General features: G+C 37.6%; 2 protein-coding genes and 1 long non-coding RNA gene across 6 annotated transcripts; 1 reads left to right on the top strand and 2 right to left on the bottom strand.

Moving 5' to 3' along the window:
- Positions 1–55,453: 55,453 nt before the first annotated feature.
- On the bottom strand, positions 55,454–65,027 carry LOC115351759. Its single transcript, XR_003926900.1, has 3 exons — positions 64,929–65,027; positions 55,674–55,766; positions 55,454–55,578 (listed from the first exon to the last, which is right to left on the bottom strand). It is a non-coding gene; the product is annotated as an uncharacterized LOC115351759 (long non-coding RNA).
- Positions 65,028–73,570: 8,543 nt separating this feature from the next.
- Positions 73,571–117,769, bottom strand: KIF18A (kinesin family member 18A). 2 transcript variants are annotated; one of them, XM_041129214.1, is made up of 17 exons: positions 117,699–117,769; positions 116,421–116,815; positions 115,598–115,755; positions 114,367–114,471; positions 113,243–113,353; positions 107,586–107,783; positions 106,062–106,238; positions 105,082–105,156; positions 104,698–104,807; positions 99,747–99,909; positions 95,558–95,722; positions 94,304–94,425; positions 92,657–92,895; positions 79,014–79,497; positions 78,382–78,486; positions 75,672–75,775; positions 73,571–73,917 (listed from the first exon to the last, which is right to left on the bottom strand). In XM_041129214.1, the coding sequence occupies exons 2-17, from the start codon at positions 116,746–116,748 to the stop codon at positions 73,769–73,771; spliced, it is 2,793 nt and encodes a 930-aa protein (XP_040985148.1). In that variant the 5' UTR covers positions 116,749–116,815; positions 117,699–117,769; the 3' UTR covers positions 73,571–73,768. The 2 variants fall into 2 exon arrangements, with proteins under 2 accessions (XP_040985148.1, XP_029894780.1); XM_030038920.2 differs by lacking the exon at positions 117,699–117,769 and adding an exon at positions 116,907–117,145.
- Positions 117,770–117,847: 78 nt separating this feature from the next.
- Positions 117,848–218,322, top strand: METTL15 (methyltransferase like 15). 3 transcript variants are annotated; one of them, XM_041129215.1, is made up of 7 exons: positions 118,210–118,841; positions 119,855–120,134; positions 158,378–158,514; positions 161,575–161,664; positions 207,500–207,691; positions 209,781–209,959; positions 217,764–218,322. In XM_041129215.1, the coding sequence occupies exons 2-7, from the start codon at positions 119,871–119,873 to the stop codon at positions 218,207–218,209; spliced, it is 1,308 nt and encodes a 435-aa protein (XP_040985149.1). In that variant the 5' UTR covers positions 118,210–118,841; positions 119,855–119,870; the 3' UTR covers positions 218,210–218,322. The 3 variants fall into 3 exon arrangements, with proteins under 3 accessions (XP_029894784.1, XP_040985149.1, XP_029894782.1); XM_030038924.2 differs by lacking the exons at positions 118,210–118,841; positions 161,575–161,664 and adding an exon at positions 117,848–117,963; XM_030038922.2 differs by lacking the exon at positions 161,575–161,664.
- Positions 218,323–288,358: the final 70,036 nt, after the last annotated feature.

The raw sequence follows: 288,358 nt of genomic DNA, 5'->3' as shown, positions 1-288,358 counted from the left end.
ACCTCAGAGTTAGCTTTTTCTTCCACACACCCATAAAATGCACATAAGGAGAAAATAAGGGCCACGGCTAACATAAAAGTGAGCTGAACTGCAGCAGCTTTAGACCCAGCAGTTTCCGATTGTTCCGTTTTTGCAGGAGATCAGTGGCCAAGCGAGAGGCAGAACCCTCCGACGGCGCTGCAGCCCGGCCGGGGGCTCAGGACCATCAGAGGGAACTCAAAACACATCCCCGTTTTTTTGTTTGTTTTGAAATTAAACCCAACAGAGCAGAAAATACTCAGCTTGATCCACCTCAGATCAAATACTTCTTCATCGGTCTGCATATATACCATGTACAGGACTGATCCTACCACAGCACTTCATCTTCAGAAGAGCTTGTCTAATGATTACAGCAAGGAACAAGGAGCTGAGATGCCTAGGTTATGGTCCTGGCTCTGTTTGAAATTCCTCCCCCCCAAAAAAAAAGAAAAAAGAAAAAAAGAAACCCAAAAGTTTGGAGACCTTGCTGGCAGGGCACTCCACCAACTCCCGGAGCGTGGTGTGATTTACACCAGCTAGCACTCTGGCCGAGGCTCCGCTGCTGTTTCACAAGCCCTGTTTTACTCACTTTCTTAGTAAAAAGAATCTCTGTTTGTGCTTCTTAGCTTAAACTTGGTGGTTTGAGCAAAACTACCAGCTGGGTACTCTCCTGGGGGAACGAGACCACAAACGTCTGTGGGTGAGAGGGGCCAGCCTGTGTTTCTAGCTCACGCCTGCGATGTTTACCAGGATGGAGAACTGGATGCGACATCCTGCAGGGAGCTTCCTTTTATCATGGAGCTCGAGCACGGGGACAGAATTCTTTTGAGTGAGACTTCTACACAGGTACTCAAAGCTCACTCTTAATAATGAACTGAACTGAATTGATAAACATGGACTGTTTTACTGCTACTAGCTTCACACGCCCAACACTTTACAAAAGCTGGAATTCAAAGAAATGCTCTTGACCTGACTTGTGATGGCTTCAGATCGGTCCCAACAGCCATTATAATATTTGAATGCTCTGCAATTTCATTAGTCTGGCTTTTTTTCATAGATGTTTTATTTGAAGTATTTTTGCTGTGCTCTGATGATATTAGAGTAAATCGTGCAGCATTGCGCTGGCTTTTTGGTGATGACCATCCAGCAGGCTGGTAAAAAAAAAAGAAAGAAAAATCGCAAGGTAACAGGCTGTGGTCGCTGCTTTTTAAAGTTTTTCTATACCCAGGATTTCAGCCACAAAACTTCTACCCATTTTAATGGCCTTACGTAACAAAAACCCTTTTCACATGTTTGGGCTAGTACTTAAAGCACTGTAATGTATTTGTGGCCCTGTTCGTCCACGCAACAAATATTCCCTAAAATATGCTTAGGGGTCTGAATGACAAGAGGGAATGATTTATCTTGTGATGCTTTTTGTGGCTGCTGCCTCCAGTTGTCCTTCAAGCATCTGTCTGCAGAGATGCCTCAGCTATTCACAACATAGCTGCTGAGTCGCCGGTTTGCAATCCAGTGTACGAAAGAAACCTACACTTGGTACAGGTTTACCTCAACGTAAACTCCAGACTCTGAGTAGCTGCCACATGGAGAGATGAGACACCACCCTAGCACGGGTGGGAAGAAGGACGGCATGGACTTCTGCCTGAGAAATCACTACTCATCGCAGATTAAGTCATCCCCGCTGATCAGTCACAGCCCTTTGGGTCTTAGCTGTCACTTAAACTAACAGCCTTTTACACAGCCCCAGCCATAGCCAGAGGTCTTCAGGTAGCTCTAAATAGAAATTACGGCTATTGTAAAGTCCCTTTACTTTGCAAAAGAGGTGAAATGAGGTTTACTGTGAATAAACATTCAGGTGAAAGCTTTCCAAAAGGCACAGTCTTTGGGATTTTTGACAATAGATACCATTTAAAAGTAGTTTTGTTTGGGGCTTGTTGTTCGGGTTTTTTTTAAATCACATTGTTTTCTTCTCTGTGTAAGTGGCATGCAAAACATGAGTAGGTCAGTGAATAATGGTAGATTTGGTGGTATTTGCTTCTTTGGATCGGTGCCTAAGTAGTCTAAATCACATATACACATGCTGGCATCACTGGACGTGAGATTACAGAAACGGAGAATTACATATGCCTTTTTAGTAATTAAAATTTCTATTGTATTTGGTGTCTTTATTAGGAGTCCCTGAGCCCTCTTAATTCCCAGTGTTAGAATCCCTGTTGCCTATTTTTAATATTCTTGCGATGTAAATACATTTTTCACATCGCTTTAAGGACCTCATGTGAATAACACCCAAATAAACACAAAACAGTGAATCATATAATTTCTGGATACTTCACACGCAAGTAGTATGAATTCAGGTCATGGAGCGCGGTGAATTTATGAGGATGCTATACTGGCTGGTAAGACCAATTAAACACAAAAGCAAAGTAGATTGCTCTAGCTGTTTTGCAAAAAAACTTTGAATATTTCATTTGCATTTTGTTTACCAGGAGCTCCCAGCAAGTTTCAGGCAGACGCGTGTTCTCACGAGCTAGTCCCTCCCATTTGCATTTTAGCACTGCCATATTGCTGCGGCTGTGACAAGCAGAAGGAAGAGGCCATTCGTTTAAAAAGGGCAAAATTCAGTATTGCCGAAGAGATGGCAACGGGCTGACCCTGTCACCTGCCCCGCTGCGAAGCAGCACCTGCGAGCAGCGACTATCGCAACCGCTGAAAGCTGGATAAAGTCATAAGTGAAATGACTAATTGAAGAGGTGAATAATGTAAATACCAGCGTATTTGGTGTATGGCTCTTACACCCTCTTGCCTTGCTAAACGGTCTATGCACCAGACTGTCCGTGCAATCCGAGAGCAAGGCTGCGGTGCGGATTTGCTCCTAATTCTCCCGTGACCGAATGGTGCCCTAGGTAAGAGCCCCGATGCTCGTGGCTTGGCGGTAACTACACTGGATGCTATATTTAATATAATTGCCAGATTTCAAACCGCCATAACAACAAAACCTCGTAATGTTACCGAAAGTAGGATATTTGAACAGGCAAGAAAGAGGGAGGAACCAAAACCTTTGTATATACTGCTATTATACATCCAGCTATACTTAACACTGCGTCCAAATTAGATATCATCGTTAATTAGCACAAGTGGAAGAGTTTTACTGATTTCTAGTGTTTAACTTCCATTCCCCTCACATTTTGCTTGGCAGGCGTCTGAAAGATCTATCAAACTAACTTCTGTCTTTTGCCCTGGACCCCTCATACTTTACTGTGTTTTAACCAAAAAAAGACCAGTAGTTGCCATAATAAATCAACCTGGCACTACCTCTGGAAAAGGTCAGTCCCAGTCATTAATCATTGACCTGTTTATATTTTACTGTCCAAAACTGAGGTGTGTCACGTGAGGTGAGGTGGGGCCTGAAACCTTTTGTCTTGTGGTTTTAGGAGTAGATGCTCTGCTAGGTCTTCATCTGCAATTTCCCATAAGATGGGGCAGGCTCAACACTTTTTCTCAGCTTCAACATATTATAAACATTTTGTCACAACGAGTAGGACATATCTGCAAACAAAGATGTAACAACTTCATGCTTTGTTCTTTCAGAAAGGCCCCATTCTCTATGTTCAGCAACAACTCCTGAAGTCTGACAGATTCCTGTGAAAGAAAAGAGTCTTCCCTGGTTTATAGATTCCCCAAAATATGCTGGATATCTGCCTCAACAATGAGTACAAAACTTCAGTTACCTGCAGAACAGGTCAGAAAACCAGATGAAAACAAAGACGTCGAGATTTCCTGAAGAAAAGATCCTGTGATATTGTTTTGATCAACCCCAAAGTATTTGGATGAAAGGTATTTTAAATAGCATGGTGATTTTAGTTAGTAACTGTTTTTTTTCCCCCAACATGCAAAACTTTTTTCTCCCCCTGAACAGTTGCATTTCTTTTGGCATTGGCTTACTTTCCCAAAGAGCTAGAAGTGATACCAAACAGCGTGAGTGCATGTTGAACACATTTTTCTGGGTGCCTACAGGCACAGCATCATCTTGCAAAGAGTTTTGCTGGGGAGGTTTCAACACTGTATGTTTCTGCAACATTTTCAATGACAGCATCTGGATACGGACTGCATGGCCACCTACCACACCCTCCTGAGAAAGGCTGGGTGACATTTCTGGTTAAAACTTCTATCAGTGAAAACTGCAGAGCTGTGTTCCCAAAATGCTCACAGATGACTCTTACTTTTGCCAGGTTTTTCATCCAAGTTCAAAAGAAACCATTCCAGGGTCAGAGAATTTTATTTGTAGAGGCTTTAAAAGCTCAAAAACAAATTGAAACATTTCTGGTTGAGAGAAATATTTTGTCCAATGTGAAACATATTAACTTTGCAGTCCTTTGATTTTTAATCCATGGTTTTTTGTTGGTTTTTTTTTTTTTTTTTTTTTAGGGAGCCAGCAACTCCAGAATCAACCTCCTCAAGGTAAAACCTGTCTTTTCCAAAAGGACTTGTGAGACAGAGAAGATGTAAAGCAAGTGTTCCCAGATTGTCTAAGTGACCTAAAAGCAATACTATTTTTCTTTACCTCAGGCAAAAATACACACCAAAACACCTGCATATGTGCCTTTGCATACCACGCAAATGCTTTGGGGTCAGGTGAGGGCTCTGAAGATGGACACCAAAATGTTTTCCCTAAATGCATCTTCTCTTTGGTACAATTGGGCTTTCTGCCTCACCCGTACCTTTCTGCTCCCTTGCCTGTATTCAGCGTAAATGACTGGCGAGAGGTGCTTGGTGAACCTGGAGTCCTCTTGGGCAATCTATTCTCCGATTAAATTCACGAGATACTTTGTCATGTCCCTCTGATGTTCAAGTATCAGGGGAGAAATTAGCTGCTTCTTCTGGAGATTTTCATATAATAGAAGACTGCCAGGCCTTAGTCACTCCTCGCTCATTAACGTTACAGTCCAGCATGGGAAGAGCAGCGCAGGGGAGAAGCCCTCAGCCCGCGTGCCGTCCGTCCCCACCTCCCAAGGTTAAGCTACCCGCAGGTGGAGTCCCTGCTCATCACGCAACGCCAGCGCTAGCACCAGAAAAGGCAGAGCCAGGAATAACTTTCATTACATAGAGCTATCATTAAAGAAAAGAAAAGAAGCCACGCTGTCCCAGGTCATTAGATGACTAGGCCATTAAGATGAATGGAAATAAGAGTAGTTCTTACACAAATTGCTTCGCCGCCTGCTTACCGAGGTTCAGTAGTGGCTTCCCACGTTGTAACCAGATGGGAAGTGTCAGAGCTCAAAGGAGCATCTCTCAAACCGTGGTGAAGGAGAAAGACATCCTCCTCTCCGCTGCAGTTTCAAAGCAACAGCACATTTGCCTCCCTCCACCTCCTTTTCTCTCTTCACCTTCTGTATTTTTTTCCTTGCAAACGTTGTGGAAATGAGGTTGTGCATTAAGCAAATACACTTCTTCTTGGATGCTGTGTACACTGGACTTCCGCTTCTTCAGATTTTACACTGAAGTAGTACCATTACTTTCAGATTTTTATCCCTTACCTATTGCCATGACATCTGATGAGATAATCTAGTGGGCAAACCTGATCAAAGCACAGGTTTCTCCCTTCCCCCAACACGGGGGTACAAGCACATATAACTGCGTTCCAGCTAATTTAGCAACATAGAAGTGAAACATTTTACATGTAGGATCCGGAACCATAATTTTCTAATGTCAAAGGTCACATGAAATACCTCTTATGTTGTCTCAGCCTATTTCCTGGCATAGAGTTGTAATCTCCGAGAACACATAAATGTTTCAGTATTAGTACTAAGAAGCCACATGAGGGAGCATTTGGAGAATTGAAATGCTTTCCTTGTATCATTGTAAATAAGGGAGGGAATCAAACTTGATCCCTCTGGGTTATATAGAATTCAGACAAATCTAGATGTTATTATCCATTTCTCCAGTCATATAGGGATGCAGAATTTGTGATTCCCACTGAAGACAGAGTTTCTAAAAAAAACCCCATTAGTGGTCTGAACCAGACAATTTCTTACTCTTGCCAAGGTACGCTGTGACTGGTATACCTGAAAGGGAGCGCAGATAAGTGGGTTTACGTTTCAGCTAAATGAAAATATAAGACACTCTGTACAGGTTATCCTGGGCTGAGCGTGGCAGCGGTGCCAGCTTTCCCAGACTATCAGCAGCCTCGGATGACAGTGGCAGGGAGTGGTAAGGTCCCAGTTCCCGCAATCTTTGGTCTAGGCAAATAGCTCAGCCTACACGCTTCTAAATAACTTTTTCATCTTATGCTTTTATATCTTAGGGTTTACTGAAGAAAATAAACCCCACAGGTACATAAAGTGAAACCAATCTCAATATTTTTATAAGCTGACTCACCATTTTTTGAATGTTTGAGTTTGACAATATTGAAGCTAACCAAAATGGGAAATAAAAAAAATGTCAGCACGAACCATAATGGGAAATCGGTATACACTGCTGCTCCGTACTGTTATCTCAGCAAAAAAATCAGCTGCAGCTTGGGCTATCCTCATTGACAGAGTCATTTCAGTCAAAGAACAACATCAAATGACCGTACTGAAAACATTTTTACTAGTAGTGCTAAACAGGTGTGGAATGAATGAAAAATTTAGCACTCTACCTCCAAAAGTCAACATCCATAGTAACTGTTGTCAACCAGAGAAACTCGTATTAAAGGTCATTCTGAAATCACTAGAAAAGCACTTCACCAAGATCCCATTTTTTCCTCATTATTTACACCTAAAATTGACTAAGTAATTAACGAACCGCATGAAAATCACGTTGCAGCTACGATGTTATGAGCACTCATTGCTGCGAATGTTCGACTGAGAAATTTGCAACCGATTTTAATGGGCAGGAGTTCCAGCAGCCCCTTCTCTCCTTCTACCTAAACCACGTCACCAACTCCAGCCGCGGCAGAAAGGTGGAAGGGAAAGAGGAAAAAGAAAGATAAACCCAAGCTTTTAAAGCCAGTACTTTTGCTCGGACGCGATGGAGGAGGTTCCGGGATGCTCCTCGCTGCAGTATTCGTGGCAGGAGCGGTGGTTGCCTGCCGAGCCACTCCGGGTCCGGGATGGCCGGTGGCCACCTCCGAGCTGCGGGGTGGCCCTGCAAATCACAGCGTGCAACTCATCTGCATTTGAAATAATCCCTGTTTTCCTACGGATTAAACTTAACCCAGATCACTCCGGTGAGCCGGTTTACGGCTCAGTCCCCCGCACGGTCGTGTCGCCGCAGCCGAGGGGGGAGCAAACTCTGGCACGGGAGCGCGTGTCCGAGGGCAGGACCTCCGCAAGCCTCCTCTGCTGCCGAAACCGGCAACCTGGACACGCGTGGCCTGGTGGCGGACGAGAGGCTGGCATTCGTCCCCTCTAATTTTTACCTTTTTCACTGCTTACTGGTTTTCTTTGCATGAAATCATCTGACTGTTTTTCTTAAACCAAAGAAGGTCTGAAAGTCTGGTGTTTGCTGTTATCCTCATCTCCAGAGAACAATTCTTTGCAGCTCCAGTAAATAGGACTTAAAAGGTAAATGGTATTATAGTGTTAATTTCAAAGTGAATTATTCAAAAAGTGCTCCATATGTCAGCAAGCATCATTTTGTGGAACTATATTAATGTCTTCCTTAAATACAGTTCTCCCTTTCTAAAAGCTGTTTTATAGATCCAGGAAATATGTCTGGTATGAAGAAGTGCTTATTGTAAAGGATGTTTTAGCAGTTGTGTTCAATTAATGAGGAAGGCAGGATGTAGGCCTATATAAGAAATAGCAAAACAGCAATAATTCCTTGGGGCTTGGGAATCTTCACACTTTCAGGTCCTGCGCAGTTATCCATTCATTCAAGATACCAGGTCAGTTTTGCTTCATATTCTGTATTTTACATCAAAAAAAGGTAATACCTCCTTGTGACAGGACTCTCTGTAATGAATTGAGAAGCTAAAACCAAAAAGAAACTGTTGCTTTTCAGCAGAGACGCGTGAAAGTAAATCACTCGGAAAGGACCCCAAAGCTTCCAGGATCAGCTGAAACAAATAGAAAACTCCCAATGCTGACAGCAATGGCCACTTGACAAGGAAAGGACCAGACTGCAAAACTCTGTTTTTTTCCCACTGACTCAACCGTCAGCTCCCTTTCTGCCATTTCTCAAATTCAAAGGACGGCAAGAAGATATATAAGCAGCAGAAGACCACCCTAGATTTCTCCATATTGATGTGTTATTGGACACTGCTCAGCAAGCAAACAGTAGCCTTGATTTAAGAGAGAACGTATGTGCTTTGAAATTGTACGGCAGTAGGGAAGCGCTTAGGAATCTGAGCGGTAAACCTGGTTTTCTGGATTTCTCCCGTCCAGTTGAAGGGACCAAAACTCCCTGTCTTTTATGTTCCACATCCATTTCGTGAACTCTGTGGCACTGAGGATTAAAAACAAATAAATGCAAATATTAAGAGGATTTAAAATGTCTGCGAGGTGGCTGTGCCCCTGTCGTCTTTAGTAAATAACGGCTGCATCTATGTTTATTTGTGTTACCAAATTGCTTAGAAGCTCAGCCAGGCTTGGGATCCTACAGCGCGGGCCGGTACAGATAGAGACACGGAGGTGACAGCAGGCAAGGATTGTTCTCATCCCTATTGTACAAGGGATAATTGCAGCGTGGGGAGATTACACCCAACCGAGCACCAGTCGCCGTTGGTACCGGTGGAAATACTGGTGCAAGGGACACGACAGAAAGCTGGAACTGTCACTTCTGCGGCTAAGTGGCATCAGAGCTAGAACTGTAAAAATCAATGGCTCTCCCTCAAAAAAACAACCGCCCGGGTTTAACTCACGATTACACTCCCCGAGCCTCTTCAGCGTGTTTTGTGCGTCCCCAAAAGAGAAGGATTATTTACTGGTAACTGGGATGTCTGTGCTTCAACTCAGGCTTACTTGGGAGGCTGGATCTAAGGTCCCAAGCTTGGTCTTGGCTCTCCATCTCTTACTATGCAGGCAAAAAAACTAGCCAGACTTTATTTATATTTTATATGTGATCATATTTATATCAAATACTCTGTGGATTATTGCATCGTATTACAGAACGAGTGCTATTATTCCAGTCTGTTTCTGGTACTCCCTTTCAAATTTTCCTCTCCTGAGGTGGTGCGCTGATCTACACTGTTCATACATAAAATATAGAGCAGAGAACATTTGTGGTGACACTTTTCAAATCAATTAGAAGCCCTGTAATATTTGGCTGTCTTGCAAACTGCACAGGCCTGCAAGTAACTGGTAAACTCCCATAACTGCCAACTCCTGCAAATCGCACTAGCTGTTAGTGATGGAAAACAAAAGAAGATGATCTCTTCTGTTCAGTGATTTTCAGACTTTTTTATAGTGAGTGTGACCTCTTACGCACTTGAACTGATTGCAGCGTTGACTTTTCACGTTGGCAGTTAATATAAATAAGGTATTAGTGCAATATTTAGTTATTGGTGATGACTTTTGACTTTCATTCCTCAGGTCTATTAAAAAAATTAATCCCAGTCAAAAATTATAGTAAAGGTAATAAATGTTAAACTGCTCTTCTCTGTGAAAAGCATCCATTGGCATACTCAACTACCTTACAAAAATCACCTGCATAGCAAGCAGCCAGGAAGAAACAAAAATTTAGGATATTTTCTTACGGACAATTAGAGGATGAGACCTCAAAATCCCCAACTCATCTCATTCTACCTGTAGCAAGTCAAACTGGCTCAGGCAAAGATTTGTACCACGCATTCGCCACCAGCTTACGATAACATTATGGTCTCCAGACCATATTTTAACTGCCATACTGTCAAAGCCTAGCTCAAAAGTATTATTATTATTATTATTATTATTATTATTATTATTATTATTATTTATTGCATAGCAACCCACAACCTTTCATCAGGTTCAGACACCGCGGTGGGAAGTGCAGTACAGGAAGCATAAAAGGTGACCACAGCTCTCTCGTTCTGAACCTACAACGGGAGAAGCACCAGGAGCAGAACTTGGCAGGGCTGTGCTGCCCAGCAGCCAGAAGGGACAACTGGAGCAGAGCCCACCCCAACCCCTGCTGCCCGGTGCTGACAGGCACTGCGGAGAACTTCGCCACCGCTCACACACGCTGCTGAGCGCAAGCGAACAGATTTTTTTTTTTTTTTTTTTTTTTTTTTTTTTTTCCCCTGGGATTTACAAGTTGGCCAAGTTTCAGCAGATTTTCATGAGGATGGCTAAAAGCACATCGCCAACATCAGGCTGACAGACCTGCTTGCTTCACCCAAATAACGCTTAGCCAATTTTTGAGTTCCTGTTCTCAAGCATGAAGACAGTATAAATGAAACAAGTTTTCCTAGAACAAAAATAAAAAGTACTAAAATAATCTATTTCCAGCTAGCTTTACTCCATAGGTTACCCCGTGTTTCTCACACACGCATACACAAATCAGCTTAACGCAGTCTTCAGCGGGGAAAATGTCATTCCCAGTAACGAAACTCTGCCAAAGTTAAAAACCAGATAAAGATGGTCTTTACTGGGCCATGCCAGGCAGCTTTCATGGTGGTGCTCCAAGCTGAGCCAAAAATATTTGTACGTTTTAAACAGTGTGAGAGAGACAACTAGCAGGAGAAATGTATCTGAGACAAGTCTGGAGGTGAGATTTGAACAAGAAAGGATTGCAAAGAGCTTTGGCTCTGAAAAGTAAGGCGTGGGGTGAATGATGTTAAGTATAATCATACCTTTCGTTTGTTTTTTTTTAATCCACATATGCTTCTTCTTATGAGTTAACTTCTCTGGAATGAACACAGTTTAAAGCGTCACTCTCGGAGTCTTTTGTAATACAGGTATTTGTAAGCGGCTACCATGCCTGTGCTGCCCACCTCATTGAACTGAAAATAGGTGACTGCTTCATAGACAAACTATTTATGTAGCTAACCAAAATACGTTGAAGTGCCGTACACAGTAATTTCAGCTAATTTGTACAAAGACAGTCACAAAGTTAAGGTCTGGTGGGTTATTACATAAGGAAAATACCGTTTCAGAAGTCCGGGTCCACGTGCTGTGAATGCTTTGTTCAGGAGCAGCAGAAACCTATGGGCTTTGATGACAGATTCAACATCAGTACACGCACCACAGCAAAGCGCAATGGCAAGGAACTTGCTCGTAAAACCAAATTGCACCGAAAACCCGAACTATGTGACATTTTCCTGCGGCTGAACCACAAAGGCACATCTTTCCCGCAGCTGCGCGGACGGAACGCGGGAGGAGGTTTGCCCCCATCGCAAGCTCACTCTTGAAGCCAGTAGCGATGCGCTTCCCGCTCGGTCACCACAGCGGCACCTACGTTCAGCGGTAAAAGAGGCTTTTGGGGGATGCTAAGAGAAAACGGCAGGGTGTAATTTGCACCCGTAGACTACGGCGCTAACTCATACCCCAGAAGAGAGGGCCTGACCATCGTGCCAGTCAGAGGTGGTCTCTGGCTCTTGCTGTCCTTCCAGCCATGCCCTGGCACGTCTGGCGAGGGCACCAGAAGGGATGCTAGAAGGTGGGTTTACGAGTGCTAGAGCTCATCCCTGTGCCCATCTCCGTCTGGTTTGCTGGCGTAGCAGTGGCCCACAGCCCACGATGACCTGCAGAAGGCTGCGTGTAGCGCAGCATGCAGGAGAACCGGCTGATGTGGGGAGGGACTCAGCCACAGGCTTTCACAAGGGCATCTGTTGCACTCGGGAGCACGCCATTAGTCACTCTCTGTGCAACCCAATTGCATAGGCTGGCTTTGAAATTCAATAGAGTGACTATTTGATTTCCTTCTTTCTTTCTGCCTCCTTTCATGGGAGGATTAGAAGGTCTATGAAGAGAGATTTACCCAATCCTTTTCCTCAGCTTCCTTGGCCCCTCCTGCAATCAGAGATGTTGGGAGTCTGCTTTATATCTGCTGAGCACCGTCCCTGAGGGTGTTTGCTCCCACACGCGCTTTTATTCTCCCAGCTCTCCACCTATACCCCGCGGCTAGGAGTGACTGGTGCAGCAGTCAGCCTGGGATTTTTGGCAGCTCCTCCCCGAGCAGCTCTTGGCTGGTGAGTTATAGCCGCAGCCTGGCCCCGCTGCACTGCCCATCAAGGGTCCGCCCCAAGAACCTCACTCCCCATTAAATACATCAATTCCCATGAAACTTTTTCTATAAGGGAAATAGTTTTTTTTGCAGTTACTTGCAGCCTCTCCACCAAAATGGTAATACATGAGCTTAGCATCAGCCCCTCCACCATCACTGAATGAAAGCTGTACTGGCCTTGTTAATTTGTGTCAGAGGCTTTATCAATTACTCCCACGACAAACTCTTTTGAATTACAGGAGAAAATGGGTAAAAGAAATGCAGAGAGAAGGAAAACATGTGCTGCAGTCTTTAGTTTCCATGATCTCTCTCTCCCTCCCTAGCAAAATAAATGAATTGCTGTGTGGTCTGTTCAGCAGATGGGTCAGCAGAGGCACTTTCTGCCGTGGATGTTCTGCGTAGAACGGGGCATGAGTTTACATTTACTGCATGTGAATCGACGTTTTTAAGTGTATTCACAAACTAGTGCACTTACAGTACTAAAACTAGCAGCAGTAAGTAAATTTCTGTCACAGCAGACTGAATACCAGTGTCAAAGCCATAACTGCGGTTCTATTTTCAGTTGCCAATAGCCAGTAGACTGAGAGTTTCGTAGCTCCTGCAAGTCTCATCCATGTACAGAGCCAAGACCAGGTCTCTAGTGATTTTGAAAGTATCACAGATAGCTTGCTCAAAGGACGGTGTGTTTAACTGGAATTTGTCTAGTAGCTACTTAAAGGATGTAACAAAGCGACCGAAGAGCACAATGGCAGCCGATCGAAAAAGTGCCAGCTGATGACATCGTTCTCCACTTTATTACAAATATATAAACCTGGATGGGCTGACTAGGATTAAAATCTAAAAATGCATACACCACTTTTTCACACATAGTGCAGATGGAGCCTATTTTGTTTGTCTGTGCTGCATTTATCTGCCAACATGTATGCTCTGGAAGGGCACATTTCCCTCACTTCATTTTTTCCTCTAGTTTTTCAGCTTCTAACTCACGAAAGTTGGTAAGAATTTTGTTACACCTTTTTTTTGTTAGCTACCTCTTCTTCTCTTCCAACTTAAGAATTGCATACCACCAAGACAGCCCAGAGCTGCACCAACTGCCTTTCTAAATGCATTATAAAGTACCCAAAGCTGTTGCTATGTCAGTTATAGATGGATTTGTTTCTGTGTGAAAGTCCATAATTTTCCTCCTCCATCCCTAAATCACTTCTACCTCGGCTGCCTCCTTTCACGTTTGGTGACAAGGAATAAAAATGGCACTTTCAAAAAAAGGGAATGACTAATTTCTGAAATAGAATCATATATTTATACTTTCCCCCCCACACGATTTATATCCTTTGTTTCTTTATCCCTTTTGGTTGCTATTCAATACCGAACAGAATTTCACTGAACTGAGACTACGTTGATACGTGAATTGATACTACCCTGACACACGAGTCTTCCGTTGGAATAGTGGCGACCCATTAATTAAGAAGCCACCTCCTGTGCACAGCGATGTGCATTTACCAGCACCTTCCTGATGCGGTTTTCTACCCATTCTTTTGTCTTGCGGAGGTCCTGCGCTTCTGCTCCACCTTCTCTAGCCTGCTCGGGAGCCGTGGGTCAGACAGGAACGCAGAGTTCCTATAGATCCTTACGAGCAACCTGTTTACCTCTGTTTTTCCAGAAACCTATAAGGAAATACTCCATGAAGAACAAGGCGATGGTGGCCACCTGGGAAAGGGCACCTGAGTTAACACCGAGGAAACTTAAGCACCAAACACCAGCTCCCGGCAACTACAGGCCTGGGTGGGAGATCAGTGCAGTAAATTTGATTGCAGCTGAGCAAAAGAGGAGGTTTAGGAGTATTGCTAACACCAGAAACCAAAGCTTATTGGGCATTTACACTGGAATGTGTTGTTTCTGCGCTAAGTCTGGCTTGGCCACATGAGCCAAAGTCCCTTGCGTGATATGGAAATAAAGACTTTCCATGGAAATAAAGTCCTCCTTGTAGGTGTAGCCAGCTGGAAGGGTTAACGGGGAATGTAGTCCGGGAATTGAAGACACCATGGAGCTTGCCCTCCCAGGGAAGCTGTGCCTGTGCTGGCTCCCTGGCTTGCTCAGAAAGGCTGGACACTGCCAGGAGCCCCCCAAATCTCCCCGTCAATCACTTCAAGGGTCATTCCACTGCTGACACCTTGCCAGGTTTAGATTCAGAGCAGCTTCTATTTTCTGGCTGCTAACCTCTTTTAACGGAATAGCACTTTACCTCTCATTTCACGCTTTCTCTATTTCCTTAACAGTCATTTGTGAATACAAAAAATGAAGAGATTAAAGAGGTACATCTTTCCTTCAGAGAGGCTGGTTTTTCTCTTTCAGTTCATGTCCACTGCCAAGTGTTTTGAACATCCACTTATAATGATTGTTTTTACAGGTTTTCCTAGACGTAATGAACACTAACTTGTTCTTCATTGGGGTCATCATTCCTTTTAGAGGATACTGAAAAACACCACTTTAATTTCCATTATAAATGTATCTACTATAGGCACTGTACCTAGTACATATTGGCTACTTACACGGGAATGTTTTAAAGCTTTATACCTAAGTTCCTCTGGAGTCAAAACCCAAGCCCTCAGCTATTTTGTCATCTAGCTTCGGTGTCCTTTTATCCCTCAACTGATCTATTTCTTGCAAAATGTATTAAAGCAGCACCTAAGTCTCAGACTGTGTCACCTTTGCTGGCCGAGGAAAGTTGGTGCCTCCCAGCAGCCTCCCCAGAGAAGACTGACAGAAGTACATCTGTGAGCTCCTCAGCAGTATTCTTTAATTACCTTTTGCCTTTATTTTCTGGTAACCCACTTGTCACACTATAACCTTTATTTTTCTCCTCCAAGATGTTTAAAGAGTTTCTTGTTTGTTTTCACACTTTGGCCTCTTACTTTCCACGTTTGCCCTTATTAGAGTTTGGACTCTTTTTTTTTTTTGGCTCCACAGTCTGGCTGAAGTTCCTTTGTGATTTAACCACCAGGAAGCTTTTCTTCCTTTCTTTTTTATGTGCCCAAATACATTTGAGGATCGATTAGTGGGTAAACCTTTGTGTTGGCCACTCTGTTTACTCTCCCAACTTTTCTGATGATTTTTCATCTTTCCCATTCTTTGTGACTCTATTTCTGACATCTGCAACTTCTTCCTAGACTGGAATTCCTGGTTCACACCCAAACCCAGAAAATTGGACCTGTTTTTGCCTGCCCCAATACTCTTCTTTTTCACACTGATTCTTCCCTTCTTGTTTTCCAAAGATACTCAACATCCAACATATACCAGATAGATCAAACCCTTCCACATCTGCTGTCTTAGAGATTCAAGTTTCACATCCACAGATAAAAATCTTTAAAGGGAGATTAACCCCAAATAACAAACTCTGAGGAACTGGCCAGTCCCAGTCATGACTGACCCTGCTCCCCTCCGGAGTAATGAAATCTTTAAAGTGATGCTAATCTTACACATTATGAGTTAAAAATGAGATAATGTTGTGTATGGCTTGGTTGAGTGGATTTCTGAACAACGAGTAGACATATGGGGTATATTATACAAAAATCAAAATCACTGAGGTTTTCCCATTCATCTTCAAAACACACAAGCAAATCCTGAGCTCATCCAGGGTTCCCTCAAGGTGAAGTAAAACTTTATCTGCTTCTGAACATAAAGAGCTAGTCAAGATTGATATGATTTCCAAAGAATTAGGGAGTTCTCAAAATATGTTCTGGGCATAATGGATATCCAATTCTATTCAAGGTACATCATAAACAAAAGAAATTAATGTCTCGCGTTACATAGAGACAGAAATACCATTGGTTTCCTAAATGTTTTTACCACACAGGATTTACAGAAAGTGTTCATATTAGACCCAGTAAGAGAGGCCCCAGAATTTAAGACGTATTACTAGGGTGGAAGACAGTCCAAAATCTGAAAGTTTGTTTTGTCATCAGGCCAACCAAAAACGAGTGGAATCATTTTAATGCTTTGGTGGTTTCCCCTGACATAATGTGATCCATAGGAACTTTCGCAGAGTAAATTGCATGGGAACATGGGAAGAAGAGTAAATGATTGTGTTAATTGAGAGAGACAGGGACATGAATTACGTTGGCTGTTGTGTATATCACTGTGCCATGTACAACACCTAAAGCACCTACAGCTGCCAATAGGTGGCAGAATATTAAAAAATAATAAAAAAAATTTGAACTCACCTTTTAGCAGAGATTCAAATGTAAGCATCTTTGCCACGTCTCTCCCACATCTGCATGGAATTAGATGCAAAGAGAAAAATATTTGTGAAGGTGATGGATTACTTGCTAGGATTTCCCATACTTTTTAATAATTTCAGCAATTTCCCTAGAGCGTGTGAAAGTCCACAGTGCAAATTATTTGATCCTTGTCACTGTTTATATAATAAGCCATAAATGCCTCTGACCTATTGGAGGATTTAGCTCACTCCGGGCTCTGAGGACCTTGTTCTTCTGCCACGTGGTCCCAAAAAACACCCTTTCATACTTCCAGAGGTGAACAAAACCTGTAAAGTGTGACCTGTTAACTAAAGAGAATTACTCCAGAATAGGGTGATCAGATGACCAGCTGAGTCCTCAAAGAAATAGATTCCTAATGTTTCTGAAGAAAGAAAACTTACAGAATTTTAAAATTAGCAAGCTTTTAGCTTCATACCTAAAACAATTCATTGGAAGCACTGACAAAATAAAGAAGTTTCAGTCATAGTAGCCTGCTATGTTGATTTTACCATCGATTAGTACAACTTACCAGGGGATACCTGTTTTAGACAGCATATCAGTACAGTGCCTCTACAGATTTCTAGTTTCTTAGGTCAACCAAGAGATCAAGAAAATTTTTAAAGGAGAAAGAGTCTGTAGTTAATCAAATTTAGATCCATCAGTATTTATGATTTATTTGTTTCAAAAAAAGTAATTACAATCACCATATTCTTCATTTCATTAGCGGTATGTCAAAGAAACCTGTTGAAGCTCATGTGTAGCTATTACATTTGCTCAAAAGAAACAGAGCCAGATGTGCTGGTGAGATACGTCTGGGATATCTGGTTGCAGGTAAAATTGCTAATGCAACATTTTTAGCAGTAAAATGCATTTATAAAAGTTCTTTGCCCATCTCCTATCTGTTCCTATCACAGTCAAATGGACAAACTTTTAAAACCAAAGAGATTGGGCTAATAGGGTTTAACTTTCAAATCTTCAGTGAGATTAGCATCAGCTAGAAAAGTAAATGAAAATATTTACACCAAAAATGTAGGCTACGTTGGGTTTTTGTTTTTGTTTTTTTTTTTTTTTTCCCAAAGAAAACAAGACTGTTCTGAAATTTCCAGTACCTTCTATTTCTGGGCAGAAATCGACTATGTATCTGCATCAGCCAACGGAAATCAGAGTACAGATCCATAAACTAACCCTGGAATGAGAATTGGTCTGGACAAAGTACTTAATACCCTATGCACTTAGTGTCCAGGATATGAACGAGACTTTATATGCACTTGGAGCTAATTTGGGGAACTTCTACACTAAGCCATTCTGGGCCAAATAGATGTTCCCCAGGAGAGCCCAGACTCAAGTATTTCAGGCATTTGTAATGTGCATATCCAGTTATGTCCGTGGAAAACTTACAATTGAAACAGCTCAAACCCCACTGTCTTCATTATATGCCCCCTCTAACATAGCAGGTCAAGGAATAGCTTTATGTTGCATCATTGTAAATTCTTATAAGCCTTATGGATTAGCTGCAAATGGAAAAATGTGATGCACCCAGCCAGCTGAGAGGAAGTAAAAGAAAAATGGTAATGTTACAGAATGTCAAATAGTATTTCTTTTCATTCTCAAGATGGTAGAAGACCCTTGTAGTTTTGCTAGCTGCTTCCATTCCTGAGGAAGGGCTATTTCTACTTCCTACCTAATTGCTTAGCAGCTGACCTAAGAGACATGACAACTGGTAAATGAACAACATTTTCAACCCAGCTCCTAAAGTTGTCAGGGCTCTTTGGTGGTGTTTTTTGGTTTGGTTTGGTTTGGTTTTGTTGGTTTTTTTTTTTTTTTTTGGGGGGGGGGGACCACACACACCTGTGCTTGGTTTTTGTTTTGTTTTGTTTTGTTTTGGGTTTTTTAATTTTAAAATTATTTAACATAAAGAGAGTTTTCTTGCCAGGACTGTTTTTCTAAACTCTTGCTGCTCTATTACTCACATGAAAAAGAAAATAAATAGGATAATCTATAACATCACCACGTCTATGATGAAATCATGCCAGAAGACTTTTCCCTGCCTGGCTTCGTGTTCATTCAAAGACCCAAAGCCAAGTAAATGTCAAGCAGTTAGGACTAAATAACCCCTTAGGAGCACAGGGGATGAAAGATATGCAAACACCATCCAAAAGCCTCCAGTAAGCATGGAAAGAGGGAAGTTAAGAAGGACAGCCCTTTTCAGCTCCAAATATCTTCTTGTAAGCCCGAGCATGGAGAGGCTTAATGATTTTGAAGCAGAACGTAGTCACCCCCCACCCAACACACTTGCATGTACACCCAGCCAGTGCCCCCCCTTCTCCTTCCCTTTCCCAACAAAGGGGTGACCTGAGCCCACGGCAGCTTGGTGGGGCTCACACTTATATTTATGAGGCTGGAGTACAAAGCTGAGCCAGAAACTGGTGGTGACTCTCTGTTGGTGCCCTGTACCCCAGTCCTTTTTTTTCCTCTGAGCTGGTTTTGCTATCAACACGGAGCAAGCTTTTACAAACAGCGAGGGGTGGGGATAAACATCTTGGGAACAGTCGGAGGTGACCGACATCCCGACGTCAACACAGGCAACACTCACTAAAATGCAGGGGTAGATGATGCTCTGTTAGTCAGATTCTGACATCCTTATTTCTTAAAATTTCTCTTAAGGTCAGCAGGTTAAGGCTGTACTCCTTTCTGAATGAATATATCAAAATTTTACCCTAGGACCTATAGTTTTCCTCCCTCTACAGTTTTCCAAGCCATTCAGAGTTATTGGCCTACATTTAATTTCTTCCGATATGCTCAATTGTTTAATCTAATTTACCAAATTGGGGCATTAGGCATTTATTCTTCATTATTGTCTGGTTAGAGCGGTCTGGAGGATGCTTTCAACTGGGGGAAACAGCAGCTGCAATCTGCTGCTCTAGTAATAGTAATATTCCCAGGCAGACACCGAGGGAAAGTGCAGATGGAAAACACAATTCTGACAGGAATGAGAGATGAAAGGTGCCACAAGTCAGCCACTAATGGCTCTCCACACGCTTACAATATTAAATTTCAAGAACCAAATACTATGTTTTTGAGATGTTGTTTTAACTGACAAATCTTTAAACATAACTAAATTGGATAGAAACAATGCAGCGCAGGTTTTTAGCCGCATTAATAGGCAGTTTGATTTTAGTGCATTATCATTTTAGAGAATAAGGTTAAAGCTGCCACAGGTGACAATGAGAGGCTGGAAACAGCTAATAGGTGTGCTTGATAAAACAGCAGCGTACCTTGAGGAAGGACATTAATATACTGCTAGTAACTTTTTTTTCAAGTGTCTAAAGTTCTCCCCCCAGCTCCTGATGTTCTCATCTAATCTCCAAGTCATGCTCCTGAGGCCTTAACATCCTTTTGCAAATGCCAGTGTTAGATCTTCTGTCTGCAGAGGAGAAAGGCACTGGAACTCCTTTTACCTACACACTTATAGTTTCCTATTTCTACTTGGGAATTTGAAGGTAAGGCAATGCATTTGGGTGGTACCACTGAAGTATGGACTTTACCTATTGTAGAAAACATTAATTGATGGGACCCGTAGCACCAAATATCCAAGTATACATGCAGCTTATAGGACCAAAGAGAGGGTTTGCGTTTTCTCAGTAGTTTATACAAATTCCAAGGCAAAACAAGGTATGAAGGCAAGAGCTCTCAAAACAGGATTTTTTTGTCGTATTCATTACAAACACCATTATTATGTGGGTTTGGCATATGCAGCCTCTTGTCTGTACAAAAAGGTTCCAAGATTCTTATCCCCTAACAAATTACTGTGCCAAGAGAAGTTTCTGTCTATCTCACATGTAGCTGCTACGTAGGATAAGACTCTCGTGGCACGTAGCTAGTTCCTGCAGAAAAGCAACAACAATGTGTATCTTCCTCTCTATCTAATCACAACATCAAGCATCCCAGTCTGCTCAGAGAATACTTTTCCCTGTATTAGTCAACAGCAATGAACAGTAACAAGCATTTTATTTCTTTACAAGGCACAGGGAGCTCTCAGAGTCAGCCTCTGTATCTATTTCTGCAAGCTTACACAACAGTGTCCCAGCTACATAATAAACATTTTAGGGATAAATTTCTGCAGGTAAATTACTTGCTTTGGTTTGTAGACAAATTATACCCAAATGTTATCTCACCTTATAACTGACCAACAAGAGGATGCTCTCTGCAATGCCTCCTTCCATTTTGGCTACTCAAATTCCAAATGATGATTTTACTATGTTGCAATGTGGGGCTCTTTTCCTATCATCCATTTCCATCTGACTTACATCTAAGTATTTAAATCTTATGGGGGGAAAAAATGTGAAATTATCTAGAATTGAACACACTGGACTTTTGCCCTTGAATATAGCCTGTCTGGATTGGACAAAGAAATCGCTACAGGTTTTTTGGTTTGGTTTGTTCCTTTGATTGGATTTTGTTTTTTATACTCACACATTGTTTTTCTTATTTCTACAATTTGGTTTCAAGTTTGGCAGTTTGATTCAAAGAGCAAAGCTGAGGAGAGGGAGCTCTTCCTTGCTGGGCTGTGCTGGTATGATGGTCACTCAAAGAATCATAGAATCATAGAATTGCTTGGAAAAGACCTTTAAGATCATCAAGTCCAACTGTAAACCTAACGCTACCAAGTTCACCACTAAACCATGTCCCAAAGTGCCACATCTACACGTCTTTTAAATACTTCCAGGGTATTTGACTGTTTCCTTTGGTGATCACACACCAACTGTGTTTGGGTTTCTTTTCCACTGACAGGTCAGAAGGTTGGGAGGTAAGACTAAAACATTTCACCCCCACCTTTGGCCAGGTCATTATGTTTTCTAAAGATGGTTTATTTTACCTGCCACTTCTAGGAAAGATGAATAGTAACACACCTACAGGAGCAAGAAGCAAACCCAAACCAAGACCATAGCAGCATTTTCAGGAAAAAACCAATTTGGAATGTTTAAGTCCGTTTTTTTTTTTGATCAGTTAAATTGATAACATCTAAACCAAAAACATTTATGCTTAGCTCTTGTAAGTTCCTTGAGCAATCAAGAAAATTATTCATGTTGTAAGTTGAGCTGTCAATTTAATCTCCAAGCAGGCTAAAAAAAATGAACAGGAAAGTCATTAAACAATATTTTTTCATACTGTATAAATCTCATTTCCACACGATCGCAAGCCCCTATACAAAGTCATTTAGCAGGTATCATTTATTAAGTATGTTACCAGCTCATTGGCTCACTTCAACCCAGCCCAACCTTTACTGTGTAGGGCACTGCACAAATATATATAAATGACATTTCCTGGAGCTACATGTGGCAGAGACCATCAGTCACACTGTACACATGGATGGGGAATTACAGCCCCGCTGAAAGCACAGGGGCTTTGCCATTGATTTCAATAGAGGTGGAATCTCACTCACATAAATTAAGCCGCAAAAAATTAGTTGACTTGTTTCCTTGAGGTCAGATAGGAAGAGTCTTTCAAAGTGCAGTGTGGAGCATTTAATTTTCATTGCTTAAGTGGAATTCAATGAACCATGGATCAGACTAAGCATTGAGTTTTATATATTCCCATTTCTTGTTCAAAGCCTGAGATTATCCACGTAGGATAACTTTCCATTCAGAAATACAGGGCTGTCTTATATCACCTAGGAAATCAAAAACATTTTGTGCGTTCACCTTCATTCCACAAGTATATACAAATATATACAAAATGTAGTTTATAAATGGAACAAATAATTTTTGATGATTAATATATTTATTATGTATTTGATGGTTGCTAATGAATATATTCATGTTGCCCCTTTGGGATAGCTTTGAAATTCCAACCATTTGTTAATTGCATGAAATATAAGTGTGTCACACATTATACACTGCATAGCAGTCCAATAAACCACATAGTCTAGTACTACATGAGAGTAATAAATAATTTTTTAACATTCAGAATATCATTTGTCTCTTTTTGCTAATGTGTCTGTTTTCCAGCCCTGTAGCTTTTTTTCAGTATCTCTCAATTGGAGAAAATTAGATTAAGGCAGGTCTTAGAGCATCGTAGGCTTACCTTCTGCTCTGCTGGGCTGCAGCACCTAGAAGACATGCTGCGTGCGACTCCACAAATTGAGTATATGAAGCTAATAGAATGATTAATGCACGTGACAAAAATACAGAAAAAAACCCCAAACCGTAACTGAAAAAGTTATTCAAGCTTTTTGTTGTGGCATAATGGTATGAAAAGGTGAGATCCATTTTTGATTGTTTTGGTTTGTGCTGGCATTGGTTCAAAAGGAAAGTTGGTTTTCTCCCTTAGTTGTCTTTACAAAGCAAAGCCGAAACAAACAAATGAAAAGTAAACAGAAAGCCCCTTAGACCTTTGCAAGGAGATTGTCTTTTAAACTAGGCCTCACCGGGTGACTGTAAAAATACAGCAAGAGCAGTGCTCAGCACGTAGCTCTCCGCACCGCTCAGTGATGCTCGGGGAAGCTCAGCCCGTGTTCTCGGCGGTACAAAGGCACGCACGGGCTGAAGAGCCGAGGTTCGGATCTCTTCCAGGGGATGTTCCTAGACAATTAGGCCTGTGGCACGTCGCTCCAAGTCGCGAAATACAGAACGCGTACACGCAGGAGCTCGTAGCCACGCAGCTGGTTGAGTACGTTTTGCATCCGGCGCTGAGAGGAATAAGCCTGACAGAAGGGATGTTGCCAAGGTCCCGTTTCTAAAGATCACAAAAGTTCAGTCTGGGATTCACCTGTGATTGTCATAAGGGGAAAAAGTGTTACGCTATGAATATTTCATTAAGAAAGTGAGAAAAAGCTTTCCCCTCGAGCAGATTTTGTTAGTTAGCACTTTTCATCTCTAGCCTTTGCAGCAAAATCCCAGGCTGAATTTCATGCTCCCTGAAATATGTTGAAGGAATTCCCCTCTGCTCACCACAAAGGCACTTTCTGTGGTATAGCATGGAAGGAAGGACGGCAAAAGAAAAATCAAAGATAATTAGAAGGAGAAAAATGAATAAAATATCACTACAAAAATTCCTGCTGTGGTGCATCAGGGAAATCAAGGAGAAAATCAGTACCTCAAAGACCTCTCTTTCAGCCTAGATTTTTCCTTATGCAGCAAATACATATCCAGTAATCCGTGGATTAGAAGCAAATTACTTTTAGTATAAAATGTAAATATAAAAATAATATTTAGTTATCCCAAGATTCATACCTGAAGACTTCAAAACACCTTCTTACTTCTTCTTTCTCTCTTCCACTTTCACGAATGCAATATGTAATATTAAAAATGTTCATGCACCATTGCCAGCAGATTGACTGAAGGGAATATTTGGCCAGTTGTACACTTGCCTGCCTATTTTAACACACAATTATCTGCTCTGTATGAGCGTTATTAGTGCATATATGTCCCAGAAAGTTTTACACAGTGCAGCATGCAGAATTTTAAAGGGAATTTCTTGAATGGACCAGACTTAAAATTTCCAAGTAGTGTACTCTTTGAGACAGTCTTGGATACAGTAGATTTGCTCTAACCACTAAAGGGTACAACAATTTGCTCATTTTAGATATCTAAACCGTGAACTGTTCATATCAAACTTCTTTTCCACTAGAGAGAGGCTTTTTCAATAATCATAAGCCAATAATTTTTTGAAGTTTCCTTTGGCTTCTTATATGTAGATCTCAGAAAATCTTTGTATAAGTTTGAAACAAATTTACTCTATCGGATGTGGAGGGCACAATCCTGAAAGGATCTTCTAATTAAAAGAAAGTAAAGGATCTTTTATCTAGAAGAAATATGCGCTTTAAGATAAATCTTAATATGTAATCATCCATTGTTTTGTAATTCATATTTCAGTGCCCGCCACTTGGATTTTTTTTTTAATTTAAATTTTTTAAATTTAAATTCCTTTTTAAGTCTTAACATTAAACATTAACAATCAATAAGGTCAAACTGAGCAGATAAGGTGCCTTTGAAAAAATAAAAATGAAAACAGCTATTACCATGAAAGAAATTTCAGGGAAAAAACATCCAGAAAGGTGTGACCTCCTCTGGAAACATCCCTATTTAGCTTTCTGTATGCATCATGCATGGGAGAAATGGGAACTCAGAGCTCTTCCTCTTCTAATTTGCAGGTGATTATAAGGCTACGGGGAGCTGTCAATTGTTGGAACATCCCTAGTATAATTACATTAACCTCATCTGGTGAAATCTGACTGTAAATTACTTCTTCACTTAATAAGAAGATTTAATTGAAGTTGTTCTCAGTCACTGCGTGACAAATTTCTTAGGGAAGGTTTGATATTATATATATTTTTAATGGTGCTTGGGTTTAAAAAAAAAAATCTATTGAAAAGGAATTTTACATCTCAGTGATTTTTAAGAATGGACTTCAAAGAAAGCAGGAAAAATAAGTATTCTTGTCCTCACTGCCGGCTCTAAACGGCTGGGATCTTTAGCCATGGTAAATGAGAACAGGCGCACAGATTTATGAATTAAGGTATCAGCCAACCAATTAGCTGTAGAAATAACATCCTTACCCTCAGGATGGAGTCATCTCTTCCCAGTTATAGCAGCTCAAATGTCAAATATGTAGTAAATGTTGTGAATGAGAAAGAATCAACACCTCTTTGCCTTATTTTAAACAAAAACAGTTAGTATTTTGTTTAGAGTAATTATGTTATTTGATCACCCAGTGCAATTTCCTGCCTCCTCCAACATTGACAGAGGTGGCGACAGGGGAGGGGGCCAAAGGACTTTTCAAAATGGTTAGCGAACACTGTAATGATTGGCTACTAATTTTGTTTCCCCGTCATTGAATTTTTATGTGCCTTTATATAATACTTTATTGCTGAATACATTTAGCGGTATTTATTTCCTTTAATAAACCCCGAGGTGATGAAAGACAAGAGAGACAACTATAAAAGAAGTTTCTCGAGCTCAACACTTTTAGCCTGACAGAAAATATATCACCTTTTTGATTTACTTATTTTTGAGCTGAACAACCCTGCTCATAACTTTTGTGCAGATTATTTTTCTCAAAAAACTTTCTTTTTTCTACAAGATACTTAGATTTTCTTTATATAACATTTTCTGTCCTTGTTTTGTGAAATACTGCAAAAAAGGAAAACTTGTAAGAAGTAGTAATATCTCTTATTAAACTGACTGATAACAGGTATGTTGCTGGTCACAAAAACCTCTCGGCATCTCAGAGAATGCTTATTTATCCAATTTTTTATGCCCCCCCCCCCCCCCATTCTGTATCAGTTGGTCTAATAAAACATATGACCATACCCTGCACACTTTCTCTCCCTTATACCTTTAGAATATCAAAGCTAAAGCATTACCATTATTTAAAAAAATACAATAATTTAAAAGTGCTTTAACAAATCCAAAATGCTTCCTTCCTGTAAAAAGAAACATGCTGAATGGGAAAAAAAAATGTTCTGATGAAAAGATTGGTGACGTTATCATGAAAATCTTACTGAAAAAAATGAAAGCTTGTTTAATTTCAAGCCCTCTAAAGTAAAAACAGCTTTTTTGAAAAAAACAACACAAAGATAATAAGCTATAACTGGAATCTGATGCTAGACACTTTTCAGCTGGAAATAAGACGCAAATGTTTAACAGTAAGAGTAATTAACCATTGGAGTAAGTGACATTAAGATGAAGACAGGATGTTTCCTTTCCTAAGAGGTATCTTTTAGTTTAGCCGTATTTATGGAACTGGAAGCAGGAATTAATTCAGGGAAGTGCATCCATTAGATGCCATGGATGAGTCAGCAACATCTCAGAGACGGCGGCATCAATCTTCCCATGAAACTATCATGTAGCACTTTGTCTATTACAAGCAGATCATTGACCACAGGCATTAATATCTACCTTGTTCTGTATTGTAAAATGTCCTGAAACTAAGCTGACAATGACCTAATATTCAGCCCAGGTCTGAATCACGACAGCTTCGCCCCATCATTTTTCCTAGCTAGGAACACTTACAAAACCCAGGTTCCCGTCAGGTTTGTTAGCTTCAGATGATGGCTGTATTAACAAATCTCTCTTATTTAAGGGTAGTTGGCTGCTTCTCCTTCCCGAATGAGGCGTGAGCAATACCGTAGCAAAAAACAAACAAGCAAAAACAAACAAAAAAGGGCAAACGGAGAAAAAACAATCCTCCCCACTCGATGTTATGCTGTTACAAGCATAGGCCAAAAGTTTGTGCCTGTACTGTTTAATATGAAATTTTGGGGGACCATTAATGTTGGTTTTATTTACCCTTTGTGTACCAGAGCGGAGGCAGATTGACGTCTTGAGTGCAGCAACAAGGAAAGGAGTTTTCCAGGCGGTCGGTTGTGGGATGTGCCGTTATTCCCCTCCTGAGCTCTGCCTACGGAGTCAGCCTGTCAGGTCTTTGTGGCCAACCTGAAATACTGTGAATCTTTATTGACCCACAGTGGCAGCTAACAGGGTTTGAAAAGCGACGAATACATACGGTATCGCAGACGTAACTGATAGAAGTTGAACTCAGCGAGCTGCCACCTTCGATAACAGGCACCCATCTCTATTATTCATCCTTGCTGTCACTCCTGGAGGTTTCCTATGACACACTGCATCATCACGTTTACTGTAAGGAAATCACAAACTTCTTCAAACTAGGGACACTCAGCAAATGACATCATAAATTAGTCTGCTAGTCTCAATCTACCCAGATTCCTTTAAAATAATACTTTAGTTCAGAGTAAGACCTTCCTGTCTCAATCACAGAAACCTGGATCCGTGGATGAGCTTGAAGAAATCATTATTTTGTAAATCAGGACTAAGATGTTTTGTTAAAATGTAGCTTGTCTAAGTTACTAGTTAACAAAATCTTGCAAAGCAAACCATGTCATTAATGGCTTTAAACTTTTTTTTCCCAACATAAACTTCTACGTATCTGTGCAGAAACACAAGATGAAATGAATGCCAGTCAAAACAAACAATATAAAACAGATTGTGTCCCCTTTTCCACACACCTTTGTTCAAGACCAGCAGCTTCCCTCTAAGATTAGAGGTTAACGTGCTGACAAAAACATGATGCAGGTTGGTATTATCAAGCGTGAATCTGAGAGTTCAGCTGAGTCAGGAACTGCCCATTCACTTACCGCGAGTGGAAATCATCCTGCAGTAGATGCCACTGCTTTTACTGGCCATTGGCATGGAAGTCTGCAAAGCAAGGCTCCATTTTTTGGAGCCAAATGAGAACCGGTGAAACCATCAGTCTAAGAAAAATATATTATTTAAAAAAAAATAAATTATTTTTTTTAACAATAGAAAAGGCATTCAGATGCAAAAAGTCTGAGGCAGTACCTTCAAATTCCTTCTCTTCACTGCAGAGGAATTATTTTGATAAAGGAAGTGTACACTCAATATATGCAGATACTTCAGCAACGTTGTTAATTTGGGAATAAAATGACTTTCAGACTTCAGTAGCAATATTGATGCTTCCTTTTCTTTCTTGTAATCAGACAACTGAGTTCAGATTGCAGCAATATGTGCAACTAAATAAGATTATGTGTGTCATTTCTGATATTATTGATGAGTGTCTGGGTTCCCTTTAGTATGATACTTATAACTTTTATTCACATTATTTCATTACCTGTAATGGAGGATAATCAGAAACAGGAACAAATAGTAGATTTTTTTTTTTTTTTTCCCAAAGACTTTATCATGACAGTTGCTTTATTTTAACATCATCTTTTGACATGAGATCATTGTGCTGAACATTACTGAGAAGTGCCTTGTGAAGGAGCAATTACCCAGACTAAATGGATTTCTAAGCAGATTCAAAGAGAAAGATAACAACAAGCAGCGAAACGTACATTAGCGAAATAAAGCTAAATCAAATAAGGATTAGAAGAAGCTGAATGATCCTCGAATAATGCAGTATTCTAACTGCTTAATTAAAAAATGGTTCTCATGCCCAAGAGATTGCGTTGCATTACAGCTCAGCCATAGGAAGCGCAAGGTTGGCTAATGGGGCCCCTCTACGCCCGATTCCTCTAGGTGCTACTGCAACACAAAGAATCGAAGGAGAGTGCTGTCGTAACGGCAAGAGAAATTGAGTTATGCCCCATGTGCTGTCACCCTGAGGATGCATCTGGAGAGAAGCAGGGACCCTGGTCCCGCAGCAGCCCTCGGAGGGCTTCGCGCTGCCCCGACGGCCGCGAGCGCGGGCGGTTGCAGCAGCGGCGGCGCGGAGCGCCGGGGACCGAACCTCGGCGCGCTCCGGCAAGGAAGGTCTGTGCTGGGATATAAGACCTACTGAGCTGGATGCACAGGTTTTTCTCCCGATGAAATGAAGTGCCCGACATTATCAACTTCAACGTATTGCAGGAGTTTCAAAGCCTTGAAAGTTGATTGTATGAATTGTAGTATTTAACAAGTATTTGTTAATGTCATACAGCTGAAGAAAGGGCTGGAAAGTTCCTGTCAGGTGGCCTAGGACCAGCTTTTTCACTGCACAAGCCATTTCACTCATTTCCCTAGAAATTTGTCTTATTACTGATGGAGAAAACCTTACTTTTGACACTATCCCATTTATCAGTATATGTATTAACATTTCTTTAAAGAGGTAAAGGAAAAGAAGTGCTTGGTATATAATAGGACCTTCTAAATCCTTTTTATGAATTTTCATCAGACTAGCCCAAGGTGCATAATCCATTTATAATGATCATAAATTCAATGCCAAGTCCCGCTTCCCTGCATCCTCTGAGAAGCCCCGCTGTCTGAAGCGAGACGAACTTGGGCACTACGCATGCCAGCTTAGCTTGATGATGGAATGACGCTTTTGCAGGTTAGTGGCTGAAATGCAGAGAGGATAAAATACTGATATTAAAGCTCATTAAAGGAGTCCTGTCCCTCTCTGCTTCCCTCATGCCTGCCCCCCCCCCAAGACAGAAAGGGAGAGACGTAGCCTCCCTTTGCTCTTTTGCGAAGGGGAGGGTTGGGTGGCTGGCCAGCCTGAGAAAGATTTGCATAGAAAAACGGGTCTTATAGCATAATAATACCTTACAGAGCAAAGGAAGCAGAGTCTGGGACAACAGCCTGCTCTTACTCAGTTTTACAATTTCTTTGATCGTGAGACTTTTGGCTGACTAGCACATAAGGGGTTTAGTCGTGTTAGCCTTGTACCCAGAGCAGCTAAGCCTCCCGAAACAAAACGTCTGGGTGACAAGTATGCAGTTGTGAATTTAAGCTCCAAGACCAGGTAATGAATAATGCTATAACTTCTCTCATCTTGTTTTGACTCACCAATAAAAGAGGAAGGCTACCAGCTCCCCAGCCAACTCTGTCACAAGTTTTTTTTTTTAGATTTTTCTTGAAAGACTGCTGGCTTTCACTGATGTTACAAGCAATTGGCAGACCACGTAACGTCTGTGTGACCTCGGCCCAGGTTTAGCAAAGGAGAAAATGTCACGAGGCCCTGCATAGCCACTGACCTCACTGCAAGTTTGAAACCCCATTTGTTATTGCGATAGATGGGAATGAAAGTCATGTGGTATCCTGAAGGAGAGGCGAGAAATTCCCAAAACAAAGAAACTCAAGAGATTTAATGCAGCTGACCTAAACCGGGGCTAGGCTTTTACACTTGCTGTTAATTCACACAAAACAGCTGTTCTATAGTCATAATCAGGAAGTGTTAGGAGGCGTTTGTAAAATTAGGCTTCAGAATACACTGCAAAACCTCAGATGCAAACACTCAAAACACTAATTATTCAATCACTATGAAATCATGTTCACTTCCAACCGAGAACATTTTGTTTGACATGCCAGCTCAAGGCTTCTGTGTACTTGGCTACGTCGATCCTTGCGAAATTACATACATTGGAGGTTTGAATAACATACAACAGATTAGCTAGGAATTGGAAAGCATTGTTTGAAAATGAATTTCTGACTATAAAAGGCTGAGCTGCGTTGGCAGGCATCCTTGAATTTGACAACTGATGCACAGAGGGCAGAAGCAAAACACTATGGTTTTTTTTTCCTGGGGAAATTCTCTAAGGGAGATCTCTAAGAAAGTGTTACAAGAAGTACAATAGTGACAAAGAAGTAACTACATCTCATTATCGGTGTGAAAGCCGGAAGAAAATTAATTAGAGTCTGCTTTCATTGTTGTTTATGTTACAGTGGCTTATAGACTCCCTTAGCAATGCACACCTGCAACGTGCGTGGCACTGTACAGACACAATATTTTGCGTGGCTGCGGGGAGGAAAGGAGGAAGAGAGTTTGCTCAGGACCTCCTCAGCAGCACCCAGCATCTTGCAAGATTGGCTCAAGTTATTTACCTGAAAGTGCCATACTTAAAGTAGTGTGATACTCTTTGCGTATCTAAGCACTAATACCCAAATCAGGTTCTAAAATAATCTCATTTGTGTAATCAAAATTAATTTTGCATATTGAAGTCACATTTCTACAGCTGTCACGTGTGCTAAGAGGGAACGGGTGAGAGAGAAGGAGGAAAGGATGACGGGGAAGAAGGATCAATTTTTGTTTACTATTTTCCAGGGTTATTACAAACTTCTTCCCCTGCAAACCTTATTCCTTTGCCTAACCCTCCCATGTTATCAGTCTAAGCAACTGTTCCCATGAGACAGGAGGATGACTCATTTCCTTCTGTAACATATTTTAAGGGTTATCTTTGAAACCTACAGAACCTTTTAATGTCCAAAATTCCATGAAAGAGCACTGATCTCCTGAAAGATATTTTCCTCCCTTATTGATCTTCTCAGGTTTTAGTGGAATCATAGCATGAATATGTGTTTAAACTCTATTTTAAATTTAGCAAACTGTTGAGTCTACAAAGACAGTGTTCTAAATTTTTAGCTACTTAAACTCCATACCTAAAACTTTTTTTCCATCCAGTTCCAGGGGACCTTCCTAAATTAACCCCTATCTATTGCTTGATATCTCTCCATTCAATTTCTCTGGTGAATTGTCACCTCCTAATCAAATGGCACTCACATGCATGGGCAGTAAATCATCTTCACACCTCATTCCACTACAAAATTTATTCAACCACTATATAAGAATTCTTAAACAGGTTAATTCAATACACTGCTTCTAATAAGCCATATGAAAAGGTTTCAATAAATTCAAGCAGAAACCTTATCTGGAGACCAGAGGATGAAAGAAGTTAATATTTTAACATTAATAATAAGGCATTGCTAGATATTTGCTACTTTGAAATATTTTACATATGTATATACATTAGAAGAACTGGTAACCTACACTTTTTAGTGAGCTTTGGTACCCAAGGAAAACAGTTGCCTAGGACAATTCATTGCCCTACGCCTAACCCATACACAAAGAATAAGTTCAGTAATAATGCCAAGGGGTGATAATTAGAAAAGATCTTGACTTGGACATCTTAGTCCTACTTAAGCATTGTTGCAGTTGCTAAACCTAAGATGACAATTCTCAAAAGTCTCATTTTATCCTGTCAGTCCTTGCCCATTAAGCTTTTGTCCTTTCAACTCGTTTGTGAGCCACAGCTCCGCTTCTGCCTTTCCCCGGACCCTCTTGGGTCTGGAGCTGAGCAGCACCAGCTGAGGCGGAGGTCAGTGGGGGACCTGCCACCCTTTCCTACAAATCCCGATGCCCAGAGCAATCGTTGGATGGGGTGGGATGTGTGTAGGAGATTTCAACCTCCGAATTCCGCCCTCCAGGCACCACGCATTAGTCTACAGCCTCCTCTGGAAAGAGGCATCCACCCTCCAGCCCTTTCACTGAAGCTTTCTCTGAAATAATGAAGGCTACCTGGGAAATGAGGGGTGCAGGAACAGCATGGGGCAAAAACCCACGTGGTGTCATAACTCCAGCCACGTCAGAGGGAGGAGGTCATGGCTTGCTTTCCAACCGTGGCTTTTGTCAGTCAAGGGTTGTAGACTATGAAACAGAGGAGGGCTGCTGGGACCCTTACGTAGAGCCTGGGCTCCCTGTGCCCGGGCATACACCCACACTGCTGAACTCTACATGTCATTTTCTCAAAGCTCAGATTCTCAAGGACACCAAAATAGATCTGATGGCATTTTTCATAATGCAAATCGTCAACCACAGTATTTCTTTTCAAGTATCCAGTCGCTGTCATTCCTTTTGGAAGTGGTGACTAATAGGCAGTAGCCATCAACATGAATTAACTTGATATTAAAGCAGCTCTCAAGTGGGACTCCAGAAGCGTTCGTTACAGATACAGCAGCATTGAGACATTGAGGCAAGTCATCCATTGCTTTAAAACAATGTGACATCCTATTCGGACTGCTTATTACATCACCTTGTGTTGTTTCAACATATAACTCTAAATGAAACTTAAAAAAAGAAAAAGGAAGAAATGTTATTTTTAACGCTAATTTCTCTGTGCTTCAGAATTTATCTTGGAGACCTTTCCCATGTAATGAGATATTGATTCACTGCATCAAGATCACTTATGCAGTCAGACAGAAAACTTGGGACAAGATCCTTTTCTGTGAACAGACACCATTCCAGCAATTTGGACTGTAGGTATTACATCTCCGAGGTTCTCTGCATGTTCTCGTGTTACAATGGTACATTTTACAATGATACTGGGATGGGTTTTATTACCTTTTTGGGTGAAGTATCATTTGTTTAAGTCTTTCTAAAATGTAAATAGAACTGCTTCAGAGAAATTTACATTCACATGGTATATCGCAACCAAAGAATAAGGTTTTATGATACTATGATATTTTATATCATATAACAAACACAGTTACATTGTCAAGAGCACAGCATCTACAGTTGGGATTAAATTCTCAAAATAACTCAGTTCTCCCTTTGGGAGCATAGATTACTCTTTCTTTTTTACCCTCCCTCCTTTTTCAGACAGGTTTTAAAATCCTAGCCCTTGGTACTGGGTTTTTGATACATATTTGGGATACCGAATACTCTAGAGCATAATGCCCAGTAACAAGTACTTTTTGACCTAAGTACTGTGAAAAAGATAAAGCTGGGGCAACAGCAGAGTTGAATAAAGCTGTGTTAAGCTAATTATTTACAAGTAGGAAAGACGCATTTCAAGACTGAGGTTGAAGATGTAAAAATGGGGCAAGAGACAAATTGAAGTCCGAGACCTACAAGCACAGGGATTTTTATGAAAGAGGAAATACAAAATTATAGCTGTTTGGAGAGTGGAGGAACATAAGAGATAAGACAGAATGAGTTAAGACATGCAAAGATCAAATTTTTTTTTCTAGAGAAAATGACATTTCAACCAGTTATGTGTCTAAATGGCATCATTTATTTCACATCAAGTGACCGAAGGATCTAAATGAGAGTAGTCAGGAAAACTGCTCTGTAATTACCTTGGAAAGATACAGCCTGCTTATTTGCATTAAAAGGCCTAAAACTTTTTGCATATCTGATAAATTAGCCTCACGGTCAAATGCAGCTTTGAGGGGGTTCCTTTTTTCCCTTTATATTTTATATTACAATGAGTTACATTTGGATGTTCAATGGATCTCTTTTCAACTACTTTTTGTCTTGGCAAATGGCCATTTGAGATCAGAGGAGCTGGAAAGAGATTGGCATCCCTTCACAGGCAGGTCCAATCTTCTATAAATATAAAAGTTTAGAATTCAGAATAAAATATGAAATGTCAGTGTTTCCCATAGGATTAGTTTCAAAGATCTTTTTAAGATAATTTAGAAATATTTCATATAGATGTCCAAACTAAAAGATTAAAGATACACATTTTTTAATATCACATATCTGTGTATTAAACATCAATTTTTAAAATCATGCTTGTCATAATGGAATTAATAAACAGGATTACCTTAAAGTTTGTGCCAATTTTGTGAACTTTTTTTTTTACACTAATTCTGTGACATAATTATGAAAAATAAGTGTGTTTTTTTCTCAATGAAAAGGAAGCACTGTGAGTCAGAAGATCTGGCTCCAGCCCCAGGTACGTCCTGTGATTAATTGTCCTGGATGCATTCTCTGTGTATCAAGGTTCTTTTTCTCTAAAACGGGAATATTTACCTAACTCTGAAGAGTTTAGGTTTTGGACAACAGTTCAGATTCTTACTGTGTGGTAGCTGAGACAATATCTGTACACGTTCACTGAGCACTGTTTGGTGTGCACGGTGATAAATCTAAATTAATGCATTCTTTAAATAGTGTGAGGTGATTGTTGTTAAAATAGTTGTCTCATTCAGATTTACTCTTTAGGCATTTTAGTATATATTAGGAGAGGGGGGGAAAAAAAAAAAAAAAAGAGTTTCAGTTCCCTGCAAACAGAGATGTTAATTTAATTTCCTGAACATTCCTTGCAAACACGTCTATTTTACATTCTGGTCACAGTTCAGAGCACACCTTTCTGAAAGCTTTTCTTTAATAGCTTTTCCTCTGGCTCAAGCCATCGCTGCCTAACAGCCACCCCTGGACCTCCACCCTCGCACACGCACCCCAGGGTGAGCCGCCCCCTCCCCGTGGCGGGTACAAGCACGGGGGTGGCTGCAAACGAAGCCCCAGCCAGAAGCGGATTTGGCTGAAAAGAGCTATTTTGCTGGGTTCCCTTTCACGCAGCTCCCCGATCCGACGGGAAGCCGTTCCACCTCTCGTGCCAATACGTTTTGGAACGTAGCGCGGAGCAGGAATGAGCACCTTCGTGCGCTGAAATACAACAATACTGCCACGAAAGGTGTAGCCACAGCAAATGTCAGTCTTGAAACGTATTCAACCGCTAGAACTTATAAAGCGAAGCGAACGTCAATGCCAAAGTAAAACCTCACCCAGGGGGGCTATGCAGCCTGGGGCGGGTGGCATAAAGGAGAAAGCCCCCGTGGAAGAGCAAAAGGGCAATCGCGACTCCTTCTGAGATTTTCCTGGAGCAAAAAAGCAGGTGCTGCATCTGCCCAGCGTCCTGTCGGCTTTCTGGGAGTACTGCACGCAGCGGGCACTTTTCACACCTCCACGCTAATATTGCAGCTGTGGGATTAGTATCACAGGGCACGGGAACATACACATTTTATCACATCTTAAATGCTGTGGCATAAACTGATGACTGCTGGAGTAGTGTATTTCTGCTCATGTCCAATGTTGGCTGACTGGCAGAAAAGAATATAAGATCTGATATTAACTATTATTTGAAGACAAGATTTTTTTTTGGTGGGTGTTGAATTAAGTTTCAACTGGAAATTAGAGCTTTTTGTAACTATGAGAGAGTTTGATTTAAAGTACGGGATGTATATAAAGGTCATAAGAGAAAAATGAGGCAACTGCAGACTATGTATTATTTATGGATATGGAGAGGAATAAATATTCATAATTCAAGGAAAACAGATAACATGAGGCTAAGTTATTGAGTGTTGTCTACTAAAAAAAAGAAAAAGTCCTTTTAAATGAAGAGAGATTATTCCTTCCCCTATGTGTAAAGACAAGTTAGAAAAGTGTGATTTGTTTGACTGTGACTCATCCCTTCAACATTTGACGGATATGAATCAGATGACCTTCCCCTGGGAGCATATGCTGAAAACAAACTGAAGTTTCTGATTGTTTAGAAGTCTTCAAAGATAGTTCTTGCAGTCAACAGGATCATCTTCATTTAGTGCTCATTTTCTGTGGCTTTTTCCTTTCCCTATCAACCACAGCCAAAAAGTATTATTCCCAGATAATGACTTAACTCTCCGGTCTGGAGAGAGCAAGGTACTTAACAAATAACGTACCGGACCAGAGGATGGGAAACCAAGGAAGGAGGAGGACTCCAGCTGAGCGTGTTGATGGTTGACTTGACACCACTGTGCCAGAAGAAGATGATCCTGGGGCACCAAGTCTGTGTGCGAACACTTGAGCAAACCAGTAAATTGCCCTGTGAAAAGGTCTGATCTTCAATTCACGGACAAGTCACTTACTGAGAAGGTCTCTCTGGAAACCTTTTTTTCATTTTTATGAAATGTTCTCCATCCACCTAGTCGATGACGACAAAGTTGATTTGTAATCACTCCAGTTCCTCTGAGGCATTTAACTGACCTGGGGACGAGGTCAAAAAGTCAGAGCAAGGAAGTTGCCAGTGATGGAAAAAAATGTTCTTTTTATTCCCACAGTTGCTGTTTTGTCTTTTACACTTTCTGAAAGTCAGTCTACCCTAGTCGATAAATCTGATCGCAAGTCAGCTACAGCAAATTTGGGCCTCGGCTTGGAATCTCCCACAGGAGTGAAGAATGCAGCTGTGGGCCTGAAGAAGTCCACGAGAAGAACAACTTCCATTTAGTAGGTAGCCACTCCCAAACATTTCCATATGGTTGCTCGTGGCCGTGTGGCTCTAGATATATGTCTTGCACAGGAGGAACTAAGTCCCAACTGTCCTAAAAACTGCAAAAGGCTTTCTGGCTCCAACTGTGACGTTTTATATCCTATTGGTCATAAAAGACAAAGTGTTCTTCCACCTTAGTTATCTCAATTTAAAAATGAAAATCTTCTCCAGAAACTGAAGGACAACCTAGGTAGATTTTGTAACTATGAATGGGTCCAAAACAGTAAAGTGCTGACAGTCTTAGTGTGATGAGGGAAAACTGGGAAACAGTAACATGGAAACAAACCTAAGAGAAACATGGAGAGCTAATGAAATGGGAGTTTACGACAATAAGTGGCTAGGGGAATGGAGAAACCGTACTTGTACTCACCACTGCCAAGGCATACTGCAGGGGACCATGGGCTCCACGCAGCATTTGGGCACACGACAGTTCCCGCGAAGGTTTGCTCAGCCTGGGCTCGCTGATGAGAATGCTGCACAATCTGATCTTGGCCGCAGTTTGGCAAAATTACAGGTGCCAAATAACAGTCTCTAAGTGTCTGAAAGGAGAAATACAGTGCAGGGAGAAGTATTAAGATATATACAGCCCTAGCAGTAATAGGATGCAAAGAAGAGAGGGCTATTTTGGCTAATTTCACAGGGAAAAAATACCTGACAGTGAGATGTCCTGGACTGTATCCTCATCTCCGAAGGATACAGAAGCATCTCTCTTACTTGAGATATTTTAAATTGAATGGAACAAAATACCAGCAAAGATGCTCTGGGAAATAGCCTTCTTCGAGCAGGAAGATGTATAAATGCTAGAGTTCTTCACTAAGATTGATGAAAACAAGAGAGATACAGAAGATTTAACAATGAAGGGTAAAAATGCTGGTTAATGAATTATTCTAACAAAATTACCAGGGATTTTCCACAGCTTTTCAGAAATGAGAAAACACGCCATTAGTTATTCATCTTTGACAATTCATGCTAGTACAAATCCCAGAGCATCACTTTGTTAGCCCCATCTCCCCTCCTTTTTGATGGATTACAGCAGTGCCTCAGCATGTTGCTAGAAGCTGATGAGGTCTCGCAGGAAGCCCAGAAACAGAGTACCGTGAAAGATGGGGAAACATATAAATAATTTACAGCCAAGATAATATGAAGAGACTCCTTAAATTAAGATTCAGGAAATTCAGAAGCAACAATTTGAAACATAAAGATAATATATTAAATAACTGGTCTCCTTTGCCTTTCAGATCCTTGTGTCCACTTTCTATGTTGTTTGCATTTTGCTCCTTCCTACTGCGTGGCTGAACTACAGAGCAAGACTAAAATTTTTCATAATAACAAAACAGCTTTTAAAAACCTCCTAGGAGGAGCTCTTGATTTTATAGATAGCAGGATCTTCCTTGTTAAAGAGAGAATGGATGTTTACATTGGAAGATTACATTCCAAAACTAACCCAAACGTTAAACATTTTTCTGCAGATGCACTGTATTTGGTTAACGTAACTGCGTCTGTAACTCCATCTTCCAAATAACATACCAACATTCTGCAACTCTGCACCAGAGATTTTCTGACAGCTGTGTGTTACATGGGGTAGGGCAACAGTATGAACAATTAGGTTTCTGAACCTGAAGAAGCTATACAAGATATATTGAGCTTCTTCCATCTCTGTTAGCCATTTCTAACACAGTAATTATTTTGGATGCAGTAGCACTTACAGAAAAGATGCCTCCCCTCCCTGACTGGGCGTGGAATATTATCAAGGACTCCTGCTACCCCATTTGCACTGACAGAGGCTTGCCAGAAAAAGGTTTACCTAGAGGGATCGTTAAAAAAAATAATCCAGTAGTAATGGACTTCAGCATAAAATTGACATACCGCAACACATTACCACTAGGAGAAATTACCTAATCCTTCAGTAATCAAGAGGGGACTTGTCACTTCAGATGAACTTTGGAGTGTGCACTATTGATATTAGTATTATTTTGACTATATACTAGAAACCACAAGATAGTCCTGGGTTTGATATAGTCAAATTGTTACCAAACGATAACAGTTGGCAGTGTTTTGACCCAAAAGAAGGTGGCACTCTTCCAGACAATGCCCAGGCAGGGGTCAGTATAGAAGAGGAAATTCTACTGGTAGCTGTTAGTGCAACTGCAGCTTGGGAGCCCATTCTCCCCATTTTACCAAACAGGTTACTGCTCAGTGACACTCAGCACAAAGGGATAAAGCAGACATCTACATCTATGCCTACAGCGTGCTTTTACTGCCTACATGCTCAAAAGAAAACTGTAGGCTTTTATGGCAACAGGCTCAAACTCTCTCTCGTGGAGAAAAGTGTAACTGTTATTGACCCATGAGGATAAGACAAGAGAACAGGCTCCATGTTTGGTCATTTTGCTCCTGCAATTCCTCCTCTCTTGCTCATCTACACTTAGCCCAGCTCCTTCAGGTAAGCACCCAGTAAGGCTTGTATTTGTATAAGAGCTCCTGGATCTAACCAACAAATTGGGTTACAAACCCACACGCTCACCCCCAGCACCAACACAGAGGAACGGTCTTCATAAGAAACCCCTCCCAGACACATCAGTGCAGATTGCTGGACTTCACCCTCTTGCAAAGTCCCATATAGGTGGCTTGGGAGTATGGAGAAATACCAGTTTCGCATTTATTGGCAAGCACTGGTAGCCCAGTCAGACCATTCAGAAGACCTGTGCTGAAGCATCTTCCAGAAAAAGTGTAGTGAGAATTACTGGTCCAGCTTCTCCTTGGTGACAGACATATTATTTCTTGCCCAGGCAGAATATGCCCCACTCCAAGTGTTAGTAGGGCACTCTAAGTTTACTTCTAGTCCTTAAGCATCAGAGTTTAGCCCATTAAATACCCGTGTGACACCTCTTAAGTAGCTCGTTCTCTGTCAGCCACCTGAAGCAGGATGAGGGGATCAAGTTTATTTCTGCTCTATGAATAAGAAACTGATTAACCTCTCATTTTAATGGTTGTAAAACTTGGCATCTCTACTGCTGAGCAGTGCTGGACAAGCCCAACAGCTTTATCGCTTACGTGCTGAATGAGGCTCAGCACACAGGCATTCTCTGTTGGTGTTAGGGTGAAATGCTAAATTAGTTTCCATTAGTTCAAGAGATAAATCACAATTGTTTACACGTGAGAACTGTCTGAACAACTAAACCAGTCTCTCTTCCATAGGCTTGAGCTTATACACAGTCAACTTTCTTATTTGATTTTGAATTATAGGAGCACAAATAATTAAATAAGAGCATGGCTGGTGAAAGCTGAAGCAAGTCCAATGAAAAAGAGAGAGAAACCTACATTGTTCCTATTCAGTCCTGTCGGAAAGTGAGAAAATTCCTGTACCTCTGCTACCCTTTTGTTTGCTAACCAAGTCAAGTAAAGTGGTCTCTACAGGTCTTTCTCAAGGCAAAAGGTAGGTTTGCCGTAGAGTGGAAGGTTGCGTTCTGTAAGAGTCGGTCAGAAAATCAGCATTGTCTCAACATTGTCATCAGGAACATGAACAGTACGTTACCTGACAACGGCCTGTTTGGAGCGCAGCGGCCAATCCCAAGAACAGAATGTGCGGTACAAGGCTCCTGGAAGGTACCTGGCTAGAACCGCTAGAGATAACCGCATAGCTACTGTCAAAAAGGATGGATTGCACCTGTTGCCATAACATCGATGAAGAAATCATGAACTCTAGACGAACTTTGCTTCATTATAATACCAAAACACACCTCCTGGTCGAAGGCTACCCGCCTCCAAGACTTACCACGCCTCGGACACTGACCCTGCGCCTGCGTGATAGCCTCGCTCGAGAAGGGCGGAGATATGATAATTGTATTCTGAGAAGGGCGGAGACTCCTGAGGCAGAGGTGGAGCAAGGTGTGTTACTAAGCATAAAAGATGACTTCTGAACAATGGGAATTTGAAGCTTCCCCACCAAGGACCACGACGATCGACGACGCAGCATTAGCTGGACCCGGGACCGTTAGGACGTCTTGAGATCAGCGGTGGTAGCTATAACCTCTTTTTTCTCCTCTCTCTAAACTTAACTTTACTTTTCTCCTTTCTCTCACCCATCTCTAACTATCGCGTGCCTCTTCACAGGCAATACAATAAAGTTTTACTGTGTGATTACTGCTATCCCCTTTGGTGTTGGTCACCTTAATTTTGCACTTTTGAGATCGTAGCAAACGAACCATCACGAGTCCACCGAGTGGACCGTGACACGTTCACACAGCTTTTGACAGATAGCACAGTTAAGACGGTGCAGCAGGAGGACCTGTGCGATTACGGGCACTCTGGAATGTCAAACACCATGAGCACAACAGTGGTGTCGTTCAACAATTCAATTTATAAGTGATAGCAGTAGGCTGCAATCTGGGCCCACGCCATGAGAGGTTAGGGAGCTCATGCTGAAGCCCGAGTCAGATGGAGACACAGTATTGAAGACGGAAGTGATACCGGATTAAAAGTGTATTAAATTTATTTAGAAGGAGGTTAGAGCAAGAGATGTGAAGTGTATAAAAGTGGTTAATATTTAATAAAGTAAACCTGTAACCTCTGAAAGCATGAAACAAGCAGCTTCCAGAGGTCAAGAAGTTAGTTTACAGAGCTCAAGCCATGTCTATGCTGTCCAACAACGGTGAACTCTTAACTGGAGTTAGTTGAGTAAATATCCTGGCAAAGACGAGGCAGTCCATAGTTTCTTTGTGAATCAGCGGGCTAAAGTGAAGTTTCCTATGCTGTGAGGTTTTGACTTGACCTGGTAAATCACACAAAAATTACATCATGCTTCATTGTCAGTACATTGTCTACCTGAAGTTAAAAACCACAGCTTTTCTCAAAGCGAAGGCAATGCTCCACGTGGGAGACAAGGAAGTAGCTTCTGCAGGGATCTGTATCAGTAGTAATCATTCTCATTTTTAAATTCCGGAGATTGAACCAGAAATTCTTAACCAGATGCAAGTGCCCACACAAGTACATGAGTTTTGCATAAGACTAGCTCTGGAAAAACCCAGGCTTTATTTTCGGTTTTGTTGTCAGTTCGGTGTGAGATGGTCACGTCATTTACAGCTTGATTTTTCATTAGAGATTAAGGTGCCCTAACTTCTAGTAAAGCCATTTCTTCTGACGTAAAGTAGCAAAAATGCTACCTAATGGGAAACAGCCTGCATTTAGTAAGTATAGAGACAGAAGATGTTCCTACTACTGTCTGTAGCCATCTAGCACAGCCATGAAGATGCCAAACATTCTTTTGGGAATTTGTATCTACAACAAGTAGTATAAAGTAATGGTGAAATGCTTGGCTAGAAAGCACTGGCACTGGTATGCTGAGGTGTGTAAAACTAAAAACTGTGGCATCCCAACAAGGTATATTATCAACAGAAATGCAACTAACAGGGCTATATAAACAAATAAGTGCAATGTGATACAATGCTAGTCTCAAGTATTCAGAAATTGCTGATCAGACAGTAAAGGAAATGACAGAAGTCACTTAAAAATACAAGAGCTTTATCAAGTAAAAAATGCCCAGTTCCACCTGATTCACTTCTAATTTGTTGCGTGTTTTAGAAATGTTTTTCAACTCTTACCGAAACCCTGAGTGCCAGAGCTTTAAAAAAAAAAAAAAAATAAAAAAAATTGTAACTGATATTCTTATGGAGTTCCTGGATTCTGGCACCTCATTTGAAACTTTAGACAGAAGTATTCTGAGATTTGCCATAAAACTGACTCTTGTCAACCCAACTGGCATATGTTAACACTGTGGAGTCACACTGAGGCTGGAAAACTAAAAAACCTAACTCAGAGAGAAAAAAAGAAAAAAAAAAGTTAATGGTTCCCCCCTGACAAGGGAAAGGCAGCCTCATTCTAACTTCTGATGTCCAGATTATGTCCTAATCTCTGTCATTAATTTTTGTATAAGACCCCTGAAACTGGAGCTTTATTCACACAGCCAGAGCTTTTATCCAAACTCTTACCGTCTTAAATATTGCAACATCCTACCCTGACAAATGCAGCCTTGCCCCACTGATCTCTACCCTGAATGCTCTACCAAGATAATTCTTCTGACCTGTCTGTCCACGTTGCTTCACCTTTGCATTGGTTGTGCTGGCTACTCCTCTTACCTCCAGCCATTGCATCAAACCCAACCTACTCGCTTCCAATTCTAAGGACCCTCTATTTGCCTATCAGCTTTCATTCACTGAAGATACATCTGCTGCCATTTACCACCAGGTATATTCTTTTTCGTGATGCCTACAAAAACAGAAGGTGGGCTACTGATGCGCTTAACCCCTGCCGGCTACGCTGGCCAGTACTGTCTTGTTTCTTGGTGTATGTATCACGCTGTGTCACCTTGCAAGCATTTTGGGGCAGGGACTTTCTCTCCCTTGTATATGTATACTGGTTTGGGGTCCCATTCCATGTTTAAAGCTCGTAGGCACTACGATCATAGAAAATATATGTAATAACAATAAATTATTTAGGGGAGTCTACTGTTAAGTAACTGGAGACTTCCAGAATACAAACCGATGCAGTAATGTGATAATAGGTAATGCTCTATCGTTTACTGGAGACTAGCGCAGAATGCAACTCTGATACCATCCCTCTAACCCAGAGCAAGTATAAGCAGCTTTATGCAGTAATGCTTGTAAATCTTTTAAAATCCTTGTAGAGAGCTCTGTAAGAGCACAAAATGCTTGGTGCTTATTAAGAACAGGTAGCAGTTGGAAATTATTAGTTTTATGCCTTTTGTTTTAAGTCTAGAAATACCCACTCATTCAGAATGTCAGACCAGGATATATTGGGCTGCCTTCTCCCTGAGAAATGCATGCACCTGAAACACGGCCAAACTCTGCACAGCTGTAGCTTCTGCCCAGCACACACTAATTTGCCAAAATGAATAAACACAGTACTTTAAAAATCATAATGGTGGCTGCAAATCCATAATGAGGTTTTGACATTAAATTATTTTCTAAATGCATATTTAGTGCTTATCCTCTAATGCCTCAAGTATGCCTGTTGTCTGATACTTTTTCCTCACAGGATTTTTCATAAACATTATCAGGAAAAAAACAAACCCCTTCCACATTGGTAGAGAAGTGCATGTTTTTGTGACTAGAACAAAGCTAACAGACACCAAAGCTTTAAATGTTTTAATTGCAGCAAAATCCTTTGGTCTTAAATTTACTTATCCTTCTAGGGGATGAAAATAATCTTATATTGCTTTCACACTTTACCCTTTTTTGATACTCTGATGCTTATAAAATTGACTCCATTACTTCAAGTGTTCATTTGGAAAAAAAAAAAAAAAAAGAAAAAAAAAGAAAAAACACACCACAAAGTTACAAAAAGCAGAGGCTGAAGTTACAAAGTTCTTAAGACTGAACACTCAAGCTCAATCTTGGCTTCTTAGCTTATATTTAGGTTTCAAACGTTCACTGTATTTCTGAGATATTTGAACTCTTCGATTACAGTGTGAATTAAGATTCTGCAGGATCTAAGGCTGAGGATGATTTCCCTTTGAAACACATTTACCTCAGAGTGTAATTTCTCCTAGGATGGGACTTTTTGTTGAGCTGCTTTCTTCAGCCTTGCCAAATTGGAACTCGAGCAATGCTGTGATGATGATATTGAGATGATGCTTTACTTAAATCCAGTTAGGGTAAATTAAACGTGAAAGGAGAGAGCTGTAGGACGCCGAGCCAAGTAATTTGCTCGAGGCGCTGAGCAGCTAAATGAAGCACCTGTTAAAAACGGGTGTGTACTAATCTTTGACTGGTCTTCGTGGATGTGCCATCACATCCTCCACGCGCTCAGGTAAAGCAGCATGCTGTGTTGGGAGTAAGGTAAGAATAACCTTTACTCATTTCACGGAGCAGAATTGTCACTGCACGTACTTGTCTGTATTAAACCACGTCCTCCTACTCACTAGTGCCCACGTCAGAGCAGATTTTGGGAATCTCTGTGCGGATATAGGAGTACTTGGAGCCTGTACCTGCTGTGCAAGGTGGCAGAAACCTGAAGTACGTGGGTTTGTGGCGATCTTGGCCGCTTCAGATGGAGAAGATGCAGACACCACAAGCGCGCTGAGTGGGGACACCCTGCAAACGGGTTCCGGAGTGTGCCAGCGCCTGCCTGTTGTGCAACCCTGACCAGCAGCTTCGAGCTCCATCAGGCACGTGTTAGGCAGAAAGCCAGAGTAAGACCACAGCTCCTGATAAACAAGAGTCAATCACGTTTCAGACAAAGGCAGCCAACGTGTAGCCACCCTCCCCTACAGCTGAGGAACAAAAATTAATCCCGTGCCAGGAAATAAGCTACAGGCGTTTCTCACTAAGAGAACATCTAACTCATAAATCATAGAATAAAAGACACATAGCAGTGCATATCTACAGCTCCTGTGTCTACAGTTGTCATTAACTGGAAGTGTTTCTTAGAATGAATACTCTATGTAAAACAGTATTATTTCCATTTCTGATAAGTTACTTAAAGACCAGCAATCATTTTAGTTCCTCACGTCTTTTATTTACGTTCCTCTTTCCCTATGTGCAGACATATGTGCACATATGCAGATACTCAGCCCCTACATCGATATGCAATTATGTTCCCACTCCCATCTAGTCTATAGCATCACACCTCTAAATGGCAAGAGTAAGCTATTTTAATCAAACCATGTCTTTTATCTCAATTTCCAGAGAGATTTTATTGGCACTGTTGAAGGCATTCAACCACAACTGTTTCTTTTCTCCTTTGTCATATACTCTTTCCTCCTGATAGCCTTAGTTCTGCTTGCACAGAGACCTTTTCCTCCACAGACAAGATTTGCAGAGACACTCCATACTTTCCTAGAATAAGTGTTAGTGCAGTCATATTCCCTCATTTCCCATAGCATGGGTTTAGGGATTCATCAGAGGATGAAATAATTTGCAAACAAGTTATTCAATGCCTCAGGGCACTGGGCACACGTCAGATCATGGCCCAGACCATCCAAACAGCCTGTTATGGCACTTTCAACAGAACAAACCTACTTTGGAACAAATTTGCATATGCACAATTTGCCCTAGACGATCACCTAATAATTGAGCAGTACAAGGAATCTTTTGTCACGTATTGCTTCTTTCATGTTATATTACCCAACTTATTCAATTATTAGTTTACCAGATTGGGTTTCTCTCACTTTCATTATTTACAAAGGTTCAACCTACAGGGAAAAAACCCCATAAAATCTGTTTGAGGAGTCCAAGGCTGAACCTGAAAGAGGACATCAGTAGCACCTAACCTGAGGCCCACCTCATCTTAGTGTCCCTTCAGACTCAGCCACAAAGTAAGTACTCTAGGAGACAGCCAGAGGGATGCTAGCAGAAAATAGATACTATTTCATTATTCCTTTGATGTTCTGTAATGAAGTAAACCACAGCAAATGGTCCAACAGCAGAACTGCAGCCCATTACGCTCTGGGCAGGACTTTTCTCGGTAGCACAGGACAGGGTAACATATAGCTACGTTAATACAGTGGTATGCTGTCACAGTATCAGTTCAGCAAGGATAGCAGCAGGTGCAGTATAAACACATACCTCCTGACAGATTTATTGTCTCAGGATATGGTGCAAAGAAAAAGGATCACGGGAGCATTTGGAGCACTCCGATCACCGAGCCGCACCGTGCCCGAGAGCAGCAAAAAAGCATTTGCTGTTTTGAAACAGTACACCAAGCAATAGGCATGCCTGCCATTGTACAGATAACCAGAGCATCTTCCCAATAACGGGGATCTTGGCTCGCTTTCCCCATGCCGGACGAGGGTGAATTCCGAAAGCTGGTAAGCAAAGCTGTCGCACAACCAGACACGCAGCTTCCACCCACTGCCAAGGTCAACACAGCCTGGAAACACTTGTGTCCTGGTGACTCCAGGCTCCGATTACAGACACATCTGAGCTCAGAAACAGGAGGTGGCGGGGAGGAAGGGGTTTTTCAGTGTGTGAAGCAGACGGACAGGTTATAGGTCACCTGAAAGTATTTCATGAACTGAACGGCTCATATAAACAAGATTCTAATGTTGAGAAATATTCCTATCCTCTGCTTTTGTCAAGAATTGCTCTACCATCAGACTCCTACGCAGTGACGCTCTGCTATTATGGATCAGTGCTGAAAGCAAAATCCTTGCCATAAAGTCAGGTACGCCACCAGGAAAACAAGACAATAGAGACATTCCCTTAGGCCACCAGGAAGACCATTTTCCTGAGGCCAACCACGCATGCGGTAGGTACCACCAGACACCGGTCCAACCCCAGCAGAGCCAGTCTGTCGGCACTGCAAAACCGGCCTTCACAGGCTAGGGCGACTACACTGGGGAAGGATAATCACCTAGTGTTTATCTGAGAGATTTAGTGCACAAAACCTTCACGTTAACATTATTTAAGTATTATTTTTCCCATCACCTTCTAAAGATTAAATCCTGGCTCTAGTATCTTATTAAACGTTGCTAGTTAACACGCCTTCACCTTGTCTGCTTTAAAATAGAAAGTAAATTTGCTGTTGAATAATAATCCTAAAAGAAATGAGATAGTCCCTCTCACCTTGAGAGTATCAGATGCTAAGGGGTTGTAACTAGCAACCAATACCTGTCATTTGATGAGAGTGAAACTAAATCCACTAACCTGAATCTGATCAATTATTTTTCAATATGAATTAACAAAAAGCAAACTTCAAATGGTCTGAACAGCAACTAGACATCAACAATTGCTCTCAGAATAACGGTTTTGTAAAATAGATATATTTGCAAAGTAAGGCAAAAGCTTGGATGATTTCTGGGAGATATAAACTCCCGTAGATACATATACACACTCTTCATTAGTTCCAGCAAGCCTGTACAAACAGCCCTCATCTTCGAGGAGCATGCTTTCATTATCCGTGGCAGAGCACTAGAAAGGAGTGAGAAGATGACGTAGTGTTAGAAACAAGGTTTTGTGTTTTCAATGTGAAATATTTTAGTTGTATTTTGGATGTTGCCAGATCTACTTTGAGATTTTAGCCAAGGCACCTGATACTTCAGCTTCTCATTGTGCATCAGTTATCCCATCTTTAAAAGAGAAATAATATATCCCTACCTTATAGAGTGTTCTTGCTCATTCTTTGGGGGAAAGCTTTGAGGTCCAAAGCAGGTTCAGAGACACAAAAATATTTTCAAATGAAAGTGAAAAAACCTCAGAAACTACAGAGGCACATTTCTTCCCCTCAGAAAAACCAAATACCACAAAAAACAAAGCGAGAGGGAGGTTTTCTGTGCAGAATAAACCCCACCAAATCTTACTCTATCTCAGGTGTCCTAAAGCCGTCCCCAGAAGCCTAGCTATTAGGTCCTTGGTGGAAATCATTTGCGTCTCTCCCACGTTCATGGCTTTCTGAAAAGAATGGCCCTACAAGCAAGAATTCCTGTTCACAGATGAAGTGTTAGCAAATTCATTCGCAATCACCATAACAAAGCAGGTGGGTTTCAGTTCAGGTGTAAGTTCAGACTCATAGCTATGCAGATGTCTGCCAACTCAGCAATCGCAAGGTTGTTCTTTGCTCTCTTCCTTCTTCTCTGGATAACGGCAGAATCTGTCGGCAATAACTATCCTGGCAGGGGAGGAAGGGGCAAGTCTGGTGGCCACTGAGTCACTGAAGGATGTTAGATAAAGACCAGAAAGTCTTTTTGCATATGCCATATCACTGCCGTCATTTAGTCATAATACTACGTCGTCTAACAATACGAAGTAGTAGCTTGTGGAAGGATTAGATTTCTACCTTAGATTGTAATTATACTGAAAAGCCACTGAAATTGTTAATGCTTACTCAAATAATTATGGCCAGATATTCAGGTGTAAATAGTGACCTGATACATTTTTCTTGTAACATTAAAAATCTGAACTTCTGACAAAGTTCAAATAATAAAACGTGTCAGACATCACCCAGAGAAGCAATAACCACCTGCACCCCTCCTGAAGCAATGAGAAATGCATGTCCTCAGGCCTTATGAAACATCAAATTCTAGAAAAGCAGCAGCAGTTATTTCTGCAATAGCACATGGCCAGTCTAAGAATTTCAACTGCAAATTATTAATATTATTCATATTATTATTCTTGTTAATAGATAATCAGTAGTGGCTGTTTATTACAGAATAACATCATCTTACACAAAGCAAGAAAGTAAATGGCTTAACAAAAGATGCCACTTATCGATAGGAACACTAACTAGGACGGTTTGCATTGATTAAATTTTTGTAGGAATGTATGCAGTAATTGAAAGCTACAAAGGATTTATTTACTAATCATTATGCATTTGTTTTTCTCTGTTTAATAGACTATGTTACTTACTTGTGCATGGTTTCAATTGGCACATGTGAGTTAGTTTTTTTTAATTTCTGTTGGCCATTCTGCTGGTAAGCAAAGAACTTCAAATGCTGCAACTATCCTTCCTTTGACCATTTAATGAAAACAGAGGAAATAATGCCCCAGCATTTGGGAAACAGTCTCCAAATGAAGGAGCTGAGACATCTTCCTTCAAGTGAAGAATGAGTCTTTATTTGGCTATTGAATCTAAGTTAACAGTAAACATGTAATATACTGGATTAGCACTTCAGCAAGTTATTTAATTATTAATTGGGATACTGGAAATGAAGGTTCGCCTGCATTAGGCTTCTACACATACTGCTTGAGACAAAGACCTGGGTTTTACACATCTCAAAGATGCATGATAAATTCGAGGGTAAGCAAGCTTGTCTTACCTGTCTTACACAGGTTAGAAAGACTGGGTTTCTCTCTCATGTCCAAACCCAAACCTAAGTATACTTTTCCCAGCTCTGAAAATAAGGAAAAAAGAGCAAGTTTTCTTCAGCTCAGATGTTTCTCATTTTGTCTCCTGTCAACTTAGTTGCAAAGATGCACTAATTTTTACCTTTATCCTGAACAGCAATGTGTACAATTAATACTTATGTAGAATATTGGCCTAAATAAGAAAAAAAAAAAAAAAAAAAAAGCCTGCAACAACTAAGCAGAGTAAATTGAATTCTGATGAGCACCAAATTGCAAAGATGGCCAGTACAGTTTATTTAAAGCTAGTTCAGGTGTCTGTCTGCTACAGCTGGCGCTATTTACGGATAAGAGATTGTCTAACACACCAAATTTATACATTTGCTATTCTGGAACGTATCCTAAAGCTGAGTACAAATAAAGAGATTACAGTGGTAAAAGGCACAATAAATGCATTGCCTAGAAAACCTTTTCCTCCTACTAGGATTCATCATGTCTTTTGAAGTATGAGGAACCCTTGCTGCACATTTCAGTTTGCGTCTATCAAGTTATCCGTTTTCCCCTAATGTATCCCATATTCTTACCCTGGCCTTATAAAAGGTATTAGAAACCCCTACGTATGTTTGGCCATTTGCAAACCCCTCCTTCCTACAGAGCTTTTCCTGCTGCTGGGACGCAGGTGACTGGTAGGCACTCGTGCTGGCGTCTTGCATGGGCTGTAACGCAACTGCAGGGGAATGTCAGTAAGGGAATAACAGCACCTTGCAGCCACGCAACTTCTGTCAAATGAGCAAGAGATCTCCAAATATAAATAAAAGCATCAGAGAATAGTTTCACTTTTTAAAATCCTAAATTAATTACAAAAATGCATTGTTGATACATTAAAGGTCCAGTCTTCTATTGACCTTCATTAGCTTAGCCAGGCCATGTTTCGCCTCCAGAAATAACATGTATGTATACATAATTTTACTTACCTTAATAAGGACTCCACATGAGGGGGGAAAACCGTTCTTATTATTTCATTTTAGTAAGAAGTTTATGGAACATAATATACTTTGGGGCTTGCTTAGCACATACCAGCCTGAGAAACAGGCAGACAATGCTGCTCTCCCTTTCAAAAACAACCAACCAAAAAAACCCCAACCCATAGGCAGAGGGTCACCGAGGAAAGTACAGCAAAACCAGGTGATGTTATTTGTCCCCAGATCACACAGCCAATAGAAGAGCCAGAAAGAGAAATCCCACCAGGTGAGTTCACAGCTGCTCCCCCATCCACTGACCAAAGAGACTGAAACTTTCAATCATTTAAAAGTTTGAAACTTAAAATCTTGATTCTTAGTAAGATGCAAAATAGAAACATGAGTGGCATTTGCATGACCACTCTAGTTCAACGTTATAGCTGCCTGTGATACGCTAATTTCCGCAAAGTGAAATTACTGCAGAAGTGGTGCCCAGGCTGTATCCCTCAGGCAGGAAGAAAGGGTATTATCCTACATGCAACTGCATCAACCGCCTGTCTCCCAGCTGTAAAGAGCAGCTATTGCAAAATCCCTTTTTATTCTTAAATTGAGTCTTTACATCCCCCTCCAAGTTAAAAATAACTAGGGCTGACCCAATACACTGTGTTATGTAATATAGTGTTTATCTATAAGAATATTTATTAGGGTACAGGTACAGGAAGGTGTCAGTTTTATTGACACACTATCAAGTATTTATTGATGATTATCAAATATTCTGATTAAAGTAGGCAAGGAACGTTATTAGACCAGATGGAAGCAGCATGCTTACACAATATCAGCCATTTATAGCATAACAACGCACTGCAGGGTTCCCAGACTAGCAGCCAAAAAGTCAAGAAGTTAACCCTTTTCTCCTCTCCTAGGAGGAAACAAAAAATTCAGCATATTAAGATGTTAAAATTCCTGATAAACTGTGTTTGTATATGGACTGAAGATTAGAAAACTGGGGCACCTCTGAAATACCTCCCAGTACCAGACAAGAAGCTGAAGCAGAGGCTAAACAGTCTTCATTGAAAAGATTTAACTTCACCATAAATGAATAAAAATCTGGCTGTTTTTAAGAGGTTTTTTTTTCATTATGGTCAAATAAAGAGATTGCAGTACTAATGAAAAAATTAGATTTTGACATTTAAGAAGAAGATTTTGAAAGAGATACCTATTTTTATTCTGTTTTACAATGGCTTTGCTTAATGACAATAAGAAATACTTTCATTAATGTATTGGCTTTGTGTGGCAAGGTTTTGGTAGCAGGGGGGGTCACAGGGGTGGCTTCTGTGAGAAGCTGCTGGAAGCTTCCCCCATGTCCGACAGAGCCAACGCCAGCCGGCTCCAAGACGGACCCGCCGCTGGCCAAGGCCGAGCCCATCAGCGACGGTGGTAGTGCCTCTGGGAGAACGGATTTAAGAAGGAAAAAAAGTTGTGGGACAGACAGAAACGGCAGCTGGAAAGAGAGAGAACATGTAAGAGAAAGAACCCTGCAGACCCCCAGGTCAGTGCAGAAGGAGGGGAGGAGGTGCTCCAGGCGCCAGAGCAGAGATTCCCCTGCAGCCCCTGGGGAAGACCATGGTGGGGCAGGCTGTCCCCCTGCAGCCCAGGGAGGTCCATGGGGGAGCAGATCTCCACCTGCAGCCCGGGGAGGACCCCACGCCGGAGCAGGGGGATGCCCAAAGGAGGCTGTGACCCCGTGGGAAGCCCACGCTGGAGCAGGATCCTGGCAGGACCTGCGGCCCCGTGGAGAGAGGAGCCCAGGCTGGAGCAGGTTTGCTGGCAGGACTTGTGACCCCGCAGGGGACCCACGCTGGAGCAGGCTGTGCCTGAAGGACTGCAGCCCTTGGAAGGGACCCACATTGGAGAAGTTCGTGGAGGACTGTCTCCCATGGGAGGGACCCCAGGCTGGAGCAGGGGAAGAGTGTGAGGAGTCCTGCCCCTGAGGAGGATGAAGCGGCAGAGACAACGTGTGATGAACTGACCCCATTCCCCATTCCCCGTTCCCCTGCGCTGCTGTGGGGGGTAGGTAGAGAATCGGGAGTGAAGTTGTGCCCAGGAAGAAGGGAGTGGTGGAGGGAAGGTGTTCTGAGATTTGGTTTTATTTCTCATTACCCTACTCTGGTTGATTTGTAATAAATTGAGTTAATTTTCCCCAAGCTGAGTCTGTTTTGCCCGTGGCGGTAATTGGTGAGTGATCTCTCCTGTCCTTATCTCGACCTATGAGCCTTTCATTATATTTTCTCTCCCCTGTCCAGCTGAGGAGGGGGAGTGATAGAACAGCTTTGGTGGGCACCGAGCGTCCAGCCAGGGTCAACCCACCACAATTAAATAAATCCCGGAGGCAAACAAAACCAAGAGGGGACCACTCACATGTCGCACTTCTGAAGGTTTTTCCATGTTCCCCTTTAACGCTGCTCACTGCAGCTATTCCACCCAACTAAAATCACTGCCCCAGTTGAGTCTGGATATCATTTTCTGTAGTTAAAATAATGAGGCAAATAAGGCCATAGAAGTTTCTGTGGAATAGGATGAACCACTGAGTCACAATTAAATTAATGCTATTAAATGCAGTTAATTTACAAGAAGATAAGCCTGCACACCCCATTGCAGGTGTACAAATATTGTTAAAACAGACACAACCACTTTTACCGTTATAGCCCCGGGGAACATCAGTCCAGCTAGAGCTGAGCTTACGTCAGTTCAGGTTTCCACCTGTACCACTCCGCAGCAGTTCGCACGTGGTTTTCTTCCTTAGGTTACGCTTCCTGCTTAGCTTATCCTTGTCCTTCTGTTACGCATCGCAAAGCATGATTCTGAATTCAAAGAGAATCAGAAGTTTTAACTTGCAGACTTCCTTTGAGGTGCTGTTATTCTGCACAAAATGAACAAAATGCATTCCTGCTTTTAGTAAGTGTTAACAAATTAACGTTCTGCCAAGAACGTTAGTAAATAATTTTACAGGTGTGTGATACCTTCAAGCTAATTACACATTGCTAAAGCCTAAATACATATAATTCAGTTTATTATACGAGTATACCGGAACAACATGTGTACAATTTCAGAAAAAAGCAGACCATAAAAGCCCATAACAGTTGTTCTATATGCATACCAAAGGGCAGGACAATTCAGATTACAGCATTAAACCGCTGTTAATACAAATACTTAAGTTTCACTGCTACATTCTCTCCTAAAGCTGAATGCATGCTATTCATGCCTATCTGTCCAAGATGAAATATTTTCTTGCCTCTAAGAGTAGCCCAAAACGTAAATATTATTTCATATGTTTTTTAGTGATATATCTTATCAGAAAATTCATGTCACTGTATGCCCTATTAATCATAAGGAATATTTCAGTCAGTGTAAACAGTTCTGTTGACTGAAGTGCTATTAGTAAAGCTGAAGATTTCAAAAAGGTTCCTGTCTTTATGCACACGCTTATGGTAAATGCTGAGGGCAATGCGCAATGCATATTCTTTTATATGCGTACATTATGTTCTGATCAAAAAACCCCAAAAGTAATTTCTGAAAAACGATTTAAATTCAAAGCATCTGAAATTTTTGCTTTCTATTCTGTTGTTGCCCTCATTTAACATTTTTTTAAAAGCTATACCTACATCTGTGAATATTTAAAATATTTTTATAAACTTTGACATATTGAAAATGTACTTTTGGGCAAATTTAAAATATGATTTTCATTTGAAAAAGAATTTTAGAAATGAATATTTGAAATATTGACAAAGTAGAATTTTACCTTCATAAAAAGAAGGAAAAGGGGGCCATTAATCTGTACCACCTCCTTTTGTTGTACTTTTTTGAATAGGTCCATATATTATTTAATGGCTTTTGTAGAGATACATTTACATGAGTTATAGATCACATTACAACTGATGAATGCCCAACACACAGGTATGTTATGAAAGGTCATCAGTTACAAGGCAAAATGCATAATGTATGCTTGCTGAATACATTTGCAAGTTTTCTACGCTCATACAGAGTATCTACTTGGGCAACACTGAGCAGTGAAACTTTGAACATGAGCGACCTACGAACATTATTTAACTTTGCGGAGTTACTTGGAGGTCTGTTGACTTGGTGGTCACATTCAGCACAGGCAGGGTTAGGCACAGCACACGTCCGCGCTCTGCTCAAGAAGACCCAGTGAAAATAAACCCCAGGTATCCAATGCTAAAGACCACTGGGGAAATGCCCAAAGTTTTCCATATTTTTTTTTAAGTTTCCCAACTCCTAAAGCTTTCAGGTTTTCTCAGAATACAAAGAACAAAATAACCATTTTACATACAAATGAGAGTGAGGATGAAAGCCCATGACTTCTGCTGTCTCGCTGCAATTCTGTTCTGCAGCAATTTGGTCATAGTCTGACTACGAGAAGCTCAAAGACGGCGGACACCTTGTAGCTTGTTTCTGACATTAACGATGTACTTTCTTTAGCTGTCCAACTTCGTTAAGAACAAAAAGCAATTGCCTGTGCCCATGCTCTCCCCCCTGCTTCTTGCCACTGCTAGCACTCACACGAGTATCTTCCAACCTAATTTACTATTTCAAGAAACTCTTGAAACATAAGAGGATTGCCTTTGGGAGCTACAGTTACTCTTATTTTAGTTGGGAAGGATTTCTGCTTGCCAAGAAGCATAAAAATATGCAAGTAAAAACACGTTCCATCATTCATTAGAAGATCACGGCTGTGCACAATGTTTAAAGACTGAAATTTGATTCTGAAAAACCCCTGTATTTTGGACGAGACTAAGTATTGGATAATCTTCTCTTGATTGTCTCAATCAACATGCTTGGGCAGCCCTCCACAAAGCTGAGTCTTGAGAGTACAAGTCAGGTCAAGGGGGGCTGAGCGTGTGGGGAGAAGGTGAGGTTATAAGGCAAACCCAGCCTGACTGCCCACGCTCATCTTACCTGTGAAATTCAGCAGCCCTGGAGGGTGCCGTGCAAGTTGCTCTTTTTCCAGCCTCTGTAGGCTTCAATGCCATTAGGACTGCGAAAGTCTACTTCATTATCCAGACATCTATTTCATTATGAATATCTGTCTAGACGTAAGAGAGATCAGAATACAGCATTGCTCATGGTCCAACACACACTGCGACGGCAGCGAGCAAAAAGCCACACAGTGGCCTTAACTAACCTTTGGTAGCTCGCGTCTACGGAGAAAACCAAGCGAGCAGCGGAGCGGCTGAGGACTCCTATTTGCTTGCATGAAGAAGCTTCCTCCTAGAGACTGAAATGAAGATTTGACAGTATGCCTTTGATTTATTAAGCAGGAACAGGAATTTAAGATGTTTTCTCCCAGTAATAACTAGTATGTTTTTGAACAAAAAAAATTAAAGTCTAATTAAAGAAGAAAGCAGATTCTGCTGCCATAATATGTCAGATTCCTGTGAATTTTTAAACGATAAAAGAGAAGCAGCATGGGTTAATAGCTTAGCATATGCCTGAAGGCATTAACAACTTCTCAGAGTAGTATCTGTCAACAGCAGTAACATTGTTAGTGTCAGTGTACACTGCGGCTGTAGGAACAGTTGTGCAGTTTATCACCTCCATTCTTCCCAGAAGCCCCATCCAACTGTTTGCGTGATTTCTTTGTTTTACCACCCATGCTTTTTAAAAATTATGTGTTGAAAAAAAGATTTCAGTGATAGTCTGGCAGTCTTTTTTTAATCTCTTGCTTCATTACCTTGTGGATATAATTGAATCAAGTAATGATATATTTACTTTTTTCCCCTATGAATTTCAGAAGCAGATTGTCATTGTTCCAAGTCTCCTCTTGAAGCTATACCTACACATTTTCAGTAGTGCCTAGATATGGATAACCACTAATTTACTGCACATAGTTTTAAACAATACAATTTCATTCTCTGATTGTTATCTTTTACTACCAATTTCATTAACTTTTTTAGTGAATTTATTGGGTGTTATATTTTGGTGCTTATTTGTTACTTAATGTGACTTTACGTGAGTTAAATAAAGGCTATCTTAAAAATAGTCTCTGGCTAACTAAGAAATTGTCCAACATGGAAAAAACAAACACTAAAACACTTCTAGAAATAACGATGATGAGAGCAAAAAGACTACTTGTGCTTGAGTCTGTACGGGCAAAGTCTTACATGACCTAATTCTCTTCGTAAAAGTAAGCAGCACCTAGAAATCATGTTCCCTTTTATGCTCCAAGTTCCCCTTAGTCACTAAAAAAGTTAAGAGTTTTTTTTGGTTAGGCTTTTTGTAAGATAGTTAAGTAAAAGTTGACTTAAATTCCTCATTAGGGGCTTACATTTTTAAATTAACAGCACCCTTTGACTCTCAATTTTACTCATTCAACCCTTTACTTGGTGATTTTTGGCAGGGATGCATTATACAGATATTATCCTTGTTGAGTGTGGAATTTAAAAGAACACATACTCTGTCTTCACAATAAAAAACTTGAATCTATGAAAAAAAAAACAACAACAACAAAAAACTTGCAAGTTTCTCCTTTTTCTTTCTTTTTTTTTTTTTTTTTTTTTTTTTTTTTTTTTTTTTTTTTTTTTTTTTTTTTTTTTTTTTCTTTTTGATATCTCCATTGCTGGAAATTGCCAGATGCAAATATCATTCTTCACAATCCTTAGCACCTGCGTTAGAGATGAAAAATCCATTTGTTCTGCCCACAACATAGCACTGTCCACCCAAGATCATCTATTCTTTCTTCTGATGGCTCCCAGTGTTCACAAACACACAGCAATACCTTTGAACATCTCAGAACGTGCCTAGTAAGTCCATATTTCCTAAATTCTCAAGTCAGTTTTGAGCATCTAATTGACTAGACCACCTAAAGGTAATAGTTCAAGAAACTAACCTAAAATTTCTGTATGAATGACTGTTTTGATATCTTCATTTCACTGCCAAATGAGTTGGTGTTTTTTGGGGGGGGGGTGGTTGTTTGTTTTGGTTTTGGTTGGGTTTTTTTTGAGATTGATTATCAATACCTGTACCATCTTATTCTGTCTTGACCTGTCTATGCTCCAGAAGGTCCCCTGAAGTGCCAGTTATTGCGACATACATTTCGTCATCTGACTTTCCACTAGCAAACCTACTTAACAACTCAGCTTGCTGCATGGTTCTCAGTATTGGCTTGAACGTGCCGTGATTCCTACAGAGGGTTGCGTTCACCCACTTGCTCATCCTGCCTCCCCTTTGTGCCAGACCGAGCTCCCATAGCAGCAGCTTCTGCAGCTCCGCTCCTTCAACCAGGGAATGTAATGTACTGGCCACACGGATCAATAACACCTACTATTTTTCCATTTATTTTCATGTCGTCTTCCATTCTTCACTACTTAAATTTACACCTTCGGAGGAGATGTTGAATAAGGTTACAGAAACTGCGTAGCTTTGTTTCATTCACCTCTAGATTTCTATTAGCCTTCTAATTTCATCTTCCGTTATAACAACTTTCTGATTTCAGTACAGCTGTTAGCTGGAGTTCCTGCTTAAACATCTACAGCTCTTAAAGCTTTGAGTAGTTTGAGCAATTCATGGAGTAAAAAAAAAAAGTTTCTCAGAAACAAAGTTGTTAGTGATTTGGAAAAAACCAAAAATCCCCAGAGTAGCTGATTTAGTAGGATCCTCAGGTTCATGATAGCAATTATAATGCATTTGCCATGTTGTTTTCTGACTTCCCTTTTCCTCACAATTGCTGTGCATTGTGTAAAGCTCTCTACCAGATACTTGAAATACAATGTGTTAGGTTCAAAAAGCATAGGGCTGCTCTTAAGACCGTGTCTACAGGATTCTCTCAGTGGGTCATTAAACAGATACACATCTAGTTCAATTGCTTGACAACATGCATTAACAACATTAATTAAATTTTATACTAAGAGATTGTTTGAAGGTCAACTTAAAATTCCATTTTTAAGGTTGCCTGTGCAACGTGAATTTGGCTCCGAGTGCCCACTCCCTATAGTGCAGATGCCTTTCCCCCACAGCTTTGACACTATTCTCTGCACAACTCCTGGCACACTGAGTGCCTTGGGTGGACAGCATTCATTGAAAGGAAGACTACTGAAAAATCTTTCGATACCCTTCTCATGCAGTATATAATCTTATGTCTTACTGACTTACCATCACCCAAAGCCTACAATGAGCACAGAATTAATAATTTCCTTATGGGATTTTCTATGGTGCTTTCACTACAGCATCTAAATTCTTTGAAAACATTAATGAACTGATCCTCTCAACACCCTTTTGAAGTAAGAGGATATTTTATCACTATTTTACACAGGGGGAATGCAATAATTTAAGATAAAAGCCAAAATGTTCAGAAGTGTCAGCTAATTTTGTTTGCCAATTTTGAAAGTCTAAGGACCCGAGTTTTCCAAAAGCTAAGGTTTTTTTAAAGCCTTTTTATATGTTCAGAGCAAAGAGCCTGATTACATCAGTTGCTGCTGTGAATGCAAAATGTTGCACATGTTCACCATTTTTCGAGATCAAGCCTCAGTTGTCTCAAACTGAGCACTCAGAAAATGAAGAGACTTATAAAAGTTTGTTTTGAATGACCTGCCCATTGCCTTAAAGGAACCTTGAGGCTAATAGTTACTTCACTCGGGCCCAAAACCAAAAAAGTATTCTTTCTTTTCCTTTGTGTCATTCAAGATCACTTCCACCTTACAAAAGAAATGAATTTCCTGCAGAGCTCTCTCCTCTTCACTGAATGACTCCAGGCCATGACTAAACAACTCCAGCCTGTGCAGTAGATATTGAAGGGGCAGTAGATATTGAAGAAAAAAATATACATAGTATTTGTTTAAACTAAAGATGATGTAAGATGCCTGTGTGCAAAGGGTAAGAGTTACAGTGACACAAATGATCATGTGTGAGTGTTCTGATCATCACTTAAAAGTCTTAGACCAGGGACTGAGGACAAGATACAGACAGGTCAGTGTCAGAGAGATGCTGTGAGACAGAATTAGATTTAATTGAAAACAACTGATTTTTTTACTGGTTACAGATTTCCACACCCCCCCATCCCCGAATTCTTTCATTATAACCAAATTCAGAAAACTATTCCACTGCAAAGGACTTCCCTGACGCCTAAATTTCAAGCTTAGCAGTTCCATTCTCCGCTGGCAAGGTCTCATGCACAGGAAATCTTACAAAGGAGCTATGGCCACTCAGACATGCAAATGCTGTTACCTGCATGAATACGCCTACATAGATGCATTAAAATAAACATGGACATTTTTGTGTTTGTCTTTTTACATATAGTATGAGAACTATATGACAAAATCACATACATCCGCAGATGCAGAGGGAAGGAATTAAGGGGAACCTCTGAAAATCAGGCTACATTTTCAGACAACCTATTGCAATTCAGTTGCTAAACAATACGTATTTAAAAATATTTAAAGTGAAGTTCATTTATCTTTCTACAAGGTAATTTTTTAGTTAACTTGTAGACAAACATTTCAGTGTTTTGTCACCAGTGCCTTTAAGAGACCTCACTGGAGGAAACCAGGCTACGATGTTAAGAGGGAAGAGAAAAGGAAGTAAAAAATGATACCACGCTCATGGGGCTCAGGCCACATTCATAGACAACATCCAAACGGAGCAAAACACCTCTGCCAGGCACAAGTGAAAACACCTTTTTGGCATAGCACCCTATGGCTGGTCATAGCAATCAGCAACAGGTAATAGACACATTCATTAAGTCATGAAAATAAAATGACTTTGTCAAAGGAAAAAGCAGTCATCTAAAAGCAGGGAGTGGAAAACTTTAGTCCCTGAGAAATAAATGACAGTTCTTCCATTGGCATCAGTGGGACCGAGATTTCAGCTTAAATCAGTATTACATGTACAGTACCAATGAAAGAAATGATGTTAAAAAAAAGCTGACTCTGCTGTGATTACACCAGTGCAATTTTTTTTTGGCGGTGTCCTGAATGGTTGGTTTCTAGACTGAAATAACCTCTTCGACATCCATCCTGTTGGTACCTACAACAAGAAAGGAACAGTTCCTCATAGAATTTGTTTTTTGTTATCTAATGCAGAGAAGTCTTTTTATATCTCTTACTGCAAAGCTCTTCCCCTGTCCTAGGATGATGGTTTTTTGTTCTTTCAATATCATTTCCATTTGTTAATAGTTACATTCTCGGGTATTACAAACCTACACAGCATTCTAGTTTTGGGCTCACCAAGGCCATGAAGAGGTGCAAAATTCCTACTTTTCATCTAGCATTCATCAATAAAGCTGCAATAAACTTATTAACAACAGCATTGCATGGTGCCTGAGCTTTTCCAGAGCTGTTGCTTATCTTCCACTGTAGGAAGGTCTGCTTCCTTCTCTCTACGTGTAAAATTTCGTTACATTTTTAGTGAGCAGGTCCAGGTTACCAAGTAGTCCAGCTCTGTTCTGAACCAGTGCAAAGTTCCTCTCCTTAATTTACCATTTTGCCAGCCTCTGCAGCTTTCACAAAGTTTGTCAGAAGATTTGTATTTCTCCCCAGACAACAGACAGAAATTGAACCTTACTGGAAAAGTCCTTATGCCATGATCACTTTCCTGTCATGACCATTTGGGATAGAGCTGATAGGTCAGATTTTAAAACTTTAAGTTCTTGTAACAGACTAGCTTAAAATCTGGTGGGTTTTTTATTTTATCAGAAACAAGTCACATGCCTTATCCACATCAAGGATAAGTCTTCTATTTTTACTAGAGAGAAGTAGCATATAGCCCTCTTGTTAATCTCTCCCTTACTAATTACATCTTCCTTTCTCATACTAGTAACTCCACATTCACTGCTTGTCTGATAAAATGGTTTAAGAACATACATTTCTGTTCTCTTATTTCCTACTGCAAGAAATGCACAACAAATTTCTTCTCAGCCTTTGGACACAAGGTTCTAGCTAGCTAATTAGTCAAACAGTGAAGTAGGCTTAGAATTAGTGAATGCCTATCTCCTGCTCTTGATCTAAAGATTATTCCCCACTCCACCCCTTGTTCTTCACTGGCTTTTCTTTTTATGGAACCAGTTGCATGGAATCCACTTGCTTGAGATGTTGCATTCCCTCAGATTTCATGCAGCATTGAAGCTCATGCATTTGCTGATTTTCTTCTTCAGAGCAGCTTCCAGCTTGTCCTCCGTGCCACAAGTCTCTTCTGTCGGCTGGCAAAGCTGGAAACAGTCTGTCCAACCGCCCTTTCATTTTCCGTGTCAGCTTCCTAAAGGGAAGCTGCCTGAATTTCCCCTGGCTGAAAGTTCTCCCTGAAATTCTATTTTCAACTCTGCTCAGCTACTACACCTTCCCTTATAAACATTTTGCCCAAAGAGAGCCTGCTGGATTAAGGTACCAAGACAAAGATCTATGGCTGGGAAATTGTTAGATATTTTTAAGTATCTGCCTGATAATCTTGATATAAAGAACCTAGAACTGATATGTTTTCAGACTGAAGTAACTAACTTTTTTTTTTTTTTTTTAAATGCAGTACAGCAAGTACTTAGCAAAACAGAGCTAACAATTTCCCTCTGAATACCAGACAATGGAACATCAGATTCACTGGTCTGAGCAGCGGGATTCCTCAAGAAACATTACAGGAGTTTTCTCTATTCCAAACATGAAGTCAGACATACACCATTGAGAGATGCCTAGCAGGCAAAACACAAAGAGGAAAGCCCAGAGAGTTTAGTTCTAATCTTTGGCCTGTCACCAAAATACTGAGTTGCTTTGCACATGTTACCTCACTTGTCTCAACATGATTTTTCCTGTCTGTAAAAAGAAAGATACTGTTATTAATCCCTCCAAAGTATAGACAGTTTTACATCAATCCAGGATACGAGTTGAAAAATATGTAGGATTCAAGAGGAATTACTTTTTTTTTTATTCATGGGCTACGGCAAAAAGTTAGAGCACTTACTTTTCTCAACTTAAGACAAATGGTCTGTGTTTCTCCCCTTCTTTCCCTCCCACTCCCCAAAATGTGAAACTAGACAATTTGCTTTATCAAAGATCTTTTTTACACACAAGAAGAAAGACTTCACGCTCAAAGAGCCTCTCCCTGCTTCACCATCAAAAGTGTGAGTTGTATGTTTTGTTCAGATTTGTAATTGTTACTCTCTGTACTCTAGCTATAACTACCTCCATTAAATCCAAGCCTGTGATTAGTTGTCTCAAACAGTCCCAAAGTCTGTTTTCCAGTAAACTAAATACTGCAAAAATTACAGAGTTGTATCTTCATCGCATTAACGAACCACATCATCAAAAGGACTCGTCCTGACAGCCATGACCCAAGCCTACACCACTGGGAAAGGGAAAGGGAAGAGCTGAACTTGGTGAGGGAAGGAAAGCAAATCTGATTAGACAGCAAAGCAGAGCGCTGATTTGCATTCTGCATAGGTGCATCACGACTGAGCACAAGGGGCCCGCAAGAACCATCTCTAAGCGACACAACATGCATGCAAAGCATTAAGATGATACACATGGAGGAGTTGTGCTGTGTAAACCAACAGCAATCAGATTAGATACTTCAGTTCTTGGATGGTTTCTATTTTTACACAATTCTTTACAAACAAATCCAAGAAGATGTTAAACCAGCTCAGTTCCTACCACCAGAACAGAAGAGAGTAGCTGGGGAATCTGAGGTCCAGTGCTGTTCAACCAAAGATTTGGAGGGATAACTTTCACAATGACCATTTCTTTTGCCCACCAGTTTATTTACCCAACCAAGTTTATTTTCTGCTTTGTATAGAGTCCTATGATCACTATATCCAGAGTGCAAAGTCACAATGCTAATCTACATTTTTAGAAGATACAGATATGGCTTTGTTTTTTAAAAAACCTGACCTTTTGATTTTTCAAAGTTATCTTAATATGAAAAATTAGAAAACCCTTTTTAACCACTTCTGCAGAACAATCCTGGAAAGCATGGAGTCAGCATGTGCCCAGGGGAAAGGTATCACATACATGTTGCAAGACAGGTTAACACACAACAGGGAAGTTGGAAGAACAAAATGGGGCTATTGTGTATTTTAGGTTAAATGAATGTACAGCATACAGTGAAGCAGGAGGCCATTAAAAAGCTTTTAACAAGTCACAATAACATGTTATTCTAACAAACTCAGCTTGTCAAACTGCTATTGATTGTGACAAAGCATTTTGCTCATTGCAAAATTTAGTAGCAATACTGTATTGATTTGAAATTATAAACTCGTGCTTCCTGTGCTGATTTCTCAAGCTTCTGCAATTCCTGATGAAGAATTGAACAGGCATGGTGGTGTGGGGCTGTTATTAGGAGGATGGTAGGGTCAAAAGAAAAATTAAAGGCCGAACTAGCAGAAAAAAAATAATAGTTCATGTACTTCAACAGAGCCAAGGTTACTGAAATGTCTTTAAATGGATTTGCAGGCAAATATAAGACCTGGTAGAAATGATCCTTTTTGAGAAGGGAGAAAAAGTATAAAGCATATGAAGCTGTGGGAGAGTATTCAGATAAAATATTCCTTAACATATTTCAGACTAATTTCAAAGACAAAACTTTCTCCACCTATAAGCCAGTTTTCCTGCACATGGCCGCTGGTTTATTAAGAAAATGTTTTATCATTTCAATATATTTTATCATATTTGGTATATATTTCAGTGAATTTCCATAGCACCTCTGATTTACGGATCTAAGAACCGTGTGAAGGTAATACAGCTCTTACAGCTTTCCAGTGGAATCTTCAGTGCTTAAAAATATTTACTGTATAATTCATTCTTAATTTCCTAATCTTTAATGTCTCAATGAGTCTCACATTAAATATCCTAAAGCAATCACAAAATTAATCTCCCTGTATCTTTCAGAATGTCCAACATACACATTTACTTCTCATTTTCTCCAATACGTGAACAAGAGCAGAAGAGTGTCACAGAATGTTAGGAAGGCTAAGAAATGCATGATTTAAAGGTCAACGGGAGGTAAGAACAACTCTGAACCAGATGAAAAGCAAAGCCAGACTATGCAATAAGATTATATGAAAATCACTATTTCCAAGTTTTATAGCAATATTGGAATATTTGTGGATTCTGTTTTTTGTTTTGGGTTTGAGCTTTTGAGTTTTTTTTGTTTTCCTTCTCTCTCTCCAAAATAGGAAATCCTAATTTACATGAAGTCATTACAGTGTTGAGATCAGAAGCTAGCTCACTTGGTGCCCACTGTGGTTCCTGGACCACTGCACCTCAACTAGGGTAGACTCTCACCTAGGACTTCAAAACTCAGAGAGATGTCAAAAACTGGGGTTAAAGATCAGAAGCTTTAACCTGTTCTTCATTAGTGTGCAGTCTTGTAAATTTATACAGTATCTGCAGAGTAAATATAAACTTCACTTGGGAGGAGATATCCAGAGCGCCAAACTTGAAGGTCCTCAAGGAACAAGACTTACCTGCCAGGAGAGTGTATTGCCAAAGGAATTCAAGCTAGGTTGCCATGCTGAACCGCTTTCTGGAAGAGAGTCTCTTCCACCATCTCTATAACTCTGTTGACTACACAGGGTGTCAGGAAGATTAGCCTCTTAGCATTAAGCACCTAAGACACTAAGGAAAAACCCAGAGTAACCATACTAGAGTTAAAACCCCCTGAGCCCAGTCTCCTCTTTCTATCAGCACCCCATAGCAGCTATCAGAACCAAACATACTAATGACACTGAACTTACTTAGCCTCCTGCCTCCCTGTCTGCTCATTGCTCTGAACACCTGCGGAACCAGTCTCTGTGTTCAATAGCTCCCCATAACCATTTCTTCCACAGGTTTGCCTAATCACTTTTGAACTCAAAGCTTTGGGCACCCATCGCATTTTAAATCACAGAGCTTGCTGTTGTAAAATATGCTACGCAGGGAAGAACTTTCATGTGTTTTGAACCTGCCCTTTAGTTCTCATACAGTAAGTAACAGTGAATAATTGTTGCCTAGTCTCTTTTTCCGTGACTCATTATTTCATACGCCTTTATCGTAACTCCTCAGTCACCTACTTCCCAGGCTGAAGTGTCCCAATCTATTTAATCATTCCTTGTATTCAGGCTGTTCAGTACTTTAATCACTCCTCTCATCCTTCTTTATACCTTTTGTAGTTCTACTATATTTATTTGAAATGTGTAGGACAACGCTGTAAGATGCAGGCACGCCAAGGATTTACACAATGATTTGTTCTCTATTCATTTTCTTGCTATTTTGACCACAGAGCTGATGTTTTCATGGTATTTGTACAATAACTCCAAGGTCTCTTTCCTTAGTCATAATATCTATTTGAGAACCCGTCGTCACGTATGTACAGTTTGGGTTGTTTTCCTTCTTGTGCATTATTTTGCATTCATTGACATTCAGTTTCATCTGTTATTTTATTGCCCAGTCACTCAGTAGCTGAGATGCTCCTACAACTCTTCATAGTTAGCTTTTGCTTCAACTACCTGAATAATTCAGTACCAATAATTTTGCCAGTTTACTTTAGAACCCCTTCTTGAAATAATCTGTAAATATATTAAACCTTATGGATCTAGCACACTTACCTGGACTGCACCAGTATCTTTCCTCTATTCTGCAAACTGACCATTTATTCCCACTCTTTATTTTTGACCTTTAAAGCATTTATTAACTCTTGCACAGATTTTTCCCCCCATCCCTTGACCCAAAGGCAGCTTTGTTTCTTTAACAGGTACCATGAGGTACCTTCCTACAGCCTTTTGGAAATTTAAGTGGACTACACTAAGCAGCCTATCTTAATTATAATCTCAGCGTCTGTAAAGTAATCTAATAGATTTGTGAGACATGACTTCCCTCTACAGAAAGATTATATCTGTCCATAGGCTTATTTATCCTACATCTTGACTGTATTTCCTAACAGACTGCTTACTACATTCTTTAAATTTTTGTGTAAAACCCTACAGCTTCTAAAAAAAAAAAAAAAAAAAGAAAAAAAAAAAAAAAAGCCCAACAAAAAAAAACAATCAACAAATTTTACCTTTTTACAAGTCATTGATACTAAGGACAACTGAAGCAATAGATGTCATGTCACAGTTATTCAGCTGCTCTACATTTGACCTTTAGTGTTTTTGGCTAGTGAGAGACATCTATTAGTGCTCCTTTAAATATTAGTTTATAAAATACCTCTATTGGCTTTTCAGTTTGAGACAATCCATCCCATTCCTTCGAATCGTAGGATCATTCAGGTTGGAAGAGAGCTTGGAAAGTCATCTAGTCCAGCCTCCTGCTCAAAGCAGGGTCAACACTGATTTCACACCAAGTCACACAGGGCTTTATCCAGTTTGTTCTTGCAACCCCCAAGGACAGAGATTCCACAGCCACGCTGGCAACTTGTTCCAGCGCTCAGTTTTCCTCACCATTAGAAACACCTCCAGTTCAATTTAGGACCACCGCTTCTTGTTCTTCCATCACGCACCTCAGCAGACAGCCTTGCCCAGTCTTCTCAACCTCCCCTGATGTACGCAAGGCTGCTGTTAGGCCTTCTCTTTGCCAAGCTAAAAGCAAACCCTACTCTCTCGGCCTCTATCTTGTACTCTAACCCCATACCACATCGGTTGCAAAGGCTCCTGTTGGTTATTTCCTTTAGCTCCGAACGGCAGCCCTGCCCTCGAGCATGGCAGCTGCACCCCCCCCCAGCTTGGTGGCCCCTGCAAACTTGATAAGGGTGGTTTTGATCTCTTCAGCCTCAAATGACAATTTATTTCTTTCGTGCCAAGAAAAGCTCCGACAAGCAAGTCTCATTTAACGTATCTCAGGATTTCCTTTAAGATTTCTACCTCCTTTAAGATCTCTACCATGGCCTTTCCTCTGACTATTTTTACTGAATCACTATGAGCCACTCCTTACACAGGTGGAAAAGCATTTTGCTATTAACTTTGACTTTTAGCAAATGATTTTAAAACTATTGTATTTAAAATTATCTTTGTTTTTCCTCATAAAAACATAACTTCCACATTTTTACTTTCAATACTGAAAGGTACACATTCTGAATTTTAATGGTCTCCTTTATTTGGCTTTTTAAGTATTTGTTTTTAACTCCCCTTCCCCACAAAGGCTGATTTGATAGACACGTCAAGGTGAACAGCTTCAGCATTTATCTGCCCCTTCCAGTATATTTTTAAACATTTACTTCAGTTTTAGTTTTCCCTTCCCAGTTAAATACTCTAGTGACTATTCTGGGCTCTTTTTCTCTTACAAAGGCTGTTGAATGTGAACATATTAGAGAGTGATGTATAAACTTTGAGGCATCACCTATGTGCTGCTCAGGTCTAGGTAGGTCAAGCATTATTTTTGGTATCTAGAAGTGTAATCTGCATCATAGACCCTCCTGACGCTATTTTACCTACACACAGTTAGGTCTCTAATTACTATGGTGTTTTCTGCTTTTTAAAGACTCTTTTCCCTGATGTCATTGTCCTGATGCAAGTTGGGATGAACAACAGGAATTCGGCTATTGAATTTCAATTCAAATATGTTTCACGTTAATTATATGGTTAACTTGTTCAGTGGTTTTACAGTCTCCTTCAGACTACAGAACCGCTATAATATCCAAAGGTAGTTTATCTTAATATCTTTTCTTTTTGAAGACATCTTTAAGTAAATGAACCAACTGCTTCAATGAAATGCAAAGTACAGTAGCCTCTAAGTGTATTTGCTAGCTAGCTGTGAAAACAGTGTTTTCATCATCTTACTGTAATACTTAGTGAAATATAACTACAGGTATTCAGTTAAAAACAATGCCAGCAATGAAGTAGGCTAAAATTCAAACCACGAAATGAAAATTGTTTTAGTTAAACACTTTTTAAGCTTGATTTATTCTACTGTAGCTTCTAATAAACGTTAGATTCAATCACTCCCTTGTAGAACTTAGATGTACAATAGTCATGCTACATAAAACCTTAAGACCTAATATGTACAGCACAATTAAACTTAAAGCAACAGGGAAATCAGGAATAATTTTCCCAAGAGCACTACATAGCAGAGAAATAAAATGGGCCATTTACCATTATACATCTACTCTCTATTAAGGCAGCTCTTGGAATTTCCTGCAGGGAAGACTACATATTTTACACTTCTAGTGGATGAATTTGCTAAGAACGTTTACTTTCTCTAGTTGTTAAAACTAATTTCCTCATGCCTATTTACAGACACACATTTTTAAAAAGCCAATCAATCAAAGTGAAATAAAACTACTGAGGAGTCCAAATGATTTTCAAGGTGGACCGCTTTGTTAATTTAAATCTTTATTTTTGCATTATGTTGTCAGGCTTCCAGATAGTACCTATCTTCTGCAGCCAAAGTACTGAAACTTGCAGGTGCCAGAGACTCAAGCTGCCTCAATGGAGGATATCCCAAAATATTTGTCCCAATGAGCAGATGCCTCATCACCTTCAGGCTGTTATAGAAACTTCTCCCACCACCACAAATGACTTTTTCTAGTAACCCAATCAAGTTCTTCTGCTTTGCCAGTTTCACAGGACAGCAGACAAGACTTTTTGGGCATGTAATCTTAGTATTTCGTATAACCTGTAGACATCTACGGGTGCCTTTGGATATAAGTTTGCACAAGTCTTTGTTTGCTATCAGGGTAACAAAGCTTGTTAAAATTCTACAAAAATCAGTGGACATCATTGGCTTCCAACATGCCTAGGCACCTGGCACAAATATGCTGAAGCGTAGCCATGCAGGCCCATATGCATGGTTAAAGGTAGTTACTCAAAAGGAATGACTGAAGTACTTGCTACTTGTGTGGAATTAGTCATGAAAACCATGTTTTGCAAAATGGGTATGAAGATGTAATGAGTCCGTTATAAATGGCTCAGTCTCTATAGCCTCACTGACAATATTGTTCTCATTCTTCTGTATATTTCTTTCCTCTGTATCCAACTCCATCCCCAGTAAGAAATATTCATAGGGTCCCAAGCCTATACTTCAGATAGCTCCTATAAATTCCCTTTCCTGCAATGACAAGACACAAGCAAACAAGTCACAGTACAAAACTATACCCAGCCTTTGTATGTTTTCCTAAGAATTTCCCAGTTGGACAAGATCTTGAACATCCTTTTCACACTTGCAACAAATTGCTTTTCAGAAAAATCTCTGCCCATTTGCTCATGGGAAACGTCGACCTCTTGGTAAAACAGTCTGCAATGAGCTTTTTTTGAAAAGCTGATAATAGCAAGCTGTCCTGAAAGCCTGGCCGGGGACCAGGAAGAGGTTACTAGGGCTCCCAGCTTGTACTAACAGGGGTTCAACCAAATAAACACAGCAGCTAGACATAAAACATAGGGGTCCCTGTTGATTGCAATCACTTTCAGAAGAAAAAGTAAGACATATTGGAGTACAACATATTCCAAAAGGAAACTTTTTTGGCTAAAGAAAGCCTGGTCAACATACCTTTACGTGTACACCAATATTTTTAGGCATTGAGGGTTTCATGACTGCTTTAGTTTGATGGAAAGAGCAATGATAATTTCAATACTGAATATTTTACAGGCCCCTTTGAGCTATGCGAGGGCATTTATAACACCAATACGAAGACTACCATACTAAAGCCAACACTATTCACATACAATTACACACACAGAGGGTATTATGGCAATGACATATATACCTCCTCTTATTTCAAAAAAGAGGCTTGAGATATGTATTGCAAAATATACTCAGAAATATTCTAGAGAGAAAGTAACATTTACAAAGAATTGATGTTACAAAATATTTTTCTTTTCACCCTTTTCCAAAATATACTACATACCACATCATTGCAATTTATCTATCTACAGATTTTTCTGAGAGTTTTATACTCCAATAACTGAGCATATGAACTTTCTGAAACATTAAGACATTTGTGTATGAGGGACTGCTTTCCACAATGCTGATATGCAGCACTGAACTCATGAATGTTCTATTAATTAGACAGAGCCATGACTATTAGGCCTGAACTTTTGACCCAGGCTAATATTTATTTTAAATAAACTAGGTATGTCTATTAAATAAGAAAGCAAGATGAGCCAAGATTAGTACTCCTATTGCCATGTATATGTCCAAACATATAAAAGTTGTCATGTGTCTCACAGAGCAAGTATGATTTGCTTGGTACCTATGAAGTATTAGGTATCCAAGATGTCAGACTCTACAATAGTTAAGGAGCACAATATTTTCTTCAAGTAAATTTATTTTAAAGCTACTGTTATTTTTTTTTTTCACACTAAACAAGATTAAATTGACCCAAATCATTTGAATTCTTGATTCAGCCTGAGTCATGTTATGTTGTACAATATTCCGTTACATCCCATCTGGTGTGATTTAACACTGCACAGTACAACAGAGTGAAATCAATTAAATGTATACTTCAGATAAATGCTATTACTTAAATTAGTTTGTAAAGGCGGGCCAACAGGTAACAGGCAATGTAGATTGGCAAGAAAATTAGATGAGTTATATCTCCTCTGCTTCCCAAATAACTCTTTGCTTGCTACCTAAAAAGAAACTGGCAATCTGACAAAAAACTTATTAGGCACTGAAAAGTTCTGTACCAGGATTGTGTGTGGAATGTGCTCTGAAGCACCTTCTGCTTATGAAGTCTAGATGTGTTCACAGTATGTAACAAAAAAATGTATAATTAATAGAGCAGAATATTAATCAACAGCAATCTGAAATATGAAAAACCTGCTTCAATCTATTATAATTTCTGGAAACATTTCATTTATGCTAGTTATAAATGGTAAATAGATACCTAGCTAACAAACTCTCAATCAACATCTGGTTAGCAGATAGGAATGGGAGTCACTTCTCATCTCAGTGTGCTAATTTTCTCAACATACTTTTATTTTTTTTAAGTCCCTGGAAGTGTTGCAAGTCAATTAAATCAATTCCACTCAGGGGTATGCAAAACACATTAAGAAAAGACGAGATCTCATCAGTTCTATGTTTTGACTGAGTATCAAAATGTTGCATGCACAAGCTCGTCTAAAAACCTTTCAAAATTGCTAGGAACATTTATGTGCAAGTCTTGCATGCCACAAGAGCAATGCATATTACAACTATGTTTATAAGCAAAGCCTAATATGCCTCTTGCAGATGTGAAACAGTATGAACAAAAGAAGCTCCCTGTGCACATTTTGTATTAAATATCAAGAATTTGAAAGAAATCCCATAAACCAAAAATGTATTGGTCACTACGGTTTTAGCTGTACCAGGTGCCAAAATCATACTAAGTTAAAATTAATTCCAAAGTCTTGTTGTTCATCATGATAGAGAAATATTAAAATGATTCCCCCCCTTCATTCTACTGAAATTACTTACATCATCTTGCTGAGATGTGGTCGAGTCCCAGATTCTAGTTTTTAGGCTTTTCTGATGTTTAAAACTTTGTTCATAAAAGCCTTTTCCACAGCCAATACTTTCTCAGTCCTTTTTATGCTGTCAGCATGACCCCATGCTCATCACAACTGTATCACCTATACTCCCTTCAGAATGCAAATAGGAGGATTCAACTTTTCTCAACTCATTATTTTTAACTAGCAATACCTATTTCTCAAGGAATCATTCCTTCCTCTTTGAACTTTCCAGATGAAGTCAGCCTCTGCGATGTTGTCTGCTCCTCCCACAAGTGGTCCCGAAAGCTTATACAGGCAGTTACCATTTCCTTCTTCAGAAGCCTTCTGAAAAATGCCCCTCCAATGTGTCAAGAATAAACATGTCAACATTCGGTAGCTAAGGGGAGATATAACTGGGAAGGTGGTTCACATTAGTTTGTCTAAATATCTCTGTAGTTACTCAAAAGGAATGACTGAAATACTTGCTACTTGTGTGGAATTAGTCATGAAAACCGTGTTTTGCAAAATGGGTATGAAGATGTAATAAGTCCATTATAAATGGCTCAGTCTCTATAGCATCACTGACAATATTGTTGTCAGAGAACAAAAATAAATGTATAAGACTATAAACATTTGGAATACTGAAACAATTTCAGGAATAAATTTGATAAAAGCTATTAGATCATGGAGTCCAGTTCTCTGCTATCACCGGAAAACTTGTGATAGAAAAATAATAACAACCTGTGAAGTTCTTTTGAGTCCATTACTATTGCTGAAAGCCAGAACATTCTTCTGTAGCATACTTTGTGTTGCTTAACTGATTGGATTGCACTGGACTTCTTCCGCTAGTTCTCCTTAGTTTGGGGAAATTAACTTATATACTTACATTAGCACAGACCAAACGCATGAGAACAATGTTCCTAAGAGTGGACAGGCTGTCAAGGCTACAATGCAACTATATATAACTACTTTGTCTCTGAATGTTAATAATTTATCAGAAGATACAACACTAAGTGTACTTATGACAATACTTATCAAAATTAACTGACATTTTTCATAACTGGAGAGGCAAAAAAAGTACATTTTTTCTAGAAGTTCAATTCATAATATATTGCTCTTATTAAAACTAAAAATTTATTAAAAGTAATTAACATAATTATCCTATTTACAACTGAATTAAAAAACTGAAAAACAAACCAGGAACATTTACAACCAAGTAACAGACTAAAAATAGAAAGGTTAGAGGAATTCAGATATACTTCATTCAAAACACTTGGCAAACATTTTTCCATCTCCTGGTACTACATTGGTAGTATCTATCCATGATAGCATATCTAAGAATAAACTGGCATCCTAATACTAAGCATGAACCCATTTTAATATTAACATCTGTTTGACTTGCTTCCAAATGAAAAACAATTTTAACATTAGGAAGTTTCAGTGAAAATAATTTAGTAGGTCAAAACAATTTTCCTAACTTTTGTATCACACAATTCTCATTAGAAAATTAAGACTGACTGTAGGTAAGCAATTTAAAGTAGCATCTAAAAATTACAGCACTGCTAATCCCCTTAAAGACTTGCACTGTCTGAAGTGTTAATCTGTTAGTCAAACACAGGGAAATGCTCACAAAGATTACGGCAAAAGGTATACTGTGCACCTCTCCATTCCCAAGTCCAAACAAAATTTCTTATTCATTTGTTGATATACAAGACATTTGTAAGCTTTAACAGGAGACAAAAAAAAAGAACTTATTTTATTTTAGAATTTAACAAAATCCTCTTATTTCCAAAAAGTGGTTCTTTTGCAAAAAATCATTACTGAGACAGACATCTTTCACACAGAACAATTCATAAGAGGAAAACGAAAGTCACCCTGTTCTCATCTGCTATCCATCAATCCTCCTTGAAATATGGATGAACTCAGAACTAAATCCTGTTTTTTTTCTTACAAACATGAAGTAAAAGATTTTTTGATGTCCTTGATTTAACACCCAATGCTACATTTCCTTCAGAAAGGCTTCTAACTAGGTTTCTTGGCACATCCTGTTCTTGCTTCCAGCTCCTCGTTTTAATTCCTAGTGAAGAAAGAAATGTTATTACACATAGCAGACACTCATTCAGTAAACATGATCAGAATTTGGCCTATCTGGATCTCCTTTTCAGAGCATGCCTAAGAATTTTTACACATATTTCTTGTCCTTATTGAAAGGCTAATTTTAATATACAAAAATTTAATTACTCTCAGCTCGGTAATCCAGTGTGCTAGTTGCCTAGAAAGTCCAGTGATTAGTCCCTCAATTGACATGAGATGCTACTAAAAAGGCATAGTGGTCTATATAAAAATGTAAAAATACGTGAAAATTTTATGAATCCTTATTATTATAGACCAGTATTGAAAAATGACCACTATGTCATTAGATAAAGTTTTGTCTATCTAATTCAAACACAGCTCTTCCTCTTAGTGATTTGGTCATATTTCATTCTTCTCCTGTCGTGCATGCTTTTGAAAATAAAATGTATTTTACATTCAGTTAAACTTTGAAGAATCAAAAGTCTATTCTCTATCTCAGAATGTGGTGCTTCATTACATAGTTTCTTAGTAATACCAGAGTAGTAATTGACTTGGTAACTTTGTAACCCAGTCTTTAGTAGTAGAAATTCATATCAAAGTAACTGTGTATGCACTTTGCCAAATAAGTAACTATTGGTTAGACAATGTTTAGCCTCAGATTTCCACTTTTCAGAAAGTTTATTGTGATAAAACTTCAACATTTCTCATGAATGGAAAATAATACATATCAATATGTACTTGCTCCCTCACATCAGTTCTTACATAAAAACACATATGTGCTGTAAAACTGGCAAATTGCCTATGCCACTGGGAAAAGCTACACGATTAGTCTATTTCATAAAGAACAGCAGACTAAAACTTTAAGCAATCTTTGATCTCCTCTGAACTGCTCAAGAAGTTGCACTAAGATAGATCATTAAGTGTATTTTTGAAGATAGAGAGGAAAAGGAGACAAGTGGGTAGAGATAAAAGGAAAATTGTGAGGATTTAGTGCATTAAAAGCTACTGCAGGTGCCAAGCAACTTACTGCCACGCACTAGGAGAGGCAGAGGTTTTTGGAAAGTTGTGAACAAAAGACCTTTGTGCACATTTACTGAAAAAATTGTTTGTAACTGATTTTGTTACAGTAAAGAGTTACACACCTCAGAGAGAAGCCATGTTATTGTAACAGACTTTCACAGAATACCACCTAATAGTATTATTATCAGCAATTTGTTAGATGCAAAATAACTCCTAAATATTGCTTTCAAATAATTTTTTCTCAGCTATTGTTTTGGCCCCAAATAGCCCCAAGTTTAATAAATCTCTGAAAAAACCCACATCTGTAAAAACAAATCAGTGTGGTGTTATAAAACAAAGGAAGCAGTTAAAAAACAGGTATGGAAATAATTAGAGGATTTTATTTCTTGATAAACCATGCTTGGCAAGGATAAAATTGGTAATAAAGTTCACCAAATTTCTCAACAAGTACACAAACGATTTTTGGTGGAAGACTTAACTTAACCCTTGGGAAAAGGTTTTCCCAACAAGCTTGTAGTAATGCTGAGTTTTGATTAAATACCATCTAGATAACTGGTTAGACATTCAGGTAATTTTTTTTAATGAGTGGATATACTATTCAGATCAATGGCTTAGTGTACTGATCACACCAATACATGTGTGAAATTGACAACACCTTGAGTATCAACCTTAATTTTGGACCTCCTGTACAAACACAGTTACCAATGCAGCGTCATACGTTCAAGTTTTGACACTTACCTGCCATTTTGGGTACTCGCAAAGCTCTATGGCTTAACAAGACCTCTTGTCGATTGCGTTTTGCAGAAACAGGGTTTTGGCCTAATCCAGTGTTTGACGCAGAACTGGAAAAATAGCCAGAAAAGAGTTTGTTTTCAGCAAAGTGATTAAGCTATATTACAGTAGTTTAGGCCTTGCAATGTAGAAATACATTAAACGATATTATCCAGTATTGGTAGTTTGTAACTGAATGCAAAGAATAAACTAATTTATTTATGATGTATATATATGGATATTATTCCCCTTTTTCTTTATTACAAACTTACAAGAATGTTTCAATTGTGAAAATAAGAACTAATGTTGCCACTTATGTCAAAATGGAGACTGATAAGCCACAGTTTTTTTGGAAACCACAGAAGCCAGTTTGATGGTCATTGCACACAAAAGAAACAATCTTAACGCATGTACGAAATCCTTGAAATGACCAAGCTGTGTTTATTGAACAAATTGCATTTTTTATTGCTACAATAATTTTTCTACAACCTCCAACACAGTTGGAGGGGGCGGCTTCATAGCAGACAATACTTTTCAGCTAAGCTGCAAGAAAGCTGTTACAGCTTCAAATTCATTAAAACAAAACCTCTATTTTATAGCCTTTTATGTGATGGACTTAAGCTCTACAGTGAAAATTATGAACCTATCTGATCTCGCCCTTTTACACTTGCCTTGCTAACTTCCCTGGTTCCACTCTCTAAGACAACCTCATAAACAAGGTAATTCTATTTATGTCCCAAGTTTCTATGCTTTTCCTATTCCTCTAATGATATTGTATTATTCCCACTTTATAGTCCCCTATCTTACATTAGTTTTCTTAAAAATAGTTTTCTGCCTAAATGAAAATATATAGCAAGCAGTAAAGACTAAGACGTGCCTTGTGCCAGTGGTAAGATCTATTCATGCATGCTTCTTGGTAGAGAAGTTATGCCAATAAGAATATAAAGCTATTTAGTAAAAGCAGCCTCTGTATTATGACTGACTTGTCTCTCATCTTGTGTCCTAGCAATACGACTGTTTCAAATTATATTTCTAAGGTAGAGAATATATCTGAAATTTATATTTTTATTCTAAAGTTACTAGGAAATGAATGACTGGAGTGAACTACTTCAAACAGGGAAAGCATGGAAGAGAAAAGGGAGAAAAAGTAGAGAAAGGAAGAGCATATTCTTTTCTTCCTTCACAACTAAGAGGCTTTAATTCCTTCTCTTCATCACCAACTGCTAGACAAAGCCATAAAGAATTTTGGTTTACAGACAGTTTACAGTCTGAGGCAGAAGAAATAATCCCCAAAAAAGAAATAAAAAAAAGTTGTGGGATTTTCCTGTAGTGTTATTCTAACTTGGAAACTCAGAAATACCTGTTTGAGACATAGAAGGAATGAGATAAAAGAGCAGAAAGTGCTAGTCTTTTGGGAAGAGATAAGCATATATAAGTTTGGAAATCATTACACAGTTATTACAAAAAAAGTACGCCTAAAGTCTGTCTTAGAACATTTACCTTAAGATAAATCAGGCTTCAAAAGTTCCCATACCTCTCCCTAAAGAGAATCTAGAAAACCAGCTCAGTTTCAGAGAGCAGGTGATTTATTTTGCTAAATTCATAATCAACTATTTGAAAAATTGAAAACGTGAGATGTGCCTCTTTTCTCATCTTAAAGCAATACAGTTTATTCCTTATCCTAGAGCAATCCTGGGAAAACAGTGTAGAATGATAATTAATAACAATTAGAACAGGAACATGAAATTGAATCAGGTAAATCTGTGATCTTCTAGGAAGATTTTCTATCTCAAAGATGCTAATAAACCAAAAAAGTGCTTAAGTTTCTTTCATGTCCTGTGATCTATCTATAGAACTTGTTCCAACAGTCTTGAAACATTCTTTAGAAGACTTATGATGTGGCAGCTCCACTCACTGTCTAGCAACAGGTGACTCATAATATGATTTAAAAAAAGCTTATATCAATTTTTTGAGGGGGAAAAAAAAAAAAAAAAAAAAAAAAAAAAAAAAAAAAGCTGTTTCATCAGTACTGACCTGATAGCTAATCCTTAAATACATTAACAAAAAGAAACAAAAAAGTACAATTCCACTTAGTATCTATTCAGTTTCAGCTTTTCTGCTGCTCCTACTAACAAGCCTCTTTCAGGGTCATAAAACAAAAGTGACAAAATGGGAGTTCTTCCCAGAGCAGACGACAAGAATGAAGTCATAGCTGAGACTGGAAACAAATTATCAGAAAAACAAAGGGACTGTTCATATAAGTATTGTTAAGCATTTTCTCCACTTTCCATTTTGGTAGTTTCTAATGTGTTCCAGCAAAGGCATAACATTTTCAAAGAAATTAGATTTTTTTAATTGATGATGGAATTTGTCTTTTCAGAATTATGTGCCATCTTTCTATTTTGAATAGATAGCAGATATGGAAGACACGATATTAATTTGTACTTGTTAAAATAACAGAAGTTCCTAAATTAAGAGTAAAATAAGATTCAACTCAACTTGCCAGGAGAAAAAAAAAAAATTAAATTGTCAAACATATTTGAGACAGAACATCTCATATGTAGGTCCAGATGACTTGTGTAAGAGGTTTTCAGATTTGAAATATAACACTGAAACTGAAGTGAGAACCTAAGAAATGAATACAAACTCATTTGTATAAGAGTTAGTTGAATCTTACCTTAATGCCTTTCTTTTTCTCTCAGCAGCAGAAGTCATTGCCATATATGAGGGCTTCTCAAGTACTGAAGTAGGATTTTTGTCTTTCAAGGAAGAGAGACCAAGTCTGAAACAAAAGAATTATATTTTTGTAAAACCTATTCTGCGTAGAAGTCAAGTGAAATTGTTCTTAACTGTAAATAAGTATATGTTAAGTAGAAAAACAATACCAGCAATTTGTTTCAATAATATTACTTGAAGCAGCTTCACAGGACTGCACAGACATGCTGTAGCTTTAACAATGGCATCTCTCAATGTCAAAGAGGTTAAGGTATCCATTTTACAGACAGGAAAAGTAAGGCTTAGAGAAAGTAACTTGCCTGAGGCATCACAAACAATTTCAAAAGTGCTGTATTTTCTTTTCAGTACATATCTTGTAAAATGGTAAGCTTTCAACTTCATCTGTTGCCACTAACATACCGTTCATTTCAAATAATGGCAGAATTGAATCTGATACTGATTAAAATTGAGGGTTTGATTTTCAAATTGATAGGTCTACAAATAAATTTGACATAAATGTAAAAACCCAGTTGTAAAGATAAACAGGATTAAATTGTTTGGGTAATATTCCTCACCCATATAAATAGATAATACCTTTGCAGAATGCTACCATTGCATGGCTGTGACTCCTTTATGGATGAGTCAGTAGATGGTTCCGTTGTTTCACCTGTCCCTTCATAGAGAATTACTGTTGAGTCCACGTCAGCTTCATCACACTCTGGGATTATGTCACATGTAGAGTCCATAATACTCGCCTTTTTCACTGGCATATCTATATTACATGCATTGACTTCCTGAAGGCCTGCAAGGTGTAAAGCTTTCTTTACCACGGTCTGTGTACAGCAGCTTTGTACTGGCTTTCTGCAAAATTCTGGTGTATACACAATAGGGCGGACCTCCTTGGTAAGAGAATCCTCCAGATGATGGAGACTGGACTGCTTGGATGCAGCAGGACTTTGAGTTGTGACTGGAGAGTCCATTAGCTTCCGCCTAATTCTTTTCTGTGGTGGTACTGCATATTCTACTATTTGTTGTGCATTTTTATTCATTTCTTGTGATGGTGTACCAAAAGTAGTACCTGTGCAACACAGACAACAATGGTTAGCATATTTACCTGTATTTACTACTTAAACCTTGCTTTTTCCCTCCTCTTCCCTGCTGAAATATGTTTATTAGCAGAAATTATTACAAATACTATTTATTTAATTTACATATTAATTTGGTCATATAACTGAAATTATTTCTATTGCAGCATTGTCCAGATGGTAGCATTTGTTCTGTGGCACTCAAAGTATTATAAATATGCATAGGCTGATATAGTTAATCCCAGAGATATTACAAGTAATCACAAGTTATGACACATGACAACAGGGAATGGAAAGAGTAAGAGTATTGAAAATGATCGCATTATCATGACACAACTTTAAATTTAATTTAAGATGGTACTATCACAGTAATCTACAGCTGCCTCCTGATCACGGCAACTTTTTCCTTAGCAAGTACCATGTAGTAGAATGAGAGAGACTGTTGTTAAAGGAAGGATATAGAATCACTTGGAGGGACAAAATTCTTTGACATTGCCAATGAGAAAGTAGTATTTTGGAAAAGGGGAAAGAAAGAAGTTACTTGGATCCTGTCATCTCAATATATCAACTCTGGAAAAAAGCTCTTTACTAAAACCCCCACCCTTAAAAATAACAAAGCAAGCATTGCAGCAGTAATTGGCCATTCCCATTCATCCCGATTTATACTATTTTTCTTGAAGTGTCATAATATTTTTATTTTCAAGCAGGTGGTAATAAAGGCAATTTCCAAAGTAAGAGAGAAAAGGCCTTTCTTTTATTCAAGTTTTCAGTAAAGGAGAATCATTTTAAGACACAGACCACTGTTCAAATGGCTAGGCTAGTGGTGACTTAAGTAGTTAATAACAAACTTAAGTTTTTTTGTTTTTTTGTTTTTTTTTTTAAAACAAATCAAGAGTAGGAGAGGGCTGTCGAAACCCCAAGTGCTTCTATATTTAACTTCCAGTGCAAATTTAAGAAATAAAGACTACTGTCCTTAAAATGTCTATGGATTGGCCCCACTTCAGCTGGTAGCCACAACATCATACTTCCCTTTTCTGCATTGCTTACTCCACTCCTGTGAGTAACTAAACTGTAAAAAGAGCTCCTGCTTTTTAAATTGCTGCATGTTACTCAAGAATTAACTATGGTATTCATATAAGAGTGTTGATAAATATTTATTTGTTCTAAAATTCCATTCCATTTTTGCCTCAGAGTAAGAAAGTTAGTTTGAACTCCTCAGTCTGAATGTTTCTTTAGTTCTCTCTCATGTGTTAACATTTACGGCATTTTAGCTGTTCCATAAATATTCTCTGAAGAGGAGAAAAATTGATTAAAAACACATATTGCATTATTCCCCCTCCCCAGTTTGATTTCGTACAAAAAAATAAAGCTTAAATGATTGTAGTCTTTCCTCTAACTGTTTGCCACTTCTCACCCCCCCCCGCTCTTAATTTGAACCTCATTGCTCAGTTGCAACCCAGTTTGCCATAGGCAAGAAGCTTTAAGAATGCCAGTTCCCCAAGTACACTCGGAAATCAGATGTCTTGGGGAAAAGGCCCAAATAAGAGCCTCATTGAAGGAAAGCCGTCAAAGGATAAAGGATGATCTCAGCACCAGTTTTTTTGTACACACTTTGGAAATAGAGATACCATATGATGGATTCCTCATGCCCAGCTTACATGAGATGATGCCCAATTAGAAGGTACAAATTAGAGCTGTGAGAAGATAGGAAAGGATTTACAGATTACCATGGGACCTAGACCTGTTCTGGGAGAACGGAATGGGTAGTATCAAAGCGTGTACAAGTAGCAAGTAAATTAGATGCTAATATATAGGCCACAAATCTATTCTATGTTGCCAGACCTTAATTCAATAATGAAACCATTGAAAAAACACAGCAAACATTTATTCCTCACTCATAGGCCTCAGTTTCAGAAAGAACAATGTTTAAACTATTATGGTTCAACAAATATGCAACATCTTATCCAACAATGCATAAACAATAAGAGCAGGTTAATTTAAGCTAAACTGCTTATGGGAAGACATGCCTGGACAATTACACGAACAATTACAATTCTATTATGCTGTTTTCAGCTTTGAAAAAATACAAATATGGAAAACTCAGGCCCAAGAGGTCTACTTGATGTGAAATAACTGAATTGTGAATTTGTGTGTGTATGTGCGCGCCTGTGTACAGTTCACTTCACTATATATATATATATGTGTGTGTAAAGGTGGTTGGGTTTTTTTGTGTGGTGGTTTTTTTTTTTTTAATTAAAATGCAAAATACCTTATTTTCTCATACCTAATCTTAGTCTAATTCATGGTCAGCATTCACCAGGTAAAGTGCAGCAGGTTGTTGAGACACAGTAGCTTGCTTGTAATCTAAACACTAAACTAATTCAGAATATTCTCCATGAGCAGCGAAACAGAAAGGGTAGTAAAACAGGGCCCGTGTGTTCCCCCAAAATTTTCACCTCCACCAGAAATAATATAGGCCTACTTTGATGAAGGCATTTTTCTCTCAGACTTAGTAGGATTTTGTTCATAACAAGCAAGAAACTTATTTATGAACCATTTTCAATATGTACTCTATGACACTATCAACAATGCTATGCTTCATTAGTGTGCTTGCTCTTTAATTTTGGTTTCATGAGTACAATATTATTCTTCTCTGTCCTTTTTTCTTTCAAAAAAAAAAAAAAATTTCTAGTCATCACAACCAAAAATTGAGGCCAAAACTTTCTTTTAAAGATTTTTTGACAGCTTATATTCTTAAATAAAAGAATAAGCTTTATCTAAGGATTCCAATCTAGTGTTTGAAATAACTATCCGTTAAACATTTCAGGACACATTTAAAAAAATAGTAATTTATTAGATTTTTCTCCTGCATACATGCATCTGAGAATGTGTGTTTCGGGGAAAATAATGGCTAGAATTCTATTTGTCTTTTGTTACGTTAGGACAGGAAGTTTCCAGTTTCAGAAAGTTTGCTTACTGTAAGACACTGAGGTTTTGCTAATGTCCTAAAGTTACTAGAAAGGAAGTCTGATGGAGAAACATTTTGGTGAGCGTGCCAAGTTTTAGAAGCTTCTCCAGGACTAAATACTGGAAGCCTTTTTAAACTAACTGTAAATGCAGGCATTTAAACCATGAACTAAATAGGTAAAGAACACAAAAGTATTGCCAACATTAATAATTTGTTGAATTTCATCATAATGAACAGTATTTCATACTGTAATACAAGTACATTACTAAAAAGACAGCTGCAGCAATTCTATATAGGGCAAATATAAGCTGTTAGTAAAAACCCAGACCTATTTTTAAAACCTATTTATTTCTGGAATGAAACTCACTGTAAAACAAAGTTAAAACAAAACTAGCTTTTCTTGCCAGTTAAGTATTGGAAAGCATATAAAATATTCAAGAAGCATCCCTTCTCATAGCTTTTTGTGAAAGCAATAAGTTGCTCCTAACACAGTAAACAAGAAAGTAAACAAAACCATCACCAGCAACGTTGTATTTAATTTGGCTTCACTAAGTAACATAAGCCAAATATGATGTGACAAAAAACCCAACCCCAACACCCCAATTCCATGTTAGCTTGCTGTTATACTCTATATAGCACCAGTTATGATCTAAAGTAAACATAAATACAGCAAGAAAAACATTTAAACCCACAAAATAAAGGAATGATAGTGGTTTTATTCCTGTCTTAATAAGGAAGCAAGATACTGAAGCCAGTTGCTAATTTTTTGCAGGTGCTTTTAATAGCTGCCATTGAGAAGTTTAAATAAAATGGGGTCCGACAACAATAGCTGCTACAAAAACACTACTCCTATAGATTTCAGCTGACTTCAAATGGTCATGATATCAAAAGCGTTTCTCCTTAACCCCCCCCCATATTTCTTTGGTTTTTTTGCGAGAACTGATTTTCAAATACTTCAAAGGCTACTCCATATTATTATTTAAAACATCGATATTCAGAGGCATACTTTAAGATATATATATATATATATAAAAATTCTTATTGAAAGAGAAAATTTAGTTCCACAAGCTGACACAGAAGTACTACGCCTCAAACTGAAACACCATACCTTTTCTTTCCTAATTACTAAATTCATGCAATTTTAGCATAATTTTGTCTAAAAAAGCACTGAATATTTCAGCAAACAATTTTAGAAAATGTGGTCATGTGTTACTATGCGGCTTCTATGGCAACAGGACAGCTAAAACTAGGGAGAACTAGTTCCCCTAAATCCTATTCAAGAAGGGAAAAAGAAAAAGCTCCAGAACAAGGGACTTAAAACATTTAAGTGGCAAATACAAACTTCCAGTATTAAAGCAACACAGAAGAGACATTCATTTCATAGCGGGTCACACCTACTGAAACCAAAGTATTTGTATGACAATTTTAGGCAATGCTTTCTCCCAGGATACTCAATTTTAACATGATATTGTTGAGTGCTTGTAGGTGGGATGCATGTATACGCTACGTGTTTTCGGACATGCTTTATTTTATTGCCTAAATATTCCAAAGAGTAAACACAGAAAATTGAGACAACAGTACATTCCTAGCTAGGAACAACTGAGGTAATACATAATACATTAATAAAATATCACAGATGATGTTAATGAGACATTATTTTATTTCCTGTAGCAACAAACAGTAGAGACCCCATTTGTATCCCATACTAATTTTAACACTAAGAGCACTATTTACCTCCAACAGAACAGTTATACTGTTGAACTCACTGCAGTATACTGTGGCAAATCCCATAAGTATAAATGGGTTACAAAATACAGATTTGACAAACTTAGAAGATATCTACTGGCAATTATTCCAATGTGATTGGTTCAATGGGATTTCCCATTGCATTGGAACTGAAAACTGCAAGTCACCTGACTCCAGATTTGTCCTGTTACCGCTGTCTGTCTTTGGAGTGCGTTACTGGCAACTACTAAATACAGGGTACTGAAGGTGACACAGTGGTGGACCAAGTATGGCTCTTCAAATTTTCTTAACAAACAAATCCAAACAGTTCCTGAATGGATGTCTAATGCTAATCATTAAGTGTTGTCATTACTTTTCTACTGAAAGACAAAGAAACACGTTCCAGCTCTTAAGAAAGTCTCCAGAACTGTTCCACAGCAAGGCAGGGGAATTATAATGTTTACGGTTTGTATTTGCTTCACATTTTATGGCCAGTTCAATCTTTTGCATCAGAATGATCATCATGATTCACTGATATTAAGTTTACTTTTTATTTCATAAACAAAAATGAATCACTATATGCTTTACAGAAACATCTGCAGTTAACCTGATGGGGTAGATTAAAAGAAAAATTTTGAAGTTGTATTTCTTTAGCTAGCGCTTTCAGCTACAAACACTTGTCTTGAAAAAATAAGCATTATTGCAAATATATTTTAGAGAATAGTTCACATATTTGCTGATCCTTAATTTCAGGCTGATAGTTATAAAATATAATTGTCAGAATTCTTTCAGATATTACTTTTCTTAAGAGATTCACTCAGAAATTAAAAATAAAAGTTATCTTCCACTCACCAACCACCCCATATCAAATGGTATGAGGTGGTTTTGGTCATTAGTTTGTTGCATTATCTGTCCCAAAAGACTACTCAGAAGAACTGATTTATCAGTAGAGAAACATAACAATATTAGATATTTACAGCCCTGTGAGTTAGTAGGAAAAGCAGAACGCAGTATTTGTGAAACATGAGTCACAGCAAAAGCGAGTAGAGTTCATGACAAATACTCTTTTGAATTGGGTTAGTTCTAAATTGACATTTGGGACAAAATAATGGCCAAGACTTCTCTTCTTCTGGAACTCATGTTAATATATGCATAAGGGGATTATTTCTGGAAACTGTGCTAAATTAAAGTCTACCAGGTTGTTCTGCTAAAGTGAAATCAAATATTAATGTATTCATTTCAATAAACATTTCTGGGCTACCAGTGATTGATCCAATTACAATACTAATCATACATTTTCATTCTTTTAACAACTGACTCATGGAATTCCAAATTACAAATGAGGTCTGGTGAATGCATTTCAATTATTTAATATTCATGTGACCCAAAGGCATCACTGTGATGGCCAGTTTCACAACAGTTTTGCAAACAACAGCTGTGAACTGAAAAAGGCTAAAATCCAGGCTGCATCCTTGTGAGTCCCAGTGGTCAGGTGTACTATTTTACACAGCATGAGAAAAATACTTAGTCATATAGACAGTGTGAAAAAGCTGCTCAATACAAGACAAATCTTTCCTATATACAAGACACATGCTTCTCCTACTCTTAATCAAGTCTTTTACTACATATAACTACACCCCAATTTTTCCTGCCATGCAAAATAATAAATTGACTTTACTTTCGGATGTTTGTGACAAGGGGAGGTAATGGACGCCTTTTCTTTTTTTTCCTGTAAATCAATTCCATTCTCTCAATGGTAATGTACAGTAAGGCTTCCGGAAATGGCATGCCTGAAACAATGCCAAGAACTTTCTCATTCACAGAAATACTTGCAAATACCAGTCAGAGCTCTCCACCCATCAGTCCATACTCTATGAATACTGTATGGCTCTCTATTAACCAACACGCAAGAATGGGGACCCAAATACATTTTTAAATGAACTTAGTTGTTTTCATAGCTTGTGCTTTCCTTGATACAGATAGTTGAGTTGTTCATGAGGTTGCACATTTTTGGTTTCATGAAGCATACAGAAGCTTAATCTAAATTTTGAACATATTTGTAAACAAAAATGATAGTGGAAAACCAGTATTTCCTCTACAAAACAACAATTCTGATTTATAATTAAGGCCAGAATAAATAGTATGTATGGGTGGATGCTTAAAAATACGAGTATATGTTGATGAAACAATTGTTTAAAAAAATATCTTCCCTATTAATATAGAGTAGAAAGTATGGTTAAGACATGTTATGGAAACCCCATGTTAGGGCTTCATAATGGAAGTGAGCAAGAGTAGAGGTTCTGAAAATGTGTTTTCAGTCATATTTTAAGAAACAAAGATTAAATTAGCAAGGAAAAACAATATTTAAAAGTAGAATGTAAATACACTCAGTGGGATAAACTCATGTTGTATAAGTATTTTAAAATTATTTTTACTTGAAATTAAAAGATAATTCAAGTGTTTCATTTTAGGTTAAATTTGAGGGTAATGAATTTTATTTTAAAAATTCTGAAGTGGTGGTAGAAGAAAAACCACATCAAATAAGCGCAATCAGAAATTTAAGATTCAGATACTCTGTTAAGTTCTTTGCAAAATACTCATTGAATCATTACATGTAGAGTGTGTTAGCACGCACTGCAAAACGATTGTTTGTTAGATGAAATTACTTGTCATGCATAGCTGTGTTAATATGGCACTGTTTAAACAAACCAGAAGAGCAAGGAACATTAGCTTAGGACAAATTGTGAATTTTCTGAGAGCTATTTCTGGTACCCATAGTAGTACTACTGTAGATACAGATGACTAAGCTATATTACTTGGCTGGACAAGGTTGCTGATTAACAGTCAGCTAGTAACATACATACATCTCTGACACTCAGAACTAGACATTTTACAGAAGTTGTTTAAAGGTTTCAAAGGTTAAAGGAAAAACAAGATAGAAAGAGGTCTATTCCTGTAGTGAAGCGCTACATGTGCTTTGGCAAAGCTTATGAGCTTAAATTAGCTTTCTCTCACAATCAGTGTTTTTAAGCACAAGAATTGACTATCTTGATAACCTGACCATAGAAACAGATGTTGAATGAATGGCCAGAAAGTATCTTGATCTTTTTCTCTCCCACTATGACTTCATATTATTTAATATATAGGAGACCCTTTACAAAGAAGAAATCTTCATTAGAAACAAAGATTTATGCATTACTGGAATTCAGCTGAAATTCTTTGGTATTTTGAAACTCCCGATAGAAAGAAGGAACTTATAACAAGGTAATACCAAAACCACTTAATACAATAAAGTAAGCACTTTGGAAAAATATTTTTCAAAACTTCTTTTTGTAAGACACTTTCAACAAAACCTGGAATAAAAATCCCTACCCTTTCACCTTTGCTATCCCCTCCCTTTACTCTTTTTAGATTCCTTTTCCACATCAATTACTAGTTTGACTTCCTTCTTCAGGATCAGCTAGTGGAATGTAGTTAATTCCAAAGAAACCCACGAGAAGTTAAGGCCCTGCTTTCACAGCTTTTCCCATTCTACAGAAATGATTTAGCTGCTTCAGCCTTTTGGGGACAGTGCTTATAATCAGGAAAGTTATTTATGTGATTATTTATGTGACTTAAAGCATTTTAAATTTTAAGTGAAAACACTCAGTAACAATTCATTTGCATTTGAACAAAGTCATGGTTCTCTCTTAAAGGACTGCCAGCAAAAGGTTACAGTGTCATTAAAAAAGTTTCTGCAATGATTAGTGCCTCATTCTATGACATGCAGGATTCAGCAGTTTCTTTAAGCACAGGTGTTTTTCTGCATCACCGCCATTTTAAACACATAGTGACTAAACAGTAACTTGTAGTTCGTTAATGAATTTGAAATTTCCAAATATGGATAATGCATAGATACTGCATACATCCTTAGATACTTTTCAGTTCAACAAAAGATATGTAATTATTTGCTTCATAACTTTCACTGAATAATTTATATTTTCCTCATAAATCTTACTGTTTTCTACATGAGTAGCATCTCACTTTTGCAGAGGGATTTTCTCAAAAAAAATTTTTTTCAAATATGTGTTAACATAGGTTCAAAAGCAATACATCATGTTTGTTACCAGCAGACCTAGCACACTCTCTTCCTCTAAGATGCTCTAGACTTACATTTCACATGGAAGAAACATTACATTGCCTCCAATTAACTTTTCTACCCTCTCCCCCAGATTATTTAGAAAAGAAACTTCTGAGACACTAACACAAGGTGACATATTTATATTAAATGGGAGATTTAAAAAAATTTCTGCTCTACTTTTAACATGAAAAATAAGAATCAAATCACAAGAAATTAACTGCATGGCTCTTTTCTGCTAACAAGTTGAAGTCCATGCAATTATGTTATACGTGAAATATGGATTTTTATATAAGGAATAATGACCACTGTGTAGCACGTGGCTAACTTTTTTTCATCTTGGTGCAAAACACTATTTTCTTCCCAACATCTTGAACAAATTATAAATAATAAAATATCAATGCACCAAAGGTGTGAGGGGATCTGTATAAATCTTCCTTTTTATTTGTTCATTAAGTTCTTAGGTCAGCTCTTGCTAACATTTGCCAAGCATACTTCTGAGATGACTTTAGGGAGAAGGAATTGGATTCTTGAATAATTTATTAAATCTTTAAAGGAAAAGAGAAATGACTACATCCTTCCTATTTCCGATTGAGATGTTGCCCTTGTACTACTTCACATTTTCCCATGCTAATGTATTTTTTCTGATTTATGTTTTTTTTCTTAATCGTTTGTTATATACGTTCTGCGCAAGAGAAATGGATTTCCATAACATAATATCAGCTAATAGTTCAACATTTTAAATGTGAATTCAAATAATTGAAAAGGAGCTATTTCATTGCATTTATTTTGTGCTCAACAGAAGAATTTTTCAAGCACTGATAAAGTGGATTACTTTTTTCCACCCCACCTCCCAAGATGTATGAAAATGATTGTGTCAACACTGGTAGCATTTTAGATAAGGACATAGTAAGATTAAAATGATACTGTAAAAACATTGTTTGAAAAGAATTTATTTTTTCTAAGCAGAGCTGAACCTGTTCATGTTTACTTGTCACCTTAAGGTTTTAAAATTAAATAATTGAATGTCCAATTAATCATTTTTAGAATTTTATTTTAACTTCTTCCAGCAAGCAAATCCAATTCTCAATTCAATTCCAACTCAATTTCAAATTCAAATGTCTAATGTCAAGCTCTCAGTACTTTAGTACCTAGTAGCAATATGTCTTATTCTGTACAATGACTTATATTTAGAATTTTTTGTACAACAATGGCTACCTACTGAACAGCAAGTCTTATACTAACAAGCAGTATTGAGGAAAAAAAACCAACCTGTTGGAGAAAACTTACTTTATGTTAGCTCACTGACTTCAGCTGTCAATGAGAAAGAGGTACAATCTTTATGAAGATTAAAAATCTTCAGTAATTTGGAAAAAAAATCCTGGCAACATCCACTAAAATTATCAACACATTCATACAACTAGTCAAAAGCAAATGGAAAGAGCACACAATCAGATGAAGAGGAAAAAAAAAAATCCCAAGAAGTGTGGCGTTAGAAATTGTCTTGTTAGAAGTTATCATAACCTTTACAGGAAGGTTTAGAAAATTTGGAGGACAGTTGTTTCTATCATATTTTCTCCTGCATCTACTAAGAGGGGGAAAGGAGTGAAAGTAATGTCTCCTATTTCCTTCTCCAAAGAACAAGTAAACAAAAATAAAAATACCACAAAAGATTTCTATGGACATCTTCAGGCAAAGACACCATTTACAGCTGAAAAAAGTCCATCCTAACTGAAAAAAATATGGTGTCCATTTACTTAGGTGAACACACAGTTCAACAACATTTAGAACAAGAGAATAATTGGAAAACCTCCAGATAAGACTTTCAAGACAACCCCTCAAACTATGTCTATTGATTTTAATGGAGTGAAATGTTTATGCGTTAAAAGTTTGCTATCTAAATAATAGTTATTTTAGTGTTAATTTCAGTAAGAACAGATCTGGCCTCTTACAACACAGGACTTGAAGGAAGGTAGAACAGAAATAGATTAATTAAGAACTCTAACGAAGCTTACTAGTGTCATGAATTAAAATTCACAACAATAACCCACATATGACAAGACAGAATCTCTACAATCAATGTTTAGTTAAAGTGTATCATACAATTTACTGGATCTGCATTTGGGTACATCTCCCAACCTATTCTGCCAGGAAAAAAAAACAACAAACCTCTAAAAGGAAAAAAGTATACCAAAAATATGCCTATGATATAAAATAAATACCAGCTAAGAGCACAGCTTCATCTTTGTCTTGCACATATACAATACCAATCTCCAAATGAAAACCCCATTGGATGCGAGTCTTGAATTCTTATTTTACAAGCGATTTAGAGAAGTCTATATTTCTTTCCTACTTCAGTCACAGATGTATACTTCCACAAATCCAATCTTAACATGTCATAAATGCCATTTTTTTAGGTGTTTTTGCTTTTTTTTATATAATAAAATATTACAAACTTCAGGCAGATAATCACAGTCTAAATTATAAGTGAAAATATAGACATATATATACATATATACACACACACAAAACATGATTCAAAATAAGGATGGGCTGATTTTTGTAATCAGAACAGCTAGCACTTAAGATTCCAGTGTTCTAGCACCGAAAAGAAAATGTCACTGTATTTGAATTCTCAGATGAGTTATGACAGGAAACAACCCCACCTCCAAACCCTTCATTAATCTGCTTTGCCATGACAGAATAAACAGACTAGAGAACCAGTTTTAAAAACTATATTCTTCTTTTTGTTTAAAAATAAAGATAAAACAAGAAAGAAAATCACTACCTTTTATTTTAATGCCTTTAATAAAGCTTTGCAGATTATATTTCCATTATGATATGACAGTAGCGTTCTGGTTCCTAATGAACACAATGCCACAGAATGCAGGTACTTATCATGCCATGATTTTCCAAAAGGTTGCAGCAATCCACATCCAATTTCTTTCTATATGGGAAATGAGAATGGAGCAGAGTGGAAGACTGCTGCAACCCACTGAGGTCCACTGCCCTCACTCCAAACGGGAAGGAGAAATGGGCAAGCCAACAACTGCTTTCAGCCTTGCTGAATCCCTGACTACCATGGGCAAAATAGGAAGTATAAGCATGCAAGTCTGCAAACTTTCTTTTCCTTCTCTCTGAAAACACAAAACCAAACCCACACCAAAAAAACCAAACCCAAACTAAAACCAACGCAACACCACTCTCCCCGCCAAAAAACCCCCAGCCCACCCTCAACACAATCTGACCTTTACATTGCAGACAGTGAAATACTGGGCATCAACTATCTGGTATGATCAACAGCAATACAAGTGCATGCTAAAAATCACATACACGCTTACTGAGAACAGAGGTTATAAATGGTTTTGGCAGAATAATTCTTAACCCCAGAATGAGCTGTGTAGACGAAGAAAGCTAAAGGAAGCAGTGGACTAATTTCACAGTATTGCAGGGGTCAATGCTCTTCTATGACTACCAGCTTTTGAGAAGCTAAAGCATTATTTATCTGCTTTTCCCTTGTTACCTATGGATGTCTTTCAATGTTACAGATTATTAGCTGTAATCAGAAAGCCCCAGTGTGTTAGTGCTGCCTATCCAGAGCACAAGATACAGCATTGGCCCACAGCAGCTGCACTCTCAGGCTGAGATTTGGCCTGTCATCCCTCAGAACAGTGCCTTCTGTAAGGATTCTTCATCCCTTTTTCCCAGGCTACACTCTAGGCCAACTCGCTTTACAACTAAAGAAGAAAAGCCAGCTACATAGAATTACAGGGAAAAAAATGGGGCTGTCAGGATACAGCAAAGCAGTCAATTCCATGATAGAAATAGTGAATCCTTTGATTCTTGGAAAAATAAACTTATAAAATATTGTACTAAATTAATTCCAGGCCAACCTGTAATTAATGGAAAATCTCATCCCCCTCAAGTCTATTACTTGAAACTGTGCAAAACCATAGCAGCTGCTTAACATTTCAAATCACTTTAACAGAATTATAATACTTATTGACACTATGATTCCATCAATGTCATGTGAAAGATCAAGTGGAATTATTAATAACACTCATAGGATCGAGGAACATTGATATATGGGGTATGTTACAACACAAGGAGGAGGAAGTTATCGGTTGGCAGAGTGTGTTTAGCCATTGAGAAAGTAAACTTATTTCCTATATCCAATTAGGAATGTTATGTAATTTATAGAAAGCGGGTCTGAGGCTCAGTTTTACATTTGGCTTCAATATTTGCAGAAGTGTGCATCCACTGTGTTTATGGATGACATATAACTTTTGCAGGAGACATTTAAAAGTATTTCCAACAGAGAACAAATTAATTATGTACTTACGGCATGGGGTGTTTGCCCTGTTCACAAGTTGTGGGAATGCAAAGATAGCTGAGAAGTCTAGTTCATTGTTTTGATTTTGTTCCTTTGCTTCAGTCTGGTCAGCCCAAACTACTGATTTTTGTCTTTGAATCAGCTGCTCAACCTCCCCAAATTCAGTCTCAATTAAATTATTTGTCAACCCAGCTTCTTTCAAAGTCAGGTATTGCTTGCGAAGAACTGGAAGCAAGGTATTTAGTACTCTGTAAAACAACAACAGGCAAGACAAATATGACTAAACCATAACTAATCAGATCCTTACTAGCACTGCCACTATTAAGAATACAAGGGAAGAATACAAAGGGGGTTTTGTCCTTCTTGCCTTGCCCCACCTCCCCCCGTCCCCTCCCCCACCCCAGTTCTGCTGTGTAATTTATTTTAATTTATTTTGGGTGAATACCATGACACTGAGAGGAAATATTCATGACTAAGAGTAATTTTTCTCTTTTGCAAAATCTTGTATTTCACTCTAAGTATTTACTACGTATAGTTTTCCCTCAGTGTCCAAGATATTCAGTCCCTCAAGCACCACAGAAATATAGTCACTATATCTTGATTGAGCTCTGACTTTCAAAAATTAATTATCCAATAAATGAAGAAGAGTATAAACCAAATAATGTGGTTTAAACCAAGCACATCTTAATTAGATGTGCATAGAACCTTATTAGAAGCCTAGTCCAGATAAATTTAGATACTAGCATCTTTAATTAAAGAATGGACTACATTAAGATCCACACACAACTGCAAATCAAATTAAAATGACAAAAGTTTAGGAATTCTACCTGAACACAGGAATTCATTAACTGTGGAGTCAGTTGCAAGACTAAACAGGAAGTTCAAGCAATAGGGAAAGGGATATGTATATAAAAACCCAAAGATGCAACTTTGTAATTACTAACAATGTAGCTTCAAAAATTTTTCTTTCATTTTTGCAGATTTATGTATTAGTTTTTGTAATGGTTTACGGTAACAGCCTTTTCTCCAAAGGAGGAAGAAAAGCTGGTTATTTCATTTTGGAATGATTTAATTATAACTTTAATATACTTATTTGCTGAACAGATTTGAGATTACTTCCCATTCCTTATGTCACATTCCAAAAGCTAGTCTCCAACATTTTCAAGAGACTGATAATAGAGAAAGAGCTCATGCTTACCTGCAAATTCAGCTTTCTTCAGTCTGACTAGCTATATGAGAGTTTAATAGTAACAGTTTTTGTTACAGGTAAATTAATGTCTACAGTGCAAGAAATTAAAAGAGAACACAAACACTTATAAAAAAATCAGTACTGCTGTTCAACATGGAAGAAAATAAGACACCTTGATCTATTGAACAATTTGTAAAAACTATGCAAAGAAGAAAATTAAATAGAAATAAGAAGCCCTAGAGTATACCTGCAGTTTCTGTTAATGGTGGATACAGACCAAGATTTATGTAGTGATTATTACTTTACATATCTTTTTGCTAAGAAAACACAATTCTAACCTAGAAAAAAAAAGTTTGATAAAAATCTTGCTTCTGCTTCAACTAAAACTAAACTCCATAGGTATGTCTTCTGAAGTTACAAATTTCAGAATAGAAGTCTTATCACACCTGCTATGAAACCATACTTACTTTTCTGTCTGCTTATAGTGCTGATCTTGAAGGGACACCAGAGATAACATGTGCTCAATCTGGGCTTTCAGGTCCTTAACTTCTAGGTTTAAATGGCAACACTGCAGATCTTTACAGAGTTCCTTGGGAAATTAGCAAGAAAAAACCACAAACAACTGCACATCAAACTGATAGTGTGAAACTAAAAATAGTATTAATTCATCTTATATTGAAAAGTAAAGATGGAGTGGATCTATATTATTATAAGAAAGTTTTATGGTAGAAAAGTATGAATAGTTCGATTTTCATTTACATGCATAAATATTGCTTTGTAGATTCCTTTGATCTTTGTGGGTGTGCTGCAATTAGCATTAAGAATCCAACAGGCACACATGTATGCTTATCTATGCATGCCCAAAAATACGTTTGCCCCTTTTACTGTGTACTTGCTCCATATCTGAATTTCAGTGACATTGTCTGGGACAAGTCTTCACTGTATTCAGTCATCTTCCTGAGATGCCAGTATCCTGTTTGAAATACCTTAAATTTCTTTTAAGGTATCAACACATTTTAGTCATCCCAATAAAAATACAGGTATTGAAATACATTCCACTATGTGAGTCACATAAGTGCTCATTACACTATCATTTAAGCCACGCCAATTGCTGGCTGAAACTAAAAGGCAGGGAGGAACAAACCCCCACCTCTCTTTTCCTCTTCTCCTTGTTCTGCACAGACTTTAATTCCTTCCCTTCTGCCAGCTCCGGTCTTGTCTGAGGCTGCACTGAGCTGACACTACTTGCTAAAACTTGGCAGAGAACTTAACGCAACTTCCTACTTCTTTCCCCCTTTCCACTCCTCCCCTAGCACCCTCCAAAAAAGATTTTTTTGGCCAGGCTAAGAATTAGGTTGTCATATGGTTCAACGAGCTACTGTAAAGGCAAGACTAGAAGTGTATGGCCAGGAGCAGGATCAACACTCTGGCAGCCATCTGAACTGCTCAGCCATACCATACTTACTCCCCTTTAGCGTGCATTTTTATATGTAATTGTATATTTTCATGAACAAGGAATACTTGCACAAACAATTAAGTACTTTGAGAGCAGAAGAGCAGAAACAGCTAACACTTGAATTTGAAACCACCCTGAAAGAATGGCAGAAGACGTGAGTAGAAGCACCACAAAGAGGGGAAAAAAAATTATAATCTATTCTTAACTATAGTCAGACGTTGCCTACAATGCCTGAAATCTGCCCTTGAAGCGAAAGGCACTTTACCTTTGGAATACACCCATCTTGACCCAGGAGGCGCATTTCATTCTCAACACGATGCAGCCAATTTGTATTTTCCTCAAAATGTTCAACCTCCTCTTCTTTCTTCTTCTCCATGTGTATGCGGTGGGTTCTAAGCATTGCAAGCCTTTGATCCCGCTTGCAAGTGGCCTAAAAATCAGCATTTAAGGGGAAAACTTTTAAATTATGTTTGCAAACATCTCTCCATAAAAAAAAGATTTTTTCCATGCTTTTATACTCAACTGGGCATTACAAACATCTTGCATTTTTGATCAGTTTGATAGAAGTGAAGTAGCCCATTCTCCTTACAGGTATTAGTGAATTATATTTAAACATTTTCAGATTTTTTTCCCTGGAAGCCCTTATAACAGACCACAGTCATTTGATGATTCCTTTAAAGAATAATACATTGGATTTGCTAAATTTCTGTTCTAGTCCATAATTATCTTAAGTTGCAAAGACTGGAAAAACTACACATGCACATACAAACATACTTCTAGATATAACAACCTAATAATTTCTAGTAACTCAAGCATGAATATGAAGAAGGAATTTTATCTGCTTTTTTTTTTTTTTCCTAATGCAGTATGTCCTAGAGAAAGACCACCAAAGAATAAAGAATTTGGCAAAAGGAAACCCCTCTAAAATTCTTCTGATGCTTCTTTGAGATCTGATAACAAAAAAGGCACAAAACCAGCAACAGCAAGCTGGATATGAATGAGGTAGTGTCCTAACAAGGCAAAGGAGTCTCTTTCTATTCAGGACAACTATAGTTTGCTGTATACTTTAAAAATTAGGTCATTAACTCAACTGGTCATAGAGAACATTAACATTAGAGTTCACAAAGATGAGCTTTGCCTAAACTTTTGTTAGTTAAAAAAACAACAAACCAAAATAAAAACCCACAAACATTTGAAGTATATTGCTACACTCAACAAAAACATACAGAATCAAGTTTTTTTTTTTTAATTATATAACCTAAATCTCTACGTCCCTACATTCCAAAATTAACACTCTAAATGAAAACTTCATCAATTAGAATCAATCTACATATTTAGAATAGCAGGCCAAATTAGTTTTATTATAAAATGTCATAAGAAACTCTGAATGTACCTCCCTAATGTTGCACAAAGCAGAAATTACTCTAACTGGTGCCCTTCTGAACATGCTGTAGAAAACAGGAACAATACGTGGAGAGATGCAGATTGAATTTCTTAAGCTGACTTTTAAAAATGCTTACTTCAACACGTGGCATGCAGAGCACAGAACCAGCAAGGTAAAGACACCTGAAGTACATGTGTGATCCAGGCAACTTATCAGGTCAAAGACTAGATTCTGGCCAGAATTTCACTTTGCTTTCTCTTTAGACTGTCTTATCTGCTAAGATGACAGAGGATCCAGAGAAGACAAAGTCACTTTGTAAAGGACCAGGTCCTTAGGGGAAGTACCATGAGGAAGAGTTAACTGCCAGACTAATGCTCGCAATGACCACTGGTTCCCTCTGACCAGTGAGACTAGGGTAGAGCTTTCAGGACTGCTGAAGCAGAGAAATTCAGACGCATTGTTTTGTGTACATCAGCTTTTACACAGTGCAGAAGAGGTGTTAGGATTGAAGGTGGTATTGACAACATCCCACCATTTGATGAACCCATCCTGTAGGTTCCCAGGAAGAAAGGGCATGTTACATCGATGTGCTACAACAGAAAAAATACGGTTACGCATGCCACCTGTACACAACCTCTGGAACACATGTAGCCCTAGACAAGATACTTGGTTGCTATTCTGTTTTGTAATAGAAAAAAAAAAAAAATCACAAGAGATGTAAAAGAAATCATCCCTACTGGGCTGAAGAACTGGCATACATTCAACAAGTGTTTTTGAATCTAGCATGGGAAGTTGGAGTAAGCAGAAGAACTGAAACCAAGATAGACTGACTGCTTTCCAGGAATATGCTCCTTTTCTAGATAGTAAAAATAATGCTAAAGAGGCAATCAGAAACATAGAAAAAGTATATTAGATTTAAAATCACTTCTAAAGCCTATCAAAGTACCAGCAGGTTTTTGCCATGTCTTTAAAAATAAAAAAAATTGTAAAACAGATTCCATGACTGATGCAGAAATGTTCAAGATAAAAATAGGTCAAAAGTAAGTAGACTTTTTCAAACTCAGCAAGATCGTTAAAAGTAACTTTAACACAGGGGCACATACTAACTTTTTATGTTTCCATACAAAGAGGAATGCTCTATACATATTATCCTATTGGCACAAAGTTTTTCTGGCTAACACTGCTGTAGCTGACACCTAGCACACAACAGGAAAACAACACAGTTGCAGAAATACAGGTAACAAGTAGAGAAACAGACATGAGGCCATTTAATTGGGCAGCATCCAAGTTCTAAAAAAGCTGGAAACAGGGGCAGTTATGTGGAAAATGGAAATTATTTATTAGTGGTCCAGGATGGACTGAATTTCACAAGATAAATTGTGACATAAATTTTTGCAATAAGAAAGCATTTGTACGAACAGAGATTAAGTGACCTAAACTCATACGTAAGTTTTTTTCCCTTGTTTATGAAATTATTGTTTTGAATTAAGGTGTTCAAACTGGGGTTGTTCAAGTATAGATAAGATATCATTTGCTTCGTGTTAACTTACCTAAAAACCATTATTATATCTAGTTACCGAGCACAGACAATTAAGTGTAAAAAGAAAAGATACTTTATAAGTAAAAATTTTCCGGTAAAAATTAATATTTCAGAAATACCCCTGTGGCCTAACAGTGTATTTTACAGAGAGAAAACCAAGAGGCATTTAGGAAAATAGCAAATGTGTAAAAAGACAAGTAAGAACAGAAGCATTATAGTGCACAAGGGCAATGTGAGCAGTAACTTTGGTAATCAAATGACTGGACTCCAAATTAAAATCCAATTTGTTCCAAAGTAATCACAAAAGGACATTTAATTTTACCATTACAGTGACTTTTGTTAATAAATAAGGCATCGTACTTATAGGACAGTGACTCTTGGCCCTTAGTAAATCACATCTAAGTTAACTAATGGCAATACCAACATTTGAGTACAACACTGCCAACATTCAAAATACAAGTTAAAGCAGCTCATAAAAAAACATTTGTATGAAATAGAGTATATGAAGGTGTAGCTCCTCATTATGAGTAGAGATACAGATATGCTCCTTTCTAAGCAGCATTTAAAAGTATGGCACAGATAGAAAATATTACTTCCGAGTTTCTATGGCATAAAAGAGAATTCTAGAACACATTAGTCACTTGAAATATCTTCACTAATGACAAGCAAAAGTGTGTGATATATTTTCACTTTGACATTTATCTAAGGACCAAATTTCATGTGAATCACTGGGGAAAAAATAGTCATATGGTAAACTGTCATTTTCGGCCAAATACAGATTGTTTCTGTGACTAAGCAAAATCAGCCCCACCCTCAACTTCATATCTACATAAAACATATAGTCCTTTAAGCAAAATTTTATCAGAAAAATTAAGATACTATCTAACCATGCTTACTTATTTATACTTTGATTCTTCTAGAAAGATGTGAGCATTTAATGCTGCACAAAAGCAATTGTTCCTGCTTAGCCCCCAAATTCTTCTCTTAAAGTCCAAGCCAACTAAATGTAATTATTTCAGTACATGACTGTCCTTAAGCAGCTATCCAAACATCTTCCTTGTGACAACTGAAACCACCAATGATAAGAATCAGTCTTGTTTAGCACAAAGACCATGCTTTTCCTTATGAAATACAGACTACTCTGCTTGATAACAGCTTCAATGGCTGTACCATACATATATTAACATGCTTTGGTTTTGGACAAATTACCATGAGTCTCCTAAGTCTAGTCAGGTCTTTAACTATGACAATCAAGCCTACATAAGGACAAGTTGAAAAGTTTTCACAGTTAGCAGCAATAAGCACATCAACAGTTTTCTGTACAGTGTGGGAAAAAATAGCACACCTGGCATTCCTACTACATTTTCTCTATTAATGTCAGAAAATGTTATCTGAGTGATAATTCATGTGTCCCATTTTAATTAAATATTTAAGCATTAACTAATGATATAATTACTTAAGCAAAATTCATACATTAGTATAACAAAATGAAGAGACATGATACCTAGTATTACATTATAGAAAACTCACCTTTTCTACTCTTTCTTCGGAGCACATCAGTTGAATTTGTTCATGACATTGTTTCTGGTAATATGTCTTCAGTGCATTTTCTTTCAGGCACATTTCCAGCTTGAGGTATTCTTTTCTGATTTCCTCACGGTTTGCAAACACATTTTTAAGGATTTCTTTGTATCTATTAGAACCAAAGGATAAGAATAAATAACAGATTACTTACTGAAGATTTTTTTGACGACCATCTCCTTTACAGGGCGAATTTTCAGTTGCAAGTTAATGAAATAAATATAAAAAAATTAAGAGGAAAAAAGTAAAGCCTGTTATAGATGAACACTAAATAAAGTGTCAGTACATCAGTAAAGATTTTATATACTCCAACTGGAAATCGGATGTGAAATTTTGAAGGGGTCACTAAAAATAAACCTTGTATTCGTGAAGCTGACACTGGGATTCAAGAGACAGACATCTGGAACTTCTTCATATAAATCTTACCTCTACCTTCAAAAAGATACTAAATACTTACGTTCTCTACTTATACCAATTTATTAAACAGATTGGACAACTGTTGCCATAGACACACAAGGTCTCCTTCAAAAAAAACAGTAGCTATCTCTCAAAAAAGGAAAACCACAGAAGAGTCTTCAGTCACTCACTTTCTCTGAAGTTCTGTTGTACAATTTTAATCACTAATGGATGACAAAAATCAGAACACGCATCATTTTTTAACACATACTAGCCTAGTAGGGGAAAAAACAAACTAGTGATAGAAAGTACTTAAGAGTTATTCCAAGAAGACCAATATTTAAATGGCCTCAAAATCTGCTTATCCTTAGGCCGCAGTGCAAATCAGAAAAACAAGTATAAGCGGAAAGCCTGGAAGCGTTACTATGTTGCAATATAGAAACTTTTTTACTTCACTCCGGAATACTGAAAATGCAGTACAGAATAGCCTCAAAGATACTGGATATCTCAATAATGACCAACCTTGTATACAAGCCATTTCACAACATCCTGTTAACTTGTTAGAACTTTACGTAAAGAATAAAGGCACAATTTAATATGCAAATGTTCTAAATACATGCAACATTTGAGGTCGTTATGCAGTGTTTAGTATGAAAGATTATAAAATTAAATACCATAATAATACTATAAAATAACACACAGGTTCAACCAGAGAGCAAGTCGAAGAGACATTCTTAAGAGTGTGTTTCAGAAGCAGCAATTAATTTCATAGCCTAAAGTCTGAATAACTCCAAGTCTTTTATTCTAGTGTTGCATTACTCTCGTGTTAAAAACAAACAGAATTAACAAAAGAATTCTTCATTACAGTTTTAGAAATTCAACAGTTTTGTCTGAAAGCATACAGAGAATGCTATCGTATCTAGGTAAAAACATGTAGTAAAACACACACAGAATTTAGAAATAATATTTCTTTAAGGAATAAAATAGCTGCGGAGTACCTGAGTTCTTACCCTACACTCTTACTATCTATACAATCTGCACTACTACACTATCGCACAACTGGTTGGAGAATTTTTTCCTCCATAGTATCCATAGAAACATGGCTCCTCCCAGCTGCCTGGGAAACAAAGCAATAAGAAATGAAGGTGAATCCTCTCTCTCAATTTCCCTCACAGTAAAACCCTGGGCATAATTTAAGAGAGGCTGCAGATTCTGATTCTATGTACAGTCACCGTGAGGAACTATTCCTGGTAAATTAACCCTTTGTGTACTTATAATCATCACTGTCCCAAATATAGCATCAAGTATAGAAGCCTTTGCAAAGCTGCTGCCTTGAGCTTGGATTCACTTTCACTAAGCACACTTCTATTCTTACAGAGTTATCTTTACCCTCTCTACTTAAAAAGGACAAAGTGATCCTGTAGGCATATCCAGGGTATGAACTCTCTGGACTACCTAGTCTCAAGGAGCTCATGGACCTGTTGGTGGTAGTTCCAAAGCCAGTGTCCACTGTCTACCTCAACAGGCTCAAGACTTGAAGGGTTGACAGACAATACATCTCCAAGCTTTAGACAACACAGGGAGCAGGAATGACCTTTGGGTTTGAAGAAGCAAGTGGTGTAATCAGGGAGTTTCTTCCTGGTAACAGTGAAGCAAAAGCCATAGGTAGTTGGACTGAAACACAAGATTGTGGATAAGGCTCTCTACCCTGTCCCAAATAGAAAGGAGAAGATGGCAGAATACCTTCAAAACCTGTAAATGAACATGGGGGAAATCAACATACCACCCACACCATCAGTAGGATGAACCTGACAGGATCCTCATGAGGAAGAAGAAAATGAAACGTCCACTTTATTGGTGATATCTAGAGGGAAAAGGATAGGCTTACATGTGTCTCTATGGATATTCCAGAACATTAAACCCCAAATATCCTCTGACCAACAAATCTTGGCATAGAATATGTCCAGCATTTTGAGAAGACATTTTAGAGACCTTGCCCTTGACTGATTCTTCCCACACACACAATGAAATAAAAGGGTAAATCACAGGAAATTAAATTAACCTTAAAGACTTGCAGTGCAAAAATATGCAGGAAAACTGTCAGAACTATGAACATGACTTCAAAACCTACACTTCTTCTGAAAATTAAATTTAAATAACCTGATTGAGAGGTTTATTGAAACTTCTGGAATGCCAGTAAAATGAAGCTCAGTTATGAGAGCATTTTGCTTTGAATGGGTTTTTACTTTCACCTCAGAAGGTTTTCCAGGTTAAAAAATACCACATTCAAAGGGCCAATAAAAATAAAGAAGTTAACTGAATAAACCTAGGTGAAGAGTTCTCAGAAATATGTGATGACATACGCAGACTGATTCAGAAAGACTTTCACACCAAAACCTAACCTTCTTATGGAACAGATTGACTTCTGCAACAAATTCTTACGTCACACATCTTAATTTGTTACTTCTTGTGTGCTCTCACAAGAGACTGTCACATCAGAAAAGATAGACAGGAACATCATCAAGAAGAAAGAGACACCAAGAAATATAAAAGCAATAGAAAGTAAGGAACCTGCAAACATAAATTAAATGCTTTGTGGAAAGAAGAACTTAAAAGTTCTTGCCTCTCTCAAACCTTGCCAGAAAGATACTACTGAAGTAGTATCTGCCAGCAGTAGCAGCAGCTGCTGTCATTTATGCAAACTACATTCTGTCTACCCACAAAAATGACCTGTTAAGTAGCTTTGCTGAAAGCTAGCATTCATATGCTGCATACGTGTGTCATTTCCCACCTCGCCCCCAGATTACTAAAACAACTAAACTGGACTGTGAGGACAAACACCAACATTAGAACATAGAGAATAGTTTTAGAATTTTTCTATAATGCAAGAGGCAGTCAAGTTCTATTTGGTAACACATTCCTAGAGTTATTAAAAATATTCTACTGTAAATATTCTACTGTTCCTCTCCCCAAAACCTATCATCTCCATTTTAGAAGTCTAGATCTTGACCAGTTTATTGATAGCATAACTGTAAAACTACAGTGACTTTCTCTTACTTGTAAGACATTTCACATTTATGAAGATAAGCCTCCTACCAGAAAAAGGATTTTTTTTCTGTTAAAGGACTCTGCCTAGTTTTAAAAGTCCTGTGAAATGGACTTCTATCATCCTCCAAGTAAGACTGTTGCGTAGACAGATCTATCAGGAAGCTTTTGTTGCTATTATGTTCAACTTTTTTCCCCTTTCTTAAACGTATTGTATTTCTTTATTACATAACACTCAAATATAACACTACCCTATTTTGTTACATTTATCATCTATCATTAGGTTATTGTTCAGCTCACACACAGAGCAGTTGTTTGGCTATTTAGTTGTTTTGTTTGTTTGCCTGTTCTTTTTACTGTATTTTTATTCGATGAATTTTAGTTGATTGTCTGGCTGGCAGTTATTTTTTATCACTGGACTTTCACCAATTTTTCAGTGTTCTTCCTGATAACACATCAGTGAATGACCCTATCTCAGCTCTGTACCTCCCACAAATACAGATTTTCACTGAATAGTTTTGCTACCAAACCTTTCACAACCACCATTTCATTTTTATCTGCCACTGCATATGTGTGTGTACATATGTATGTATACATACATGTGCACTCAGGTTTTGAAAGCTAGTGCTTTCACATGGGGATCCTTCTAATAACACAAGAATAACAATAGAAATCAGATCTGAATAATCAAGGTGACTTAAAATCAATCCGTAACAATTTTGCTAGATATTAGCTCAAAATAGGATAAGAAATTTATAAAATTTACATTTGATTGTAGTTTTTCTGAAAACCGACATTACAATATGGTACTTTAAACAACGAAGATTAAAGATGGTTGTTATTTTTCTCTGAAATATTTAGCTTTTGGTAGTAGAAAAGAACTTCTTAGCCCTACAGAGCTCTGAAGCCTCCTAGGAGAACACTTGTCTTAAAATCTTTTGTGTTACTAATGGCAGAAGTTAATCTGCACGTCAATACAGAATAACATTGGTAGCCTTGAGACAAAAATACCCGACTTTCCCATGAAATATCTTCATTACAATAATGAAGCTATTGATAATCTTTAAAAAACCCAGCACACAAGCATTTTAAAAACCTTCACAAGAAAGTAACTATAGATGCAAGACCTCCACCACCGATCTAAACTGTGATGTCAGAGTGAGTTACGTCAGCTTCCTGAGGATCAGAGTACATGGTTATCTTGCAGTGTTTTACTGAATAATTGCCTAGAAGGTTAATATCAGGATACTTCAAGTACACGGTATTTGTTTTATTTTAAATCCACCATCAACTTCTTCTGAAAAGAAGTAGTAAGTTATCCAAAGCCACACCTAGTCTGAGTAAAGCAATGTTAAAAATGAGGAAACTAATATTGAAAACAGTAAGTTTGTTTTACAAATGCTTTCACAAGTTATGCAAACTCCAGTTTTGAAGCAGGATTGTAATGTGATTAATTTACCTTTGTATTTCCACTTGCTGGTTGTTTGAAAGTATTGTAGCATTATGATTTTCAGGAATGCTTGCTTGTTTTTCTTGGTATTCTCTCAGTTTCTCTTTCAACATTAGGATCTAAGACAAAAAAGGTATCTTTTAGTTGGAATATAGGTTTTTTGGTTTTTTTTTTTTTTTAAACCTACCATTCTGTGCTTATGTCTTGAAAAGCTTTACAAATGGTAGTAGGTGATAATCCTCTTAGAAGACAAAACATCTTTCTTACTTCAAAAGTCTATATGGGAGAATTACGACAATAATGCCTTATAGGTTCAACCCCATAAATGATTTTTTGCGTTTAAAGTTAAAACAATTAATCTTTCAAACCTTTAACAACGGATTTTTTCCATACCTCTTTCTTTTGTTCATTGCAAATTTTAACATACTGGCTTATGTGACTGTCCAAACTAACAACATTGCTCTTCAACTGTTAAAGAAAAGAAACAAGTTAGAATTTAAGAATGCTCCTTCATGTTTTTTTGAGTAATAAATACACTGTGTGTAAGTACTACATAATTACACTTGCACTATATTATGAGGAAAGGGATGAATAAAATTCTGACTTGCACAACCAAAATATGACTCATGACTTATGCAGTCATCTGTTGCATACCCATGGACATGTCATTTCCCTCAAAAGAACAATAAAAAATATTTACATTTACACATGCAAGAACATTTTGCATTTATTCAGACTAATTTTAGTATTTAATGTGTATCCTGTGGATTTCATTATAAAAACTATCTTTATGCAACAAATGGAAACTACAGTCAACCCCATATTAGACAAAAGAAATTAGGAGCTGCAATACAAAGGATTATGAAAAAAAAAAAATCAGAACAATAGACAGCAGAGGACAGGACACTCCAGTAGCTTTTCATTTACCAATATAATCCCCTTGACCTTCTTGGCTCCAGCTGAATTCTACCTGTAGCAAACCTGGACTGGCTCTTGTACAACTGCTCAGACATTTCTTTAACATGCTTTACAGTTCTCTGAGAAAGTAACAGTAAGATAATGAAACTGGCTGTCAATTCTATCAGCTGAAGATTATTTCTAAATTTGATGCTCACAAAACAAACTCTTAAACTGGCAGCATAATGCCACTAGTAAAGCTATATTGCTTTTAGGACAGAACTAGTATCTGCTCTGTATCTACTACATCTATCACTCAGATGAAGAAGTGTTGACTGTAAGAAAGAAGAGGTAACTGAACAAAATGTTGAGACAAAACTGAAGGGAATTATAATCTTCTAAAAGAAGTAACTCCCCTTCTCTTAGTGCTATATTACTATACTTGACAAAAGATCAATAAATACCAACATACTCACAGAAGACTTGATATCCTTTGCTCTGTTTGCATACTTAAGAGTATTATATGTATCATCATAGAACATAGAAGATGGACTAACAGCAGCTATCATTATTGTTCGGCAATTTCCTCCAAGAGAATCTTTCAATAAACGAGTAAGCTTGCTGTTTCGATAAGGAATGTGCTGTTTCTTGCTCTAGAAAGAGAGTTATATGCATTTTTATGGATTAGTCAACTCTACAGTCTACTCACCTGCCTAAAAGTCTGCTTAGAATTTCAACAATGCCACAAACCATGACAAGCAGCCTTGGAACCTTTCTTTGACCGAAGTAATTTTTCTTAAAATTACATATACATCTCAAACAGTTTTAAATCTCTTGGAACTGTCTAATACCTTTATAACACACATATTAACCAGGTTACTTTCTGATGTCCGGATACCTAACAACTCTTTTTGTGATGTGGGCAACTAACAGAAAAGGTAGATTACATTAAACTACCTTCAGTTCACAGAATAATTGAGGTTGGGAAGGACCTCTCAAGATCCATCTAGTCCAATCCCTCTGCTCAAAGCAGGGTCAGCTAGAGTGAGCTGCCAAGGACTATGCCCAGTTGGGTTTTGAGTATCTCCAAGAATGGAGATTCCACCACCTTTCAGGGAACCCAAAGTCTTTGTGAGGCTTTTCTTCCAATCATATCTACAGAATCTTCATCTCACGGTACAAAGGTAGGTCACTAGGACCCCAATCCCACACCAAATAAGACAACATGAAGAATCTTACTTAAGTCCATGGTACAGATTTTAAATTCTGCCTCCTACTCCAAGAAGATGGTGATGAGAATGTGCAGCACCAGGAAGGGAAATAAAAATCTCTGATCATTTTCCCCTGGCATATTTGAAAGGGGAAATTGCTAGCTGACCAGAAAGACAAAAAGAGTGTAGCTGTAGCCAATGGACTTGACTTTGCCAAAAGTTCAGGAGGTTTTGTCATTCTCCCATGTAACTGTCCCCACTCCTTCCTTTGAGCTGGTGAGCCAGATTGGGAGACTAATTTACTACTATGAGCTGGGGGGTACACAGACACACAGTGGGGGATGCCTGTGTGGGTGTGTGGATGTATGGAAGAGCACAAAAGAACAGCTTTGGATAGGCGTTGTTTTCTCCTATAAAAGCCTCCTCCCCTAAGACTAAAGGGCATAAACCTCCAGAAGAATCTTTCTTCTCCTAAAGGTATTTATTTACTCATGCAAGGTTCTCTACTTAGGCTTGATTTTGGAAAAGGTAGGTAAGAAAAGGAGGTACATCCATCTTTGACACTATCCTTAGGTAGGTGCATACTGTTTTTGAGAACTCTCCTCTGCTGGGACTGTCCTTCAGCTATCACAGAGATGATGGTGGAAACCCATAAGAAAACCTTAAAGGAAAATGATGATGTGAGAAGCATCAATAAGGTAATCCCCATTACTCAATGAGAGCTTTCCATTTTTAAAAAGGTTTTCAGAACACTAGGAGGTGAAGACTGCATGAGAAAACAGCACATACCTTTGGATCTGCCAAGGCATTAATGACATTTCCAAGAGCTAGCAGGGAGCGGTTAATATTTGCTCCTTCTCTGAAACGAGCCCCCTTGGCATTTGTCACGCTGGCACGTTCAGATCCTGCCAGGTCAATGAGAGACATTTTGGCGATGCGAACATTTTGATTAATACTAGCCGTTTTATCTTGCTGCCTTAGATAAATCTACAATTAAAAAAAAAAAAGAAAATAATTAAAAAGTAACCACTAACCAGTCTGTTGTTACTCTAAGCAGTGAGTTAATTTTACAGTGTATCAACTGTTTTCAGAAATTCTTATTGGAGTCCTTCTCAGAATTCAAGTTAAACCTTTCAGTACATATCTAACACCAACAGGCAGCTTGGCCTAATGGAAAATAGTGAATCCATTTCTGACACTTACTTCTTAAACTCACCTGCTTCAGGTATTAGCAGGGAAAAAGGCGTAGAGTGTGGTTGCACTGGGTTTGGCTGAGATGGAGTTAATTTTCTGCATAGCAGCCCACATGGTGCTTTCAGATTGTGACCCAAACAGTGCTGATAACACACCAGTATTTAGCTTTTGCTGAACAGTAGTTGTACTGTGTCAAGGCAGTAGGCAAGAAGTTGCAAGGGGACAGCTGACCCCAACTGACCGATAGTTTCTCCAAAGTAGCCATCGCTTGAGGACTGGCTGGGCATGAGCCTGCCAGTGGCAAATGATTGCTTCCCCCCCACCTTTCACTTAGAGCGAACCACGAGGTATTTCCCCCTCCCTCTTACTTTTGCTCTTTTGATTCTCCCGCATCCTGCTGCAGAGGATTAAGTGAGCAACTGGGCTAGGGCTTACTGCAGTGGCAAAGATTGGTGAGTTTCAGATGAATTTCATAGCTAAAATAGCTCTTGATTCTTCTGCACTCAAGATGTATACCCCACTATTACGCTTCAAAGTGAAGAAGGTGTTCATTTTTTAAAGGCATCTTTAAGAGCACACCATAAAGATGAATATAGGGATAAACCAGGAAAAAGGCTAGACTTTCAGTGATTTAGACTTAATTGTAACTACCATTAATAGGGGAACGATACCCATTTACTACTGTGAAGACACATACTACTCCAGGGTCTTTAGGAAAGCTGTGACCTCTGAGGCCACTTGGTCCCCGCATCCCTTCTTTCCTGAAATTTTCATGGTATAGGAGATATACAAGGAACTAAATACTTTTGCTTCCTTCTGCTAGTGAAGGTATTCTTTCCTCAGGTTTATGAGGAAGTAGGCAGAGCACTATTATACAGTCAATAAGAAGAATTACAGTTATCCTTAGATGGCTTTTACTTTCTCAGGATTCTCTATAAGTTTCCCCTTCTTTTGTGTTGAGTGCCTTGCCATTTGTAAGGCTAATGGTTACTTATGCTTTAATGAATGCGCTGCTAGACAGTGAATTGGTAAAGAGATGCCATACATTTAAGGTGATTGACTAATAAAGACAATTTCTCACCAGTTCTGTAGCTTTAAGCTTTGCGCATAAGAAATGAAGTCTTCACAGCAATTTGTAATATAAAAAAAATTGACAAGTATTGAGTGTAAATAAAATTCTTAGGACTTGCCACAAAAGGTATGTCTATACCAAATAGACATGTTTCTATATCAAACAATACAAGTAAGTTCTGCTGTACTATTTCTAATACAAAAAAAAAAAAAAAAAAAAAAAAAAAAGAGAGAGAGAGAGAGAAGGAAAAAAGCCACTTGCCTGTATTTACTTTGGTAAAGTAACTATCTCAGGCTGGTAGCACTCTTCCAGAACCCAGTAACTATGATTAGTGCAGTAAGGAAAGGTGGAGTGACAGCCAAACTATGTTGTATGACTCAAGCTTTTATAAAAATTCAAGAGATACAGGAAATGCCCCAAAGCAGAATCTTTTCTATTTCTTTGTCCGTCAGCAGAACACTTTCAATGGAACAGTGTGGCAACTGGGATTTTACTTTCAGATGCAGTAATTGCCTGACCTAGATAGAGATTTCAAAACTAAGACAGATGGTACAGTAAGGCAAAACTTGCATCTCTCAAATCAGCTCAGAATGTCCTGGGCCAAGACTTTTACTACTTTCTGAGTCAGTTCCAGAAAACATCCTGCTCCAATAAAGTTAACAACAAAACCCAAAGCCAGCATAAAAGATAATTGATCTCTACAAACAAGAGCAACTCTTAAAATAACAGAAAACTGAAAAATGAAGAGGAATCAAGACAGCAATAGGGATTTCTCATCATTTATATCTGTGGAACCAATGAGGCAATAAAGGATAAGCAGGTAAGAAATGTTTTGCAGAATGTCACAGACTGTGGAAAAAGATGAAAAACTGATTAAGCTGAATAAGCGATTACTTGTAGTACTAATTGACTAGTTTGTAATTATTTCTTACAGATGCTAACACTGCTAATAAGTGCATCAGGTAGATAGAGTATCTAAGAGTCCACTTAAAAAAAGAAGTAGGGTTGTGAATTTGCTTAGCTGAAACCAGTATACGTTAATTAAAATCTGGTAAACTTCCAGTTGCATTCATTGGACCAATTTAATTAGCAACAGTAATATTTCTTTAAAGTACTACATGCAGATGCAGCATTTCTATTAAGCATTTATTTACACACACATTCTTCTGAATAAATGATGTAGTCCTCTCCTGCTCTCAAGCATAAAGTCACTTCTGTGAAAAAGCCTTAAAACCCATTCACTCTTAAATGCGATATTATTCAAAGGCTGCACTAGTTTATCTTTGAGAACACATGATATTAGTAGATATTAATGTAAATCACACATTCAAGACACAATTGTCTAACAAAACAAATCATGACTTTTACCAATACTTTGTGCACTTAACAGAAAATGACACTTAAGCAAAAGCAATTAAATATCTTGATTGACAGCTAGACCATCTCAAAAGACAAACACAACAAACATTCAGGATTATCTCATTACAAGAGTTAACCTGATTAGGAATATTGCAAAGAGCACTGAGAAAGTTTTTGCTTACAGTACCCTTGAACAGAATCAGTCTGACAGTTTTTGTGAATGAACCGTGCACTGGGACTGAATGCTGACTACGTAATAGAACATGCTTTAAGTCATGACTTGGCAATGCCTCATCTTTACATTGAAAGGTCTTTTCCTTCATGAAAAAGTTCTAACACCCAGGCATTTGTCCATGAATATCAAGTTCAATCAAGCATGCCATTTAACTGACTGCAGCTGCACATGGGGACTGGCTAAGAGACAGCCAGTGCATTTTAACAATCAAGGCTACTTTGCTGGCCACTACTGCCATGGGGACACATGAAAACAAAGAAAGAACACAGAGAGATTAGTCCAGAAATCACTTTGTCAGTTATCTCAAGCTCAAAGAGAAAAATGTTCACACTAGTTTGAGCAGTCTTAAGAATTCTATTATCAACAATAAAGTTCTCAGAGAAAAATCATTCAGGGCTTAATATATGTGAGCTGCAAAAGTACGTACTTTTTGCTTTTTAAGGTCAGATGCTTACTGTAACAGTATTTGGTAAACATTCAAAGATTTGTTATTTGTACTTTCTCAAGCAACACACCAGTTTACAGTGTGTATATAATGCACACACAAAAAATAAAACCTCAAGTTTGTTCATTTTAGAACATAATAGGAAAAGCATTTACAAAACCACTGAGCATGACAGTTTTTGTTCAGTGCATCGCAAGCAAGCTGCATCCTAAATTTCTATATTTTTAATGTACACACAGAGAAATGATACATTTTATGTTCCTACAATATTTAGATATGAGAGGATCTTCATTTTCATTGTGTTTTTACTTATATTGCCAGAAAGTAAGCAATCCTCTCACCTGCAAGCAGTCATATTTCATTCACTTTTACTGTCTATAAGCTAGAAATAGTTTGAAATGATCAGTTTAGAAAAAAGTGTAAGTCCGGTTAAGTACACCAACCCATTTTTTTTTCCTCATACATTCAAACAAAGTTCTGGTAAGATATAGGTATACTGATTTTGTTAGTATAGTTTATTTGGTGAATGCACAACTTTTGCTAACAAATATAGCTACAGTGAGATCAGTTTGCCAAAATAAATACAGAACGTAGGCTGAAGACGACAAACTCTCCAGCATCCCTGTTCACAGAATTGTTTGTCTTAATGAAACAAGTCTGCAACACCTACCTAATTTATTTAATTGCTTGCCACTTTTAGAAATGAACTGAGAAGAATGCAAAGCCTGCCAGATAATACAATCCAGAGCTTTCTCCCCGAGTAAAGGTGAGGGAGGTAAGACACTCAAGCCCAGCAAGTAAAGAAACAGAAATCAGCAGTTTGCTCTCTGATCTCAGTCTGTGGCACTGTACTTTGTGCCTTATTAAAGGTAGCACACATACATAACAATGCAGCTCTCAAACTGAACAACTTCCCAAGAAGTTTTTGCCTTAGATGTATGACCATGGGCAAGGCCTCAGGGGAAATTAAAACCAGGAAGGGCAATTTCAAAGAGAAATCTAGGGAATACAAGAAAACATAGAAGCTTTTAGAGTGGGAATAACTTTTGCTCCATTACGTATTTTAGAAGTATTTAACGCATTTACTGTCAGTTATTAACCTCTTTTCTCATTAGTATTGACAGTAGAGCTCTGGAGCACTAACTTTACAGCTACTTGCATTGCCATTGTCTATGTCAAAATACAAACTTTTGGCTATATATAATTACTAAGCATTGCCTAATCTGCAAATACAGGTGAGAACTGCCTAACAGTTAAATAGTTTAGCTGTAATGCAAGGACCAGAATTCAAATTTATTTTAATATTTTGCAACCCAGAATGGCAACATATAAATAATTTAAGATAACATGCTTTGCAATACACACTAGCAAACAGAGAAAAGAAGTTTTAGGTAACAAGGCTAATTTTTAAATATTATTTTTAAAAATATCATAGGTTGTATTTAAGAGGAATCAGAAGAACAAGGTGGTGGTTAGCAAAGAGCAATAATCTTTGGATAAGTTTTAAGTTCTAGCAGATTTGTACAGCACCATGCAAAACTCATCTATGGAAATTAAAAATTAGTATTTTGTTTTGATGATGCAAGTATATCTATGGAGATATTTTCAGAGAATATATACTGCTTTAGTTGTTCTAAAACTTGGTACGTACCAGAATATTAAGAAATCACTTTAGCGTTAAAATCAACATTAACCAAAATAAGCTGGATGAGAAGGTACTACTTGAGATTTGCAGTTTATAGCCAGATACATAAGTGCATTCTGTAAAATATTTTTCCTAGAAAAATGCTGAGCAACATAATGAAACCAGAAAGCATTAAAAAAACCCAACAACCTTCAGTTTATAAGATTACAATATGGAAGTATATTCAAAGCTCAAAATTAGTTTCACAGAAAAGATATTTCTTCTAAAGAATATTAGTTCGAACCATTGGAACTAGAGAGCTTTTCATTGAATTTGTTTTTTCAAATATAATCACTATGAACCTTTACACACTTACAAGGAATGAAAAGTCAACTAGAAGAGTAACCTGGAAGACTTTAAACTCCTCTCACCTAAACCAAGGTTCAACACAGTTAAAAAAAAAGATTCCATTGTATTCAACTTTAAACACCACTGTACATATGCTATATCATCTTACCTGAAAGACAGCATGGGACCGGGAAGAGGAGGCATTTACATCTGTGGGATGCTGTGTTCTATTTTTATTTCCATAATCCAACATTTGAAGGATTTCCTCTGCCGATTTAGGCTTTAAGGATAGAGCACAAGATAAATGCACTTTTTTTTCTTTTTCATCAACTATAGGAGATTCTATACTGATTCTAAAACACATTAACATTCACCTCCGAAGAAATAAAGGAACTTAAAATTTTAGTTACCTAGAAATAAGAGAAATTTCCTGTTTTGGAATTGAGGCACTTCAAACAAACATTCTCACTTAAAAAATCAGTAAAGTACAAAAAGCAAGCACTTAACTACAGAAATTTAAATCAGAGGTTTTCAGTAAAGAATTTAAACAAATCTGCAAAGGTTCTCCATAGTTAGAAGAAGTCTTATTTAAGAATGGTTGACTTAATTTTTCTTGTACTTACACATTAGTGTGATATACTAATTTTTTCCTCACAAGACCCAAGCTTTGGGAAGGATGGTGCTCACAGAGCGAGCCAAATTATTAACACCGTTTCCTGTTGAATCTTTATTCCATGTACACAAAAGCTGGAAGCTAGACAGCATGTAACATACACTAAAAGGCTGCAAGAACATAGCTCCACAAGAGTTGATTTTCAGATTGGAAAACTAAGTTCTGTCACTGACTTTGGCAAAGAACTGCTATGCTGGCCTGGAAAAGTAATTTAACATGAAACTTTTCAAACTTGGTTCTTTAAAAACAAAACCAACCTTGAGACATTGTAGAGGTGTAGAACACTCCCAAGATGGCACTGAAGGCAGTGCATCTCTTTAACAAATGCTGAGATGTTTTAGCCAAAAAAACAAATCTTCCAAACCAATGGTATCCTTTTGATAATAAGGACTGAATGCTTTTATTCATTTGTATTCAAGAATATTAGCAGTTTTTTCCACAACATGCTTTGGAATAATTAGTTAGGCTTGCAAGTTAGTAAAGTACTGGTGATTATGGCCAGAAAAAAAGCCCACCAGGAAATTACATAGTTGCATACAGCTTTCACAGATCAATGGGAACGTCACCATTTTCTCAAACGCATTGTGAGGCTTCCTGAATTTCAATATCTATTTACATACCTGATGTAATGTTAGCCCTTGAACCACCACCCCTTTCTGGGTATCTTCACGAACAGCCAGAGGTCCTGAGTTTACCAGCAGATCACGGATCTGTTCATTGTAGACCTTCAAAAGGGAATTTAAAATCTTTTAATAAAACTATGCTACCATACTTGACAGGATTAAACTTAACTAACCTGAAATCATGACAGTCTTTTTTAATACTTCAAGACAAAGTAACAAATTCATTCTGTAGAATTTTTTCCAAACAGCTTTCCTATACTGAGCTTGAAATATTCAATTAAATCAATTTGCATGATTTTTTTTGGCCACTGAAGCAGGAGTCACTCTTTCCTAGTAAATAATCTTTATTCTTTATTAAAAAAATGAAAGTTCACTTTTTTTTACAAAAAAACTTTTGCAGCAAGCATGAATCCAAAGCATTTCTTGTCCTCTGTTACACTTCATAATCCATACTTCAGTGAGATTTCTTAATCCAAAGGTACTTCTGTTAAAGTTCTTACATACCTTATTTCTTGGTCTGTGGAAGCACTTGAAATAGCACACGGCAAAGCAAACTTTTCCCTCCTACTTCTTCCCCCCCCACTCCCCAAATACTAACTATTCTTCCATTAAGACTTTGAGAGGGCTGGAAGGTAACAATTTTACTACTACTGCTTGACAGCAGTGCCAAGACAGCTACTTGTAAAAACAGAACTGCGATGCAAAAAAGTTGGAGAGGAGAAGGTGACAAAGAATAAAAGGAACATTTGTAAAGAGCTAACCATTGGCATAGCAGCTCAAATTCAAGTAGTTGTACTGTATCTCAGATAAATAAACTGAAAACTTTAAAAAACATCATCAAAAAGGGATTACATATAATTTGGTTGTGTGATTTCACAGTACTTAGAGAATTTTATTCTGAAGTCCTGAAATATAACCCTGCAAAATATTTTCTTGTACACATCAACAGATGTCCAGAGGGATGTAACTGATCAGCAAGACAGAAATCATTAGAATGTTTAGTGAATATATTAGAAGAGATAGTCCTTTTTGGGCAGCCTTCTGTAAAATACTAAGGGGTGCCTATGAATAACACCAAATTTATGGAGCACAGTTCAGTTCCATTCCTATCAGGGACACATTTTTGTAAAGTCCCAGAAAGGGCTGGGAGAAGGCAAAACCAGCTTATCTTTATTTATTAAAATATGCCTTGTTAAAAGCAATATACTAAATGCAGGAGCTCACTTACCTCTAAATAAGAGACAGCAACATTACATGTTTTATCTTCTTTTATTTGATCCATGCAGTTATAAAGTGCCATCATGGTTAAATACATCACTCCAGGATCTTCAGGGGAACCTAACATCGTATGAGTCTTTCCAGCTCCCGTTGCACCATATGCTAGCACTGAATTTTCACAAAAAAAACCCAACAAAGCAAAAAGGTGTACTTTACACCAGTAAGCTAATCAGGAACCCAAAAGTCAAATGGACATTCACACACCTCTGTCATTCTGCACAGCTGTTTTCATAAACTGATCAAGTTTCTTACTTAGGCTTTACTTTTCACAGCTATAATCAGAAAACTATATGTGTTGGAATTTTCAGTTCAAAATCCATTCACTGGCAATTTACATGAAACTATTATTTGCTTGCTTTCATAACCCTAAGCCATCAACTTATTGCAGGTAGGTATTTCATTTCCTCACCACATTCCATTTGTCAATTAAAAACCCAAGCTCTTAAAGAGAGTTTGTAAAGCAGGCTACCACACACTCAGTGACACAACTTCTGGTTGAATAACTCTTTCTAGAGGACTCCCCTCATAAGCATGCATATTTCAGATAAAATTCTGGAGTCTATTATAATCCTAACATGAACTCATTTTCAAAATAGAGTAGAGCTATCCTAACTTCCATAGGCTAAAAAGTCAGTCTCTCATATCTATAAATTAAAACAAAATGCCTTATTTATAGCTCAGCCCTTTTTAAGGCCTCTGCTGCAGTCAGATACAAGGGTAGAAACTTCAAGGATTTTAGCAAAGTTTTTGAATTGAGGAAATAGCAAAGTTACCTGTGCAGTTATACCCATTTAAGAAGCCATCGATTACACTTTTGGTAGTATGCTCAAAAACTTCCAACTGGGATGAACTTTCAGCAAAAACAGCATCAAACACAAATTTAAGATCTTTCTTCTTTCTCTTATTAATATCCCTATGGGTCAGTCTCTTTCCGTGAAAAAAACTAACTTCTTCCTCCTTTGGATCAAAGACCAATATATGCTGGTCAACAACATGAACAACCTTGCTAAAGTTGCCATCTTTTTCCTTTTGAGACTCTGGACGGACACGGACCACCACTTTCACATGATTACAGACATCTTCTTCCTTAGCCGTAGACATAACAATGTCCCTTTTGTTCCCCTTCTTCGCTTCCAAGACTCTTTCAGATCAAGCGGCTGAATCTTTCCTGCAACGGACAAAAAAGAGTTAAAGGTCTTCTCTTTCAAATATAACCTTTCAACTAGTTCACACCTTTAATCGGGACTAACACCTTGTACCTGTGCTGGGACTGCCCATCCCGTGTTAGTTAGCCCTCTGGACTGCTACAGCAATAGCTCAACTATGGAAAGCACTGTAACTGGCCTGAAAAGGTGACCTGATGCAGCACAGCTTTAAGAAAACTAAGTAGCATTTCCCTAAGAAATTCCCAAGCTCATTTCAACAATTTAAACTACTAATTCATTTGCTGGCTTTCCTTTATTTCGGGGCGAGTTTGCCGATGCGCTACCAGGATCCCACAGACCAAAGGGAGTGGTTTTCTTGTCCTTCAGCAACACGCAGAGTAGCCGCTTGTCTGCTTTCTCTGGGTTATTGGTTTAGTCACATTGCACGTAGGTTTAAAGAGGCAGTTAAAGCGGGAGTCACGTTAACATAATTTGCATGGGATACATAAACATACTCCATAGATGTCAAACCAGAACTTCCTTTTAACGGGCCATCCTTGCGGATAACTGAGGGTCGTGCACTCCGAACAGCAGGCAGCGACCTTCACGGTAAAGGCTCTCAGCGACAGCCATTTTCAGCTTCGGAACAAGCTTGCCCTCTCTCAGCCGAGCCGACCCGCGGCCGCTGCCCTGACCGACGCGGCCACAGAGTAAGGCCGTAACGCGGAAGAAACACCCAAAGACAGGCGAGCGCGGGGGGCCGCGGCCCAGCCCCACCCGGCTCTCTCGGCTCGCTTCTCACCTTGCCGCTAACACCTCTCCCCCAGGGCCCACCGCCGGGCTCAGCCCCACAGCACGGCCGAGGCTCCAGGGCAAGGGCCCGCCGCCCGCCCGCCCGCCACTCACCTCAGCGCCACGGCCGAGCAAACCGCCGCCGACTCCGGCCGCCGAATTCAAACACAAGCGGCCCGCCCCCCTCCGCCTCCTCATTGGCCGCCGCCCCCGTGACGCCGCCAGCGCGACGGCGCCGACGGTGAGTGTGTGAGGACGGCCGGGCGGCCCGGTTCTCCGCTGCGGCCTGGCCGCCACTGGGGCGGCCGCTCTTTGCGGGGCCCAACAGGCCGGTGTCGTCCCTGGGGCTCGGTCCTGGGGAGGTCGCCAGGCGCCTGGGGCTGGGGTAGGGGGGGGGAGCCCCGGGGTGGCGGCGCGGCGGTGCTTCCCGCCTTTCTGAGCCTCTCAGGGGGGAGAGCGGGAGGCCCGTGTGGAGGAGGGGCGCGGTGAGGGGAGTGTGTGTGTGTGGGAATGATCCTGTCGGTGAGCGGGGGCTGAGGGGCAGGGGCAGAGCCCACGGTGAGGCGGGGGGGGGGGGCGGGGTCTTCCCAGCGGGGCGGGCAGCGGCCTCGGGCTCCCCGCGGCCTCTCGCGTCCCGGCGGCCTGGTCGGGGCGGGGAGCAGGGAAGAACCTTCGGCCTCCTCCTCCCGCGCACCGCCGCGGGGCCTGGCCTGGCCTGCGGTGTGGGCTGCGCGCCGCTCCTCCGGTCGCCTCTGGGAAAAGGTGTTACGGAGTCGAGTTTTTGTTCCCCGGCTGCCTTTACTGTCCGCTTCGGTGCAAGTCCTGCTCTGTCGGCGGCTGCCTTGGACTGTGCCCGAATGCAACTTAAGATGCGTGTTGTAAGAAAGTACGCTTTCTGCTCACTTCTGAGGAAAAAAGCCCCAGTTGTGCAGAATGATCTTGGTTGTGAGCAAAGCGTGTCCCTAGGGCTAACAACACATGGGGTCGTGCCATCGTAGGGCAGTGTGAGTTGGATGATGATTGTTGGTGTTCAACGCTGTTCATAGAATGTTTTCTGTAGAGGCTTTGTGGTTTGTTGCAAAACCTGAGGGCTGTGGTATGTCTGTGCAAGGTTGTAGAGTGATACGTGATGCCAAATTTAAGCTAAGGGGAAATACTGCCCAGCTGGGGCTTAAATTACCAGGAGAATGATTTTTCCAGAGGTGCTGACTCAACGTCTTCCTATCTGCAGGGAAAATACGTGAAGCCTCTGGCTAGGTAAATCCAAGCAAAGCATGTAATAAAAATCTGATAGTTAAAATAAGGTTGCCCTTCTTTTAATGGGATAAATGTAGGATGGCACTTTCTTGAACAGTTTTACGTCAAAGTTTGCAACTTTCCTGCTTGGCAGGAGAGACTACGCAATATGGTATTACAGAAGGTTTCGGCTCCATAAAGAAATGCACATATGAATAAAGTGTTATTATCACCAATATTAAACTTTCAGTTTGTTTCTTTTTTTTACGGAAGGTAAAAATTTTCTTAAGTCATGCAGCCTTCTATTAGTAAGTTACTGACTTGGTTTTGGAGTGTTTTGGACAGAGGGGAAAAAGCATCAGTTCTCCATGTAGTTAAAAGACAAACTGTGTGGCTAACCACTCTGATGTTTCCATGGTTTCAAGTGTTATTTCAGTTAGTTATACTCTAGACCATTCTTACTGCTGGCTGTGCTCAAAATATTTGGTATTACAAGATGTAATGCATGATGAAAACGATATATTTGCTACGCATGTAACATTAAATTATTGCGCTGTTTTAAATATGGTTCCAGTATTTGATTTGTCTATTCCTGTTTTAACGAGAAATATGGAAAATTTGGCAACCAGAGTGCTACTATTCAGAGCAGTTGTCTTGTTATGTTTGGCAAAACAGTGGGGAACAATTTGAAAGTAAAGTCACTGTTCTGATTGTGCTCAGATTTGGTTAGTCATTTAATGTTAGCATCTCGGGACATTGTAACACTCTTAGAGTCCTGGCAATGAAAAGGAAAAGGTGTTCCTTGTGAAAAGAATACCATTGTTGCTTGAATATGATTGATTGGTAGATAACATTGAAAATTCTGAGAACAAGTTGAAGTAAGAGATTCTCACTTTTTGCTGACGTGACATATTTATAAAATTGCCCATCTTGGGCTGTGTAATGCCTCACATGGCATTTCCACTTTGTTTTTCAAACAAACCTACTGTTTTAAATATGTGTTTCGAAGTAATTCCTGACATCTGTTTTTCTAGGTGGATCAACTCCAAAATGTTATCTCAGTGTCTGTGCGAAGTTTACAAATGTTTGTTTCTGCGCAACTTAAAACTGAATTCCATAAATGTGGCTACTTTGGCCAGAAGGATCCATTTTTCCGCAAAAAAGCTTTCTGACTGTGAGCTAAAGGAGCAAACTGTCCAGAAATGTGAAACTGAAGAGTTGCCTCAAAGTACGGAAAACAGTAATTTTGGAAGATTGCACATACCAGTGATGCTGGAGGAGGTTGTTAATTGTATATCCCCCCAGCCAGGTCAGGTGAGTTAAATGATTAATTAACGTTTGTGATTCAGTAGCAGTCCAGCAGAAAAATTTGTGCAGTGTAGGGATAACTTTTGTTGAGGAATAAAAGGATGCTGTTTAAGAATCAGTTGTACCTTTTAAAGGTTCTAAATTGTTTTGCAATTCAAATTAAGGCTCTGTATTAAAAATAATAAAAATCTGGTATCTGCATGCCTGAATCCCCCCAAAAGCAGTATTTGTTAAAACTGTAGTAAGCGTTGGAAGAATCTCTTGCTTTTGTGCTTGTCTTTCTGTATTGCTCTTGTGTTTTTCTAGGGTTGTGTTAATTACTAATAGTATCAGGGAGTTCTTATGTATGTATGGTTATGTCATCAATTTGCGAAGAGCCCTCTTAATTTTGTGTAAGAGGGAGTAAGTATGTAGGTTTTAAAAAATCATCATCCTCATCATACTTTGTTCTGAGATAGCTACTTCCATGGTTTCACTTGGTTTGAGGCACTATGTTTCCTTAGGATATGCTTACACTGCATAATGTGGTGCACTGTAGAGGTACTATAGTTATAAAATGACTGCGTATGGTACCAGAAATGGTTTAGCATCCATAATGTGGAAGTATTACAGGTCGTCTTGGCTGTGGTACTCTGAGTAGATTCCTTTTGGTATCTGGGTTAGCTCAAGTATCTCTACACTGCAATGTTGATATATCTACATTGTACTGGTGTATGCAGTGTAAGTATACTGTTACACACTTCCTTTACAAAAATGATATGCAGTGAAATAGTTTTCATCTGAGGGATCTTAAATACAATATTAAGTCGAAAGGATTTCTTATACAACTTAAATGTTTAAACAATTTTCACATTTCAGATGCTTTCATCTGTGATTTTAGTGCTTTTTATATTAGCTTCATGGAATTATACTAATTTAGGCTTACCAATGTGTAGTTTTACTAAAAAGACTGAAATGATACATAAAGGAGTAGAAAGTTCCAAGTGTGTGTATGTGTATGCTTGTTTATTTTTACTCACAACCAGCGTTGTCCAACAGTGGCAAAGGGATGTAGCAAGTTTGAGGTGGATTCAGGGATCAAAAAATTGTGGTCAAGTCTTGTTTCATTGCCTTGTGAGAACTTCTTTAGTTTGAAAGATAATGTATCATTGTAAATGTTTTGAAAACCAGAGAGAATCTGAACAGTGTAATTATTGTAACATAGACACTGCTCTTGCATGTGTCCTACTGTTGAAGATGCCTAAAGTAGTGAAATACATAAGGAACTTTGAGTTCAGATTTCATTCAGATGTCAGAACTATGATGAAATTTTCACACATTAAATGAACATATAAATTGTGACACTGCACGTGAAGTATTTTTGCAGCTGTGTAAGTTTCTATTTAAGAAGAGGCTGATGAAGTGACTTTATTAAACTCTGTTTATTGATATAAAAAAACCTATTTGGCAACAGAACTTGCAAAAGAAACTCTATTCCTGGTTATAAACTGGAGAGTAACTGTTGTTGTCCCTGAAGGCTTTTTGATAATTTAAATATTTATGAATGTGAAATAACTTATTGGGGTGGGATTTTTTCAGGTCTGTGTATACATGGTTTTGTAGATTCCTAAGCTAGCGGTAAACCAGTAATGACAGATCTAAGACAGCACGAACGTGTTACCTTGAACAGAAGCATTTGTAATATGGCTAACCTGTTTAGCATAACAGCACTTCCATTTTTTTTTTTTTTTAAAGACAGAGTAAATCATATATTTGCAGCACTTTCTGAAGCCTGAAGTTTTGAAAATAAGTAGTGTGCAAAAGGTTGCAATGTGTCAACTGAGTTTTGCTAGAGTAAGCATCAGTGAAATTTTGAACAAAGATTGAGACAGTTTCTTGCTGACATGAGTGGTGGTACACTGTTAACTTGGATATAGAACTGGGACTGTTGTATCAATTTATGTTTTTAAGGTTACAGTCATGACTAGGAAGTCGATGAACACTTTCTTTATTTTGTGGGCAGGGAATGTGATGTTCTGATCTTGGATTTTTTTTTTTCTGCTTTCTTCCTATGCATGTGAAGATTTCCTTTACTCTGTTTTAACACAGTTACATTCTTTGTTATAAAAAAGCTGATTTGGGCCTCTGTTTCTTGTGTTCTAAGACAAGGAGTTGCCAATATAAAGAAAATCCAATTAGAAGGACAACATTCTCCCTATGGTTTTGGTCAGTGAATGGGGTTTTCATTTTACTTATATGGGTTCCTAAGAAAATAAATGTTACTTGAGTGAGTCACAACTGAGATAAAGATGTTAGTACCCTCCTACTGAATATTCTTGTTGACTGTCTCCTTCGTGGAATCTGTTTGTCAGGGGTTTAAGCAATAGTATTTTCACTTAGCTTTGAATCCTCTTTTATTGCCTTAGAGCCTGTTTCTACAAAATCCCTGTAGTAGTCCTGTCTTTGAAGCACATTGTACAAATTGGTTTTTACTTATCTACCTCACTTCTCCTCATTGCGAAGTCTGTTGCAGTAAATCCACACACAAGTAATTTCCTCTTTAAGTTTACTGTATTGACTAAACTACATTTTAGTCTTCTCAGTCCACTAGTGTTCTTTACATGTACTCGACCAGTGTTTCTGGAGTTGTCTGGGCAGCTTGAGTTTTCTCTGTTCTCGTAAACTTTAAAGGTAGTGAAGAACCAATGATATTTTTGGAATGAATGTCTTTGGAAATCTAGAAGCATGTTTTCCCAATTTTCACCCTACTTTTTCCTATTTTTTCCTTTGCAATAGTCATTTGCCTTTTAATTAGAGATGTGGATCGCTTCCACATCATATGGCTATAGTGATATGACAAAGAATTTCGTTAGCAGTAAGTTCTAGTATGAATGCCAGAGGATGGAACTTTGAGATTTTAATTATTCTTATGGGGGTCTTATAACAAAGGTTCTTACAGGTTGCAGAGCTCTAGGAAACTATTTTGATAGTGCTCCAGCACAAACGGCACACTTCTATGTATAATATTTAAACTCCAACTAGAACAAAAAGAAATATTATATCCTACTCAGATTTTATGGGGAAGCCTGTAATCTGATGACATCTATGGTTTTGCATTAAATATGAGCTAGAATAGACTAAAATGGAGATATAATAAGCACTAGGAGTATTATCTGGTTTATGATAGTTCTGGAAGCTTTTTTAAATATCTGTAAATTAAATGGTAGGTGGTCGAATTTGAAGTGAGAGTGAATGAGACCATTCCCTTTTCTCCAGTTTTTAAGTGATTCATCAGAAACAGAGTTAATATCGGATCTTTGTATCTCCTTATGTTAATTTGTATCTAAAAAAATAAGGCAGTTAATTTTTCCCCAAACAGATCTTGTCTGACATCATCTTGAGTTAGCTGGGATTTCTTGCAGAGGTATCCTCTTTGATTCTTCATAAAACTATTCAGATTATTTTTACTACCCAGCTTTCTTTGAAGGGAGTATCCTCTTTGTCTTGGAAATAATGTGTGATACCTAGCTCGTAGAAAGAGAGGCGCTTCTTAAAAACATCCGGCTTTGCCATGAGCTTTCCTTTCAGTCTTTCAGGTATATATTGCATTGTTCTCAGGATAGCTACTATTTTCATGCATCCAAATGTCAAATGATTCTTTTTCAGCTGAGAGAGAGTATGAGCATGGCCTTCCAAAATAACAAGAGGAAGCATAAGACATTGCTGACAGTCAAACATTGGTCTTCTGTCACTGAAGTGCTGCTTGAGCTCTGCAATTAGTTTGAAGACAGTAGCCTTTCACCTCCTGAAGTTCTGTTGCCACTGCTGGGTGTTGTTGCTCTGGAGCATCATTGTTTCCTTCCTATTCCACAGAGCTAGTTAGTCAAGTAATAGGTGACGCTTGAAGGTGAAGTAGACTGCTGGTGTGCAGAAGCAGAGTCTATTGTTCTGAAACTGTTGTCTTTGTTTCTTTATATCCATGTCCATATGTCAGTATTCCTTTTCTTTTTCTGCCTTATACTGAGCGTAAGCTCTTAAGGACAAAAATAACCTTTCTCTGTACAGCCCCCTGCAGAGTGGACTTCTGTTTTGTGAGAAGGGTTTCCAAGTATCATGGTGTATAAATAGTTATGTGGCTATGCTGGTGACCGGTGTACTTGCTGTAGTGCTTCCAAAGCCATCTGCAAATAATTTATAACTGGAACAACCCGTTTACAGTAAAGGCTCTCAAAACTAAAGTTTTCCACAGGGTGTCCAAGATAAACAGGAATTGAAAAGGGACCTGGAAGAATTAATTCTGCGTTCTCAAGTTGTATGAGGTTTTTTGTAGGATGCAACCAAAATACCAAGTTTGGCACAGAATACTAATTACATCATGAGATAAATGCTGAAATACTTGTTTTGGAAAAGCACAACACTCCATGGACATAGTAACTGTTTTTATTATTTTAGCCTATTTTCCACTGGACTTGTAAAATGAAAGTAGATTACATAAAGCAAGTGATTTATGTAGTGTTCTTTACTATAGAGACAACTATATGTGGGGGGGTTTTTTTGTGGAAAGCATGCTGAAAATATCTTTCCATATGCAAATTGTATGGTTAATTTTTCTGTGGCAGCAGCACAGTGATTTTATGTGGTGATTGATAAAGATAAGCTTTTATTGTAAAACAGGAAGAAAGATACTGGAACTTGCAAGAGGCAATAAATTAATATAAAGAAATTCTGAAAATATTCTGGGAATTACAGAACACACTTTTTTCTGTGATACTTCAGTGTTACTGGGGGGTATTGAGAGTTATTTCAGCTCATTGTGTAGTTCCTGTGTACTCTTTCAGTAACTCTTGTCTTGCCCGATTTCCTGGTTGTGTATGTTGTGAATTTATGAAAGAGACTAGCCAGGTTTCAGATCACAGCTGTGTAGGGAAATGTGTACTGAAAATGTGTGTAGAGTGCATATGTATGCAAAGTGTATTCATTTGCTGCGGTGTGTAATAGTAAACTTTTAAAATGGAATCTCATCAGATAGAGAGCAATGTTTAAAATATTTGGCTAAAATCATACTTTAAAGGGGATTTTTGGGGGTGAAGTTAGCACTTGAAGGTAGTGCATGAAAATGGAAAACATTTTCAAAATATTTTCAAAAAAGTTTTGATTAAGATATGCACAAGATAGTCTCTCAAATATCTATTATTATTTAAAGTAACAATATTATCTGTTTTTATGATGGTAGTGTCTAAATGGGGATTTGGAAAACTAGACCTTATATGCTTAAGTTCCTTAACTTGTAACTGATTGCTCTCTGCTGTGACAAGCAGTCTAAATAAAGTAACAAGGTAGAAGGGGTATTATTTAACAATGTGATGGCAGCAAATGTCATTCAAGTTCTACAGTATCTGCACCTGGGTGACTTCCATCATAAGATGAGAGAGGAAAGAAGGGGACAGGGAAGTAAACAAGACAGGAGATGGTGTTCATGAACAGCTTGTCAGTTGAGAGGGCGGAGAAAGTCCAGTCATGCTCTTCAATTATGTGAAGTTTCTTGCTTTGCTGTCTTCTGTAGTGGCTCCCCCAAAAATACAGGGATCATAAATTTCCTGATGACAGAAAAGTTAAAACATATACGATTTGAGAGCACTGCACAACTGTTCTCTGTTTTGAAGCTGGTACTGCTGTGTGGTTAGACTGTGGTACCAGGAAATGAAAAATAGTCATGTATTGGATCTGAATGATGGCAAGGTACGAATAAGGCATGGTGAAGAAGTCCCTTCAGATTTTACTTTTTTTATACTTTAAGATTTTGCTCTTCAGAGAGAAAGTAACTAAAGAACTTGGTTGGGGGGGAAGAATAAGTTGATGGTTACAGCTACACAGAAAAGAATCTTTTGATTGTAATTCTTGGGCATCTGTCCAACCACCTCTTCTTCCCACCTGCAGCATGGCTCTCAGCAGGCATATCTAAATGTTATCATCAGCAACAACAAGACAGCTCTCACCAACTTTGTTCTGCATCTTTCTCTATTGCAGTAGAGGAAGGGAAGCTTGCAGCTGCTATCTCCAAAGAGACCAGCAAGGGAACTTGGTCTGCCTACTGTGAACAACTCTGCAGATGCGCCAGATTTCATTTTATTGTAATACTGGGTTAGCTCGCTGTTATCGCTCTATCGCATAACAAATGGTAGTGCTTCAGGAGACTATTTAAGATGCTGTGTTATAATAAAGCAAGATTCAATGCTTTTGGGTGACTCAGCTTGTAATGACGCTGTATATGCTCTTCTTTTCTGTTGTGACAGCATTAGTCTTTGCACCTCTTGGGGAAAACTAATAAAATTCTCCAGAAAGTAATCTAAGCCCTTTAAATTTTAACTTGAGTGAGCCTGTGATTGCAGAAAGGGTGATAATTAATATATGTAGCTACTCATTTCCTCCCCATCTAGTACTGTGTGTCTTTAGTCAGCCTTTTGGCTAAGGTTTCATATTAAATATTTGAATTTGAGTTTGCAAACAGGAATACAGACTTTTTCTACCACACAAAATATTACTGGGAATTTAAGATCACGATTGGAGTATGGGAAGTATCTGCAGGGTTGGTTTTTTTTTTTTCTTACTTTCTTGTCTTTCTGTTTAAGATAATCCTGTTGTGAGTAGCTTTGCACAGGCTAGTTCTGCATAAAGAGATAATTAAAAGGTTATAAACTACCAAATTTGATGTTTAAAATTAACAGGTATCTGAAGTCATCCAAATGTATGGTCTGATTGTTTTTTTTAAAATATTTTTTCTTCCCAGAGTTTCTGAGCACATCATCTTCACTCCAGTGGTGTTTAGTGGTGCTCAGCAGCTTGGGAAAATACTTTTCTAATAATTGAGTTTTAAACACTGAAATCAACTAATATTGTCTCAGGCTCCCTCTTTATAAAAAGTTGTATTATCTAATGTCAAATTGCTGTGGGCACCTGGTGGCCAAGACTTACCTAAACCATGTATGTGTCTTTTTTGGGTTGGCTAACCATAAATATTGAAGAATGGATTAGATTTTCAGTTGAGTGTTTGTGAAATTTTCATTGCATCTTAAATATCTCCTCAGTTATAATTGAGGAAAGAAGTTTCTTCTGAGGTAGCTGAGGAAATCAGCTCTGTCTTGCTAAGTCTAGTGAAGTCATTCAGACACTGAAATTTTAATTTCCTATCGAAATGTTAATAATGGTGTGCTTGAGTCATATTGTCATTTAATCTAATTCCAGACAACATTACTCTTAGGAAAATGAGTAAAGTAAATAACGCATACGGAAGCGAGGCCTGCCAGAGCTGTCTAAAAGCAGGTGTCAAAGGCAGGTGATGGTGGTTTTTGTTTGCTTGTCTTGCTGTTGATCTGAGAGGGAGGGGGAAAGGGCTCATCTGTGTTCTGTTGCATTGAAAAAATTTGCTCCCGGTAATCTTTCTGGGTGTTTCACTCAGTTACATGAAATGCAGTGTTTGGCTGGCAGGCTTCACACTATGCAAGGAATGCCACTTGGCACACACTAGAGGGTCTGGGATGCGGCTCCCTTTGCTTCTGGATGCGTGAGGATTAGACTGGTTTACCAGCGAATGGACTTCTGCCACGCTTCTGTGAAGGACCTACAACTGATGACTGAGAAAGCCCTCATGTATTTTAAGATAAATTGTAGATGTTTACAGGTGGAGTATTCCAGTATTTTCTGTAGAATCAAGATCACAGATTAAAGTATGCAGTTTTAGAAAATAAGTGAAGAAGGCAAAGCAATAACAAAGAAGAGGTAAAATGCCTTTTTTTATGTTTTAATACAAAAAAACGTTCATAAGTAAAGAAGGGAGTATCTTGCCTATAAAATTGCTGTTTCATATTTAGCTGTAATCAGAAAATTGAACCCTTGTGAAGAAAATACATTTGAAATTAATTTTGAGGCTGTTGAATGATTATGATTGATGGGTGCTTCAAAATATCATAACAACCTTTTTTCCCCTTCTGTGTGGAATGATGTGGAGATGGTTGATAGAGAATACAAGTTACAGAAATGCTTGAATATGCAGACCTAGTCAGTGATCTCACAGATAGTTCAGCTGTATACTAGTATAATTTAGTAGCATCCTCTGTTAGCGTACCGATGAGATGAATGTGAAAAATGGGTAATAATGGTTGCATTATGTTGAATTGTTGAACAGACCAGTATTGGAAAATCATTTTATGTTGTACTTAATACATTATGCGAGAGGGTTGTTTTCCTACAAAATGCCAACTATTTATTTAGATTTCTTTTTGTAATGTAGATTGTTAGACTTGGAGTGTAAACAACTTTTTTATCATTTTGTATTCTCTCAAAGGTGCTTTTGGAAAAAAATTACAGTCCAGTTATGTTCTATCTATCAGTCCTTATTTTTTAAAATTACATGTGATGTCTTTCACCTATGTAAAAAGTTATGTACTGTATAGAACTGATAGGTATTTTTTGCTTGCAACTAAAATTCTTTTTTGCTGTGTACTTTGCTTCTTTTCTCTCTACTAGATACCCGAAAAAATGGTTTCTATGGTGTAGTATATTACTATTAGCAAAAGTATAGAACTATAAGATTTTTGTTTTGGTCATCTTTATTTTCTGGCAGGTGATGTCATAAGGCATAAGACCTTTTTAATCCCTGTATAATATTTTCATTGACAAGTTCATCTCTTGTATACCTGAACAAGGTTTGGATGGGAACTGTGCCTCTATAGATCTGTGGCTTAATCTGTACACTGTAGCTGTTTATACATTTCATAGCAGTGTCATCAACATCACCTTTTTGGTGGTAGGTGCAGAGTTTTGGAAAGCTTGTTTACCTTGCATATGTTTCCAACGTTTTGAAGTTTGCTGCAGGGCAACTGGGAATGACTGCTTTAACTCTACAGGGTAACCTTGACTGCTTTTTGCCACAGATGTTTTTATTTTCCGTAAATTCCTTTTTTATTCCTTTTTCATTGTTAAATAATTTTATGTTATAACATGGCAGTATTTTGTTATTGATTGAAGTCGAGATGACATTTGAACATAAATAGTAAGTCATCTTTTATTTTTAGAGCTCCTTATAGAAGTAATAGAATGCAAATTGCAACTTTCAGAATGGAAGGTAGGGACTTCAGAGTATGTATATGTCTGTGTGCAGTATGTGGTTCTCTAGATTTGTAATTATATTTTCCCTTCTGTGAGGCAATAGTTTTGAAACTTTATTAAAGCCCAAAATAGATACTCTCTAGTTTAAAAACAGATATGTCTGATTTACCTTATGAAACTGAACATCTCTGCAAAATATTTTAAATTCTCATAAGAGGGAGGAAAGGTTATTAGTATGCTAAAGACTAAATAATGCTTCTTACTAAATTGCAATGGTATAAAAATATCCTGATAAAAATGCAAGAATATCTTGGACTATCTTTGACCTCTCATTTTCTTAGTTCTAGGATAATTTTTCCTATTTGCATGTGAATAACAGCAAAGTGTTTGCTTTAATAATTTTTTTCAGCTGTGACTTTGTGTACAGTTTCTTAATTTATTTAGAGAAATATTAAAACCCTTCCAGCATTTCTCTGAAAGTAGATTTCTCTACTAACAAATCTTTGTTGCGATCCCATGAGTAACTAGCTTTTATAGCATGTCTCACTGTGCCAACATTTTTTAACAATCCATTTTATTTAAAATAATTTTAAAAGCCCTGCCTTTTGGCAGGCATATGAAACAAGTATGCCTTTTTATTTTTTGTATATTTAACGGGAATCAGAGACAAATTCGTAGGCAGTTGTGCAAAAATAAAAAGATAATCCTTTCTCTACATGGTTGATCTATGCATGCATTAGGTAGGACATAGTGATAGGTGCAATGAACAGATTTGGGATAAATGGGGAGGATGCAGAAGCCTTATCCATGGTAAGCTGCATCTTGAGTCCACTGAAGAAGCAGCGCTTAAAACTGAGAAATGTAATAATTAAAATTTATAGATACATGCTTTGGAATTAATCAGGGGTAGGTAGGTAAACTTGCTTTTCAAGATTAGTCCAAAGTCCTTGTTAAATGGCTTTTGAGAAGCTGCACATCTTTCAGCTTACATGAGGTATGTTCTTTCAACAGATGTCACTTCTAGCAGAGCAGTAAGTGCACCCCCAACAGAGCAGAAGAGGAGAAAGATTCATAGAAACATTCTGTTTTCTCATGGATAATTGTTACCTGCTAGTATCATGGAGAAAAAAATGACCTCAAATTTATAAATCTTTTTGTCAGTATTTTTGCTCTAGCAAAAATAGTTCTAGATTTCTAATAGTTCTAGAAATACGATCTGATTAAACGTTTTGGAAGTTTTTCCAGATGTCATTCTCTAAGACCGGTGATATTGCTGTTGCGAAGTCTGAAATGAGTGTACATAGTGTATATTTTGTTTGAGTAGAGAGGGTTTATCTTTTTTTTTTTAAATGAATTTTGTAGCTGGGTAATTGTTCAGCAGGACTGAATGCGGACCTCTTTGCTGCCTTTGCATTTATAAGCAAACAGTTATCTAGGGAAGGTATAAAAATGACAAAGTGACCTCGGGAAATGGTATCCTATTGAAAAGCGCTTCTTAGTAGAATGTAAACCACTTATTTCTGAAGTAGTAAACTCTTACTTGGTCTCAACTAGCACTTAATTAGTTGTATGGGTTTTTTCCTCAATATTATAGTACTTTTCTGTTATTTAGAGAGCTTTCTAGTATACACATATTTTTGTAACATCAATAGGGTTCCTTTGTATTGCATAGATCATTTGGGATAATGTCCAAGATGTGATTCATTGTAATGTTGAAAGGAGTTATAAAATATTCCCAGACTCATCTGGATTATTTAATCATGGTGAGATGATCTGCTTGGATTTCCTTTTTAGAAGAATTTTGCAGACACTGTCAGGTAATTTAAGATCTGCTGTACTTCTTTAATTACTTCTTGGTGAGACATTAAAAAGTTTACCTTAATTTTTGGAAATAATTTGGTTTATGAATTTCTTCAGATGTTTCGAGCATGGCTTAGAATAGGTTAAATGATTATTCACTACAGACAGTTTTGATCTGGTGTAATAACATGAAGAAACAGTACACTAGATTTCTATAGCAAAAATATTTAACAGCTTTTTGGCCTATAGAAAGAAAAGTAGGACTTCAGATGACTTTCTGCAGTATTTTTGGATTTCTGTAGTTGGTATACTGGAAGCATTAATAAGAATGATCTTTTTTTACAGCAAATGTGTAAAAAATACTTTTGAACTCAGGACTGTATTTGTACAACTACCGGTCTAACCATTGGTTTATGGTTGAACAGGTATTGTTTGTACAGATACAGGCATAAAAAAGTTGCATTACACATGGTCTGTATTTTATATCCAATCTTAACTCTACTGAGAGAAATGAAGTTGACTGGAGCATCATACAAGTATTACAAAAGACTAAGCTAAATATATGAAAAATGCATCTTGGCATGACAGGTATCATTTATGTCCTCTGTTTCCCAATTTGTAGGGTTTTAATAATGCAGTAGAGGATAACTGAATTGTTTTAATTGTCACTTAAAATTGTGGCATTAAAAGGTTTCCCAGATTGCATTAATGGTTTCTGTATCTTGTGAGCTTTCTTTGGAAAATGCTTTTAGATACGTTTTAAAACATAATTGCATTTAAAAATTATATTTTAAAAAATTACATTAAAAAAACCCAACCAGTTTGTTTTTAGTAAAATGTAAGGTTCATCTGCATTAGCATTTCAGTTCCTGAGTAAAGAATCTGCTCTTGAGAGAATGTATTGATTGTCCCTGCCTGAGGCAGATGGTTCACATTGCAGTGCACAAACTGGATTTCTTCAGACCGAGCCAGGAGATGGATTCTGAGGGTGCACCTTGTGCTCCAACTGTTAATAAGTATTCAGCCTGAAGAACCAAAGTAGAAATGGTCTGAATTAAATCCCACTGGCACGTGTGTAGGGTCTCAGACAAAAATGGTTGTTCTGCCCTTTTGAGAATCTTCTTGCACTGGCCTGCTAAGGTAGGCACAGCCAGAGAGTGCTGGGTGACGAAGTTGTTTTTGTTCTTGTACATGGAGACGTCTTATGTGCTGTTCACTATTCAAAGTCTGCTTTGAATTCAGATTTTTTTCTCTTGAATTATATCCCTACAACATTTGAGTTCTTCACAGATTATCATCATAAAGTCATTCATGCAAATTCATTATGCAGAATTTATCTTTACAGCTGTCCTATAAGGTAGCACAGTAATATTACTTCTACTTTGCAGAACTTAGAGGCATCAGTACCAAAATTATGCTTTGGGTACCCAAGTGGAAATGCCCCTTGTCCTGCTTTTTCGAAGAGGTTAATATTTTGAGTTAAACATTTGGTTTGGAGCTTAGAAACACATTGGAGTGACATCCACTTGCAGTTGTTGAGGTCACAGCATGTCTGGGAAGCAGATCTAGAGTTCCTGAGTTTTACAGCCAGAAAAATGAGAACTAGTAATGTGACCTACCTGCTTGGTGTAGCGATCTCCTGAGAATCGTACGAGAGCTGTGTGGCAGAGGTTCCAGTGTTCATCTGTCAGCTGAGTGCATTTCTTAATTACTGTGTTGGATACTGCAATTTCCAATGTTGCTTCGCTTTTGAAAAGAAAATGAAGTGGCTAATTCATTCCTACAGGGTTTGCTGGAAGAGCCAGGCTGAACAGGTAAGTTAGTGAAATGTCTTGCTGCCACTGAAGGGGGCAAGTCCAGCTTCCCTGCTTCCCACACATCTCCATCTCCGTATGCTCCTGACTGTTCTGCAAATCAGTTAAACACACTAATATGGCAGAAAACAATATAGCTTTTTCTTCTGTATTAGTTCTCTATCCCGTGCTGGTAAGTTAAATTGGCTTATGGAATTACCTAGTAAGCACCAGTGCTGGGAGAAATGAACTAGGAGAAGGAAGACTTGCACAGGAGAAGATAGTGCAGAATTGCTCCTTGTTTTTCCTCCATCCGCCCCTCCCCACTTAACATCTTCTGAAACCATACCCTTAGTACTGATCTTTGGTAGGTTGTCATTCTCTGACTTAGCTGTGAGAAGGATATGACGTATGCCTGTTCCCAGTCAAGTTACAGCTTTTTCAATTGGTAAAAATTAATGTTAAATACTGAGATTTGTAAATCCTAGTGTAGGTTCTGGGGAAAACGTGCTTTAATTAAAGATTCTTTCAATTCTAACATTCATGCTCGTTTTAACCTTCAGGAGCTTTACCTGGTCCACCCTTTGCTCCAGGCCTAAAATACAACTCTTGAGTTCTTTTTCAAGTTTGTCTGGTCCTGCTTATCATATGGCTTAACAGATCTCAAGCTGCATTGCATGTGCTGCTATCTGGATACACATTCTTGCTTCCTCTCTTGCTCCGCTGATCGTGCAGCCATGGAGTGAGCTCACACCAAAACTGTCAATTTACTTGCAATTGGTTTTCAGGTGAATAAACAAGCTGATCCAACCTGTGACTACAGGGCCAGTGTGCAGCTAGAGCTGAAGATGATAGTGAGCAGCTGGTTGTTTTGAGAAACAATAAGATGTTTACAGCTGTTTGTACTGTAGGCCTTCTCAACAGGCTGCCTGTCTTGGGTCTGGACACCTCTCATCCATTCTTCTCTTTGCTCCCTCTGTATCGGCACTATCAGAGCAGAATCTGAAAGAGCAAGAGAGACAGCTTTCCTTTTCTGAGATCCCGTGCTTGGCAGCTTAGGTATCATAGCCTGAGCATTCACCAAAGAACAACTGGGAAAGAAGTCTTGCTTTTAAATCTAACAAGTTTTTGGAGGTCCGTGAGAATATCAATAGAAGAGTCTTTCACGCAGGATTGTCCTTCTGTTATTTTTATTTTGGAACTTGAAAATGCCATTACTGCTTAGTGCAATGGTAGAATTGTTCTAATTTTAAAATCTAAGCAAATGTTTTTTTTCTCTGAACAGGGAAATGGCTGAAGACTTTTTGTCACATTCCCATATCCCCCCCATCAGCTGAAGACCTTACTTCTGACATAGAAAAATTTCAGCCTCCAATTGTTAATATCAGTCAGGACTTTAAGTGGCAGAAAACAGGATCTTTCAATGAAGAAGATAGATATTTTGTTAATAATAAATAATGCTACTGGAGCAGCTTATAAAAAAGAAGATTTAAAATCTGCTGCTTCAGCTTCAAACTGTACAAAGCATTACTTGTATTTTGATTTTTTTTTTTTTTTTGAGATGTTTATCTGAAATGGAGTTAAAACAATGCTCCTGAAATTCTCTCCTTCATAAACCTATTTGGGCAGTTGTGTCAGCATATACTTTTGGTCATCTAAATTTAAAACGACTTTTGCGAAGAAGGTCAGTGAAGCTACTTTCCTTTTGATCTTGCTTCCTTGCGGGTGCCTGGATAGTTCTTCAGCAAGAAAAGTTTTACTGGATGAGTCAGTGCACTGAGTCATAGGCAGCATGAAGCCTGTAGTGCTCTAGACTAACTAATTGGTAACAGTCTCAAATTTAATTAAAGCACAGTTGTCAGCTCTGTGTTACTGATTGACATCCCACTGAAGTATTTTGTTTTTAGCAACTTACATTAATTGTTCTTTGCTGTTAAAATTTGTGTGTTTTAAGATCTTGCTTCTGTGGAATAGGCCTGCCATTGCCATTATCTTTTACGATCCTCTTTATGATTTTTATAGTACTCTGAATTTTTTTTTTTTCCCCTGTTAGGTCACATATTTGGTAATTATGCTCATTACCATGCTTGTGGATTTACAGATGTTTAGAGTCTTTTGAGGATTTTTTTTTTTTAAAGTTGTCTTCATTAAGAACGGTCCTATAAGCACTGATGAATATTTTTTCACTTTTCCTAAACTTTTGTAAGCATTATGCAAAATTTCTTAAAAATTAAATTATTTTTTGTGTTGACTTGCAGATTACATTTTCAATTTTGCTAGTTTTCATTTCTGATGTTCATCTTGTGTTGTACCCTGTTTTATAATAATGAATGGCTTTCCTTTGTCCCAGTGCCTGCCCATCATCCCCAGATGATGGCAGTGGTTTCCAGTATCATTGGAGCCTTTTTCGCCTCCTGTTTTTCAGTTCCTTTGTGTGTGTGTGTTTATTTCCATGATGCAGCTTGAGGAGGCAAAGACCTATATTGGGGGTAGGGGGAAACAGGATGTCTTGAATCTGTCTGTCTTTCATTTAAGGGAAAAACAACTTCAGGGTCTTGGGAGAAAAGCAAGGTTGGGTTTTTTTTGTTTGTTTTGGTTTGTTTTTTTATCATTTGCATTATTAAGTAAAACCTTGCTGGCTTTGTGTAGGACTCCTGCTTACTCCAGCTGAGGATTGAGGAGTGAAAACTTGAATGGATGGTGGCTATCTTTGCAACTGAGTTGTTTATTTTTAAAGCCTTTGAGACAAAGTTTTGAGCTTTCAGAAATTTTCTATGCTACTTCCATATGTGATAAATACTGAAGCTGGGATGGTAAAGAAATGTCTTTCTAGAGACGTGAGGAGGTAGAAGGTATTTTGATTACATATTCTTTTTCTCTTGAACAGTTTTCCCTCTCTCAAGCTGTTCAGATCTAAAGATCTTGCGAAATCACAAGACCATCAGTAATATAGTAGTGGTTCACCACAGAAGTATACCTGACCAGGTGTCCAGTCTCTGGCAGTGCCCAACAGCAGGTGCTAATGGAAGCCTAACAGAAGGGGGAAGTAGAGAATGAATATTTTTCTACCTTGCGTTACCTTTAATGCTCCGACAGTAGTTTAAGGACATCTGTGAGGAGGGGAAGGAAAAAAAAAAAAGTTGAGGGTTATATTTGTGTAATATCACTGGCATAGTCTTTTTTTCAAGTTTGATTGATCTCTCTAAAAAAAAGTGTTTCTCCCTGCAACATGATATCCATAGTTTTAATATTTGCATGAAAGGCACTTTTTTTTTATTTGTTCTAACTTGGTGCCTGATAATACCATCAGGTTCCCTGAGCTCTTGTATTTTGAGAGAAGTGAATCATACCATCTGCTACAGCTGTATAAAACCAATGTTAATAGTCCTCCACAGAAAATTGCTGGAGCCTTCAGATGTTGTATTGGACCAGAGAGAGTCCTGAGGGACTCCTTTTCCACATTTCCTATCTTGTCCTCATCGAAGTCCAGGTTCATATCAAACAGCAGTGACGGAAGGTGTTCTGTTCTCTCCTAAAACAATCATTCAGTTAGCTCTTGAATTTGTTCTTTGAATGTGATTTTCTTGTTTTTCTGGATTGTAGATTTCTGTCACATTAACTTTCTCATGGGAATGGAAGGTTTACTGACGGAGTTCGTTCTCAGCCTTCTTCCTTTCTATAGGGTTTCCTCCTTCGTGCATTTTTCCTTTGTTGTCTTTATCTTGATTTTTATCTAGTTCCTCTCCTCTTCTACAAATTCTTCCTGTTTCCCCAAGTGTAGTGTTATTCTCCATCACAGTATCTATTCATTTGGTTTTGCATATAGTGTGATTTAAAACCCTACATTTTTAAATAGGTTTGTGGCCGTAACTTTTTCATGTAGGTGTTTTTTCGATTTCATCTGTTTGTGAAGATGCTTAAATATTTTGAATATGATCATCAAAATAATATTTATCCTAGAAACTAGCAGTAAATTTAATTCTTTTAAGAGAAAAATGCAGCATATTTCAAAGCATCTTTTTCAATTTGAAACAAGTAGTAAAGATTTAAAGCAAAGTTTCCACCTGCCTTACAGTCATTGAGGAGAATAAACCTCTACTTGGAGGTATCCACTTTTTAGATAGAGTAAAATCAGATAGAAATCTTCCATTTCAGCTAAACTTTTCTTGCTCTATGCAGAAGATTTAGGAAAAAATTTATGTGGTGGAGTCTTGTAGCTTGGATTTTAAACTCAGTAATTTGGGAACTCATAGTCTGGTTTGTACAGTAACAGCAGTAGTACTATCTTCAGTGATAAAGTTGTGTGATGTGATTCCTTTGTGAAGTATTAATGGCTCTTCCTTGGACAAGTGATGCCAGAATAGTTAGAGAATTAAGACTTCATTTCAGCAAATGTTATGCAAAAATTCTGTCTTGTTGACCTGGCTCTGAGTGGGTAATGAGATTAAGTGCTCAGAACCTGATGGAGCTGGCATGTAGAAAATCCAGAAGATAAATTTTACCACCTACTGAGGCATGAAACAAGGTACCAATTTTAGAATGATTTCAGAGGCTATAATAGTTAAAATAATTTAACAAACAGTCCAATAAGTACGCTTGGAAACATACTCTTAGCCCTGTGTTTTTTTATGGTTTCGTGAAGAATTTTCCTAAGTGGTTTAGGAATGTCTTTATTTTCGCTCAGCAAGTCAGATTGCTTGCATTAGGATTTTTCTATTTGAGTAGTATATTAAAATATATAAATAGTAAAAGCAAAAGAGTGGAATACAAGGGATGAGTTATCAAAATCAACCATGCAATTACTTTAAGCAAGTATTAGAAGTTGTGTAAAACAGTGATTCTTATCACAAGAAATGTATATCCATACTGTTATTTTAGGAGATAGAGCTCACAGTTGCCACTTACCACATTAAATTAAGTTTAAAAATGTTTATATGATAATTTTGATTAAATACATTTTGAGTAAAAGGATGGAAATAATTATAAGTTATGGTAGTGCCAATTTTTTTGGTCAGGCATTCTGCGTGACTACTGTTCTGTGAAGCACCTGAGGCTTGAATATCATGGCCAGTCATGCCTATCAGCAGACACTTGTGAGAACATGCCATTCCTGAATGTGTACGTACCTGTCACGCTTCAGAAATTATTTCTTCTTGAGATGGTTGCATATACATTCATATCCTGATTAAGGAGGTTGTAGAGTGAAAGATAACAGCAGTGAATACACTCAATTGATTTGACAAGTTGGATTACATCTGTACATTGACTTCCCTCCTAAATACATTTTCATCAGTTTACCTCTACTTTGATTGGAACAGCTGGGGATGAATGTAACCCTTGTTTTTTTAATGCAAACTGGATTCTTGCTGTGTGTGTTGTAGGAAATTAATGATCACCTCCAGTCATGGGTTCATATTTTTCCATTTACATCAATGAACATGAAAATGGAGTGGGTTTTTATTTTGCAAGTTTAAGAGTCTCCATGACTCTTTTGTAATACTGGTAGCCTGTGTGGCATTCATGGAATGTGTTGACCTTTTTGATTCCTTTTGGAAGCAACCATTAAATCTCAGCTCTGAAACCTAGTAGAGTTTCGTGGCAGTGGTTAAATTAGAGCAAATGTTAATGTTGAAAGAGCAGGCAGGCTAAAAATAATGTTCCTTTTCAAACAAATTTAGTTGGTAAATGTCTTTTGCTGTCTTTTGTTTCTTAATTTTATTGGTGACATTCAACACATTCCTCTGTTGACAAATTTTGGTGTAAATACCCATTGCATTCAGTGCTTTCAATATCTGAATTTTATTCATATTTTATTTTGGTGGTGATTACCAGTTGTGTGGTGTGTGAGATTTTGTGTGTGTGTTAACCTTTTTGTGAAAGGATCCTGTATGCAATGATATTTTAGGAGTTCAGCAGGCTTACATTAAGTTTAGAGATGTCCCTTTTGACTACTTATATCCTTAGTTTAAAGAATATAAAATGCCTGTATGTCTTGACCAGAAGACTTGGAGAATATATTTGTGCTTACCTGTTAGTTAAGGGAATTTACTGGTCTGTCCCGCACAGGATACTTAAATTTGCAGCGACTCTTAAGTGCCATGTCTTCATCGAAGCGGGGCACATTTTCTGTGTTACAGTAGTGTGGACGTTTGCAGTCTTTGTTCTTACATAAGTTTCAAAATTAGTTATATTTCCTGGTTTCTTCAACAGAAGCTGTATCAAATTGCTTGGAATTTTCTAGAGGATCTTTGTAGTTTCATATCCTGCATTGTGACATGCTACTTTTTTAGCAGAAGTACAGTATGTGTTGCATAGAGTAGGGCAAAATCTTCTCTGTGTTCTCACGGAGCTGCTTTCGTGCAGGTACTTAAGAATAAAATTTCTGGTCGGTGATGCTGTAAAATGTAATTTGTAGAGTTTGAGGTCATAGGAAGTGGATTTTTTGGTGGTGTGTCATGACTTTTTACCAGTAATAATTCTTTGTGGTGTAGACATACGTGTGATACTGACAAGCTACTTCCTTTTCGTGTTGTGTCCTGTAAAGGATGATGATAGTGAGACTTGATCCAGTTTTCTTACCTGATATTCTCTATTTCATTTTATTTTAAACCTGAGGACCATTTAACATAGCAACGGGAAGCGGGTCTTCCAGTCTTTATGCCACTAAATGTTATTTAATGCTTTCTAGAGAAAACGTCAATAGCTTCATATTCAAATTAAACTTCAAACTGTTTTCTGTTGCTAAATTTATACTTCAGATTTTTTTAGGAAGAAGAATGGGATTGGAGAATAGAAAAACATGTTCTTTTTTTTGAAGTAGGTTATTTTTAGTGGAATTTTAAAATCTTGCACAGTCATTTTTGCCAAATGCTTACTTCTAACAGAAAATGCTGATTAACAGGGTCACTTGAAGTTTCAGAAATGTAAGAGTTTGTCAAAATGGACTCAATGAAGCGTATACTTCACATTCTTGTGGACATACCAATTCCTCAGTGTTTCAGAATGGGATTATTTTCCAGCTTCCTTGAATGAACTACTCTAAAAAAAGTGTATAAAATATTATACTGCTAGGAAAAGTGGACATACACATTATTTTTAGGAAAAATAAGTTTCATGTATAAATTGACAGTTGTGACTGTGTGCTGTAGTGACAAACATGTCTATCTTTTGCGTTGCTTTTTAGTAAAGCTCACACAGCTGAGGTACAAGGATGTTTGATGTTTTTTAGTTAATGCATCTTTATTAAAGTTCTGATTTGCCTTTCCACTTGTTCAACTGCATTTACATGATTTTTGTGATCTCCCTGCCCCTCGCCTTTTACCAGTAGTACTTGACTTTGCCATTTTTTGCATGAATTTTGGTACAATTTCTGAGGTGTTGGTAATTCCAAGTTGTGCTGTTGCCCTCCCCTGTAACTCTGGTGTGTTGTCATCTTATTACTTGCTGCTGAATAAGGCATACAAGATACTGAATGATTTATTGTAGGCTTGGACAGAAAGGAAATAATGGGGCTAGGATTTGCCTTAAGGTATTTAACTCTCCCATATAGTGATTTTTTAGGGGGATGACACACCTATGGTATTTAGAGTAGATATTACTCTTCTTGAATGATTCCACTCTTTGGAAGAAAACGGAAGACAATTCGGATTGGCCAGCAAACACCTCTTATGTGTTCTCATTTGTATCTTGTTTGTATAGGCGGAGTAACTGGCTGCGTCAGCCTGGATGAGGATGGTGTGTGGCTAAATATAGCACATATTCAAAAGAGAAGAACCGTCTGAGCTTAAAATAAGCTTAGTAGCATAAGGAATTATGTAAGATTTCATTAAACAATTGGAGAAAAATGTATTCTACCAGTACGATAAAAAATTATTTTTACTTCTGTGTTCTGTCTGAGCAGTTGAATGTCTGACGTGGATTTAGACCACACTGAGCGAATCGGTACAAATGTCATGTAAAGCAAACTGGAATGTTGATATACAATGGAGAAAATAACCAGTTATGAAAATTATCCAGTTGTTTCAGTAAATGGTGTTAATCTTCACTGGTTGTTCCCATATTCACAGCCTGAATGTGAAGCTGTGTGTTGGATTGCTGTCGGAAAAACCTCTCTCACTTAACAGTTAAGATTTCTAGAGGTTTCTGCTTCTGTCCTGTCCTGCCTGCGTTGTCCTGACCTGTGTGGTCCATGGTGTTGGAACAGTCTTCATCTTTCTAGGGTGTTGTGTTCAGATCAGGAATGTACACAAGCTTGGCGCTTTTCTGGGTAAAGAACAAATAAGTGAGGCTAAGCAGGACATTTGCTATTAAGGAACGAGTCCCTTCCTTTGGCATGCTCTCCTTGTATTTATTTAGGCTTTTCCAGAGTGGTATCATCTTGCTATGTGTTATAAAGAGGGAATAAGCGTAATTGTTGCTAAGGCGGATTTTTGGGAAATGTACACAAATATTCTCTGATAATACATTAGCTGCATTGGGGCTAATACAGTAATGGGACTACTACTGTGGTTTTCTCTAAGCAGTAGAGGGATTTGACCCTTCCATTCCCTCTGAACATTTGTAGCTGGTTTAGGGGTGACATATACTTGGTGACAATTTTATTTATTTAGCCTTATGAATCTATAAGTATATAAAGCTGGAGGAAGAAGGAAGGAAAGGGGGACGTTCGGAATGGTGGCGTTTGTCTTCCCAAGTACCCGTTAGGCGCGATGGAGCCCTGCTTTCCTGGAGATGGCTGAACACCGGCCTGCTCATGGGAAGTGGTGAATGAATTCCTTGTTTTGCTTTGCTTGCGTGCGTGGCTTTTGCTTTACCTATTAAACTGTCTTTATCTCAGCCCACGAGTTTTCTCACTTTCACTCTTCCCATTCTCTCCCCCATCCCGCTGTGAGGGAGGTGAGTGAGCAGCTGTGTGGGGCTTAATTGCTGGTTGGGGTTAAACCACGACACCAATGAATAATCTTTTGGAGGTAAATGAAACTATGTCTGAAGATAAACATATATTTAATTGCTTTTCTTTGGGGGAGATGACTCCTAATCTGTGTTATTACATGGAATTGTTACTGTTATCTGTATGGTCTTTCCTACTCTGTCACCCTCATTTGTTTGATCTTGTCCTAAGTTAGATAATAAGTTCATTTGAAAAGAACTGTATTGTATGTGTTGTCATGAATGAGTGGTTTGGACCGCTTAAACAATCACCGTCAAAGGTATTAGCAAAAGTGATTTAACAGAAGTTTATAAAAGTGCAACTTCACGAAGTTTGATGGCACGGTTCACCCTGTTACTTAATACATGGATGAAGCATACAAAGGAAAGTCGTTAGAATCAAACTAGAATGATGTATACAGAGACTGAAAATGCAAAAGAATACGGGAGAAACATACACAGGAAGATCAAGTTAGAACAGATTTCTTTTATGATTTGCACAAAGATCAGAGATGTCAAAGGGTAAGGGAGACTCTCCCGTTGAGTCACGAGGTTCAGAGAAGACCCCCTTGCTTTTTAGACTCCTGATAGAGCTTAGGTGCAGCTGGATCCACTCCTAGTCCCAGACTTGGGCAATGGTTTATGTCTAAAGGGGTTATATGTGTGTATCGGCAGTCTGAGGTTCATTCACAGTTTAAAGCGAGTCACAAAATTTAGCAGCACTTAATCTTTGATTAATTTAATTTAACATTTTACAAAGTGATTAAGTAGAATTTACTACAATCACAACAGTGACTTCATTATAGATTAGAAAGGGCGATATTTATACTATACTTGCTAGACAGCCAGCTCAATTCATGCTCACATGCACATAGACATTATAGAGAGAGATATATATATACATGTATGTACATAAAAAAACAGAGGAATACCTGCTAAAAATTCCCCTCGATTTCGGTGAAATATTTATGTCAAATGTCTTGGCATTTCTCAGTGGGTGAAGGGTTGAGCCTCAAGGAGTGAAGGGTATCAGCCCAGGTCCTGTTGTCAGTTTTTGGCAACCGTTCTCTGATTTTTGCAAACTGGAGGGTTCGTGAGCTCCGAGAGGTGTCCCACTCGCAGGGAGATGCTGTTTGCAGCCCGCTGTGGTCCAGGAGAGCTCAGAGGGCCTCGCTTGGGACTGCTGTTTGTCGGTTCATGAGGTGATTGACTTTGGTCAGTGTAATTCCATTCTGGCCATAATTCTGTCCTGACTCACTGTACCATAGCCAGGATAAGAAAGTACCGGGCTGTCCCAGTTCACTCTGCAAGAACACCATGTTGGCTGGTCCTGACGTTGCAATGTGGCCCGGCGGGGCCTGCACCACCATGTATGTGTACAGTTCGTAAAGCAAATGAGTTTTGCTAAGGGTAATTCCTTTGCCCTGTAATAAATAATCATGACATACAAGCATCGTTATAGCAAAACTGAGTAAAACAATTTGTTTGCAGGCAATAAATAGTAGACAAAGGGGAGCAAGAAAGTTTTCTGTATTTACACTCTTTCTTCTCGTGATAAAAGCTGTTGTATTTCCTGTGTATTTGTAGGGATTTTTAAAACAGTTTTGTACATGGACAGTAGCATTTTAAGTAGCATTGCTCCTGTTTGTTGTGTTTTAAACTAATGGTGTGTTAGAACTGGTTGATTCAACTACTGTGTATATCTAATCTGTGTAATTAAGTTAGAGATAGTTGCTCTATGCTTGTTTCAGCCAAGAAGAACTAACAGGGGTGAGCCAAATCAGCTCCTAATTTTGTAACATGCTGCCACAGGTAGTACTTAACTTCATAAACAAAGAGTGCTGTCAGAAAATGAAGTTTGGTATGCTGCCTCTTTCCAGTTTTTGGCTTATGATAGTGTCTGTACTGTCATGTTGAAATGCAAGCAATTAGTTTAACAACTTCAATGTAAAATATAGTTTGTTATGTTCTTATGCACTTTTTTATTCTTTTTGTAATTAACAGCTGAATGTCTTTTTTTAAAAATAATATGTTCCCCCCGCCAAATTTGCTTAACTTAGTCATGCCATTGTATTCTGTGATTTCCAGCATTGCATGCTATATTAAAATACACAAGTAATACAATTGAAAATGTTTTTTGCCTTAGAAAGGAAGTAAAGGGACACGTGTTCAGACTACAGATTGTGGATACATGTTCTTTTTCAGTGACTTATGTCAACACTGCAGACACTTTAAACATGTTTTATTACTATAATTACATGTTGCTGATTAAGGCTTCTTATACTACTATCGAACCAGCTGCAGAGTTTCCACAAGAGGTTGGAAATTCCTGGTGTTCAATTATATGCTCTGAAGGGCAGAGCAGGTGCCTTCTGTAATCTGAATTATATGAAAACTGTATAGTTCTATAAGGTTTTAATGCTCATTATTTTTGCAAGTGGTGAATGACAGGATTTTTCTCAGGGTCTGTATTATGTTTTGATTGCTGTATTAATGTAATGAAGAATATTAAAGTAAATGATAAGTCATAGTGTTCTCACTAGGAGTTTGAACTCATATTTGTGGTAGGAAATTAATCTGGTTTTAATTGCCCTGAGTCTGAAGTATGTTCCTTTTTGTAAAGCTGATCTCACATAAATATAAATCAGTAACTGCCTGTTCTTTAATTATGTATTACTGTATTGTACCTGCATACTAGATGAGAATATGAGCATCTCCAGTTACGGTGTATTGGAGGTCATTAAATCTTCTCTGCTCTATGAAGTTTAGTAGCACTGCATTTCTAATTACTGAAAAATGTACTATGTGTTTGTTGCTTGTTTTAGAGTGGCTATGTTTAGCTACACAATCACTCACTTTATAAGTAACTCCATAGGGATTTTTGACAATATGGTAAACAATTGCTGTAAGACATACTATAAAATTACAGAAGTATTTTTAAAAAATCTGTCATTGTAAATAATTTTAAGATTTTTTTTAAAATGTAAAATTAAAAATTTATCAATTATTTGAGAATATTTTGTAGTATTTCATAAATACATGGCTAAATTCTATCACGGTCCAAAAATATTGTATTAATTTCATGAAAAGATGACTAATGTAACCTGCATTCTCAGTAGCAGTGTCTCTTCTTCCCTTGCCACTTAACAGTTGACCTTTTCGCTCTTCAGGCAGAGATTATTTCTGCTTAAAGTAATGTAAAAATTTTAGAAAGGATGGTGAAATATGTTGGGACCAAGTGATCTGCAGAAAATATTTTTATTGGCTTTAGGTTGTCAGTCATAAAAGAGTTAGGGGTACAAAAGCTTACCACTGTTTAGCAATAACTGCATTCATAATTTGTAAGGATAAACTTTACTAATACTGTTGTTGCCATACTGCAAATATTTCTGTGATATAAAGTAGGAATTTGAGCCAGCACAGTTGCACCTCTTTCTAAAAAACATTGTAAACAAAGCTGATGGTCTGATCCTGGAACATGACTTCTGATGATATTTTAACTTTGCTTTCTATTCGGATATCCATTTCTGTAATTTGTTTGGATACTGGTAAATCTTCAAATGACTGGAACGAGGTCTGGTTCATCAACACAGTATAAAAATACGACATATGCAAAAATAGCATAATATCATGGTATGCCAAATCTTTTAATAAGTCACAATATTAGCAGACATAATTAGCATCCAGTGCAAGATAGGGGGCATCAACCAAGGTCTGAAGATACCAGAATTCATTTGGGTCTTAGGGTATGCTAGTCTACAGCACAACATTTTGTCGCTACAGACGGTCCCTCAACAGCACATCCTCTGCAGTGGTCTGCGCTTCGAAGCAGAACGTACCTTCTTATAACATTTAGTCTACCTTCTTGCAGTTTCTGAAGGAGGCATTATCAGCATGGTGTTTGACATGTCTGTGTTAGGGAAGCAAATGCTACTCGGTAGGTTAACATGAGCTGGCATGACAAGGGTATAAATCTGTTGCACCGTTGCTCAAACTCTGCTTCTAATGATCTATTCTACTCATCAACCCAACCATCTGCAAATAGAAAACCATCTAAATTACAGGCTCTCTGTGGCAACTCTGTGCACTGCATCCCGTACCAGCCTTGCACTGAACTGTTCATATCCTGAGCAGGAAGCAAATAGTCAGCAGGCGTGACCTTTTCAAAGAGATACTGGTCCTGGAGCTAAAGTCAAGTACCCTAGGTTCACTAATACCAAAAGGAAAGCTGGTAATATGTCATGTTTTACTGAACATGCCCCAAGCCCACAGTTCTTAAGCACTGCTGTGTTTGAGACAAAACACAGATAACAGCAGAGCTGGAGGACAGTGTTGTGTATTAAGGCTGCGAGTAAGAAATATGAATAGCCCGATTTTGCTTTACAAACATTTTTATTTTTAAAAAAGTGAAGAGAAATAGCTATAGGGTATATGATATGTTTCATTTTCAAGTCAGCTGAGTTTCAGTATCCTAAAGAACAGAATTCTGTTAATCATACTGGTTTCCTTCTGCCTAATTCCATGGAGAGCGAGTTTGTGTTAAAAAATAAAAACAGCCCAAAGCACTACAATTTTGCACAATTGAAATAATTGGAAATGAAAAATGAAAGGACCAAGGTGGTAAGACAAAAATCATGGTCTTTTCTGAACGCATGCTATGACAAAGACTTCAGTTACGTGGTAACATTGTTCAGAGTGTTTAAATGTGCATCACGTGTTTGCAGTTTTATCCAACACTGTAGTGGTGTGGATTTGTCCGGGGAGGGAGTATATGGAATATTATGGTTGGGTGGGTTTTTGTTTTGTTTTTCTTAAACCTTTCTTACGAAATGGAACTTCTGTTATTTACTTTGTAGAAAACATAGTGCTTCATTATGTTTGGGGGCTAACCTTTTCTAAGAGATCACAAATGCTGTGTTGCTTTGGGTTTCTGCATATATAATTAAAACTTTCACCTTTGGATGGTGAGTTTCAGAAACGTATTTTTAATATGTTCAGATATGAGTTACAAAGAATGAGATTAAGGAGTAGCTCAGAAGGAGAGAACTTGCTGAGTTGGTTATTGGAAAAAATGTTAATAAACTTATTCCATGAATAATGTTAAAAACAAATGGGAGATTATTCTCAGATCACTGCCTTTTGACTTCCTCTTATAGAAGAATAATATATTTGAAAACTTGTAACTTTCTTTGAAATATCCATTACTTAATCAGTAGGGAATATTATGTGAAATAATACTACCAAGAGAAAACTATTTAGAGTTTTTTTCCTTCTGGAGAATGCCATGGGTTTTGGTTTGCTTGGGGGTTTTGGTGGTTTTCTTTATTTATTTACTACTGTGGTATGCTCAAAACCAAATTGAGCATATATTTACCTTAAGTTATTTTCATATAATAGTACAATTAGCAGAAGGACTGTTATCAATAATTATAATTTATAATCTTACAAAGTTATGTAATTATTATCTAATGATAGGAGAACATTTGTGAGATTTCTACACACTGTAGGTTTTTAAGCATATTAGTCCGATCAGAGTTGTAAATTGAGTCCAGCCATGAACTTCAGTTGACAGGAAAAAGACTCCATATGTCTTTCAGACGAAAAGTGATCCTACTTCCATTAGTCTCTTTTAAATAGATTGTTTGTTACCATAATAAGATGTTCCAAAGTCAACACCGACATTTTGGATTGTTCTATGTAACTGAGCTGGTGTAAGTGACTTTACCCATGTGTGACTTTGCAATGGCACTGGAATTAATAGGTTTGGGTTTTTTGTTTGTAAATGTTAATTTAAATAAGTTTTTAAAGAAACGCTTTTCATTTTTGTTCTTACGTAAATATGTTCACAGTGACCTAAGGGAAATAGTTCAAAGTTCCTTTTGAACTATATTCTTTTATTTGCTGCACACAATGACCATCATAATTTGTTCCAAAATAATTGTAAGAATACCTTAAAATGCAAAATAATACCTGAAATAAACTCTATGTAGAGAGATTTGAAATTGCTTCCTTTTTGTCTCTGACAAAGTTATACCTTAATAGTGCCTTTTAAATTATTACAAAATTAACGTTTAGCATCCTGCTGGTTATTATAATTTTCTGGACTGTGTTCAGAACATGTGTTAACAAAAGACAGTCCTAAATTTCATTTTTCTTTTCCATTATATTTGGTCATAAACATGATCTGTCAAAATTACTCCAACAGATGTTGACATGTGGCTTCAAACGCTGTGAGCTGCAGAACAAAGATTTTCTGTGTGTACCTCAAGTAACATCTTTGAGGCTCATGTTAGAAGTTTCTCTGTACTTTGCAAAAACTAATCTTAAAATTTCTTTGAGTCCAAGTGGGAAAGAAGCTGACATGATGATTGTCTGCTTTATCATAATAAATATTTACAAAATGTGTCTAGTGGATTAAAGGCAAGTGCTGTAAGAAGTGTGAATGTTGAATGTGTGGTAGGTGTTTAGGAGAATTTTTTTTTTCTGTAATGCAAAAACATTACAAAAATATGGTTAGCTTGCCTTTTCAATCACTGTATTCAGTGTATCAAAACAATACTTTTAACATGATTGTCTTTTGAGAGCTGTATGGGATAATCTGTTCTGCCATAATTTGATTCAAAGTCAACAGTTTGTGGAAATCTTGCTAGTAGGCTTGAGCTGTGCATGCTTAGGAGGTGACATGGAGAAAGAGGGTAGGAGAAACGTACTGTTTATGTCCTTCTGTTGGTGAAGAATTTCAGCAGTGAGTGAGGTTTGGATCAGATACTGGCATGGAAAAGAAACCCAACACTTTTTTTGCTTTCTTCTAAAATACTTTGCTGCAAACAAGTTTTTTCCCATTCATTCAGTTTCTTATGAAAACATCTGAATTAGAGCATAATGTCATCTCAGAATAATTATCTTTTCTGTTGATTAAAAATCACATTCTGTAACGGTTTTGGTAGCGTGGGAATACTTTAAATCATGTTCGTCCCAGAAAAAGCTTAACTGATTTATATGGAATGAACTTCTTCCCATGTTAAGGTATTGGGGCAAACTAACTTTTAGAGCTCCATGGTACATGGTTTTGCAGCTTCTGCTACCTGAATTAATTTTCATTGTACAGCATAGAATGCATATATGTACACAGTTTAATGTTTGTGAAACAGAAGTTTTAACTTCAGTTTTTGGAAGTGGTTGCAAATTAATTTAGACAAAATGGATTAGTATAATTATTCTTTATTCACTTAGCTAGTTTTATCATTAATAAGTATTATATAAAATTACTGAACAGCATTTTTTACTGTTCATTGGTATGCATGTACCAATGTGAAAGGTAATCTGTAAAGGCCCTCTGAACTTTATAGATGTCTCTCCTGTATGTTAAAAAGAAAATCATAATGTTTTTCTTTTCCTAAAATTATTGCGTAGTATATTATGGCATGTTGCAACATGGGAAGTTTATTTCCATTAGGATAGTTTTTATTTTTATTTTCTGAAGACATTTTTGTTTCTTGATCCATTTGGACAATTATCTTAATTTTAAAGACACTTTAATATGCCCATAAATTCCTGGGTTTGAGTTGCATGGTAGTCTCATATGGTAAAACATTTTGGTGAAGTAAGAAAGAAGTGGAATTGAAGTAAAATCTCAACAGTATACAAGCGCTGATCCTTTTTTACTGTATCCCAAAGAATGTCAGAATAGTAGTTAAAAAGGCTTGAATGAAATGTTTGTAACTTAATTATGCTAAGTATTATGGATTTCAAAGGAACAGAGCCTTTTCTCCTGTCTTCTGTCATATTGACCAGGTGTTTTGGCATGAAAAATACTTGCTCATACACTGAAGTTGTAATTGGTCTTCTACTGAAATTCGTAAAATGGGTTGGAATAGGATGAGCCATCTTTATTTCTTCTCATTAATTACTACTACTGTCTGGGAAGGAGACTCCAAATCAGAACAGTTCTAAGATTAATCAATTTAAGTTGTTTCATTAAACACTAATTTTTTCAAGTGGTAGTTCTTTCTGTATTAGAAATTTGTGTATGTATGTGTATTTATGCATGCAGTAGCTGTATTCCTATTGAGAGTGTGCGGGGGTCAGAACTGATACATTGTCACCCAGAGGTTCCCATTCATTCTTCATGCATACTAATCTTAACATTTGTTACAGTTCTGTGTAGAGGGTGCATGTGGAGTGTGCTGTGGTTTTGCGAAGGTTGCCACCTTAAAGCAGTGTTTGCCACTGTCTCCTAACAGAAACCCATTTAGGATCTTGGGCATTCTCAGTCCAGCCTGTTGGCTGGAATAGGATTTGAAGTCTCTTTGGTGGATCACTGTCCTCTTCCGTAGTACGAGTAAGTTCTGTTTTGTGTTGTGTTTAGCAGAATCCCTACTTTTAGAAGTTTGGAAGGAAATACACTGAAGTTCGGGTATATTTTTCCTTCCTCTTAGCATCACTTTTTACATTTGTACTTCTGATTAATTTTCTGTGTTTATTGCATAGGTTCAGTGAGGTTGGTGGTAACAAAGGCCAGCACTGAGCATTAATTTTCAATTTTGAGCTGGTGCTTTTGAGCTTTGCAGAAGGGAAGGAAAAGACTAAGGAACTGAGAAGAGACTCTGCCTTTTCCCACTGTGGACACTAAAAATGTGCCCAAACAATACTCTATGTTCTTTATTCAAGAAGCATTTACTCCAGTAATTATTTTTAAAATGTCTATATTAATTCATACCTTTGCAGTGATTAGTTTTGAGAAATGTGGTAATAAAAGCATACAGCAGATCAACTATTCCTTGGGAAAAAAAAAAAAAAAAATCACTGCTAGAAAAAGATTCCCATAGAATTCCTTGTCATTGCTCCCCACTTCAACTCGGTTTGTTATTCTCCTTTCGTGTATATGAAATAGTTCAGTGTATTAAAATGGTAAGCTGTGGCAAATTCAAGATGTTTGAACAAGAGGTCAGATATATTTATACTTTAATGCACTTAGAGTTGATATTTGAAAAATAAAGCAGAGTGGAAAACAACTTGTGTTGTGACAATGAACAATTTCTGTTGTGAATAACAAGGAAATTCAGACAAGTTTAGAGAACATGACTCATCATAGAAGCGCCAGGAGAATGAAGAAGCAAAAAACGTCTTGCAATGTGTTCATTATTTTGTTTATGATATTACTTTTCTGTTCCTGGGATTTTTTTTCCACAAAGCAATGGAATAGATACAAATAAAATAAGAGTAAGTACTTGGATACCTACAACAGTGCCTGGCAATGTAGTAATAAATATTTATTGTTAGCCTTAACAAACATCTCAGTTCAAAATACAAGCATACTAGTAGTTTGACCTTCTTTGCATTTACAAGAAAACATTAGAACTCCTTTCAAATATGGTAACTGTATTATTGTGACAAATGTTAGCTTGTCATCCCACTAAGAGAGATCAGTGAAAGCAAAGAGAAGTGCTGTGACCTAGTCATCATTGGCTTGGAATACACTAGTGGGTAGTGTCTTTGGTATCGTAGAACTTATTTTTCTTAGAATATCCAGTATAATGATATGTCAAGAAAAATTATTGTTATTTTGACATTTGATGTCTCAAATGCATGAAAGAGTCTTTCTCCATTTTATTTTTCTTTTTTCAAGCAGTAGATACAAGGCATTTTCTTCTAATAAGCTGAAACGTTAGGCAGCATAGTTTGGATGCTGGATAGTTGTTCTTCCCTTTTTCTTTGCAAAGTTTGTTTCAATTAAAGCAGCATTCTGGTATTTCTTGTTTCAAGCCTGTAAAGAGTGGAAAGAGTGCCATTTACTTTCAAAACAAATATGTTATGCAAGCACTGAAATGATACAAGTTTTGTAATTGTTATTCTTTCTAACTTCTGATTTTTCTTCTGGAAGATGGGACATGGAGGGTGAGGGACTGTTGCAACTGGGGGTGTTTTCTCAGCTGTGGCAGCATGGATTGTGGATATACTTCCTTTCTCTACCTCCCACAGGAAAGTTCTGTGATTCTAGTTTATCATTTGTGAAGCCCGGTTTTGGATGGAAAGTCATCCATCAGGCATGTATCACTGTTAAAATAATATATTAATATATAACTTCGATATGGTACTGTTGAAGTGTGTAGTTTTTCCAAGTTAATTTTTCTTCTCATGTTTTAAACTTTGCTTTCATATTGTTTTCTATTGTGAAAACAGCACTACTTTTGGCTTGCTTTTTTTGCACATCAGGAAGTATGTCCTTCCTATTAGCTAAAAGAGGTGACTAATTAAGTAGGATTCTTTTCCCTTTTGGCTTACTAGTGAGTAACATTTTCTTCTTAAAACTACATCTGACCCATTTTTGTTACTTACATTGCAAATGACGAAGTTGAGTTATTTCTACCTTGTATAGAGGTCATACATTGTAATATATGTAGTATCAGTTTGTCTTTCTATGACTGGCCTACCATTCTGTTTGACTGATGTGATAGCTGTCTTCATTACCTTCTAAGCAATTCACTCATGCTGTGTTTAATGGGTCTTATGAGCGTTTAATTTGCGAGGAGGAAACTCCAACAAATGTACTCTGAAGGGTACTGCAAAATGTTCCGCTCAGTACGTTATCCTGCTATACTTGAATGACTGCCACTTAAAGAAAAATTTCTTTAGACAGGAAGGGAAAAATGCCAACAATATGATACAGGAGCATCAGAGGGAAATAATTGTATGGCTGTCCCTTCTGTGAGTGCGTGTTAAGTCTTTGGAGGAAGCGTGAAACAGAGGGCTGGAGGAAGGAACTCCATTTTCCCAGGAAGGTTGATTTGAGATTGATTATTTATTTATTTTTCTCAGTGAATTTGGGGTCAAGATGGTTCAGGTGATAACACTTGCTGAAGGCAGAGAGGATGGTCATTAGCAATACAGACTTTTTTTTGATAGAAAAAAGTGGATAAACAGGGCTTGGGGTTGAAGAAAAAATAATTATGCAGTGCAAGGACTTTTTGAGGGGAATAACACGCTCTCCATTTTTAGAAGAAATTCATGTTATGTCTTGGAAAGAGCTATGGAGAATGCCTTATGTGTACTAGTTAATCATAGCATAATAAGGATCTTTTGGTATAATGTAAGTGTGAACAGGTGAGACCCAGGCTGTCTAGATCAAAAGGTAAACAGCGGAAGTCTGTCATATGGTCAACGATGGAAAAGAGAGAGACTGCTCATGAAGTGCTGATACCCAGGATAGAAAACTGTTTGGCATAGTACTTCATGTACTATATTCCAACGCGGTATGTCTTGGATATTTTGTACAATTTGCCAAAGTCCTCTTTGAGACTATGTCAGGGCTGCAAGAGAAAGAAAAAAACATCATGTGAGAGATCAGCTGATTGCCATGACGTGCTTGACAGAATTAAGGTTAGTAGCGGACAATGAAGTCCTACATCTAAAAGATCAAATTAAGAACACGCAAAGTTCTCGCCTTTAACAAAGAAAGCAAGCAGAGACAAGAAATTACTGAAACTAGTGAGAAAACTTGTATTTTACAGATTTTTAAAATAAGTCTCATGTAGTTTCAATTTATGTATGTCAGGTTTGAGTGTCAATTTTGCCTAAGTTCTGCAGTCTCATTTTGTTACACAGTAAAGGAAAAATAACTGCAAAGGCTATCAGGTATTGTGGGGTAAACTTTATTAGATGTGGAACATAATCGTGAGAGGAATTACAGATTGCTTCAGTCATAGTAAAATGAAGTGCTTAAAAGGTATTTATCAGGAGATAGCTTGTCAGTGAAAAGTCTCGTGTACAAAAATGAGGAAGTTGAACTCTTTGTATCTCTATAACTACCTTAAAGCTAGTTGTAAAATGAAGGCTATAAAGTTTTTTTTGTTGTTACTATCTGTATGTCATGAAAGAGCCAAATGGTTCTTAAAACGTACAGTCACAAACTGATTATAAAATTCCCGAGGGGAGCTCTGATGGGGCTATCATAACTTAACAATGGAACGGTGAGTCACTGCAGGAGGAATTCATGTAATAATCTTTTCCGGTATTTATAGGACCAGGAGGATAAAATGTCATTTAATTTTATTTGATTAAAAACTACTAGGCGAGGGAGAAAGAGGAAGAAAAAATGAAGCATCTTTCTTGAACTTCGGGCATGAAAGATGAATGGACTATATAAAAAGCATATTATGAAGCAGTGTAGTATAGTGATTAATTTCAAATCTGATCAATGCTCCAAAATGGTTGTGTTAATAAAATTATTTTATTTGATAACTTAAGGTGATAATTATGTTTTTTAGGTTGCAGATGCACAGTGTTGCTCTTGAGTGGAACAGCTAGATTATGAGGTATCTGTATGAGTTCCTGCTTGCTAGTGTAGGCATATGTATCTGTGGCGTTCAAAGATTTTCCATGGCAGGTCTTTATTTACCTTAAAAAGTTATGCCAAAATGTACTTAGTGTAGCCTTAATTAGGTTTGCTAGGATGCCAGAAGTGCTTTAGCCTATTCCACTAATGCTGGTGATGCAGTATTTTATCCAGCACTCTGTATTCAGTCCTGAAGTCACTTACGCTTGAATCAGAGCTTTATCCTCTTTTATGTAATGCTCCCAATGATCATGTTACAGTTGTCTGCTGTTGCTTAAAGGTTTGGTTGGTTTGTGTTGGTTCTTTTAGAAAGGGCAGTATAATTTGGTGAGCATGCCCTTATTCACAGTGAATGCTTGCCTGAGTTCTGAACTAAAGCTTTTAGATGCTGTCACAAGGTTGAGAGCTTGTCACTACGTCATGGTGCAATGATCCTTATCCTTTCGCTGCTTCTCTCCTTTGCACTGCTAGTATTAATTTTCGGTTTATTTTTAAGAACTTTTGAATGGTTCATTAATGTTCGGCATGTGTAAGAGTTTTATCAAGCTTAAAATTTATAAAATTTAAAATTACTGAAAGCAGACAGATGTGAAGAAAGGTGAGACTTAAGCAAAGTAACAAATATAAGTATTCTTGAATGACTCTTCCTTCCAGTATTGTAGGTCTGTTTCAGGAAAGGCAGTGTTGAGGTTTTGAAAAATTTTAGTGCTAGACTTCTAGCTATGATATCAAATAAGAGCATTTCTTTGTTCTTTTTTTAAACAAAACGAAACAACCAAACCCAACCCAGGTGATGTTACTCATTTTGATTAAACCTATTTTTTCCAAGACGAATTATGATGTAATTCAGATTGATTTTGATTGTTTTGTGTTGCTGCAGGATAAGTGCAATCCTAAATGACACTTGAGACTGTTGTGACCAAGTTTTTTGAGTGCGCTTCTGAGTGGGTTAATCCTATGCAAGAAATAAAAAGGTGGTTTTAATTTTCTGTTGTTCTTTCACATTTTTCTAAAGGGATTTTTCTACAGAAATAGAAGATAAAAGTGAAAGGTCTGTTTATTGCTTATGCATGTTACTTCTAGTAAGGATTAAATGGAAATAACTTCAGTGGAAATCAAAGAGTATCAGATATTTCTTGGAAATTTTAGGAGTAATTTAAGAGGATTTATATATTTTCTGGAATTCATGTTAATTTTTGCAATTTTCTAAGCTAAATGCCGAGTTAACACCACCACTTTTATATTGATAATTTTTATTTGAGAGATAATAGAAGTTTTGCTAACTAGTTTAATATCCCACTCAATAGCCAGTACTGTTTTTTTACAAGGATAGTACAAGTAACAGTACAGTTCAGAAAAACCCCATACTGAATGGACCCGCTGTCATAAAAGACGTTCTCTGAATTTGATCAACAGTGATAATGTGAAAGCTTATAGAGAAAATAAATGTTTTCACTAGCTTGGAATTTTTAATTTATGCAAGTATTTTCAAAAGCTAGCTAAGTTCTTCTGGTTAGTTGTGTTTAAAAAATACTCACGCTTTTCTGACTGTTTCAGTTTTGTGCTTACAAATTGGTTTCAGTAAATACGCTTTTGGTTTTGTTATGGCGGGGGATAAACCAGAATGCTTAAATAGATTATAGGAGCATTTATATAGTATGGATGTTATATCTTCTGTAACATAACTTTGTCTTATACATACTGCTTACAAAAAAAAAAAAAATTCTTTGTCAGTTCTTTATTTCTTCGTATGAATGGTGCAATTTAATATTAGATGATGAGCCAATTAGATTTTTTTTCCTCCATGAACTTTGTAAAATATTATAGGAAAGTTCTGCTTCTAGAGCATAGGATTAGGAATCACGATGGTATAACGCAAAGAAATTAAATCATGACAACCTAAAGATCTTAAAGTATCATAATTTTCACTTACTTTTAGCCACAGTAGAGTTGTGTTATTAGTCTCATAAATATTCAGTTTTATTATTGTGGGATTTCCATTAAAAAGCCTTTATTTATATTTTCTAAAAACTGTTTCTAGAAAAATGTTTGGGTCTGTCTTTGTTACCTTTGAATTTCTATTTTTATCCAAAGGGATTTTGTGGTTGAATCTTAATTCTTTCAAGAGATAAGTTACAAAATTTCCCTTAAAAGGTGCTTACCTTGGAGTGTATAATTTTTGTAAATAACTTTCAGTTCACATCATTTTCTGTTTAATGTGATTGCGCTTGATAAGTGGTCTTCTCAAATTTTTTTGTGTGAAACAGTTTTTGAAGTGAGGAAAAACCTAACCAGGTATTCATATTGAAGGATATGGAGAATTTGTTCTAGTTCAGCTTACGTAGAGTCTGATTTTCCCCCCAGTCAACAGAGGTCAGTTAAATTAACTGAGAGGAAAGAGTTATGGGAATTCAGAGATGCAGAAACTAGAGAAGATGCTGTTCATTTCTACTTTGGTTTAAAGACAATGTCATAAAACAATAAAAATCTCTCTCTTTCTGAACTGCAGTATGTTTTCCCTAGAGTATAGAATTATAGATACTTTCTTAGTAATTTAAAAAGGAAATGTTTCCTAAGTGGAATTGCAGTCATACAACCTCTGCATTGCTAAGTGAAGAGCCAGTTATTTCTGTCAACAAAATAGTTCTTGACTTTTAAGCAGTTAAGTACCAGTGGTGTTAGGCCAAAGGAGGAGGGCACATGGGGCAGCTTCTAGAAACAGTACTGCTGTTTTACAGATAAAAAAGACTTAAATTAGGATTAAGTTCTGTCTAATTTTCTTGTGTTTCTCCCATTACTGGAATCATATAGCCCAACCTGCCTTGGTGCAAGGTGGCTGACTGTGTCCCAAGTCATTGTTTCTTAGAAGAGTCTCCGGAGCAAAGCCTCTTGGTCAGCCTGTTGGTCAAATGGACCCTGACTACAGAAACCTCTCTAGAATGACCCTACAGAAACTGCAGAGCTGTCAGGAAAGCAGTGTTCACCTTTCCGGAGTCTTATCTCAGCTGCCCTTCTGCCGCTGCCTTCCTTTCTCCTGTTGGGATCTGCTGCACCCCAGTTGCTCAGTCTCCCTTCTTTGCAGGCAAACCATTTGCTCCAGATGTTCTCCTCTGTGATGTGGCTGGGAGTTAACTAGCCTTTTGAAGTCATCTTTTCTCTGGGTGAAGTTTGATGACCTCATCACCCTTCTCAGATATGAGATAGAAAGCCTTTTTTGGTTTTTTTTGTGACATTTTTGATGGCAGGAATGTGAAATTTCAAAATATTTTCAGGAACTTTGAGTTCTGAGACCTGCTATAGGTATTTCAATGGCCAATTTTACTCAACTTGTGCGGAATCTGTAGCTATGTATGTTTTAGTTGGAGTGCATTCAAAGTTCCTTGAATGTGTTGTCAGTTTTAGTCCAGAAGACTGGAGAAGGATGGCTGTGTCTGCCTGGTATTACTAAAAATCTTCCAGTCTTGGTTTGTGTATCCAAAAAACCAGACATGGTATATGTTCATGGGCAGTAAGTATTCCTCAGAAGCGAGGAAATACATATTGTTTATCAAGAGGTGTAACTCAAGCCCATAGAGTATGTCAGATCAGCAGTTGAAGTGGGATTGCTGTTAAGGTGGGTATTCCTATGTTATTCTGCATCTGATTAACACATGTAATGATGGTAGAGAAGATACAAGATAATTGGGCTTCAGTGTATCTTAGTAACCTAAATACATAGCTTTGTCCTTGCACAGTGAACTCAAAATCAGTGGTACTGTGTACATTTTCAGTGCTAGTTAGGTTAGTCCCAGCCAGGATATATATGTGCCTGTGCTGCCATCATACTTTGATCTGTGGTATAAAACTATGATAGTGTCATTTTTTTAATTGATATACCATACATCAGCCTGTTTTTTAGACACATTCTTACAAAGCAGATGGTGCTGATTACTTCCTATAGTCCCATGTCCTATATATCATTGTATCCATCAAATTGAGCAAGTCCAAACAAAGCAGTCAAACAAGTGGCTATCGTCTAAACTCAGAATGCAAAGAAATGGGAAGAGTATGAAGCTGCAGTTGGTTGTACCAAATGATTGTTCTTTTGTTCTGGAAGGATTGCTGGGGGGAGGTTACAACCCCTGAAAAGGTTACTCTGACATGATTGCAATTCTGCCCAAAATATGAAAATATTTCCAAAAAGGCATTGTGACTATATTGAATGGTATGTTTTCCTCCAGCGTATGAGAGACATTAGCAAAGGAAGCTTTAAATCAACAATCAGTTTATCACTGTTCTAAAGTAAAGGTATTGTCTTTTTCACTCAACAGTGTTTCCTTGATATGACGTTTGGAGCCGGAGGTCATACTACAGCTCTTCTAGAGAAAGCCAGCGACATTACAATATACGCACTAGACAGGGACCCCACAGCTTATAAAATAGCTCAGCAGCTTTCAGAATCATACCCGTAAGTTGTCTTCTGTCTTAAATATGGTCGAGATAAGGTTGATACTGTGGTATTATATGCACAATTTAATATATTTTTATAGTTTTAATATATAGTTTTTAATGGCTTATTGTAGAATAGCATTATACGCTGTATGTATCCTGTTAAATAGGAGATCCAATCCAATTCGATTTACGAGTATTTGCATGCAAGTTCTTAGGGGTTTTTTTGACTTAAATGTGTATTCTATACTCTATTAATTTTGAGTATGCATCAAGTAGCCAATTTTGTATTTAAAAAAGGTTCATGTGCTCTGCTTGCCTTGAGATGATTCTGGTGGCAGAGTTGTACAAAAACACACATTGTGGTAAATGTTTCACAAAAAAGGATGGAATAATACACTTTAAATAATGACGTAATTTAAATATGGCTTATGAATATTTTAATTTAAAAAAATAATTGTAATTTGGTATTAGGTTTGCTAAATATTTTGCCACTGGCTTCAGAAACTACTAAACAATTTAATAAGCTACTGTTTCTGTGTAAAGCTCATGCTCCAATTTTCTTTTTAGATAGAGTGCTGAATTTGCTAAATGAACAATTGCTAAATGCAAATTTTTAGGGGATTTTTTAGTTATACAAAGTTCTTGTTCCTTTATTCAAGAAACAGACCAGTCAGAGCATGAGTACAAGAGTGCAATATGTAGAGTTGAACAGGAGCTTTTCAGAAGGTGCTACTGTTTAAATTTGACCAAGAAGTAAAAATATGTAGACACAAAATTAAGTAGTATGAAATAATTAATACTTAGGAAATTTAGGGAAAGTAGGAAGGAGAGGACGCTTACTGTTGGATTGAAAACATTAGAGTATTTATTTCAAAAGAGCTTTTACATGAGGGGAAGTAAATCTTTCCAATAAGAAGAAAACTGGAAGAGGTGGATAAACGCCTGGTTGTTCAGTCATGTTTCCCCACATAAAAAGGAATTCTAAGATGGCAGTACTATTCAAGCAATGCAGAAGGTATTCCTCACCTTTTCTGAAAGAAAAGGCTAAACGGTGCATTCCTCTATTCGAGTGCCATTGTCAGAGGCCCAGTGGGAAAAATGCAAGCATGTGACAGGAAAGCATGTGACGGTTCCTAGTCATCCTACTCTAATACCACTTAAATATATTTCTCTAAATTTTCAGTTCTTTGTGGGCTGAAGTGACATGCAGTGTATAATTAAAAATTTGTGGAATTCCTCTCAACTGTTATTTCTCCAGAGAATGGTCTTTTTCACAGAATAGTGTGGAGAATGTTGGCAAGGAAAGTTCATTTTCTTTGAAACTAAGCTTGCAAATGCATTCTACCAGATGTCATGGGAGTTGTAGTCTTCTGGTTTTGTGTCATAGAAAAAAAAAAAAAAATATGTAGACCAAATTAAAGCTACTCTTACACCTAATAAAAGTTTTCAGAAACGTTCACACAACATAAGACAATGATGAGCAGCCCTCTGACTCAATATGTGTTTATCCAAAAGTATCCTATGCAAACCTGGGTGTGAAGGAAGTTTATTTTCCAGATAGCTGAAGAGATTTTACAAGTGTTGGGTGGTGTTCTGCCAATGATTGACATTCTTTATTCTCTCCTTGCTTATGTTTGTGAAAAGATGAGCTTTAATCAATATAGAATTACAGTCAACGTAACTTACTATGGCTTTATAAACAAAGAAGGTCTCCTAGTTCCTATTTTTGTTCGTAAAATCATATAAACTTGGTTACTTGGACTCCAGACATGGTGTCGTCTACCTTTACAGACGCAAGTTATCATTAGAGTGAAGTGGATTCTTAAATAACATAGTGTTAAGTTGTTAGTGAAAAGTCTTAATCACTGAAAGATGACTGCATGCCACTTGAATATATATTGTAAGATACAGAGTGGTATTCTTATTTGTTTTGGTGTTTTCTCTCATCTCATGTCTTTCCTATTGGAAAGATCTGGTGGGTCTGTTTTCAGAAGGTAAATATATCTTTTCTCATAATAGTTTATGTTGAAAATTAAGGTAAAAGAATGTTCATATATGCTATATGTGCTCATTATTAATCTTTCCCTGGGAAGTCAGTTGCATAAAGCGTTGTTAAATTAAAAAGGGGAAGGAGGAGGTATGTAATTTATAAATAACAGGTAAAGCTAGGGTTTGCTTACAAATCAGTTGTAAGTATAAAGGATTTACTTGTGAGATATGGAGCTTTCATAAATGGAATTTTTTCTTTCAGTATTCATTAAAAGATAGTTGATGTAATATTATGGGGTTTTAGTGTCTATTTTCTGCACTGTATTAGAAATAAGTCTTCTATCATAATTTTATCAGTTTAATTCAAATCTCTGTTGGCATCAAAAGCTCAGAGAATTCATCCAGTTGGCATCTTTATCTGGTCAGGTCTACTGTTGGGTAAAATGGTTCCCTGGTTCACCAGGGAGCCACAGAAATAGTTGTGCTGTCTTAAAAATGGCAATGGCAGCATGCAATTGCAAGCTGAGAGAAATGTAGGGCTGTCCCTTTTGTCCAAAGCACAGCCGCAGATGTAACAGACTGAAGAACTGCAGCACAGAAGTATAAACTTGTCCATTGTTGTTCTGTTATAGGGGCTTTTTTTCATCCCTTCTGTTTAACATTGCTGGTTTTGGAGAGGTTATCTGACTTGCTGAAGTGCTTCACTTCCTTTGGAGGTGACGGCACAAGGTGGGGGAAAGGGCTGTTATGCAACCGTAACCAGTAAAATCTGATTCCCACTATGTCAGAAATTGTGAATGCAGTGGGCAAATTGAAAGTCGTACATCAGCTGAATTTTCTGTTACCATTTTGTTTCTACTAAAACCAGAATATTATACCTGTTTGATTGGGGATGTTAAAAAATTCCAGCATATCGACTACATGATGGATCTTGAGTCTTGCAGTAGTATTTGCAGTAGTCTATCCTACCATAAAAAAACTTCAAGGCTAAATATTCAGTGTTAATTGCTATTGCTTATTCTGGTTAGGTAACATTAATAATCTCAGTAAAATCATACAGTTCCTTACTGAGGCTTCATTTTTTCAGGATCCTATATCTTAAGTCACTGAGCTACAAGATTATTAAAGCTCAAGCTGCAGAAATATGCCCAAAGATATGGTTGGAAGAGGAGAATAGGTATAGCTAAATTATGGGATTTTTCTATATTCAGAACTAATAAATGAAGTCCTCCTTGAACTTAGCTGAAGGACAGCTGAATGAGAACACTGTGGAAAAATACATTTTGATGTTTGTATTTTAAATGTGTCTCTACTTCTTGGTAGTGATTTTGTCAGAACTAAAATCTGAAGAGGGTAGAGTTCCAGCTGCAATTCTTGAATTCATTTAGCTTCTCTGTTTATTATTTTTATTTTTTAAAATATGTAGTGCTGCTTTAATAACCAGAAAATGGGTCAGGGCCTGTTAGATATTCAGTGTGTGGGTGGGAATCCTTTGACGTGCTTTCTGGGGAAGCCTCTAACTTGGGAATTGCTGCTGAGAATCCAGGAGAACAAGATAAAATTCAGTCAGTAGCAATATATATTACAAGTAAACCCTTTCACACCCACTGAAAGGGAGAGGTTAGAGAGGTGGCTTAAATCTGGCAATTAACCAATACCATTGCAAGCTTTTGAGTATGAGAAACCTATGCAAAGCCTACGCAGAGGAGACAATATGTTCTTTGTAATTCTCTGAGCAGAATAAGAAATTTTGCCCTCAAAGTAAGGATAAATAGTATACAATTCCTCATACAATTGAACTACCATTTTCTTGTAGTTTATAAAGTACTTTTGAGGTGCGATGGTGCTTGTGAGTTTTGCTTTGAGAGTTACACTAAGTTTACAGAAAAAGTGGGATAGAACCGTCAGCTGTGCGTTGTATGTTCTGGGGAAGATAGAATTTTTGTTCAGTTCTAGGGAAAACAACTTCTTTTTTCAGTTGCAGTAAGCTTATTGTAAGTGCTTGAGAATTGTAGCTGAGCATATTATATATTGATGCTTTTGTTGCTATAAGTTATTTATATAGGCTACTATTTAACTTTTGACTAGTGCATAAGGGGTACAGTTAACTGTGCAATCAAGGCATATTCATTATAATGGTGCCTTGACTATATATAAGTAAGTTAATTATTTATGTATAGCATTATTTCTAAAGAATTCTCCATGTATGTCAACATCCGGCTGCCTCTCAAATGCAAGCAACATAGATAAGTGAGTTGCCTTAAACATGGGATGGAAAAATGCAATTGAGAACGCTAAAAAGACCTTTACGTGCCATTATTTTAAAATAGTGCTTTTCTGTCATTTATTTTGTTCCCCAAAAGGTTTATTTGGGTAACAAACCCAAATATGTTTCCTTATAAAAACATAAGGAATAAAAATTCTTTCTCTTGTTGCTCAAGTTCCAGCTGTGCAGATTTCAGAATGACTAGAAACCTTTGCTTGCTTTCATACATGCAGTCTGATCCTTCAATACATCAAGTTCCTGGTTCAAATTTGGGCCCAATTCAATGTTACCCTGACATACAAAACACATGCAACAGTCTACTCTTAACGATTTTTTTCTTCCCTTTTTACGTTCTTTTATAACTTGGCCCTTTAGCACTTTCTTAAAACCTCATCAGCTTCAGAGGGGAAGGCTGTGGATGTTGTTTACGTGGACTTTAGTAAAGCCTTTGACACCGTTTCCCACAGCATTCTCCTGGAGAAACTGGCTGCTCGTGGCCTGGGCAGGTGTACTCACGGCTGGGTAAAAAACTGGCTGGATGGTCGAGCCCAGCGTGGTGGTGAACGGAGTTAAATCCGGTTGGCAGCCGGTCACAAGTGGTGTTCCCCAGGGCTCAGTATCGGGGCCAGTTCTGTTTAATATCTTTATCAACGATCTGGACGAGGGGATCGAATGCACCCTCAGTAAGTTTGCTGACGACACCAAGGTGGGCGGGAGGGTTGATCTGCTGGAGGGTAGGAAGGCTCTACAGAGGGATCTGGACAGGCTGGATCGATGGGCTGAGGCCAGCTGTGTGAGGTTCAACAAGGCCAAGTGCCTGAGCATCTCCTCCACCTTCTGCACTGACCTGGGGGTCTGCAGAGTTCTTTCTCTCACATATTCTCACTACTCTCTCCAGCTGCAATTGGGAAGGTTTTTTTTTCCCCTTCTTAAATCTGTTCTCCCAGAGGCACTACCACCGTCGCTCATGGGCTCGGCCTTGGCCAGCGGTGGGTCCATTTTGGAGCCGGCTGGCGTTGGCTCTGTCGGACATGGGGGAAACTTCTAGCAGCTTCTCACAGAAGCCACCCCTGTAGCCCCTCCGCTACCAAAACCTTGCCATGCAAACCCAATGCAAGTTCTTATATAACTTGATGGTGTTAACTAGCTGAACTAAACATTACTGGATTGTTTTCTTAATTTACTTAACGTTCCTGTGGTAATACTCTGAATTGTTACTGCAGTCATACTCAGTTACCAATAATACATCTCTGCCAAGGTATTGTGAAAGATAAGTTTATTGTTTTTGTTTGGGATTTTAGACTGGGAAGCTGAAATGGAGTGACTAACATGCAGTGCTATGCTAAGACCATTTAATTAATATTTTGTTGGGTACTTCCTGGCTAAGTCAAGAGATAATGGGAACAAATGCTGATGCCTCTTCATCGAAACTATACTCTTAATTAGTCTTTTAGCAAAATAATTTATTTGTTCTGAATATAAATAGTTTGTAAAACTTCTAACAATTTATATCTGTATTTGTATACTGAAACCAATTTCTATCCATGTACGTATACACTGAGCAACTGCAGGTGCCTGCATGCCCACACCACTGTCCCCAGAGTTACCATCAACTCTTTTTATGTATTTTAATTGGGAGACAACAGCAAAAAGATGGGAAAACCAAATTACAGTGTAAAAATGCATAGTAGAAACCAAATACTTTATAGTATAAAAATATAGTTTAATATATTTACTTTGAAAAAAATCTGTTAGATGTCATTTTGTAGAGAGCAAGTGCAATGCGGAGTATATACGGACTTTTTATCACACTGCAGCACGGACAGCTAAGTGAAGTGGCAGGGTTGGTTAGTCCTCAGTCACAGTAGTCCATTTGCATGTTATTGACTGGCTCTGAAAAAAGTTCATTTGAGGAACTCCTATAACTAAGATAGAAACAAAAATTATTTTTATAATTAGTAAGCTATTTTTACAGTTGATCATAGAGATGAGTAATGGTTTAAAACAGGAAGGTGCTATGTAATTCCTAGTATCCTGTGGGCATCAAAGGTGTTCTTGATGCTTTCTATGGACAGGGAAAATTACTGTCCTAGAGAGTGTGCATAATATGTTTTTGCTTAAGAAATTAATGTACAGATTGAAGTTAGCTGCTGAGCAGTGTAGTATTTTCTGTGCAGTATGTCAGTCGTCTTATCTTTTCTCTTTCTCTTTTGTGTTTTGTTGCTGTTTATAGGATATTTGAAAAACAGAAGTATTAATGAGATTGTGTATTGGCTTTGTGTGGCAAGGTTTTAGTAGCGGGGGGGGGGGGGGGGTGTTACAGGGGTGGCTTCTGTGAGAAGCTGCTGGAAGCTTCCCCTGTGTTTGAGAGAGCCAATACCAGCCGGCTCTAAGACGGACCTGCCGCCGGCCAAGGCCGAGCCAATCAGCGATAGTGGTAATGCCTCTGTGATAACATTTTTAAGAAGGGAGAAAAAGTTGGGACAGAGGGAAAATGGCAGCCGGAGAGAGGAGTGAGAACATGTAAGAGAAAGAACCCTGCAGACCCCCAGGTCAGTGCAGAAGGAGGGGAGGAGGTGCTCCAGGCGCCAGAGCAGAGATTCCCCTGCAGCCCCTGGGGAAGACCATGGTGGGGCAGGCTGTCCCCCTGCAGCCCAGGGAGGTCCACGGGGGAGCAGATCTCCACCTGCAGCCCGGGGAGGACCCCACGCCGGAGCAGGGGGATGCCCGAAGGAAGCTGGGACCCCGTGGGAAGCCCATGCTGGAGCAGGCTCCTGGCAGGACCTGCGGCCCTGCAGGGAGAGGAGCCCAGGCTGGAGCAGGTTTGCTGGCAGGACTTGTGACCCCGCGGGGGACCCGCGCTGGAGCAGGCTGTGCCTGAAGGACTGCAGCCCTTGGAAGGGACCCACGCTGGAGCAGTTTGTGAAGAACTGCAGCCCGTGGGAAGGACCCACGTTGGAGAAGCTCGTGGAGGACTGTCTCCCGTGGGAGGGACCCCACGCTGGAGCAGGGGAAGAGTGTGAGGAGTCCTCCCCCTGAGGAGGATGAAGCGGCAGAAAACAACGTGTGATGAACTGACCGTAAACCCCATCCCCATCCCCCTGTGCCGCTGGGGGGGGTTGGTAGAGAATCCGGGAGTGAAGTTGTGCCCGGGAAGAAGGGAGTGGTGGAGGGAAGGTGTTCTGAGATTTGGTTTTATTTCTCATTACCCTACTCTGGTTGATTTGTAATAAATTGAGTTAATTTTCCCCAAGCTGAGTCTGTTTTGCCCGTGATGGTAATTGGTGAGTGATCTCTCCTGTCTTTATCTCGACCCACAAGCTCTTTGTTATATTTTCTCTCCCCTGTCTAGCTGAGGAGGGGGAGTGATAGAACGGCTTTGGTGGGCACCTGGTGTCCAGCCATGGTCAACCCCCCACAGATTGTCATCCATGGAAAATAATACGGGGCACAGTCTAGAGAATACCTTACACCTATTCAATTTGTATGTCTATTCATATAAGCAGAATGCATTTGTTTGTCTTAAACAGAGCACATTTCATGTGGAAATAGTCATAGATATATAAGCACCTCCTAAGCATCCTCAAAATGTAGCATCATTTAAGACCACGTAGGCACAGTACCTCCTTTAGAAATAAGTTTAGGAAGATGTAGCTAGGAGAAAGCCATGAAGATGGTAACATAAAAAGATGACAAATCTGAGTATACTGGTTGAGCAGACAACCAGTCTTCAGGTGTCAACCTGAAGCTTGAGAGCATTGAATGAGTTGGATGCAACAGTTTGTCTAAATATCTTAAGATCTTGCCCCTGCAATTTCAGTACTGTCTGTGTGTTACTCAGTTGAAAGTGTATTTATTCACAATCTTTAAGATATAGAAGTCCTATTTTACTTTTTTAGCGGCGGGGGGGGGGGGGGGGGTGGGGGGAAGCCTAGGGGGAAAGCAAGTTTGTGAGTTTAACTGTGGCTCTTTGGTCAGGTTCAGCTTCCAGCATGTTCGTTCTTTTCCTCAGAGGTAGATGTGAAAAAGCTCATACACCACACCTTACAGAGTGCATACAGGTGTCAAAGTGTGAGTTGCCACCGCATTCATGTAATATGGGAAAGGCTGAACGGTGTCCTAAACTGAGAGTTTTTCTCAGTGCCAATATTGCCCATGCAGTTGGTCTTAAAACTGGTATTTAGTTCCAAAGATGGGAGCTGTTAACTGTTGTATGCATGGGAAGCCAGAAAACAGCTCTTACTTAGATTATAGTCAGTAAGGGCAGGAAAGATTGCACTTTATATTGACTGAAGCAGGTTAATATGTATGTTTGGAAGGCTGGAGCAGAGCTTTTTATGCTAAAGGTATAGGATGTTAAGGAATGATGAATGTGGTATCAACATCTCATACCTCTCCATCACAGAATTCTTTTAGCACTGTATCGTACCAGAATTTTAATACTGAATGACAAGGAAAAGCTCTCTATCTGCTGAATTTAAACACTATAAATTTATCAAAATCACTTCAGAGCTCTAATTTTTTCTGCCTCAGTTGCAACCAAATACTGTCCTGACCTGACTCTTAATTAACTTGCAAGATCTGTCTAGCTCATGCATTGAGGTGGGATGGCTACAGACCGTTTCCAATATTAGTAGCTGACTTTAAATTTCATATATTGGTTACATAAAAGAGAAGTCCTCATTTGCACTGTTTACATCTTAAAGGAGTATCTTTTAAGAACATAGCTATACCCAAATACTGCCTCTATCTTTGTAGTTTCAATGTTATATCTATTTTATAGTCTCAAGGCATGTGGTTATGGTGACATTCCCACTGAAGTTTTTATTTAGCAATAGAAACATTTGGAGAACTATTAAATACTAATCATTCTATCAAGACTCATTCTATTTACAAGATTCTATTAATCTTTTTAATGCTACATATGTTTCGTTTATTTTGGCAAAATTATCTGATAGCTGTATTAATTATTAAAATTATTTTCAATGTCGTGATTTGTCTTTGTTTTCATACATAACATCTCATGTGCCAGTGCTAGATTTAATGTAATTTCCAGTCAGGTGAGTCAGGACAGCCCTTTTATATGTTACTGGTTTTGGAAAACAGAGTGCTGCCTTTTTGATCCATGTAGTTTTGAGGGGAGCTGCATTGTTGTATTATTTTAGTAGGAACATCTTAGAGATGTTAGCCAATTTGAAGCTGTGGAGGAAGGTTTGCAAGCACTAGGTTTAAAACAATGAACTGTGTTATTTCCAGTTTTTTTCTGTTACCATTATAGAGTCATTTTACATTTTGATACTAAGCGAAAATTAGAGTTTTGTGAATAATTGATGCTTATCAATTTGGATGGTAGTTTTGGTTTGGGCAATTTCTCCCACAATATCAAAATCATTCCTATTGGAAGGGATCTTGGGATGTCATCCAGTCCAGCTTTGTGCTTCAGGCAGGTTCAACAGGAACAACTTTAGACTGTAGATTGTAACCTGATGGGAGTGGGTGGTCTTGAGTTTTTCTAAGGCACAAAAGGATTCTGAAATACATTCACTTTGTGATCTTATTGTGCTATAGTGCTGTAGCATTAACTGGTAAATTTGTGCAGCACCATTCTCTAGCAGGCAGTAGTGAGTATCCTAAGGTGGCCCCTGGAGTCATATCCCATGTGATAGTGTTTTATATTGGTGTATATTCTTTATCAAATTTAAATTAAAATTGAGAGATGCATCATATTGTCATCTCCTTCAAACTTTCTGCTGAGTGGATCCTCATTCAAAGTGCACAGGAAGTGATTCTGCTTCTGTGCGTTATTCCTGCTTCCCTTTTTTCCTTTTCATACCCTCTGTTCGAGATATTGCTAGGTCAGGGCAGTCAATATGATGTATCTGAATCATCTTAGACATCTTTGGACAATGGAAGTATTAATTACAATTAAGAAGCTTAATTACTTTCCATCCTGAGAAAGTACAGTTTTTAGACCACAGATAGTGATCAAGAAATGAAGAAACGTTCTGCTGAATGTTGTTTTTCTTCCATTCACAGTTTTTCGTCAGCGTTTCTAGGAAAACGGTAAAATGCTAACCGTGCTTACAAAATGAGAGGATCTTTATTTCTGAAGTTGATGAAGAGGGATAAGAAGCTTCTGAAAAAATTTAAAACAAACAAAACCCTCTAGGTATTGGTTAAGGATGTGGAGCTGAACATGGGTTATCTTGTTCCTTTTCATACAAATGTCCAGATACTTAATTTATTTTAAGAACATTGTATATACCTGCTAGCTCAACTTCATATGGAATGCAGTGCCAAGTGTTACTTTAACCAGCAGTAGTTTCAGACATGTCCGGTATATTGTTGTTTGGGGTTTTTTTAATTCATTTATATCAGCGTGGCATAGAAGTGCTCAGAACATCTTTAAAGTTTAATGTTATAGCTCTTACACACAGAGGGTTTCTGAGGATATTTCTCTGAATCTTGATTTGGATTGTAGGTTTTTTTCTAAAAGCAACAAATGTCTTTACTTTTTAAAGTCAATAATTATGATGCTGAAATAATCTTTGAACTTACATGATTCATAAAGGAGACATTGACACTTACTTTCAGCCAGTTTTCCATCTTCTTGGTTTTGGTGAGAAAGTTTCTTATAGGTGTTTAGATGACTTAGATACTTTTATATTACTTTTGTAACCATTTCATTACTAAAATACATGTAAAACATTTTCTGTTTGTTGAACTTAAATTCTAATTAAAAACATTTTAAAATGTATGTGTCAAACTATATTTAGAAATACCTTTTATAAACATTTAAAGCATTTTTTTTGTGGCTGAACAGTTGAGTTCTGGCTATATTTTCATTACAGTAACAAACCATTTTGGTGTTTATAAAAATAATTAGTGTTTATAAAGGAAACTGATAAGAGTACTCCTTTCAGTATTTTTTTTTTTTTATTTCTTCATAACGGCAAAACTCAAGACTCTTCTTTTTTCAGTGAGAGGGAGGAACGGAAGAGAAGAGACATAGGTTCTAATCTGAAGTTTTTTGCACCTGGTAGCTAGTTGTCTACAGATCTTTTTGTCCTGCTGAGAAGATGGTATCTTCATATTTCTCAGCAACAGTATTTTAGCTTGCTATTTGTCAAGAGCTGTATATTTAGCTTATTTTTGTTCACACTTACAATAGGAGGCATTGAGGCAGTCTGCACAAATTGAGGACATAAACTGTATTGAAATACTCCTCCTTGTATCAGATGACGAAGGCAAAAGTATGTTTCATCAGTACATAGATTATAATTTTTGAGAGTAGAAGATGCCAGCATTTTCATATGAAGGCGGAGATGATATAGATGTGTGGACAAAAAGGTGCTTGTCACTTACTAAGAAAAGGTCAAGACTTGTTGGTATTTAAGCTAAACATGTTGTTTACTAAGTAACTAAACCAAACAAACAAAAAAGCTGATAGCTTCTGATTCGTCATTTTATTTCTTCAAATTTGATAAAAAGGAAAACAGGTAACTAAATGAAAATATTTGTCAACACATTTTTGTATCAGTATTGAGCTTCACACTTAACTAAGTATGAAATACACAAACATATAGAGAAGTTATTTAGAGTTCAGATTTTTTTTTGATTGAGTCATTGTACTTCAAATACTATTATTCTTATCTTAGATACATTAGGATTATGCATATAAGTGACATAGACCATAAAAATGAATTACTTTGAGTTTGACTACATAATTCTATTTTTTTCTTGTCATAATAATAAACATCATTTGCATTTTAATTTGATTTTGGCCTTTGTGACTCAGCTGTGCCAAGTGTTGTGCAGAATATTCAAAGGACTGAAAGTAAAATCAGACAGTTAATTGCTGGCTTTTTATTTGGGTGCCTGAAAAATACAGCAACTTAGCTTGATCAAGCAGCAAAAATTTGGATAGAGAGATTTCAGAGAATTTCTGTGTAAAACCTTGGTGGAGAAAACATGCAACTTGGAATGGAAGTTACCTGTGGCCTTATCAGCAGTGAATGGTGCAATTGTTTGAGACCAATATTGACTAGTAAGTGGTCTTAAATTTTGACACACACGGTTTTATAAGAAATAATACAAATGTCATGTCTCAACAGCAGAAACAATCTGTAGTATTGGTATTGTTTACTATACAGTCTTAAAATGATCATGAGAAGTTAGAGGCTCCTGAAACTTATATTTTTAAATCTGAGTCAGGAGGACAGAACCAAATTCTTCCTGATGATGATATCCAGATTGGCCATTCATCTTCACGGTGATCTGTGCTAGCTGCTAGGCTGGGAAGGGAAGGGAAGGAAGGGGATAAGAAGCACTCCCTTACCCCAAGCCATTGTGTCTTTATCTCTGGGAAAGCACCATTTTATTTTTTTTTTTTTTTATTCCAGTGATTACATGGGGACCTGAAAACCTGCACTTTTGCCCCTTGAAAGAAACTAGGAACCAACTCCTGTGAAACTGGGAGAGCAGCTGTTAAAAAACCAACTTTTCTGTTACCAAGGAAGGCTTAATCCCCTTTTGCATTGTCTCTTCCCACCCTTTCCAAAGGCATGTGCTCTGCTGCATGTTATCATATTTTCCATCAGTTGAAGGTAGTAGTTCATCCTCCTTCATCTCATTCATGACTACTAACTGTTCCTAATCAACAGAGTGATTTGCTGCAAAAGACAAGGCGAAAATCTCATTCAGTTCACTGAGCATCAGATTGAGTTGTGATTCCTTGCAATACAGTCTAGGTTAAGGTAGAGTGACGTGTGACTGTCCAAGTGTGGAGCGGAGGAGCATGCTTACCTGAATTCAACCCTTCCCACAGTCTGCCTTTGTCAAGGTGAGCACTCGATGAGCCCAATATTAAGATATGACCTTCTGGCATTTAGTAATACTTAATCCAAGAACTAATAATATATGAAATTATGCTAGTACCTTTTCATCTTCTAAAAAAAAAAAATAAAAATTCTGTGTCACAACAGAATTGAATGTGCAGTTTGTTACTTTCCCAACTAGCAGGACCAAAAATGTGTGCCCGTTTTGAATAATCAGTGCTGTCACTTTGTGAAACTTTGTGCTGGAGCAAAGCTCATTTCACTTCGAGAGAATTTAGGCAGCATCACGGATACTGGCTCCAAGAGTATAAAGGGCAACTTCTTAGTTCAAGCTAACAAAATCTTGTGTACATAATATGAAATTTTCTTCTTATGCAGAGAAGGTGAATCTATTATATGTGTCAAAACCTGCAGTTAAGGAAAGATTGAGTATGAAGGTTAATGATAGTGTGGTATTCTTTATTATGGTAATGAGGGGAATCCCACAAATAGGATTATTTTTACAGTATGCTTAAGATAGGATTTTTGCATTGTGGTTTATGACTTGTGTAGTATGAATTATCTTATTTCTGCATGTTTGGAAAGCACACTGTGCCATGGAAAAAATATAGATTTCTGCAAATAAAACACATAATTAAAATATTTTTCTCTTTTGCCTTCAAAACAACCTCTTTATCAACATTCAAATAGATTAAGAATAGTATTAACTAAAATGGCTGGTAATAATGAGAAATTATATGACCAATCATGAAACTGTTGACCAGTCTTTGACCTGTTTTTAATATTTGCTTTATAGTACAAAGTAGATGAGACTTCTCATATCATTCTTGTGATAGAGAATTTCCATATTGCTGTCCCTTGGTATTTGGAATACTGCAGGTTTGTGGGCAATTCAGCAGATTAAGGAGCAGGTATGGAAGATGCTGGTGGTGTTGGTCTCGTCTGTTCCTCTGTTTTGCATAGTCTCGTACCCGATGGACAGGGCATCAAAGCTATGTCTGAAGGAAACCTTGAATTCTGTTTCTTTGGATATTTTGCAGATAACAAATGGACTGAAAAAGAAGCTGCTGTAGGCTTTTGTTATTAATTGGATGTCCTTTTTCATAGTAGTTTGCTTGAGACACTAGTTTATTATAAATTCAGATATATTGCAGCAAGAAATATGAATAAAACAAAATTCTACTGATTTTTAAAAAATTTAAAAATTCTATACTTTTTCTGTGCAATGATTTCATGGCTCAAAGACCTTTATCTTACTAAGGCTAGAAACAAGAACTGAATCTTATTGTATAATCAGGGGAATTTCTTGTTTTCCAAGGGATGTGTTTCCATTTTTAACTCTCATAGTTGATAAGTTACTGAATATTGAGAAATAGAAGTGTGCAGAACTAAAAATGTCTTGTCCTCTCCTCTCTCTACCCATAACTACAGAAAGAAAAGTCAATAATTGGGTGCCAGTCTGGAAGCTTCCAATGAGTCAGTGTTGTAAGTTTATTAGAAATAGATTAATATGGAATAAAATTACGATACACAAAAAAGTGTGTTTATCCCTTAATTCTTCAGCCACATATGTAGTGTACACACTTTAAATACTGAACCTCACTTAAGTTTTCAGTTCAAAATTACATTCCCCTGGCAGGTCTGACAGGGCTTTCTCTCTGGAAGGAAGCTCTTCCCTCCTGTTAAGACTTCCAGATGCAAGTCTCACATCGATCCATTGTACCAACAGCCTTTGAATCCAGCTTTTTGTCCGTACATTCAGTTTCTGCCTTTCCTGTTGGCTACCAAGGTAATATAGGGAAAAAATCAAAAGCTATATTGGAATCAAATTCTATCTACTGTTTACCTGTTATCCACAGAGACAGTTACTTTGTCTTAGAAAGCAATGGGGTTGGTCAGGAGTGTTTTGCCTTCAATAAATCTGTGTTGGCAGTTTCACCTTGCTCTTCATGTGCTGGGGAATAGTTTCCATGAGGATTTACTGTATAATTTCCACAGCAATGAAGGTGACGTCTGCCAGCCTGTAGGTCTCTGGGCAATCCTTCCTGATGGTTTTTTGAAGCTATCATGGTACTGACCTTTTTCCAGTCATCAGGGACGTGATCACCACAATGTCTTAAAGCTGACAGAGTAGCTTCGTGGTAACGTCAGCCAGATCTCTCGACACTTTTGGATGTGTCTGCTCTGATCCCTTAGCCGTGTACATGTCCAGCTGCTGTATGTGACTGTCTTGCTTGGTGGTCCTGTACCGTGGTGTTAGCACATTTCCCTCCTAGTCTTTGATAGTGGGCACTTGGAGCAGATTTTGACAGTAAATACTTAGGCAAAGGCTTTTACTGCCTCAGCCTTTTCAGTGAAATTTATTACTGGGTCACCTGTGCCATTCTCCAGTCTTCTGCGTCTTCATGACATATCCCTTCCCCATTTTAGCTTCAGACGGATTTAGGTGTTCCTAACTCCAGCCCAGTGCAATCAACAATCAAGATTTCTGCTTTTATACTCCCTGGTAGTTTGTCCTGCTTCTCTCTCTTGGCCCTCCTTTTTTTGGCTTTGTCAGGATTTCCCTGTTTAGCCAAACTCGCCTCTTGTTGTGGCTGCCTTTCTGCCCACCCCCCCCAAGTTGGAGATAGATTATCTTGCACTTTGTGGAGATTGTTCATGGGAATAGACCCACTGTCCTGAGTTCCTTTGTGTGTCAGGAGAACCTCCCAAGGCCTCCTGCTTACCCGTGCCCTAAACAGGCTGAGGTCTTCCTGAATCCTGGGATTTCTAGTCTGCTACCTGTCTTCCTCACTGTCACCGGGATCATCAGCAATTTTGCCTGAAGTCTTGGACTGCAGAATGGCACTCTCTAGCCTAGCATCTAGGTTGTCAATATTAAAAAGTATTTTTTAGACAGTTTTATTTCTTCCATGAAGAAGAATCTGTTAACACACCAGTCACTGTCATTCCTCCAAAATCTTCTCAGGAGCTGAGACACCTGAAGTCAAATATTGTTGGAATGCTTGCTTCTGATACCAAAAGGTTTTTACCAATTCCATATTTTTGTTAGTATGGGTATTGTATAGTTGACAACAACTATTCGCTTTGGCGCTATATAAAACTGGCCCAGAACTTTCTTACTACATAAACATACAGACTTTGTCCAATTCTCATGTATTTCTGCATTTGTTGTAGTCTTTTTTTCTTTTTCTTACGGGAAAATTTACTGATTCCCAGAAAGCAGTTAAATGTGAGGATGCAGATCATATGTTAATAAATATGTGGAAGACCATTTCTAATAAATTTCATGAAGAGCTTAATTCCATTTTTCATTTATAAAATTAATGTAATTTCTAATACTCTTAGTACTGAAAAGTTTAAATTGCCTTTGACAAATATGACTTGTAATTTATATTTTTGTCTTAAAAAGCTATTGCAGAGGAGAAACACTATAACCTGCGTAACACATTGTCATGGTTTAACCCCAGCTGGCAACTAAGGACCACGCAGTCACTTGCTCACTCCCCCCCGCAGTAGGATGGCGGAGAGAATCAGAAGGGTAAAAGTGAGAAAACTCGTGGGTTGAGATAAAGACAGTTTAATAGGTAAAGTAACAGCTGCGCGTGCAAGCAAAGCAAACCAAGGAATTCATTCACCACTTCCCGTGGGCAGGCCGGTGTTCAGCCATCTCCAGGAAAGCAGGGCTCCATCGCGCGTAACGGGTACTTGGGAAGACAAACGCCATCACTCTGAACATCCCCCCCTCCCTCCCTCCTTCCCCCAGCTCTATACGCTGAGCATGACGTCCTATGGTCTGGAATATCCCTTGGTCAGTTGGGGTCAGCTGTCCTGGCTGTGTCCCCTCCCAACTCCTTGTGTCCCTCCAGCCTTCTTGCTGGCTGGGCATGAGAAGCTGAAAAATACTTCACTTAGTATAAACACTACTTGGCAACAACCAAAAACATCAGTATGTTATCAACATTATTCTCATACTAAACCCAAAACATAACACTATACCAGCTACTAGAAAGAAAATTAATTCTATCCCAGCTGAAACCAGGACACACATCAATTACTAAAATATTCTCTTCAGATTAATTTAAGTCAACTGTGTCATTGACAGCTTTGCTTAAACTCAGTAGAGAGCAGTATACTTGTTAGAGGCGAAGCTGGACTCAGCTGAATTCTTCTATTTTTTTTTTTTTAAATATCGGCTGTATTGTGATCTTAAATCCTGTCAAATCTTCAAATCACTGTGACTGACTTGAAACTGTTTTGAATATGTCCATGTTCAAAAAAAAACCCAAAGAAAACCCAAATCTATGCTGTAAATATTAAGCAGCTTTGTGATAAGGTCAAATTATTTTTTCAAACAGCAAATTCTGAGAGTTTTTTTCTTTGAGGTTTTGGGGAGATTTTTTTAAGGGTCCTGTGTAAAAGTAAAATTGCAAGTGAATGACAGCTTGATACTTTGTTTCTTTACCGTGTATGATAAGATTTGGAGGAAAAGAATTGTGGTTCAAGGTTCAGCACTTCTTAGTAAGCGTTGCTGTATTGGGGAGCAAAGCCCCTCTCTGAAGTAGCATGTGATCTTGGAAGGTTTTCTGTGCAGGCAAGAGGGGACTGGATATTTACTTTTGACTTTATTTTAGAATTACATTATTTAAAGAAAAAAGTGAAGTAGACTTCACTTTTCATGGTTTAGGTCATACCCTAAGTCAACAACATTCAGGATGAAGAAGGCAGTTCTTAAACTAGTGGGGTTTTCTTCATTTTTGGATTAAAAAAAAAAATCTTTTATAAGATATTTTGTTTGTTCTTCCTTGCTGCAATGCTCAATCCAGTCACAACCTGTTATGGGTCTAACACATCTCTAAAGTGCTTTAGTCAAACTCTTTGAATATGTTAAGCTTGAATGACAATTTCAATAGAGCTTTATATGAAAAAATATTCACCCTTTAACTAGAACCAGAATGTTCTCAGTGTTTTGGCTTTCTGACGTCTTTCTGTCCCATAATCAACTTTAAGAGGTACTGCAGGTGGCTTGGAGGTGGAGTGAGTTAACGATTAATAAGGATTTACGCAGCTTTTTGCGTCACTTTTTATTTCCAAATCATTTGCTAACAAGTCACCTAAGGGCTTAAAATCGACCAGGACAATAAACAGCAGGAGTCTGTGGTGCAATTGATGCTGATGAGCAAAGAAAGTAAATTATAGAAGTCAAAATAAGTATTATTTTATTGGTTGCACTTGATACTATAAAAATTTGTTTTATTGTAAGGAATACAAAGAAGCAATTCAAATAATGATTTTTCTGTTGTAATTTTATGTAGAAGCTAAACTTTCCTTTTTGTATTTAATGCAGTGATTATTCAATTTATCAAATGTTGCTGTATGGCTTTCTCTCAAGAACATTTACTCATGTGGGTATCAGTCTTAATATATCATTTTTTCAGTTTTTTTTCTTTTTCTGTTATTCGTAAGTCACTTTGGAGGTCGTCATTACAGCAGGAAGGTATTATATCTTCAAACATTACAGAAGAGTAACAAAACTAGCCATTTCCATGACCATGTTGAAGGCTTCTGTCTAAAGAGTATAGTTTCTTGTGGTGTTCTTAATGTTCCTTTTAGACCTCAGGATCCTTTCAGATAAGATTAAGTCTTTTATAAACATTTAACTAACAATAGCTAGTGCCTTCCAAACAGGCAAAACTTTGTTGAATATGAAATTATGAGATATACTATTTTCATTTTTTTTAACCATGCTCCCCTCCAGGGTGCTTGATTGCATTCACTTATACATAGGCAATTCCCATTTTTCCAAACAGAACTTTGACAAACTTTCCTTTCTCACTCCAAAATGTTCCTCACAGATTTCATATAGTAGTACTTACGTAATTTGGTTAAAAATACTCATTTTTGCAATTAGTGCTGAGGTTACTCTCCTGCTTCTACAGGCTTTTCTAATGCTTAAGTCTTTTCTGCTGAAAGTTTAGACTCGATTACAAGTTAGGTAACAACTTGTTCCTACTTGTAACTTGTAACTTGGTTACAAGTAGGTAACTTGTAAGTCTGTCGCTAGCATTTTATAAGGGTGGGATTTCTTGTATGTGAGCTTTGATCCACAGTGCTGCAATCTATTTCAGTTTCCTTTGCTTTAGGAGATACGTGTAACGGTATGAATGTCTTAATATTCTTGAACTAAACATTGGACAGCCTACGGGTCAAAATGACAACTATAGTTATTCCTTAACTAGCCTGAAGTTAATGTGATGTCTTCACACTTTTTTCTGAAAATGTATATTCTAGTTCTGGTTAATTTTAAACGTCTTTGAAGGCTATAGAGTTATTGCAAGACTGTATGATTTAAATGCTAAACCAGTAGGTATTTTGGTTTGGGTTTTTGTTAAGAGGAGGAGAGAAACTGAAACTATAGCAATTAAATGTCCTCTGATTGTAATAATTATTTTTCTAAAATTGCTCTTGTAGCTCAAACAGAAGGTACATAAGTTGTTCATGATGCGTGTTGTGCAGTATACTAAATAAATTGAAAATACCTATTGAAGTTTGCATGCTACAATTGGTACTTAAAAGAGCTTGGATATGCAGTTTATATCATCATGTCATACCATCTTCTGAATGTATCATGACGATACGTGATGTGATTTTCTAGTAGAAATACATTTCAAATAGTTATTTTCAGTATATTGAATAATTTGTATTAAGTGAATGTGTAGCAAAGTAAAGCTATGTTCTTCTGGTGTTATGCAAAAATGCTGAATGTAGTTAGGAGTAAAAGGGGTTTCTCTTAGCTAAATTGGCTCACCCTGTTTCTGTTTGAGAGAAGTCAACAGGAACTTTGATCGTAAGGTTTGTTCTGTTCTTTGCTTATGCTATGGCTTATGATTATAAAATGAATGCTTTCCAGCAGTTTGCTCAAGGAGCTTTCATTATTGCATTGTCTTTATCCCTCATAGGTAAACTTGTGTACCATACTCTGTTGCACTTTGTGTGTATTGGAGGTTGGGAAAGGAGCATTAAACATGGGCTTATTACTGTGATTTATGCAATTGCAGTGGTCCTAGATGAATTTACACAAGAACCAGGCACTGATCTTCAGCACAAACAGAATCATACCTTTTTTTTTTTTTAGGCTATTTTGCAGAAGAACGATATTGTTGTCAATGGTGGCTTTCGTTCAAGCATTTTACGAGTCTTTTAGGTTCAACAAATCAAGAGCATCTTCCCCTATTTTTCTCTTGCTTCCTAAGAAAGCATTCTTTCCAGAAACCCACTGCTCACATTAGCAGAGTCAAATCAGACTTTCAGACCCTGAGGGCCTGAACTTGTATGGGGAGTGTGTTGCTTTGACAATAATTGCAAGACACTTAGGGTTGCCACTTAGAAATGAAAAAGCTAGACTGCTTTACCTGTTTCAGAAAATTATGTCTTAGAAAATTAGAATATAATAGAGATTTCCAACAACACAAGCAATTACAGAAGAAAAGCAGGATGCAGAAAACTGAATTTTATGTTAAACTTATTAATCAAGATCTTCTTTCATTGCCTGAGTATTTAATCTGTCTTTTGAATCTGGCCGCTTGATTTCTTCATCTGAATCTGAAATTAACCTTTCTCGGTTTTCTTTAAATTTGATCTTTCAATTTGTTGTTCCAAGTTTTTTTATCCTTTTTGTATAAGCCATGAAAACAGTGTAAGGAGAGAAGGTGCTACTAAGTCTTCATTTTTTCACCAATTTCTGATCTCCTTTCTTGTTTACATTATAAGAAATTGCTCATTATTCTTTGTGTCTGGGCACTGGCATTCAGAGTGGTAAAGCAGAAAACAGTAACTTTCTGTTTTTCCTAATGTTTCTTGATTTTAAAAACACTTTGCATGCTGTAGATACTGTCTTTAATTTCTTTTTTTTTTTTTTCCCTCTTTCAAGTCTTTTGAAGATGCAGTGCTAAAACTTTATAAATTCTTTACATGGGAAAATAATTACCTTATAACCACTTAATTAAGACTGTAATGTTATTTTTGCTCAGAGCATCACATAAAGACCAACCAAAATAAAAACTGAAACATTGAAACATGGAGTAGGTTGCCTGGACAGACATGGATTTAAATTCATTGTTAATTTTAGAAGCAATCCTTTAAAACTTTTCATAGTATCTTTTTATGCCCCCTGTCTCCTTAAATCTGTTCCCCCTCCCTCCCCCCCAAGGAAGCAAGAGATCAGTGAAATTACCCTTTATATTTGGTACTGTCTTGCCTGTATCCTAATCCTACCTATAATTGGGTCAGTCATCTTTCTTCCTCTCTTTGTATGGTGTTAGAAGCTGATAATCCAAAAAATTCTTTACATTTTTAATAAATGACCTTAAAAAAAAAAAAAATTAAAGTGCTGGAATTGAGCATATGAACTTCTGTGGGCTAATGACGGTCATCATCTATCCTGAAGTACTTGAGATGTGGGCTATACTTTGTATCTTTATATATTGTTAGAGCACTGATATTTGTGAGTATACAGTAGTGTTTTTTTCTATTTCATCCTAAAAGTCAGGACTCTAAAATACATACAAAGATTTGTACATCTCCATTCTATTTGCCTTTTAAGATTAGAATACATTTATAATTAAATGTCTACGTTGATAGAATGTGTTGACGTATCGAAAACTTGGTCAATATTTTCTTTAAAGGGTATTTTCTTTTGCCTGAAAAAATTATTAGAAACACCAGGGGCATTCTTGATGCGGGATGTACTTTGTAAAATAAAAGGACTTTTGTCTTAAAGCTAACATGGTAAAATAGTACAGTGAAATGTTGATGCCTTATTAACAAAATTAGTAGGTTTTTTCCCCCTATTTAGGGAAAATTCTCTTAGATTTAAAATTAAAAAATAAAATGAAATTAAAATTATTCCTAAGTATTCTAAGTATTAAAAAATGGAGAACTTTGAAAGCAAAGTAAAGTTCTCCAAACTGATAGATGGCACTTTTTGTTTCTTTTTGAAAATGATATGTTTGGCACCTGTCGTGTTCACTTAAGTTTTGAGTTCCCTTAAAGAGAAAGGAAATGACAGGAGGAATGCCTCCCATCCATAAAAACAGTACTATAGTTGCTAATTACAGTTAAAAGTGGTTATACATCTGGGACGACCCACTATCCCAGTGAAAGAACTCTTAAATTTGTGGTAGAAGGCTAAGCACATATCACATGGAAAAGTTGGAAAAGTCAGCAAGTTGTATGCAGAATTTTGTAACCTCCTGCAGACACTACTGGGAAGGTTTTCTTATTTAATATATTCAAAATAAACCTGCCTTATTTTGAAGAAGTTTATGGACTATGACCAGAAGATGGACTTGTTGCATAAGGTCTTTGCTTGAGCTCGGACTGAAGAGGAACAGCTTGGAGAGACGACGTCTCTTAGTTTGGCATGTTGATGTTCTGTCAACTTCTCTACTGCTTATTTTGTTTTATAGTCTGATTTATGGAGCCACCTAGAATTTTAAGATACATTTTTTTGGATTATGTCTGTTTGCCTTGCACTGACGAATCAAGGATTGTCCCAGGTTGTTACACGCTTTCTTTGGCTTTTGTTGGAAAGTACTCAGGGAGAGTTGAAAGAACTGATTGAAATTGCCAAACTCTGACTCTTGAGTCACGTGTTGTTTGCAAGAAGTGAAATTATAGCTTTCTTGCTGGGCTACATCAGGTGATGGCAAGAGGGCAACACATGATGGCGTGAAAGATGCAAGTAATTGGGCAGTGGAAGGGGGTGTACGGTGTAGAGCTGCCCGCTCAGTCCTGCTCGAGGAGGGAAGCTGTCAAGGCTGCAGGGACCACTGCCTTTCTGCCCATGTACTGCTCTAGAGCTCTTTCCTCTGCCCGTGCTAACGGTAATTGTTTAATGGCTTTTAAACAAATGAATAATTTGGAATGTTATTCATAGCGACGGGATATTTTGTCGCTTCTGTCATATAAGAAAGGGTTTAAGCTTGTATTTCCCCAGTGGGAAGACAAAAGGTAGAAATCTCAATGCAGCACAAGATTAGAGATGCTGATAAAAATGGAGACATAGCCAAGGCAGCAAATGTGCATTGCTTCACCATCGCCCCCGGCAAGCTCAGTCTTAGATGGTCCTGTCACCACTCCGGCTATTTGTTCTTCATAAAAACCTGTGGCTGAAACACTTGTTCCCTCTTGAGATTAATTTCCTTTTGCCGGCCTAGACAAGCGCACCAGCTGATATTAGAGAAAAAAAAAAAAAAGCCAAAGCAAAACAAACAAAACTAGGTCTGTGTTTTTGAACAATGTGTTTAAAATGTAATGGTTATTCTGCAGTGTCAGAAATAAAACATTATAAAGTTATATGCACTGTAATTTAAATGAATACGGCAAGTAAAATAGTCACCTGTATTGAAAGGATTAAAGGTTGTCTTATCTTTATGAAAGAAATTTACTGTTCATAGTCAATTGCACTTTGACAGGGCAGTTGCTGCTTTTTGCTTTTTGTTCTTTTTAGCATTTGCTGCTACTCACTGGAGGGAAAAACCTACTGGAAAATTAGGGCTGTTCTGCAGCTGAAAAAAACATGCTTGCAATATATAATAGGGTATAATTTACTATTTAAAAGGTACTTGCAGGCAATTTTTTTCTTTCAGTACTGTTCTTCCACTCAGGATCAAGTACTGAAAATAGAGTAGACAACTCGGCAATGAAAATGTTGAAGTGTACCTAGTAAGCTATTTTTTGCCACACCTTAGGTACTCAGGATAATCAATATGTAAGAATTTCTTTTGGCAGTTTTTTTCCCGTTACTTTTTTTTTTCCTTCAGATTGGTGCTAACTGTCCTAATGCTTTTTCTTTTTGAAAGGACCAGGTGTTAAATGCTAACATTGTTATAATTTTTAATTATTATTTACTATCATCTGAATCAGTGTTTAAATGATCACGTATGCTGAGTCTAAAACTCAGGTTTTTAAACTTTATAACAACAGATTGAGAAACTCTACAGGGGCTACAGACAAACTGGATTTATTTTGGCTGCATGTTTTCCTGGAGCAACACCTTGAGCATTCTTTTTAATTTTGAACAGAAGTTTTTGTGTATATTTGCAGACATGCAGAGCATGGTATGAACATTGAAATTACTTAGCTCACATTCTGATCTCTGCAATGGAAATAATGCCTGTTCTTTAAGGAATACTTAAAAAGGTGCTCAAGATGGAAATTATTTGAGATGAACAAGACTTGCTATTCAAGTGAAAGAAATTATTAGTGACTATAGGAACAGTTGACAGGCTCTGTCCAAGCTGCCTGCTGAAGGGAAGAGGGGGAGAACCATCTCAGGGGAATTTCTTCTCAAAAGGACCAGCCTCCTTGCTCAGCTTGGATGGTATCATGGATCCCTGACCGCTCTGTGAGGAGTAATGGCAGGAAAAATCCTTTTCACTTCTAGTTCGGAGTGTGCTCTGGGAGGATCAATCCTCCTGCCCCCTCCCCCAGTTTAAGCCCTTTGTAAGCCACAACTGAACCATCTATGCAATTAGGAGACAGCAGTTTTCAGAGGTTTATAACCTGATCAAAGAAGGATGACCCCATGCGGCAGCCTTTGAAAAGCACATCTCCAGAGACAAACCTCAGGATAAGGCTTCCGGGACCTGCAGTCTCCTCCTTGGCAATATTCAGGATAATGTATATTTTGTACCCAAGTGACAGGGTACAGGGTTTAATTGCTGGACAGCTTTTACCTCCTTCCAAATCCTCATCATGGCCTCTTCCCATGCTGTCGTCACACTTCAAGTACCAGCTCTAGAACTGTGAGCTGCTGGATGTGCTCAATTAAATGATCATAAAATTTTGGCAAAACAGCGTATTTCTTCTAACCTCATTTTTGGACATGATATGACCTCTTTTGTGCAAGTCCCTCAGCATTTCAGCTATCCTGAAATGGAAAAAAAATGTTATCATTTATGGTTATATTTAAGCAAGATTGTATGATCAGACTTAGATTTAGAAAGGAAAAGATTAGTAATGCTTAATGCTAGCCTTTGATCAGGATGGTGTAGTCTTATCTATGGGGGACCCTAGATGACAGTTTGGGGAACCTGTTCTCAGATCAGTCTGCCTCTAGCCTTGTGTGTTACCTTAAGAGCATTGTCTATTCCCTTCCCTGTGGATGCAAGCGTAGTTTGCGCAGTTAAACCTCTGTTTGTGCATAGGCATAGCTGGGAGGATTCAAGTATTAAGCTCCACCCATGCACCATAGTTTTGTCCATTATTTGGGTAGCTGCTTCACTGAACCTGTAAACTGTTAGTTATACAAGCATGGCCCATGATTTGCATCTTTTACAAAATTAAATGTAAAGAGAGTATTTTGTTAAATAGTTGCTCTATAGAAGGAAGTGAAAGGCAAGGGAAAGCCACTTGCTACTTAATGTGTTTATTAAAGAGGGAATCAAAGATCTATCGTAATGCAGATTTTTACAACTTGAATTTTACTAGACTGTCTTTTGGGGAAAGGTACTATAAATGTTTAAAAAATGTCACTTTCACTTGAAATTGGTTACTCTGGTTTTAGCCATACATTTTGAAAAATGAAAGAGAAATAATATCTGCCTTGTTTTGCTCTCTCAAATCCAAGTAAGAGGATATTATGAGGTAGAAAATACTATTTTTATACCATCTATCACCTTTGTTAACATTTTATTAGACATAAATCATGTAGTTTTGGGTTGCATAGTGACAATATGGTTCACCGTGTATTCTATTTTTATAACTTTATTTAAAACTGACATGTAACTTGCTGTACCTGAAACCCCAAGTGAGCCAGTTATTGGAGTGTAACAAAGTTTTGACGTCAGAACTGCTATTTATTCCACTGGCAACCATTAGCGATGCATTACCCTTTGGCACTCGTGTTTTCAGAAACATGGTTAAATTTTTATGACTGGTTCTGGCCAATTAGGATTCTTTCTCAATATAGAAATAAGGGAAGAGATCTTTTTTATAACTTACTAAATGTAGCTTTCCAAAACCAACAGGATAAAAATATGAATTATTGCACTCAGAGTTCACAAGACATACTATTGAGCCACACTTCAGATTGACTGCTTGCTGTACATGTGTATTTGAGAGGCAGGGGTTAAGCTAGGCTGCCTTGTCAAATGCATGAGCCTTTATTAGAATTTAATGTAATTACAGCTGAGTCATGCTCACAGGCCAGTCTGGTAGCTTCAGTAGGATGTACAAGGGGCTGAAGACTTAAGGTAGAGAGAATTGGGGAGGTGGAGGGGAAGTGGAGGAAAATTGGGCGGAGGCAGTGGGCTTGGCAAAACCAATTGTCTTGCAGAGAAATTTCAATAGAGGTTTCTGTTGCTGGCTTTTTCCCAAAAAATTTAAACTTCAGCAACACTCGACTTCAGAGTGTTTGCATGTTGCGTGCACTACGTAGAGAATGCGATGGAACAGCTGCGTAAGAGGGTGCTGTAGGATCTGATGCCTGATTGTTGGTTTAAGATTGCTGTCTGTGTTCTGGCAATAAGAAATGCCATCGTGTACAAACAGAACCTACAACAGACACGTTTTCCTTCTGTGTTATTTTTGGTGATCTTCTCCTGGGGGCTTGGTAATACACACTGTGTGTTCGTGCATGAAGTTGGAGTTGCCTGTCTACAAAAGTTACAAAACACTTGTTTGTACGTGTTGCTTTACTAGTGTACTGTAGATTTGTTTTGAAGGGAATGCTCTTTTATATAAGAAGATTTTTCCATTCCTGTACTTTATTAATGTTCTTGTGGTTTTTAGATCAGTAGTGAAAATATTGTCAGCTTTTGTCATAGGTTGTTCTGTGCAAAAATGCTTCTCTTGAAGTCTCTGATCTTTATTATAATAGGCCAACTTCAAGATATTGCATAAATGGTCGTGGTTGCAGACTGAAGTTCCTTAACTTTGGCAGCCACGTTCTAATTCTCCAAGTAAACGGAAGCTGCTCAATATTAAAGTGTCAGTATCATCTGCATTTATGTGTAATATAGTTATAATATGGTTTTTGGGTAATTCCAGGTGAACAACCATCTCTTGAGCAGCTATGAGGGGGAAGAATTTTGGATAGTTCTTGTATTTGCCAAGTGTGGAGCCTTTGACAGCCCTCACTGCTATTTCCTGTAATTTGGATGTTTGTTCTGGGCGCTGCTGGATCTGACAAGTAGACATAGCATGTCAGAGGCTCTGCTGTCTTTTACCAACCTGTTTTAGTGACTTTCCTAAGTTAATGGAGACGAACGTTTTCTTCTTCCATGGTAGTGATTGAGAAATTGTTGAAAAGTATGGGGTAGAAAAAAGAAGTTGTGAGGACTGACAAAAAGGGGTTTGTTTGCCCAAGGGACTGAACAAAAGACTGCCTAAGAGGTGATGGGATTTGGAGACAATTAAAACAAAAAGGAGAAAAGCTACGCTTGATTCTGGGAAGAGAAGGGAAACTGCATGAGATGTTTCCAGTTTCTTTGGAAAAGGAAGTAGGCAATTAGAGAGGGAGAAAAGATTTTATTGGCTTAGCAACTGTATGAAGGAGACATCAAGTCTTCCAGAAAGTGAGTGGCCTTGTTGATTACTCCTGTGTGCACGTTTTGTTTGCATCTGTTTGAATGTTCACTCTGAACTGTGTACATGCTGCCATGACATAAGAGAACCCACACTTTGAAGTTTGAAACATCAAAACCCACGGTTGTTTTCCTGTATGATCCTTTCAATATTCTTTTTAAAGAAATCTTATAGTGGAGAGATCACTTGTTTATGCTTTTGTGCTTCATGAGGGAGATCATTAAGTCTTCTGTTCATTGGAATATGCACATTTTGAAGCTATTTGTTAGCTAGCTGTTTCTGTACAGATGCCTAACCGTGAATGTGAGTGCAAGGTTAACTACTTTTGAAAAATAGAAAGCTACTTTAAATCTAAAATTTAAGAATTACACTCTAATAGTAATCCAGCTTTAAAATTACAACAAAGTATTTTTCTTGCCCTTTCCTGAGTGCTAATAATTTACAGATATTTAGGCAATACTTGGAACAGTCATTTTTCAAAATCTGAATAGTGATTGTAGACTTTCTCTTGCTACTGCACATCCAAGAATCAGGGAAAAATCATCTGTTGGAGAACTTCCTGTGAAGAAGGAAATTAGAGTAGCATTTTGAAAAGTTCTGAAGTAACTGCTCAAAATGAATTCATATTTAGGCTGTTACAACCTGCAAAATCTAGATATCTGCAATGTGGATATCCCTGATATGCAGGTTTTTGTTAATCGTGAGATAAGGTTCTTGAATGAAGACATTTTCAGTGCAGGAACTGCCCTTAAATAGAGTATGTATTTGTGAAAGTCCTAAACCAGTAGCTTCCTTGCTCATATGTTGTTATAATACAGGCAATAGCTGCACAGTTTCACTGTAGTTTTAATTCCTTTTTGTCTCAGCATTCTCCCCCACCTCCCCCCCCCCAAAAAATCAGGTACATTTATCACAAATGCTAGCTTTTTAGATTAATCTACTCAAGAATATTCATCTCCTTCAATATGCTGCATTAACCTTTATAACTGAATATGTGTAATTCAGGCACAGTATATTCTTCTCATTGTCACAGGAACGATCAAAGTGTGTGACAGAAGAATGGTGATGGTCCAGAAATTAATTTCAGATGGTTTTTATTTTCTTAACATTCACTTTTTCATTGGGAACTAGATTAAACTAGAGATGCAAGGTGCACAAGTGATTATTTATTTCAAGTCCAATTGGTGAGGTATTGTAATGGAAAGCTTTTTGTTAAGAACTGAATCATATCTACAACACAGTGTTTCAGCCCTCTGACTCCAATTGCAGTTTGGGAAAACTGTGATGTAAGTGTAATTAGCTTCTGAGGCTGATCTTCATTTGTGCAGAATTGTGACGTTTCAGTGATTTCGTATCACTTAGATGGGATTTGTTTATAATGAACATGAATATATATTTAATTTGATCTCTATCTGTATTGATGTAGTGGAAAAGAAGCGTGGCTCATAACTATTTGGGTTATACATTGGTAAATGAGAAATAATAGCAAGAAATAAGTGTCCTGAGAAAAGACAAGACTTCTTTCCCCTGGAAAATAGGAAAAGCTTTTTAAGTGATATTTTCTGTGGTGCACACCCATGCATTTTTCAGAGAGCATGGAAATTATAATGTCTCGAGAATACCTGTAGGATTGCATTGATACTTTGTGGAGAAGCAGTGAGGAAGAATATGGAAGAGAGCAGGAAATTCAGGAACATGAGAACAATTGAAAAAATATAGCTTTTTATCCTGAGATTGCAACTCTAGAAGACAAGAACTATATGCAAGTTTTGCTGAGAAAAATGGAGCATCAGAAAAATACCAAAAGGCCAAGTGACTTGAATAATTCATGATTGAAGGGGATAGGACATTTTTAAGAGGAATAATATGAGTCAGAGGTGAAATGAATGGAAAAGATGTAAATGTGGAACGTGACAGGCAAAATGGCAAAGAACAGAAGTTAAATATTGGTTGACGATTCAACACCAGTAGTTAAAATTTGTGGGGAAGTTGGGGATAGCCAAGAAGAAGCTTTAGAGGGAAGTATTGAGTGAAAGACAGATTTGGGGTTTTTGTTTAGAGGGAAGCAACCAAAATTGTGCATGGTTGTGCATTTCTGTCTTGCTTCATTTTTTGCTCTACAGCAAAGGTATATATGCCATCTCTTACAGTTGCCATGGAAAGTACCGTAGCTTTACACCTCTCTGTCCACTTCAGCATGAAATCGATCAGTGAAAACACTTCTAAGTGTACACTGGTCCCTTCAGACTCGGCTCTTCTGTGCAGTCCGGAGCCTCCTGGAAATTAACCACCTTTTTTTTTTTTTTTTTTTTAATTTATTTTGTAACATCTGTGTTCAGCTTTGAGCTAAATTTTTCAATTTCTCACTTGAAATGGGCAATAGTTACCTACGTCTGACTACATTAGAGATTTTCTTACCATCACTTTAATTTACAGGAACTTGTGTAACATTTCCTGTCATATTTGGCCAGCCAAGATTTTCTGAAAAAAATCCTATGCACTTTTTGTGCATGCAGGAAAGGAAAAAAGGATCATTTAAGTCCTGTGGATAATGACTTTTGGTTCTCAGGAAGCAGTCTTGCAATATGTATAACACACAAAAAAAGAAATGTGGTTCTATGTGTCATACTCTTTTAAAAAAGAAAAATAATAATAATCTACGTACTTCTTGTAATTTTTCTGAGGAGGTTTTTATATAAGTTTTATATAAACTGCAGTTTATTAGAGGGAACAAGGATACTTTAGCATTCATGATACTGAAGGAAGGAGAGTCAAAGATGACTTTTGCAGACTCAAGCAGAAAATTTTCTGTATATCCAAAATCTGGTTTATCAATGCAGAATACCACCTTACTAATAAACAGAAAAGAGTAGGGACTGTGATCTCTACCTTCCAGAAATCATATTTGGGAGACTGTTGACTGCAGGGATAGGAGATAAGGGCACAGAGGGGGCTCTTCTGCCTATATTTCTGGCACAAAGAAATAAATCTGTGATAAAAGAAAGAAGCCCCTGATGCAGTCTTAGAGGTATCAGGAAATAGAAGAGAGAATGAAATGATATAGGCAAAAATTTGATAAATTACTTTTTCTAAGACACGAAATCAGATGTTACCAACTTTAAATTTAACTGCAGATTTCCTGATCAAACATAGGAATGAAACAACTTTCAATCCTGAATGATTTCCAAAAAGAAATTCAAAGAATGGATGTTAGAAACATGGGTTTTAAACAATATCAAGGAATTACCTGGTTGATTTTTCTTGATCTAAACCAAAATCGAATATACTTCTGGAATTCCAAAATGGTGTTTTCCTTTCCTGTTCTTAGAAACCTTCTTAAGTAACAGGAATTGCATAAATAATCTGTGTTGGTGATTTTCTGTGGTTTATACATAAAGAATTTTTCCTAATGTCAAGTTCAGAGCTGCTTTGCTGCCACTTTAGCCAAGTATTCCTTGACTTGCTCTCACTTGGCATGCAGAATGACTGAATACTGACATCTTTTTATAACAACTCCTTACAGAGATAAGCATCCTGATCCCCTCCAGCCTTCTTTTATCCGGAAAGAAAAACAAAACAAAGCACAGATTTCAGTGTTTCCATGAGTCACCTTTTTTGTTGGTCCCTGGATCTCTTTCAGTTTGTTGACTACTTTTCTTAAAGCACTGTCTGTAAAACTTGGCCCAGTACTTCAGGTGATACCTGATTAGTTCTGTGTTGCATGGAATACTTGAGTCTTTATTTTGTTTATCAGACTTTTGCTAATTATACTGTGAAAATATTTGCCTTTTTTCCTAATAGCATCATCTTCTAATGTAGGGTGTTTTGTTGAACGATGTAATTCTCCAATTTTGGTGTGTTTTGGTGTTTGGTTTTTTTGTCTGTTTGGGTTCTTTTCAGAATTATGGTCATTTTGCCATCTGTGGTTTTTCAGCTTAGAGCTGTCTCAAACTTTACAAAAAGTATTAATGTTCTGTCAGTATAGAAAAGAATGACTTGTATCAGGTCCAGGATTGGTGCCTGTAAAAATTCTGTTGGGTTACCATCCAGTTTGGCTACTGACTGTTTATAATTACTGGCTTTATGGTTTTTAAACTACAGAAATTTCCACCATGACTTCGTAGTTTGCTATAATGTTATGTAGAACAGTCAAGATCTAGCACTAACTGTGGTCTATACACAGACCTATAGGAAGTCTATACTTCTTACCCACAACCCCAATTTTTTTTCTCGGAGGTGAAGAAATCATTTCTTTTAACCAAAATATGAGCTTTGTGTGACTTTCTTGCAAAATTCCTATGTAGGTTGGTTTTTTTTGGTTTTTTTTTTTTTTTGTCCTTGCATATTGGTTCTTCAGTAGCCTCAAAAGAGGGGTGGTTGATGCCCCAAGCCTGTCAGTGTTTTAAGAGGCATTTGGACAATGCCCTTAATAGCATGCTTTAACTTTTGGTCAGCCCTGAAGTAGTTGGGCAGTTGGACTTAGGTGATCATTATAGGTCCCTTCCAACTGAAAAATTACTCTATTTTATTCTTCCAATCTTCTGTTTTCAAGGTGTTTTGTTAAGTGAGCCAGATACTGCCTGGAAACGTGAGCCTTTATGATGATGGAATCCTTCATCTGAACGCCCAGATCCACAGTCATAAGCCGGGCCCGCATTAGCATGTAGTGTGATGCAACAGGACCGGTGGTGCTGTTGACCTGAGATCTATACTTCGTTTTGCAATCTTTGCTGTTAAATATTCTTATCCCGAGGAGTGAATGCTCCTTAGCGCTCAGAGCACATTGAACACTCATCTTCGTGTTTAGATTCCGTGGACAGGAATTCAGATTATGTGTGCTGAAGCCACTCTGATGCAAACCAAAGTGCAGTAAGTGAGGGCGATCACAATGCTTGCTTCTATCTGAAGTGCTGGTGTATCACTGCCATATGCACATGCTTCTGACGAGGGGTCATGGAGTACCAGCTTCACAGCTACGAGAGAAATCTGGTTCTGGTCCTCAGGATCATCAGCAGAAATCTTTTCACTTCAGTTAATACTGTGTGAAGAAGATACATGCAGATAGATAGATAGATACAGAAGACATGCCAGACCCTTATTGTGTGGAATGTCATTCCACTCTTCTCTTTTCTTCACTTTAGACAAGACCTTAGTGTTTGTCAGTGATCCACGAAGAGGTGGTATCAGATAAAGAAGCAATAAAGATAAATCGTGAGGAACATATTTTGAGAAGACCCCAAAATATTTTTGACATGATTTAAGCCTTCGTCTGAGTTGATTTGCTCAGCTCCTTCTTTGTAAGAAGAATGATGCATAATAACTGAATGAAATGAACATGTCTTTTATCCTCCTATTTAATAGAATCAGAACTCTCTGATCATCTTTTCAGCAGACAGCATCTTCTGTAACGTTTTATTCATTAATCCGTTAAACCCAACTCACTGGTTTTAGACAAAACCAGTATGATGTCAGAACTGCTTTACATGGAGAAGCCAGTCCAAGTGCGTGAATGTTGAGCAATCTGACTCACAGAGGAAGTTCTTTGGGCAATAGTTTCTGGATTACTTTTATAAATCAAATCGAGCTATACACTTTGTAACAAATCTAATAACCATACTGTGAATATAGCACAGAAGTCATCGGTATTGCAGGAGGTATGTGGTGGGGATGGAATTTACTGTGCCAAGTTCATGGCAGTGTTTTGCAGAGTAAAACCGAAGGTATGCTTGTCCTAATGTTAACGAGTTCTGCTGGATGGTTCTATTGAATTCTGTTTGATTTTATTTGATATTTTGTTATTGGAAATACTGTGTCTTTTAAGTTTCCTTTATAGAAATTTTTCAAATGGAGTTATACTTAATGTTATGGTGTTTCACCTTAGGGAGGAGTATACTCTGGATGATAGATTATACTGCTGAAATAAAGTAAGGTATTTCTTTAGTATTTCCCATGGGAGATTTGAATCGTTACCAGAGCATGTTGTAGGAACACCAGTGGAGCCATCTAGTGTCTTTTGAAGAATTTAATGGATTACCCATGTTTTTGCCATGCTGAAGAGAAAGTTATTCAAAATAAAAGGGTAATTTTTTTCACTTGAAGCGGTGGTATTTGTATTTATATTGATGTCAGTAGGCCAGCTTGTGAACAGGAACACAAATATATTTGTATAGTAACAATAATGAAACTTTCTTCCAGTGAGGATTATTCTACTCAGTAATGAATTGTTTCTCCTAAAAGAGTATTGTAGCAAATGGAGAGCAGTGGAACTCCGTTTACTGACACTTTCAAAGAGAAACCATATCATAACTGAAAAATCAATTATTTTGAGAATGTGCAAAAATACTGAGCTGTAAACCAGCTTGTGCTTACAGTTTGATTCTTAAATTTTTCATGTCATCCGGTAATGATGAGTGATTATTTTATATCCTGCCAAGAATCTGAAATCAAAAACTTTGAGTCTTATATTAGTACCCTGATATCGAAAAAGAACCTGCTTGAAGTAAATATGTAAATGATTCAGGACTAATTGTTTAGCTTTCTGTGTGACAAAATACAACCAAGGATTAATGTTCCAGAGGTGTGCCAAACTACATTTGTTTTATAAATGGACTAACTACACAGTTGCTTTATCTTAATTTCAAGTTTATCTTTATAATTCTGGAAAAAAAATTTAAAAACAGTGTCGTGGTTTAACCCCAGCCAGCAACTAAGCACCATGCAGCTGCTCACTCACTTCCCATCATCCAGTGGGATGGGGGAGAGAATCGGAAGGAAAAAGGTAAAACTCCGTGGGTTGAGATAAGAACAGTTTAATAGAACAGAAAGGAAGACACTAATAATGGTAATAATAACAATAATAAAATGATAATAATAATAAAAGGATTGAAATATACAAAAGAAGTGATGGACAATGGAATTGCTCACCACTCACCAACTGATGCCCAGTTAGTTCCCAAGCAGCAATCCCCCCCAGGCCAACTCCTCCGGTTTATATACTGGGCGTGACGTCACACGGTATGGAATACCCCTTTGGCCGGTTGGGGTCAGCCGCCCTGGCTGTGTCCCCCCCCAGCTCCTTGTGCCGCTCCAGCCTTCTCGCTGGCTGGGCATGAGAAGCTGAAAAATCCTTGACTTAGTCGAAACATTACTTAGCAACAACTGAAAAAATGAGTGTGTTATCAAGATTATTCTCATACTGAATCCAGACATAACACTATACCACCTACTAGAAAGAAGATTAACTCTATCCCAGTTGAAACCAGGACAAACAGGATCAGTGATCTACAGTGTTCTTGAAGACTAAAATAATTTAAAACCCTTTACCAACTTTAAAGCTTTTCACCTGCCTGAAGGGCTGCAATGTAGCTGGAGTCCTTTGGAGTATCTGGGACAAAAGTTAAAAGGCAGGAAATTCCAATTAGATATTAGGGGTAAAAGATTGTCATAAGGGTGGTAGTACTGGAACAGGTTGCCTGGAGAGCTTGGGGAATCTCTATCTTTGGAGGTGTTCAAGGCTCAACTGGACCTGGCCTTGAGTAACCCTGTCTAATTAGACCTGCTTTGTGCAGGGGGTGGGACTAGAAGACCTCCAGAGGTCTCTTGACAAATTATTCTCTGATTCTGTGATTCTCAGGTAAAAAGCTGACACCTCAGAAAAAACGTTTCCATAACAGTCCAAACATTTGTGGTTCAAATGGAGTCTTGCATAATTCCAGTTTTGGAAAACTTCAGTTTAAATAAATGCCTAAGTAGACTGTACTTGTCTTCTAAAGCCCGTCAAGACCATGTTACTGTGTATTTTCTAGCATCTCAAAGGGCGTTCAGCTTCATGTGGAAATTACCTGTAATTATTTTACTTATAAGATCTTAGTTTCTAATAAAGCTAGTAATACAAAAGAAAGTACTAGTCTAATTGAGGAATCAGCTGCTATGCGAAACAGATGGAAAACTGCTCATAAATGTAGAGAAATACAGCCTACAAAGTCCCAAGCCGTGGAGCAGAATGTTAAAAAGTTCTTTTCAGATAAGCTAGTTCTCCTTTATTCTAGTTGGAAAGAAATATAGTTAAAATACCACTGGAGTAAGTTGGTTATGGTTTTGGGTGGTTTTTTAGAGTATTGCAGAAGTCTCCTTTTGTATCACGTTAAGTTAATGCCTTTAGATTATTTTTTTATTGTTCTCTATGGAAAAAGAGATACTGATTTTTTCCTTCAGTAATGATCAAAAGTTGTTGACCTTGGGGTCCTAATTATCCTTTTGTAGCAGCAAAAGGGTTTGGGAGTTGCCTTTTCTTCTGAATTTAAAAATGCTAAAAACCATTTTATCTGAGAGCAGTATCTCTTTTGAGTTGGCTATAGAAAAGAGCAGTTGCTAGTCAATAACAGTGTTACATTTGGTTCAAAAATCCCTGGTAATCACTTTGGGAAAAATTAAGAGAAAGAAGCCTTTTCAGTGCCAATGTTTCATTTATGTATTCAGTTTAGGTTTTTCTAAAAATAAAATGAATCATTTTTACCTAAGGGGTGTATTATTCTTAGGTTGGAGTATGTTTATACACATGTAAAAAGTGTAATGTGTATATGTCTTGATAAATTTAAGTAAACATTTGCAGGATGAACTTTACAATGAAGAATTACAATAGCTGTTCAAATATAAACACACTGTAAGAGACTTCTAGATCATTGAATCCAATTGCCCGGTATTACAAGCCACTGCATAATTTAATCTCCTTCACTGTGCTCTATCTTAAAAATAATTAGGAGTTCTATATGCAGTGCTCCAGCTATTCTAGAGTCTAATTTTTCATTATATGAAACTTTCTTTAAATTTCCGGTTAGAGTAGTTACCTAATTTAATTTTAGTTGAATAAAATTAACTAATAGTTGATTAATATCTATTAGCTCTTTTCTCTCCCTGGCATTTAAAATACTTGGTGGAGAATATTAACATCTATTCTTGGCCTTCTTTTTTGTATGCAAAACAAGTCTGGGTTTTTTCTATACTTTCATCTCATAATAATAGCTCTCATTTCTTCTAGTCATCCTATTAGAGCTTTTCTGTGCCAGTTCCACTTTGAGTTGCTCTCTTTTGGGTAAGGCTCCCATAATGGCATCGAATACTCTGGATGAAATCTTACCATTAATACTTTTTTATTCCTAATGAAAGGACTTCTGACTTGCACATCCTAGGATTTTGTTTCCCTTTTTATGGCTGTGTTCGCTCTACTGTTTACTGTTCATTTTATGGTCAAATAAAACTTCCCGTTCCTTTTCCTCATGGTTATGCTCAGATAATGAGCTTCCAGGTCATGCAAGATTTTTTTTCTGGCACTTCAGTACATGATTTCACATGTGATGCTGCTTAACTCATCACATTTCGGTAATTTCTTTATGAACTTTGTCATCCTTTACTGGGGTACTTGCAACAAATTCGACTAGATTGACATTGCCTCTTCTAGGTTAATAGAAACTTGACTACAAATACTTTTTTGCTTGTGGGTTTTTAAGGATCATGTTTCATGATAGTTTAAATGGACTAATGCAACAGCTTCTGTTTTGATAGCCTGACAGTCACATTTGTGTACTTACACATTATTTCTTCTATATGGTATCTTTTTAACTTAAGCTGTTCATTTTGGCTGCTTGAAAAAAATGCACCGTGTTGATTATGTAACTGTTTAGTTACCTTTTACACTTGGTAGAAGTGACTCACTGTTTTGTTTTTACCTCTGGATATTGTCTTGTTTCACAAGTGGGGCTTTTTTTTTTTTTTTAATGAATCTCAATTGGATGTATTTTCCCAATAGAGAGAAACAGAGCAGTAATTTAAAATTGTGTGTGTACTTTCAAGACCAAACATTATTTAATTAAATATTCTCTTATTTCTCCAAATACTTACAACTTCAGACTTTATGTTGTCATCTGCAGAGGTAACTAACTATACTGTGCATGTAGTCTCTGTACATAAAAAAAATAGGTGGTTGAAATTTCACCAAACCCATAAATTATTCTTATTTCCTATATTTAGTTAAAAGATAATTTGCACAATTTCTGGATGTTCATTGTGTAGGAGGGAAGTCCATTTGGATGCAGCATCTCATGACTTGTATGAAGTAAAAAAGTCAATACACAAAACACTGATTGTCAGGAAAGATCGTCACTGGTGAAATGCAGCTAAAGTTGCCAGATCTTATTACAAGATATTTCATAAATGAGATAACAAAATTAGAATTTAATATAGAATTGCCTGTAGGATTCTGTGTGGATGCTAACCAGGTGGCGTCTACAGAGCAGCAAGATGTTAATGGTTGCTAAACAAACTACTCTTATTTTTATGATTGCGTTCTGAAATTGAAATTTTTAAATTGGAAGAAACGTCCAGGTTGCTGGGAAAGTGAATTGCAGCCAAATCGTCTTTTAAGACAGCATTTTAAATCAGAAGCTTTCTTACAGTTGTTAATGTTCCGTTCTTTTGTATAACGTTAGTAGTTTTTCAGAATTTAATGCTTACCAGTGTAACTAAAAGTCTGTTATCTTGGGGGATGTACTGAACTGTTCAGATACACTATTTGAAAATCTTGACTTTCTTAAGGTTTTGATTTGACAAACTAGTAAAATACTCCCTTTTAGTACGTGATTTTCTTTAGAAGAATGGATTGCAATGTTATGAGAAGCAGACACAGATTTAATTTTGATTTTAAGTGCCTTGTAATTTGGAACAAAATATCAGAGTTTGTAAATTCAGAAGTAACAAGTACGATTTAACAAGGTAAGGTAACCATTTTGTGTAAAGAACGGGTAGTAGAAGCAAAGAAGTCTTCTGGTGTAGGTTTTTCTGCCTAGCTATAAGGGTCATGCTCATCCCATTTCAAAGCAATGAACTCATTAGTGAAGTACCACAAGGGTATGTGGGTAAGGTACGCAACCTAGTTATTCATAAATGAGCTAAATAAGGTAGTAAATTGGTGGCATAATCGCTGATGATTGATTAGGCTACGTTACCTAATATGGCAAAAATGAAGACTTATTCTGAAGAACTGCAAAACCTTACAAGGCAGGCAGGTGAAAAGACATATAGTTAAGTATAAAGTGACATGTGGCAAAAAACATATTAGGTTTACTTATGTAGTGATAAGCTATGAGCTGACCAGTCCGCAATGAAAATACTGGGCTTATAATATGTAGTTCTATGAAAATGTAATGCTTGGTGTTCACTGGTGGTTAGAAGAGCACACTGAAAACTACTGGGAAAGGAATAGAAAACAGAATAGTGAATCTCAGCCTATCACTTAAACCCATGATATGCTTGTATGTCTAATTTTATGCACAGTTCTTGTTCCCTTGTCTCAAAAGGGGTAAGATCTGGTACAAGCAAAGATACAGAAGAGCAAAGCTTTGTGGCTTCTCTAATTCCCAGCTGAGTGATGCTCCTACTTCACTTCTGCCCTTATTTGCATTCCTCTTGTGTTCTGCTTCTCATATTTCTCCTCCCCACAATTAGGAGCATATAGCTGGGAGGTGTGATGCTGTCCAAGTGATGGTCAGACAGTTTAATGCTTAAGGTGGGTGTCAATTAAGAATGTAGACTTGTTCTTATCTGAGATAGCTTAGATAAGAATGACAGGAGGGGAGAAAAAGTTACTTGTTTCATTTGTAATAAATTCTTGATGCCAGGTGTGTTCATCCTTAGTGTTCTAAGGTTTAACTACTATGTCAAACAAAGAAATAGTTTGTCAAAAGAAATAAAAATCCTGTAGGGCTTTATCAGGCCACTCCAATACTGTCAGCTGCTGAATAATTAAGAAAAGAAAAAAAGCTTCTGTGGCTCAGATTGTTTTTACATTTGTTGTGTCATAGTATTGCCACTGACTCTCAAGGTCTAGACTCATATTTTGTTAACAAGGCAAAGGTTATGCAAATATATTCCAAGTATCAGTAGCAGCAGGTCTGTCAAAGCAACAATTATGCACAATCTTGAGCAAGCTCTCTCTGTGAATAGAGCACTTTAGAGTGCCAGAATTTGTGATGTGGAAAAGTATTGTGTAAATTTGCTTTGTTAGCTAAAGAAAATTTAACAATAGTTTCATTTATTATTCGGTTCTGCAGGGAGGAAAAGAGATGCTTTTTACATGCTGTACGTCTGTTTTTATAACAGTCTTACAAAATGTAAATCAAATTGTAATAGGAGTAATTTTAAAACAATTGAACATGTGGGCTGTAGGTAGGAGTAGCCTTTTGACAGTTCATTGCATGTTGCTTTTTAAATCATAAGTGTATGTTCTGTTAACTTCAAGTTCATGTTTTATATGCAAATAAATATGTCAGTAAATTAACCCTTTTATTCAGCTAATGAATGGATACTCTTGGAAGTTGGATAGGTGTATTCTAATCTTGGAAACTGACTACAAGATTATTTTGCACTTTCTTCATAACCCTTTGTTTATGAACAGTTTACTATGTATTTCTGAAATTATGAGTTTAGACAAGAAAGTACTGGACGCTAATAATTTAACTTTCTTTGCTAGAAAAATAATTTGCTTATTCTGAGATTCTATTATGTTTAAAAATTCCTTCTTCGTTAACATCCATATTATGCAGAGAATAGTTAATTACTGATTTAGCTAAGGTAGAAACATATTTAGACAGCAGAAACCAAAATGTTGCAGGGAGGGAAAGCAGCTAGTAGAGAAAGTACGCTTTTTTTGTTCATTTAACACACAGGAGAGACAAGTTCTTGTCTTTTGAAACTGTAATGTTTCATATATGGTTTTTTGGTCTTTATACATAGCAGATCACAACTGATCACTAATTGATCAGTAAAGCTGATTGAATGATAAATCTGTGTGCATCATCCCCAGTCTGAAACCCTGAATGTAATTCCAGTTTCCTTTGAGATTGGGTGTTAACACTGGGAAAAAGATGACGTGATCTGCTCATTCCCTGCATGTTGAAAAAAAAGTATCTGCAATGATTGTTGCTACAGATTTTAATATTCTCATATTCATGGGCTGAAAAATGTTTATACACAGCTGTTATGTTTCTGATGTCAATTTGTACTTTTCAACTTGCTGATGTATATCCAGAATTTCTTTCTGTATTCTATAGGGTTTTGGCAACTGAATTAAACAGAACTTTTCTTCCTTCTAAGGCCAGTAGCAACATTTCATTTGAGTTCATTGAAGCACCATTGTCTCTTTCATGAAAGTATGAATTTATATGTGGGTTGCTGGGGAATGGAGAGGACATTTTTATAAAGATATCTTTTAAGATGCTTGTATAGAAAGAGTAAGGAGATAATGCATAAGATTTAGCAGCTCTAAGGAAAGCTGCTTTACTACCTTTTCTTACAGTGAAAAATAATCTTAGAAATAGAACTTGCATAATGACATGAACATTCACCCTTAAAAAGTGATCATGCAAACTGTCAGCAGAAATGCTACAAGACCATCAAAACGTCTTGCAGTAGTTGTTAAAGTAATAGTAGTTATTAGGAAAGCTGAAATAATAGGCAGATTAATTGGTGTATGTAATATATATGTACTGGATCTGATGGGGTGGTGTGGTTTCATTGTCTGTGGAAATTACTGCGTAAGTCTCTTCTTGCTTCAGAACTATCACTGTAGCCTGTCTGCTTCCACTTATGGCTGAATGGAGGTAGAACCATGTGTGGTTCTGCTTGCAAAACCAAAACCATTGTGAAATGATGTAGTGGGACATTGCTGTGTCAGCAGAGACCATAAACCCTTCTGTGATCCGTGTCCTCCCCCCCCCCCCCCCCCCCCCCCCCAATTATTCCTCTAAACTCTTTGATTTCCATGACCATGGAAAATGAGCATTTTTGAAAGTGCATCTGGTGGTTTTGCTACCTGATTCACCAGTGTGCCCAGCAAACTGTTCTCTGCTTTGTTGTCTTTATTTGCGCTGCACAGTGTTCCCTGGAGGTTGTGTGAGAACAGGAGAGGGAGTGCAAACCAGTACAAAAAAAGCCAGAAGTGTAAAGGAAGCTGGTCAGCTTTACAGTTAAAATCAGTGTTAATAAAGCTGAGGGTCACAAAGAATGTTTGGTAGACCTTAGATGATGATTCAGGTATTCAACTGTTCTCGCATTATGTCCGCTGAACCTTGTAAAACTAGACTGTCCAATTGCCACGAAGGCTAAACTGACATATACCTCAAATTAAAATCCCCAGATGGGACAATGGAAAGTCCGAGAAATATTTATGGTTATTCTGATGGGTGGTGTCTTATCCTTTGAGCTGTGTCACTCATGATTGAAAAACAAATCATTCTAATGGCTTGGTTTTCTTGGCACATCTGAAGGATGACAACATATTACATATTTTACATATATGATGTAATAAAGGTGACATGCATAACAATGTGTATTTTATAACAAAGGTTTTAACTCTGGCTAGCTGCAAATTGCATAAAATAATATAATTTCCTCTTATTACTCAGCAAAACTTCGTGTTACTTAGAAAACTTAAAAATACATTTTCTCAAATTTTGGTGAGGCATATAATTTTGAAATTTGCCTCAATAATCACTAGTCTTATTCTATTAGTCTTCCATTTTCCCATAAAGAAATTACCTCCTTAATCTGTAACTTAGCCAGAGAGGAACGTTGTTCATTAGGAACTGAATATTTCATATTTGTTTTTGACGGGATTGAACATACCTGCTATGATGTACTCTATGGAAATGATCTTTGATATTTGTGCTTTTGATTAAATGATTTTATCTTTTCCTTTAATTGAAACAGTGTTTATAGTTCCTTTAATTTAGAACAGTAGTTTTTACTGAAATCGCGTTTGTGTTAGTGGACAAAATAGTGGAATGCATACTTTATATAAAAGTAAAAATTAACATTAAAATAATGAGCAATCTGTTTTGAGGCATCCTGAGATTTCTTACAGGTATGCTTGAGAGGTTGTTAGAAACAGGTTTTGGTGCTTGGAATCAATCAGACACGAGGAGCAAAGGACAGCATCGTTTTACAGAATCTGTAGTAGAGTGAGGAGGAGAGGAAGTTTTGCTGCAAGCTACAGGAGAACAATTAAAGCAAGAAATAACTCGTTTCATAAGGGTTTGTGTAAGAGAAGACAGGCAATTGACAAGAGGAGATAGAGAAAAGCAAGCATTTTCACCTTTGGGATAGTAGCTCTGACAGTGTAAGATGTTCAGTGTTCTACAGGTTAATACAAAAAGGGGTTTTTGTTGGGTTTTTTTGTTGTGATGTCTTCAAGTTATATGGAAAGAAATATTTAACTTTTAGAATGTGTGCATACCTTTTAAGTGTTCCCTACTCTTACGTGGGAGTACGTGGTATGTAAAGATTTACCAGTGCCTAAATACTTAAAAATGACATTTCTGTGATCTTAACACACAGAATAAAATTATGATTATAGCCCTCAAATTTGAAAATATGAATTTACTTGGTTCTACGGAAACTGCTTTTTACCCACGCTTCTTTCTGTTTTCAGGTCTTTGTTAATCAGTGGCTGAGATTTGGGGTTGTAATTTTGCAGCACAAAACCCAGCCTAGACTGAACCGTTAGTTCTCAGATATGTGCTTTTTCCAGAGCTGTAATTAATTTTTTATAAACCTAGGAATGTAATGACAAAGTTCGGTTATAAGTTGATAGATGTTATAATTATTTTTTTTTTTCAAACATGAAAACCATGCCAATTTCCCATTTGTCAAAGGTCATTTAAAATTTTTTTACAGAATATTCAGATACGTTTTTGGAGAGAGCTGTTGCACTGAGGCAGAGTAACGCTCACAACAATTTCCAGCTAGGATGCTGAAAATGGCAGGGATTTATGACTGGAGTACTTTGTGGTTTGCTTCTAGGTGTGCGTGGCGCAGTGCAGCCATGAGTGAAAGTGGCAGCTATCTGACAGCTGCTGAGTGACCTAGGTGAACTGAGTCAATGACATCAAACCATGTCTGTACCAATATCCTCATTACAGCTGGTGCTAATTGGCACCCCTGTTGGCAGTCTCAGTGCAGTTACTGAATCAAACAAAGCAGCAGATTGCCCTCCTTGTTTGATGTGAATTGGCAAGAGTTAGCTGAAGAACTTTTTTTTTTTTTTCCACTTCTCTCGAAGAAACCATTTATTGTGGTTGAGTACAAGGTAGTTTTCACTGTTGACAAGGGATCATCGCTTCCCGACTTTCTATGTATTCAAACATAGAATTTGTAAGGGGAGCAATGGTGAAAGATCAAGAGCAAATATTGTTATATACACATAAAAAATGCTGAAGCACCATGAAAGCATAATCGTACTTTTCTGTGAAATTACTTGAATGATTGATGTCAGAGAAACCTGCGACAACGGAGAGAAACTAGATAAGGGGAAAGATTTTTCTGTTTATTTTATAGAAGCTATATTCATGCTCTACTTTTTTGCTGTGCGCGTCCCTCTCAGCTGAGTAAAATAAAAAAGAAATATTTTTATAAAACGTTGTAGAATACCAGAGGTTAGCTGAAAGCAGAAGAGCCTGGAATACATGAGGATACTTTGAACTCTTTCTCATTCTGCTCTCTCATATAATTGAGAAGTGTGGATCCAATGCCGTCTATCAGAATTACTATGCTATGTGTCATAGTATAATATAATAAAATACTGTGTTTATGACCTGAACAAAGGGTCCTGAACCCAAGGTTCTGTGTTATTTTCCAGCTGTAGCAAACAATACAAAAATTCTGCAACCTCTTGAGGTTGTTGTGGGATAAAATCTTTTAAGGCCCCAACAACATACGTAGCAGCTGAAATAACTTTTTAATATTTTTAAAATTGGCTAGATTGTCTGTGTTCCCAGTGTTCTTTTAAAATCTTGAATACTTTTTTCTTGGAGAATGCCAAAATTAATAAAGAGGGAGTGAGCATGTTGAATATTTTGAGAAGTTAGAGGTTGCTTGACTGTAGCAGTTGGGAATTTATCAAAAATTACCATGCTATTACTGCACACACACAGAGAAGCCAAATAAGAGCTAAACATATGACAGGTATTGTCTGCTTTTTTACATCTGCAGACCATAATCTCTGAAATTCTTAGCTTTCTACATAGGTATCTACAAGTCATTCAGTATTAAACCCTGCAAATCTTACTTCTCCATTTATAAGAAAGAGGCTAAAAGCTCTTCACAGTTGTTTTACGTTTCTAAAATATTCTGAATATGTAAAGCGCTGTTCGAGTACTAAGTTTAAATATTTTCTATTTGTTGCAGATGGAGTCATACACTTCACTCATAAGAGGGAAGTAGCAATAAGTTTACTGATATAAACCATCAAGCTAACAAAGTTTGATACTAGATGCGACAGTGGTTTAACAAGATGTAATGGCAAGGTACAGTTGCGTATTTACTGCACAGAGGGCAGGGTCAGACAAAACTGTTGGGGGACCCTCCCATTGAGCCACAAGGTTCAGAAAGGACCCGCTTGCTTTCTAAACTCCTTCTCAGAGGGGGGTTTAGGTGCAGTTGGATCCAGACTTAGTCCCAGCCTTGGGCAGTGGTTTATGTCTAAAGGGTTATATGTGTGCAATCAATCCTTTATGTCACCTAGCTAAGAATTCAAAGTTTCAGCGTGCTTACTCCCAATTCACTTACCGAGTATCTGACGCGAGAAGGATTCTCTCAGCCTCAGAAGTGTAACCTTGAGAGGCGTCCCTGCTCAAGGGGAGATCCTGGCGTGCAGCCCGCTGCCATGCAGGAGAGCTCGACAGGCCCTGGGCTCTCCACTATTTATGGAGTAAGATAATTGACTTATAGTCATATTTACATACCGACTAGAGATGTTAGTTTCTTCCAAATTTGGCTTGAGTTGGACATTGACCAGCACTGTGGTTAGGTGGGCGCATTGCTCAAATTAGCCCTTGGCTATTGTGGTGTTATCTATCTCCCCCAAATCCACATGACCAGATGCACCCATTACAACCGCCGCTGGTGGTTATCGCTTGAGCAGGGTTGCGGGAAATACAGGTCAGGTTGGGGGTGGGGCAGGGGAGCACACCATCACAGTCTTAAGCAAGACAATCGGATTTAGTTAGATTGTAACCTTCAAAGATCACCTAAAACATTTGAAATGCTCTGTATGTGACCCTTTGCTGTCTTAACAGCTTTTGACGGTATCTCCAAGACCCACCTAGAACCTCCATTCAGTCTTGGTCTGTAATGTTTTGATAGGCTCTCTCTTCTCAGGCTCTTTTGAACTATGAGCTTGGCTGTTTTATTTGGTATTTAGGGATGTTCCCTGGTTTACCTTTCCTGCTTTTTCCCCTGAGCACTGTGTGTGCAGTATATTAAGACAGAAAGGGTAATAGACAGATTTTCACACCATCACTAGGTAAGTATGGTCATGGAACATAAATCCTCTAATGCCCAAAGAAAACATTGGAACACTGAAAAAGAAAGCGAAAAGAATATCTACTTACCTGGGGAGAGCAGAAGGTATGTGACTGTAGGAAATAAACATTTTTAGCATAGGGTACACAGTTTTTTATTATTTATTTGAGGTTATTCTGGAAACAGGATTTACAGATGATGTAAACAAAAATCTGAAGGCTGAAGGAATTGACGCTAAATTAAGCATTTTTAGAGAAAATCGTGTAACAGGCAGACGTTATTTGAACATAGGTGTAAAGGATAGTAGACAAGGGAAGAGTTCTATTAAGTTCTAAGAAATGCTTCTGAATGCTTGGTGAAATATTTTTCTTTAAATAAATGTGTCATGCTCATAATCTAATACATTAGTCCTTGTCATCACTATCATCATTGTTACTATCCTACCGAAAAAAAAGTTGATATTTGTATTTCCTTTCATAAGGTAATAAATCTTTCATAGCTGTGTACTTGGTTTGATTAATTGAAATGTAGGAGATACCCAAGATGCTTAAAATTGTTTCTTCTAGTCCACAAAGAAACAGGATTTCAGAGAACTGGCCTGAACATTTTAGCATAGTCATTGTAATCTCATGAAAAGCATCTGGTTTTGGTAAAGATTAATATTCACCAAGACACCTATATCCACTATTGATACACAAAATGCAGTGTATAACAGACAGGTTATATACAGAAGCTATAATTTCACACAGCTGAAAGGCTGACATCAAAATGTCAATCTAATTCTTTTTCAATCTTTTTTATTTGCAAACTCCAAAACATTTTCCAGCTTAAGTATGTCTCTATCAAAGAGTAAATTTCAACTTACTTCAAATATACTTGCTTTTTAATTACCTTTTCCTAATCACTAAGGGTTGGCAGACCACAAATCAAAGGCCACTGTCCCAAACATCTTAGTCATCCGCACTCTTATGACTTGTTTAAAGAAACATAATCAAACTTCTAGGAAGTTATAAATATAGTTCAGAATAATTTTCAGATTGGTTGGTAGCACAGTACAGCACTAGTTCATAGCCACTGACATGGATTACTGTCTGTTGGGGGAGCTAGACAATGGCAATTTATAATTTTTTCCAGATCTCATTTATTTTCATCTCCCGCATACGGAATTTTAAAGTTCATTCGTCTGCACAAGCTATAATATTAGAAACACTGCCCAGTTGGACAAAGGGGTACAGATTTTCAAGAAAATCCCTCTCATTGTATTGAGGGGAAATACAGTCTCAAAGCTATAACTATATAGCTTAAATTGGTTTAAATAAGTTAGGTATATGGTTATGCTTTTCAGGAACTGTCAGTTCTTATTAAGCTGAATAGTTGCATTTAATTATGTGCTGGACACTAATCAATTGAAAAAATGTGTATGTGTGATCATGATATCCCTCATGAAATCTGTTCATTCAAGTTATTTCCCAGTTTTTGGACTATGTGAAATAGGTTGATTCATTCTGCTCTAATGAGGATACCATTGTGTAGCTAAATGTTCTTCCATATGGTTGCGTTCATAACTTCTTCCCTTTAATTGAGCTTTTTCTCTCTCTCTCTTTTTTTTTTTTTTTAATTTTTTAAAAATCTTGGTAGCATTTTCTCACTCCAGTTGCATGGGTGCAAAAAAGGTTCTGATTCCTTGTTCGTACAGTATTTTAAAACTGTAGCCACTGGAGTTAACTCAGTTGTGTCATAGTGCCAGTTGTCTTGATGTTAAACTGACCTGAAAGAAGGATTAGACTTAAGCTGGTATTTTGAAAAAGTTTTCTTTTCAAAATTACTATAATGCTGAAGTGTCAAAAGATATACAGGCAGCTGTCCTTTTGTAGCTGAAAGTTAAAGGAGTCGCACTGCTGCCCATGTAACTTAGACAAAATTATGTGAGTTAAGCTAGTGGACCTTGTGATAATTTGAATGCTAATAAATGGGGCTGGAGAGCAGTTCCCCAAACTGTAATCAGAATTCAGATGTGGAGGCAGTGGCTTCTTGTTAAGGGCAGAAATATATTGTGTTTTGCAGATACTGCTTAAAAATGCAGTTGGTTAATCTTTTTAAATCTGTGAAATTCATTGAGATTTTGGAGAGAGATAAAATAAATTATTTAATTGTAAGTCACTTTTTATATAAGCAAGAATCAAAAGTCCAGGTTTAGACACCCAAGAAAGCATTGGGCACTTCAGAGCTGTGTCATCTTCTCCCTTGCCGTGCCACTTTCCCTTCCCAGTATGGGAATGTTAAGCAAGAACCACCTTAAACCTAAGAAAGAAGAATGCTAAGCACAAAAATGCATGTAAAACTCTACTGTCCCCAGTGATAAGGTACCTGAATTGAAACTACACTGAAGTATTTTATCTGCTTATGATCCAGTGTGCCTCATTTGCCCAATTATTTTTGAAACAGTAAATACCACTAAAAAGAAAGGCGTTTGTCCCATGGCAGGAACCCAGGATTTTTTTTCCTGGCGGGTAAGTATTAACCCCGAGGCTGTGCAGTCGTGTTCCATCTTGTCTGCTTCTCCCCTAGGTCCAAGAACCGTTTGTTCTTTTCCGCACTCTGGCCTCACTTGACTACGGGCCCTGTGCCACCAGCACGGCACGTACCTTGGTGGTCAGGGCATTCCCGCTGAATGTGAAAGGTGTCCCTTTGAATTCCTGCATGTTGAAAAAATGAAATTTTAGTCAGGGTTCCATTTCTTTGAGATCAAGCAGGAAGAGAGTAAAGAGTTAAAGAAGCTTAAGTAGCCGCTGATGGGTGGTTTGGACCAGTTTTCAATGTTGACATATGAAAAGTACTTAAACTATTACTTTGGGAATAGCCCTATTGCTTCTGAGACAAGTGAGTGCTACTAATTCCTGCTATACAAGGGGAAGACACTGCACTGTTACAATTAAAATTGAGGCTATTTATTTGTTATTTTCTTACAGGAAACAGATTCGAGCTCTTCTAGGACAATTTAGCCAGTCAGAGGCTTTGTTAATCTCCTCTGGAGTTGAGCCAGGGACTCTAGATGGAGTCCTCTTGGATGCTGGCTGTTCTTCCATGCAATTTGATACACCCGAAAGAGGTTTTTCCCTGCAGAAGGACGGACCTTTGGACATGAGGATGGATAGTGACAGGTACCTGTTAATAAAATATTTCTCCTTGAAACTCAAAACCTCTGTGCTCAGCAACCCCCTTAAATTGAAGAATTCTCATCATCAAACCACATCTAATTTTGCATGACTATACTGTCATTCTTTTGCCACAAAGCTTTTTTCGATCTCAATACTTAGAACCCTGGTTATCATCTTTTTCTTCTTTGAAATAAGAGGAAAGTTCCAGTGATGAGTAATTAAACCAGTAGCATTTTTGTTAACTATATCATTAAAATTTTACGTTTTTGGAGTGTATGGTATACAGTCATAGGGGCATCTGACTTTCAGAGGCCTGTCTTCTCCCTGTTATTTCCACAGTTTCTCAGACTGTACTTGATCTGCAGGCTCACAAACCCTTACTGCAGTCCCTTTCCTTTTCTGCTACACTTACTATTTGTGGAACCTTCACTTGAGCACGTTCAGTTGCTCCCTCAGGAATGGAGCAACCTCCCTCTTTTCTGCAATGGCCATCTGACCCAGTTACTTCTCTCTAAAAGGAACATAATATAAAATAAATAAATAAAATCCCATCCACGATATCTTCCAGTTGAAATCGGACACCAACATTGCTTTTAACACGCTAGTATAATGTTGTCTTCCATGCTCAAAGATTTATTGTAAGCTTTCCTTAGTGATATTATAAGCTTCCTTTCACATTGTGTGGGAGGCACATCAGGATTACTTAATTGTCAAATTAACAATTACTAAATAAATCACATCTATTTAAATTATTAGAATTGGGTTTTAGTACATTCAAGAGCATGGAAATCAATGGTGGAATGAGAATTTCTACCTATGTAGCAGTTTTCATCTTCAAACGACCTAGTGTATTTCTGTAGCATTGTGCTTTTTACACAAACCACCAAAGATCTCTGTTGTATAGATGATGGCAGTAATTGCATAATGGCTTACTGGGAGAATGAAAATTTTTGCTTTGTGTTTTGATGAACCTGTAGTCTTAAGAAATGTCATTTGATCTTTCATTGCTCACATAGAGCCAATGGGAAGCCTCAGTTTCTAAGGAATTACCTTAACACGTTAATGTTAAGTCTTAACACAGCAAATTTCATGATACTCTCTTTTTCCAGTTTTGTGTAAAAAGCTCACGTGATTCCCCCTGGGATTCAGCGCTCAGATTTCAAGAATCTGAACTCCAGGCTTATATTTGCATCATGAGAATACATACATGGAACAGGAGCATAAGAACAAAGGATACCTGTGGCATAACAAAAGCCTTACACTACGGTTGTTGCTATGATACTACTTGCCTCTGATTCCTAAGTTTTGTTATCTTTTGTAAGATACTGCAGGAGAGTAATAAATGCCTGAAAAATATTCTGCACATTCATGTCTTTGTAGAAGAGTATTTATTAAGTAGGTTGTGTGTTTTCTGCGATTAGTAAACCCATATATTATGTTCATAATATACCTTGAACTATTTCAATAGCAAAGTGAGAGCTTTAAAAAAAATAAATGTATAGCTTATACTGCTTATATTGTAGTAATTCCTGTCATTTGTAATATTAGATCATTTCTATTCTCTTAAAACAGTATTTGGATATAAATTCTTATGCCTTTTAGTGAAAAGTAAAGTTAAATTATTTTCATGAGCAATTGTTTTCATAGCAGGAGATGTGAAAGAAAAGACCCTTGAAATCAGTTCTGACTAGAAAACAGCATATAATGCAAGGTGGCTAAAATGAACCCATAAGGGGCAAGTTTATATTCTAAAGCTGGCTAAATAAAAAAGTCACGCAGCGTTTCCATTTTAACATGATACTGAAATGTATTTATTCTTGTCAACTCATTAAGCATAGTTTATGATAATACTTGGAAGTTTGAGCTGTTCTAATTGATGTTAAGGAACAAACTCCATTTAAAGTAGCAAGAAAAAGGATTTAAAAGGTGCAAGCTGTATCTGTTTTCATAGGGTTGCTGTCTCTTATTTGAAAACCTCAAAGGCACTTGTATGCAGTGTGTGTGTTTGACTTTATGTCTCAATGCTACGAAGCTTCACCTCTTGTCAATGAAAACTGACGTCAGCGAACTAATTGGCTCTTCTTGTGCGTAGGTACCCTGACATGCCCACTGCTGCTGATGTTGTGAATGCTTTAGATCAACAGGCGCTTGCGTCCATCCTGAGAACATACGGGGAGGAGAGGCACGCCAAGAAAATCGCTTCAGCCATCGTTCAGGCACGCAGCATATACCCCATCACCAGAACTCAGCAGCTTGCAAGCATTGTTGCAGGTACCCTCATTAATTCTTCACAGTGGCTGAGGGGAAAAAATATTAATCCCCAAAGTCCCAGAGGGATCTATTTGTACTTGAAATCATGCAGGATCTAATCCTGCCTATTCTGCTCTGATGTCAGCTCTCTCTTTTTTCATTATTTTTTTTTTTTAGCTCCCACTTTTAATAGTAGTTTGACAATTAGTTTAATAATAGATTTTACATGAAGTGATTTATCATTTTGCCAACCAAGTTGAAACGCAGAATGACAGCAGCCTAGGGAATTATTTATCCCAGCTATTGATAAGCCTTCAAATATCAGATACGTCATAGACCTCTCTTAGTTATAAATTTCTACATTTTAATATTTGGAGGGGAAGTACCGTGGCAGTTTCCAATTATGAATTAAATCAGATCATTTCTGTTTGCTTAAAGAACCAGGAAGCAAAAAGTAAAGCAATACATAGCTTGCTTCACCTTGTGAATGCCAACTAGATCAGCCTGAAGCGACTATTGAAACACTTCATCTTACTTGCTCTTCACTGTAAACAACTTGAACAAAATGTAGTTAGGCAGGAACTGTGCTCACACCAAGAACCTTCATGTTTGTGTTCTCAAGTGAAAAATTTCAAGGACAAATGTAAGACACAAATCCTGTTCATTAACATTATAATATGTTATGTAGGGATATATTTTTTTTTAACGATGAAAATTACTGGGTCATGTCACAAATAAGTCTAAACTGCTGACTCCTTTGAATATAGACCTTTAAAATGGCTATCCAAATTTAACATTTGCTAAAGAATAGTGTTAAAAGTTGTATTAGTATCCTGAAGATTTTTTTTTTAAATGTATTGTATTCATAAAAATTTGTATTACTTAAACTGGAAGTTTAAGGGACTTACTTTTAATGATGGACAAACAAATTGAAAGGTTTGGATTTGTGTAAGTCAGTCAGGATACTTGAGCAAAATGTCCAGTCAACCAAGGCCCAAGGCTTAGCTGATATGATTAAAGGATCTGAAGACACTGCTTGCTGTTGTAAGCCCCTGCTGTAAATATAGTGAATGTGAGGAACAATCTTGAAAAACGAAAGAAATAAAACACTATGAGTCTTTTATAAAACTTGGAGAGTTACATTTTTAATATAGTCAGTCATCAACATCACGAACTAAAATTTAGTTTGTCACATGTATCTCATGCTTTTTGAAAAACTGTTAAATATATATTTATATATATAAATAAATAACTGTACCGTTATTGAGATTGAAGCAACCATATTGTTATGCTAAAGGTGTATGTGTTACAGGCTGTAAACAAGCAACTGGGTAACTTCTGAAATAATTTTCTGCACTAGCTTGAACTAATAAAATAAAAATACTAGTGCATAAAAGACAGTGATTGAAGATCCCTTCATGTTTAATGTGTTGCATGTGAGTCATCACTTAATGGTCACTTTCTGTGACAATGAGGAGAATTTTTTTGCTCTCACTTTAAACTCTTTGCTGTATTTGAAGAGAAGTTTGATACATGAATCAGGTATGCATCAGACAGTATACATGCCAAAGACAATGAATCCAGCACATATCTGCCAAGACAGTAAATACATATGTTTTGTGTGCTTTTTTTTGAAGTATGCAAGTGGTTAAAACAATTTTAAGACTTACACTGATCCCTGTTTGCGTAGAACTTCTTCCAATTTTAATTTGACTCCTCCAGTAAAGGAGCACAACGGTGGATCCTATTAGTTTTTGGATTGATTATACCTCAAGAAAATTTCTGGTAACTATAATATATTTTGTTTAATTTATCATCTATCATCAATATATATTGTTATGCAAAATGATATCCGTGAAGTTACTGAGGGAAGCCAGAGCTGAAGTGCCAGAGACCACAGCTACAGGATCCTCTTGGTGGCACAGCACCCCACCCCCACCCCCCGACTAATTCAGGACTTTACAGAGTAAAATCTATGAGCTATCAGTTAAATGTCAAGTCCTTTAAAAAATAAAATATTAATTAGAATAATAAAATCTTGCATTTTAGATTTTGCAGATTCTATACAAGCATGATTATCTCTCAAGAACAGGATCAATTTTTTTGCCTAGTTATAGGAGCCAGAAAACAAGCAAAAAATCTAGCCAGTGTGGCTGGGTGTTTATGTCTCTTTCTCTGCTTTTGTCTGTATCTGAGAATTCATATATAGTCCATATTTCTTTCATGTGTTATAGATTACTATGGCTTCAGAATTTCTAGAACTCCAAAGTTTTGTGTTAAGGTCTAGCTGATAACCAGAATCCCAGTGTATCTAGATTTGGACTAGCCTGAAATTGGAAAATTTCATTTCTATTTATAGAATGCTAGACTTCTGGTCTTTCCTACCACCCTCCAAAAGGTTAGAACGTGTATTGTTCTTGCTAATTGATTGGGAGATAAGAGTGAAGGATGTAACTAAAACCCAACCAACCAAACAAAACAGCTCCACAACAGGTACAGAAAAATCAGATGTTTCTAAAGTTTGTATTGGCAAGAGTTACAATTTTAAGGTATAGCTGGAAAAAAAATACAAATAGATTTGTATGTCAAGATTGCCTACAACAGCTTGGGGCAAAATCAGGTATCCCAGTGATTTCTTGTTCCTTTGTTCCAATTCAAGAAAATAATTCCTTTTCTTTCTTGACATAGAGCCTGAAAGTTTTCTCTCTACATACTGTGCCAATGAATAAGGTCCTATAAAAAAAACCTAAAAAAAAGTTTGGCTTTTTTTTGTTTTCCTAAATGTTGTCCAAAAGGCTTCTGATCCATTTATATAAGGAGATGTCTGTGAGCTATGGAGTCTGCAGTTTACGTGGGAAAAAGGAGGAGTTTTCTGTTCAGTCATGTGAACATCATCTCTTCTTGCAGCGCAGTCAAACTCCACTCACTGTTTATAATTTTCACACAGCTCTCTGCTATTATGAACACTCTAAATACTACAGATTGGTAGTTCTCAACTACAAGGTCTGTGAATAGATGTGTGGAAGTCGATTAGGAAGCACTTCCTGATGGCTTTTGCTGTAGCTCACCGAGTTGTTTGGAAACAATAGGTTTAACTCGATGTGCAGGAAAACTGGTTAAAAATAGTGGAATTTTTAGAATGTAATTTTAATATGCCTTTTCCGTAGAACTGGGGATCTATTTTTATTTCTTTTCAGTGGGTAACATACCTTGTGTTATCTATTAGGTTTTGTTCAAAATTTAATTTTTATTATTGTTATTTAGATATGCAATCTATTAACAGATCATTTTGAGATCATGTAATCATTTGGATTTAACTTGAAAGGAATGGATGATAAGATATTAAAGAAATTTGAAAAGTTTAAAAAGAACTTTAATGGGTAAAGCCAGTCTCATTCAGAGTGGTTCACATTTATAGACTTTAATTATCAGTTTGGAATTTGTAATATTGCCTGAATTTCAGATGGGTGAGAATTAACACTGTACTGAGGGAGCCTAGACAAAAGGACATTAGTTGCGTCACAGAAACTTATTAAATGCAATGCTAATTCAACAGACGGATTCCTGCAAACAGGTGCACGATCTGAATTAATTTTTAAACTCTCCCACTCTCATACACTCTGGGGACTTTAATAGTTCATATTGACAGGCACAGCACGTTGCTAATTTCATTCACAAGCTTTAAAATTTCAATACATTTCAACATGTGAATCTATTAGATTTTTAAAAGTGTAAGTAGCATCAGGGCATCCCAAAACTAAAAATGATAATTTCTCTCACTGGGATTTCAAACCAGTCATCTAGCCAGAAGCGTGGTGTTTTTATGAATGAAATTCATTTTACAAGCTTCCCATACAGATTTTTTTTTATATTTTTGTACGTTGTACAGCCTGTTACCAGGAAGGATTTTCTTTTAGTGTCATGGTAATTGGAGGGGGCTGGGTGAGAGATTTTGTGCCTTAGCAGAAGGCACAAATAGGTTTTTATTTAACTATACCAGAGGACTAAAAGTGGGATAGGAAAATTTTTCACCCCTGGAACATAGATCAAAATCTACTGTCTGTACTAAAAAGATGAAGGCCAGTGTGACAGAAATCACTACCACAGAGTACATTTATTAGTTAATCCCAGTCTCTGAAGACAGACCAATAAGTCTTTGAACTTGGAAATGGTTTGATTTTGGTTTTAGTTTGGGGGGTTTTGGTTGCCTAAAGCTGCAAAGTGGCTGCATTTTTTTACCAGTTTCCTGAATATTGGTATTCTGTACCGTTATATATGACCTGCAGTGCTGTTTGTGCATGTTCAACTGAGGCATGTAGGGTTGTATTACACTTACAGAAAATTTCTAGGTTTTAATTTACTTTTCTTCAGTGTGCGATAAATTAATTCACAGTAATAAATTAACGTCACAGTTAATTGTCATAGAAGATTATTATAGGAAGACACTGCACTCAACAACCATGACAGGACAAATGGAAGAACCTTCCAAAGACCCGTTAGTGTCCCAGTCATGCTGGTAGCCTGAGTATCTCATTTATTTTGTTTATCTCTTCAGTATTGCAATTGCAAAATAGCAGTGTTCATGATCAGACTACTAAAAATCTGGCCAAATATCAGCATGTCATGTCTATTTAGATTTTTACAAAACCAGTTTTGAAGTAGATCTTTATATCATCCTTGTTTTTTCAGGTAAGTAAAAGATATTTTTTTGACATAGGATTTAAATCTTCCAATTTTTTCCTAAAATTCCAGAGAGATTGGCCGTGGAAATTTAAACAAAGGATCTCATTCTAGGCTTCTTTTTTTATGGTTAGGTCCCGATCAAGAAGCACAGTCAGTTTTGTACCTAAATTACATGCTGTACTCTTGTGGGTTGGCTTCATTTTTATCTGTGATACTTTTGGAAGCTGAAATACTCTTAGAATATCAGAAATGGATCATCCCCGGAAAACCAGCAGTATTTTTAGAAATACTTAGACTGCTAAAATATGATAGTTAAAAATGCTGGATCTGCTTTGAGAGGTGAACACCAGATCTGGGCAGTAGCAGCCCAAAATTGAAAGTATAAAACTGATGTTCTTCAAGTCACAGCTGTAAATTGTTCAGCAAGGGGCAGGAACAATACAGGTAGAACCGAAAAAATGCACCCTGTTTTCTAACCCACTAGCTTGTTAATAGCTAATATTTTGTAAGGGAACAGTGCTTTTTCATTCCAGTTACAACTGTTTTCTTAAAGTGAACATGGCAGCATTGGGCGTAGTTTTAGAAAGGGGGAGGAGAAGAGTGAGGTATGTTTTCAATGGTTTTAAAAGAAGGCTTAGAAAAAGAGATAGATTTGTTGTGTGAGATCTTTTACAAAAACCAGTATTTTCTTATTCAAGAGACCATGGTGTCTGTAATTGAATTCAAAGATACCCAGGTATCTGATGTTTCAACTTCAAATTCCATTGAAGAAAAATGCTATTGCGACTGAAACCTAAGACAGGTCTTACGGAGAATAAGAAGTTACGTATATGTAGTCACTTAGTGCATGCTATGGAAACGTGCATGTCCTATGGTGGTTTTGGATACATTACATGCTGATTTGAAACCCTGCTGTTTCATTTAATAACTATTCAAGAGTTCTGAGCATACTGCTAGAGTTTGTAGCTGATAGTTGATCATTTAAAGAAAATTGTTTATTTTGCTCAGCACAGCATTCCTTTGTTACGTATTGAGACAGTTTTCTTCACACACAAATGGCAGTCAATGGCTGTTTTAAGGATTCCATTTTCAAAGAATCTATTTTTTAGGTATGTAAAGAAATATGGAAATAGATACTGTGCCAGGTAGTACAAGCTTGGTGTCAGTTGGTTTCTTGGAACATCTTGCCTTCTCCAATTTTGAGTTCCCCTTTTAGTTCAGCTCTTTCATCAAAACAGGCTTTGTGACTCCTACAATAAGGGTATATATTCTTTTTTTATGATTTATAGAAAGTATAGAACATGGTGTTCTCAAAGACAGAAATTATATTAGCTAGCTACCGTAATATTTTCTAGAGTTTGTAAGTGATGGAGGAGCCTAGCTCCCGTAGGTTAAATCTATTTACTGTTTTGTGAAACAGAGTTTAAAGCCACAAATTCCTGTGCAGTAGTGTGTGTGTTGGGAGAAGCTGATGCTGTTGCCATTTTCTGTCTCGAAGGATTCAGACTATAGGAATAGGAAACAGCCGCAGCTATGATGGGTGTCTTCAGTTAGTTCAGGAACTGTTAGCATTAAAGTCAGAGGAGGTAGGGAACGTAGTTGGGAAACTTGGGTATGCAGAAACACATCTTAGATACACTGCATACATGATAATAACTCTGTTAATAATGATTGGATTTTTAAATCCTGTTGTTGGCCTCTCCCTTTGCTGAACACTGATGATCGCTTGTGTGTTTGTGATGCCAAACGCTTACGTTCTCTGACAGAAGTAAAATCTTACCTTTAAAACTCTCAGGAATTCCACTAATAAATTACTTTGTGCCAGTGTACTGGATTATGATATGTCTATTAAATTTTTTTTTCAATCAGCTGTGTAAATATGAATTTAGTCAACTTGTTTCAGAAGTACCATGTTCCCTTCTTTTACTCCACTATATAGAATATCAATTACTTGAATGTGAACTGCATTTACTTCAAACCTATTGCTTTATTTTGTTGTAGTTTAGCACTGGCATGGAATTAAGGCGTTTTAATACATACATACGAGCTGTATTGCCTTATCTCTAATGGGCCCTCTTGTTCGGAAGAATAATTTTTTCCATTTACGTGCTAGCATTATTCATTCAATTTATCTTTACCAGACTCCTGTGCTCACTTACATAATAGATTATAAGTTTATTCACATTTCACAGATCTTGTAAAACTCTTGCACTTTAGTCCCTTTGATCCATCAAATCTGGCTTCTCTAGCTTTTTGCTCAGCCCTTTTATACTCTGATAATGAAGATTCAAGCCTAAAATACATTAAATAATGCTATATTAAAGTTGCTATCAAAATTTCAGTCTCTACAGAGACTTGTATAGCTCATGAGAGTTTTGGAGAAAGGGAGTTTTCTGCACCTAGTAAAAATTATTTAATCTGGTGATTTTTTTGTCCAACAAACTCATACCTTGACACGTTCTGCCGTATAGGCGTGTGAAAAAGCAACAGTATCAGCTGCATTTTCTAAATTTCTCAAGGTATTTTTGTGAACATTTGAAGAAACACAGGTGTAGTGGTCAACAATTCTTATCCCCAAATAAGGATGCCTCTTTTCAGCTTTGAGTAATTCATTGAAGAATACTTATCACCAGGTGGACATTGTCTTCGTCTTATGTCTGCCTGTGAAGAAATGCGTAATTATCTAGAAGGCAACAGTTAAAATTGTGTCCATCGTATATTAACTTTTTTTTTTTGCCTTTAAAGTGTAAAACGAATGACCGCAAACACTGCACTGACATTGACTACACTGAACTGTAAAGTAAGGCTTATCTAGCCCATCTTCTTTTTCTCCCTACCTTAGTTTCACCCATAATTTTTTATTTTAAATTTGTGAAGCATTTGAGGAAGGAATTTCTGTGAAAGATTCTAGGGAAAAAAACAACACTCAACCGCAAGCCAAGTCAGTTTAATAGGGTTTACTTTCAGAAATGTGAATTCAAAGCAGAAAATAAAGAGATATTATAGAGAAGGAAGCTCACCACTCAGGGTTCATCTGTAAGTATGCTTTCCTTTAAAGTCACCATGCGTGAGTGGATTAATGTCAGGATAGCAATGTAGAAATAATAAGATATTAACATCTCCTTTTTAAAATTTATGACAGGTGCTTTTCCAGCATCAGCACTGTATGCACGAAAAGACTTGCTTCAGAGACCTACGCATGTTGCTACCAAAACTTTTCAAGGCCTGCGAATATTTGTAAACGATGAGCTCCATGAACTCTTTATAGGGCTGAAGACAGCTGAGAAGTTTCTAAAACCTGGAGGTCGCCTTGTAGCTCTCTCCTTTCATTCACTAGAAGATCGTATTATCAAACGTTTTCTTCATGGAATAGACATGACAGAAAAGTACAATCTTAGCTCAAGGCAGAAGATAAGACAGGGTCTGAAAAATTGCTCCAGAAAAGAAGATGCACAAGAATCTCCCCATGGAAAATCCAACTCAAAGTGGATTTTGTTACAGAAAAAAGTTCTGACACCCCAGGCCAAGGATATTCAAACAAACCCAAGAGGAAGGTCGGCCAAGCTAAGAGCTGCTATTAAACTCTAAAGCAAAATATATGATTATATAATTGTATAATTTCCTTAAATTTTGTTTTCCAGAAGGCTAACTGGACAGATAGTATCAATCTGAAAAAATAAAATGAAGTCTGTTAGAAAACATTTCTTTCCTACCTTCGTGCTTCTTTTTAATTAGGACGTAGTGTAGAGCATCAAAAGGTAAAATAAATGTAGATAAGTGGGTGTCAAAAATTATACAAAAAAGACATCTTTTTAAAAAGAGCATCAAAACCAAAGTTTATAAAAATTACAGGTTTGATGTATTTACAGTGATGAATTTAGATTAAATTCAAAACCCTGACATTAACAGTCTAAATTCAGTAGCTGACTGAGACAGTCACATTTTTCTGGGGGTGGATTTCACACACCTAAGTCAGATGGCTGGTTTAATCTAGAATAAGTTTCAGCAAACCGAAGAATTCATGATATATAAGTCTCTGTATCTCAATTGACTTGTTGCATCAATGCCTGTGGGACAAGAGCTAGTTCTCAAATAAATTGATAGCAGTATGTAATGTTCTATCCAGGAATTTGTAAATGGGCTCTTAACTTTTTTTAAAATAAGTAAATATTTACTTCTGAGTGATCACCTGGTTATTTAACGTTTACGGATTCTAAATAATAAATGTATCTTGGGGAAAAAAGATACTTAAAAGACCACTGCTTGCACTTGGACACTACAAGCAAGCAGTCAGATTTGTACTTGATCATTTGAATTTCTTCCTGTGACCCTAACTTCTGTGCATAGATCCAGTACAACTTTTAGGTGTTGATGGAATTATAATTAACCCATCAAAAACAGGCTATTGTGGGTCTTAAGAAGTACTCTGCTTTGCTGGTGATCATTTATTAAGAGGTGCTACATAGGTAAATACTGAATTATTTTATAAAAGGCCCACTGTAACACCAGTTTCCTATTTGGATGCTATACTAGGTAGTAGAACATGTAATGTAATCTATTTTTTTGTAAGTTAATATGAATTGGATTTAGCTTTGGGTTTATATTTTATCTTAAAAGACCATTGTTTTGCTGTCTTTGTATGTTAAAAATGATCAGAAAATAGTGTAACTTTCAACTTCTTTGACCTCTGACTCATCTCTTCAGGAAATAAGTCCTTCCTTGGATAATCAAATTGGTAGCAGGATTTCATTTGTGATAAACCTGAAGCTTGGCTGGTGGAGTAAAAAATGCAATTTCTGACTCTGAGCTAAATGATTACTACATTAGCTTCTGAAAAAGAACTGACTGGATCATTCTGGACAGGATTTTCATCAAGCATCCTCTTTATGTTGATGTAAATTATTATTTTACAGCAGTTTTTTGGGTCATATTGACACAAGTTGAAACTTAGGTTTGCTGTCTGTAATATAAAATATATTGAAATATCTGGATATTGTTGAATTCCTTGGTAAAGCGAAGTCATGTAATATATTCTTAGATATTATACACACGATAACATCTATCCCTAATCTGAAATAAGAGTCGAATAATGATGGGTGTTTCATATTTTTCTGAAATTTCAATATTTTTCCACTAGTTTCATTATACATGCTATTAAATATTAAATAAAACATTCCACTTCAAATATTACTTACTGTTGACATCTTAGAGATAACAGACTGTACCTTAAATAAACATTTTTTCATCCAAACATTAAATATAAATAGCTAGTGTTATTTTTAGCTAAGATTCCATACTGAAAGGTACTCCAGTTGTAGGTTGGAAAAATTGTGCCTCCAACATAGGCTTAGAAGAGTTGCAGTGCCACGCTGTGCATTGCAGGAAAAGGCCAGCCAGCTGTAGCAGAAGTTAAGTATCAGTATCCCAGAAATTATGTGAAAGCATTAGAATTCCTTATGCTTAAAACGATGTGTAAAATCTACACTTCTGACATCTAATTTCAAAGGCACAGTTTCTTATGGTAGTTGAACTACTGTATATCAGTTTTTGTAAATACACTCCCTCAGTTAGGGAAAGTTTAAGACTTTTCTTTACCTCTAGGTTGGAGTTGCACAACCACGGCAGTGCATCAGTCCTTGAGCTCTTCTCTTTAGAGGATCTGTTTCTCACCTCTCAGGGTGTCCTCACTTTCAGCTTTAAACTTGTGGTTTATAATTTCTAAAAATTTTCCATTCAACCTGAGCAATGTACATTTTAGTACAGCCAAATGCAAGCTTATCTGTCAACAAAGGAAAAAGATTGTAGACCATGTTTACACGGAATATGACGATCCCATGGTGCTGTACACGAGGGGAAGAGTAGAAACATCCAATACGTGGAATATTTGTAGAGAATATCAAGTGCTAGTTGTGGAGAGACGATGGTATTGCCAAACAATACGTGCGTGTAGAGCATGTTGCTAAAGTGTATGTCTTTTCATGTTAGTACTTCAGAAGGGTGTGGAAAATTTTTAAAGAGGATAAAAACCAGCTATGAGACTATTCATACACATTGTAAACATACTTTCTATTGAAATTATTAGAAAATGTGATTTAATTAGTTAGTCCAAGTGAATGTAAAGCGTTGATATGCTGTCCAAAGTACCTACCTGGTAAAGAGATTTGCAAAGAATAATTATTTTAAAACTAGACACAGTTAGCCTGTGAATAAGGTTTTTATAGTAAAAATATAGTACTTTTTAAAAATATAATTTTAAAGTATAACCACAGTTAGCTGCATTTATAGCCCATGAGGGCCTACGAACAATTGTTACTTCCCTACTGCTTCCTAAAGAAAAAAATTCAGTTTCATTGTTTCAGAATGCAAAAACTTAATCATACTGTTTTCAAGTGATAGAAGGAATTAATATCTCTTTCCACAGGTTTGGTTGTTTTGGTTTGGTTTGTTTTTTTTTAAACTATTACAGTTGAGTAATTTCTCAGTAGTCTTTTATAGTCGCATCTACTGAGATTGCCACTTGACTTGGAAAAATCCCAGTCTGAAACATCAGCTTTTGTACGGGTGTATTGAGGTATTTGATAGATGGAAGTTGGAAGGAGAGGATTCCTAATGTGGTACGAACAGGGAAAATGCTGACTTCAGTAAACACGATTAGCAAGTGGCTCTTCTAGGAGCAAGTATTGTATCAGACTTTTTGCATGCTGCTTTCCAGGGTACCATTTCTATCATTATTAATGATTCATATAATTGCTCTAATATTAGTCTTTGTATCGGAGAAGACACGGTATTAATTGGAGAGTTTACGCTCCTAAATAGTGTAACAGCACTATGAGGGAGGAAGCATGAGGAACTGTGCCCTGAGGAAAGGTGACGTGCAGGGGTGGGATGATTGCAGTAAGCAGACTTAGACGCAGATTGTTGGCGATTTTATTTGATTAATTTAAATTTTAAAATAACTTGGATATTGGTCTTGACTCATTGTTTGGAGTATCACTGTACAAAAGTACTGGTGAAAAATGAGACGAATTTGACTAAACAGAAGTAATGAACTCATAAGCCAATTTGTTGCTGCCCATCTTACTAAACATCTTTACCTCTAGCAAGAGTAATGAAGGGGTTCAGACCTGTTTTCTTGTGCCCCAAAATCTCTCCAGGAAGGGCCTTTCAATAGGATTAGGACCATTTACACCAGGGTTACAAACACTGTTCAGTGGAGTATGGGACTTGGTCTTTATATTCATACATTTACTTTTTCATATAGCAGTTGCTTAAAACTAATCTGTAACATAGAATAATATGCAATTATATTTATAAGTCTTTCAGAAGTATAATCAAATGTGGAGGCCTTTTTACACCTGAGGTATACTGGAATTAAAGCAGGATTTTGTGGATTAATTAAGACTGCAGTGCTACAGTGAGTCTTGCAAATAATTTAAATGAGTGTAGGACAACTTCTTCCCTTCCCCTTCTCCCAGCCCCTGTAGAAGATAGAAGAGAAAAATATGTTTAATTAAAAAGTGAGAAATAAGCAGTAAAGTTGAACACCTCAGGAAAAAAAAAAGTAATTTATGAGGTTGACATCCAATTTTAACAACATTTCATAGATGCAGTATTCTGTTACTTTTCTATTCATTGCCTAATTTTACCTGTTTGGGGATAAGCAGTAGCAGTGAGATAGCTCAATCTCTGTACATGGATGCAGAGCATGGTTTCTAGCGCGTAATCAAAGGTAATAGTGGGAAGGTATATATGCTTCTAAATCCAGCTCTGTATATTTTTCCCTCTGTCTCCTTTGCAGTTAGAATTGTGTTTACCTTTCTGAATCCTCTGTAAGCTTATCCCAGGGTGAATGAAAGGGAAGGGCTTTTCTTTTTCAGAAAACTGTAAAACCTGTCCATCCAACTTTATTAAAATTAATGTTATTTAATATTTTTTCTTGACATATTTTATTGATGACATGCCATGTTTTTCAATATTGCTATTACATCACTGAGACAGGAAGAGGGGCAAATATTTGTTCATGGGAAATCTAAGCTAAAAAAACACAGCAAGTGATCAGTTGCCTGAATGTCTTACCATACTGACTTAGCTGTTTATAAAAAAATAAAACTTTTTCGTTGTACCTTGATCTTTAGGCAAATTATATTTTTCCTGTTGTTTTTAAAGCCTAATTTGATTAGCTGTAATAGTCAAAAACAAGCTGGAGGTTTTTTAAATTTATGCTTGCAAATTTAAACTTGACACCTTGTTTATAGCTGTCTCTTTAAAGAGTAAAACTGGAGATACAGCTCCCTCTATCTGTCCTGGGAATACCTATGCTTTGTTCTTTTTGGAGTGCACCTGCAAATGATTATAGTAACAGCATGTTTATTGTCAACATGAAGATACAAGGTAAAAACATGTGGATAACTTCTTTTACAGGTCAGTATTGTTTTAAATTATGCTAACTGGAATTTTAAAAGAACAAAGGGTGAGTCATTTTCTTATCTGAAAATACTTCAATCAAGATACCTAATTCAAAAGACAGAAAAACAAACTTGCACAGTAAGTTTCTCAAACATATAAATTATTATTAGAATAAAATATATATGTCTAAAAATTCTAGCTATTATTTAGTGCCCATACAGTTTTTACAGGTATAACAGTGGCAAATGTGCTTCATGTTCTTGTTGACATTCATTAAAAAAAAATTCTGCGCTGGTGGAAAAATCTGCATAAACAGTAAAACATTAGGGGATACAACAGATGCTGGAATGAAATAAATGACACTATATAAATCACATTTGAGAGTTCACACATGCTAGAATACCTGAGTGAAAACTTAGGTTTTAGTGTACTCCGTTGTCATTTGTTCACGTGCCACATTAGTTTGAGGCTGTGGACGTGATTCTGACAAAGAAAATGTAGTCTGCTTTTCGCTTTTAGGTTGTCTGTGGTTTATATTTGCACTGGATGTATACTAGAGCTCAGAATAAGTCTCTGCTAGGCTTATGATGTTATTAACATTTTACATTAGCAGTAATTATACTAATAACATAGCAACATAACATTACCGAGGTTGTATCACAAGTTAGGAACTATAAAAGAAAATCTTGAAGCATCGTGATATAACTTGTACACTAAAATGTGTGGAAGCTTAGTAATAACTTAGTCATCAACAATTCAGGCTAGAAGAGCTTCTTTTTTAATTCAAATTATATTTTAAGCACACTTCTACACAGCTTTCCTGTAAATTGTATTTATTTTTTTTAATCGAAAGTAGTTTCACGCTTAAAAACATCTCTCTCATAGACTTTACAAACAACTAAAATAAGAAGTATTGACAGTCCTGGCTGATAAGTATCTGAAAATGAAGATACCATAAAAACTGTTTTGTAATATAGTGCAAAACTTATATTCTCAAGAGTAATGATGCACGCATGCCTGTTAATACATGCACAATCTGAGAGCCTAATCTTGCAACCTTTACTTATGGGTACAGTTTAGTTATACACATGCTTTATTTCTAAAATGTCCCATTTCTCAAAGTCGTGATAGAAATGGGACTTGAAATCTCGGTAGGCAGCGAGAGCTGACAGGGAGAGCAGAGGAAAGTCCCGTAGGAAGCAGAAGGGACTTGAAACTCTGCAAACAAGGTCCACTGGCTATGGGGCAGTCCAGGCTAAGTGCCTGGACTCCTACGATAGTAACTAAATACAATAATGCTGAATTAACAGAGTTCTTGACGTGGAGGCAGGTCCACTGGTGTGTATTACAGTGCATTTCACGATGGCTTAACAATGGTGGCAGTGGGTTCCAGAAGACTAAAGTTAGGAAAATAACAACACCACAAAAAAAAGCCTTGGAGTTGAAGCTCGGATATAATTTCTTTACTGCCTCTCTTGGGGAGGGCAGGAGGGTGACAGAAAAATTATTTGAGAGGAAAGGGCATTTAGTCTCTAGTGTTCCTGCCCCTATTAAAGGTAATAAAAAGCTTCCATTTGTTTAAAAAACGTGGTCTCAAGATCTAAACTGCACACATACTTAGTTATCACTATTAATCAGTCTATTAGAAACTAGCAGGTAATGTGAAATTATAAAACGGTAGATTAATTAAATGAGCTCGGCAAATACCCTGCCATGTAGTTGTACTGCACTTAATAGTATTCTAAACCTAAGGTAATTAAGGGATGATTAGGGCTGTGTCACACTAGCCTTCGCACCAGGACCCTGCCAGGTTTTCTTGTGTATGTCTTAAGTAAACACAGCAGCGTTGGGCTGCACCCTGCACACCTGGGCAGGAGCATTGCTGTAGCTGATAGTGTGATGACTGACGTCGAGATTAAAATCTGAGCCTCCCTTAAAATGTTACAATATCTTCCTTTTTAGAGCACTGACTTACTAGCTAATGCTTTATTAATAGAGCTCTAGTTATTTGGAAAACAACGTATTACAAGCTGAGCGTAGGGGGTATTTTCTGGTTGCTGCTTGAACTTGATAACTTTTTTTTTCCTTGGGGCAAGCTAGCTATTGTTCTTTTAAAATTAAGTGAAACTTTCCTGGACTCAGCAGCAGCAGTCAACATTTTTCTCTGAGACAAAAAATAATTAATGAATTTAATTGCAGTGACCATTAGATCCAATTATATCCCAGTGGGAGCACAGGCTTCCATAAATACCACATTTCCCAATAGTTCAGTAATTCAGCAGCATATTGAAAATAGTCTTTTGCACTTTAGCCACTTCCATAGTTATAGCTGGCAAATATTTTACTCAGCCTATCCAATTCATAGCCTAGTTTTCACGATTCTGTTTCATTTGAGCAGGCTTTGTATTAAAAAAAAAAAGTTATGAAGTACTTAGTTTTCCTGAGAAAAGGCAATTGATTCCTTTCTTCAAGTATAGTCTTGTGCTAAGAAACAGTGCCTTTTTTTTGGTGCCTTTTTTTTTTTTAAGGGGTTTTTTTTTTTTTTAGTTTTTAACTTTGATGAGGGAATATAGATCTAATCACTTCTACCATCATTTCTCCTTTGAAGTAATTCATTGCTTGTATTAGAGATACAGAATAAATGTTGGCTACTGAATAGAGCTATTGACTATTATGTTCCCTCTTACACAGCATTATCACCTGAACTGGCCTTACTCTCAGTCACTTCCTATAGCCTGCAGATTAAGAGGCATTCCTCAGCATGCATTCACTTTTTGTTCCTCTTAATTTAATAACAAGGTTATATAGTAACTTTGCTTAAGTTAGGTTTTCTCTAAGTGAAATCCACACTTGTAATTTTACTTATTTTTGCACATAAAAATTACAAAATGTTTGCATGTTCGAGTCACCGCATCAGATTCAGTGCTGACAACACTCATTACCTTGTAATTAATGATGTTCCAAGTTTTCGCATGGGCATGAGTCTCAGCTTTCCTGAAACATTAAAGTCGATTTCCAGCCTTCGCGGCTGCAGAGAAAACCATGTGAATTGAAGCCCCTTATCTCTTCCACAAGCATGTATGATAACCAAATGTAATCTTTTTTTTTCTTTTTAGGATAGCCATGTCATTTTTGGAGCCTTATTTCTGATTTTTGAACATTTTCAGCCCTTTCTCTTCTCCCCCTGACCCCCGTTTGCCACTCTAGAAGGTGTGTGCGTAGCAGATCCTACAGGACTGGCTCTGTACCTGTCACCTCGCTCGCATGCTATCGCTCTTTGGTGGTACCAACGTACCATATCGATTACTGTAGGCAGCCGTTAATTATCGGTTTACAAGGGATCGTTAAGGAACCATGTAATGAAGTAAATGCATAGAATGCATCTGGGTATGCCATTATACGCCTCGCTGCTGTGCGAATGCGTGTTCCCTGCGTAGATTACTGCCTCATTTGAGATGCTCTTGGTTTTTCATTTATTCGCACAATTATCTTTTGTTGAGCACTGCCTGCTGAAAAGCTACAATTCTAGTTACTGTCTTAGGAGTACAATAGACAGGGATCAGATATCTTTGTTTTTAAATTAATGTGTAGAATTTGAGAGCATAATATATTTAGGGCTTCTCCTAAATGTCTTCCAAACTGAAATCTGAGCCAAATCGTTTGTATTAATTGGCATATATCTTTAGTATCTACGAATCCCAGTCATGACACAGTTAGAACGTGCGATGGCACTGGTTTGAAGTGGAAGAAAAGGAGGCTTGTTGCCGTTTCCTGCTTATGTGTGATTTATCAGCTAATCAGGTCATCTTCAACACACAGATTTTTACGCTCTCTGAAGCATAAAAGCCTCTCTTAAACTTGAACCTTTACAAATGGATCCTTAAAAGTATTTCTTATGCTTTATATCCCAGTAAGGTGACAGATTGTTGAATTAAATTCATGAATGAAAATATTTATAAATAGAGCTTTGTAAACACAGTCTTTCCCAATGAGCAATTTCCTTAGTCTTGCTAGCCTGAGTCAACAGATTTCCAGAAGAGCTTCTCGAGCGATGGGAGGCACCTTGCTGGAACGAGACTGCCAAGTTTTCGGGGAGCTGGAGATTTGGGGTCTATAGCGCACTGGCTCCTCATCCTGTCCCTAAAGCAGTCCTGTGTGACAAAGCGGTAGGATGTTTGAACGTGGCTGGGTCTGGCTCTTGACTAAGTCTGCGAGACTTGTTCAGTGATATTAAGAGACTGAGGAATACCTCTAGCGGTACACAGTATAATTGGTGATTGTGTAATTTAAAGTTGCCTTGGGTAATGATAAAGATTGAGGGTTATTGTTGGAGAAGGAGAATCATTTTATCATCCTCAAAAAGAATACTGCACATGACTTTTCTTGGGCAGGTTAAATTGGAGGGGATTTTCTTCTGCAACGGGGAGAAGTGTTTAATTTGAAAGATAGTTCTTTGGGAATATCACTTTCAGTGATTAAAGTCAAGATATAATTCAAATCGCCTGAGTTATGCTTCCATTTTTTCCCCAAATTATGCTCCACTGGTGGGCAGTAAGCAATTATATGGGGTCTGACCCAATGTTAAATGCAGCAGCTCGAAATGCTCTGAGGCTTTGAAGTGTCGTTGTGAGAAAACTTGAGAAATGTTGGAATGTGTGACTAGTACCCAGTTGCTGCCTTTAATAATTATTATTACCTCTATTTGCATTTTGCTTTCATCGCAGCCACTGCTTCCTTTCCAAAATCCAAGGAGAATGGAGTTGTAGCTGACTGCTCGCCTTGGCAGCGCGTGCCCTAACAGGCAAGAAGGGCCAACGGCACAAAAATGTCATTTTCCTTATCTCAGCAAAATGCTTAGGTGTATGCAGGCATGAAGAGTTGTTAGGTGCCTGAATGCCACATGAAAAGCACATGATTTACATCGAAAGAGAATTGTCACTGTGCTGTGATTTCACTTAAAATATAGAATTAGCTTAAATGCAAATGTAATTAGTTGATATGAATTTGGTTTAATAACTGATTTAGTAAAACCTGTGTAGACAACATGTTAGTCCTGGAAATGAAAGCAGTTTAGTTAAACCAGAGCTATTAATCCTTGCTGAGCAAAATTTATTAGCTTGACAGTGTGTTAAAATGGCTATGTGGCATTTGGGACAGAGCAACCATGTCTATCACACTATCCTTTTCTTGAACATACTAACCTGAGTCCATAGCAGCTTGGGGTTTTATTAGTGATATTCTACATAATAGCACGTCAGCTGACTTGCAAGCATGTTAAACTGTCATTAAATGCCAATTCATGTTATACCTTTAACTATTTTCTTTGCAATGTTTGCCATTATCTTTTTATAGCAAATTTTTTTTTCATTAGCATTCTTTCTAGAATTATTTAAAGTAGTATGTGATGAGCAGCAGTGGAGCATACCAGGAAAGCAATATTAAACTAATTCAGAAAAAGGTTGACAAGTACAGTTTTGGCAAATAGTATAGTTGGGGGGGGGGGGGGGGGGGGGGGGGCGGTGTCAGTGGTTTGTGTTTTGGTTTTGGGGGTTTTGGGTTGTGGGTTTTTTTTTTTTTGTCCAGTGAGGTTAAAGACTGTTAGAAGCCTGTATTCTTTCATGGGAAATGGCAATGTAGCCAGTCTCCAGCAGCATGCCAACAACTATTTGTCATTTCTTCTGAGTTTAATCTACTGGAGGATTCATCATCTGTGGCAGATGTCCGTAAATACACAAATCTATTGATCTAGGGCTCATTTTCTGCAGAAATGTAGCTGGCAAGGATGTTTATTTCTCCTCTGTACTGAATGTAAAACATGTTGCCTTATCTACAGAGAGAAAAAATGAAAGTTAAGGGGGTTTGGGGCATTACTGAATAGCAGAGGGTAATAGGCTGGGAACGTATGCTTTCCTTATTACCCTCACTTCTTTCCTTTCCTATCATCTACACTCATCAATAAATAAATAAGTTAATTAAAAAGCTGTTTCTAAGGGACAAAGTACAGATCCTTAAGATCTATCAAAATCTCAGTAAAAGATTTAGCTACTGGCTTAAAAAAATACATAGGGTTACGGATGGATGAAAGCTCTCAGCTTCAATGATTTTTATCGTTATAATGAGTGCACAAGTTGCAAGAATAAACGAACGGTACGGCTGCCCGCCAGAAGTTTTTCGGCCAGTAGGCCATGACAAGGCCTTCTATGCAGAAAAGGTAAGATGAAAATCCTATTTACAAAAATTCCCCAAATTTCATATATTTATTTAATCATAATCCTAATATATTGGAAATGTTCCAAATCATCAGGATGCGTATGAAAAAAATATTCAGAATCTAATTAAATGCACATAGGAAATTCTTTCTGATGTTCAACCAGGAGTTTATGAAGTGTGAGTGTGTGTCTGCATGCAGAAATGAGCGTATTATTTAATATTTTAATAAATTATTTAATGCATTTTACCATGTAGGGTTTTATTTTTACGACCTCTCTTTTCTGTGTTGCAGGCTGCCTGTGCCTGCGCTGCTCACCCAGGCGTCCGCGTTCTTCTCGGCTGTCAGCACCGACGTCCTTCGCTGACATAACTGTTGGGGGAGCTGCTATTCTGAGCTTCCTGCTAACGTTCAAGTTTCTGTGCAAACAGGTGTATTGGTTCGAAGTGCTCCTTTCACGAGGTTGATGCGGATTGTCTTCTGCGTGGGGAGAGTAAGCGGTCAGAGACCGAATAGCGCAGAAGGCGAGTCGTGCTTTAAGCTCAGAGAAGTCGGGGCGACGTGGGGCACCAGCCCCGTTCTGCGTCCTCAGCTGAAAAAGAAGGTGGAGAGCTTCGCTTGGTGAAGGCACGCCTTTGCGTTCCTTGAGAACAAAGTAACGTTCTACTACAAATAACTAATTCTGCCGTTTTGCTTGCAAAACGCCAGTCAAACTCTGGTGGATATTTTGTCTGCGGTTGTTCCTTATTTGCGTTATCTGCAGGGAAACAAATAGAAAACTTAGTCGCGGTCAACGTAGGCCTTTGAAGGGGACTTGTGAAAAAGTCCTCGTTTTTCTCTCTCTCGGCACAAATTAATAAATGAAGTTAAATACTGATATCTCTAGGTGCGTTTTTATTATATTCAGTGCTGTTTACAGCACGAGGGGTAGATAAGTAGGTGCTCATATTCAAGTACAGCCCAACACTGTGGGTGGCCTTAATGAAATAAACTTTGCTGTCCGTATGTAGCTGGCTGCAGTGATTCTCGCAGACCACAAAAATGCACTTTGTGAACAATAAATTAGAAAAGGGAAGAATGTTTATTTCTTAGCAAGCTTCACTCACCTAAGAATTAAAAATGCTTGAAAGCTTAAACTTATTTAAAATATTTTCAGATTAAATGTTTTCACTGGACTTTCACTTGCTCATTCAGGATGTTTAAGCCTATGCAATAAATTAAAAATAGCTAACGTGAACAGCTGTGGAGAAGTCACTATTCTTTCACAAGAGTCAACACATACTCATTAATGGAAGAGTTTAATTTTGTCTGCTTAGTTTCTTTAAAAAAAAATAAAATAAGCAGCAGTAGCAACCATAGAAGACAGAGTGGGTGATTGGTTCCTATTATTTTTCTTTTTAATATGAACATGAGCCCTACAGCTTTGTGATTCAGTTTCATAATTTCCTTCCATTTAACATAAGTGGCTGTTTTGGGAAAGATTCCTTTCCTTGAAGATTAGTTCATGAGTGGGTTTAATATGTTCTTGCAGAACTATATTATTGTTTTCTTTTATAATCTTGGCAGAGTTATAACTAATTATATCTTATTTTCTTTATTTAAGCTTTTCCAAGAGTTAAAAATAACAGTGTTATCACCTGTTTCAGCAGTCTGCTTTCTGTAAAGTTCCAGGTATCCTTATTTAAAGTAATTAAGTCTGTATTTAAAAACAGAGTTGTGGTTCCCCAGCCTATATAAACATATCCTTGTCCTCCCATTAATAACAATCCATCTGGTGTAGATATTTCCAGTACACTGTAATAAGGCTCTTCCTCTTATCAAAAGGGAAGTGCAGTTCTCAACTTAAGGAAGAACCTGTAGAAAGGCGAGCCGCTGCTGAAAGTGGTACAGTTTATTCCATAGAGCTGAAGTTAGCAGAGAAGTTAATGTAATTTGCCGTGCTCTCCGGTTCACTGGTTACTTGACATTACAGATGACCTCAATATTGCAGAGTATCGTGAAATTGTTAGTAAATTGTGTATTGATTAATATGAAAGCAAGCGTAGTGCTAACCAGACTGCAGCGGTCAGAAGGTAGGACGGCGATCGGGCTGGGCGCTGGGTTCTCTTCCCAGCGCGGTGCCTGCCTCCTCGCTGGCCAGCCGCAAGTCAATTCGACCGGGATGTTCTTGCATGAGTGCTACAAGTTAGATGCCTAAATCCGTGTTTCCTACGTTGCTTGGCTTTGCGGAAATGCTGCCCACCAAAGCTTCAACTAATCTGAAGTAGCAAATATAGTATTTTTAAATTCCCTTGCCTTGCAGTGTTTGCTAGGGGGGAGAGGAGACTTCTGTTGCACTTCATCTTCTTAATTAAGTGATAGTCATAGTTTTTAGTCATTTCTGACCAGGAAGAAATTGGATCATGAATATGGGTAGATTTACGTATTTGTGTAGCTATTTATAAATATGTAAAGACTTAACATCATCTGAATGGCATGCATATAGAGAACTGACTGACAACAAAGCTTTTATTAGTATAATTACAATACAGCTCCTGCTGCAAAATTGTCATTGCACCAGCATAGTCTCAAAATGGGATCCTAGTTCTAACTTGGTCTTTATTAGCATGCTACTTTGCCTATAAAATAAAACATTCACCACGTTTCTAATAAAATTCTGGTTTATGTGAGTATTAAATACCTTCTGTTGAGTGAAGTATCAATTAAGCAATGAATTGCGAACTCATGTAATTTGTTTGAAATGGTGCTAATTACCACTGTAAGGTTTTTATTGATGCTGAAGTCTTTAGATGTAGACTGAAGGGATAAACACCTCATGTTACACAGATCAACTTTCACGTGGTAGTATCTTTCAGTTGCTGCTTACCAAGAGCCAGAGTATTTCTTCTCAAATTCTGTTTTCCCTTATGTAAATCCTATCCCTCTCTTCTCTTCATGTTACTGAACTGATGTGCAGCTTGTTGAAACTACCTTACTCCTAGTGAGAATATTACACCTCTTCAAATGATGGCCGTTGGAAAATGTAAAGCGTTTTCAGTCAAAATGCTGAAGGAAATAGAGTAGCTTGTGTATCTGAAAACAAGCTTTTTTTTTTTTTTTTTTTTTCAGATTTTAAGTAGAAGCAAAGAAAATTGCACTTTTCTTTCTTTACCCCAAAATGAAGATATAGAAGAAAGTGAAAGAGGTTTTGGCCATTTTTTCATCTCAGTTCTATTTTTCTTTAGAATTTGGAGCAGCTCTGCTGGAATTTAGATCAAATTTCCATTTTACAGAGGTATTAATGACAATGTAAAGAGCGCTACAATGGTAAATGGCTCCTGAAGACTATGAATTTGTTTGCGTCAAAGGTCTTACACTGTAGGATTCTGGATGAGTTCTGCACTTACTCATTTACCTCAGCACAAAGTTTATCTAGCTGCACTGTTTTAACCAAATTAATTGTATGTATACAGGTGTGTATCTAGGTATGCATACATACATATCCATATATATACACACATAAAGAAATCATGCTTCATTCTTTAGCATGACCATCCTTAGGGTGATTGAGAAAATAAAGCCTGTTACTTCAAGAGGAAGAAGGCAGGCTAATGAAGGGAAGTTCATATGTAGGTAAGTTCAGTAGCTGGTGAACAGATCATACGTTTCTATACGTATGTCATCAAGATGCTAGCATAAATACAACACAGCCTAATCCCTACCACTTAACACACATTTTCCAATGGGGTTTTCTTGTTCTGTATCTCACCAAAATCCCATCTTTGTGTCCTACTGCCTTAGGCTACTGAATTATACAAAATTCTCAGTTGAAAGCATAACCCGAAAGAGGGTCAAAAAACAAACCTGAAAATGCTAGTATGAAGGTGAATTATATTGGTGTAAGAGTCAATTTTGTAGGATTCGGTCACCAGATGCCAGACTGTGAACTCTTAAATGTGAACAAGGATAATGGACTGCACTTGCTAATCCATTTATTGCAATACCATCTTGCATCTCTACACATCTGACATCTAAGTGTTTGGCTCACAAATGACCATTGCAAAGAATTGTGATATTTGAATATAGAAATAATTGGAAAGAGCAAGAGGTAGGAGAATTTGGGGTGGTTTGAAGGGAAAAAAATGGAATACATAGATTTTAAAGTAAGGGTGAATTTAATGGAAAACTTCGTGTTAACAACACAGATTTTTCCAAAGAAGATGTGGAGGTGGCTTTGCCAATCAGACCTGATGAAGAAATGACAACTATCATGTAAGGAATTATTCTGTACTGGCAGGGAAATGAACTGAAGGAAGTCCATTTCACATTTTCGGCCACTAGATTATGTGGGTGCTACTTAATTGAGCTCTGGTACTTACGTTTGATATATGAGTAGTTCGAGATGTAAAACGTTGGTAGTGTCACCCACTTTTTCGCTGCTCTGTTCTGTTGGGATTTTTTTCTGGCAATGGTGATAACTACCATACCCATTTTCTTCCCAGAAAAGCAAGGAGTATTTCCCATCTATGTTAAATTAAAAACAACATTAGTTAATGTCAGTATTTCTATTGCTGCGTGACGCAGCCATTGTTTGAAAGAGCCGTGTATGAACAGGAATGTAGAGAAACAGATGGACTTCTGCAACTAAAATGACAATGGAGATGGCAAATGACGTTACTGAACTCCAGTTCCTTCATCTGTGATGCTTAAAATGTGTTTCTTTTATCTTTGTGAGGGTGTTTTGGTTTATATGGTGCTATTTTTGCAGCGTATATATAGCATAGCAGAAGTAACAAGGAGGCCCTAGTTGTTTTTGAGTTCTCTCCTATAATGCGTAACTCGCATTTACATGTGAGTGATACTGCAGAGAGACATTCTGGGCTGTAGCAAATTGCCAAAGAAAAGTTCCACGTTCTCCTCTCGAAAGACCCCACTTCTTTTGGACCCGCAGAGAGCTGTTTGTCTGTAACGCTGCTGCTGAACAGCAGCATTGAGTCACACATCACAAATGCAGGCTTTGTCCTCCCTTGGCTGACTAGGCTCGTATCAATTATTCTTTCCTCCTGTATTACTTAATGATACACCAACTCTTTCCACAAAGTGTGCATGACTCAAGGCTTCACTGTGCTGTTGCCCCTGAACTATTCTTCTCTTTCTGAATCACAGCTTGGAGGCTTGGAAGGGATTTATTAGGGGAGATGTTTGGCAGGACCAAATTGCACGGTACTTGCAATACTAGGTTCAATTTTGTTTAAACAGCTTTGTTATTAATACATCAAAAGGTTAATCTGGAAAGTTTTAGGGATTCAGCTTAGAAAACACACTGAAGTTCAAAGTTTCTGTTGAACCGCTTGGAACCCCAAAATAAGTTTGAGAATTATATGGGACCTTTTCCTCGTTAGTTAATTTGAATGAGTCCAGAAATACTATGTATTCAGCCTGACGTTCATGATTTTTTAGCATTTCTAATTAGAACGAATAAGTTGAAGTGAAATAAAGGAAGAGCTGGATTTTTGAAGTTGTTTGGTTTTTATTTACAGAAGTTAAAAAAAAAAAGTGGGAATTAAACACCCTGAAAATCCCCACATGCTCTTATCCTCATCTTTAGCTTTTTGAATAGTAGACTCTTTTCTGGAGTTTTGTTAACTTTTGTTTTTCTTCTATCAACAAATAAATTTAGAAAGTAATTTAATGTGAATCACCAAGACTTTTAAATAAGAGATATGAAACTTGTATCAGCCTACATTGCTTATAAGTTGCAAACTATTTTCCTGCAGGTTCTTGTCGTCTTGTCCTAGAAAGATAGTTTTAATGGCTTAACATAAGGAGAAAAAAAAAAAAAGACAAAGGGCAGAAAAACAGCAATATTGGGGGTTACTGCCACTTTAGGTGCTGAAGCTTTTAACAAAGGGGTTTACAAAGAAGGATACTGATCAGGTTTTTTTTATTTTATCCAGTGTGACTATTGCTGTTAGGAGACTCAAAGCTCCAGGGTCTAAAAAACAACAGTAATGTTGCAACTTTAGTAATAAAGTGCACACAGCCTCATTCTTCTATGTATTTTTTTGTATTATTTTTCCAAACACCAACACACACTTGTAATAAGAATTTGTTATGATCGTTCAAATCATAAGAGCCTCTTGCATCTTTGCAAGGAACTGATAGAGCTAGCATTATATTGTATTTAAAGTAGACCTTAATAGTCATATTTTCCAGGTTTCCAGGTTTTGCCACCTGGCCTACTGTCAAGACCATCTCTGTAGCAACTCAGCTTTGATGTTTCAGGGTCAAACATATGAGTAGACTATATTTTGGAAGCAAAAGTATGTCTGTGATGAGGCTGTATGTCATCTAGCTGCTGCTTTGTAACCTGCCTGTACTTGTCTTCACGGATAAGTTGGCCCAGAGTCCTTCCTAGACGCTACAGGTAGTTTGAAGTTGGAGTTGTCTATGAGAGCAATGTGGCCACAGAGACACAAATCATCCTGGGTGTCCTCCAGACTACTTCCAGACCTAGTCAGCTGTAGTCTGGTGGTGATAAATGATACAAATAGAGCATCCACCCGGGGAGTAATGATGTACGTGGAACCCCTGGAGATGATCCTCTGTTGTCAGTATCGAGGGGAATTGTGTTTTTGCTGTCTTCTGCGGCTGTGTTTCCGGGGGACTCCCTATGAATCTGGTTAAATCTTTTCACAGGTCAACTCAACTGAAGGTGGCATCAACCTGTATAATACTCTAGTATCACCTGTCAGCGGAATGTATCTGGAGTTGCTAGGGATCTCAGTCTAATCTGCTGGAGGCAGGTGCATAAGGCTGAAAGCTGAAGATGTGAAGAAAATGGATGCACCTAACTGTGCACTGAATGTTGAAAAAGCAAGACTGAAGTAGTCAAGTATGTAGTGAGAAAACGAAGACTGATTATGACATGGATATTGAGAACAAATCAGGCAAAAAGTAGAATAGGAGGAGAAAGGTATGAAAAGGCTAGCAAGAATCTGCACTGTTTGCACTTACTTTCATGCGAACAATTCCTTCCTGCATTCCTTTGGCTGTTGTTCCATGGAATAACCCATCCCTGCTGGGATGTGAAAATATCGAGACAGCAGTAGCTTTAAATCTGTATGTACCCAGAAGGCTGAGAACGCTTGGTTGTTTTGTGTTGCTCATATTCAGTAGAGTAAATTTGTACTCTATGATGGTATTTTGAAATCTTGGATCCTGACAGATTTTGGGGACTTTGAATTGCTTTAAATAACTGGGACACAGGCATTCCTAATACTCCTGAGACTAACCAGCCAAGGAGTAAAAATTAGTTCAGTTACATATCTAAGCCTCATTTAATTTTAATCTAAGCTTCTATAGAATTATTTAGTTATTTTTGGAATGTAAGACTTCTGTGTTTAAAAAAAAAAGAAAGAGTTGGACAAAAATTCATTTGGCAAAATTTGAAACTCTCCAGTTTTGAGGGGTAAAAATAAAATGCCTGGGTTCTTTATGTCAATTATCTTTCTAGTGGTTTTATTAACTTTTCTACTACTTCAAAAATTTCACTCTCTGCTATATGTAAGTTAAGGAAAAGAGGGCAAAAATCTCACTATGGTTTCTGACAGATTCTGTCAATCATAGTAATATGCCCAGAGTGGAGCAGCTCTTTCACAGGAGGGCTTATTCACACATGGAGGGATGACTAAGTGTACAGCAAGATGCATAGACATGTACTATTACCCTAAAAGAGAATACTCCACTTTTAATTCACCCCTTCAGTCAGACCTAGAGGTATGGAGTCACTCAAAAGGCTGCTGTAGTGCATAAGAAAATCGAACCAACCATTCAGGAACTCTCCAGCCCTAGGCAAGACTGAATCCAGGTAATGTCTTCACAAACACATGCCTCATACGCCCAAAGAGGCTGGAAAAAATGATAGCTGATTTTTAAAAAACTGAAGTTACCTGTTTCTGGGTACGCTGACGAGGAGCGGCGTCAGCATGGATTGAGGGCTGCTCAGCGTTACGGCCTTGCTGGCTGTACTGGAGCCTCGTGAGGAAGACTCTGAAGATAAAAAGGATATTCGCAGGCTTCTGTGATGCTTTTAAAGAAGACACCAACTAAGTGTATTCCACCAAGGACTCGGCACCACACGTTTGTGTAATCCCGCACCAACGGATTGCCCGATTTTATCTTGTCCCCTGTCTCTGCGCAGGACCACCTCCTGTAGCAGAGTAGGAGCCTTGCTCATCAGAAATCTCTTGCATGTGTTTTCTTATTGCATCGCTTCAGTGTTTTGTGTTTTCTTACGTGATGTTGTTCTGTAGATAACAGGAACGTGCTGTCCTCTGAGCGGTTTATACCTTTCGTCTGCTGCTATACTCCTGAGAGCCTGGCTTCGTCCAGGCTCTCCCATGCCGCGTACGGGACAAACACTGCAGCCTGGATCTTTCTCTGAACACTCTGCGGTTCTCCTCTTCAGAAGCTTTGGGGGGCCAAACTGATCAGGTTCTTTTTTTCATTTTTTATTTTTTAATTTTTAAAATGAATGTCTTAAAGTGTTTCTTTACTGTTATGTCACATTAGCCGCCTTTCATATAAATGGAATAATATTAAACTAATTAATGTCATGAAGCTGTTAACCTCTTTACAGGATTTGGAGCTCCTCAGGGAAAAGGTGTTATGTAAAGGCAAAAATCTCTTCATCTTAATACTTTCATATGGCAGAATTTATTTTTAAATTTCAAAGTTAATCTTCACTGTGTCTTCCTTAAGTCAAAGCTTTTTTCTAACCGATTCAGGGGTTTCCTACTCATTTTTTAATTTCCTTTTCAAATTATGATCAGTTTCATGTTGTCATACACCATTCTGCTGGATACATCCATATTTGTATGTCTGATAGTGTTGCAAAATATTGTTCTCGGTGTTTTGTAACTGTCTGTACATTTTCAGAAACTTTTACTGAAATTTACCCCATCTATTGGTATCGTAATGAAATTATTTTCTGTTTTCTATTATTTTCCATCTTGGCACAACTAAATATTTTATGATTTATGACATCAACAAGTGCTGCATTTTCTTTTCAGGAATACTGTTTTTAAGGATTTTTTGAAAATCAGCAAATCTATTTCTACTACCTGTGAAAAATTATTAAAAGCAAACCGATTTTTTATAATTAAATTCACATGTCATTATTCAGCCTGAATATTTGCTTTTGTATTTTCTTCAAAAATTCAGGAATAATGTTCCCATGTGGTGAAGGCATTGGAGCATTGCTCTGGAGAACTGAACTCCTTTTCAAGGCAGATTTTTCAATGCAGCATGGGGAAATTGTTTAATCTCTCTCCATCTCATTTTGCAGCCTATGGAACCGAGCCTGTAAGAGTTTTACCTCTGTCTGTAAAATCAGTAATGGTTTGTTGAATAAGGAAAATATTATCTACTCTGTCTCAGTAGAAGAGCTAGGAATTGCTCCATGAATATTAGACAGTAGGCTGGAAGAAAAGTAAAGGAACTACCCTTTTACACATAATGATCTCTGTGCTGATGAACACCCTAAAGCGAGGGGAGCCTTCCATTCCTCACAACCACGCTGGCCTTGGCAGACAGGCAAATTGTCATCATTTGTAATGCAAGATGCATGTGACACGGAAAGGCCTAAGAGCCAGTAAATATGCAATGTCATGTCATGTCAGTATTTTTTTCATTAATTTTACGTTAGCCCAAAATTGAGAGAATCTCTTAAAAAAGGATGTAATATGTATTTTACTGTTGGTCTAATGTGGGTAGGTATCTCTTGACTGGCTACTGAATGGCGCACTTTTCCTTTATGGAAGCCTGAAAACGAAAAATATTAAATTCTCACAAAAAAGAGATGTAAGCGGTATGAAAACATTATCCTAAGTGTAAACATACTGAAGGTTAAGTTCTTTCCAGGAATTCGTTCCAGGTGTGCAAAAGGTACCTTCTCATCGACAATCTGTAAAAATGTACACACTTTACCATGGGGCTTCCTTCCCTATTTGCTTTTGGTTATTAATCTTAGAACAAGCTGTGCTTAGGTGTTTGGTCTCCTTGCAAAAATTTGCCTTATCCAAAGTGGCATTTCATTTATACGGGTATTGGCAAGCAAACATGTACTATTCTGAAAGAATTCATTAAATAGGGACATGTTAGTTTACAGGTTTAATCCATATGATATTTATTGGCTCTCATACAGGCAATGACAGGCAGCCAACACACTATCTAGTGGACTTTTCCACCCATCTGTTTATCCATCTGTTACTTGAAAAATAGATTGCTTTTTTTTTTTCCAAAAAAAGCATTGTTCTAGCAGGCCACTGAGATGAAGATACGTTGATGTATAGAACTCCTTGTAATGGGACCATCTGAAACATCCAGCAGTAGTATCTTGATATGAAATAATACTAGTAACTGGTGTGCCTCTGATCCCCACACCAATATACTTGTTACTGTATCACTAAAATAAACCCATAATGGACAAGCTGAATTTACTATTTTGTGGGTGAGAGAAGGAAGAAGGTGGCTTTTTGACCATCTTCTCAAGGATTATATTGCTCAGGACACCCTGCGTTGCTAAGATCAGAATGCTCTGGAAAAAAAAAAAAAAATTCTGATTTTTAATCAGAACGGCGATATTAATTTGTGCACTGTGTTGACATAGTAAGAATACCTCTGAAAGAGAATCAAGCTACTAAATTTTGGTCAGGTGCTTAAAAACTTCATTAATGTTATGTAAGTTGGTTTTATCCTACAGATTTCTGAAGCCTCCAGTTTTAAATATTGCTGTCTGACTGTTTAAAAATGTGTTATTCCTCAGTAACAAAAAATTGGGAATATACTTTTGAGGGAAAATGTAAGAAACTCTAAACTTGATAACTTCACATAGATACCAGCTATACAAACAGACGCACACCAGTGATATCACGAGAAGCACAAATTTCAGGCATCTGTTGTTTTGGTGCAATTGTGCTGATGGAGACAACTTACATTGTCACGGTTATTACGTCCCTCATTTCTGGTGAGCCCTAGGAACTGTGCTTAAGAGTATATTCTTTACAGCCCATGGGCTGACTGATTCACAGTATTCACACTGAACATGCCTCAATAGCAGATTCGATATGATTTATTTTGGCAACATGGTATTCTACAAAATATGGGATCGATGACCATGTCTGGCAAAAATTTCTATGGGGAGATCTGGTTTCATTTTGGTAACATTTTTAGCCTAAGAAATGTTTTGATAAATAATTTCCAAAATACTAAGTGCTAGGGCCTTTTGCTTAAAAACACAAAGCCCAAGAAACTCCTACAGGCACTTCAGCTGATTCCAAGAAAGTTACAAACGACCAATATATAAGGTGGTCCCTTCTTCAGCACAGTTACTGTGCTATCCCTCTGTAGAGGGAGGGAAAGGAAGCTGCTGTTCCTTCAATTTAAGAATGTTTATCCAGTACATGCAATGATGAAGAACAATAAGGCAAAGCAGAGAAGAATCAAAGAACTATGGGGTAGGCTAATTCTTTTCTTCTGATTTTTTAGCATGTCTTTCTATTTAGAATGGAGAGGTTTCAGCAGCTGAAAAATGAAGATGACAACAAAGTAAGGATGTTGTTATTATTACTTGCCCATCAGGCACACAACGTACGAGTATGACTGTTTAATTTAATTTAGTTGAAAGCATTAATAGTAATTTACCAAAGTGGATCAATTTTTAATATTTCCTAAGGGAGTTTTTCACAGATTTCACAATTATAAATAATCTAGTTAGGAGACAAAGGTACTGTAGGATTCCCCCCACCCCCCTTTCTCTCCTGGGATAGCGGTAAGATCGTGTGTAGCTCATTGCACAATGGGACATTCTGTGAAGAAAGAACTTGAAAAACAGTTTTTAATCCAGAAGATACATCCTATTTTCTACAGCATAGAAGAAATGCTATGAAAGAAAAATGGGAAGCAAGGAGAGAAAGAAATAGCTCTTGTGTTCTAGTATTTGTCAGGGGTAGGTGCGCTACTGAAAAAAAACCATGGAACTTCATTTGCTAAAGGGCTATAGTGAAGATAGTGTTCATTTTCCTAGAAAGTAATCAGTAAATACAAAATTCTAAAGTGTTGCAACCTTAGTCTTTACAAACATGCTCCATGGGTATTCAAAATGGACATGGTGGTATGACTGTAATGAAGTATACAAATCTGGAACTTAAGGCGCTTATTTGTGGGGTAACGTACTACTAAACAAATAAAAAGATGGCCCTAGGTCTGTATTACATCTCTACATACTTCTGCTCATGTACTCTTACTCCCTCTTAGAAGATTTTTGTATTTGAATTTTAGATGATACTTTCTCTCAGCTTCATTGTCAACATCTTATTTTTAACACAGTCTGTCAAATACCACTTAACACTATTTTGGTTTATATTTAATGCTTTCTCGGGGTCCTGACTTTGCTTAACTCTTTGTTATCCTTTTCTTTCCTTTTACTGATGGTAGGAAACTGAATTTAACAGTCTCCCTGTAGCTGAATTCTCTCCCACCTTCATCATTGTGTTCTGTGACCACAGAAGTGAATTACTGTATCAGTGTGTATTACTATTCATATTTTAATATCTCTCTGTTAGAAATGTGTATCTCCGTACATACGCTGTTATAGAAAATGTTCCTTCAGATCTAAAAGCACTGTACTGATTTTAGTGTATCTGGATCTGCTACTACTATCCCAGAAGGAAGGGCTTCCAATGCTTTCCTGCAGAAAATACAAAAATCTGAATCCTAATAAATGCCCAATTACAATTTAACTTACACCTCAAATATTTAGAGCACCTGCAAACCGAGAACTCTGTTTCTAGAGGAGAAAGCAATTTTCTTAGTCATATTTTTAAAAAATCAGCAAGACACAGAGACTTAGATGTTCACTTGGGAGGTAAATAATAAAATATAAAATTTAAGTTTTGCTCAGGTATAATTCAGAGTCCTAGAGAAATACTTCTGTCTCTGAAAACACACTCTTATCGTCCTGATACAAAGCTCAGACACTCTCACTGACTTCTTCGTGCTCTGGGCTGGGAAAGGCGGCAGACTAGAGAATGGGCTATTCTCAAGTAGCAGCCTCTTCTGCTGCCCAGGAAGAATTATGGAGAGCTCAGCAAAGCCCACTGTCTGGGGGCTTCACTCTTCCACGTGTCCTGCAGGGTCTGCTGCTTTGCCTGGGTTGTCTGCTTAGTTACAGGCACCGTGATTGCTCTTCATTGTCTCCTGGTTGGTATTTTGCATCTGTACCCATTGATTTTATTGGTGTATATATTGCAATAATTTTAAACAGCACTTTTAAAAATGGAGTAGTAAAATTGTCTGTAATTCCTCATCGTGCACTGGGTGAGAGAAGTCGCATAGCATTGCACAGCAGCTGGGGCATTGCTCCTCATGGGGATTTGCTTCCATCATGCTACCCAATACTGACACCCACATTCATTTATAGGACCCTACCACATCAGATCGAGGAATTTCCGTGGATTAAAATTTGGGTAAATTGAGAGATATGTCTCACAGTCAGTAAGGTACAGAACTGAATCCTGGGATCATACTGTTAACTTCCATTGAAAAAAGTATAAAATCAAATGTAATGAGATCCAAAAGCAAATGTCAGAGAAGTTCAAGCATGAAGGCTTTTAAAAGTCCAGGAAACAATCTTTCAGCTTGTCTTATGGTTACTTTTCATCAGCCAACACCTGGAACTCCCTTAGCCCTAAACCTCTGTGATATTAATAGTTGGCCTTTGCTCTCTACTTGTTCATTCATTCCACCTGCTGTCTAAGAAGAATGCATACAAACCTTTATCTTATGTACTAGTCTTAAGGGAATTTCAGAAGGGTGTTGGTAAAATTCAAGGAATCCACAAGAATTGTGTTAGGAAACCAGTTGTCACTGAGAAGTGAGTAGTTTTTCAATTGCCAAATGAACTGCTGTTTAGGATTTCAACATGACTGTTTCTGCTTCCCTTCAGTGATGGCAGTTTTGAGTAAAATGAGCTAAGGAGAAATACAAAACTAGCTCTATGCTGCACAGACCTGCTTTATCTTAGAGATACATTTGCAAAGCTATTTGTCTCCTGATAGTGACATACCAGGAGAAATCTTTGCATGTAGAATACCACTGTGTGAAATCTTGTGAGACAGATCTGATCTGCAAGGTAACATGGATGCTAATTAATCATACAAATCGGTTCAGTCACTGCGTGTATCTCTGATTTCTCACACATTCAAGGAGGGTGGAACAGCAGTAAAAGTAGGTCTACAGCCTGCTCTGGGACTAGGTACTTTTTTTTTTCTTTCAGAAAAGAAATTACCTTGGCTTTTGCTACTGTCATGAGATTTGACAATCTCATGTCTAATTTTCTTAATTTTAAGAAATTGGTAAATTCTACTTCTCTTCTGGAATCATCCTTCAAATGAATATGGTACTTGGAATTGTTTCTTTATTTGACTCTGGTCATACTACTGGTAGCTGAAGTAAGAGGGGAGAAGAAAAACCAGTTGTATTCATTTTTGTCAGTGGCTTGCTGGGTGGTTGTTACATGAGGAGAGGAAAGAAAGGTGCTATGGAACAGAGATCTCAACTTTTTTGTGGCAGAACTGCATCCACTGAAAGTCATGATGATTCATTGTTTGTAAAAGATCTATTTTTAGTTGGCCTGAATTATATGGAGATTAAAGAGAATCATTAGCATAAAATTCCCCTTGAAGCTTCTGCAGTTGGTATAATACAAAAGACTTTGATAAGATTTCTTCAGCCTAGATAACTTTGGAGAATCCCTAAGTGTGCGCAGAAGGCAGATTGGTAACCATACAAAAGCTTTTGTGGGTCAGTGATCTATTCCTCTGAGCACAATGCAACTTTTCATACAGACTGCACTCCAAAACAATGCTTTTTAGAAATAGCAGTGTCAGAAGAAAGAAACTGAGAGATAAAGAGGGGGAGGGCTACATTCATAGCTGTAGAGAGAACGCACATCTTTAGGAAAAGAACTGGTGGGGTTTGCTGTTTGCGCTGCTCTCTCAATGCAGGATGAATGCTTCTTTCACTTCGTTGCATCTATCCAGTGTTTCTTGTCACGTAAAAATGCACGCAGCTAGTGAGATTGCTACCTGGTGCACGTAGATTGCAGCGGAGAGGAAGATGACTAGCTACATTCAGTCACAGACTGTGTGAGCATCTCTCTTCGTTTATCAGCGTGCCGTAGCAACAAAACTCTGAAGACATTTGTTAAAGTACTTAAGTTGCGACAAGTATGAAGCGTGAAGAACATGGCAGAACGTACAGTCATTACAAAGCGCTTTTAACAAGTACAACTCGCATGTTATAATATATTGTATTCATGTAAGGATCAATATTTGCCACCCTAGGCAAAAATGTCTTTGGTGGGGAAATCCAAAAGGTGTTAACATTGTGTTTTGTTTCAGAGAAGAAAAGCTTAACAGCAAACTTTAGAAATCGTGTATAAAACCATAAATAAATGACCTCCATACTTAGCTGGACAACAAACCTGCAAACCTGTATTACATACGTACATTCCTTTAATACAGAGAAATCTAATGTCTCTGCAGAATATGTCATCGTATCTCAACTTGGCCTGCTAGCATACCAGTTAATTGTTAAATGAAAGTTAAATCATGGTAACAACAGCTACTCCACAAAAATCATCTCTGAAATGCCCTCATCCTTTTGTCCTGAAAAGACACTCACGTCCTTCTCAGGTTCTTAAATAAAATACATTTGCTGTTAGAGGACAGGAATAAAAATAAAAGTGAAATCAAACACAAATCAGGAGCAATATGAGGGCATAAGTCTGAGTTTTCATTACAAAAGGGCTGAGATTCATTGGAAATTTATGTATGTGGAAAAAATACTTAGGCAAAGAATAAATCCATTGCAGTAATTCTCACTGTTACTGGAGAGACTGTGAATATGTCTTTTCACATTATGCAAAACCAGAAAACAAAAATAAGGGTCACAGCTTTAAGAAGAGTTGTTTGTAGTATCTGTTAGACCGAGCAAAATGTCACAATATGTAGTCTTCCGGAAGAAGCAAACAGACCATTAAATCTTGGATGAATAAAGCATGTTTTCAAACTGCTACAGATTTTTGCCTTTTTGGAATCATTACAGCAGTGCTTGGGGTTGTGGCTATGATTATGTGACGCCAATCGGACAGTAAGTTTTAGTGGGACTAAAATTTGCCCCATGGTGCCAGAATGAAGGTCTGGTTTGAGAACTGCTTTATGCAAAGCAAGAGACCCACCAGCTGCAAAACAGGTGGTAACCCACCAGGGGCAGGCATGTATGAAATCATGGCTCTTTATTTGGATAACAGTGAAAGGAAAAATGAAAGGGTAAAAGGTAGAACAGCTGACTCAGAGGAGCAGCCTCCTGATTTTTTATTAGGGCTTTCATAAATTAAATTGTGCTTAAGCTATATGCTGGAATAATGGAGATCCCAAATGTTGAACATGTAATGTGGGCCTCACAACCAGGTGTATGCCTGCTCAATGTGTTAAAAAATCTCATCGGTGCTAAGATATGGCTTTGCATGATGTATTTATATCTTTTATATATTTTTTTATATATATATATAACTTTTATTTCTTTAGTGAAAGGAACTAACACTGTTACTATACTGAAGGATCTGGAGGAGTTGCCATTCAGTACCCAGTGGCTCCATTGTGAAACCCAATGTTGTCGGTCTTTTTGGAGAACTTGAAACTGAAGAACGAGCTGGAACAACCTGCCCTGCTGTATCATCTCAGAGAATGATATAAGGCTGCCAACAGCACAACTGAAGTTATTTCAGATCTTTCATGAGTTCTAGACTCATGAGAAAAGTCAATTTGAAAGAAGGCAGTAATATTTTTCCTGTGTATTTGTTTATTGCCATGTTAATGAAAGGAGAGAGCATTACATGTAGCCTTTTTACAAGAGCTTTTATCTGGGCCTCAAATATTAAGTGTATAGCTAGCATTGCACAAAGAAGGGTTTTATGGTTCGTAGGCAGTGCCAAGATGTAAATCCTGTCCAACAGTAACAGGGAATATTTCCCAGCACCGAAACTTGATTGCCTATGCTGTTTCCTGTTAGAATACTCCTTGCCTCTTTTGTTTGGCCTGGTCAGACAGTGTTTTCCCTGATAGTTTCTTGGAATGGAATAGCTGGCATGGGCCAGGGATCACTCCCAACCGACAGCTGGAAGCAGTCCATTTTTTAGAAGAAGATAATTTAATCTTATAAAAGCGGAAAGAATTTTTCAGTGGCCATGGGGACAGAGAACAAGCCCTGATAATATTTAGTTTAGTTATGGAAATCTCTTGTATAAGTCCCCTTTTTAAGTGGAGTTAAATGCTCTCAGCAGTTCCTAGGATTGGACAATTTTGTCAAATAGGAAAAGCAAGTGCCCTAGAATTGGTACCATTTACAAAGTGCAGAGCTGCAAAGTTTTCCTGACTATACCATGGAAAAGATACTAAAATTAAATTAAAAAAAAAAAAAATACTGCAACATAGTTGTACCAAATAGGGAGGCAGGGTAAGTGATAAGAAGGAAGAAATGAGAAAATCAGTCCTAGCTTGAAGAGAAAAACAAAGCTTTCCAAGATGCTGAGGTTTCAACATGTGGCATTAGCTTGAGTATTCTGGGAGCCTCTAGAAAAAGGAGAGGAAAAAGGACTGAAAATTCTTTGGTCCTTTGTAATTTGGATAACCAGATCACAGCCACAGCCTGATGATTCTTTAGGCGTGGGCTTTTTAAGGTCAAACGCTATGAGGTTAAGAAAGGATTTACGTGAGGTTGTGTCTGCATGGTGCAAGAAAGCAAGAACCATTCCTACTCGGTAGATGTGACGTGTGGATGGTTTCACCAGGGTACCACTGACATGGGCTGCCTATGGCAGAAAATTAAACAGTGAACTCAATTCCTTATTTAAGTAGTTGGTTAAATAAGTATGAGATGGTGTATGTGATTAGCTTCCCAGAATCTCCTAGGATAGTTCAAGTGAGCTGTAAATACGTAGTGTACATTAGTGATCTCCCAAGTGAACATCAAGCTCTCCTTGTTGAGCAATAGAAGATTTTCACTGTACTAAGATAGGTTTTACTACAAACCTGTGGTAGAATTTTCCTTGCAAGAGTGGGTGCTGCTTCTGAAGTTGTTCGGACAGATGTTTTAGAATGGCATTAATAACAAGCGAATATATGAGTCATCATATTTCTTTTATTCCCAAGATGTTAATATGCTTTTACAGAACTTTCAGGATTGCTGATCTCTCTAGAGTTCTGTGCTTTCAATGTGATATATTGTGAACTGCTTCTTTGCAACATCATGTGGACTCCCTTCCTAGTTTGAGTTACTTTAAAACTATTCCAAATCCTCAGATTTCTTTTGTTATGACTTAAAACACTTTCCATAGCTATGTTTTTAAAATGGAAGTAACATCTGGCTAGTGTGTTTAAAATCTGTCTGTAGAAGATAATGCAAAAATGACCTTGACCCTGAATTTAAAAGGGGGGGCGGGAAGCTGGCTGAACACTATGCTAATAAGAACACAGCTCATTCTCTGTGTAAAGAGGGAAAAAAACGACTTCTCGGTGAACAACTTTGAGGCTAGAGTTATTTGAATAATTTTTCTGAATGACGCAAGACTGAGCTCATGAGAGTCAGATCAAATCCAGCTCAAGAGCAGAAGCAAGAGTCCAGCTGGGAATCCTGCTATTCACTGACTCACAATAAAGATGTTGATAAAATATGAACCTTCTGAAGTCCAGGTACTCCAGGGAAGGTAAAAACAATTTAAAATGAGACAATGAATGAAAGAAATATTTCCAACTATTAAAGCCTGTTGCTCATAACAACAAAAGTTTGGTGATAGAATTTGTTGTAAATTTCTATTTCATTGCTTTCATCATACTTTTGAACTGGGGAGCTACTTATTTCTTGCGTCTCACTGTCACTGTGATTCTTTTTGTTGTATCTTACTGTTTTATTAAAAATTAACAGTCACCAGCTGGAAACAAAGCCACAAAGTTGCAAAGAACCTATTGATGCCAACTGAAATCCAAGGACAAGTTGTTGCTGACTTCAGTAGACATTGAATCTTAGGATGGCAAGGGGGTCACTGACTGTATCTCTGTTTTTCTTAGAAGTCATTCTTTCTTAGTGCTTCAGCTGTAAATTACTAAAAGAATATTCTACTGATATTTTGGAATCTGTATTTATCACTTCAGGTCTGTCCTATTTGCATATGGCTGAGCTGAATAATTTTTTTCAGTCTGATTTTAAAACTTAGAATAATTGTAGCAAATTCAAACTATTGGAACTACAGTGGTTATATTAATTTGTCAGTTGATTCACTAGGGCTTTACAGCAACATGTAATTCGGCACACAAAGATTAGTTCTAAGGTATAATATAAGAGGGTCTTTTAATAATCCTCTATAAGGATGTAGTTGCACTTCTTTTTTCATGACAAAAGCCCTGTTCAAAAGAAACCTTGCAAAACAGACAGTTTTAACTTCAAAAATGCGTGATCCAATAGTGCACTTGTCCAATGCACCGAATAACACAGTTTCATAGGCAGGTGGGTGCAACAGCCATAGAACTAGGATATTCCAGATGGAGAAAAGAAAGGCTGTGCAGGATGTTAAGCCTGAGACTTATATTTAAAATGCAAAGAAATTTCTGTTACTTCCTGGTATTCTTGCTGAAAACAAGCAGCAATAATTTTTTTTTACGTACAATTATAACAACTTTCCAACCTCTCCATGTCCCCCTGCCCAGCACCACACCAGCATTACAGTTTGAGAAGTGTCCTGAACTCGAGTACTTAAGGTGCAAGATTAACGGAGCTAGCTGAAAGAAAGTGAAGGCTATGAGTAGGAATGTACTGCTTTAATCTTGTAGTGTGTTCAAGGCAAGATTTGGAGAGTGGAGACTTGCCTTTCTGTTTATCCTTCCTCCTTCATAAGGGAACACGGAGAAATCCTGTGCTACATCGTCTTCTTAGAGACCACCATGACCACCTCCTGGGTCCAGTGAGTAAGAATGCAGTCCTCTCTTCTTCTTCCCAGGTGTTTCTAAGAGCATTCTCACTGCCTTGATGTTATCTTGGTGTGACAAAGATGCATTGCCTGCGTACATTATTCTGGCTTTTTGGAGAAATTAATGACAGAAGTACATTTGTACACACGGGGACTGAATGGGGGATTGCCAAGCCTCTATTTTTAGATGAATTATCACAGAATAAGAAAAGTATGCTGTCAATATGAAGGGGTTTTATGGGTGAAATGGCTTGATTTTCTTTTTTTTTTTTTTTTTTCCCTGGAAAGCTCTGGGTCCTCTAGATGCACATACAGAGCATACAGATACATTTCACTGTAATTATTTTTTTTGCTTTCCAGTGAAATGGGAAAATGCTTTGTTATGTCAGCTTTTAACTCTATAGCTAATACACAATCTAAGCATAAACAATGCTAACAGTATTTAATTTATGACTGAATTTTATGTAAGGCTGCTAGGGAAGAGCTAAAGTTGTGTATCAAGAGCTCAGTGTGTCCATATAGAGAGTACTTTGTGTTGAATTACCAGAAGGCCTTCAAGCACTTTACAACATTGTACTTTTCATAGGTCAGCCTTCAAACCAAGGTAGTCACAAAGGTCATTTAGGAAATCCCTTTGTAATGAAGCAACCAGCAGTGCTCTTATTCAGAGAGCAACACTGCTATGAGTCAATTCTGTATTTTCAGGCTGAGGGGGAGAGGCAAGCAAGCTGCATTTGCCGCACAGAAGCATGCACAGAAATGGCAGATCTTACCGAGGTGGGCCAGGGTCTTAAATCTATAAATCTTAACTCTAAACTGGTTGCAATTTTTGTTGGTTTTGTAATCAAAACCAAGCAGTAGCTCTCACAGGACAGTGTGCACTGCTAGCAAGCAGAGGCTTAGTGGGAAGAATGGCAGTCCCCGGTTCTCCAGCTTGTGTTTCCATCAGCTTGACATTGTTGATTGATTTATTTTTTAATTTTTTTTTTCAGTCTAAGAACTGATTTATCTAGTGATAACTGACGTAAGTAAAGCTTATTTACACAAAGATATGGCATAAAGACGTGAGTACAAGCCATGTGTATGGGGTATATAGTGGATAAAAAAAATAAGTATGTAATTTTATTAAGGTAATTCTCAGAAGCAAACCTCTAGCTTTTAATGTTAGAGCAAAAATTCTATATGATGTGATGAATTAAGGTCAGATTATGATTATTAAGGTAGCTGGCACTGCAGGTATGTCTAGCATAACACTAGACACTGAAGAGAAGTTTCTTTCATAGCAGTTTTATTTTACTAGCTAATGTTGCTTATGAGTATCATAGAATTTGCAATTAATTATGCTTAATGAAGAATGCCTAACTGATTCTTCAATAATTTGCCTAGAAGATTATTGAAGGTTTTTTTGTGCATTTCCAGGTATCAGCTTTTGGGAATGGATGGTTGTGTTGTCATTCATTTACATATAATTTGTGGTACTATGACAATATTGTGAGATGTATACTGTTGTCTATGTAAATTTTAGGAACAGGAATACACTTTGATATAGTTGATTCATATTTTTGTTCATTTGATACAGGTCTACCCTTTTTCTAAAACAGTGAATTAGTATTTCTAATGCATTTACTGCCTGCAAAACTTTTGTTTTGAAGGCAAAGACAAGTGGCAAGCTCAAAAAGTTATATTGAAATGGTGTTTGTGTGTTATTTTTAGAAAAGCTGTATAAGTAAAGCAAATTTATAGACCACATTGCTGCTTGTAAAAGATTTGTGGTATGTATCTCCATCAAATCCTAAACCCTTCGAATCCTATTTTATGACAGTAATAAATAAATCGTGTGATGAGTAACAGAATGTTCCTTCCTAGTTGCACAGAAGTGGCAGCCTACTGAAAGGCTCTTAAATGGTGGCCAGAAGTTCATTCCTTTCCTTTGTCCTGCAGACCTTTTCCGTGTAGTCTGTATGTGTTACTTTAAGGAAGCTGGAGGGAGACACCATATCATTTCCCCGCGCTTCAGATGCTGTGAAACATTTGGAAATTTCAACACAATTCTTTACTCACTGCTGACTCTAAAACAGTCATGTGCGTGTGTTACTTTACTTAAAACAACAAAAATGAATGAACAAACTTTGCATTCTGGAGCAAAATAATGACTGGCTCCTTTTGTGGCTGGTCACTTCAAACCTTCATCAAATAAACACCTGTTATTTGATGTTTTCTATACTTTAGTACTTAGCCCAGGTTTTCTTGCCCTATGAGTTATTATTTCTTCAGCTACTGCAGTTACCTTTCCATCAGGGAGTAGGGAATGCCTGTTTTCACCTTCACTGTAATATATTATTTGGATACTTGTTGTAGCCCTTTCTTCAGTGACTTCTTGGTGTGCAAACCTTTAAAGGCAGTTAATGGCCACTGTCTATTATCTGTGCACATAGCAAGTTGTGCTGTGGTTACAATTTCTATTTTGGTTATACAGCTTGAAGTCTATTAGGGATAGAAATGGTACCATCAAGTAACTAACATATTCATTTCAAACTGTGTAATTAATTGCACTTTAATTCTATTTGATTATTGGACAGCACTGTGTATCTGAAAGCCGTTAAACTCTATATGACAAGGTGTACAAGTTTATTTCTGAATATATTCTGAGGACAGATCTACTAAGTTTTTCTGCCTACTCAGTTTCTGGCTTTGCAAATTTCTATTTTTCAAGCCAGAAACAATCCTACAGCTTGTATATAATAAACTTTTGCAGATATAAATGCTACATTTTTAATGGGCCCAAAAGTGCATACGCACTTTTTTGGCCATCTCTATTTTTGTTCAGGGTTAAGCAGAAAAATGCTGTCTTTACCAAGTTTGCATTCCACCTTTGTACTTTCTTTCTCACAACAAATCTCATCCTACTCAGCTTTAGTTCTATGTACACCTGTTACTACTAGTCCTTTTGCAGTCCAACAATTGCAGCCAAGAATACAGATCAAGATGAAATCCCATCTACTGTGTTTTAAATGAGTATATAGTAAAATCACAGTATGTGTCTGAAGTTCAAGATCTCAGAAGAATCATTTGAGAAGGCAGTGAAGATAGACCACTGAAGCATGATGATATTAATTAATAAACAACAAACAACAGCAAAACCACAAAAAAATCCAAACGTTTGAGCGAGGGAGGAATAGTTTCTCTGGAACCTGGGGAACAATAAAGTAGGTCGGGATTTTTATTCTGGTTTCGTTTATTTCCTCCCTCATATTTGCAGGGCAAGGGGGTGGAGATTATAGGCAAAGGGAAGAGAGGAAAAATGAAATAGGTATTTCCTCCCAGGAGGGAGAGAACCACAGTCAATCAACCACCAACAGCCTCTGCAGTTTGCCACCTGATAATCATGAGCTGACAGTACTGGCTTCAAAGTGGGACTTAGTGGTGAAGGGGGACTTGAAAGAGGCCTAGGAGGTGGTAGTTTGTTTTCTGCAGGGAGGAAGGGTGTTCCTACTGCAAAGTGAGGAAGAAAGTACACAGGTGCTTGAGGGAAAGCAGATAAGCATTTAACAGAAGCTGGTATCACTGGGAAATAGAGGTGAGCTGCCTTGGGAACACCAGAGGAGAGCTGATTCTCTGAGTGAAGGATTGGTGACAAAGCTGTTGATTCCTGTGGCTTTGCAAAAAATCTTATGGGCTGAATTGTGAAATATTGCTTTACCTTCCCTGGTCTGGCTGAAACTACAAATGTAACTAACTAATGTGTGTAACTGACTAATTAATGTGTCCCCTCTTCACATCTATAAATAATTTTTGGAAGGTAGTGTGAATATGGGAATTAGATTTATTTCAATGTTCAGAGATATAACTATTGTTCAGAGATGTAACAGTTGTTTAGTAGTACAACTAATAGCTGCATAAGTATATATAAGGCCACAGATAGATGGAGAGGAGACTCGGTTGTTCTCTTCCCCTGTCTCCTGTCCAAATGACTTGGTTGTGGTTGTTCACCACAGTTCCCATTCTTCCCTACACTCCTACTCCATCAGTTGAGAGGTTTAAAAAATACTGCTACCACTTCATCTTTCTCTGCCCTATCACCTGAGTTTCAGTGGATGCTGAAATAGCCCATCTATGTGCAGGTATTCTTTTGTTTATTTTCCTTCACTAGTATTACCATATCTATTATGTTAGCATATAGGCATATTTATTTATAGAAGTGGACTACTGGCAGTAAAGACTTCTAGATTCTTCAAAAGAGATGTTTTCACTCTAAAAAAAGTAGTCTTTAGAAACAGTAAAATGGTCAGAGATGGGAAGAGACAAACATGTAATGTGCTTAAGTTAAGAACAAGTATGGGCGTGATTTTCACTTGTCATGCTGGGTCCTTTTTTTTTTTTTTTTCTACATTAAATGACTGTAGGCAATCTCTGCCACTAGATTATTAATTAAGGACTTGTCTGTGCCCGGAGGTAAGACTTTGGAGCACTAAGATGTACATAGCAGAGAGGAATACTTGAGATGAAGGCCTTATTTAAGCTGATCTTTTTTTCTGATCTGACGTTTAGCCTTTTTTCCCCATGTGCCAGATGAAAAGTTACAGATGAATTGCAGGAGCAGCTAAACTTTAGAGACTGAAGCATGCTCAGTGTAGAAAGAACATTGGAATTTCTTGGAATATTTTGTGCCTCCGAGTGAGCATGTGCAGGAGGTAAATGAGGAAAGGAGGAGACAGCTCCCAGATCCCGGTCCCTCAAAGCAAGCGTCAGCTTCAAAGCATACTGACTCCTCAAAACAGACAAAAATTTTCACCCTAGGTTTACAGTGTGCAATATCATTTTAGTTTCCTCGTGATCTGATTCCTGGAAATCAGAGTCACTTTTGCTTTCTGTTTGTTTGTCTGAAGAAGCATGTGTTGAAGAACTTAGAGTCCAGGCTGAAGTTAAGTTGTATTTGGAAGAATTATTACAGTGAAAAAAACTTAATACCAGCTATGGTATTAAACTTAAACAGCTTAAACTACTGCAAGTTTAAGTCAGTCTTTATAGTGTTGGCAGGCATAGTTGTGAAAATAGAATCTCTAATGCTGAAGTTACAAAAGCTACAGAAAATGTATTTCTCAGTTCCAAAGTTTAGTGTCTATTCAGGATTAAATACTGCTTTTTTTTTTTTCTTCCCAGAAAAATTTGCAGGACAGTGTGTTACCCTGATGGCCCTTAAATGTCTAGGATGCTCTAAAGGGGAAGTGCTAAGATAAAAAGCATTAAAATGTGATTTTTATCCATGTTGACATTAGTTTTTTACCCTGTAAACAGCTCCATGCAGTCACAGCATCAGTTCCAGGGATTAAACACTCTGACAGTGGCTATAAGAAAGATGGTCAGATTAATTTCTTATCAAACTGAGTTGATTCAGCGTAAGGAATGGAAACTATCTGATGTATTTTACAGATCAAAGCTAATTCTCCATTGACACACATGCACTTGAGTAGGCGCATCTGTGTGACAGCTAAATTATAGGAGTGCTTTACACACACATTATCTTGTCACAACATGAGAACATCCTACTGTGCTAAAATACCTCTTCCAGAAGAAACATGTAATTTCCACATATTGTTGAGGAGGATGCTAAACAGCTTCTTTCTTTTTACATATCTTTTATTTTCACCTTCTACAGGCATGAGACAAGCTAAGTTGTTGGTTTTTTTAATTGAAAACTATTCATTTGACTTTATCTGTCTCTTTATCCTCTTCACCTTCTGTCTAGTGAAATGCATTGGTAGCTGTGCCTGTGGCTGGATGGAAGAAGCTGAAGGAAAACGGTGATTTCATTTTAGAGTTTAGTTGCTTATTTAAAGGGAATGATTATAAGGATTTTTTTCCCTTTTATGTATTAGGGAAAGTGCATGCTTTTGGTTTGTGCCTCTGGAATGAAAACTGTGCTTGTATGTTTGGGAAAACTTCATGAATATTTGGCAACAGCTTTGTGGCACAACTTTCACACTCCCTAACAGTTGATACTGTCCTGTTTGAGACTAGGGTTAGGTCAACCCAGGCTTTTGAAAACTTAATCTTTATTAAACCAACATGCTATAAATTAAGCTCAACTTCTCTCAGCTTCTCATAAGTCAGTTCGATATATAGGGCCTAGACTTGTAACAGGGCGCTGTTAGCAACTGAACTGAGACTGGGGCTGTTTGTGTCAGGGCTTGTTTGGTTTTCAGTCCATTACAAAGAAAAAGGGCAATTACTAAAGTATAATAATTCAGTTCAACATTTAGCTCTTGAGACAGTTTCCTGTTTTGTGGTGCTTATCCCAGGCTTCTGGCTCTGAAGACAAAAAGAAATAGTTAAAGTAATATTTCTCTTCAACAGCTACATGCTCCTACAGGTAAATACACTCTTCACCAATAACAAAAGTAAAAAAAAAAAAAAAACGAAAACATTTTGCTCATTTTTTAATGCATATATTCTTTTTAAACAGCATCCTTTTCTTCCTCCACCTCCTTCTGAAGTCCTGCCCTCTCTGCAGTTCTGTTGCGACTAGAACCGAGGCAAAGGAGTTGTAATCCGTCGTTTAACTTTTGAAATTATTTCGGTTTCGCCTTATTTGCTTCCCTGTATGCCTGTTTTCTGAAATCCTGGGGAGCGCTCTGTCCCAAACGCAGCGGTCGCAGAGCAGGCGACGTCGGGTGAGGGTGAGCGGCTGCCCTGTGCCTCAGCCTCCAGGCTCCAGACCCGACCCAGAGTCAGGCCCAGTCAGGCAGGGGGACGGAAGGAGGCAGCCCGCCGCCCCGGACAAAACTGGGCGGCCTGGAGCCGCCAGACGCCGGCGGACGGTGCCTGGAGGGGCGGCGGGCAGTGCTGGTGCCTCCGGGCCCGGTGCTTGAGCAGGGCCCGGTGCTGAGGGGTGGCCGGCTGGGCGCCATCTTGGTGTGGCCTCGCCGCCTGGCACTGGCTGCGCGCAGTGAAGTTCAGGAGCGGCTGCCGCTGAGGAGGGTTTGTCCTGAGGAGCCGTTACAACGCTGCGGTGGTAGCATTGTAAGAACAATTCAAGGTACTACTTTTTAATTATTTTATTACAATTTTTTCTTTTTTTTTTCCTTGGGAAAGGCTTGTTGCTGTGTGGAGAAGCAATCGTGCACCACAACAGGCCTGTTAAGGGTAAATGAATTTCTCTAGATATTTAACATTTTAGCACCCATCTTTCTCTTTATTGACTGTCACTATCAACATTTTATACATCTGTCTCATCAGTCGTACCGTTTTAGAAGCTTTCTTCCAGGTTTATTTTAGTTTGTAGCATTACTGCCCTTTCCAGAAGAGCTCCCTTGCACTCAAAGTGTCATCGGCGCTGCCCAGGGTTTGCCCTTGGCTTCTAGTTTTTACACACCCAGGCAGGCCCCGAATAAATAGAAGGGACCAAAGGAGAAGCGTGGGTTTCAGAAGTAGCTGGAATACCCCAATTTTCCCTGTTTTCGATGTGGCCTGTGAGAAGCAAGTGGGCGTCGTGTGCCGGCCAGGGCAGTGTGCACTGGGAGACTGCTGTGCTCGCTGAAGGTGGCTTCACCTGAAACGCTCCTGTGACTTCCACCGGTGTAAAGTGGTTTTACAGGGGGCCTGATTTTTAATGCTGACTAAAATGACACCACACAAAAGTATATGCGATGTCAAGTTTCTTTATACTCTTTATATAAACTGGGCAATGTTTTCTGTTTTCATGTATCACACTTTGACTTATTATTATGCGAACAATGAACATGAGAGAAGAATCTTTATTTCTCAGTTTACCAAAGCTGCTATTTTAGACTTTCACGGCAATTTTCAGTTAAAGGACTAGACAGATCTATAGCATCCTCTCCATTTCAACACCACTAACATTTTCTGTGCCTATTCACCTGTCATTAAGCTCACACATCCTGCATCTCTCACATGAAGGTTGGTTGCCATGGAAAGAACTGTGATCCCATAAATGAATATATTCTGTGTAAGAAAAACTTGAACATAGATCTGATACTATTCCAATAATGTGGAGAAAAACATGTGAAGGAATGGAAGTGAATAATGTAAAAATGAATGGGTATTTCCTATTTAATATTCACATATATTCAAGAGGTTTGTATTGTAGTATTACGTCGTGTCTTGTGCATACTCTAAAATATTGATTATCCAGTCTGAAACAGTAAAACATAACACTGCACTTTTGCTAAGAATTTTGAATTACTAATTCATTAAATAGAGCTAGGGTAGTACTAGGGTAGTACATTCTCAACTAATGACACCCCCCCCCCCTTTTGTTAAATCTGTTGTAATCTTCTGTATATGCAATACAAAAATAATTACACATACTTTTTTCCAACAGAGTGTCTTTTGGTTTTGGTATGAATTAATCATTGGCATTCCATTGTGCTATAAACGAATGTTTTTCCTTTTTCATAAGGCTGGACACACCAATACTATTAAAGGAAACTGTTACATAATAGAATAGGACACAAATGTGCTGAGTTAAGAATGCAAAAAATGCGGCACAATTCTGAATTTTTTATGGCCTGATGTTTTCACCGTTTTCTCATGAGAAATGTAATTAACTTGTTACTATATATCAAATTTGTAATAGAATGAGAAAAGTAATTTGCGTTATCTATCATATTAGTGTCATAAGATAATTGATTCACATGAAGGCTGATGTTTGTCAAATATTTTCCTCAGGACTTCTGTAAAAATTTCTTTTTTTTCTTTTTTCTTAAGTAGACTATCAACATTCAGCTGAATACATTTAATGGTGCTGTGCTCCAGATCCCTATTTGTGCCCCATATAAATATGTATTTATAGTTTACCACATGGCATGTGCTTAGTGGTTATGTGCCTGGAATCCTGCTGTGAAATGACAATTCACAGACAGCCACCATGAAGCGGCAGGCTTGATTTCAAAGGAAAGCTGTCTTTACTGTTTGCGTACCACCCTAGTGGTCACTCAGGATCCTGAGTAAAGGCAAGGTTTTTGCTTTCCTTTTTTCTTTTTTTTTTTGTTCTTTTTTTCCTTGCTTTCCTTCTCAATACATTATTTTCTGTGGATCAGGTCTTTCAGCATTGTTGTGTACAACCACAACATCACTGTGTCTTTCACAGTGGGCAAGACTGAGCTTCGTGGGGCCTTATCCTTGGCTTCTAATGAAAGTTTTGCCTTTTTGTCTGGAAATTTAGAGAGCTGGGCGAGGTGAACATTGAGATTAGGGGAGAAAGAATGTGTTTATGGTAGAGTACTGTAAGTGGCTTTCTTCCAGTACTGGTGTAAAACATTAAATGAATACAAAATAAACCCATGGTGCTATTATCTTGGCCATGATTTGACTATTGGATCAAGATTAAAGAATGTTCACACATTGCTGAGCTGTTAAGTTCGGTATTGCTATTTAAGTAACTCTTCAGTTTACTCCCACGCAAGCTTATAGTCAAAGGTCTCTGCAAAGCATTTGATGGTAGAATTGGGAAATCATGAATGTTCTCATCTGTTTGTATCTTTGTAAGAGGAATATCAGGAAACAAACAAATATTGTGACTGTGAAGTCCTTAATTTTAAGCATTTTGAGTTTGACTCTTCTGGATATAAAGCAATCCTAATGTGCCAGTGCCATTCCTGTACTTTATCTATTGTTAAAGATACATCCTGTCATGGTTAATTTTGGCTGTGAGCTTTGAGAAGTAACAACCATGCGTCAATAATTAAAGGCACCATCACAGCTGAAGCTTCGTTAGTTATCTTTATTTCCATCTTGGCGTCCCATGAGTCAAGAAAAGCAATGGCAACATTAAGAAGATTATTTTTAGAAATGTCTCAAGTAGAATGCGTGAATGTTAAAATATAGATTGACTTTCTTTACTACTACAAAGTCTATTTTTGTCATTTCAGTATTTTCATTATTAGTCACTATTATCCTGATTCTGTGTTGGAAAAGCATTGAGTCTTGGTTTTGGTGAGTTTGGTTAGGGCTATTCTTCAAGTGATCACAATCAGTCCTGCCTACAATAGAGTAGTGAGTGCTACCCAAAAAAACTCCCGAGTTTGTAACCAAGGCTGCCAGTGACCCATTGAGTGACCTTATAAAGGAGATGATATTCCCTTTCCTCATCTTGGTTTTCTATCTGTGACATGAGAATAATAATTCTGACTTACTGAAGAAAAGCTCATTAAAGCCATACATGCATTAGTGATTGAGGTTTGAACCTCACTTTGGTGCTGTGTAATGCAATATGCCTAGTGAATGTTGTTGACATACTTTCTTTAAAACTGTTAGTTCAGTATGAATACAGGGAGAAGAGGGCTTTGAACAGAAGACAGTTCTTTTTTGAAGTGAACGTGCATACGCTACATGCTGAGACAAGGACTTATTGTTCTATTTTACACGAGTTACTCAAGCTCTGCATCTAGGGTTACACAGGAGAGTAAGGCAGAACCAAGGACCTAACTAAACATTCAATGGCTTATCAAGAAAATAATCTTCTATATCTGGCTTCTGTTTGTACTCATTTGGGCGCATCCTGCGTATCTAGTGATAAGGACTATTTGAATTAAGAGAAAAAAGAATGAAACTCTTGGCAAAGACCCCACTGGGCAATACGTTTCATAGTTTTTCAGGACGAGTATACTTCACTGGCTAAGCAACATCTCTCCTGACAGGTATCTGAAAAGCTAAATCTTAAAATGATGAGGGAGCTAGACCCATCTCTAGATATAAATGTATTGCATTTAGTGTATTGCACAAAAATGTTATGGTAACTGGTAGATTAATAGACAGGAGACAACACTTGGTCTGCTGGGTTTGTGACAGAAATGTTTGTGAAGCAACAGTAATTAGATACGTCCTTCTGATAAAGACCCTAACGTAGCAAACTATTTAAGTGCAGACACCTTTTGAAATTGCAAACAGGCCTGCTGAAATGCACTACACTTCAAAAATACTTCCCCTACCTCTCATTAACATTTATGTCAAAAGTATTTCTAGAACTTGAGTGACCAAAAGAAATAGATTGCTTCGAGGTGACCAGGGGATCAATGGTCAGGCAGTGCACCATTTATAAGGAACAAAAGTAAAGTAGGTAGTTACAAACCAAACCTCCTGTGCAACATCCCATTTCAGCCGGCTTGAAATTGCTGGCGATTCCCACAAACGGAAAGAGTTTAAAATCTAGAAACCTCATAGTGCTTCACATTTTGTCATAGGAATAACTTTTGCAAAGACTTTTGTCCAAGATTTGGTCTTGGACGCAACATGACTTCCCTTAAGTCACCTTCCATTTATCTTCTTCAAGTAGCTATTACACTAAGCTTTCATAGAATGAAATTACATGTTGAGTTTTTTCTGATACATGTTTATGCTACAGTGTCATTGTTAAAATAATTATTGAAGCATTGATTTATCCATTTTGATGGCTGTCCTAGTTTCAGCTGGGATAGAGTTAACTGTCTTCCCAGTAGCTGGTACGGTGCTATGTTTTGAGTTCAGTATGTGAAGAATGTTGATAACACTGATGTTTTCAGTTGTTGCTAGTAGTGTTTAGACTAATGTCAAGGATTTTTCAGCTTCTCATGCCCAGCCAGCGAGAAAGCTGGAGGTGCAGAAGAAGTTGGCACAGGACACAGCCAGGGCAGCTGACCCAAACTGGCCAACAGGGTATTCCATACCATGGGACGTCCCATCTAGTATAGGAACTGGGGAGTGGGGGCGGGGAATCGCCGCTCGGGGACTGGCTGGGTGCCGGTCGGCGGGTGGTGAGCAATTGCACTGCGCATCATTTGTACATTCCAATCCTTTCATCATTGCTGTTGTCATTTTATTAGTGTTATCCTTATCATTATTAGTTTCTTCTTTTCTGTTCTATTAAACTGTTCTTATCTCAACCCGTGGGTTTTGCTTCTTTTTCCCGATTTTCTCCCCCATCCCACTGGGTGGGGGGGGGGAGTGAGTGAGCGGCTGCGTGGTGCTTAGTTGCTGGCTGGGGTTAAACCACGACAATGGCACTACACATTTCAGTCCATCTGAATGTGTTTGCGTATTTCTTCTATGGTAACTCATAGTAAATAAGTCAATTTTATTATATGTTAGGTATTCATCCTGTAGATAGATAATTGTTCATTTCTTTATGAGCTTTCTGATCAATATGTACATACATACATACAGGAAATGAAGCAAAGCACTTTCTTATAGCAAGTTAGCATGCAATGAGTTCGGCTAAGCAAGAGTTTCTCCAGTAAGAGATATTTTTTAGTATAAAAGTAATGAATATTAATTTTAAAAAGTTTGGTTTCTTCCAAAATGTTCTGTATGCCTTTAAGTACACATAAGATATAATCATTTACAAAACAGCAGCCCAAACCTTGTGGAAGTTGATGAGAAATACATTGAGGACTCCAGGGACTTGATCCTCTAAATAATTATGCACACGAATAACATCATGTTTGAAAAGATTACATTTGAGTTTAAATGAGTGTGTTAGGGTAAGGCTAAAAACATGAATGTGATGCAAATGTGTAAAGATCATGATATGGCATGGTAAGAACATGACTCATTTCAAGTATGGTCTCCAGCTGATGAACCTGCTTGTGGAACATGGACAGGAGTGAAGTCCCAGATTAGAACAACCAAAGCCTTGGAAACTTTCTAGAACAAGTCCAGCAAAGTCGGATAATTAGTTTCCCAAAGGAAATTGTAGTAGACCTAGTGCCAAGTCTATCAACAATACCTCTGAAAGTGATAAAGATGAGCAGTCGCTGGTATGTGTCGCCCCTTACGTAAGACATGCATCCTATAATGTTTTTTGAATGTATTTGTGGTTAATATGAGAAACTTCTGTTAATCCTTTGAGTTATTTATAGCCTTGTTGCTGACTTTTTACAATGTGTTAAACACTGTTTACAGCGTGTACAGTGCTTACCATAACAGGATTTTGTGGCAACTGGGGCCTTGGGTTATACTGTGACAACACTGGTCAGCGATACCAGTAAGTGTTTGTACATAATACTTTATTACTAGAAAACATCCTAAAGGACAATATTGGAACCATCTGTAATTTTGGTTCTAGAAACAGCAGACCAGAGAAAAAGCAAAGAAATAAAAGCAGGAGTACTTCAAGTTTATATATAAAGTAATGAGCCAAAATGAGATAAATGCTTTTACCTGAAGTCAATGGAAGTGAAGTGACTGACTTAGGGACGCACAAAAGTTCTGTGGCATACCTGGGAAGTGACTGATGGTCTCCAGAATCTTCATTCAGTAGCTTCACTTTGAGGTAATACTTACTCTCCAGTTTACACTTTCTTAAGCTTATCAGCAAGAGGGGTAGAGAAGCGCAGAGAAAGTGTGTTGAGAGTTTTAACCTTCTGTTTCCACCCTAATTATTCAGAATTCATTTTTTAAAGTGAGTTTTGGTGAGTGGAATAATTTGCCGTATGCCCATTCTTGGATTTGTGGCACAGTTACCGAAGCTTAGTCTACCCACTGGTCTTCTCAGTGTCTAGTCTTGGACTATGTGAAGACGTACACTGCTTCCAAAATGGATACAACCTTTGTTAATACACACTTTCAATGGCAACAGTGGCTTCCTCCTAATCAATGCCGGCTGAACCTGTTTTTATGGTGTGTCCTAATGGAAACTACCTAATTTTCCTGTTTTACCAAATGACCTAATAAAGTGTCTGCCCACTGCTTTTATACCAAAAGCTAGTTGCTCCCAAACATATACATTTGACCTGTAATTCCTCTTCCTAAATTACTGATAATATAAGGTCTCGTTTAACGACTATTATCTGAAAAACAGATGACAGCCACTGAAAACAATGTTAGGACTTTCTGCTTTGTATTTAGATGGGTGATTTAGACATCAGATTTTAATGTTATAAGGCTTCATTTTATTTTTTTTAATTGTTTTTTTTTAACTTTTTTTTTTTTTTTGTCATTTAAAAGTCTGTTCTGCCACTGGCTAGCTTCATTTTTTTCTTATTATTTGGACTTCCTGTTGGAGAACATTTGCATTTGAAAGCTTTTTCTGGGCCTTGCTCTGGAGATTATTGTGAGGAAGTGTGGATGTGGGGGAGGTTTTACTAATTATGAATTCCTCTCTCCTGTTGCCGCTCAGAATACTGCAGAGCTTTCAAAGATCACTGTGAAGTAACCTGAAGGAAGTTCAGTGTGCTGAAGACCATGGGAACATCAAATCTCATAGTCTTTGTCTGACACTAATATCATATTTAAACATTTTCCTTAAAAACGTGGCAGCTGTCATCAAACCTCATATATAATTACACAGTATATGCTATATTTTATATATGCCTAGATTAAAATAAACATAAAAGTTGATTTAGTAAAAGTATGAGATTTGGTCCTTTTGTAACTTATCCCCACACCACTTCAATGTTACATTTATATAGGTCTATTGATCTCAGTGAATTTACTCTAGAGCTTAGTGCTCCATACTATAATCAATGCCTCAGAGACCTGGAATAGAGGAGCTGGAGCATTCATGTCGCACAAATCCACAGGTATAATATCTAGAGTGAGCTGAATTTTGGAGATGTCCTTTGTATCCCACCAACACAAAGACTTTCCTATCAGGCAAAAAGGATCTTCGGGGGCGGGGGGGGAGGCTCTGCAGAGTGATTATTTTTTGCTGTCTGTATGATCTCTGCTCTTTTCTGGAATTACACTTTTCTGTGCTAGGGAAACAGAATTTTGTACCTCACTTAGGAAGTACAAATTTGGAAGAACTGAGGTAGTCAGTAGTAGTCTTTTTCCCTTGAAGTCATGATCTTTTGAGAATAAGATTCTGTCATGCTGTAGGCTGAATGAGGGTTGGGAGTAGGTGACTGGAGTGACCACTTTTAAGAGGTAGGGATAAAACCACAGGTCATGGGAAAAATATCCATGTTATACATCTTAATTAAAATTCTAAATATTGCATTTTGACCCCAGCGTGTTGATTACAGTGTGTTTTCTGGGTATAAAAAGTCTAAACAGCTATATGCCTGTGAACATGTGAAAAAAGGTGGAAGAGGGTGGATCTAGCTGATGTGTAGTAGGATCTGTTTCATTCTATGTGTTTGAAGAAATTGAAATAAGAGAGAAGTAACTACTGGCAAAAATGGCATAGTTGCGTTTTACTGATGCGTGATTATTTTTAATGTAAGCTAAGAAAAAAATTATATGCTCACATCGGGGAATTGAAAACAAAATGTGAAATGAATGGGAGGTAGACAATCAATATGAGTGCTATTTTTATGAAGCCAGGTATTTTACCCAATTTAAGAAGCAAGTCGTCCCTATCAGAGGGGATGAAATGAGGAGGCTTTACAAATAATCCGTCAGGTGATCATAGGAAGAGCATTGAATTAATTGAGCAGGCATCTTTGCAACCCAAATTTTGTGTACTCTAGTGTACAGAAGGAAATGAAAAAACTTGGAAAATGAACAGGTTTTTGTGAACCTTTCTGCAGTTTGTATTAGGTCAAAATAAACCACCTGAGGACCAGGAAAAATTGATGTAATGTTTATCAGTATGGACAGACTCAGAAATGATGGACTAGACAGGCTGATGTCAACTGTGTGTAATACCTTAGAAGCTGTTTTAAAGGACAGACAAGGCAACATCTGAAATGTGAAGTTCAGCTGAGGTTTGCTAAAATGAAAAAAAGCAGATCTGTCAAAATTCTTAAAAAATGAGCATGGTGATTACTAAGAAAGTAGACTTGAAGGTAAAGAAATCTAAATTGTTTCTAAATTTGTCAGTTGAATATGTGTGAGGGGAAGGCTGTATTTTATTTATTTAGGGGTAAGGATGAGTTTCCACTTTGTTTGAAAGTATTTATGTTCATACTGTGTTCACTACTGGCCTAAGCCATAAAATGCTGTTGTTCTCCTCATTAGTATAAGCTCAATGTCAGACAATTTAGCTGACATGGCAGATATTTAAAAAAGAAATTTCAGATTCACTTCCTGCAAATGGTTCTTTTGTGGAGCAGCCCTGTCTGAGTGAATGCAACTGAACCAAATTCATGCAGTGAGACCTTTTCAAAAACGTCTTTATTCTTTGATAAGTTCACATTTTATCCTTAGTCTGTGAAGGGCCTCTGTACATCTGGAAGCCATACTGTCCCTAGATTCACCTTGCAGGTTATGTCAGTAGAGAGTACTACAGCATGAGCGAACACAGAGACAGATCCTGTCCCGTACTAAGAACAAATAACTCCAGAGCACTTTGCTGGCTGTGTTGAGAAGCCAGTGCTGCTCTTTCTACTATACCAGCCTAGAAAGCCTACTTTTTTACATTGTTTGTCCACATGCCAAGAGTCATTTTAATTTTAATTTGTATTTATATTTATTGGTTATAATCTTGCTAATTACTTTTTAGCTGTTTTAGGTATGGACCAAGTTATGTATAACATAGTATGCATACTATAAATGCAAATCTCCGGTGAAACAACTAATAGCACCTTAAAGGGTACATTTCAGTAGTCCAATTCACCAAGGTTAGTATTTGTCAAATACTCCCTTGAGACTGACTTGCTTTCCTGCCTAACATGGCAATCTGCCCCTCTTGTCTCATACCATTACAGCATTTAAAAACTGTCACAAAAGTTGGCAGTAGTCTCCTTTTCTAAATTCCTTGCTGACTAGCTTGCAGGTGCAACTATGTGCAACAGTTTTTGTGAAAACTAGATGAGAATACTGTAATATAGGGCGAACAATGAGTCAAGAGTGAGGACAGGAGTGAGTTTAGAAAATGCTGGTAGGTCAAATTCAATTCTTTCTTTGTCCTTCCATGCCAAATATTTGAGTCTGGAGTGCCCTGTAAGATCTTAGAGTTAGCTGAAGGAGATGAGAATAATTGACATGAAATGAAAAATTTTTCTTTGACCCATCTGCTTTTGTGAAGTTTTGTCCTGGTTATTAATTGGCAGCAGCTTTTTATTTTGAGAGGTAAGCTCCCCCAACCAGACAAAGCAAACAGCTTCAAACTTCTCCCAAGTGCAGACTAAAACTACAGAGCCAGGAATTAACTCATTTTGTTTTCACACCACTTGTACTTCAGCACTAGAACAGAACAAGGATATGTAGAGGTGTACGCCACTGAGGGGAAAAAAGTTTACATTCAGTTTCATGTTGCAATCTATGTGAGGCTCACAGAAAATGTGAGCTGATTCGTATTTCCCAGGTAGTTAATTAGATTTATTGTGGGAACAGGACCATTCTATTGGAGAAATATAAGTTGGAAAATACCTGTATTTGTTTAACTGGTAAAATAACTGTGGTTCTCTTCCTGTTCTTTAGATGTGTGGCAGACTCTTAATGTCTGACTTCTTGGTGTGCTGCATTAAGTTTGCTGTCACTAACACATTTTGATTCTATCCTCCGCCTAATTACGAGTCCCCCAAAAGACAAATGGATATTCCCACTTTTCTTTCAGAGACGTTGGTTGTTGTTTTTTCCTTTATGGAGAGGAAAGCAAAAAAAAAAAAAAAAAATCTTTGTCAAAATAATAACACTAGAGGCTAACCTTATGGAAAATAAACAAGCTATGGAAATTAATCCTACCTTGGCATCTTTAAGTTGCTATGAAAATGTTTGTGGCCTAGCATTCATGTTGAGCATAAAACCCTCAAACTGCAAATCCTAACTATGTTATATTTTCTCTATTAAAGACACAGAAAAACTTGCATATCTTTTAGTGACATCCCAACTGTGTTCACATATGAGATACTCACTCCTAAATCAAACACTAGCCTGGAATAGCATTAATATAATGGGAAAGAGAATATACGGATATTGTTTGAATTAAGGGTAAATGTGGACGTTCCCTTTGTTCTCTGCAAAAGTTTATCTGAGAACACTCAAACTATTAAAGATAGAACTAGGATTTTAAGAAAAGTATTTAATGAAAGCCCTTGTTTACAGACATGTTAATGTTTGAATTATTTTCCAGTGAAAATTACTGAAAAATACTTTTTTACCTTCCATAGAAAAGAGCTACCCTTAATTTATTTTTGATGCAATAACAAACCCCACATTTTTCAAGAAAGTATTTTATTTGTAGTTCAGTGCTTTGGAATTTATTGTTGTTATATCTTTTAAGAATATGTATCAAGAACAGGATGTATTCTATTCTAGTTTTGTGAATAAAAGGCTAGGAATTATCATTGAAACAAATATTTCAAGTGTTCAGACTTGTGTTGTTTTAATTTCATGTTTGTATGTTTAATGCAGTTGCACCTTTTATATTTCAACCACATTGCTAAAAAAAAAAAAAACTTCTCACAATAAACCTTTAAGTTTGGTAATGTTATTTAAATACTAGCATTGGTAGTGGTGGCTAGTCTCCAAATAGAATTAGTGATTGTAAATTATTCAGTTTATTAAATGGAAAAAGACATTTGCTTTTCAGAAAGTGGTGATTTCCTACATCTTAATAGGAAGTTTTGTTTAGGATGTCCCAAATGGAATGCCCACAATCACAAATACTATTTTTGTTTTATGTCAATCTCTGCAGGTAGCAGAGGAGACCCAGGAGGAAGAGTCCAATTTTCTCATTTTTGCTGAAGAGACCTGGGAGTAGAGGCTTGACATTGCACGTGGTACAGAATGGCATGTCTCTAGAACAGGGAAGGTAAGGGCTTCACATGCGGGGTTTTTTCCAACTAATTTATTCTTTATATCTTAAATGTAATTGCCAATTCTTTGGCAATTTTGACTGTAGTAAACATCAGGTTGCATTTTGCTATACAAAACAATCAAGAACCAGTACTTTGCAGTGCAGCTCTACACTGTAAATTTGTATTGCTGTTGGTCAAGCTTTGAGCATGGTGTTAGATCTGGAAAACATTTTAGGGTAAATATGGTGTTTGTAGAGATAGCAATAGTTAAGGTCATGAGGTAAAACATTAGAGGGATGTTTTAAACATTTTTACGTGGCTCTTTTGGCTATGTGAAGCTTTTGAAGCACGTATAGACGGTTCACATCTTTGTAACACCTATGACATGGCTTCTTAGTTCTGAGTCATCAATTACCTAAATTCAGCAAGCATTTTTACTTGCACAAGATCGTAAGCTCACAATTAATGCTAGATGTGCTGAGGATTACGGAGTCGTGAGACTGCTCAATCAGTTAGATTTGAATTGAGAACTCTCAGAGGGCATAAAATGCTGTGGTGGTTGTTGTTTTAAGCAGCTGGTCTCAGAGAAAATGAGGAATATCATGGCAGCCTCAGAGGATGAGTTGAGCTGCTGCTTTGCTGCTATGTGGCTATAGAAAAAGGTCTGGTGAGCTAACACAAGTGCATTCATTAAACAATCAGGATTTTTGCAAGATCATGTCTTGTAATGAAGATCTCACACATACACAAATTGCAAAGTTCAGGCTCCAAAGTAGACTACTGTAGTATTCTTAGAAATACTTAGAAAAGGCTACTTCTTTTGCCAGCTCAGGTTGTGGTTTGCTGGTGTCATTAAATGCTCATTAATAGTGAAACCAAGCCCTGCAAATGTTTTCCACATTTGGACTGGGGTTCAAGCCTCTGCACGATACAAAAACAGAGATGGGGCTTTCTGTCTAATGACGCTGCAGTGGAAAAATTTGTGTCAAACATTGTGAAGTGACTTAACTGACTTAAATACGGAGAAGTAAGCTCTGTATTCAAGTGATCTATTATTAATAAAATATTCCTTATCAAGAATACTGGTCACCTGTTTCACTGCTTTCCCATGATAAAGTGGCTTCCTCATCAGAAATAATGTTACAGATTGGCGCAAATCAAATATTCTTGATGTCTTATGTTCTTATTGCGTGCAAACTGAACACAGATGTGAACTGTAGGAAAGTGGCCAGTTTTTCTGTCAATTTGGCAGGCAGTTTATGGAAAGCCTTACAGTAGCTGGCAATTTTGGGGACTGCAAAAAGGTCGGACATACTTTTATTACATAAATGTGTATAGTATTACCCCTAATAAAATTTTTCTCCTTTCTTTTCCCCCCTCAACTGCTGTTTTAATTTGCAGTGAGGAGAGAGTGGAGACTTTTATGCTATTTTAATCTTTGGGTTTTTTTCCTTTTTTTTTTTTTAAATCTATGCGTCACTTTTATTAGGCTACAAATGGTATTTTACATTGTAATAAAACAAAGGCAAATCTGATTTTATGCAGTTTGCTGAGAAGACACGTGAACAGAATTGAAATGTAAATTAGCACACAACACTGAGAAATATGCTGAGGAGTTTAATGGCATTTATATCACAATAAAACCAAGTAGTATGTATAGATTTGCAGTGTAGCAAAACATTCTGCACAAATAAGATGCATTCAATGCTGTCTGCATGGAGTTACACACCTGCAAGCCTTTAATTTTTTAATTTTTTTTTATTTAGTAATGATAATAATATGAATTTGGAGGTGGTACACTTTTCTTGACGGAAGTTATTGGGGGTGAAATGGATTGTGGGTGAACATGCCAAGTGCTACATGCAGAAAGGAGTGGTCTTTTAAAATCAATACACATCACTTAGTTTAAACCGCTAAGGATCTACATACATGTTTTTGGAATTACAAGTTTGTTATGTTTTAGTGCGATATTGGAACAACTTGTGGTTGAGTCTGTCAACACAGTAGTCCACAGTCTTTTTATTTTTCTGTTTTTCAAAGTAGAGTATACACCAGTACATAAATGTTTAAATAACATTGAAACAGATCTGCACAGAAAACTATACTTCTCAGATTATTTTTTTTCTTTATAAATAATCCCTGTTGAAGACTCTAATAGTGATTGAAAGGGCCATGAAAAGGAACACTTACAGGCATATATCTAAAATACACTGATCTAAAGGATGCACATTTACACTTTTGTTCTGGACATATTTGCAATTGTTTAGACTGCATGGGGAAATACTGCCAGTGAAGCATAAGCAATGCTTGAGATCCCAGATAAAATTTTGAAGTTTTCATCTCAAACCATCCATGAAATACTTTCTTTCACATGAAAAAAAAAAAAAAAAAAAAAAAAAAAAAAAAAATCCCAAACCCTCCCTACTTATTTTTGTGCTTGAATCAGTTTCTTGATCCTTCACAGTTATAATATCCATCTTATATCACCCTCAACTCCCAGGCCCTTCAAGTGTGTATGTGTATTTGTGTGTGGATGTGTATGGATAAACGAACAAGACCCAACTGTTTCAAAGAGGTAAGCAATAAGAAGGAGCGGGATTGTTTGTCAACATGTGTAGGCCTATAAATAATGAGATGAAAATAGAAACAAAAAAGAGAAGACTGAGTGCCAGAAAATATCTCAAAATTTTTTAACTATGGAGTCTGGAGAACATGAGAACTGATAAAAGCCTCATAGTTCAAGACATTTAGAATTCAACAGGCCTAAAGATTAGAAAAAGGTCTTCAGAAAACAGTCCAACCATGGAGGAGGACAAGTTTTGGTGATGTAATTTACTTCTGATGTGTTTCCAGCATTTTTCACAGCTCTCTGAAGCATACTTCTTTGGGCTGCACTGGAGTAGGTCTTCATTGGCTGCAGACACAGCAACTGATGCTTTTTGTCTTCAGACCAAGCCAATTTTCTTTCTTCACATTGCTCTTTTGGTAATTATTCCATTTTGATGGTAAGAGGCTCAAGAGTGTTCTAAGCCTTCAAAGAACTCTGTTACTTCTACTGCAGTTTATACATGGTAGAGCTTGATGGGGAATCTGAGATTTGTTCTAGGAACATTAGCATTTTAATATTGTTATTATGTATAGAGCCAGGATGAATCTTGCAGCCACCATTCATCACAGTAGAGAACTGCCAACCCATAAATGGTCTCACTGAAACTATGCAGTTACTCATAGAAGAGTAGCAGGCATAAATCTTAAATCTTTTTACTATCAAAAACATAGTTAAAAATGTGGCATTTATTTCATGGAACAAAATCTGGAACAATGCTGGTTTCATTGAAAAAGTCTTTAATTAAGATTGATTTGAATTCAAAATTACATCTCTACTTATCTTGCTTATTAAAATATATCTGATGACCTTTCTCATTTCTATACCAAATGGATTTAAAGCAAATTATCCTGTGTGCTTCCACACATTGCTGTTGCACATAACAGAACAATATGAGCTCCCTCTTGTGGTCGAAAAACACTTCTCATTCCCCAAACTGAATCGAGTACCTTTAACGAAGCGGCTAAGTATTTCAAAAGTTTCTTGTTTAATTCCTGGACTTCATTAAAGGATAATTCCCTGATGTCCTTCAGTATTAGTGAGAGAAGAGATTTAAAAGCATGGCACAAAAAAGGATAGGACTGGGGGTCATTCTAACCAGAAAGTAGAAGCTTCTCTAAATACATTGTGTTTAAAATCCTGAATAACCATGCCAGACATGCAAGTAGAGAGTTCTTAGTCTAACAGAACATATTTTTTAGCCATTAACATCGAGATAAGAAGCACGTTTTCATTAAGACGGAAAGAATAATTAAACAACTTCTGGGCTGACAGACACTGCAAAATAAGCTACTCATTGTAGGCACTTAAAAGACTGAAAATTCTTAGAAAACTGTGGAGAAAAACAGTCTTCCCACACAAAAATAATAGTCAGGAAGTGACAACTTAATCAGTAGTACTATTTTACAGGTTTGCAGCCCAGTCTCTGCTTATAATTGTTGCTTGTTTACCAAGATTACTTTTGCTTCTGTTAGTGAATCAGATAGAAAACAGTATAATGACACTGAAATTGTGGCTGATTTAGTCTGTACTTGATGCTCTTTCCTGAGGGAGTTAATGTCATGTGGTTCTTGCCCTATGTTTACAAAACACTGGGAAACGAGAAACTTAGAGTTACTTAAATTAAAATAGCATACAAAGTCATAGACTCATATTCTGTGTCAAATAGAGACTTTGTTTTCTAATCTGTGATTTTTATTTTTAAATACCCAAGTTGTTTATTTTTACAAAAAGTTTGTCAACTGGGGAACCAACAGTAAGTGAGATGTTCTGGTTTGACTGGTGCAATGATTATGGACACCTAACAGTTGTTATGATGACATCTTAAATGGTTTATTTTGGATGATCCTTTTAACTATTTTAGATCACAGTGAGAAATACTGAACATCAGCTTTTGCATCATATGATCAAGGTGTTGCAAAGGATCTCTCCTACTCTCCTTGAGGAGTTTAGGGGTAGCAATTCTGTTGTCATCTGTGTGATAGCTTTAGTTTATCTGGGAAGTAATCCAGGAAAAACAAGTCAGAAGGTATTTCCCTGAAAGGAGGTATATGTAGACAAGGTGACAATACACCTCCTCAGTGTTGAATGAGAGATGGATTGGGATTGTTCATTAATCTTTTACCAAATGTCATTTCTTTGGCAGAAGACAAAAGTTGCCTAAAAGAGTTAGAGACCTTAGAAAGAACTGAAGAATAATCTGAGTGGGGAAGGGAATCGGAAGACTTTATTTAGAAACTGTAATTTATGCCCTTTTATAATTAGATTGAAAGCATGCTGGTATGATACCTTTGTTCTAGACTAGATTCTCTTGAATGTGAGCATGGATTTGATTATATTCAGGAGCAATTCAAGCCACACTTTCAAAAGCTGCCTGCTGGGTTTTTTGGTGGGAAGACTTTTAACAGCACTGGCTGCATGGAGTTCAAATGAGCAGTAGTGAATATTTCTATTAAAAAAGAAGAAAACATGGGAGTGTCTAATCATAGAGACAAACATGTTATCATCATCTGAGAACTGACCTTATGAAGAGAAAAGATGGAGACAAATGAACAGCTCTGCTTTCTAGAGTTCAGATAATTCATCAAGCTGTCGAAGAGAATGTTTTTACCATTTATCAGATTGTTCTATTCTTTGAAATGCTTAAACCTTCTGTCAATCACTTTTGAGCCCACTTGTTTAGTTTTCAAACATTCTCCAGCCTACCGGCAGAAGAGCTTTAACAAATGGTGATTTCCTTTAAAGCATAGTTTACTTTAAGAAACATTTTCCAATCCATATGTGATTATAAACTTTAAAAGAAAATAGGATGATGAAAGTTTAGCTGAAGAAATCCATTGGTAAACATATTGATTTTTATTACTTCTTAATTAGAAAATGATAATATTGTGGCTTTCCTAGAATAGCAGTTTTGATATGCTACCATTACTTAAATAATTCACACTTATTTTTCCTGCTTTTCCATTTGTTCTTTTGCTTTCTTTCTTACACTCTTCAGTTCATTTGGTTGTTTTTGTCTTTCTTTTCTTGCTCTTACTTCCTTAACTACCACACCATATGAAGCCAGAGAAAACCTCACTAGCTCATAGCGTTGCTTAGCAATGTCATGCATCTCTTGTTGTCTGTTGTGAAGCCATGCTATCCTGGTCTTTCAACAAAGATTGCTACATCACTGCTTTGCTATAGGTCCATTTTTTTCCCTGAGATTTCTGATAAGAGATGATGTGTCTAGACAGCATACATAAGAGATTACCTTCTATCCATTATAATATAATTAGACCAAGCCATACCAAAGCTCACCAAGATTTTATGTTTAAAAGGTCAACAGCTTTTATTCCATATTTCAAAGATAAGCACCTTACATAGGGCTTAATATGTAGAGTGCTGTGCCTGAAAGAAAAGGAACTTCAAAAGATTTCTCCTTCTATTATATCATTCAAAACAGACATTTGATACTGTAATACGTCCATTTTAACTTCTGTGATTCATGGAGCTAGAGATAAAAATAGGTCAGCTATGCCCCTACTGGTACAGGATTATTCCCTGAAATATATTTTCTATTTCTATGTCCAGAGTAGATTTAACTATCTCAAGTGAGGATTTACATTTATTAAACTGGAGGGCTGTTCTTTGGTGGTCTTAATACATTATCATTTATTATTTGTATTATGGCAGCAATTGGAGAGCTCAACTGAAATTAGGATCCCACTGTGCGAGGTACTCTATGAACACATAGCATGAAGTAATTTTTCCCCTGAAGGGTTTACAGTTTAAATAGATAAAACAAAGATTGAGAAAGCGGCCGTAACAATATCCCTGTTTTAGTAAAGCACAACTGAAGCAAAGAGAGATGAGCTGCTCCTGGGCTTGCTGATAATATGTATAACAGACCTGATAAGTGAGTCCAGAGCTGCTGCATTCTAGCCTTGTGCATTACCTAGAAACAGGTTTTTGTGATTGAAGTCAGCTGTCCTTGGAGGATTTTTTTTTTTTTCTTCTCTAGCCTCTTGCCTCCTTTGGGATTTATGAAATTCACCAGATTACTCTGAATTATGCAATTTCCAATGATAAATAGTCCTGCTCATTAACTATACCACTCAAACATCTGAAGAAACTTATCAGATAACCCACTTTTTTAGAACTGCCTCCATTGTTCACCAAAAAACTTGTAGAGTTTTTTCATTTTGTTTTCTCCCCTTTCTCTGCCAGCTCCTTTCTTAACTCTTTTCTGAGTTCATTGTATCTTTCTTTAGCTTTCTAATTCAAAATTCCTAAAATTGAATGCAGTATCACTGAATAGTTTTGCCAAAGTTCTGCTAAACAGAGAAGTTGGCTTTAGTTTTTCCGAGTAATCACTGCCTGGCATATTCTGTAACTGGAAAGATTTCTCCTTGCAAATATTCCTCTGCCTTGTAAAGATCAGTAAGGCAAATCTAAGCTAAAACAATACAGCATGGTTCTAAACAGCTTAGTGTTATAAAGCTAGCATGTCAAGTTTGCAGACTTTTAAAAACAAACTGTTGTGGTTTAACCCCAGATGGCAACTGAGCACCACCCAGCCGCTCGCTTACTCCCGCCCCGTGGGATGGGGGAGAGAATGGGAAGGGTAAAAGTAAGAAAACTCATGGGTTGAGATAAAGACAACTTAATAGGTAAAGCAAAAGCTGCGCGCTCAAGCAAAGCAAAATAAGGAATTTATTCAGCACTTCCCATTGGCAGGCAGGTGTTTAGGGCCATCTCCAGGAAAGCAGGGCTCCATCACGCTTAACTGCTATTTGGAAAGACAAACACCATCACTCTGAATGTCCTCCCTTCTTCTTCCCCCATCTTTTATTGCTGGGCATGACATCATATGCTCTGGAATATCCCTTGGGTCAGTTGGGGTCAGCTGTCCCGGCTGTGTCCCCTCCCAGCTTCTTGTGCCCCCCCCAGCCTCCTCGCTGGTGGGGTGGGGTGAGAGGCAGAAAAGGCTTCGGCTCTGTCCAAGCACTGCTCAGCAGTAGCTAAAACATTTCTGTATTATCAGCACTGTTTTTAGCACAAATCCAAAACATAGCCCCATACCAGCTACTATGAAGAAAATTAACTCCACCCCAGCCAATATCAGCACACAAACTTATCTCTTTTTGGCTAACATAGTTGAGATCATCTCTTCAGTACTACAGACAAGTCTTGTTTTGCTGATGTATTTTGTTTATTAGGCTTTTCAAGCAGGATGATGTTGTGTTCTGGGACGTAGTGATCTGTATCATTGCTTTTCTGACAGTGGATTTTGAGACACACCTAAAAAGTTCCTCCTTAAACACATTTAAGAATATAATTTCAGTAACAAAAATGCAGTGTTATACATGCTCTCTCTGTGTTAACTGGTGGAGAGATAAGGGCTTACCAACCTCATGCTCCTTATTCTGTCTGGAAAAGCGGGATAAAAATTGACTTGGGAATATATACTGAGAGCCCAGTTTGTATGCTGAATGTTCTCAGACCTGAACTAGGAAACAGTTGAGGAATGTCCATTGAGATTTGGCTCTTTTACAGTGATTTCATGATTGTTTCATGTTGTGATTGATCCCTTCAGTCGACCAGTGTGTGAAGGTGTTGAACATGCTTTTCATCAAGGACATATAGTTTGCCATTTACAGACCTAATGTGGTAGCAGCCATACAGGACAGGGTGTTACTGCCAGTAGGCTGTGGGTAGTGGTCACAGAATTAACCATTTCAGAAGTCAAGTTGGGAGGACTAAAACAGATGTTTCATTGGTGATTGTTCTTTTTACGTGGAAAAATGTAATTAGTAAATGAAATAATTTTTCCTCGTCCTAAACAAGAATTTATGGTCATTTTTTCAACATTGTAGTAAAAACGCTTTAAGGTATATTACCCAGCTGTTTTTATCTTCAAGACATCTATACTTTCTCTTACCTTTCTTTCAAAGCATTCTGCAAATCCTTTCTTCACAGATCCTAAGTCTTCAGAATAAAATCAAGGACTGATCATTATTAGATCTTATATGCAAATTACAATCATCATATTTTGCTTTTTCACATTTACCAAGTCTCAATAAACAGAATAAATTTCTAGAAAATACAATTTTCTTAAGTATTTTCATAAATAAAAATGTGAGGAAAAAATCAGAATTATTTGGAAAGAAAGTAAAAAGATTTCTTTAGGATATTCCCAAGTGAAATCTTTGCCATATCAAAATTTTGGAATACAGGCTTTCAGTTGCCAAGTAGCCTTAGCAGTAACAAAAACTAACAAAACATGGAACAGAACATTCCTTCTGAGGTATTCCTAACCCTATTATATGCACTTTCCACATGCTATCTTTTTTTCCTCATCAGTGGCTGAAAATACTTCTAGCAACTTCTCCCTCAGTATAATATTCCTTGAGGGGGCAGCAATGCCATGAAAGGGAGTCTATTCATGTCTCTATTAATTTTTTTCTTTTCTCAGTTTGGACTAATGCATCTACCCCCACTTACCCTACCAACAATGTATTTTCTGATTTAACATCGAGACAACAGGAGAGAAAACAGCAGCAGATTTCAATATGTTAGCAGCAGAAAGAATGCTAACAGCCCACTATTTTGGGGAAAAATAGAAGCCAGTGTCTTCAGGCTCAGACATCTGTTTCATACAATTAGCCAAGAAATGCCATAGCTGTGAGCTCTAGTATCATTAATTAACATAATATAGCTAGTATTGAAGTGATTGTCTTAAAAGATTAAAGAAAATACATGTTGTATGTATAATTTGTGTTCTTTCTCATACACTGCTAAGTTTTCGTTATTCTTCTTCACAATTGCCACTACTAACTTATTTAATCATTTGTTTGTTTTGCTCAGAACTGATGATGCTATAATGATGCTATGCTGTGCATCCTCTTAATCAATAACAAACTACTGAAAGGCAATTAGTGCTGTCAGACACACTTACCAGCCACTGATGCAAACTTTTGTTCTACAGCATACTCGTTTCTTGTTCTGTCAGCTTTATCCAAGACCATGATGCCCTCCAGCGAACAATGAATCAGTAACTAATGCTACACAACTGTTGTACCAACTGTGCAAGCTAAGCAAGGAATTGATTGCTTTTGACTGCGTTTTAGTTTCTTATACTCTTTACTCTGCGTACAGTAGAGGCTTTACAATTTAGGATGGTCCTAGAGTAGCTGCTGTGTGCAGCTCACCTACTGAGCAGGAAAAAGATACAGAGTCAAAAATGAACGTACAGTATTTATTGTGAGTATGGGTTGGCTTGTATTCTTAGAGTGCCTTGTTTTCCTGCTCTTCTTATTCCTAGATTAGTGCCTCAGATGCAAAACAAGAAAGCTACAGTTGAGATATGCACAGTCGAGTCTAGTGTATCAAGGGTTACTCTTGCCACATTGCATTCCATGTCTTCATCTTCCACCCCTTGTGTGTGGGTATATGTACAATCTGCCTAGTTCAGTCAGTCCATATATCTATCATATGTTGCCCCCCATAATCCTGCCTGCTTCATGGGTTAGTTGGATTTTAAGGGTTAGTTAGAAATTCAATGTTAACTGACTTCAATTCTTTTTATCTTCCTAAGCACGTTGCTGGTGCATAAAGGCCATAATGAAGAAATCAAATTGAATCTGCACCGAGGCCTTAAAGAGTTGACTAGCCTGTGTTGTTAAAAATAATGTAAAAAATGTTTTATTTCCTTTTTTATTCTTGTATTTTATAGCCTATTTTTTTTTAACTCTAACGTGAAAAAATTATCTAATCACAACAACTGTTTTCAGTAGGCAGCAGATACTGCAGCAACAATGAAACCCTAGTTGATAATCTTACTGGACAGTTTTTTTCCTTGCAGTAACCTGTCATTGCTTGTTAGTTAGTTACTCTTTTTCAAATATAGCTAGGCCCTTATATTACTGGTTTGTCTTACACAGGATATAGGAAATTACAAATATTGTAACATAGCCTAAAATCAGATCAAAGGGAGGTATGACTTTTTTTTTTTTTTTTTTTCAATTTGATTTCAAAATCTCAGAAGTTACACCATATGAAAATGTTAAATTAACCATCAGCATTAGAAAAGCACCCTGCTTACTTGAGGACACATTTTTATTTTCATAAAACCTAAACCATGAATTTTAAGCTGATTATGCAGGTTTACTAGTCTAACTTCCTGTATAGACATACTCAAGGTTACAGCTTTGTGTTACAGCTGAGCTAATATATAATCATGCTGTTATCAAATGGTGATTGGGTTCAGCTGGCTGCTGCTTGATCAGGTGTAAGGAAAACAGACAGAAGTGTATAGTGCAAGCTGGGCTGGAGCAGAACTTCTTTCCTTGACCATGGTGAGCTTTAGATTAGTTGAGCAGTAACTTCGTTCTTCTTATTCTGACATGATGGTGCTGTTTTCATTTTGCTTTTGTTATTTGAAAATCTTCCTGTGTGGCACAGGAGAAAAAAAATTCCATGGAAAGAATTACAGTTTATAGCTGATTTTATGCCTCTGTTGGCAAGAATAACAATTCTTCCTCAGGTGGTTAAGGCCTACTATTACTTCTAACTTGTTACTAACAGAACTAAAGAATTTTTACCAAGTCCTGGCAGATGTGGTAATAAGGGTTCTTGTAACCACCAAAATGAGAGAGAAAGAAAGATCTGAAGACGAGGAACTTGGAAGATCCTGACTCAGTGCTGGCTATATAGACCATATACAGATCTATATAGCTTTATAGGCCATGCTACAGATTTTCTGTGTTGTTCTGGACAAATATGCTATATTTTTCTATCTTTCTGTATTACTAATGGATTTGTAAAACATCACATAATGGGATCCTCAGCAGGTGAGATGATAATAATCAAACGAAACAGAAAGTTGTCTAGATTGTTTTTCTGAATTGTTAGAAAGATAACCTAACCATTATATGTTTAAATATGTGTCTATATAAGGCATGTGTGTCTATCCTTGTCCTTGACTACATACAGTGATGATGTGTGAAACGTGTTGGAAAAAGAACCATAGGCTATGACAGCTGTATTAATAGAATTGAAAGAAAGAAATAAAATAGGGAGACAGTATCTTTTTTTTTCAAAAGGAATTGAAAGTTATAGTTCATTTTGTACATAATAGTTCTGGTGGAAATATCAGCCAGGCTACTTTCTTGATGTCTTAGTGGTTGGGCTATAAATCATTAGATGGAGTTTTCCATTCTCACTAATATAATTAAGTTGCATTTGAACATCTTATTACATGAAGAAATGCAACTGAGTGGGATTTGTCAAGAGTCTTTGCAGTTAGCTCACATAAAGAAATTCTTTCTCTTTTGGCCCATCATCAGGCCTGAGTATAGTGTCAGACATCTGATTAACACAGAAAATCATAGGCTTGCTGAATCATTTGATATTTCTTGGAGAATAAAGGGGACTATAAAATAGAACATGAATAATTCATATACAGGACTATCCAAAGTCATTTTCTGATGATGTGATTTCTCCCCCCTTTCAGAACTGAACTTTTCTTTTAAAAGCCAGCGTGATAAAAGTACATTTCTGTAGTGCGGAGACGTCTTCCTTTTCAAATGTTTATCTTATAAAGTAGAAGTGTCACAAATGTTGAAAATAGGAAGAAGAGAGACAAAAATAAATTGGAATTTCTTTACCACAGAGAACTGTAGGGTGTGAAAGTAAACTGACTTGTTATTTCAGGAGATTTAGTCATGACAGCAGAAAACTATACTTTCAGTGGAGGGTACAACTAATTTTTAAGAGCATCACCCTGTCACAAAATGTAAACTGAGAACTTGGCGCGGTATTTTCCTTCTGCGGAGTGTTTGGGAGGAGATGAAAAATAGAATCCTCCCCAGTCTGCTTCATTGCCACAGCTACATTTAATGGGCTGCGCTGGGGTGCTAAGAAATACAATCTGGAAAATTTTGCTCTAGTGGTTTAACATGTTAAAGTCCCAAGTTTTTTTTCTGCTGACTATCTCATCTCTAGGTTACCATCTCCATTTCAGTGTTAGCAGACAAAAAGGCTTAAGCAGATTAAGTCTGTTACTATCCTTACCCTTCCTATTTTCCAGGCTCTCTGTGATTTTTGAGTCTGTATAGCCTCATTCCAACCCTTTTTACTGTTGTCACGTGAAGTGCTTATGCATAACAGAGGCTTGAACCTCCTGAAACAAAGGTTCCTGGCAAGCAACAGAAACTGTTATTTCTGGAGAAAAATAATAATCTTGTTTTGTGATAGTAAGCGTGATGGAATAGGCTTTTGTGACGAATTAGCTGAGCAATCCGGGAATACCAGAGGGTGATGAAGTACATCTGCTGCTTCGCTTCTGTTTAAGAGGGCTGTAGGTGGAAAAAGGTGCCATCTTGACTGTTGGAATATTGCAACATCTGGTGAGGATTACAGATGAAAAACTGGTACCTGGATAAAAGCAATAGAAGGAGAATAAGTAAAATGGGGAGAAGGTGATATAGGGACAACTACACATGAGGTTGTGGGGAAGATGAGGTGTAAAAGCCCTATGAATGGGTTACACTCATGCACCTGCAATGTGTTTGCTTGTATGTGCTGAAGCCAGTTTGATAGCTTGTTGTGTTCATGAAGACATGGGATTTCAGTCCTTCATTTTTGTCATCCTTTATAAAATAATCTTCTTTTAATGAGCTTTTTTCTGCACACAAATATTATACTACTGTGCTGTGTAGATTCTAGTTGTACTCATTACTTTCCCATAGTATTGGAGTTATCTTAGTATTGGAGTTGTCTTAGTATAAATAGACTTTTTTGCAGTACAGATTATTTCCACATGGAAGTGGGGAAAAAACGCAGTGTTGGTCAAAGGCACCATTAAAGCAATACAATAGTATCTGCATTGGGGCTGTACTATTCTATGCCTGTCTCATTTGGGGATGCAATGCCTTAACCTAACAGTTACACTGAAAATGATGACTAACTCATGGAATCCAATTTAAAAAATCAACAACAGTATAGCACTTGAGTGAGTGATAATAGCGACTTGGAAGGGGGCTTGAGTCAAAGACATTGCACTGGCAGTGCCTGCTGCGCTTCCTACTAAAGTGGTAGTATAAAAAGCATGTGAGAGAGTATCACAGCACACTGTAAAACGTAATTAGAAACAGGTGTATAAGTAAATGGTTAGGTTGACTTGTGGCTCGTTTGTTTCTAGTAGTAACAAAAGGTTTCTCTAGTAATTATCCTAAAGCTGGATTCTCATATAAAACTTGGGAGCCTTATATATATGTATATATTTCATCTTGCATTATTAGTCAGAAACCTCTGGAAAGAGTCAGAAACCATAAAACAGCTGCTGTGATCAGCGGAATTGTTAACCCTTTGGGGAAAACAGCACAAACCAGAAAGGCAGGTCCTGATTTGGGGGGGCGGGGGCTGGGAAATGGTGGTGGTTGTGGGAGATAGAAACAGGAGAGCAGAAGGTAGTCAAGTTTTTCTTGTTTGTTTTGTTCATTTTTTCATTGGGTCTATTGATAAAAAGCTCAAAGGCTGCTTGGCAGTGACCTCAGTTCTGTTCATATGACCAGGGGAATGCAGGAGGGAAGCTAAAGCTTGCGTTTAGTCAGTGATCTGTGAATAACCCTCAGTCCCTTAATGACGTGAGAGGAGCCTCCAAAGGGAGACAGTGAGTCAGAGAGAAGGAGGCACAGAGATTGCTTGAACAACCATTAGCACGTCATTGGTAATCCCAGCGACACCTTTCACATCCCTGGCATTTGTCTCAATGCACTCTACTGAAGGCTGGTACTATGTTTTATTTAAGGCTTTCTCACTGCCTTCTGGAGATGTGTGTGTTACTGTAGCCTGACTGATTGGTTGTCTGTTATGTTTACTAACACTCTGAGATCCTGCAAGAGAGGGGAATCTGTGGAATTTCTACCACGGCTGAATACCCCTGGAATGAATCTGCATTTTATATTAGACACAAAGAACTGAAAGGGTATCCAGATAAACACGCAAATGAAAGCAAATCTTTTATGGAACATTCAAGTTGCCACACTGCAGAACAAAAAGTTACCTTGATGTAGTATTATCCGGCTATGCTTCTGCCTGCTTGTTGTCATCTAGTAAGAATCTTGTGATAATACATATGCGTATACTGATAAGGAATGCTAATCTTGTGTGTTTCACATCTCTGCTGAGCATTTGATTTCATCTAAATAGCTGCCTAGAAGCCGGACAAAGGAAAGATCAAGCCAAAAGCTTTTCAGAGGAATAAAGGCAGAGACCCTTTTGGGGTAATGCTTCTTCCTAATTCAGAAGAAATATATTATTTGGGGCAGGGGGGGAAATGACAACACAGCAACAAAAGTTGCCAGCGTGAGCAGAGTTAAGGTGGCTGTTTCAAGAGGCAAAGTTTATGATGTAGTTCCGTAGCTGTTAAGGTTGATCAGAACTGCGGCTGGTACAGTCCTTTCCTCTCCCCAACCTTCTGTCCCTCACCAGTGCTTCTGACTGCTTGGTTCAGCTTTCCATTTAGTCACCACTTCAATGGTTGACCCTGAGCAAGTACTCTCCTTAATGACTCAGTGTCTTCTTTTGTCAAATGCCATGCTAGTAATCACAGTAATAACATCACTAGTATTCACCGGGATCTTAAAATACTAAAGCTGTTTTCACCTCTTAGCCTTTTTACAGAAAGTTTCAGACTTCCACCTGCAATTTTTAGTTTTCTTTTGCAAAGAAACCCAAATGAATGAATACCCACAGAATTTCAGCCAAATACTTTAGTTGTGGCCACTTCTAATTTTTATGTGAGTCTTCTGCTGTAGTGCCTCCAAGGAGATAAGTTTGCTGCCTTTAGCTGTTTTCCTTGGACTACAATTCCCATGGTCCGTGGCAGGTGAACATTCTTCTCATACACTGGTCTTCTAATGTTTAAGAGTGGCTGTGTTGCATAAGAGGAGAGAACATCTGAGCTGGGAAGCATAAGGCTCTGTAGTAGCATTAGCAAATAAAATATTCAAATTTATGCAACAAAAATCTGAGTTTTTAGTAGGAAGATCTTCCATTTTCTAGTCACTCTACTTTCTCCAAAGAAGATAAATATAACTGTGATACTTTCTCTAAGAGAAACAACTGAGCATTTCCTCCCCAAAGGGAGTGAATACCAGAACTTCTGCTAATAAAAGCTGCAGAAGTTTGGAGAAAGTATGGAAGTCTTCATAAGGAATAACATTAAGCAGGTCTGCTCTTTCCCTAAGGGACTATTCTGACAGTTGGATATCAACTAATGTGTTTCCTTTCTACAGCGTCAGTACTCGGAATATTGGCTGAGGAGAGGATGATGTAGGAACAACTGTAGCAGCTATATACTACCCAAAGATTCCTCTGTGCTGAACAACAGAAAAGCTTTACTAATAACACTGGTAGTACAAAACTAGAAAAAGTACCTTGCTTGTTATATTAAGGAAGTACCTCTTCCTGTAAGTTTTTATCACTCTTGCATGACACACATTTTTCCTCTTATAGTTGAAATAGATTCTAAAAATCTTTTTCTTTTCTTTCCTTTTTTTATCATGAGTCAAAATTGCTAATTTAATGTGTATGAAGAACGTGGATTATCCAGTGTGTGCTAAACATAGCTACTGAACATTTGCCACATGTCAGAACTTTGCAAATGTTGTTTGTGGAATTATTTATATTGACTACATTGGAAACATGGGTGATTAGCAATGATTACCACAGTAGTTTGCGAAGACTTACAGATGGAACTCCCACTATCCTTTATGGACAGAACTTCTTGATATGTATAAGCTTAAGTGTGGCATTCAGTGCGTCTTTTAAAGGATGGCAATCAAGAAATGCAGAAGTGGGCATAGCGTGGAGTTCAGAACAGCAGGTATAAAGAAGAAATGAAAATGCAAATTTGTTGTCCGTTGGTACCCACAGGCTTCCATTAATTTCCAGTGACTGACTTCTGAGTATGAGTATGGCACCTTTGTTTCTTGCAAAGTAAAGTGGTGATTATGGTTCTTTTCCTGAGCTAGGGGAATTAGTTAATTTTAACATCAACTGTTAAAAAACCTCAAGGATTATGTATGTTCTTATACTAGTCTGGTACACTGTATTCTACAACATTCTGTAATAACTTTAGGGAAAGGGCTGCTATGCAATGCAATCAGCATTTCTGGTCATTTGCTATGATTGTTTCTAAGTAGTGGAAGTGTTGTGGGACATATTGGAACTTTGTGGTGCCAAGAGAAAGTGCAAAATGCTGTAAACAGAAAATTGCCTGTTTTGCAATATGGCAAAAGTAAATCTCCCCATTAACTGAATGGCTTCCTTGGTTTTGTCTTCACCTATAATTTGTGAAACCTACCTTTTCTGCCTTTGACAATTATAGCCAGTGAAATATGAAAATTTGTTTAAATTAGAGTGAACACTTTGCCTGAAACTAAACAAACATTTTTTGCCTGAAAATTAACTAAGTGTCATAATTTACTATTCACATTGCAATAATTCCTTTGTTTGGAGAAACTACTTCTTTTAAGACAGGTCTTGATCCTTTAATGCAGAAATACAGTTCAAACAAATGTCCATGTTAACTAAATCCTGTTTCTATCCTATTGAGGATAATACAAGTGAATATCAATTGCACTTAATTAATTAGTTTAACTTTGCAGCAGTTTACAAATAATCCCCATGAGTTTTGATGCTGCCTACTTGCTTGTCTGTACTTATTATTATGCTCACTGAAAGCATAAACATAATTAAAATGCTTTCCTAGACTTTTTTGCCTCCTACGTCGGAATGTGTACTTTGTTTTCATGCCACTTTATAAGACAATCTGTATTAAGATTCAGGCTCAGATCTTCAGAAAATACATTGCTTTTATCTGGTCTGGTATCCTGTAGGCCTACTTGGACCCCTACACATGGAAGCTAATTAGTTGAGCTCTAAGGAGAAGCAGGGAAGAAAATTAAAATAAGGACCTGAATGGATATTTTTTCTTCTTTTACTGGAGATAGTTACGGTATTTTTGGAGTCGCATTATTTTTTTGTTTGCTTTCTTGGTAATTTCTGATACCTAAAAACTTGACACCTAAAAATTCCAACAAAACAAAAACTTTATTAGAGACTCTCTGGTTGGAAACAAGTTTTTGGTGACTAATATGATAACTAATTGGTGTTTTTAAAATCTAGCTGTCTAATGTTCAGCTGAACACTATTGCTGACTCTTCAGGGGTCTTACCCCAGTCTTGTTCTCAGAAAACATTTAGATATTTTAAAGTTATTTGGTATAGAGCGTTAAAAGTTTAGGTATACTTTTCTTTTGCTTGCCAAGAGAAGTTGTTCTTGTAAGGAGTCATTCCTGCCTAGAATATACTGTATGTCACATCGCAAGCTGCCAGTAAGACTGCTGCAGGGGAATGGCTACAGAAGAAAGAAGTTCCTCCCTGCCCCCACCAAAACCCAGAAAGTACCACTTAGCAGGTATACATAAGTGTCTAAATCTGAAAATTTCAGTCCAGAGCTTGAATTTTGACCCTCCAGAAATATTCTGGGTACTGCTCGTGTACTGTGGGTATACAAAAAAGATATTCTAGACTTGAGTGAGAGTGAGAACGTCTTGATCATACTGTTCATGTGACAGTCAATCAGGCAAGTAGCAATTGCCATTCCATCAATCATAGGGAGTTTGTTAAACTCCTTATAAACAGCACAATTTTGCACCAAGCAAATCCATGTAATACAGAAATGTTGTAGCCCACATGCATTTTCAAACTTTTCTAAGAGGATCTCATGCCGAACTCGCCCTGAGAGTTTTATAAACTTTTTCTTATTTGCAGCTATACCCCATGAACCATGAGCATCTTTAAATCTGCAAGAATAGGAGTGCTTAACTCTTTGAGTTGAAGGAATACCCTAGACCTCCATGCATTAAGCCCTAATTCAGCCCACTAGAGACAAGTTAGAGATTAAGGCAATTGACTGACCATGAAAAGAAATTGCTATGTATAACTTGGCCAAATAAAAACTATGGAGCAAAAAAGGTTATGATATTTGTTAACATGCACTTGAAAAGGGCAAATACCAAGATAGGGGAATTTTTATTTTAGAATGATTGGATGAAATTAAGCAGCGAAAATCAGCTTGAATCATGAAATACTCTTTGCAGTGAGATCAAATACTACACAATTGAAGAGCCTCACAAGAGAAAAGTGGAAATTTACATCATGTAAAAATCATTCTGTGATAGATTTGGAATGTATCTGCACTGTACTAGAAATGGATAGATGGCATAGTAACACTAGGAATTCCTAACCATCATTGCATTTAGCCACTGATACAGAATGTATAGAATACAAGTAATCAAAAGACTGTCTTTCCACAGTAGAATATAGTTGCTCTGAGAAATTTACCTCTATATAATAAAACATAATTGTGTTCACTTCTTTGTAAGATCTGTTGGTAATTCAGAATTATCAAGATTTAATTATTGTGCTAGAGAAAACACCTTTGCCTACATAAACGTGGCTGGTTGTGTGGTTTTTTTTAGTCTTAGTGGTATATACTTTTTCAAACTAGATGAATTGCAAAGACATACATGTATATGTAAATGTAGCACATAATACAGTGTAAAAAAACGAGAGCATCACAGTGACTCTAAAATGCATTGTAACTCTTGCAAAAAAGATGTTATCTTTACTTTGCAGAAGGGTTTTATCGTGCTCATAAATATATATAGCTGTATGTCGAAAGCAGCTAGCACAGGATCGCTTAGCTGAGTGGGAGGTGATGCAGGACTGTGCTATTAGTGAGCAGGAGGTGGGAGGTGACTGGGGCTGATGGGCAGGTGGGATACAGTATTTATATACATATGTTTACAGGTATTTTTAGATGAGATATAAATATGCAAATGTTAATTCAATGAGATAGCTTGCCTCAAGAGTAGATAGAATGACGTAATAACTCAGAGTGAGGCAGCATAGTAGAGTGGACTGAGCATGGCAAATGTGAGACAAGAACACACATTTTTTTAGTCCTGATTTCTACACAGTAGTACCTTCTCATTATTTGCTCTTCCCCATTTATTCTGTAATAGCTTTGACTGGATATACATGCTCACATTGGGGGTACGTAGTATATCTCATATATACTTGTAGCTTAATGTGGCATGGTTAAGAAAGAAATGATGACATCTGTAGTGGGTAGTGATGTAGGGAGGTGGGCAGTAGTAGTGGAGGAAAAAAACCCTCTGTATAGGGATTTTATGCCATTTGGCTTATCTTAGCTTTTTTCTTATTCCTTTGGTCAAGTTGATGTTCCACTTATTAGTTTCTGTTATTGGGTACACTCATACAGTCTTCAGAGATTCTCTCTCCTGTTGTTTCTCACTTACTGTTTGTTAATGAAACTAGACCTATGAATCTTTTCATCATAAGACTTTTTTATTTTCTTCTTAGGATATGCACAGATTTTTCTCCAAGCTGACCTGCCCAAGTATTGCCAATATCTCTCCAAATTATCTGTCTGGCTGTTAGTTGTGGTGCAATTTCAATAGGCCAGATGACATGTTTCCTATTAAAATAAACAGTAATATAAACAGCTAGTTTCCCATCCCTGTCTACCCTTCCTAATATCTATTCCCCTCTTCTCTGCTTTTGTCCCTGCTGCTGGATCCTCTCATAGAGTCTGTATATCTAGGCTGGATAGGCCTAGCTGATTCTTTAGCATCCACCTAATATACCCGACACCGCTTTTTTGCCTGTTCCTATTTCAGCTGTTCAGGAATAGTTCTAATGTAATCCAGCTGGTGAACTGACCAGTCTCCCAAACTTTCCCTTCACTTTCAGTC

This window comes from Aquila chrysaetos, chromosome 16 (assembly GCF_900496995.4).
Source record: "Aquila chrysaetos chrysaetos chromosome 16, bAquChr1.4, whole genome shotgun sequence".
NCBI lineage: Eukaryota > Metazoa > Chordata > Aves > Accipitriformes > Accipitridae > Aquila > Aquila chrysaetos.
The sequence above is the reverse complement of the archived record's forward strand: the minus strand, read 5'-3'. Positions and strand labels throughout refer to the sequence as shown.

Excerpts from the sequence above, each read along its gene's own strand:
- METTL15 (XM_041129215.1), top strand. The coding sequence starts at position 119,871 with ATGTTATCTCAGTGTCTGTGCGAAGTTTACAAATGTTTGTTTCTGCGC. Across the intron at positions 161,665-207,499 it reads TGGTTGGAAGAGGAGAATAG|GAAACAGATTCGAGCTCTTC; the intron begins GTATAGCTAAAT and ends ATTTTCTTACAG. Across the intron at positions 209,960-217,763 it reads GCTTGCAAGCATTGTTGCAG|GTGCTTTTCCAGCATCAGCA; the intron begins GTACCCTCATTA and ends AATTTATGACAG.
- KIF18A (XM_041129214.1), bottom strand. The coding sequence starts at position 116,748 with ATGTCTACGGCTAAGGAAGAAGATGTCTGTAATCATGTGAAAGTGGTG. Across the intron at positions 78,487-79,013 it reads AATGGTAGCATTCTGCAAAG|ACTTGGTCTCTCTTCCTTGA; the intron begins GTATTATCTATT and ends CTTTTGTTTCAG. Across the intron at positions 75,776-78,381 it reads AGAAAAAGAAAGGCATTAAG|TTCTGCGTCAAACACTGGAT; the intron begins GTAAGATTCAAC and ends CTATTTTTCCAG.